The 288,358-nt window shown below is 44.9% G+C and overlaps 1 protein-coding gene across 1 annotated transcript; it reads right to left on the minus strand.

Annotated features, from left to right (window-relative positions):
- Positions 1 to 7,161: 7,161 nt before the first annotated feature.
- GLRX (glutaredoxin) lies at positions 7,162 to 134,337 on the minus strand. The gene is made up of 3 exons (XM_069627652.1): positions 133,760 to 134,337; positions 48,220 to 48,341; positions 7,162 to 7,420 (listed from the first exon to the last, which is right to left on the minus strand). The coding sequence occupies exons 1-2, from the start codon at positions 133,964 to 133,966 to the stop codon at positions 48,228 to 48,230; spliced, it is 321 nt and encodes a 106-aa protein (XP_069483753.1). The 5' UTR covers positions 133,967 to 134,337; the 3' UTR covers positions 7,162 to 7,420; positions 48,220 to 48,227.
- Between the last annotated feature and the right edge of the window lie 154,021 nt (positions 134,338 to 288,358).

Raw genomic sequence — 288,358 nt, forward strand, 5'->3', positions numbered from 1 at the left:
ACGGTTTCACAGAAAATCAAGAAAACAAGAGTGACAGTGTGACAGCCCCGGATTTTCAGCAAGTACTGCATATACCACTTTCAGGACATGGAAACAAACAATTCTGAGTTCTGTGGTCGTGCAGGTGTCCCAATGTAAATCCTCAGTGGCCATGGAGAAACATGGTTTTATCCCTGGAAGATCTCCAATCGAGGGGAACGCAAATAGACCTCATTGCCACCGACAGGCATGTTTCAATAGCCAAGGCCATGCGAGAGAAGTTTCCAAACATTCGCCATCAATTTGATGTATGGCACGTTGCCAGAGCAATAAAAAAAAAAGTTCTGAAAATATTAAAATATTTTACAGTGGTCCCAGTCTTTGAGCAACCATCTTTGGGAGCTCCAAAACTTGTGGTGGGTCTGTGGAAATTCTACTTGAAAAATGGCACTCATTATTGCACCACTGTTCCAACGTTCACTCTAGGATAGAAAACCTACATTTTCACCAATGTGCACATGGACCTTTATCGGAGGAGCAGGAACGTAAGCAGTGGTCAGTTCAATCTTCACCTCAACACAAAGCTCTTGAGAAGATCGTGTTTGATAAAACTCTATCACCAGATCTGAAGGGACTCACCAAATTTCTTTCACACAGGAGATTTGGAGGTGTTCCACAATATGTGCCTAAAGTACATGCCCAAGAGATTGCATTTTGGCATAGACGGGATGCAATGTCGAACACTACTAGCGGTATTAGCGCATAACGAGAACGTGGGAAGAGAACAATCGAGGACTGCAGGAAAATTTGGGATGCTTTGTTACACAATGGCCTTTACGAAAAGAAGCAAAAATGAGTGGTCACGCCAATATACCAGGAAATAGAATTCGATGTTGTGAAAGATCTCACTTTGACTGTGTTGGACCTACATATTCATGGAATCGCTCATGATTTTGCTACTAGGACACATACATTGCCACAAAACATTGCAAACGTGCCGCGTCCACCCAAAGCAGACCTCGTGAACAGTTCACTTCCTGGTCCAAATCATTAGCAGCTATTTATTTGTTCAACAATGTTTGTATAAGTTGTAAAGCATCCAAATTGTTTTTTGAAATGTATCCTCAATTTTTTTTTCACCAGAATTGCCTTTTGGAGGATGCCATACAGTGTAACACTGTGCTTTCACACTTCCTGCTTTCGTCGAGCTCTTGTGGATCCTTCACTGATCGGGTGAAGGTCAGATGGATATCAGCATGAAAGCAACTTTGAGGTTCTGCAGTTGCCTTACCAAGCACGTGTCCACATAGCTGAATAAATATGCATCCCACAAAAGGAATGAGACCTAGGCTAAATAAGAAACTTGGCACGCAAGAACTACTGACTGTAAGCAAAACAACGCATGAAAGGGGATGGTTGGTGAGAAATGGGTGCATTCTGACCTATAATTTTTCTGGGGGCATGTGTTGGGGGTCGTTGATATCGGATGCCTTATCAGAGGGGCCGATCTTTATTTGCGGCCTTTGGAGTCTTACGATTTCAAAACGCAGTGGGGATAGGTGTCAGTGTTAGCAAAATATATGACCAATCCCAATTAGGTATATCGGAGGTGAATTTGAGGTGGTGCGGTGGTAGGGTCTGGGGACCAGATGCGTTCAAAGGGAACAGGGGGTCATGGGTTCAGGGGACCATAACCTGGCAGGAGGGGGTTGGAGATGGCATGAGTCAGTGAGCAGAGACGGATTGTGCACTAAGGTTGGAGCAGGGCTTGCTCTGACATTCTCGTACAAGCACATTTTGTCAGGGCTCGAGACTCGCTACTTGCAAAAATGATTAGCTGCATTGCTGTGAGAACAGGAGATTGGCTGAGCAGACAGGTGGTGGGGGCTGGCTGTGCGAGGTGCTGGGAGAGTGAGCAATTCAACAGAGTGAATCTAAAAATAAGGCATTTGGAAGTAAACTGTTTTCATTAAAAAAAGTAATTCACTAGAAATTTTGCACAGCATTGGTGGATGCCAGCAAACAATTTGTTTTCAAAAATATTTCAAATGCCACGATGGTCTGCAGGGCTATTCGCTCCCATGGGAGTGAAGGTCAATGCATTTGAATTTTGCTTGTGAGCTGTGCAAACCCACGCATCCTACACAGTATAAGCTTCGATTGTTTTTCGTCCTTGGAAGAAAGGGAGGATTCGGAATGGAATGAAGGGAGGTGTGTAATACCGTCAAATATGATAAGGTTCACCATTCCAAAACTGGACAAAACGGAACGTGTAATTTCATTTTATGAACATTTGTTGATCTGAACGGAGACTGCATTACGCCGAGGGAATGGAAATGCCGAATGTAATGCAAGTTTTACTGTAGATGATTTTATAGATGAACGAGTCAAGGTTTGATTTTCTGATCGTTATTGCTGGCTTACATTGTAATGGGTTGTTTGTGGCATATTGCAACGACACGCAAAAACAACCTGTGTGTACTTGTCTTTGTCCCGGGTACATGGTCAGTCCAGTACTGAAATGCATGTAGTCCACATCTGGGTTCCACGTCTATGTGTTCTTTGAATTCTTCCATCAGCTTCTGCATCCCATTGCGAGCTAAACATACTCCATAGCTCCAACCTCTCAAGCACATCGTAGACTCCAACTTTCCACAGTATTTTCTGTGTTTCCATTGTTTCACGTTTGTGTTCAGCATTAGTTTTCACACGGTGCAGAATTAATGGGTAAATTGATAAATTAGAATAAAGAACAGCTACTGAGACACATTTCTGTTATGTTTTCTACACCACTACGTTCTGCCTTTCTGCGAATGTCATCGATTCCAGATACCAACTGATGGCTTCTTTAGCCGGCAGCTGCAGATACACTTAAATGGCTGGATTGCAATGATGCTGTTTTGGGACGATCGCCCCGGGCCGTTATGCACTTTCGTAGTACCAGCGATCAGGAGCAACATGACAGTTTACGGTGGCCTAGCGCCAAGCTGATGCCGAAGCCTTGTGATTCACGGTGCGTCCAAGGCGCTTCTTATACCCAAAGGAACACTGACTCTCAAACATTTGTGGATCGAGAATAAAGAAAGAAATTGCCAATGTGATTGAATATGGAAATCGGCAGATGTTCTCGGAGCGTTTATTGTGAAATAAAAGTACATTATAAATTGCAGAGCATTGCGGTTTCCTTTAAAGACACTGTTTTGTATTCAAAATTGGGACACGCTGTGTTGAGAGGATGTGTGTTGATAGTCTGGGTTCTGTGTCAACTGACGCCAACACGTAGGTGATGACTGGGTGCACCCATTAACGTCAGGGAGATAGGTGGAGGTGTCAACTTCAGGGGCGGGGGGGATAAGATTTAGTGCCACCAGGCCAGTTAGCCTTCAGGCGATGCGGCAACGGATAAGATGACTGCAACCTGCTGCTTGATTTCGCATGTGTAAAAGTGAGGGAAACTACGGTAAGGTGCATAGGAAATGTTTGTATGATCTATCAACGTATGCTTAAAAACACATGCCCGAACGCAACAGGACAATAATATTTCTGAGTGCACTAATAAGTATATGAATAATGAGATCAGGATGGTTTACTGAATTTGAGGCCTCCCAGCAGGAGAGAAAGTCTGTTTAATGTAGGAACTGTGTCGCTTTTCAGGTCATGAGAAGGATTATGATTATATGAATGGCATGATTAGGAGGAGTTAAAATTAAATTGAAATTAGGCATTACACATGGAACTAAATATTTCCAATAGATCTATGTGGGGACCACATTGCACACAATTTGTGTACAAATCTGCAAGCAAGTTTTAGGAGGGGTACTCACCATCTGTCTTGTACAGTACCTCTAAAGCGATTTAGAATGAGCCATTGTGGAGAAGGCGAGATTCAGCAGGAGAGGAGGTAATCGTGAAAGACTATTCCGGATGGAACAACGGTGGATCCTCATGTTAAATTCAGGATTTCAGTTCCATTTTTGTTTTGCAAAACAAAAATACAAAATATTACGTTCATGCGCCTCAATTTATCGCATGCCATTCAACCTTGCCCATGCATTAGGGCACCTGAGTTGCAGCGAAGAGCTCTGTTCAAGTCCCATCATAATGTATTTATTTGGTATTGACACACCGGGATCCAAATTGATATTTTGTACCTGTTCATGAATAAAACATGTGCTCCTCTTAAACAAATGTACTGAGACACAGATTTGGTATCTATTCATCCGAGGCTTCGCATGCATTTATTGGTGGTTTCACAATTAGTTGTATTTGGGGTGCCTACACGCCCCAAAGTCTCGGTAGGTAGAGGCTCTTGTCTGTATGAACAGGGTGGAATTGATTCGTTCTCATACAAATGTGTGACATTCATGTTACTCACGTGTGCTGTGCTTTTTACAGTGAAAAGGCAACGATATGGGCCGCCTGCCCTTATAGCAGTTCAGCGATCGATCTTTCAGGGATAAGATGAGGGTATCAGCTCGAGATGAAGAATAGGTTATCAACTCGAGATGGAGTGCACGAGGTTTGCCCTTCTTAACCAGGACAGCTGGCTTCATGCACTCAGACCACACTATATGCAATTAAATTAGACCTGGATTTAATAGTCTGGAGAGTATGGCTTAATAGCAGGAATCCCAGTTGCTCAGTAGGAGCAGAATTTCATGGGGTGTAATTAAGAAGCGTTCCCCTTCACGAATAAACAGGGGTGATGCTAGGTCTGAAAAAAGATCTGGGGCTACGCGAATGTCAGCACTGTCAGGACTCAGGGGTTGTAGCCCCTGAGCTTCTATCCAGGGCTACAACCAAAAGTCGTGGGGTTCTAAACGCCCCCCCACCAAACTCCACCTCTAACTTATTTATTCACAGAGGCGTTGCTAAAGAAGTCCGAGTCCTGTAACTCCTGAGGGGGACTGAATACCCCAAATGAACCGAGTTGACGGAATAAAGGGTATTTGGCATTCATCAGGCACCTTCATTTATGGAATCAGCCATGAGGATGACTGTATACGTTCCAGATTTCCTTTACTAAGTTATGTAACGGAAATTGTAAAAGCATTATTAATGATAAATATTTGAAAAGTACTTCTTGTAATTCTTGAAAGTATTGGAATGTTTTCTTACTGTATTTGGGCTCAAGGAACGGGCAGCCATGTTCACACAGGTTTGTTCCAAGTGGCCCGTTATTGAATAGCAATCAGGTAGCGGCAATTCCCTCTCATACCCTGTGAAGCTTCTGTTAAGAATGAGGAGTTTGCATTGGTTGAGGCAGCTAAAGATTGCATGCAGTATTGGCTGTCCTTCTGTTTGGGGGTCGGACCTCTGCGTGTTTGGGGCCAGCCCATGAACAAAATGTTCCTTGCAAGGGCTCCCAAGGGAGCAAAGTCCAGTCTTTGGTGCGATTCTGTGCAGATGAGGGTCGCCATAAATGTGGACATTATTTTGTAACTTACCCTGGGTGGAAGAGAGACCTGCTTGGCTACTCAATGCAATTTAGTCTACATGCGTGCATTAATCACAGTAGTCCTTCGAGGTCCCCCCCCACGTTCCGCATGGCAGGGCCTGCCAAGCTCAGCTCATGGGACCACCAGTCACTTTTTGGGGAGCAGCATGCTTTGAGGCAAATGTGTGGATCTTCAGCTTGCGAGCTCGCTTTATTTTGGGGGACATAATAAATATTCCCGTTTAGCACCTTTCATGGTTTATCCCCTTTGGATAAAATTACCCATTTTGTTTATTTAGGGGGGGTATTCAAATTAACATGAGGTCATCTACAGTAGCCCCTTAAAGAGTGCTCAATTGGGATTGATAATCGGGTGACAGTGGGACTATTCAACTCTTTTTGTGGCGAGACCACCAGGTCTTTCAAACTACCACAATTTTGTTGTGGGTGGGACGTCCTCCATTGTCAAAGAAAGTTGGTTTTTTGGCTACTCTCACCATGGCTAGTGGACCAGGGGGGCACTGATATCAAAGTCTGGAGATTTGAATCTATGACAGAGCATGGGTTGTCGCCTTTTTTCAGTTTCTCCCCCCGACCCCCCGCATCATTTATCCGTCTGTACACATGTGGGGGGGATAGGAGTTATGGTAGAGTCCAACAACGCAATGCCTTTCAGGCCTGGGAAGCTGGGATGCTTGGACCATGCCACCCAATTCAAGAGCCACGAATCGGAGCAAAGTGGACCCAAGCCTATTCCATGTGCACCGGAGGGGTATCTAGTCATTGCATCGAATTAAATAGCATTGAATGCCTTACCATAGAAAAAAATGCATTAACAAAAAAAAAAAGCATTGAATGCACTTTTTTTTAAGGAGAAGGGATTATTTTAATTATAACTGGTTTTAAAGGTCAAAAAAGGGGGGGGTTGTGGTGACCCCACCCATTTAAAAAAAGGAAAAAATGCATTTGATGCTTTTTCTATGCATTGTTTTTTGATGGTAAGGCTTTCGATGCCATTTAATTCGATGCAATGAATATAAACCCACCGGAGGTCATGTCAGAACCCCCTGCAACCGCAATTGAGGAACTAGAGGGACATTAAGATGTTCTGTGACCTTTCCACCAACCACTCCAAAGCATGAACCAGTGGTGCAAGCCAGGACCAGCTGCGCTGCAAAAGGGAGTTCTCCACAGTAGAATTTCAGGAGGAGGCCTTGCTTCTGGACTGTCGGGAGAGACCCGCTCCTGAGCTGGAAGATCAGCAACAGGTGCTGCTGCTGAGCCTAGCTGCCACATGGAGATGCAAACACTGGAATTAAATGGTTGGGGAGGTTGAATTTTGGGATAATACCCAGACACTCTGGACAGACACTTGCTTCATGAAGTCACACCACACCACCCTACAAGTCGTTTACTTTTTCAGCTCAGCCTTAGCTAGTCCTAAAGCTTGAAACAGGGTTCTCCTTCAGGCCATGAGCAGGTTGAACACTGAGCTCTGACCTGAAGAGTGGGCAGTAGAGGGTCTAATGGGAGTGACAGAGCAACAGAACCAATGACCGTGGTTAAAATGAAAGATTGGACCGCTGTGCCGGATAGGTGATGGGAGCCTGCAAAGAGCAGCTTGACTTCTAGCAATACACAACCAACACATGCATTGCACTTGCATAAGTCCATGTGGTGGCCTCTTTATTTATGTTGTAGAGTAACAGCAACATTACATTTCTATAACAATCACAAGTCAGGACTCATTAATATTGGTTTATTTTCACAGGTTTCAAAATATTTCAATTCATTTTGAATAGACAAAATCGGTTTTTCCCCATATGCACTGATGCACTAGCGTTTACTGGTGAAAGATGTACGTACATAAATAGATATACATATTTTTAAAAAGACACCAAAGGGGATGGGTGACTGAGGATGGGCACTTCCGCCAATCTGCTGGAGATAGCCAATGATTCCAGTAACAAAGAGATCCCATCGTATCTTGGCCAATCAGGTTGACTGTGAAAGAAAAAAAACAAGTTAAATTTGCAGATTAATTGCGCAAATTTGTATTCACTGACCAGTTTTCATTTTTAATCTTAAAAATGAAAACCAAATTAAGAAAATCGGGAATAGCAAACTCCACATGTAAGCGTGCATTTGACAGAAGATTATAATCAGAAAAATACATTGCATAAAACGTCAGTTGCGATGACAGAGGCCGTCCACTTTACCTTGCGATTGCATTGCTGGGAATGCTCACTTGAGATTCTTTAGGCCTAATGCAGGGTGCGATCAGTTTCTTTTGGACCGATGGAAACGTGAACTTGTGAGCACCAACACTATAGAAAGAATAGATGTTGGGTCTCTACCTCACAAGTGGCGGCCCGTGTAGTCTCAAAGCGGAGCGGCACGAGTGGCGTCCACAATTCAGCATGAGCCGCGTGCCAAGAGAGCCTGAAACCATTCAGGGGATTCAGGGCGTTTGGGAAGGACCAAAATCGTGCATTTTTGGGAGAAATTAGATTTAAAAAAACACCAAAAGGGCTTGAGGAGTTCCCTGGGGGAAACCTTATAATACTTAAAAGGCCAATTCTCCACCCCCCCACCCCCCAAAGTAGATCTACATGAGACTCGGTGCTCCCAATTTGCCCCATCTCGCTGATTGCACCCAGAAATGTCCCATCCCCCCCAATTTGTCCAACTGGCACTTATTTACCCCATAGTACGCCCATGGTCGTTTGAACTGTTCTGTAGCCTCCAGACTAAACCCCTCTGCCCCGCCCCCAATTCTGATCCATCCCACAGCATTCACACAATTTAAATGTAACCTATTATCTTTGGCCGTCCAGGCCCTCTGCATCCTCTTCTGCTTGGCCTCCCTGGTAGTGCGTTCACGTAAGCAGGGAGAGACTGTTCAGTCATCTCTGGCTGATGCCTTCAGATTGTCGAAGATTCAGAGCCCTGGTATGTCCCCTTCTATGAGGTTTTATGCCTCATACGTTTCTGTGGGTGTATGAACTGAAGTGGGAGCAGGGAACCTGCTGGCTCTCAGTCCGTGGCTTAGCACTCTCTGCGCACCTCCACCACATTTGGGAGCCCACAAGCATGTTCCACTAGGCATGCAGGCATATACTGGTAGGACAAGTGCCGGATTAAACCCTGTAGAGGCCCCTAGGCAGTCGAAATTTCGAGCCCCCCCTGCAATCTTTTTATACGTTTTTAATTTTACCAACCAACACATTTATTACACAAGAAATCTTAAATCTCTGCCAAAAAGGAGTAAAAGTGCCTGAACAAGATTTGTTCAGCTAAATTTGACAGTGAAGTTAATCAAACTTCATTATAACTCAGAAAATCTAACTTGCAGTAATGCAGACGTCGGATATGGGATACATTACTCACCGTAATCGTATTTCTGATGCTTGTATCTGCTTAGATTCACATGCTGTGCATAGGCCGACATCTAGTGGAAGCTGCGGAGTATTACAGTTTGTTTTTCGAAACTCGAAAATGGGCGTCAACACAGGCGTGCCAGTAATACTATCCCTAGTGTGACGTCCACTGTACCCAAGATCCCTCACGCGTCTAGGATCCTCAGATTGTATTTTTTCTGACATGAGGAAGCATGAGGAGTAGCGCGAGTACAGATAATCCAAGCAGATAGACAGAAAGGTAAGACTACAAGCAATCATGCGCCTTCTCTCGGAGGGGAGGAAGGGTGGGTCGCATGTGAATCTAAGCAGATACAAGCATCAGAAATACGATTACGGTGAGTAATGTATCCCTTCTGAGGCTTGTGGAATCTGCTTAGATCACATGCTGTGCATAGATTAGCGAGCAGTACCAGAAGGAGGTGGGATGTGAGAAGGGTCATGAGCAAACAGGTGTCTTAGAACCGCTTGTCCCACTTGTGTATCTGTCTTGGAATGAGTGTCAATGCAGTAATGCTGAGTAAAAGTGTGAATAGAGCTCCAAGTAGCTGCTTTGCAAATGGTGTCGAGGGGAACATTTGCAATGAAAGCCAGAGTGGCCCCAATGCCTCTAGTAGAGTGGGCTCTTGGCGTAAAAGGCAGAGTTTTCTCAGAAAGAGAGTCACACAGCTGTATACAGTTGATAATCCACTTCGAGATAGCGCCTTTAGAGACGCGATCTCCCTCTCTGCCTGTAGCTACGGAGACAAACAGTTGATCTGTTTTCCTTAGCAGTCTGGTTTTATTTACATAGTAGAGGACCGCCCTACGCACATCTAGGGTGTGTAGTTTCACCTCAGCCGAGCTTTGCGGGTTCTGGAAGAAAGCCGGAAGCTCGATGGACTGGTTTACATGGAACTTTGATATAAATTTAGGTGAAAACCTAGGGTGTGTGCGTAAAACCAGTTTGTCTTTGTGGATAGTAAAGAAAGGATCCTGCACTGACAGAGCCTGAATTTCACTGACCCTTCTTATAGAGGTAATGGCTACTAAGAAGGCTGTTTTATAAGTCAGGTGTTTGAGACTACTTTTATGCATGGGTTCGAAAGGGGGGCCCATGAGCTTAGCTAGCACCACATTAAGGTCCCATCCTGGCGGTGGGTTCGAAATAGGAGGGTGAAGTCTCTTTACTCCTTCCATGAAGGCTTTAACTACTGGTACTTTCCACCACGACACCCTGTTATGGGATGTGGTGTAAGCCGAGAGGGCTGCCAGGTGTACTTTCAGAGAGTTAAAAACCAATCCTGCATCCAGCAGGTGGAGCATGTATGTCACAATGTTGGAAGGAGTGCAATCAACAGGGTTGATTTGTTTATTCTGGCACCAAATAACGAATCTCTTCCACTTGTCAAAGTAACAGTGCCTTGTGTTTGGTTTCCTGGATTCTTTTAGGATGTCCATACACCTCTGTGGTAAATTGAGATGTCCAAACTCTATGACCTCAGGAGCCATGCTGCCAGTTTCATTGAGTTGGGTTGCTGGTGCACTGTTTGACCTTGTTGCTGGGACAGTAGGTTGTACCAGGCTGGAAGTTTGATGGGCTCGCACACCGCCATCCTGCGTAGGTGTGGAAACCATGGTTGTCTCGCCCACATGGGAGCAACTAGGATGAGCGTCATCGATTCCTTGTTCATCTTGTACACCACCTTCCTGGAGAGGAGTTGGTGGAAAAGCGTACGCAAACATCCCTGACCAGTTCATCCACAGGGCGTTCCCTTGGGAGTGTGGCTGGGGGAACCTGGATGCAAATCCTGGGCATTGTTTGTTTTCGCTTGTGGCGAATAAGTCTATAGTGGGGAAACCCCACTGAAAGAAGAGATCTTCTACGATCTTTCTGTGAAGGACCCATTCGTGTTCTTCTGGGAGGGAGTTTCTGCTTAGAGCATCCGCTAGGGAATTGAGCTCCCCTGGAACATGTTGCGATGACAGGAAGATGTTCCGTCTGAGTGCCCATATCCAGATTTTCTGGGCAAGCTTGGACAGATTTGGCGAACGAGTCCCTCCTTGCTTGTTCAGATAGAACATGGCTTTCGTGCTGTCCGTCCGGATCTGCACCGACAAGTTTAATAGATGGGGCTCGAACGCCCGAAGCGCTCCGAATACTGCCAGAAGCTCTAGCAGGTTTATGTGGTTCTTGGCTACTGAGTGAGACCAGAGACCCTGAGCTGTGTGGTGGAGATGGTGAGCTCCCCACCCAGTCAGGCATGCATCTGTAGTCACCACTGCCTGTACTTCGGGATCGTAAAAGGGTTTTCCCCTTGCGAGATTCTCTCTTGTCCACCAGTGTAGGCTCTGTACAAGTGTTGGCGAAACGACCACTAGATCGTCCCACTGACCACTTGCTTGAGACCACTGTTTTGCCAACCATTCCTGCATGGGACGCATGCGCAGTCGCGCGTGGGGGACCAGGTAAATGCATGACGCCATCATGCCCAGTAACCGCATTGCTTTGCGTACCGTTATTTGTTGACCGGACTGATAATGTGGAATTTGCAGTAGTATATTCCGAATTCTGTCTTCCGAAGGGAAGGTCAACCCTTTCTGAGTATCTAGGATTGCTCCTAGGAACTGTTTTGAGGTGCTTGGCACCAGGCTTGACTTCTTCTCGTTGATTGAGAAGCCTAATTCGTGGAGGAGGTTGATAGTCCTTTGAATGTTTGTCCTGCAAATTCCTGGGGTTTCCCCCGTTATGAGCCAGTCATCCAGATAAGGGTACACTGGGATTACCTCCCTGCGTAGGTGTGCAGCTGCCACCGCCAGTACCTTGGTGAATACCCTTGGTGCTGAAGCTATTCCGAAGGGCAGTACCTTGAATTGGTAGTGGCGACTGTCCACCTTGAAGCGCAAGTACTTTCTGTGCGCCGGGAGCATGGAAATATGAAAATAAGCATCTTTCATATCCAAGGTTGCCATGTAATCCCCTTTTTTAGGAGGGGGATTACCTCTTGTAGCGTGGTCATACGGAATTTTTGGGGCTTGACATACTTGTTGGCAGGCCGTAAATCCAATACTGGGCGCATTGTCAAATCTTTCTTTGGCACAAGGAAGTAAGTTGAATAGATACCCTTGTTTACCTGGTGTCCTGGGACGAGTTCTATCACGTCCTTTTCTAGCAGAATGGCGATCTCCTCGAGAAGGATCTTCTGATGTTCTAAGGAGTGTACTCTGTCGTGGAGGATGGTTCCGGGGATGCTGCAGTAATTCTATACAATATCCTGTGGACACTGTTGACAGCACCCATCTGTCTGAGGTGATCCCTTCCCAAGCCTGGGTGAAGTTGGAAATGCGTCCCCCTACTGGGGTTGCGTGAGAAGGGACCCTGAACTGAGCGTCACTGCTTTGGTGGAGGCGTGCCACCTCCCTTGTTGGGGCTGCCTCTGCCTCTCCCACGACTGCTTTTGTTACCCCTGCCGTAACTTTGGGTAGACTGCTGGCTGTTCCACTGTGTACCCTGTCCCTGGGCATAGTTGCCTCTTTGTGAATTTTGGCCGCGTGGGCGACAAAAATTACTGTTCCCCCTCTGGTTAGGGGGTTTGTTGGTTAGTTGGCCAAGGGATTTCAGTGTTTCGTATTCGTCCTTGGCGTTTTTCAGTGCATCTTCGACCGCTTTCCCAAACAATAGATCGGGTTCCACCGGCTTGTCTATTAATGAAGCCTGAGTTTCTGTTTTGAACCCCGACTGCCGTAACCACGCATGTCTTTTGATAACTGCTATCAATCTCCCTGCGTTGTCCGCGGCGTCGAAAGTTGCTTTCAATATGCAACCAGACACGGCTCTCCCTTCTGCCGAGATCCAAGCCAATTGGCCCTTTAACGGTTCAGGAGCAGAGGCTATGAGTGCCGCGACCTCTTCCCATTGATGGCAGTTGTAGCTGGCCAACAGGGTGGTGGAGTTAGCAATCCTTGCTTGGTAGGCGGACGTTGAGGCTACCTTCCTGCCAAACCCGTAAAGTTTCTTGCTCTCCTTGTCGGGAGGAGCTTCTGACGAAGAGAAGGGTGTTCCAGCCCTCTTCCGAGTGTTGGTAACAACTAGGGAGTCTGGTTTAAGATGTCCTCTTATATAGAGAGGGTCAGACTGGGCTGCCCGGAAAAGTTTTTCGACCCTGGGGTTGACTGCTCTGGTGAGGTTTGGGTTCACCAGGGACGGATCTATTCTTCGTTGGATGGATTTAAGGATAGGGATGGTCTGAGCGACCGGCCTCCTCTCTCCCACCAACTCTTCTGCGAAGTCCCTTTCCTCCTGTACACCGTGGGTGTCGATGTGAAAATGTTCTGCCGCGCGAGCGAGAACCTCATTAAGGAGGGGCTGGTTATCGACTGGTGAGTCGGTAATTGGGGCTTCGTTCTCTACCGGGGAATCTACTCTGTAAATTTCCTGCTCATCTTCTCCCTCCTCCTGGTCCTCATCATCCGCATAGTATTCCGTCCCGGTTTGTTCCTCCATAATTTCAAACTCCTGGTCCCCCTCAGGGAAAGGCTCTCCTTGGTACCTGGGGTGTGGAGTAGAGTATGGAGTAGAGTAAGGCTGCACCTCAAAGGGTTCAGGTCTTTCGAACCGGGCCTTTTTACTTAGGGGGATAGGATCAGTGGAACCTTAGGGTGTGGCCCCCTGAGGGTCATACGAGAGGAAATGCTCTGGATTTTTGTCGTAAAAATCTGCCAAGGAAGACATCCTTGACATGACCCTGTCTATGTCTTCACTGGACCATTCTTTGGAACAGGGGATGACTTTAGTAGGCAATTTAGGGGACTTATCAAGGGTACCCTTGCTGGATGTTGATCTCTCAGTAGACTTGTATTTGTCTGTCTGCTTCGGGGGGGAAGGATGGTCTTACAGGAGTGGAAGAATGTGCTTTCCGGTGTTTCCCCCCCTCCCCGTGCGTGGAAAAATGTTTTCCCTGTCCCTTGGAGGCCCCGGAGACTTTCGACGCCTGGCGTCGAGGATCAGAAGAGGTATCTGTGTTTTTCGAGCGTGGGGCCTCGCTGGTGTTAACTGCGGGCTCCGTCTCTTGGAGCGCGGTCTGGGGGTGGAAGTCGTCTTCGTCCTCCGACGATCGAACTTCCGTTAGTCTAGGGAGCGAGGCACTCTTGGCAAGAGTGGATGATTGCCTAGCGTCATGAGGCGATCTCGATCGAGAGCGCCCAGAGGACACCGAGTCGGACCGTTCTATCTGTGCCTCTTTCCGAGAAGTCGACGTCGTCGAGGTTCGGTTGGACTTAGTGTGCTTAGTGTGTGTAGGGTGTGTAGCGCTTGCGTCGCCGGGGGTCTTCCCCATAGCCGCCCTGCCGGACGACCTTCCGAGGTCGGGGACCTGCGCTCGGCTGTCTTTCGACGCCGTAATGCCCTCGCCGTCCGAAAGTACGGCGTCGCTGCCATCGCTGAAGGCGCCCTCCGCTGCCATGGCCGCCTGCCTGGCGTGGTGGGCCCAACGCTTTGTCGAACGGTCCTTAAGTGTCTTAGGTTTAAACCTACTACACGCTCTGCAGTTCGCTTCAGGGTGGTCCCTCGGCAAGCAGAGATTGCACGTGGCGTGCCTGTCGACCCAAGGGTATTTGCGGTTGCACTTGGGGCAGAATTGGAAAGGGGTACCCTCCATACGCACCTTGAGGCAGCGGGCTGGTAAGTGTAGGAAATATATAAGGTGTACCTATATACCAAGAGTGAAGAGTATGTACCACCCCCCACTCTCCCTACTTGCAGGGCCGAGGCCAGCAGCCTACCAGGCCCGGGCCGAGGCCAGCGGCCTTCCGAGGCCCAGATCCGCCGTGCAGCAGCCGACGGTCGATATCTTCTCCAGCCGTCGTCAAGTGTCGAGGGTCGACGTTGGGGTGGGGAAGGGTGTCAAAGAATTATAAATTTAGATTATAAGCAAAAGTATGGCTAAGGCCAGGGGACTCCGCAAAATGCTTCCGACCAGTATGGCGGAAAAAAACAATCTGAGGATCCTAGACGCGTGAGGGATCTTGGGTACAGTGGACGTCACACTAGGGATAGTATTACTGGCACGCCTGTGTCGACGCCCATTTTCGAGTTTCGAAAAACAAACTAATACTCCGCAGCTTCCACTAGATGTCGGCCTATGCACAGCATGTGATCTAAGCAGATTCCACAAGCCTCAGAAATATATATACACACACACACACACACACACACACACACACACACACACACGCCACTGTTCTCGGAGCTTCTACTCGCCAATATTCTATGGTCTGGAGTCGGCGGGAACTCTCGCGACACACTAACTCACAGAAAGCTATGTTTCTGGAGGGTTCTCATGCACACACAGCACTAGAGTGGGATAACCTTGAACTAAGTAGATTTCACGTCGGCCGCTAGATGGAAGCCCAGCACTACTGTACATTACACGTGCGTAGTTTGCACCATATCTTTAACTGACAGCTGCCAGAAGATGAGCTTTTAAGAGACTGTTATGGGAATATGCCTGTCTGTCTTGGGTACATTACATTAATACAGTTTTTCTCTATAGAGTTTATAATGTAAAGTTGGAGTGGATTCATTTGTTTTCTATCTTTTGGAAACAATTTAAGAACACTGGATTGTAATTGTCGTTCAAGATCTAATCAATATTATTTTGATCCATGGTTGTGGGCGTCTAAAAGGAGGAGTGGGGCCCATAGGCCGGTGCCTACGTTGCCCATTTGGTAATCCGGCACTGGGTGCTGCCTGGTCCAGTCCTTTTGCAACAGGTTGCGGGGCTCTACCCTTTATCCCATTACAGATAGTCTAGCACTCCACTTCACACAAACAACCAGTTCACCCCTGAATCTGAAAGTGTGCAAATTTGCACCAAGTAGTACGAATACAATTAGGGAAAAATACTAATACATTAGGTAAAAACTGCAAACGGTTAGGTTCATCAGTATCACTACCTTACTCGTTGCAGGACATTCACCCTTTAGCAGAAATGAAAAAAAAGGGTTGTTAAGATGGATTTCTGAACTTTAACCTTTTGGGGAGAGGTTCAGGAGACTAGCTTAGTTTTTTGGAACAGGGTAACCTTCTGGACAAGCCAGACCAATCAAGATAGCTTGGCGGCGGTCAAGACTAGGTCTCAGGAGGGGTGAGGGTGACTGAAATACCTCAATGAGCACACAGAGCAAAGGACACTTACAAATCACTCCCAGTTCGGTATATCTATCCAAAATACAAATAAATACAATTCCAAGGCCTTTGCAGTTCACACAGTATTGCTGTGATTTTCTTACTATTAAACCAATACAATCCTATCTATACACATTATACAAGATCAATGGGTCTAAAGGGTGCATGCACCAAATGGGTCCACAACCTAAACAGGACATGATTCACATGCCTCTGGAAAGTGTCAGGGGCATTCTTTAACCCAAAAGGCATTACCCTGAACTGGTAAAGACCCTCTGGTGTTGAGAAAGCCGTCTTCTCCTTGGCATGTTCTGCAAGGGCTATTTGGCAATAGCCTGCAGTGAGGTCAAAATGTGCCAAGGTACTTGGAGGCCACCGAAAGTATCCAACAGCACATCTGTTCTAGGCAAGGGGTGTGCATCTGTATTGGTGACAGCATTCAGAGCCCTGTAATCCAACAGAACCTCAATTTAGAGGTGCCTGCCTTTGAAACCAAAACCACAGGGCTGGACCAAGGACTACTGGAGGGTTTAATCGCCCCACGATACAACATCTTGTTGACCTCTGTCTTAATGTAAGACCTTACTTTGTTTGACATCCTGTATCCCCTACTTTTGGAAGGTACACGGTCTCCTGTGTCAATGTCATGTTTGCACCAAGCTGTCAAACCAGGAGACTGAGAACAAGGGGGAAAATTGCCTCAGTAAATTTCACCTCAGCTTGTTGATCAGTCAGTCAGTTGAGAGGCCACTTGGACACCCTCAATGGAACTGTCTGAAGGGCTGCCCTGGGACAGGTCAGGGAAAGGTTCTGACTCCTCATCCTCCTGCACATCTGAAGCCAGCAGCAGTGCAGCTATTTCAACTCTTGGGATGAAAGCCTTCAGCCTATTTACAGAACACTGAGCTTGACTAGCCCTTCCAAGGTCCACTAAAGAGTTGACCCCCCCCCCCATCCTGTGACTCCACCACAGTAGGGCCCGAGCATTTGCCCTGCAAAGCCCTAGGCCTTATAGGATTCATGATCAGAACTTGCTGACCCTGTGTGAAATTGATGAGGGAAGCCTTCTGGTCATACCAATGTTTCACCAGTGCTTGCCCCAATCATGCTTTTTAAGGTTCTGTTAAACCTTCAAGGAGACCATTAGTTTGGGGGCGACATATGGATGAAAACTTATATGTAACACCACATTCTTTCCACATGGCCTTCACATACTTTGACATAAAGTTGCTGTCCCTATCAGACACAGCTTTAGGGGAGCCAAACCTAGTAAATATGCCAAGTAAAGCTTTTGCAACTGATTTGGCAGTAACAGTCTTCAATAGGATGCCTCAGGATACCTGGTTGTATGGTCAACCAGCACCGGGCTAAACCTATTGCCCGATGATGTCTGGGGGTCAAGGGGGCCAACAATGCCGATCCCTACCCTCTCAAATGGTACCCCCACAACTGGGAGTGGTACCAATGGAGCTTGGATTGTTGTGCCACTCTTACCAGATAACTGGAAGGGGGCACAACTCCTGCAGTGACTTTTGCTTGCACCCACATCTTGGGCCAGTAGAAATGCATGGATAACCTTTGCTTGGTTCCTTGATACCAAGGTGACCACCAAGGGGCACTTCATGCACCAGCTGCAGGGGGCGGGGGGGGGCGAAGGGTCTTACAGCAAGGGGAACCACCAACCTCCTATAGTCTCCTTCTGTAAACTCTGCAGGCTCACTATAGAGGAGCCCACCTTCCCAATAAATCCTGTGCTTCCCAGGAGGTTCACCTTCCAGCTGGGAGCAGGCCGGTCTCCTTAGGCCTTCCAGAGATGGGCACTCATGTTGGCCTTTACTGAATTCTTCTCGGTCAGGACCACCTTCTACTAACAAATCTTTTAGTTCAGGATGGTCATTGGGATCAAATACTTCAGGTAACACCTTTACTCCTTCAAGTCCAGGTGTTTCACCAACTACCTCCACCTCATTGGTAGGTGAGTTAGGGGGAATATTTTCTTTCCCTCTTCTGTCTTACTTGACTCCTTTAGCCTTGGCTTTGCCCTTGGGCAAGGCAGTGGTCTTGGCCAGCGCAGCCCTTGTTTGTGACCTTGTGCAGGGTCTCTCCCACAAGCCCTAAAGCTCTGAGATCATTTCTCAGCAAGGCCTTCCCTGGGACATCTCTCTGAATGCTCACTGGAATCCTGACTGCTGTACCATTTATAGTAAGATTTACAGGTATAACTGGGAACTTGAGGTGGGCCATCAGCCAACTTAGTAGGTAACGGCGGAGCTCTGGTAACTTCCTCTGGCTCTACCAAGGTAGAGTCCACTGCAGTCCTGCTGCACCCACTATCGCTAAGGGTAGGAGCATCTACGCCATTGATCAGCACGCCGTTCTTAAAGTAGTGCTTGGTATTATCAGGAATCCTAGCATAAGCATCTGAGACTTTAGGCTCCCAGGAACCCAGGGAAACTAAAACAACCTCAGAATCTATCACACTGGGAAGGAGCCCGAGGAGAAGGATGCCCCTGTAATCTCTTCCTCATAGGAGCAAGAGGCCAGATTAGCAGAGTGGACCCCCAAGGTTTTGACCTAATATTTGGAGTCCCCCCCCTTCAGATAGTCACTTCCTCCACAAGCCACACAAGATCCACTGGGTCTTGGGACATAGGGAGACTTACTGTGAGCAGAGTTCTGTTTTGAAGGATAACCTCCACTTCCCTGGATGTTCTCTTGTGGCTCACCACCTTTTTGTGGCTCTTTTGGGAGGACGTTTTATCAGATTCCCCACCACCCTCCTTATCTTTCGACTTTTTACCCTCTTCCTGCTTAGCAGTCCAATCCCTAAAATGAGGGGAGCCTAGTGCTCAAATATACTTGCGAAGCTGGCGCACGCGGTAGTTCAAATTGGAAAAACAGGGTCTTTTGTGGAGGCTGTAGCAGCTCAGGAAGGTAGATGAGGTGATGCAGAATAGGTTCCCACTATTCTGAGGATGGCCTCCACTTGAGGGCAGAGTCGATTCCAAGAGTTAGTAATAGTTCGCTAGTTCACACTAGCAATGGAAAGGAGAAGCGCCCTCAGGGGCCACTTGTGTGTAAAAATGAATGGATGCACTAGGGGCCACCAGCAAGGGTTGTAATTACTCACCGACTCCTGGACCAAACTTTGGCTGTCGAGTCCACTTTGGTTGCAGGTTCAAATGCGTCAATCTCACGGTTCTGTGTCTTTCAGCGACGAAGATACAGCATGGATTCCAAAATGGGACAGTGGTGATTTCTCTGCTCCTGGTGGATGGATCAGGCCAGTTCCGCTTCAGCAGGCTTCAGGGAACAAGGACCACAGCTACAATGAACTTGCAAAGTTAGTCACCACGGCTAGGCCACACGGTAACCGCGTGTACTCCTGTTCGGGCACACTCACTTTACTCCAGACCTAGGAACACCAAGTGAACGAAATTCGGTATGAGTGCCGTGAACAGAGCTTACGATGTACCAAGTTTCAAGGGCCTCCTCAAAACGGCAGTGGTATCAGGGAAAAACTGGTCAGCCCACTGGTTGGCCAATGGACACTTCCGAAAAGGCTTAATTGCAGGTTCCGATGAAGGTGCCAAGACTAGTTGGTCCCACTATTCCAATGGGTTGAAGTGTCTTCACAGACCTTCTAGGACAACCAGTTACAGAGGGGTCCAGCGGGACGACAGCGGGCTCATGGTGCCAAACCTTCCAGCAGGTAACCAGCGGTTCCTAGACTCGGCCTCTTAGTTTCAAAATACTTGGATCCTATCCTTCGTTCAGTGAGAATGCCAGAGATCGACATGGCATGGGTGTTTGGAGCCTTCTCTTATCCAAAATCTCCTTCGCGCCAAAACAAAGAGGACCCAATGGGAGATCTGCTCACATACAGGCACACAATACGTGTACCAATCATTCACAGCACTCCAGACTCTCTGGCACCTAGGATGTGTATTGGAACGAGATGGTCCCGCCTACATCCTGGGGGCATGCACACAAGGCATGCAGAAGCCCGTGAAAGCTGGGCGCTTTGCGGAAAAATGCATGACCAAATAAGGACTGACCTGGGGAAACTGAAGGGGCAAGATGTCCAAAGGACAGGACAAAACCTTGTGGCATTGCTATTTTGGAGCCAGGCCACCTAACTGTGCCAAACGCGGTAATTGCAGTTTATCTGCCAAGAAAGGGTAAAAGATATATGAAAAGATAAGCTGCCACGAGCCCTGTCCAAGGCACACCTTCACTTCTCAGAGAAAAAATCCTTAGAGAGTTACTAGGGCCTTCAAAAATGACAGGAAGACCGAAGTGCACTATACTGGAAGTTACATTGTGCACTTGGAACATGTTGCAGAAAAAGTTGCAACATTAACAGAGACTAAGGGAAACAAAGTCTCCCAGTACTGACTGTCTTAATGGCATGTCAGTTTCCCCATAAAAAGTGAGCGAAAAGCCCAGAGGAGAGTAGCAGAAGGCTGTGCTCCTCTGGTAAAGTCAGACTATAGTGTTTAAACATCAGCAAAAAGTTGGGGGTATTCAACTGGAGGGAAAATTACCTATGTAATGGAATATTTCCCAACAAGGGTGTGTGACGAAAGGTCTGCCCTGCAGGAGCAAAAGGGCGAATTCTGGCTAAAGCACCTATTCAGTCCTCAACCTGCTACAAACCAAGAACAAGTCCAGTCATAAAAGTATACCGCCTTTGCCTTTTGTGGTAACAATGGCAGACAGAAGGCTATACTCAAGAGGGGTGTGACTGAAACAACAACCAAAACAGTGAAGTATAACTGTTCAAAATAAAGCATGTCCAAGCAAGAAATGGGATTGCAAGACTTTTGAAGTTCAAAAAGAGACATCGACAGGGCACATTCGTAATATCCGTAGTGTGACGTGGACTGTACCCATGGTCTTTCACAAAGAGGTCTTCAGATGGGTTTTTCTGCCATCATGGTTGGTTGCCCAGATGCAGAGTCTGTAGCTTTTTGCTACTTTTGATATTGTTAAATATAAATATTTAGATTCAATGCAACTTGACAGAAGTGTTCGACGCATGTTTCGTTGGATGAAATTATACTACCATCGACTGAAGACTTCCGACAAACTCAACATCTCGTTGCTGGGTTTGGCCTACACCAGGCTTTCGGCCTTGCAGTAGGGAGAGTGGGGGGGATTGAACATAAATGTACTTCTTCTAGAGAATGTCTCCTCTCACTTTTTCCTTTTGTTGCCATTGTTTAGCTGCCTTTCCCTTTACACTTACGTATGGAAAGAACTCCCTTTAATCTCTGTCCTTCCTGCAATTGAAATTGTCCATGAAAAGACACACAATGTGTGTAACCACCATCTTCCCTGTGACCACTCAACGTGCAAGCTATTTTGGCCCAAAATACTCAAAGAGCTGCACTAAACGATAGGTGGACTACGCCATGCAGGCAGAGCCAGGTACAGCCACCAGTGCTTTTGAATCAGATGTGGAAGACCTAGGCAGCTACGGCTCCTCGGATGCCGTAGTCATTACAGGGCCTTCTGGATTGACACGTCCAAACCCTCTGCACTTACAACCTTGCATCCAGCAAACAGTGATCGAGAAACCGATGCAAACTGCTGTGCATAAAACTTTGATGGAGCATATTTCACGGTCGCCCTTATCAGAGCAGACATCGAAACACCATAGGGAAAATGAGTAGCTATGTCAGCAGCCTATTCCACGCATGTAGCTAAAAACACTACGTTGCCTGCAAGCTCCGACAGCGCACAATGGGACTCAGTGCAAAACCATTTAGATTCTGTTCAAGAATCGATTAGGTCACAATTACTTAAAATTGTTAATGAGGGGGAACAGCCGGCTCATGATATTCTTAAAAAACATCCTAGATGCTGCAGAAACTATAGCAGACTATTACAGAAATAGTAGCAGAGGGTACCCTACTAAAACATCACTCCTGGCTACGCACTTCTGGCTTTAAGCCACAGACACAAGCCACCCTAATTAACATGCCAATAGAGTAATCTGTCCTGTTTGGTAAAACAGTTGACACTCTTGAAACTACAAAAAGGAGCACGAGACCTTGAAAACATTACAGCAAATATCAAATAGACCTTGTGTGTTAATACTCGTTGTTCCTTTTGAGGCCAAGTTATTGAAGGTCCAAGGAGTCAGTTTGGAGCAGCCTCCTCCAGTACTACTCAACTCAAGGTCAATCAACCACTGTTCAAACCTCCTATCAAAGCAGGTTTTGGCGGGGTAAAGGTTGGGGCATAAGGGCAGCATCAAGAGGCTCCTCTGCCCCCCTCGAACAAATGACAGTCCCCTCCCATGTATCCCCACTGGGGGGGTTGCATTACACTTTTTGCCCATGCAGGGGAGGGCATAACAGACCAGTAGGTGTTGCCAATGGATATTCCATCGGCTTTCTAGAAAAACCTTGCCACCATCCACAAAGATCAAGAAGAATGTTGCAACAGCATCACATGATACACGATTCAAACACCCACGGTTCAAGGTAGGGTGAGTTCACTACCAATTCAAAGTTCTTCCCTTCAGCATTGCCTCAGCGCCAAGGGTATTTTATGAAGGTGCTCACAGTAGTTGCAGCCCACCTGCACAGACAGTCCATTCCAGTGTACCCTTATCTATATGACTGCCTAAAAAAGGGGACACCCCCTCAAAAGTGTCAAGTGAACATTTGAAACAATCAACCTGCTATTTCAGTTGGGTTTCTCAATCAATGAGAATAAAAAAAATAAAAGTCATGTTCCCAGTAAAACATTTTCTAGGGGCAATATTTCAAACGGAACACGCCGCGTGCTGTGTGAGCGCTTAAAAAATACAAAATAATAAATAATATTCCCATCCAATGTGAGGGTTCACAACATACTGTTCCACAATATGTATCTGGCCATCAGATAACCATACGAAAGGCCACTCATAATTTCGAAATGATGGCATTGTGCATCTATCTTTTAATACATGGCCGATTGAGCATGCGTCCTATGCAAGAGTGGTTAGCGAAACAATGGTCACAAGCAGTCTATAGGATGATCTAGTCGTGGTTTTGCAACCTCTCATTTAATTACTGCAAAGGAAAACTTTAAGGGCAAATAATTTACAAGTCCAGCAGTAGAGGCCACTAAAAGACAAATCGCTGTCAGGGTGGGGAGCACACCAAACCACGCACCCGCGCACTGTGCTTGGATGCAAGCAATATCAAACGCACATATCAACCTGCAAGAAATAGTAGAAAGAGTCAAAGCTTTACACGCGTTTCAACAACAGCTAACAGGGAAAAACCAAGTGTGACACTCCAGGTCTGTCAAACTAGCCCAGAAAATCTGGAATTGAGCCCTCAAACATGCTTCTCCCATCACAATATGTTGCAGGGAGAAACAACTGTCTAACGGACGTGCTAAGCAGAAACATGAAATCTCCCTCAGAGCACAAATGGCAGTTACATGCAGACATTCTACATATCTTCAAAGACTGAGGCCATCCAGACAGGTCTCTGTGCAACACAAGAGCATGCACAATGCCAAAACTTTGCATCCAGGTATCCCCAGAGACGGTCCAAGGGGAACGCACTGTGGATGAACTAGTCAGGAACATTTGGCAGCTTAGCTCCTGAAGTCACAGAATTTGGGCACTTAAACTTGGCCCAAAGATGTAAGGACATCTGAAAAGAGGCACGTAATCCCAATACTAGACACTATTTAAACAACTGGAAACGGTTTGTCTTATGGTGCAAAACCAGCAGAATCAACCCCGTTGACTGCTCACCTTCACATAGTACCCAATCTGCTTTATCTTCTGGACTCAGGATTAGCCTTTAATTCTGTTAAATTTCATCTAGCTGCACTTTCACCATTATAGTGGAAAGTTCCAGTGGTTAAAGCATTTATGTAGTGGGTTAAAAGATTATACCCCAATTTCAAACCCAACTCCCGGATGTCACTTGAATGCTGTCCTTGCCAAACTCATGGGACATCCTTTTGAGCCAATGCATAAAACCAGTCTTAAACATCTCACTTATAAGATTGCTTTTCTTGTAGCCATCACCCCAATGAAGAGGGTCAGTGAACTGAAACCTCTCAGTTCAAGATCCGTTTGCTATTATTCACAAGGACAAATTAGTGTTACGTACACATCCACGTTTTTCTCCTAAATTTATTTCAAAGTTCCATGTCAATCAATCTATAGAACTTCAGCTTTCTTCCAAAACCCACAAAATGTCAGCCGAGAGAAGCCTCCATACACTAGACATCAGGAGGGCTGTAATGTACTACCTAAACAAAATGAAGCCACAGGAAAAACAGGTCAATTCTTTGTTTCCCTAGCCACAGGAATAGAAGGAGATCCTGTCTCTAAATCTGCTATTTCAAAATGGATTGTCAAGTACATCCAATTAGGTTATTCTCTGTACAAGAAAACATTACCATTCATGACCATAGCACACTCGAGGAACTGGGGCAACTCTAGCTTTCATTGCAAACGTACCATTAGATGCTATTTGAAAAATAGTGACTTGGAGTTCATTTCACACAGCATTACTGCTTGTATGCACATTCAAGAGAGGATTCACAGGTGGGTCAGGCAGTGTTGAGACATTTTTGCTGCTGTACCTTCCAACAACCTACCACCTTCTCCTAGTGCTGCTCGCTAGTCTATGCAAAGCATGCGATTCTAAGCAGATCCATAAGCCTCAGAAGACATATTATATAACTAATAGTGTTTCTAATGCTTGCATCTGCCTACGATCACATGCGCCCACCCTACCTTCAACTCCAAGAGGGGAGAAATGTCGACATCTTAAACCTTTCTTTCTTGTATCGCGCATACACTTCATGCTCCCTCATGTCAGAAACGAAACAATCCGAGGATCTTGACACGTGAAGGATCATGGGTACAGTACACGTCACACTAGGGATAGTATATCGACGTCCCTTTTTGAACTTCGAAAACAAGACATGCAATGCTCTGCACCCAACACTAGATGTCGGCATAAGCAAAGCACGTGAATCTAAGCAAATACAGGCATCAGAAAGATGAGAGCAGGTATGTAATATAGGCCATTTATATAATAGGGCAGCAATCATGAGGGACTTGATCCATAGGAAATGCAATGTCTAGACTTGCAGGTTGTATTTGGCTGATATTTTCTGCACAGTTTATCACAGCCTGTCCACCCCACCCCCTGCAGACTGCATATTTTGGGAAAGGTTTGTAAGAAATGGAAACGTTAAGAAATGAACAAAAACTAAAAAAAATACCGTATTCGGCCTACTCCCATTCATTTCCCCCCATAGAGAAAAAGTCCATATTCTGTCAAGCCAAAGCACAAACTGCTGGACAGAATGGACCAAATGAGAAACAACTTGGGCACGAAGCTTTGACTCAATATCAGGAACAGGTTTGGGGTTAATCCATCAAGGAGTTTAAAGATATTCAACAGGGAAGGAAGTGCCCCCCTGCTCCCCAGAAAATACAACCACCCCCCCCCCATCTCCCATGACGCTCTGCAGCAGAGAAGCTTTTCAGAAATGAAAAAAGCAGCCATTTTCCTCCCGAATTCTATGGCCAATAACTGGATTTGGATGACATTTTCAAAATAAAGTTTGTTAATGCCACACCCTAACTACAAATCTCCCAGCAGAGGACAAAGTTAACACTCTAGGACAGGCCTGTTGTTGAACCCCAAACAGTGGTAATTAAACCTCAGACAGTTGCAAGAGCCACTGGAAAACAAGTTCTATAAAGAGACATAAAATGGGCTTTGGCAATAGATGACTGAAATCTCCCCGTAGATGTCACTTTATTTATATTAACTAAACTGCCACTAGGCCTTGTGGAGGGATTGAAACCTGGTGGTTTACCTTCAAAGGGAGTCATTTTCATTCCAAGAAATGGCAGAGAATTTTTGGTTCCAACTTTGTTAATTGGCATTGCAAATATGTTGTCTTAGTTGATGCACTCATCGGGTAGTGGGCTTCACAAGTAAATCATGTAGGATCAGTTGTTATCCATGACCCAAACCCATTTCCAGCACAGCGACTACTAGAACATATAACGTGCATTAAGATTACATCCCACAGTTGGCAACCTCGCTGCAGCTTGAGTTAATCTTGTAGGCTTTCAAGGGCTCCCAAAAATCTTTTGGAAGAGTTAATTTTGGCTGTATATCCGTCCACAGTTCATCCCGCCCATTTGCCCAATAACATCTCACGACCATTGTGTCTTATTCATAGTCTTCGGGCTAATCCAGTTGCCAACACACATTGTTTTGCAAGTAATAAACATAAATTAGAAGCCTATACATTCCTCGGGCATCTTTGTCAAATATAGCAATCAGACATAGCATTGGCTTGGACCAAAATCCTCACATCTGTGATGGTCGAGAGTATGGTGCACACCCCAGATCAAAATGTGTGGAGTGAGCGACAAGACTACATCATGTGTATATAGATGGCTTTGTAACCAAAGCATTAGTGACAATCCTCATGTGAGAGCCACTGCAGCCTGACAGGTGTGTGGTATCTATTCAGTATCTTCAGCTTTATAAGCCTGAACCTAGAGTTTAGCGATACCATGCGTGTTTGCCTGCACATTGCGTGACAGGTTTCATCTGATATTTGTGTTTAGGTCCATAGCTTACCTGCCAATGCTGTTTGGATGGTGCTTCCGGCAGTAGTAAGGACCAACTTGTACAAGGTGGACAATACCCTCCGACATTTTAATTATTTTAATTTATTTTTAAAGCGCGGACCTACTACGAGGGCAGTGGTACAGAGTGTGGGTAGCCAGCATTTGTGCTGGCATCTTTTAACAGTAGTTCAGTACTGTGATTTGGAGGGCATCATCTACCACCTGGATGGTGGCTGTCTCGATGCTACACTTGGGTCGAACCCCGACGGATACTCATTTAGGAGGTGGGGTTGTCGATTCTGGTGAGTAGTTCTGTACCGACTACCTTTTCCATGGTTTTGCCAATCGACAGGTAATGGGCCTGTAGTTGGCCAGGTCATCTGGATCTAGGGTTATGTTTTTCAGAAGAGGTTGTACGAGACCAGTCTTGAAGGTGTCCGGTAATGATCCTTCAGTGAGGCATTGATGAAGTTGAGCAGTGCATTGAGCATCAGGCCAGTCAATTGTTTAATGATGGAGAAAGAAGGTTTGAAGGAGGCAATCATTTAGGACATCCAGGAGAAAGAGGAGAGAATTTGGCCCAGAAGGGCAGTGTGTATGCCGAGGATGCTAATGCTGAGAGGTTGATTCGATGGTCTCTCGGATTTGGTCTATTTTCTTCAAATAAAATTGTGTTGATTCTGTTGCATTTTTCATGCGTTGCTGGTACTGCAGGGTTGTGTGAGGGTTTGGTACAATGCTTTACTATTTCAAAAGAGGGCTTTGCTTCCATTAGAGGATGCCTCAAGTTGGAGTAGTAAGTTACTTTGGCCTCGGTATTCAGAATCCTCTGGTTTGAGCACAAAGATTTGAGGTTGGTGAAGTCTCCAGAGTTATGGTTTTTGTACCACCGTTTCTCTAGGGCTAGCTTGGGGGTGTACCATGGGGTGGATGGTTTGGTCTTAGCCAGGCTGGATTTTAGGGGGGCATGAGTGTCCCCCAGTTTAACAACAGAGTTGTTGAATAATTCCTGGAGGCCCGAGGCATTCCCTGTGGTGGGGAAGTCTGCAAAGCTTTTACTAACTCATTGACCAGGAAGGTTATGAATGCGCGACATTTAGCCGGACCACTGTGAGCTGTAGTCAAGTGGGTGACTGACAATGGAAGGGGGCGTGGTCAAACCAGCCAAGTGGGATAGGTGATGCGAGCACAGGTGTTGCCTGTGTTGTGTGTGGCAGAGAGCACAATTTGCTTAATGTCCATGGAAGCGGTCAGTGAGAAAAGCATGCTTAGTGTGGTTGTCAGCCTGGGACTCAGGAATGTTAAAATAACAGACATTATTTGATGCTGCTAATTTGGCAGAAGAGAGCAAGTTGGAGATGTCTGCAATGAAAGTCACTCCTGTGAGGTGGTCTGTAGATGGATTCCTTGTGAGAGAGGGAACTGGCAGGTGAGCGATTCAAATGTGCTTGTTCTGGGAGAGGGAATTATGGAGCATGGCCAATCACTCCAGTGAATGATTGCCACTCTGCTTTCTGCCCTTCCTGGGTGGTTGGCACGTTTGATACAGTAGCCTTGGGGTAGCCCGATGTTGAAACATGTGGGGCAGATGGGGTAAACCATGTTTCAGTGAACAGGCATCTATGTTGTATGATCTCTGCAGTGTGAGCGATCATTGATTAACATGAGAGGGCATGTGCATGTGGTTCGTGGGTGTTGGATGGGGCAATGGCAATATTAATTAAGTTCCACAGGGTAGCTTGCCGAGTGGGGATGGGCTGTGGAAAGAGGAGACCCATTTGGTGAGCAGCAGTAGTAGAAATTCGTTTGCAGGCAACATCCTCCTGCATTCATGATATGCGATAGCAGGCTGGAAGCCAGCTCTAGTGGGAAGCCTGGCCATTGTGTACGGACTGCCCCTCACAAACCTATAGTATTGCAGCCATAGGGCGGATTTGCAGTGGAGAGCAAAAAGCATTCCGCCCGTCTCAAACTGGCCATTGACATGACGATCTCCCAACATCAAAATTCCATGCCCTACCCAGGACTGAACCACTGCTGCATCTAATGGCGGGGGCTTGCAATGCCAAAGTGTGATGTCCCTGTGATAAGGGCCGGGCATCTTCAGGAGCCCCCGATTTTCCACCACCCTAGTAGCGTCTCACTCACTGGGTATAACTGGCACAAGTATGTGTAGTCGTAGGCGATCACTAGGGACAGGATGTCAATCGCTAGGCGCAAACCTCAATTTTGACATTTAGGTGGGTTTGGTTGTCAATGAAACCAGTGTGTAGCAAATTGGGCCTGTGCCACCATCCAGTATAGCTTAAAGACAGGCACCGCAAGCCCACCTTTTCATACAGTTTGGTAAGAGTGGACCACTTTAGACAGACAGCCCCTGAATGCCACAGGAAGCTCGCAATTTCAGCATTGCGCTCCTTAGAGAATGGACGCCTGGCCATATAGGTATGTTCTGGAAGAAGCTGCACAGTTTTGGTAAAACCACCATTTTAAGTAAAGATATACTGCTCAGAATGGTCTGCAGCAACTGCACCCAACCTCAGGATGGGAATGTAGCTACCATAGGGTTCGTCGTTCTCGGAGTGTCTTTTCATAGAGATCGTATACGATGTGGGGCCCATGCACATCCATGAAGGTCCTGTGGCTTAAGTGTATCCTCTGTCAGGGGGAAATCTTGGACTTGCTGTATGAGCACAGTCCGTATAGTGCACCAGACCGTGCAATAGCACGCACCATGGGGCACCAAATTATTTCAGGATTCCTCCCATATTATGTCCCTATATGCTGATAACACATTACTATATCTGGGGAGCCCATTAGTGAGCCCATTAGTCTAACCCCTTTATGTGCATGTTGAAGCCTACTAAGATCTGCCATGGACTCAATAGCTATCGCAAACGGGAGAGGCGATAACTGATATCCTTGCCAAGTGCGTCAATTACCATTGTGTATGGATTCTAGCAGTTGGAGCCGCATAGAGAACCTGAACCTCTGAAATAAACCCAGTGCCAAACCAACACTTCATCAGGATGCTGTAGAAGAACTGCCGAGATAAAGAATCAAACACTTTTTGTATGTCTAATGTGGCCGCGATTGATTGGGCTTTGGGGTCTATTTGTGCCAGTATATTAAAAAGGCGATACATCTTGAGGGTGGTAAATCTTCCCAGGATTAATCCAGACTGGTCCAGATGTATTATATGGGTCATCAGTGGCATGAGTCAGTTAGCAAGTATCTTCTCAAACACATTGGCATCTGAATTTATTAGTGATTGCAGTCTATATGAGCTGCAATCTTCTGCTGGTTTATTGGGTTTTAGAAGTACCTTTATGTCTTCTCACATGGTCGCAGGCAGCAGATGGCCCGACAAGGCCTCTTCCCATACTTTTAATAAGTAAGGGCTACGGATCGATTTATAGTGTTTATAGAATTCTGCCATCTGAACCCAGCACTTTGTCTGTGGGCAAATCGTCAATCACTGAGATAATCCTAATCTCCTCACTTGTGAGTGTGAGCTCTAATTGGGCAATGGTGTCATGCGATAATTAGGAGAAGACCATTGAGAAACACATCGATCTCCACCACAGAGCACCAGCCACTGCGCGCATGTAGATCTAAGTAGAAGGCGCAACACCCGGATGATTGTCAGCCCACTGTATACACTAGAAAGTCAGCGCCATCCCCGATGAGCGGGATACAGTGATGACCCTCGATATCACCCTCACCAGTAATCTTTCCAGTCTTTTGCCCTCCCCATAATGCCTTGCCGCAGCAGGATTACTAAAAACGGATCTCCCGGTCTTCATTGTGTCAATTCATCTAGTGCTTCTTTAACGTGTGCATAGGATGCGGTGGGGAGAAATCATTTTCTGCTCTTGCTCCAATTGCGTAAGACATCTTCACTACCCCCGATAACTTTCTAATCATCTTGAGCACCCCATGTTCTGACATGACAATGCCACAGACATACACTTTAAATGTTTGTCATGGCGTGCCCATAGTATCCACCGAGCCAGTGATAGTATCAAAGAACAATTTAATATGGTCTTGAAAGATTCAAACATCACATCCTGCAATGCCTATGGTTTAAATCTCCATCTACAAAAATGGCCTGGGAGACCCTAAAGAGTCAAGGCGATAAGGGTATGAAAGTGGTCAGAGTACGTTCTGGGAGAATTTGAGTCACCAAAACCTCTCCCAACAGGGAGGCTGAGATCAACCATAGATGTATTGTGGAGAAGGAATCATATACATTTTACTCTTCTGTCCATTCAAGGATGGGGGCGTAGCAGTCTCCATACATCTAGCAGCCCCAGTCTGCCCATCCCCTCCTGCACCACACAAGCAGCCCGAGCACTGTTCCTATATCCAATAGTGAAACAGTCAAGCTCACTACTTACAATGATGTTAAGATCGCCTTCTCCAAATCACCGGTACCAAGGGATATGAGGCTATGATGCTAGTAATATCAATGTAAAACTATGGGTCATCAACGTTGGGACTGTGTACGTTAACTAACAGAATTTCCTTGCACACAAGCCTGCCGTACACCATGACATATCTTACCTGGGGGTCTATATGCGTTGTATTTGTTGTGATGGAAGGGAAGTGTGCACAATCAATACCACACCCCTAGATGGGAAGAGTAGGCTGTGCCAAATGTTTGTTTCCCCCAGCTTTTAGCAAATCCCTTTGTGTGGGCCACCAACAAATGCGTTTCTTGTAGGAACAGTATTTTTACTCCATGTCACTCAGCGTGTAGGAGCAGTTTGCACATCTTGACATGGTTTCCCATCCCCCTGACATTCGAGCGTATGCAAACCATTTCAGCCATCTACTGCCAGCTGCAGGCAATTATGCAGCACTTCGCATCTCAGCAGGTCACCTCCCTGTGTACTGCTTAGAAAACATTGCATGTCGCGTATTATTATGCCACAATGGGAGAGTATGGTGTTCGTTATTAGCTTCCGTCCTCCCCCCCACCCTTGCCGCCCTAATAAAACAGTGGCAGTGCTCTTCCCAACTCAACTCCCCAATGGAGCTTGCAACTCTGCATGAGGGTAGCTGACTCTTAGGAACGTTTCCCAGACCTGCAATTGAGAACTTATGCAAATCATACACTTTGATTATGTGCACCCCATCTTGGTAGGGGAGTCAATTATAGCCTATACTGGGAACATAGCCAGGTAGAACAGCCAATTTTGTAACTCAGAAAGGATTTAGTAACATCTTGTAATAAACTGCGGGTTGTGTCTATTTGACCTAATCATATTTGATCGAATTTATTTGACCTTTCTTTCAATCTAAAATGCAGAGGGGGGTGGGGGAAAGTCCCCACGCAGATCCCCCACTTCCCCTCAACCTAATCTATACCCTTACCTATATATATATCGATTTAAATTTAACCAGAAAAAAATGGTAAAAATAATTCTATCAAATGTTTTAGGTCAAATGTTTTTAGGTCAATTATGCTAATGCCCTAAACAGCCGGTGCCACATGGCAGAGTTATTTAGGAGGTCATTTGTTCGCTCTAGGGGCCATGGCGTTTACCCCAATAAATGTCATGGTGCATAAGTAGACTGTTGCAGTTCAATTGAGCTTGGCCAGATACCACATTGCATATTTAATACCCCTTTCTCACAGTATCTTCTCCCCCATGACTGACCTCCACTCCTGCTGAACCGCCACTGAAAAATCTGGATATATGTGTGGCTGTAACCAAGTGCAAGTTCACTCTTCTCTCTCGTGGCCCACAGAATGGCATCCCTGTCCTTGTAGTTAATGATGTGTTCTATGATTGGGGCGTGGGGGGGCCTCCCGGAACAGTCTTCAGGGCCAGCGAGCTATGAGCACGTTCCACCACTAATTGTGGGGAGTGTGGGTTTGTCCAGCAGTGTAATGAGGGTCTACAAAAATGTTGAGAGCTCCTTTAACGTTGTGCTCAGGGACTCATGAAATTCTGATGATGTTGCAGCGTGATCTGGAGTCCAGCTCATTGCACCTCCTGGTGGTGGCCTGTTTCTGTTTAGTAAGCGAGGACAGGTCAGCTTTCATAAAGGATAACTAGTGTTCCACCATCCCTACTCTCAGTCATTCTCTTGTCCACCTTCTCAAGCTTGGATTTAATGGAGTTGTTGTTACTAGTAATGTCATCCAGCTAGCCGTTTACCCTAGAGAAGCCCTCCTGCATGCACGCCATATTTTGGACCTCTGTTGGCTCTTCAGGGTCCACAGATGGCCCATCTCAGCCTTTGCAACAGATTTGCCATGCGACTTTGGTGTGGATTCTGTCTGTCCATGCTGCCCTGCTTTTTCCCAGCTCCCTTTGTCATGTTGCTCTGCCAGCCACTTTGGAGTAACTACTTACTCTAAAGCATAGTATGTCCCGATGGCCAGCTGCTTCATCAGGCTATCGCCCCTCAGGGCCTAGGACAGGGCAGGGAGTAGACCCATGTGCTTCCCGTGTCAATCCCAGTGTATCCTGCCTCTCCACTTCCACCTCAGGAGTAGTTTGGGTGTATAGCATAGGGGCGAGGCAATGCAAAACCTTCCACTCAGACCACAGCCTGTTTGTGAGATTCACAGGTGCCAGGCTGGTGGGTCCCCCACTCACTGTGCCTTTGCAGCCTCTTCACAGCTGTGCAGGGATTTAACATATAGGGGTGAAGGCCGTCGGCACATGTCAGAAGTCACAGCTCTCCACAGCTACCGGGGGAATGGGGATCCCCATGATGGACCGTACTCTGCGCCTTTGTATGATGAAATCGCCCATAGCCAACAGGGGCAGAGGCAAGGAGGATCAGGGAACAGGCCCAGCACGGCACCCAGTCGGGCCGCTCGCCTCGCACAAGCACAGCCTTGTTTCCGCCCCAGCCAGTCACACCTGGGCAGTTGTGCCCCTGTGTTCTTCCCCAGTCATCTGCTCCAGTAGCAGCTAACATTCAGGGTGGCACCAGGGCGAACAGCGTGCCCCCACTGGCCCGTCAGTGACATGGGTGGGTCAAGGAGTAAATCACCAGCCACAGTCCGTGTCCGTCGCAGTGACTACAGAGTGTGGATGCAGCCCAGTTCCGTGTGACACTGGTGCTCCTGAGCACCACCAGAGGATGCAACTTCTGCTCAATCCGGCCCTGTTGCCCAGCTGCACACTTTACGGGGTAGTCATTTATCAAAGACTAGGGTCCTGAAAATTCTGCTGCAGGCCTCGGGTGACAGCGCTGCCATCTTATTCGTTGCGCAACAGCGCCTCCACCAATGAGAAATTTAGAATAAGGCAAGATCTCTTTTGGAGGCCACCTTCCACTTTGTAACCTGATAGCTCCAAGAAGAGAGCTCATGTCCAAGCCCACATCTCTAGAGCCACCAATAACTTGGCTGAGCTCTTCAAAATCTGCAAGGAATGTGCCAATCTTACTACAGTTTCCTCCTTTCTCCCAGGTCCTTTGCACTGCACTGGCTGCCCACTTATCCAAACTTCTGGACATCTTGTCCTCTGTCATCTGCTCCCAACCCCTCCTCTTGCCTCCCTTTGCCCTCTTCCCCCCCCCCATACTCTCCTCCTCTCCCATTGCACCAGACAAGATCTCGAGTCTTCTGCTCTATGAAAGTTTCCTCTAGGTGCCCCCCTGCTCGTCCAGAACAAGCAAGGACAACATCGCCTCTCGCCCCAGCCTTCGCCGTCCTCTGCAACCACTCCTTTGCCACAAACTCCTTCCCAAAACCCCTTAAGCACTCTCTTGTGCACCCTCTCCTAAAAAAGTGGTCTGCTGACCCTTCTTGCCCAGCTATCCATCACCCTATCTCCATCATCTCTTTTTTTGTGCAAACTCATGGAGAAGCTGGTCATCCCCCAACTGACCAGCCACACTGAAATGGCTGGCTGGTTCCATGACCACCAGTCTGGTTTCAGGGCATCCAGAGGCACGGAAACCGCTCTCCTGATCACCCGTGAAGACCTGCTCTCTAACCTGGACTCAAACACTCCAACCGTTCTGATCCTCCTTGATCTTTCTTCTACCTTTGGCACAGTCAGTCAACCACTCCATTCTCAAACCATCTCCACGATACCCTAGGCATCATGTAGAGGGCACCGGCGTGGCCGACCTTCCTTTCATACAGACCCTCCCAAGTACAAATGGGTCAGTTTCTCTCCTCCAACTCACTCTTACCTGTGGTGTCCTTCAGGGCTCTATCCTATTGCCATGGCTCTTCAACATCTACCTGGCCTCCACCTTCTCCCATCATGTCCAGTGTTCTGCAGACATCACAGCTCTCCTTCAAGCTTCCACCCTCTACCTCCTCCCCCTCCTTCCTCATATCCAACTGCAATTACGGCATGGTGCTCTGCCAATGAACTAAGCCTTAATGCCAGTAAGACAGATCCTTCTCACTGGTATGCCTGTTCCTCATTTCCACCGACTCTCTGGCCAGCCGCCTTAGATCTCTCCCCCCGACCCACTTGTGAGGCTAAAAACCTTGGGATCATCTTACACCCTTTTCTTTCCCCTTGCCAAGAAGTTCAACTTTCAGCTCCACCTCCTCAGGGGCATTCTACCTTTACTTACCTTCCCCCAGAAGATCAATGTCTCAAGAGCCCTGGTTCTCTCTAGGCTGGACTACTGCAACAGCCTCTTCCTCAATCTGTCTCTTTCCTCCCTTCGCCCCCTCCAACTAATCCAGAATAGGACAGCAAGACTTATCCTTGGCCTCAAGCCCAGGGACTGCATCTCTGCAGCCCTAAAAGCCCTCCACTGGCTGCCGTTGACAGCAAGGATCAAATTCAAGACCCTTTGTAAAATCCACAACGCTGTCTGGGGCTTGGGATCTCTCTACATCCAGCTTTCCCTCCCTAATGTCCTCCCTGCCAGAGTCTTCGGTTTTCTGGCTCCAACTCTCTGCAGGTCAAATGTTTCCATATGAGAGTGGAAAGTAGAGCCCTTTCCTCAGCTGGTTCCTCCCCCCAAATCAACCTCCCTGCCCCCTCGCCGTGCCCCAGAAGAGCCATTCCTCAGCTGGTTTCTTCCCCAAAACAGCCTCCCCCCAGAGTCAGATCTTCTCAAGACTTTCCTTTTCTCCTCTTGCTTCACCTCTCCACCTCCCTTACCAATGTTCCCTCTGCGACTGGGTCCTGGTCCCTTCAGAGTCACACAGGGGCCAGAGCCCCCCAGCATCCTTTGCCAGCACTTGCCTGCGGGCACCCTTCCCTGGACTAGCCCCAATCGGGTCCCCCATATCCACTGCACTCATCCTCCCTCCCCCCCTCTATTCCTCCTGGCACTTTCCGCCGTGGCCCTCAGCACTTGACGACCCCCTCCTGCACTTCTCCGTCAACCCCCTCTCCCTGCTCTTACCACCCTGTCTGTCTTGCACGGTAGGATTGCCACAAGGTCAATACAAACAGTTTTTGTTTTTTATTTCCCAGGTTTGCTCCAAATCCCCCCTCTCCCCCCCAACACAATGGTATAGTGGCACCTTGAAACATATTTTACACTTGCCTAGTGGAATGCAATCACGAAGGATCCGGTAGGGAAACCACTTGGGAAGCAGCTTCAGGGGCTGGTTGATGGTCAGTGAGTAGTTGTGCACAGATTGTAATCTGTTTTTGGCTTGTTTCATGTACTGTAGTGGAGGGGTTGGAGTGTATTTTCAATTGTTTTTTTGTGCCATTGTGATGGGTTTCTCGTGTTTTTGTAGCTTCTTAACCTGTTTTTCACTGTTGGCCTGCATGTAGAGTGTACAGTGCCTGGGGTGCAGTTCTTTGTGTTTGGCCTTTTCCCAGTTCCACCCCTCCACTCTTGCAATTGGCTGGAATAGTCAGGTGTGCCCCAGCCTTGCTCCCAGCAGCCATTTTACACTTGCCGTGTGGACTGCAATCTCAAAGGATCTGGTAAGGAAACCACTTGGGAAGCAGCTCTAGGGGCTAGTTGATGCTCAGTGAGTAGTTATACAAATGATTGTAATCCGTTTTTTGGCCCGTTTCATGTACTGTAGTGGAGGGGTTTAAGTGTATTTTCAATTGTTTTATTTGTCCAATTTGTGCTATTGCGATGGGTTTCTCTTGTGTTTTTGTAGCTTTTAGCCCTGTTTTTCAGTGCTGGTCTGCATGTAGAGTGTGCAGTGCCTGGGGTGCAGTCCTTGGTGTCTGGCTTTTTCCCCCCTGGCCCGCCCTCCCCCTCCCCCTCCCGGCTCCCAGCCCTCCCTCCTCCCCAGATTGGTACATCCACCTGGTCATAACTGAACTTCCCAGGGCAGCTCTCTGCCCGGGCAGCCTCTGCGGCTAAGGACCCCAAGGCAAAGGGCGGCTCACACAGAGGCGGCTCCAGATTGTGTCTGCAGGTGAGGCCAGCAGCCAGCCGTCAATCAGCAGCGACTTCCAAAGTAAGTGTGGCATAGATGGGGAGTAGAGCAATCACTAGTCCAGAAAGCCCTGCTATTCTACATCACCTTACTGTAGAACATAGCTTGACAGGCCAGTATTCACCTGCATCACTCTTAGTGAACATCCAACACTAGCAATCACCCATTATAAATCTACCCACAAGTATAGGGATATCAAACCTGCCTTGTCTGCTATAATAGTAAACCTACTGTGTTATATTCTGTAACCTGCTGCACTAGGAAACTTAGGCCTCCTCACACTACATGGGACTCTCAAATCTAGGAGCAGCCACCATCTCTACACACTGGTAACCCACCATTAACCATTGCATCGCATCTAGATAGATGTGTGAATGTTGGCAAGTACAACATTTAGATAAAATTGTATTCATTAGCTTGCTTTGCATCGAGATAAATTTGTGAATGTTAGCAAGTACCTCATTTAGATAGTATCGTGAACACTAGCCTGCACCGAACAAGAGAACGGTGTGGCCATTGTTGTTCACTGAGATAGAATTGTGAACGTTGGCTGGCGCCCCAACCAGACAGGCTGGCGCCCCAACCAGACAGGATTACGAAAGTTAGCAAATGCTACACTTAGATGTTGCAAACATTAGCCTGCGCCGGAACCAGATAGAACCATGAATGTAAGTGACAGCCTCACCTGTTAGAACTGTAAACATTAGCCTGCATCACATCCAGACAAGACTGTAAATGTCTGCAAGTGCCACATTTATATTGAAGAGGGAGCATTAGCCTGTAGGCATGTTTTTTGTGTTTCTCTTGTTCCCTCCCCTGTCGTAGGGTGCTTTAAAGCGCATTGTGTATGGGCGCTGTATAGATGAACTAGCATTACATATGACTATGCTTTCTATCTACTCTACACCATCTCACAACTAGGGTGTAGCTATAACCCACAAATAATTCGACCTAGCTGCCAACATATGAACACTAGCCCTCATCATTCTAATAAAACGCAGCTATACCCCACGACAAACCAGCCTAGCTGCACACAAAGTGTCTCACAGGCCTAACACAGCCAGAACCCAGTGTTGGTGTCCACCTGCCAGACTGCACACATTGAACCAATATCAATAGCACTACACCTAATGCTAGGATGCAGCTACCAATTACATCAGCTGCACACTTTACTGGTGCACTCAAGCACCCTTCAACACCCTACTCAACTGACCGGGACTGCTGTCCCTGAGGGCGTTCAAACTACCAGCGCTTTGGAGGTCTTACCAATGATATATAGAGCGCTATACAAATGCCAAATAACATAAGCACCATACATAATGTTCAATAAGTAAATAGCACATTTATAGTAGGATTTCCAACCGAAAACGGGTTTACAATTTAGTGTACAAATCATCTGGGGCACTTTCTAAAATGGTAGCCCCACTGCTATTATATATTGGTGTTGGCAAGTTCAACTTTGTACCAAATGGCCGGCAGGCCCATCTGGGTGCAAACCCACCAATGCCAATTTTTAAAACAAAGAACACTGTCTGAAAAATATGATTAAGCAGATCTGACCTTCATGGTGGAACCTGTGTCACTAGAGTACCTACAAATAATGACCTGGGAGTTTTCCCTTAGTAAATGTAAACACAATCTTATAGTGTAAAGAAGATGCTTACTAAGAAGTGCCCCGATCCCTTTTCTGCATTGCAAATAGGTGGGGTAGAATCCAATGTTGAGATATGTGAGGTTTCACAGTGGGGCATAGCCAGAGAAAGTTGCATCTCAATTTCTTTGTAGATAGGTTTACACGGTGGGGTGTAGCAAAGACAATATGCAAAGTTACTGGAAGCCAATGTCCCATAATATAAATACATATTTCTAGTTCTTGTTTGCCTTTTGTGCAGGTAGAGGAGCCCTGTACTACTATTTATCTAATATTCCCACTGAAGCCCCAATAGAACTCCGGGGATATTTCAACCTCCCCAAAATCTCTGGCACATATCAACTTGAACTAGACTCCTGCATCTCGGACCACTCCCACTGTCCATGTCACAATGTTCCCACTCACGCAAATGGGAACACTTGACCTAGCCCGCCTCTCCACCTCACTCCCAGTGACTTATTTCAGAGTTGACCTTTACCATTCAGAAAACTCCATCCTCCATTTTAGAATCGCTTCACCAAGAGACTGCTCTATTCCCTCTACCAAACCAGCATCGCCAAGCATATATTCAAACCAGACTCCTTGCTCCCTACCGAGGGAACCTCTGCTCCAACCTTCTCTGCCTTGCTCCTCACATATTACCTTCACTGAGAAAACCTTTTGAACATTAAGCTAGCTATGCGCTGCCCCTTAAGAATAATGGTGGAGAGGGATAAAGTCCTTGATTAACTCTCCCATCTGAAAACCAACTAACCTATAATCTAGCAGTCATTCTATAGAATCAGCCCTAACTCACATCCCTAACCTCATGACTGCAAACTGTCCCATTTCTGTATTATGATGCATCGCTCTCCTGCCTCTGACCTAGCAATCAATCCCCACTTCAGACCATTGCATCAAGGACATTGCTCTGCACTGGGTTGCCTCATACCATCATCTGTCCAACAGCTTGTGGCAATTGGCACCTCTTATCCAAGCTCCCTCCCACTTTTCTATCCCCCCTCCCCCAAAGACTCCTTCCTGGGTCCACTACTATTTAACCTCTATGCCGCTTTCCTCAGTCAACCACTCTCCAACTTTGAGACAAGTAAAACATTTTCTCATTCACTACTTTTACCCCCAACCTATCTGTTCATACATATTTGCTTGTCTCTACGTTACGTCACTAGATGGAGCTTCATTGTTTCTAGCTTAACTCCTCCAAGACTGAAGTGATTTGCCTTGCATCAAATGCCCTCTTCTACTTCCTTCACCCATCTCTTTTCCACCAGACTTACTCTTTCCCTTCCTTACTTAGGCACCATTACCACTCCAATCTTCTCAGCTCTTTGCACACCTTGAAACACTGCCTCAATGTTGGTTAGCTTTCCCACAAAAAAGAAAAACAGTCCCTCTAAATTCTTACCGTTTTACAAATCCATGAGCTTGCACCCTCCTACTTGGTGTACACTACTCTCCATCTTGCAGCCTCTGCTCTTGTACACTCCCCCAAAGTGTCATTTTCCACCTGTGTCTTGCCCCCAGTTCCGATCCATATATTCCCAAAATCGCCAGTCAGCTCCTCACCACCTCTACTGCTTAAGCTGAAGCACCAGATTCAGGATTGGACCATCGACTTTTGATTTCTTTCTTAAGTGCTTCAAGGCAAAACACCCTATATCCTCAAATATTTTGCACATGAGGAATCAGTTTAACTAGAAAACTCAGGGTTGTGCTCTCAGTTTTGCCATTAATGTGTTATGGGTATCTATTTAGTGCAAATCTAGCCCCAATGTGAGACCAAACAGGGTGGATGTCTGTCAGACTAGGTAATGAAATGTATTGCCCAGACAATGGATTGAGACTACACAACTATGATCTATAGCTTACTTCTGGAATTGTGTGGATGAAGTTAAAAGGAGGCAATTGTTATTCCTTTACTGAAAGATAAGTCCTTGGACCAGCCTATTCTTTGAAGCTTGACACATTTTTCATGATTGCTATATCCAGCTACAATTATGTAACTTATTGAAGCAGAACAGCTTCAGTTGTATTCGGAATCCAGTGGGTTGCTCCATAATAACCAAGCAGGTTTTCATACAAGCATGGGGACAGGTGTTTGTTTTGACTGATTTAAGAATGACGCTGAGGACAGTGCGGCCATTCCAGTATTAGATCTTTCAGTAGCCTTTGACATAGATCAGCAGCATCGTGACTCCTGTAAGAAATCGCGATAGAGGGTATGGCACTACAATGGATTACCTTTTGTTTCCTCTGAGCACACACAAGCTGCGTCTTTGACTTAAGTAATATGCGAGTAGGCAGCTCCACTTTGTGGGCTACTAGAGGGCTCTTTGCTTTCTCTGTTCTTCACCATTGACATCTCTCTATTGGCAGGGTTAGTGAACTTCAACAAAATGTACAAAGATGACCTCCACATCCTGGAAGTTGCGACGCAGATAACCTAATGACGGCAGAAATGGGATTTTGTGATACATATGCATGTAAAGAATTCATGTAATTGTTTTGATTCCTTCTCTAAAGTATCACCAAAACGGACCGATAAAGCTTTATTCAGAATGTAGCCTTAATAGTAATGCATCAGCAGCAGACACTAGATGAGTGTCTAATTTTAAATAAAGCACTTAAGACTATGCAATGCAATTCCTAACTAACGAGTCCGTTATTTATACAATTGTCAAAACATTTTCTTCATTCATGTTGCTGCTTCTAATCACAAATTTGTTGAACATGTGAAGTATCACGTAGAGTAAAGAAATAAAGCTAAAGAAAAAGGGGAAACAGAAAGGAAAGACTATTTAGTTTAAAAAGATAAGATTCAAAGTAATTACATGCATGCAGAGCCATACGGGTGGCATTAGTAATGAAAACCATTGAAATTGGTTAGGAACTCCTACTGAAAAAGGTGTGCATGGAAAAAAGGACCAGCGTATATATTGAGATCCAGTGCTAATGAAAGGGATTACTTTTTCCAATGTATTGGTGGATCAGGGAACATTAGTAACTAGAACATATTTTTTCATTAATGACTGGCTTGGTAAATGGTATCAATTGCAAATTACCTAGTGTAAAAATTGGGGACTAAATAAGTAAGGCAATACCCACAAGTGTTCCAAATAAAATGTCAAAATGGTGTGGTAGCTCCAAATATCTTGTAGTTTGGTCTATGTCTAGTTTGTATAATATGACAAGCAAGAAGGTTAAGTAAATGCAGGAATGTCAAAACATTGTGTAGCTGAACATTAAGATATGGAAAATTTGAGCTGTATAAAAGGAGGTCTTACTAAGAAAGATCAGTAATTTGGTGGATGGAAATAAAAGGGCCAAAATACCATAATAATTAAGATGTACAATACAAAATGAGGGTGTTCCCTTAAGATGTGTAGCTCTGGTCACTAGATGCTACAGCTCTATATAGCTCAAAAGAATACATAGGTGATTAGGACTCTGGACCTCTTGTACAAAAAGAAAACCATAGCCTTTCATAAACATTTGTAAACATTGGTGGAACCATTAAAAATTAACCTAACCAACATTTATCTCCAATGGAGACCTTTGGCAGCAAACCTAAAGGGTAGCCATGGAGCCACAACATGCTCCATCATTGGCCAGCCTATTTATGGGACAATACATAATTACCCCCATCCTTTCTCCATTTGAAAATTGGAGGAAAATATATATCTATGGCCCAGATACATAAATGATATACTGATCATCAATAGATCGTACCCTGGCAGGATTATAAAGGCTTATTAATGCATTAGCAATTTCTACCAGCGACAATAATCTGGAGACAAGGAATTAGTGGTAGCTGAACACGTAGTATATTTGGGTTTAAGACCTTCATCAAAGACAAAACTTACGGGTTACATACAAAAGAAAACTTAAATTATCCACCTTGCATCCCAATGGAAACATCTAAAAGTGCCTTATGGCCGTTCCTCCCTGGTCCCACTCAAACTACTATAAAAGGGAAGATTATTCCTAGCACAAGCGCTGGGCAGCCTGGATGGCATTCTCTTGAAAAGAGCCCTGGGTTTTCCAGGCTGTGTCTTTACTGTGGCTATTAGATATGAGCTAGGGCTTGCGCCCCTAGAAGCTTGGGTCCAATGCAATATGCTGATCTTGTACTCCAAGGTCCTTCAGCCCCAGATGGATTTAAATATATTAGTGAAAGGTGGTGGACACAGAGCACTTAATCATTTCATTTTGAACATGTTGGAGACTACCACAAGCTAATTCATAGCTAACCCTTTAGTGACCAAAAAGAAAATCTGGGAAACTGATTGGATACAAAAAAATATAATCTTTGCTACTTAACTATATAGAAATGTAATTCAAGAAGGTAAAAAAAAGGAAACTTTGCCCCAATATCTATGGAGATTTCCTTGCATCCGAGCATTCAATACCCTTCTAAAATTTCAGTTCAATCGGTTACTTATTGGTGAAATAAGAGAAATGAAATGGTCAAACAAGGAAAATGCTGTGTGTAGATTTCGGAACAGAATGGAAACAGTCAAATGATGGTGCCACATATTGAGAGAATGTACAGGCTTCCATGCAAGAGTTTTTTACTTTAATAACATTGTGCATAATGATTCATTGGCATCAGGGTGGTTCGGGACAAGAGTAAATGCAGGTAATTTAACCTCTCCAACATTAGCTGTAGTTAGATTCTTAGTTTTTAGGTTTGAATTATGTGTTTGGGGAATTTAGATTACGCAGGTATTTTGTCTACGGTTTTAGCAGAAGGAATTAGATACTAGATGATATAATTTTGCATTGGCAATTTGATAAGTGTCAGCTGATGAATTCGATGAGATGTATTGTGAACGTTTTTAAGTATACATTTAAAAAAAGATAGACGTCATCTGGATGGGTCCTCATGAAGAACTAGACCAGCACACCAACAGGAGAGAGAGATAGAGAGATAGATCTTCCATGAAAAAACTTCGGGTGCAGGGGATGAATACAGGCCCTGGCACAAAGCCTTCACAATCTACCAAAAACAGTGTCTACCACGAGACACTCCCATCAATCCACACCATTATCTTTCTTGTAATTTGCACCAGTGCTACCTTGCTAGTTGTGCGAATTACAAGAAAGATAATGGCATCAATTTTCAATCCCAAGGGAGCATGCTTGCATGTATAAGATGGTTGCACGTATTGGCGAAGACTTTAAGGCAATCACTACTTTAATAGGACAGCTACACCAGTGGGTTGAGAATAGCTCTGGGATGCATGACATGATCCTATAAGTACACATGCAGATTTAAAATTTATATAAACTGAATTGTATATCTAAATGCATATGGCAGGGTTAAAGGCCAAGAATTTAAAAAGCAACACTTGTGCTTCCTAAAGATTGGGTTTTTTCAGTTACCCAGACTTCCATCTATAATATAAAACTGCCCTTAGGGTTCTTCTAGAACACATGCAAGATGATATGGGAACGTATTGGGCTTATCACGAGGACATGGCGACTCATCCGAATGGCTACGGGCTCCATTACAGTCAATTACAGTCTGCATATGAAGGCACCCTACCTTAGAGGTACTGTCGGATTGCAGAAAAAAGGAAGCAGGAACACAATAAAGTTATCCTCCTTGAGTTATCCAATTAGTTCATTATATGGAGGCCTTATCGATCTTACTCCACTGGGCTTATGCCATCTGGCTTGATAATGGCCTGGAGAGGACAGGTCAGCTGTTTGTAGACGGTGATTTCAGGAATTATGACGATGCCAGTCTGGCATTTGGAAAGGCACTTTCCCAAAATCCAGATAAACTGGGCAACAGTGCCAAGTTGAATGGAAGATTACAGGAATCCAGTTGACATTGAATCCCCTACAAATACTACTGGGCATCCCTCCCCCGATATACACTGAGGAATACGGATTTCCGAGAATGTGGGAGGCAATCTTTTGGGCGGGTAGAATGGCAATAGCACAGAAATGAAAAGACCATAGGTTGCCAAACATGACAGAATGGTAAAGCAAATTGACGGATACCTTCACTACGGATAAATGAAGCGGGACAACCAGCAACGCGTTTTCACGCGAGCAAGGTGCCCGGCTGCTACTACTTTAGCTTACACAACAGGTAAGACTCCCCCTGTGGGGGAGTTTGAACTCTAGCCGATAGAACAATTTGTACATAATATTTGTTAGAATTTGAACATACATTGGTTATCGTTTATATCACCAGGAAGTTAAAGAAGTTATATTAAACATGCAACAGCTAACACAAACAAGCATGCTTGAGTGAAGAGAAATTGGATAAATTACCAATAAGGAAGCACAGTAAATCAGGCCAAAGATTTAAAGCAACGTTTTACACAGGTACCCTTTTTGTAATATGTATAGTAGAGCTGACTAAGCATAATTCAAAATATATGATTAGTTCTTTTGTTAATGTAAAGTTATGCAAATACCTTAGTTAATTTTTCTTTTTTCTTTTTTCTTTATTATTAACAGTTCCTGATGAAGGTCTATCATTGACCGAAATGCATTGAACGATATAACGTTTGCCCAAGGCCTCAGAAAGATGTAAATGGTTGAATAAAAATATTTTTACTATAAATTCATCGGAATTATCAGTACTCTTTCAAGAATTATTGAAGAAATTAAATACTCTTTAAAAAGAAATTTAGTGGGATACCCACACGAGTCCTTCCAGCATACTGGTGATAATTAACCAGTCAACATTATATTAGTATTTTCTACCTCCCTAAGCAACGGGGAGGAATCTGGCAACAGGACTAAATATCTTACCAAGTACAGACCACCTTATCAATTAATAAGTAGTGCCCACTCTTTTCTTTATTTGGACAGTCTACAATATTAACCCAACATGTGGTAGACCCAGAGCACAAATTAGGGGTATGACCAGATACTCTGCCAAGTACAATAATGAGTCTCTAGTGTTTGGGTTCCTTCGGTTATATAGAGAGGTTGAAGTCCCCAAGGAAGATGTTGGTCACGTGAGTGACTGAAGGTGTAGACGGTAAGTCTATAATCTCATGTAGGAAGGTCCCATATCTGTGAGGTGGTTTGTAGAGGAGGTGGAAAATGGCAGCGTGCTTGTGTGAAAGGGGATTAGGAAATGTTGTATACAAAACACAAGACCTCAAAGTGATTGGGAAACACACGTTCCAAGTCAGGTGTTCTCTCTAAGCCTTATGGTTCTATCGTTTTGCAAAGATTCTAATGTTTAACCAGTATTTTGATTGATGTACTCAGGCTTAAACATTCAGGTCATTAGTTACAAAAAAATAACTGCACATGGGCATATAAAATGAAATGCTCCATTCTAAAATAGGTAACACTTAAATTCTGGAAAGACATTCCATACACACTCCATGAAAAGTACAAATGTTCCATCTGGCTACTTTTATACCCTCAAACGACTAGTCCAAGTTTTTATGTTCAACTATAAATTCAGTCGCCTATGTGCACCTCCTTATCCAGTGGCAGAGACAGCATTTCCTGCAGGGACCCTGGCATTGTAAGGGATCCAAGTGCAGTGTGAAGCAGGTGAATAGTTTAGTGGTGGGACGCTGACATTTCCTAATCAGTAGGATTGACTGAGCAAACCGAGAGAGTACTAACTAGTGCAGGAAGACTCTGGTATGGGGGTTCTCTCCCCTCACCCCTCCTCTCGGGAGAAAATGTTTTAAATAATGTGCTAGACTGGTGCATTTAGCTTCACAATTAAAAACAAAAAAGGGGTTAATAGCCACATACCTTTAAAATTAGGTCTGAGGTATAAATAAAAACAATAATTAAATGCTAAATCAGCAGCAGTACACAGGAGCATTACATTTTCATGCCTGTTTTCACAATACCTTTCAGCATTGCAAGTCACTTTCATGAACCTGCGGCCAGCTTACCTATGCCCATAATGGTCATTGTAAAATCACTTTCAAGAAGCTGCCGGCTTAAACTGCCAGTAAGATAGCTTGACAAACTGGCATGAATGATTCAGGGTCGGCAGTAGCAGGTCAAAGTTCTCATGGCAGGGGCATTAACATATCCCAGTTAAAATGAGCGATCCAGCCCCAATTGCTGTACAGGTGGTAGGGAGGTTCTGTTTAAATGGTGTGTTGAAATGGCGAACTTGACAGCACAATGAGAAAAATGGGTTAAAAGCCACACAATGTACAACTAGTTCACTAAGATAACATTAAAAGATACAGCAAAAAGCCAGGTGAACAACACTTCAGAGAATTTTACATTTTCATTATGCCCGCGACCACCACAAATGGCAGCCTTGTGGGGGTACACTTGCAGAGGCCTGGGGTATGACTACCACCACTGATCTCGCCTGGCTCCACCTCTGCTCCCATAACTCACCCTTAACAAGTACAGCCTTCCAGACAATTCTTCAACCAGGCAATTTATGGGGGGTGCTGGAGAAAAAGGGGGGGATACAAATCCTAAAGAATCAATTCCTTCACCATCTCCAAGTGGAAACTGGAGGGATCCTTAAACACACTGGGCCTCAGTACGAGTTGTGGAGGTAGCCATGCACTTGCTAAGGGCATGGCTGCCTCCAAATTCGTGCCCGTGGTCCCTGAATGGGGAAATACCGGGCCATTCCGACTATGGAGGGCCCGGTATTTCCCCATTCATGGAACCCAGACCATTCCCATTCGAGCCCCCACAGGGCTCAATGGGGATGGGGAGCATGCCAACAACGGGCCCGTTAATGACGGGCCCGTTGTTAGCATGCTGGTTCCCCTCGCGGGACCTGCAAAGGACGTCTGGTCTGACCAGACGTCCAGAGCGGGTCCCGCGAGGGGACCTCGTAATGAGGCATTACAGGGTTAACGGCACCAGCACCTATACCGGCACCGTTAACCCCTTACCGCCTCACTTGTAATGAGGCCCACTGCCTCAAATGCATTTGCATTAATGGAAAAGTCTCAAAATACCACAAAGGCAGAAAATGGCACTACTACACTAGGTGAGCCATTTTCTGTGCCAGCTCTAAGCTGCAGAACTCAATGCGATTCAGAGCATCCTGCACCACAACACGAAGTCAATCCATTTGGCATTGCAGCTCTGTTCTACTTTTGCTCAGTCAGACTATTGGACTCAGCATTACCAACTAATGCAATTTTGGGTAGGCCTTTGCTATAAAGACATTCCTGTGAAACCTGCAACATTCTACAAAAAAATACACATGTGAATGCTCCGATTGGCGTGGTCTTTTGCTGAAAATTTCTGGAGTCTTCAGTAGGCCTGGAGACGCAAGCTACTCCTCATGATGAGGCCCAACAAGGCCAAAACATGTCTGTGGATGCTTGTGGTCTCGTGCAGAAGGGATGTGACCAAGCAGTTCAGGCTGGACTGCCCCTTATGGGGTGGGACAAAGCCCGATTTGCATATGGTCTTTCCCCTTCTGTAAAGGCTTGGCAGGCTGAAAAACAATAGTCTTGAGGGTTGCTGAGAGCTGTGCCCATGGTTAGGATTTATTCAAAACCTTACAGCCATCAACTTTTGGATTTTCAGCAGTCTTAAACGGAGGCATTGTAATTAAACCATAAGTGCTAGGAATGCAGAATTGCCTCCATACCTACCTCTGCGTTCACTGCAGGGCTCCTATTGCTTGTATCATAGGCTCGAGCTTCCCGCTGTTATCAAGTGCAGTCACATCCGAGCATCCACCAACGCACTTGTCTCCCAAGAAAATGCGAGGAACCTACACAAAAAAAAAAAGATGGAACATGCTTATTGGCGTGCAAATCATTTTAGCGCCCTTGAGCAAACGTTACAGTGATTTTCTACCAGTAAAGTACGCGCATCAGAAATTGTGACCAACATGGAAGAGATGAGGTATGGTTCGATGAAAAACTGCTGGTGCTTAAAACTCCATCTGCATTTCTTTTAAAAATATGAACCTACAACAACTATTACCTGTGGCGGCAATAGACCAATCGGTCATGCTGATGTAAGGCTTTAAAAGGATGTAGGTCTTAGCTTCCCCCGGCATTCACTTATTCATTACAGGGGGAGACCCGTTGGACCCCTACTATTTAACCATCTATTCTACCGCCATGCATTACAGGGGGAGACCCGTTGGACCCCTACTATTTAACCATCTATTCTACCGCCATGCCACCCCTTGACCCCAAGCCAAACCTTTAGCGTACCTTACCGACATACATTGCCACCTTCACAATGCGAAGGAGCAGGCGAAGTAAAGGCATGGAGAAGTAAAGGCATGGAGAAGTAAAGGCATGGAGAAGTAAAGGCATGGAGAAGTAAAGGCATGGAGAAGTAAAGGCATGGAGAAGTAAAGGCATGGAGAAGTAAAGGCATGGCAAAGTCAGTGTCTGGTGAAGTTAAGGTGGACTAAGTGTTGGGTATCTTTTCTAGACAAAGTAAGGGGTGGATATCCTTTAATAAAAAGGGTTATAGATGCCGCGATTACCCCAAGGAAAACAAACCCGCACCAAAAATATGACCCTTTGCCCACGATAGAAAAGGGTTGTTAAATCGCCATTTCACCAGCCATATTCGTTCATACACATCACCTTGAATAACCAGACCTCTAGAAATTATTACTCACCGCACCGCCCCACCACCCCACCACCACCACCACCAAAGGCTCTCTGCTCAAGTTTGCTCTTTAAATATTCTTTGGAACCCTCCCACAATGCTCAACCAATTTAATATGTCGACATCATTCCACCATTTTACAATCTACATGTCTAGGACAGCCCAACTATGAGGATTGCCACGTTTGTCCTCTCTTTTATACATCGCAAATGATCGAATCACCTGAAGGTTTTCCCTTCTGCCTGCATTTGTTTATCGTGTAGGGAACATGTGCAATTAAGCTTCCGCGGTAGGCGGGGGGGTAAGGGAGGGGAAGGATCTGAAAGGAAGCTGAACGGAGCTGGAGCAGCATCGGGCAGCTCAGGCTAAGAGCATTGCCAGCAAAAAAAGCAACCTTTCCAGTCCTCCATTCTCATCCTTCTGGATCTCTCGGCTGCTTTTGCCACAGTGATCACACTATTTTTCTCTCCAGTTTTTTTTTTTTTTTTTTTTTTTAGTTTTTCTGGGTCGGTTCTTCGTAAGTAATTCAAATCACATCTTTCCAATGGTTCCTACTGTCTCCTGGTGACCATCGCACCTCATCTCAGCCTCCTCTTTGGTGTTCCACAGGGTTTTGTCCTTGACCCCCCCCCCCTTTTACGCTCCACTCTTGATGCTCATTCATCAGCTCTTAATCTTTCCTATCATTTCTATGCTGAGGACACCCAAATCTTTTCTCCATCCCCCCACCAAGCACACGGTCTCGTCCAATCTTTCTACTGTTGAGGCCTGGATGGTTTCCCATTTTCTCACCTGAAACCCTCTAAAACTGAGGTTCTCTCACCTCACCCACCTCCCCTACACGTCTACACACCAGCATTTATTTTTCAATGTCCCTTCTTTCCCTTTCCTCTGCTCGAAATTGAAGGGTCATCTGCAAACCTTCGCTCTCTCTCCATCTCTCTGGTACAGCTTGCTCTGCTTGTTGCCATCTCTAACCTTCGATGTGCCTACCCTTTTGTTTTCTCGGCTTAACTACGGTTCTGTGGCCAACCTTCCTCTTATCCAACCTCCCCTACACTCAGTCTCCATATCTGCTATCCGCTTACACTTTAAAACTCTTACTTTTCACTTCATTACTTTCCTTTGATTTTTTTCATCTTTTTCACTTTCTCAGTGTCACTGCATGGTCTTGCCATGGCATATCTTTGCTCCTCTAACCCCCCCCACCCCCATGCTTCTTCTCGCTTGCGTTCCCCTTGCTCCTTCGCTCCTCATACGCTTTCCATTTTTTCTTTTGGGCTCAACTAAAGGCTGCCTGCTTAAAACAATGCATTATGAGACTCTGCCGCACAGATTATTTTTGGTTGCTTAGCGGGATCTCAATTGGTCCAGTTTGCATCCCGTCTGCATATCGTGAATACACCTTTTGGCCTCCATTTGCAAATACATCTCTCTCAGTACATAAATAATTCAGTGAATAAATCAGCATCCTACTGTAAATAAATAATTTTTTTAAAAAAAAAAGAATCACCCCTGCCGGGCATCAGGGCTAGCTCTGAACTATACTTTAGGGTTTCAGTGCCGGCTGACTGCTTCCTTTGTTCTGCCACTACACAATTCCAGCCACTCACCCATTCAACCTCATTGCGTGATCTATTATTGTTGGTAAACAATGAAGACCCCCCTCAAGGTGAGACTGACTTTATGCTCATATTCTCTAAGGAGTCATCACAAACTAAAGTCTGTGGCACTTTAAATGTGCATTTGCTGGCAAGACAGACCTCTTTAAATAGCGACAACCCATAACTGGCACATTGTATCGTGCTTTCATATCCGAGTCCAGCAGCTAATATGCTTGTGGAACAATGCAGTTTAAAGGTGGGGCTCACGTTATGCACCCTTAATGGTAAACCCAAGCAAATCACCAATTGGCGTTTGCATTAGGAAACATCTGAATTATGATCACCTCACAGCCGTCTCAAAAAAGGTGACCAAACACCCTTTTGAAATGGGCACACAGGCATTAGCCAACCCTAAAATAAAATCACCAATGAGCGTGGGGTAGAGGGGGGGGCGGGATGAATAGAAGCAATGTAAAATACTGGTTGCTTTGCAATAAAGAATTTCGGGAAAAGGACTACAAATGTTTGCATTTGTTAAGTTAGTCTGTGATAGCGATTCAAGCCTGCAACCCTTGTAAGCACCTTGCACACACACGGTGCTGCGCATGTAATTTATGGTAACCTAAAACAACTAGTCCCGCATACTCTATGGACAGCCTCAGCTTTTCAGCGGGAGGTGTTTGCTCTCATGCCCAGGGGCGTAGGAGACCCATAACATCTGGGGGAGGGGGACAGGGGACACCTTGGGACTTTGCTTTTTTTTTTGTCAAAGAACTCGATAAGTAAGAGGTACAAAATTGGGAGATCTAAATCAGGAGGCCAAACGTATGATACAAAAAAAAAAAAGAACCGATGGAGCAGTAGGCTACCTGCACACCTCAACCATTAAACAGGAACACACGCTGCCATAACATGCAGCCCACTCTCACACGCGTGCACTGCATGCTTTCAAATTGTGGACTGGCTAGCTTTCCTTGGGTGGAGGTATAATCTGTAATACGGAAGGAAGCAGGCTTGCAACATGCAGATTGCCCTTCCATCATGCCCCTCCACTACAAAGATGAAGGGCCTGATTGTGCACTGAGTGGTCGTGATTGGTTCTCTCCGCCTACTACAGCTGTGTCAGAATCCCCCCCCACCATGAGGAAACAAGGCAAGAATGAAGGCGACCACCCACTGCATCAAAAACCGATATCTAAAGATGAAACGCGCCCATTAGCACGTCATTGTATTCCCCATGGTTACACACTGGATGGAGTGCTGCCATATGTTCAGCTCGTGCAGAATCCTAGTAAACCTGGGGCCGAATTACAGAAACCTTGCAGCAGCCCAAGTGCAGGGTTCCCAAGATATGTTACCAAGTACTAAAAGTTCCCTAGTGCAAACAACCTATCATTTCCATGCCCTACTTTTTACACCCAAATGCCAATGCCACGCAAAATGGGTCTTGCACAAGTGCAAAATTCAGTAACCAGGGGCCCAGGCTGGACTGCCCTTGCAAATAAAGGCTTGGTAACATGAAGTGGATTTGGCTATATGTGTTAAGGATGTTGTCAAAGCATCTTCTCAGTTACTACTGAATCAGTGATGGATAACTTGCCCCCACCCCGAAGTGACATCACAAGAAGCGATGGAACACAACCTTTCAACCCTTGCCAAAACGGGAAGTGGCATCACAAACATTGTCTGAGTACACTACGAAAAATAGGGTAACAACATCAGTGTAATGTGATATACATTTCATACAAGAACGGATCACCATATGTATCGATAATATCAGCGCGTATAGGCCCATATTACCAAATTACTGTGAATGCAGGAAGACGTCCAAGGCCAAATATGTGTTATTATACAGCACTTATGATTAAGCGCTCTATATAGAACAAATATACATACAATATCACCCAACCTGTGTGGGTACTCATTTATCAACCTCAGCCGGCTGAAAGGCTGAGTTGACCTTACTGGGAGTCACAGTCACACACACACAGACACACACAGTCACACACACACAGTCACACCCCCCCCCCCCCTACGTGCTGCTGGCCACAGCCCATGAGCCTCAAAAATAAATAAAAAGCAAGGGAGTCCACAGTGGTAGCAAGGGAGACCTCAGGGGTGCGCAGTTCTGACCCCTGGCCCTAAATGACATCCATGCTATGCTCAGCTGTGTGCACTATGCTTCTCGAGACCCCACACACCTTCTCTCAAACGCCTCCTGCATTATCTGCATAGCCTCGAGAGCAGAATTAGAGAGGGGGGCAGGCCCTGCACCACTCCTCTCTCTGTGCTGGTCGATGCAGTTCTACTGTCCCACCTGCCTGGTGTTGTGTGGGGGTCTAGTTGTTGTGGGCGACGTGAGCGTCATGACTGCGTCATGGCGCTCGCGTGCCCCGTTAATAAAAGGGGCTCTGCTTGCGCTGCAAAGGCAGAGCAGCAGAGCCCCAGGAAGTGGCAACTCGTGTCTGTGATTCCTGTGTGCTTGGGGCCTGCCACGTGGTCGCGGCCTTGTGTGTGCGGTACGGCCCGAGTGATCTCGGAGCCGTGACCGCTGTGGAACCTGGGGGTGACACCCCCACTCATTGTGTCCGACGCCCGGGGATACCGGGCACGACAGGCTGCATCCCTGTCTGCGGCGCGCCGGCTGCCTACCGACGTGTCTACTGCCGCTGGGTGATCCCGGCTGTCTTGGAGGGCTGCCCCGGAGACCGGAGGCAGCCCCCATAACACTGGCGACGAGGAAGTCGCGCCCGCCAGCTGGTGCGTGCGGTGTCGTGGGCCCACGCGCACGGCTGCATTCGGCGGCCGTGCAAGGACGCACGAAGCGGCCATTTTCAGTTAGGAGGCGGGGCCTGGGGCTCCGACCCGCAGGAACGTATTTTATCTTCGGAGAGGCCCTCCTTTAATGAGGAGGTGGGGCCTGGCACTCCGACACGCGGCGACGCCCGCCGAACACCCGGGCTGCCACGGGTGAAAGTTGCCTTCAAAAAAAAAAAAAAAAAAAAAAACACACGAGATGATATGAGGTGAGCGTTTCTGTGTGTGCTCGCAGGGAAGAAAGAGGAGACGGGGCCTGGAGTACTCGCCCACGGATCGTGGGGAATACCTCGTCAACAGCCGGCATTTTCCCAGACACCGACGGGGAGGAGTGAAGGGACCGGGAGGAAGGCTCGCCATGCCCGGGCCCCAGCGGTGAACTGTCCGCTCAAACAAAAAGGGGACAACAACATCTCCGCAGGCCGCAGTAGTGCCACGCCCGAGGGTTGCGGCTCCGTTGGGAGTGCTCGTGCGCCCGCGCCCAGTGACGGCTACCTGAGCCTGGCATCTGCAAGTGCCCACCAACACGGGTGAGTGGCGGATGACGTCCTCACCTTCCCACAGCATGTCGGACGATGAAGGGGTATGTAGGGGTCAGCTGGCCCCGATACCCCAGTTCGATGTCCTTGGTGCGCCGGCCAGCCTGGGGGCCCGGTGGGTGTCCTGGGTGGAGAACCTGGAGCTGTACTTCGAAGCTATGGAAATCAAAGAGGCCGCCAAGCGCCCGACACTTCTATACTCTGCCGGGCAGGCTGTCCAGAGACTGTTCAAGACACTAAGGCCCCAAGATAAATCTTACGGTGCAGCCGTCACAGCCCTGAACGAATACTTCAGACCCATGGTCAACAAGGACTATGAGAGATTCAGGATGAGGTGTGCGAAGCAGGAGGAAGGGGAAAGCCTTGATGCATTCCATGGGAAGCTGCGGGGCATTGCACTGGGCTGTGACCTGGGGAACTTTGAGGAGGATGAGATCCGGGCGCAAATCATTTATGGCTGCAGTTCCACCAAATTGCGCAAGCAGGTTCTGAGGGACCCAGCGCTGACCCTAGATAGAGTACTGGAGCTCGGCCGGGCCCAGGAACTAGCGGAGGCACGGGCCTCGGTCATGGACTCCTCCAGAAACCAGCTAAAGATGGAGGTTTCCACGCAGCGAGTGAAGATGGAGGAGGTGGCGGCCGTCAGTAGGTGGCCAGGAGGAAGATTGATGAGGAGGGGAGATTGGCCGAAGAGAGACCCCAATGCCGCAATATGCCAACAGTGTGGGTGGGATCTGCCTCACCCGCAGGACTGCCCGGCGATGGGACAAATCTGTGGAAGGTGCGGGAAGGGAGACCACTTCGCACGAGTGTGCCTCGCTCCAGCCCCGGCCGGCATGATGGGGGCGTCAGGGGGGAGTGAGGTGAAGGGGAGAAAGACGCCCAAAGTGGCGGCGGTCCAGGTGGTGGAGAGTCCCCGAGCAGGACCATATGAGGTGGTGGATGAATACGAGGAAAATGTATTCTTCTTGTCCTGCAGTGACGCCGAGGGCCAGTTTGATCCCGGAATCGACTGAGTGGGAGGACCCCATCATGGGGCCCCATGGTGTGGGGACTGGAGCACACCTGTGTTTGTTTTGCAGTGTTAAAAGAAATATGTGTGGGCTGGAATAGTTGTTAGCTGGTGCGCGGACTGGAATGCACCAAATGTTTGCAGTGGGTTGTTGTTTTGTTTGCTTATAATAAAGGAGGGATGTTGTGTGGGGGTCTAGTTGTTGTGGGCGACGTGAGCGTCATGACTGCGTCATGGCGCTCGCGTGCCCCGTTAATAAAAGGGGCTCTGCTTGCGCTGCAAAGGCAGAGCAGCAGAGCCCCAGGAAGTGGCAACTAGTGTCTGTGATTCCTGTGTGCTTGGGGCCTGCCACGTGGTCGCGGCCTTGTGTGTGCGGTACGGCCCGAGTGATCTCGGAGCCGTGACCGCTGTGGAACCTGGGGGTGACACCCCCACTCATTGTGTCCGACGCCCGGGGATACCGGGCACGACAGGCTGCATCCCTGTCTGCGGCGCGCCGGCTGCCTACCGACGTGTCTACTGCCGCTGGGTGATCCCGGCTGTCTTGGAGGGCTGCCCCGGAGACCGGAGGCAGCCCCCATAACACCTGGGTGAGCAGGGAATTCCATCTGAAAAATTGAGTGAGGTGTCAGTCTTAGTTCTATTAACATTGTTCATAGATGCTGCCACTGCATCCTGTGCTCTGTTACTGCTGGTGGTTGGGGCGGGGGGGTTGTTATCAATGTATACCTTCAGGGTGCTTCTGTGTATGTTTCTTGTATGATTGGGCCAATGTGAACGTGTTATACAGGTTGCACCTGTGCGCAAATATGTGCCGAATATAACATGCATATATACATGCAGGGTCACTGTGCCCAAACAATACCCGAGAGCTCACTGAAAGGTATTCACAGATTGCAGTGCGAGCGGTGCGGTGGCCCTTTCTGCAACCAGAGCGGGCCCTATTTACTAAAGTCCCACAAGGACGCAGGGGACCCACCCGATGGCAGCTGCGTGCGCCCCTAGACGCAGCTTTTCCAGCAAATGAGCATTCAGCCATGTGTCCGCTGCAGTCCCGAATGCATGGCACATACCCAGTACCCGCTTTTATCTACACGTGGGGTTGGCAGAGGTAGCAACACATCTACATTCTAATCTGCCAACCTTTCCAACGTGTGCAACTCACAATGGAAGATTAGAGAACCACCAGGCAAAATGGCTAAAAATGTACCACTTGCAGTGTGTACGGCAGGTCTGAAGGGAGGCTGGGGGCTGTACACAGAGCCTTCTGTGAAGTGCCTTTCGAAACAAAATGAAATTTCAAAATGTCTCCCAGTGCATTGTTAACAGTCAATTTTTGATAAATTCACTATGAAACATGGAAGTTTTTGTCCAGCTTATTAATATTACATAAATGCACGTGTATTGGGGCGCAGTGAGTGTTGAATGCCACTGACATGCACATGCTTCAATTCTGACGCCACCCCTGACTTGGCAGAACTGAAAGGGGTGCTGTGCACCCACCGATGGGTGATGCGGCTTGCAATTGCTCCGTGTATTCTTTTTCGGCCGTGTGAGCACTGCCCTAGAAAGGCAGGCCCGGGGTAGAGAATATTACTCTGTCGAGCACAGGTGCTGTAATGTGAACATGGAGACAGGCAGCCGCACCCCATGCAGGAAAACGCAGCGCCAAGACGTGTGTCCGTTCAGGGCACCGTATACAAGCATTCGCAAGGCCAGCCACAGACAGGGGAGGGGGGGGGGGGGGAGCACTTTGACTTACATTGATAGCTGATAAGTGATGTCTCTCTCTCGTCGAGTCTCGGACTCCAGGCCGAGTCGCCATCGCCTCGCAGGAGCAGTCTGTCGGTTTGGAGAGTCAGACTCCCAGGAGAAGCCGAGCACGCATTGCTGCCTGCTGCTAGTGGCTTCTTCTGGAAGGGAGGAGGCTGCACAGCAGTGCACTTGGCTCCTGCAGTATGTTCCCGGGGCCCGGTGGAGGGGGAACGCTCCAAATGCACAAGAGTTCATCTTGTTGGAACTTTTAACAAGAATCTTTACAACCGGCGCGGCACTGCTGCTGAGCTGAACTGCGTGAAAACTTCAGAGTCTGAAGTTTGCATGCATCATTGCACATGCAGAGACAGACACAAACTGGGGGAAACTGGTGGGATGAATGCCATTGTATTCCCCCCCCCTCCCCCCAACTAAAATTGGGGGGGGGCTGTTGACACCCCCCCCTTGCCCCCTCCAGTCCTACACCCATGCGCATGCCCGAAGGAAAACCGCAGTTAATTTCCCTGCATGCATCCCTTTACAGCTTTTTCTATAGTAAGCTAGCACACATTTTCCTGAGTGCAAGTCAAGCGCCTGGAATCATGCACAAGACACATGCCTACTAATAGGGGACTGAGGGATCGCCGGCAGTTTCTGCGAGCCTGTCCAGTCCTCCTAATGCCCAGTGTGTAGGGCTTCCCCAAAATCTTACGGGAGCCACTCGGCACAAATAGGAACACGAGGGCGAACGCTTGAGGGTAAATGTCATACGTGCAATGAGTAGGGAGTCCAGCATCAGGGTGCAATACAATTAAGAAAGAAATGTAGGTGATGGAATAGTAGTGTACTGCGATCTTGGCATTGGGCTATTCAACTGGATCTTCGCTCTGTGCACGGTGGAAAGACACCATTGCATCACGGGTGCAAGAGGTTCAGGGATTAAAGCACGCACACACGAAGCAGAGGAGAGGTATTTAAGGTGCGTTTAATATGGGAGACACATTCCCTTGGACACTTGATGCATTGTGTAGTAGCATCATGCATTAATCATGGGGAAAACTAAAACCTAAAACCATACTAATTTTGCTCAACTGATTTCTATATTGGTTTATATATGGGCAGGTTAGTTTGTTATGCAGGTTGTGTAATTTTCAAAGCATTGCCACGCCACAAAACAAAGATTTATTTTAACTCCTAAAACTCCAAATGTATTAAATGTTTATATGATGGAAAGCAGAGAAGATATGTGGTCAAGTGCTTAACACGCAGAGTCCAGACCCCGGTTTAACTGCTTACCGGGGGTGCATCATCACGGTCATATAATATACTCTCACAGTCTCTTATCAGGAGTCCCTCTATGCGATTCACTTCACAGCATAGAATATGTATTGTCCAGTAAACCATGAGTGAGACTTCAAGAGTTGCTCCCTATATAAGTCGCTGTCGCACTATATATAGCCTACATCCATAGGAAATCCGGAAATTCTATTGCCAAATAATTTTGACTTGCATTACAGATTTGACTGATATTTTCCAAAGGTTTTGTCCCGGCCTACCCAAGACTGGAATTTTGGGAAAGATGTGTTAGAAAAAACAAATGTTATTGATAAAAAAAAAAACTGTTTTTGGCCTACTCCCGTTCATGAGAAATGTCCTCTGCTGGACAGAATTACACCAAAAGAGAAACAACTTGGGCACGAAGCGTTGACTCGATTTCTGGGACAGGTCTGGGGTAAACCCATCCAGGAGTTTTAAAAATATTCGCCGGAGAAAGGGGTGCGAGCCTGCACCCAAGCAAATGGCTACATCTGCCATGGTGCTTTGCAGCAAGCAGAGATGCGGAGAGGCTTTTCATAAATGAAAAAGCAGTCATGTTCCCAAAATTCTATTGCTAATAACTTGCTTGCTGGATGGATTTGGATGAAATATTCAAAACAATGTTTGTCAAGGTCACCCATTAACTGCAAACGTTGGGAACAATACATTATAAAATGAAAGTTATAAAGAAAACAAAACAAAACAGCAGTTTTCAGCAGATTAATTTTCCCATAGAGAGACCGTGCAGTTTTTGAACAGCCGTAGCGTGAAAACTACTGGGCAGATAGGGCAAAACCATTGCTGTAATTTGCTTGACTGGTTTGGGGCAGTGGTGGCTGCTTACTTAGGGCGGGAGCACTGTCCCCATTAAGGGAGTGTGCAGAGAAAACAGCGCGTTCACTTAGGTTCTGCAGTTTTTTTGTTAGGAGCAGCGCTTTATAGTGTATACTGCATGGAGCTAGTAGCTCCACGCACTTTACGGAACAGATTATAGGAGGCTGGCGGGGCACTGGAGGGGTGGCCCTGCCAGCATTATTATGTGTGCAAACAGCAGTGTCACCATAGGATCTGATCTCAGCATAGCAACAGAAAGTAACTGAATGTTCATTGGCCGTTTGCCACCCAATGGCATAGGTTTGTTTTATTTGCTTATAGACGGCACCAAACCCAGGGGTATCTGAGCACTTTTCTTAGGCGCATAGCTACAATAATGTAGCTAATATACAAAGTTTAGGAAAATAATAAAAGCAGAGGATACAGGATACAATAAAATACAAGATACAATTATATACAGAGTCTGCAGAATAATACAGGCATAAATACTATACAAGAGAGTAGTAAATGTACAGGAATAGCAGGTTCAGAGCATAAGGGTCTCGGAGGCCTGTGGGGGATGCATAGCTAAGCTATGGGGAAGATCGGTGAGGATGCCGAGTCCTGGTCAATATTGTGTACCATGGTCCTTTGTTGGGCTGCATGAACAACTAGGTTTTTACTTTGTTCTGGAAGGAGAGGAACAAAGATTTGGACCTTAATGTTGGGAGTAGCTTGTTCGCACTCTTACCAGCGAGCACCGGAAAGCTAGAGTCACCTGCTTTATTGAGCTTGAATTTCGGGAGGATGAGGCTGTGGGAGTGGTTGGATCTAGTAGGTCTGGTCGGTTCCTTTCTAGAGAGCTTGTCCATCAAGTATTTTCGGGGCTGAATTGTTGAGGCACTTATGTGTGATCATGAGAGTTCTGAAGGTGACCCCGTCTTGGATAGGGAGCCAATTGGTATTTCGTCGGGTTTGTGAGATGTGGCTTGAGCGCGGTATGTTAAGAGCAGATCTGAGGGCATTATTTTGTAGGACTTGTAACTTGGAGGTTTTTCTGGCTAGTGCCCAGGTAGACAGTGTTACAATAATCCAATTTGGAAAGTATGAATGCTCTTGCGAGGGTGATCCAGCTATCGGAGGTCAGGAAGGGCCTGCAGGCGTTTATAAGTTTTGAAGTGTAGGCTGTTGAGGAGGTGGCGTTAATTTGCTTTTGGAATGTTAGAGCAGAGTCAAGATAGAAGCCTAAGGTTTTTGCTTCCTTGTCAACCTTGATAAGGTTGCCGTCAATATTGAAAAACATATTTAGGGCCTAACTTGTTGAGTCTTAATTTGGATCCAATGAGGAGAAGCTCGGTGTTGTCGTTTAGACAGAGGCCATGATTGGCCATCCACGCTTGTATTTTGCTGTAGATTTCATTTAGGAGGGTGGTGTCCGATTGGTAGTCACCTGACAGAGTGATGAGTATTTGCATATCATCCACATAATTTGTGTATGATATGCCTAGCTCGTCAAGGTGCTCAAACAGGAGCCTGGTGAATATATTGTAGAGGGTAGGGGATATACAGGAGCCCTGAGGGGCTCCACATGTGATGGGAGATGGGATGGCTGACGCAGTAGTGGAGAAAACACTCATGGATCTGTCTGCCAGGAAGGAGTTGACCCATGCTGTAGCTTTAGAGAAGGCGGCGGCTGTGGAAGTGAGGGGTGGTTGGTTAGGATATTATGGTCAACCAAGTGGAACGCTGCCAACAAGTAAAGTAGCAAGAGTAGGGCCGGCTTTCCGTTGTCCATTGCCTCATCCATTTGTATTTTCAGATCCAAGAGGGCTGTTTGTCCCACGTCTTGATTTGAATCCAGATTGTCTGAGGCCTAGGAGGTTATTGGACTCAAGGTGATTTTGAATCTGGATATATGCAGCCTACTCTAAGATTTTTTAGGAAGTACGGCACGGTGGTGATAGGCCTGAAGTTGGTGGGGATGTTAGGATCTAGGTTAGGTTTCTTGATCAGGGGCATAACTCAGATTTTTGGGCATGGTACAGGAGGCAAAGCACGCGTTTATGAAGAAAGTGATAAAAAGTGACATTCATGAGTGTAGGTGGGGTTAGGTGATGGGCGCACGAGTGAGGTGCCGTCACATGCCACCTTCTCACTTCGTGCTGGACAGTTTGCAGTGTGGAAGAGCCAGAGAACCTGAAAGAGGGCCCAAGGGTACAACCTTGCCAACTCCAGTAAGTTTAATGTGAAGAAGACGATTGACGGTGTGCCTGCAGTATGGCCTTCATTCCCCAGGGCAGCCTGACCTGGATGCCTCCCCTGGGGAATGCTGCAGTCACGACCTAGATTTTGACTCTCTCCATATCCTTCCAAGACAGTCATGTGATAAGCCAACATGGTTGGAGGGAGACGGAGAGGGGCGAACCCACAGTACTAGTATCTGCTAATGTCAAGTCAAGACCAGGGACGGTTTGTCATATAAACTTAAAGATATGAGAAAACAAAAAGCGTCCTTTGATATTAGCAGGGACTAGGATGTCATGAGGTGAAAGCCAAAATGACAACGCGAGCATCATTTGTTTTAACACGAGTCGCATGTGGAAAATATTTGAAGCTGAAGTTAAGGTGCATGACAAATTATTGCTGCAGCATCAGGTCAAGCACCTCAATGAATCACCAACTCCAGGGCAAGGCATACCCTCTATTGGTTAAACTGTTTAACCAATCAGGCCTGGGTTCTGCCCTACCCCTTAAACTTCAACTCTTATTTAGGGTCAAACTCCTCCAGTGCACTGAACGAGGCTGCACAGCCTCCTGATGCCAAGCTAGCTTTGTATCTTGTAAATGCGCTGAGGTTAGACTTTCCTCTGGCAGAAAGGTCCCCCGAGTACAAGGGGATCTCCGAGGTTGGCTGACAATCTCCTTAAACGTTAACTAAATCTACCCCATCACGCTGGTAAACCCTTACAACACATCTCACTGAAACCAGTACAACTGCATCAGATCCCTCCAAAATTAGGCTGAAAGATAACTGGACTAGTATGCATACCTTAAAACAGTGTCCAAATTCAACCATTGAAATGGTACACAGCATTCTGGCTATTAGTGTTATTTAAACTACAGACAATGTGTTAGATCATGTAACCCAAGTTTATTAAATACACTGCAGTTTCCAGTAACTAATATCCATTTGGACAACCAGCGGTGAGTGCTCGTCTTGTCTAACCGTTCTATTTTTTTAAAAAATATATATGTTTTGAACATGGATAAAGTGATGCCTTTCTGCTCCCTGTGCGCTTTTCTTTTTCCCGTTTATTCATTGGCGATCCCAGAGCTGTAATATAGAAATGTCAGACGTGGGAAGAATTGTACACCCGCGGTTCTTCAGCCAATGATGTTACCACAAAGTTAACATATGTCACATGCCTTAGTTCTCCAACAGAATATCCCTTTTTATAGTGCTAGCGCTGTATGGTGGAGAAATCCCCCTTCTAAGTTCTGTAAGGATGGATGTCAATGGTACTCAATAACAGTCATTTTATCAACCATGGAAAGATGAAGGGTTCCAACACGTGACTGCAAGTTGCATGCCTATGTCCGAGGTGAGCGCTTAACTCACAAAACTCTCTTACCTACTGATGTACGAAGCAGAACTGCTTCACTTTACCCTTTGCATGCATTGTTTAAAACATTTAGAGCATGCCGTTTTCTGTATACAGTGATCGGATGCTTCGGACAGCCGCACATTTCTAATGGCCAGTGACAGCGGCTCTTTAATCAGTGGTAGCAGAGGCACTGCCAGGGTTAACAGCAACCAACCCCTGCTACCTCATACCCCAATTGCCGTCTAGGATTTTGGAAACAAGCATGGTGATTTTGACGATATCGTGCTTGTTTTGGCACTAGGTTGATGGTAATATTGGAAACAATTTTAGGGACATTATTTTGGCCCTCCGATATTTTTTAAACACAGGTTCAGCCGTTGCAGCTGCAAATAGCTGGTGTCATTCGGGTGGCTTTCATTTTGTTTATAGCTATAGGGAGGTTTTAGTGGCCATTTAGGAGAGACATTCACTAGGATTTTAAGGACAAAGCTACTGCAATATGAAGAGTGGTTATGCCTTTACAGCAATGTTATGCTCATTAGCACATTTCCGCACGTGTGAACTGGTAAGTACTTGGGACAACCCAGTGTGATAATGCGAGTGAAATTGAAGCTGCTTTGACAATGTAATTTCGCCCAACATGGTGGACTCATTTTGGCTATCTAGAATGCATCCTATTTTGAAAAAAACTCTGTTGTAACAATTTTAAAACAAGCATTGGCAATGTCAACAGTGTTGGCTTGTGTGTAGATTTGGGTAATGTATTTGCCAGGCAAAGCAATGATTGTACTAACTGTCTATTAATGGTAGCAGCATGCACATGATGCACATGCTTGGGAATACGGTAGCAGTGCCTTGCAACTGCCCAATAACTATACACAAGCTGACACTGTTGGCTTTGGTACCAATTCTTAACAGGACTTGATGATTACTGCTTAAAAATCAATTGGCTAAAGCCAGACCTGGTTAAGACATGTGTATCACACCAGTAGCGTCTTTACCGCACCAATTACACACTTAGCTCTCAGCAGACTGCTTTGAAAAAACCCTGGCAGGGGCTTGGAGTGCACATTTTGATTTTAAGGCTTGATAAAGTAAGCTCAACGAGATCCCAGGATGGTGTGTTTTGGGAAGAGAAGGGCAGGAAGTGGGTGGGAATGCCGTAGGGATTTGCACGACTATGGGAAGTCAATGGGTGAGCAAATAGCCAAACAATAGGTGCAAGCATTGTGTCCCTCATACGGTATCCCTCCCTAGTTGTACTCAAACGCATTACCTTCAGCTCCTAGATGGCGTAGCCAAAACTAAAAATGGTGTCCTTGTTCTTTTTTTGGGGAAATGATCCAAAAACAAAAATTGTACATTTTGGAAGACATTATTCCCCAGATCCGCCCCCACACCCTCTGCACATCCCTTTATGTGGCATCACATGGGTTCGCTCGCTTAGAAATTTGCCCAGAGAAATGCACGCCTCACCACCTTTCAAACGCAACAGCCTCCACTGGTTTGGGGGTGAATCCATTCAGTAGTTTTAAAAATATTCGACAGAATGGGGTGCCCCTGATCAGCCCAGGTGCTTTGCAGCCGAGGCTTTCCAGAAATAAACCCACCAATTTCTTTTTGCTCGATGCAAGTGACTCCCATGACATTACTAGGTGTATCCGCACATGAAAAAACTCAAAGCGCTATTTGGAGGAGGAACAAGAATGGCAAACTTTGGAATGAACTTCCCTACGACCTGACTGTCTAATAACGTTTGACATCAAAGTCTCGAAACTCTTCCGTTTATGTAGTCACTCCAAGGGGGACATTGATTGTTTTGAAAGACAGCACTTAGATGGCCTGGCTGTGGGCACAAAAAATATTGATAGCAATAGCAATTCACATCAGGCTCGAGGTCAGCGTGGGAAAGACGACGCCATGGGCCTCATTAAGATACCAGTGGTAGCCGTGCAGGTAAAACAGGCAAGGCCCGTATAATTTTCTTTCCGGCATCCAGGAATGGGCAATTACAGGGTCATTACGGCCCCGCCGGACCCGGTAATTACTCATTCTTGGGAGCCTGGAAATAAATGCTCCCCATTCGAGCCCCAATATGCATCACAGGAAGCCATGAGGGATGGGGGTAATGAGAGAGTTAAGGAGGGGGAGAAAGCAATTGAGTGGAGTAAGGGAACCTTGAGAAAAGAGGGGTGGAGGGGACACATGTTTAACTGCCTGTGGCCGTGGAAGACTTTGAGCACTTTGCCCACATTATCGCAGGAATCAGCAAACCACCAATCTCCTGCATGAATTTCTGTCATTGGAAATTGCAACATTCTCCCGGGAATAAGGAGTTAGAGAAAACAAAAAGGTTTAACATATGCAGGGCCTCCATCTACTGGGCAATGGGTGTTTGGTAATCGTGTGGCGTTGCAGTGGCCGTGGCTAGTGTGTCCAAAAGAAAAGGTATTGGTGCAACAAGTACAGAAGAAGCGGCTGAAGGCCATAGTTAGTGAGACCTCAAGAAATTATGCAACATGTCTTGCTGTGGCCACTGGCCATGGCAAAAACCATGACTAATGGGCCAAAACCCTTGACATTAATTGAAAAATCATTTAAGAGTTAGGTGATCAGATTGAACGCAACAAAACCCATGAAATTCAGCACTCTCATTTCAAGTCCACCTCGGAAAAGAAAATGCATTACACAAACAAACCAGTAATAGGGGGTAATTATCAGGGAGCAATTGCCTGGAGGGACCCATGGGAAGACGGAGCGGCCTTGGTGAGTGTCTGAGGATTTTTGAGTGTTACCAGGAGGCATGGGTAGTTCAATGCCGCTCTATATGTAGTTTGTTGCCATTATCAGCGGAATCCCACAGGAATGAGGCGGGGGGGGGGGGTGGTCGTGTAAATAATTAAATACAATTTTTAAAAGTAGTTTTTCACCCGAAGTGATCCCATCTCCTATGCAAGGGGTAATGGGTCTCTGTGCCGAAGGACATGCCTAGTGGGCCTCACCAAAACCTACTGGTGTACAATGGTCACAGCCAAAGGCTATGGCTAGTGGTCCCCAAAGAAACTATAGAACCTTTGAAATTCAGTGATAAAAATATTGGTTAAGAGAGTTAAGGTGAGCAGATTTGACAGAACAAAACACCTGAAATTCAGCAATCACATTTCGAGCATAACTATGTGGTCTCTGTTGCGCAGCGTATTAGTACCACAAAGTTGACAAAGATGAATCATAGCAAACATTACTGATGGTGTCGCTAATTACATCATGCACAAACTCACTTAATTGTTTCTTAATTGTTTCTTGAAATATGACAACTCACATAACAAAAGTACATCTTTCTTAGACAGTACAATGTTTCCTTCCCTGGTTTCTTTAAATTTACCACGCGTTATACAATTGTAAGTACATGCAGACATTATTGCGAAGAAGCACAGTAAGATTTTATGTACTTTGGCAGGTAATCAGTTATATTGGAATACAAATTACATTTATTTTCAAAAGCAATTACTACATAATACCATTGTGATTTCTAATTAAATACTATCTTACATTTCTTTTCTAGAAATGTATATATGTAGCATAAGTATATAGCATAATTATGGAGCATACATTCATTTTTGCTCATTTAGCAAATTTCAAATTCTTAGATCATCCCAATGCACACAGGCACGTACTCTTGTATGTGATAAAAAAAGGCATTTAGAAAAGAATGTTCATTTAATATTACAGTCATGAAAAGTACACATTTAAATGTGAACATGGCTAATTTTCCTAACACTTACCCATTACTTACTGTTAAACATGTTTCTACTATTCTCGGCCCCACATTTTGGTGTACGTGTGGAATTGGGCTGCAGGCTGAATGGGGGGGGGGGGGGGGTGTGGTTTTTCTGCAGCCAGTACTGCACTGGCTTAGGTTATGGGGCAATGTGAGCTATTCTCACCCATGAGAGGGTCCCATGGCTGTCTCATGTCAAGAAACAGCTGACGGTGATTAATATCATGCATCTGTACCCACCTTGTAGTATTCATCGTGGAGAAATAAAACTGTGGGCTGCCTTCTTTTACGAGTTTGTGTGCGCAAACAGAGAAAGCACGGTATTCTTGAAACCCAAGAACCGAGAGCCAATGATAATCACGTCCCCGGGTGTTCAGATATATCTGTTGTGGGCAGACTTACCTGCAGATTGCGTACCAGTAATTAGGGCACAGTTTAATTGCATCCCTCTATGGGCAGTGGTGGCAGCCTGGTCTGAGGGGTAGGGGTAGAAGCTGACCGTCCTTGCCATGTGTGATGCGCTCTATGAAGACCTTGCAAATTTGGTATTTTTCTGTCCTGCCTATGTGCGGCATAGAAGCTTGGTTTTACGACCTTTATTGCACAAACTAGGTTTTGTACAATATCAGCCTGCTCCAAAATACCTGTTGTGGTCAGACTCACCATGTGTGGGCTGGTCCTTGCTCTCATATCTGAAATCTGCAGTTTACTTGCCAAAACGAATGCTAAGCAGATCTTTATCAAATGAGATTTTGCCCAGCTATTAATGAACTGGGCCTTGAGTCTCTTATCGGCTATTTAACGTTTTAGGCTGTATTTTACAGTGTTACAACTGAAACATTTTGCACTGTTTTTATGGAATGTTCTGTGCATATCTGAAATAAACGATGATACTTTCCCCCCCTCTTCAACTACTACATATACTATTATGTTTAGAATACCTGAAATAGATTTACGGCAATCAGGTACTTTCCCTCCAATTTAAAGTTAAGTAGTAAAAATGAATGATCAACATGTAATCATATCATAGTTCGGTTTCAGTGTATTGTTCCATCTCTTTATTGTGAAGTATAATAATTAGTATCAAAAAGGTCAACAAAAATATTCATATTCCAACTTAATCAGGAATGTCACATTTGATGTACTTGATGTAATTTTCCTCTCTCATCGGTGGTCATGTATGATGTAATTGGTGATGTTACCTGTGATGTCATCATTGTGGTTATATGATGCGAAACAGGGAGCACATAGTTATGGTGGACTTGCTTGAAATACAAATTTTGTTTTGTTACACTAAATCTGATCACCTTAACTCAATTATCACCTTAACTCAATTAACAGTTTTTTCACTGAATATTTATTTCATAACTACTAACTTATTGGACTCTTGTAATGTCAGTTCACATGATGGGAGTTAACAGACTAATGATACTCCTTGAAGTGTCCTTTTCTGTCGAAGCAAATACAAATTGGGAGGTCTGGACCATCCCTGGTGATAAATCCCAAAGGTTAGCACCCTGTATGATTAATAGTCCTAGACATTTATTAACTCTTTCTATACTGTGTAGGTGTTACAATGCCATTGGCCAGTAATGTTACCAAAAAAGTGGATACTGGGAAGGTAGGCAGGGTAATGTGGCAGTCCAGGGCAACGAATAATGCTGTACAGAACAACATTCATCACAGGCTGCTTCTGATGCGCTTCCATGCGCCTGCAAACAATTTTGTAAAGTTGTCCATGCTAGTTTGACTGTCACACCCGCCAGCCGGTGAGCTATTTAGACATTTTCTAACTATTCTCAAACAACTCCTCACCCCTTCTAATCTTCTCCTCAGGCTCTTTGATCATTAAATAGTAGAGTTGTTGTGCTCAGACCACATCAACTGTCAAACAGGTTCAGATGTTGTGGCAGATAGTATAGGACTCAACATACGCAAAGCTGACATAAGAGGCCAGGGGGGGGGGGGGGGGGGCTTAGGGGAGACAGTGGATCCAGAGGGTCACTTGTATGTTGATCACACCCCTGTGACCCACCACCCAGTAATAGAGTGCATATCTGAGCAATTTGCATAGCTCCACCAACCACCACAAAGTGGTCATGTTTTTGCTCTAAACAATTATTTTTATAAAGCCATTAAGTTATGTTAATCATACATACAGAGCACATCTTGGTGCTAAGCAGGACCAACCAGCAAGACTACAGCACAGCCCAAGCGAGCAAAAAAAAATGTTTAGAGCCTGTCTAAGTGTGGTGCTTTCAAATCTGTGGCTAACGTCTGACCCCACTGCTCCCTCAGTCAGTATCTCTACCCCCAACCTTCACTCTCCATACCAAACGTCTCATCCTTTGGCTTTCATGATCACATTTTTTTTTTGCTGATGGCACTCCAATTCTCCTTGCTCACCCTCACACAAACCATATCGGAACAGATTAAAAACAGTCTCACTGCAATTCATCACTGGATATCTTTCCACCCCATCATGTTGAGCTCCAAAAACACAAACTATCTTTCTCCCAGCTTCCAGTGCCATCCCTCCCCCATCTCCTTCTTGCCCGACCTTGCTCCCTCTCCACCCAAGGCTTGAATACATGTCTTAGTCTACAATGCCATAATTGGTCTTGTTCCTCAGTATCAGCTTACTCACCACCTCATTCCCTCCAATCCTCTTCTGCACTAAACTTCAACATCCTATACCCTTCCTGTGCCTCCTTTTGCTTCCACCCTCAACTTGTCCCACTCCATTGCAACACTTCAGTTAACAATCAAAATCAGCCCAACCGTGGATCTTTTCAAAGAATGGCTTAAACTTCACTTGCTAAAGAGGGAACTCCCCACCCTACCCTGTCCGCCATCCTCCCTACCTGACCCCACCACTGCCTTCAGTGACACTTCATAGTATAATTTCTTTAATTCGATTAGTAGCCCCTTAGGTGAATGTTAATTTTGTAAGTCATACGTTTTCTTATATACATTTTTTTTGTATAGGTTACTTTTTTTTGTTTAAAAAAAAAAAACACACCCTCATGAATTGGGTCACTACTTGTTCTCATCTTTATGCTATTGTGCAGGCACACTTCCTGGTAATTCTTCCCCTATCGGTAAATGTGTTATTGCAAGTCATTTTTGATCGAAACGGACATCCCTGTTCTTCAAATAAATAAAACCTGTTTAAAAGTTATTTAGACAAGTTTAATTCTGAAAGTACAGCTTATTTTACGTTGGCTTGCCATTTGTTTGACAGTTCACATCAAATTATGTGCATTCATGTAGCTCCTGAATTTACAGATGGTGTAAAGGTGTAGATGGATTGCACTGCAGTGTAGCCTTGTGACCCTAGGCAAATATAGTGTTAACAAGGCATGCATTTGACACATTAAAAGATCCACAGTTCTACACACACACACGACATCATCCAGTCTTGATTGCATACTAGTAATTGTCATTCTGCCACTGTAAATTCAGGACTAGAAGTCAGAGAATGCAAAGATTAATCGGAACAGGATGTATTCTACTCCCAGCATGGGTATACAAAAAGAGCTAGGAGTTAGTAATGCACCCAAAAAAAGCATGTGGGCTTACAATTAATCAAACAGTTAAGATATATCCATTGTGTCCCATCACATCAATTCTCATTTCCAGAATGTCTTTCAAAGACAACCATTCGTTTTAACTGAGCCACCAATAACTGTTCCAGTGGGCAGCCTCTTCTGACGTTTGAGGTAAATTAAGGGTTATGTTCTTGAGAGAGCAAACCCAATCTCCTATGCAGGCTTAATACAGACTTTCTTTGATGTCCTCACTTGAGTAATGAAATGACAGTTGCACAGGCATCCCTGCTAGTGAGTTTCCAAAGATATTTGAGGCTTTATGTATTATGAATTTCACTCTAGGACAAATCTGCAAGCCGCTGGTCAGTTGGAAACTATGAACATGATTAATCATGAGTAGGGGACACGTGGAGCAGAGCAATGCCAAGGCAAACTAGAAGGCAGCAAGAGGGAAGGATTTCAAGGTGGGCAAAGATAGGAGAGAAGTGCCGAGCATCACACAATGGTGAGAATCTGAGAAAAGAGAATACTTAGAAACTAAAAGTGACAACTGAAAATAACTTTAAAAGCAAGATGCCACAGAGAACCACTGCATTAATGTGGCCTCTGCTGCCCGGGGACTCTCAGACCATGTATAGCAGCCAGACAGCCGCAGCTCCTCACTACTCGACCATCTCTAGCTTGGATCGCGTCTACTGCTACTCCGATCTCGGAAGCTTTCATGGTCACCACAATAGACAGGCCTACAGAATTTGTTTTTTGCCAAAGGCATGCATTAAGGATTGGGATCTTCGTTGTGTACAGGATGACAACACGAACATAGGGAAACAAAAACAAGCCACAGCAAAAGCACAATGTAATGCAGTACTAAAATTGAAACATACAAGGAGTACTAATCAGCAGGGAAATAAAACCACTTTTAAAAGCTTGCTCCACAAAGCTCTCGGCTACTTAAAGCTCTACTCTTAAACATGATACTCCCTGGATCTGAACATGAACATTCTGTACGAATCACTTGCGATGCTAAACAGAGCAGCTTTTGGGCCTTTTACTTTGCGATGCTAAACAGAGCAGCTTTTGGGCCTTTTACTTTACTCGGCAAAAGAGCCGCCAGACGCTCTCTTGCCCTGTAAAGTTCAGTAATTCACAACATAAAGCCAGACTATGAATCAACAGTACCATCCACATTCTTAAAACGCTCTGGACTGGGACCCATATGGTGATTTTACTCCCCCTCCCCCTTCTTGTAACACGTTTATGGATTGCTGATAACTGAATGATGCAAGTAGATAAACAGATACAAACTTTCACCTCTACCAGATGGTTTCTTAGCAACCCGAGGGTCATTAGTATTCAAAACTCGCATATAAGGTATCTGTTGCAACAACTGTAGCAAGTGAGACCTGTTCATTCTGCTTTTACTGGCACTCCGTATTGTAAAAACCTTAGCATCTAGGCTGGGACCATCATTCCCCTTGGATCCATCACCACAACAGCAGAGCCTTCCTACTGAATTTCACCAACCGCACAGCCTGCATTATCACCCAATAAAGAAACATTATTTTCCATTTCTATACTAGACTGATCCCCAAGGTTTTCCTCCTCTATCCCAGTGACTAGGTTATCTTTAAGTAGCCAACTAGTAAGCGTTCCAGTAGAGTTCATGAGCCTCTTTCGTCGGTTATCCTTTTTGGTACATTTTTGGGCAGAGATGCAATTGTAAAATGTATAGAATCAGCCCCTCTTTGCGTTTATGTTGTATGGCTCTCTGTGCAGGCGTTCTCAGCCGCTTCATCTGACGGTGCTGTTTAAGAGTTTGATATATTTCAAAAATGTGTTGTGTCTCCTCGAGATCGTTATCAGGGCTCACCGCCGAAACCTTGGGCATTTCAACCAAGACTAAAGACAAAGGGGTAGGATTGCATGTGGGTGGATTTCAGAATTCGCAAGCTTGTTTCCCTCAGTGGTTTTATCCAACCACAATAATGCCTCTCCATGAGTTGTAAAGGTATTCATGAATTCTCCCACAGAGCTTGAGCAGTATTTTTGCAGCAAATTTTAAAGTCGCCAGCTCAGAGGACGCACTAATATTTGCCTAATTTTTAACAATTTCCTCACAGGCATCTTCCAACTTATCATTGTCATCATCGTCATTTTCAATACAGAAGTTGGGCGTGGAAGACAGCCTTTTAGAGTTGTTAATATCAGGACCGATAGTCTCCTCCTCAACATTCGGCACTGGCTGGAATTACCGTTATGACTGAAGCATTTCCCATAGAAGATACAGCAGCAATGCCGTTTTGCAAGGAGTAGCAAAGTTCCAATAAGGAGTTACTCTCAATGTCCTTATGGATCCGGCTGTTAGTAACATTTCAGACACACTGTTCCTATTGGACCACTTTCATGCTTTGACTAGTAGCATCAAGGTTCTTACTGCCTAACTCAGCCTGGAAAAACACTTATTTTAACACGGGCCTCCAGCTTATTTACCTCCACTGAAGGGCCCACATGCTCTTTCGTAGGTCTTAAAGTTGTCGCATTTTTGTCCAGGTCGGAAAAAAAGGCACGGGGGGTTTGGGGTATACCACCTTGATTAGAAGGTTTTGATTTCCTCAAATTGTAAACTTTAGTTTTACTGGTTACCTTTCCTGGCATGTTTATATGCACACCAATAACACACAAAAGTCCAAACAGACGGAATGAGGCAGTGCTTGTTGGCTCTTGGGAAATACTAAAAAACACAAAGTGACCAGCACTTGAGGGTCTAAGGAAATCACACTCTTGGTCTTACCTAGTTAACATCCGACAGCACAACGCACACCACTTTCTAAAAGCTACAAGCACAGACTGTAGCACTACGAGCACTAGACCACCAGGAAAGTCAAACAGCAAATCCTCCAGCCGTGTATAGAAATGTGGGGACACTGGAATTCTGGCTATGGTGATGCATACCTTCCTTACAGGCACACCAGTTCCAGTCTTAGCCTTCCATTTTACAATTCCGTGCCATCAGGTGTGCTAGACCAGTTGGCTCAAAGCTCAGCACGCAAAGGCCAGCAATGGGAATGTACAGCTTTGGTGCCTTGGTAACTATCGAGTCACCCTGGCCAAACTAAACAGTGGTAAACCTCCTCTTTGCCCTCCTACAAACAAAATTCATTTTCTTCCCAACACTGAATTGTCATAAACCGGACCACTGTTTGCAAAACTGAAGAAAATCTGTTTAAATGGGCATTGGCACATGACATATTTGTATACGTTTTATAAAACCGAATGATCAGAAGCATAGAGAAACATTGTGCCAACTACTGTCTCCAGCAAGTAATTCTGGATGCTGTCCATCGGTTTGTTGCTGTGGACGTCAGTCTCTAGATTCCCAATATGCAAGCTATATTTTCTTCAAAGATCTCAGGCTTTCATATAGCATCACAATGCAGTGATCCTGCTACACGAGAGGGATTGAAAGCCCCCCAACACAATCCAAGGGTTAGGTAGGGGATTGAGTGGGGCACCCTCTGATGGCATCCACCTCAGAGAAGTTGATGAGATGTCAAGGGCAGCACCAAGAATACCTTTTAGGTCTGGTTGGAGCAAGCTTTGCTCGCCGCGATTGAGAGCTAATGTAAATAATTAAGAGGGGCTCTGGGGTCAATCAAATGCTCATTCATTGTTAACCAATGCATGTCGCCAAAAGGTCCAGTACTTTTTAAAATTGTGTTTATAGTGTAATAAAACAAACAATTAGCAAATCACTAATGTCTTCTCAAAATCACACATTTCTTCTAAAATGCATATCTTATCCACAACAGATAAATAAAAAAAACACGAATATTACTGGTATATACTTTCATCCATATATTAAAACCCTCCAAGCGACACCTGCCATCTCATAACCCACTTTTCCAGACTAACTCCCTTCCCTTCATCTTTATGTACTCCGTGCCTCCCTCAAATTCTATGTGCATCATTAGAAGGATATTTACTTATGCAATGGTCATGGAGGCGGAATGGCCATATTGGAGCCTTGATCACATCGCTTTACTTTTCAAGAATTCTTCCCTAGTTACAAACATTCCTGATCCCTAACGTTTCTCTACAACCTAGCAGGAAATGCTTTAATCTTTCCAATTCCCCAACCACACTGCAGAGCTGGGAATGTGTCTTGCCTACGGGTCCCACTTATAGGGCCCCACCTTTGCAGGGTCCCTAATAAATGGAGACCAAACCTCAATTTCAGCCCTCGGAATCCTGTCACATAAGGTGGTATTCCTTGGATTTCCTCAAATATGTGGTTAGTTCCCTTTGCATTTTATACAGTGATAGTTTTTGGATAGCCTTACCCCCAATGTAGTACTTTTGTTTTTTTCAAGCGTCTTTAAAACACATTTCTCCACTGCAGCAAGAATTTGATCACAACTCTACTCAAAGTTATATAATAATTTATAATTTTAACATTGTAGGGATGAATTCAAATAAGGAACCTAAAAGGTGGAACCAGTGCCGAAACTAGGCGCTCTGCTGCCCTAGGCCCAAATAAGTGCATGCACCTCCCCCAAGCTTAACTCCACTTCTGCTAGACTCCAGATTCCGCCCATTCAACAAACTGTTCGAACTAGCCCCATTTTGTCCCCCATTGTTATAGGGACTTTTTTTTTTAAGGTTGCAGGGATTAGAAGATTATTGCTTCTCTATTAATTCAAGCCTGTCATCTATGTTAGTTGAAAGGGTGTTTTCAGATCTTTGCTGCCCAAGATTTGAAGAAGGCAGCATGTGCCACAGTTGAGTGCACTAGTGGTAATTGTCTACTTTCGGTTAGGTCCAAAGGCCTTCTTTTAGAGGAAGGGACAAGAACATAAGCGAGAGAAGGTTGGAATGAGGAATTTTGGCTTCAATGCGAATATCTGGTTTCTCACAAATTGCCTGCCATCACTCCGAGAAGCCCATAGACTGGTAGTTAATATTAATACAACATTAGTACATGTCTACATCCGGTCTTGTCAAATGATAAAGTTTTCATATGAAATATATGCAAGTGGTACAGGAACAGCTTATTAAAATGTTGAATAAAAATAACTCATTCCCTCCTTCTCATGGTTGCAGCTCTGGTGTTCGCAGGGGGCTAAATGGAAATAAAGGAAGTTACCTGCTGCAGCCGATGTACCACCAATCCCTTGGGCTGGAACGCCATTAAATTTGGCAAAACCACAAGTGATGTGCAAACTGGGCATAAACACCTCAGTAGACAGTTGGAGAAGGGCATTGGAATCTTTGGCTGTGCATTCTCAGGGTGGAGTAATGGATAAGGGCGAACCTGAACATTCATGTGTGGGAAGGAACAGCATTACTCATAACTGCACTATGCAGGAACCTTTTATAAACAAAAGAGGTGCATACGGTTGACTTCATTGCTGTTTGTGCAATTGTTCAAAATACCAAACACTCAAAGACTAAAACTGAGCAATGTATTGTGCGTTCCAACACAATTTTGCCTTTGTGGGTGTGGTTTAGGCCATGGGTCTTGCCAGCTTGTATTTAAGGTAATTTAAAATGTTTAACTCAGTAGAGTTGGTTGGACTGTACATTACAGAGAGACATTTTGAAATGAGTGGTTATGTCCTGCTTTGGTATGAAGTACTGTCCCACAGTAAACGGCCTACCTTGTATTTAAAATAGAATTAATGCAAAGATTACTTATAAGCAGCAGTTATTCATTGTGTTTTTGGAGTTGGTTGGTTGGTTCTCCTGGTAGTACTGAGCATGCAGCAGAATGTCAGACACACCATAAACCCAGCAGGGAATGCCATTTGCCTGCTTAATACGGAGCAGCGTCTGCAAAAATGGCTGATTGGATAGCTTTACAGGACACCTTTATAGCAGTAAAACCGTGTGTACCTTTCGCACAAAGTTTTTGTTCTCACCCTTCTATGGATTTGGGTACCCTCTCACAGGTTTCTTCATGCACTTGCGCATTGAGATTTACTCTTTGCCATTTTAACTTCTCTATGATCATGCTTGCACCTTTTGGGCAGCCAAAGACCTCTGAAATGCGGGGCCGGGGAGTTAAATTAGTTTTAGTTAAATTTAAAATTTAAATTATCATTTTCGGGCCACCTGTGGGAACTCTGTGCTTGACTTAAGCTAAGCAGGAGTTTAATATTGTAAAATAATGCATCATTTTTAACCTTTACTTTTCTGAAGGGAAACAGTTTAAAAAATGCAGGCTATGCATTTGAATATAAAAGTGATTGCTTAACACAATGTGTGTATTGATTCGAAAGAACTCCAAAGATGATGCAAAGTGGCACCAATAAAACCAATGCATTTCAGGCGGTTTTGCATGTTAAAGAGCATTTTGGGAAGAGAAGAATGGCCAAAGAGCAGATCAGTCATATATGTCACAGTTGTATGGCATAATCACTAAATACCTAAAGCACACTGGGCTTGGTACGCCTTCTCTTTTTTATTTTTATATAAAGTCACCCTAACTAAGCTTTTGCAAATATCATACATATATACAAGTTTGCCCTTCAAAAACTTAAACTGTCAGAGTGGAATGACTGCTACCAGCTCAAAATTACTTGCTGTGTTGTGGATCAGCCAGACAGAGAAACAAAATAGGCTTTATATTTAAGAAATGACAACCAGTAAATTGAAAATCTGCAAATAGCTGCTCCTCTGGTAATCCGCCAGCTTGAGCCTAGTCGGCCTTGTTGTAAATAAGTCCATGTATGGGTGTAACTAATATTTTATAGTAGAGTCTTAATTTGTCAATTTCCAAATATGTTTTCCAGGCCATTTGTCCAAATTCTACTCAAATCGCCACTGCGTTGCCAGAGGGAAGACAAGAATTATAAGAAGCCTTTTCAACAATATTCCCTCTAACATTTCTATATTTTTCTAATCAATTTCATAGAACTCTAACCCATATAACATTTTGGGCAGTACATGTAATAGCATAAACTTGAAGCATTTCAATACATCTTTCTCGCTTGAGCATATAGCAGAGAAATTCTAGATCCAATTCTCATTACAATGTCCCTTTTCTGCTTTTTGTCATATATGGGCAAGCCCAAATATATTAATTCACAACTTATCCTAATTCTTTTGCCTTCTCGATACCATCCACATGTTGATCAAGCGAGCTTCCAATTCGTACAAGTCATTATTGTTGCTTTATTTGTGCATATTTTTAGATTATTCACACAAAAATAGTCATGAATTGCTGTAGTTGCTCTTTGCAGGCCGATACAAGTTTGTTCTACCAGGATTATATTGTTGCCATATAATAGAAGCAGCAGACTTAATGAACGAATTATCTGCGGAAAAATGCGAGAGTTGGTAAACCATTACATTTTATCAGTGAAATACAAATTAAATAATATCGGTGCCAGGACACAGCCTTTGCACAGTCCCGAGAACATTGTTCTAGTTTCACAGATTATCATTCGATCTAATCTCATCAGGATTGATGAATGGGAGTTCAATTCTATTAGCATTATTAACAGGCCAGCCGGAATTCCCCAATGATGCAATTTATTCCATTGCCTTGCTCTATCGATCAAATCAAACACATTGGCGCGGCCAATACTGGCAACATACAGAGGTGGAGAATTTTCATTATAAAAGCTGGATAATGAGACATTCAATGATTTCCCTCAATTTCTTCTGAACCAACTTGGTATTTAGCAGGTTTACCTGCTGCTCTAGCCCAGACCTCTAGTACTTGAAGCAGCACAGAGGCAAACATTTTCGGAAAGTGTCCAATAGGACTATCAAACGATAATCACTGGGATCTTTACGGTCCCCTTTTTTATACATCAGGACGGCATAGCTTAGTCACCACGAGCTTGGAATGATTCCCTTCTTTCTGATGTCCAACTATAATTTCATTAACATGTTGGACCACAGGAAAAAGATTTGAATACTAGTCTAATATTTATTTATTTGTATAGCACTGCCAAAATCCTGGGGCATCTGGGCGCTGAAAGTTACATGAGGATTCATAAATACAGGTTCAGATAATAGAATACAAATAGATACAATAAGTGGTGTGATGCAAAGCAAGCATGTTACTCAGACGAATATGTACAAATGGTGTCAGATAATACAGTAATGACAATAAGTGACATAGACAGTCTATTGTAGAGCTAGATTCTTCTGTAATCGGTTTTATGAAGTGGGTCGGTTATTGTCCTGATCCATGAACCAAGCTTTGATCTCATTACAGAAGATCGAAAAGAAGGGTTCTTCTCATAGAGATAGGGAGCGCATTCCATTTTTTTGCAGTGAGGACTGGGAAGCCGATTCCACCCGCCCGTTGTTGGTTAAATTGTGGGATGACCACACAGTGCGATTGCGCTGCTCTACTAGGCCGCAAAGATGTATGTTGTGAAAATGTGTCACACAAGTATATAGGTGCTTGGTTATTGAGACACTTGTGGGTGCGAGTGCGCGATTTGAGGTCTATTCTTTGCTTAATGTTAAGCCAATTAATGTTCTGTCTGGTTGAGGTAATGATGTTTCCTTCGAATCGTACAAGCCGATCTAACTGCATTATTCTGCATGATTTGTATATGGATATTGGGAGGTTCCTAGATAATGCATTGCAATAGTCAAGCTTCAATAGAACCAATGCTCTTGCTATTGAAATACAGTTTGTTGTGGTCAAATAAGGGCGACAGGCTGTGATGAGCTTGCATGTATACGCTGTAGATGAAGCTAAGGCATTGGTTTGTCTCATGAGCGAGAGTGCAGAGTCAATGTAGATACCTAATGTTTTTACATCATTAGCTACTTTAATAATGCTACCGTTGATGTTCAACGATTTGAAAGGAGTTCCTAGTTTATTCAATTTGGTTGTGGAGCCGAGGAGTAGTTCGGTTTTGTCATCGTTTAGACAAACCATGCTTAGACATCCATATTTGAATAGTACTATAGATATCATTCAATGTATTGCTGTCTGCAACGTAGTCACCAGTAGGAAATGGTTATGGACCAGCAGCTCTAGGGGTTTTGGCTTCATCAGTTTTTCAATATCACGCCTATCTAGATTACACTTCAACTCAGCTGGGTCCTACCTCGAACACGAAACTTCCTTCAAAAAAGTTCTTCCATTGAAAGGCTGGAATTATATTTGTCAGCAATGAATCACTGTGTACATGCGTTTTATGCTCATCCTTCCTGTACTTCCAGAACATCCTTGTGTCCAGCGTTATTGCTACTTTCATTATCCTCTTGCTGTCGCCATCATTCATTTTTATAATGATAGAACTTCTGCCAGTTGCCATATCTTGTTTTCAAAAGAAAGGGGGGTCTGGGAATCTCTCTACCAGCACAAACACAGCCCAATCACCTGTTCTTGGGTGAATAACCCCCGAGAATAAACCCTGGCAGAGACTCTACCAAGTCTTTAGCTCACTGTCCCTTTCACCCATGCTGGTAGAGAGATTCCCAGACCCCCCCCCCTTGTTTTGCATAACTTTGGGCATCACCCCAACTTAAAGGCGACGTGGACCCCTTGCTCACTGTTCTTAGAGAGGCACAGCTTCACCTCACTGATGATGCCCAACAAGGCTGAAACACGTGTATGGGGTTGCTGTTGGTGCTCTTGTTCAGAGGAGAATTGCCCAGCATTTCGGTGCTGGACTGCCCCTGGGCAGGACAAAGACTGATATGCAGGGAAACTCTGTGAAAGGGACACTGAGATAAAGACTGGGTAGAGTCTCTCCCAAGGGTTATTCACCCAAGAACAGGTCATTGGGCTGTGTTTGTGCTGGTAGAGAGATTCCCAGAACCCCCCCTTGTTTTATATCTTAGTTTCATCTGCCTTCTTTTATTTCCATTACAGCAGCTGACATTTTGCAATGGGCAGTACAGTAGTTTAAGCTGGAGAGCGATTTGCTCAAAGTTGTTCTAAATTGCATGTTTCGTTCCCCGTAGCTTGGCACATGGACGGGTTTCTTCTCTTGTGCTGCATTGTACTTTTGGATTGTTTCTTTACACACTACATCGATTAGAATGAAAATACTTCTATAGTCCCCCAAATACCTGGTCATTATTTCTTATGGGGTAAAAATAATATGAGCACCTTCACAGCATATAGTATATGCTCATGGGCCCCAGAGACCGTAGTTCGCGTTCTCTTGTGCCAGGAAGTCCTCCGACCAATCACAGTTGAGCCTTCATCTATGGCAGACAAGCACGCAATAATACTGGGATTGGTTAGTGCGAGACTACCAATAAAAGATGTGCTCTTCTATTGTGGATGCTGCAGATCCCTTATGCGAATGGTGGAGATTTAGATGGATCACCAAAACTTTAACACATTAGGATATCCCCATGGCAATGCGGGCATTGTGGGCGCATACTCATACATTTCTTCCTTCTGTGGAAATGCTGGCATACATTGGGTGCAGACAGCATGAAAATGTTAAATTATCCTGTGCGCTGTTGATGAGCTGGCACCCATGTCTGGCATAATTTCTGTGTACCAACCCATCAAATTGCATCCATTCACAGAATGACACCAAGCATCAATCCAAACAAGCGCGCTCGCTCACCCATCCAATCAGATTTACCCATCCAACCTTGAATTCATTCAAAAACACCAACGCCCATAAAAATAAAAAAAATAAAAGAAAAATAGGGCCAACCCTATTGGCTTTTTAAATGCTTGAAATGGATTGTTTTGCTGAGGGTGATTTATTTAATCCCAAAGCAGCCAAAATTGAAGTAGGGTGGGGGAAGACTGGACACCTCTTTATGAAATGCCCTCCGGCAGAGCATACGGTTTCCACAAGTGCACAGATTAGAAGCATAAAAACGGTACGACGTCCATTCAATGCATGTTTAATTTTCACTGCATTTTGTGCCGCTGATTTTTTACAGCAAAAACCCATAGAAAAACATATGGGGGCGGGGGGGGAGATAAAGGGACCAGGTGTGTGGGGACTAGATTGTAAATAAGTGGCAAGGGAGGTTTGGGGGTAGCCCCCCAACCCCCAACATTATTTGACGAGTTTTTTGCGTAAAAAAAAAAAAAACTGCAGTAAAACATGCCACGAAACCCCCCCCCCCCCAAAAAAAAAACAGGCTATGGGATGACATAGAACAATAAAAACAGGTGGGTCTGAAACCTGTGGTTCTACAGATGTTTTAGGCCAACTTCCATCAGTCCTGGCCTTCATGGTCCGAAGATGAGGGATCATGGCAGTTGAAGTGCAAAACATATGGAGTCACACGTTGCATGCTCCAGCGATAAAATTGGGTGTCACAAAGACCATTTTAGGAAACTGAAAACCACCAGCATATATCTAGTAACTTATTGTTTTTTTTTTTATTGTGAAACCAACTTGTATGCACATTGTATTGTTTGATACAATCATGCACAACATGGTTGTGAAGAGAGCATGGGACTATGGTGTGTGTGAGGGATTGACTACTGCACTGCAGGATTAAATGGATGAGTAGTGGCTAAAGGACCTATTCAGCTCCACGCTACTAAAAGAGTCAGTAATCTCGAGCAAAAAGGTGAAACGGGTACAGCCCGACAGATCTACTTCCTTTGCGTCTTTTGGGCAGAGGGCAGGTAAAGTGTGAGTTGGCACAGATGCAACACAATAGCACGTGGTACCAACATAAATGGGCAGGAAAGTGTATAAAAATAGGATCCTAAAGGCTAACAAAAATGCACAACTAATAAAAACTACTGGCCACTCAAGCATGAGGAAATCAGACTAAGCAAAGGGGTCACTTCCGGTTGAGAGGCAGTGGTGCCAACTCAAAGATTTCAGAAGCAAAATGTCAAGGTCATGAAGAGGTTTTGCAAAAGGTAGAAGAGCGAACAGAGGCTTTAAAAGTCACTAGGGTCCTTAAAAGGTGGACCAAGGTCACTTCAAATACCTTATGGTCTCGTCTATGAGGGCTCGATGTTGTGCTAAATTTCAGCATCAAATGTGAGTCCAGCCGCTGTTGGCACTGAGTTGGGGCCAAGTCGTTGAGTGGAAGCAACAGGTTCACATAATGCAGTGCTATTCAGCAGCTGCTAAAACCGTATTTTAACAGGTTCTGTACCAATAGAATACTTTAAAAAGCTGTGTCTAGTAAAGCCCACTCTCTACCTTTTCAATAAACTAACATGTTTGACATTATTGCCTGTGCACCACTGCCAAACCAGAGTGCCCCCTTTCACTACAAAGCCTGCATATTCTGTTTCTTCTCTTTCAGGGGTGGGTTATTTATTAGTGTATTTCTCGTTTAAAGTAGCCTATTTTTACAGAACCTTGTTTGCACAGTTTGTATTTTGGTACCGTAGTTGAACGGCTTCCAAGCTAGCTCACAACCCTGCTGAAGTGTCTAGCTAGCCCTTTGCCTACACTACGGTTAAGTCAAGGAGGTATGCACGTCTAGCTGTGCCCGTTTCACCTGCTGATAGCACTGCAGGTTTAGTAGTAGCGCAGGGCTGAGTGGGAGTTCTATTCACTACTCCTCCTGGTACTCCTGCAGAGTAGTAATCATTTCATCACAGCAGTAGGAAGGAGAAATCCATCCATCCTTTGTTTGGTTTTAGAAGGTCTTCCTAATTGATCGAATATCAGCAGATGTGGGTACCTTGCTTCCTACAACTTGTGAATAAAGTTACCCCATACTGATAAAGTCCAACACCACAACCATGTTTTGGTTTGCTTGTGTTTTTGTGCAGAAGGGAAAATGCCTAACAATTCTGACTACTGGCAGGATAGAGACTGTTTTCCAAATTACTGGTCCCTACTTTGATACAGACGGACTACCATAAAGATAACATTGGAAGGCTGTAGAGAGAAAGTACCATGGTGTGATGTTAGAGTGGAGTGGAAAGTCCCAGCCCCCAGCAGGCCAGATAGTGCCCAAAAACGGAAGAGTATTGGTAATTGACAAAGGCCTGTTTTATTAACAATTGGCATAAAACAGGGACAGCAGCAAACAAATTGTCTCAGCGTTCTCAAAGAATTTCATGGACATTAGCTTATAATAATAAAAAAAAAAAAGTACGTCATGAGTGACGTTGCATTTACTACAACCTATGTGAAGGTGCGATTGGTGCAGGGAATTAGCTACATATAGAATAAATACTAGTCAGTGTCCTCATTGGATATAGAGCTCTGGTGGCCCCACCTCAGAGCACCCCTTAAAAGTGAGAAGATAACAGAATACATCATAACAATAATTAGCACCACAGGCTGGGGAGCCAGCCAATCAGGTGGCAAGGAACACTGGCTTAAACCACCAGTACAAGCCTGCGCTCCAAGTCACCCGACAGCTGGCTCTCCCTGCTGCCATCTAACCCCTCGCACCCTCCGTCCCTGTTTTCTTTCTAATAACCCCCCCCCCCACTTAACTAATTTCAGATACGGCAGCCCTTGCCGCTGAACCTTCCTCTCAGCTTTCCATGGCGGCCATGTTGGTAACAGGACGAGCACGGTGTCCCAGTGTAGGGAGGAAAATCATTTTTTTAGCACAACGGGTTTCTTCTTTGTTAACCCGGGGTGCTAATGGCCTTATGTACCCCGTTCCATGGGCAACACATAGGGGTAAGCGGCTGTGGGCCATTAACCACCTGGTGTCACCCGTGGAATGGGTACATAACGCCACATTAATTGGCTCCTGCAACAGTTGCAATACAGCAGTATCTGAGAGCAATGATTGGTTGGCACTGGCTTCCTCAACCTTGGACATTTGACAGGTTATCAGCATATGTGCAGAAATAGTGGTAGGGGGAGAGGCACCACAGAGACTCAACTGAGATACCAGCCCCTGTGAGGAGACCACGTTTCAAATGAGCTCGGCCTTTACCATGAATTCAGCTCCATTAATATTTGCAAGCTACTTTGTCACCAAGGATGTATCAGACGTGTGAAAAGTTAATGGTTGAAAAGAATATAAGTTACGCATGCAAATGTGTATGTTTGTACATGTTAATGCACAAATCAAAGCACCTTCTTTCATCTGTGAAATGCGGCGATTTAAAAGTCACACATCTTTAGTAAAGGTAAATCACTGCTATTGGAGATCTCCTTGAAAGCTAGTAATCCACAATATTTGTTGGACCAGTGGTGGCTGGAGAATCTTTTTAATTGGAGGGGCATAAATATTTCCCCTAGATATGCGAGAGTGATCCAGCACATATTTTAAATATTGTGTTAAAATCTTTGGTACTGAGACAAAGAAGAGGACTAGGGTAGCATTCGGATAACCAGGCATGTCCGGCTAATAGATTGCATGAAGGTCAGGCAATTGAACTAATTGACTCACACCAATTAAGCTTTGAAAATACCCATAGGTATAAGAAACCTGGTTACAGAACACAAAGGGAGCACGAGAAGGAACCCAGAGACAGGTTGTCGACACAAGTGGGAAATAAAACAAAGAAATAGAGCTGAGAGTAGTGTCAGGAAGGTCAGGAAGACCTGCCAATCCTCCTCGTGGGTGCACGCAGCAGGAGCGGTGGGTGCCAGGATGCTCCCGAAGCCACAAACACCCGGAGAGTGAGCAGCACTCTCCCCAGTCTTTTTGGAATAAGGGCAGAGACTTGAGAAGCAAGACAGCACTACAACGGGCAGACGAGAAGCCGAAAGGAGCCGCCGTACTGAGCCGGTGAGCGACGCAAGGGAAACGCTCATACCGGGCGCTCTGGAAGCTTGCCATAAATACTCTTAGTTACCGAATTAATGGGAAATGTTTATAAGTATTTCGGGAATGCGGAAACAAGTGTTTTTGGAAAAGTGAATGAACTGAAAGCGACAAGAGGCAATTTTGAATGCCACAAAGCAAAAGCAGAGTATTTTGAATGTCGAACAAACTGACCTTTTAAACCAATTTGAATGTCACAAATAGCAAAGCAAGTTGTGAGGATTTGTGCAGGTTATGAAGGCTTATAAATGAAGCAAAAGCGAAGTGGGGCATGTAGCAAACATCATAGAATTGTTTGGGACACAAGGGTTGGCAAGACCAGAAGGATACCCTGAAGGTTCTGAAATGAGACACCAAGTTATTGTTTAAAGCTAAAAGGAGTGCAAAGAACTATAGGTTAAGAGGAAATCCTGTATACAGAACAAAACCAAGAATTGGACCCTTTTGAATGGAAAGAAAGCAAGTTGACATAAGTGAGAAATACCACAAGTGAATTCTTGGAAACACAAGTATTGCCAAAATCCAAGGAAAACCCAAGAAGGGTATGAGAAGAGTACACAACGTGTAACAAGGTGTATGGTTGCAAACTAAGCCACAGCAAGTGTTGAATGGTCAACCTTATTCCTTTCATTGTTACTTCTCCAAGTAGAGCAATGGACAATTGATGATGGAAAGCAGATGAGAAAGGGCATCGGTTGCCGGATCTAATAGGTGAACTGACAACTGCGCTTGGAACGAGGGCCCTTTGTGAAGAAAGCCAATGAAAGTATTCCTGCAGAAGCTCGTGTTGTCCAACGGCTGCTTATATGAATTTGAAATTAAGGAACAGATTTGTTTTGTGAACCAGTGAAAAGTGCTAATGATCAGAGATTTGGGAAGTGTTCAAAGGAACAGGTTATTTTTGAAAGTTGAAAGAATTGAACTATTGGCTAAGAGAACCTCGAGATGGGACGTGTCTTGAGGGTCTTTATTATTTTGTCAAGCTGAAAAACCTAAACTCTTGGGGAAGGGAACCCCAGTCTTTTGAGAACTGTTTTGCACTTGGGAAAAGGGGAGCTGAGCAGAAGCAAATAGCCAGAGGAGGCTGTACACTTTCTTTTGAACACTTAATTGTGAGGCAGACATACCTACACATTGTATACAGTTAATGTGAGGGCAAGTATACAGACAGTTTTGACATCCTGACACAAAATAGGCTTAGTTTTTTTTTGAGGTAGGGATATCCCAATTTAGCATTATTGGAGTATAACTTGTGTGCCTTGCTTCATGATGCCTTCACACTACGTGTGTCAGAAGTGGGATGACACTCGCTTTTGTCATTCTTTGGTTACAGCATGTCCATGAATGCCAGATCTTGTAGGCATCTCTTTTTCAATCGGTCCAGAGGAAGGCCGATAGGATCTCGTTAGTGAATAATGCCTTTCATGTCTGCAGTATGGTGATGGGGGTCGGGGAGGGGGTTGCAGTCATCAGGTTGCTGCATTTCTTTAATTTTGGCACCATGGCTGATGCATTCATCGTCTCTCAATATGACGATGATTAAACTATGGTCCATTTTCTTCCACTAATATCCCATGTCATTCATTAGTTTCGTCCCACTATGTATTAGAAGGGTAAAAAGGTTTTTGCTTCACTGAGCTTCCTTTGAGCCAAAGTGGGTTGAAGAGGCGCATGGGCCCACCTCAGTTTAAAAACTGCTGGATAGTGCACTGGGTAATTGCGAGAGTGCGTGCATCCTCCAATGGCAAGCACCTGTTGCCTACAAGATCCACACCCCAAAAGGAGAACAGACAGAAGAGAAATGGGTCCATATCAGTTGAAAGCGGTAATCCCAGACTAGCTGTATGACTGATTGAGGAGCCCAATGAGGTTAGAGCCAAGGAACCATCTGAGGAATGAAAGGTAAAAATAAAAACTAAAAAAATAAACTAAAATATATATAATGGGGAGTATAATGGGGAGTAATGTAATTAATAGTAATCGAAAATGTTAAAATAATGTCTTGCAATTGCCAAATTGAAAATGTGATAAATGTCTCAATTCTATTCAATGTTGTCACATAATTCTATGCAATGTTGTCTCTCAAATTCTGTGTAATGTTTTCAGGGGAAATAAGTTCAGTACAAAGTAAAAAAAAAAATACATTTTTACTCCTCTACTCCTCTCTAGAGTGATTAATCTGCTTCTTTTCCACCCAAGGGAATGGAAGTATTTGAGTCCAGGGAGGAACACCAGCGACCCTGGAAAGGAACCACAATATTAATAAAAAAACGGGTTCTGTGACCATACCCACAGAAAGCAAAAACAAGTAGGTGGACACCAGACCGGCCACTCCTTGAGGAAGGAAATCGAGCAGGATGTTCTCCATCAGGAAACATTTTTTAATTCTGAGTAAAACCCCACTCCTCCCAGCTCTGTTCCAGGAGTGTCATTATAATAAAAGAGCAAGATGGGGTGGGACGCGGGGGCGGGTTCCTGTGGGGTTTAATGGCAGCCCCAGGATCAAATGTACAAAAAGGCTACATTAGTTCTCAAATGTGCAGAAATACATTCTTGTCATGGAAAGGCACACTGGCAGAATAAAAAGCAGCCTCAAAACTTGAACACTGCTAATGTGCCTAGTGAATTCAAACTGTAGTTCTGCAGTTGAAACAAGCACTATGTGAAAAATGAAACCAGGCTGCTCAAGGGAACTGGAAAGGCACATTGTGAATGCCAAAATGAACAGCAGCATTTCACTTGCATCTGCCACATTAAAAAGGCGGTTGGTAAATAAAGAAATGCACTTTCTGATTGAGCCTTGCATGTGATGCAGCTGAAAAAATAAAACAGATGGAGTTAGAATTTCCCTTGCTAAAAATGAACAAATCATGTTGGGAAAGAACACTGTTGGTCCTACACAAGTATATTAAGAACAGAAATCCTCATGTGCCCAATGAAAAGTAACCTTCCCCAAATATAAGTTTCTATTTCCTGAAAGACAACCTTACATTTCAGATGCAAACCAATGGGACTTTGTGCATTTAGTGACGTTCATAGTGGTCATTTTTAGAGGAGGGCTCAATTGGCCACCCTGATAATCCCATAGTTACACCTTTCTAGACTAGCATGGATCATATACTTAGATGTTCACTCAGAGCCAATCACTCATGCTCATATGTTTTTGTAGTTTTCCACGTAGGGTGATGTTGGTAGTGACATAGGTCAAAGGTCATAGATGACACATTTTGCTTATAAAAAGTACAGTTTTCTCTTAAATGCATGGAGTTTGAAGAAAGAGCGTTGCGTTGATGTTCGTTATGCTTCCCGTTTTAGATAATTGACATTAAAACAGTCTTCTTTTTGTCACTTTCCTGAGTCGGCTCTATTTGATGTAGGAGTGAGATCTGCATCCCCATCCATATCAAGGGTAATTGCTGCTCATTAAAGGGGCTGGACTAACCAGTTCAATGACCTTGGGAGAACAAAGGCTAATGGATTTATTACAGGTTTAAACCAACAGTGATGCAGTGGACTCTGTAGCATATGTTTCCAACAAGATGAAACACTACACAAGAACAGAAACCTGTATCGTGAAATTAAAGTAATAGTGGTCTGGAAACCCCCAGTTTAAGCGGAAATGTTAGGCCAGGAAATCCCAGACTCGTAACACAAATAGTCATGTTACATGGCAAAACCGGCTTTAACAATCCACATAAAGTAGGGACAGCATTTAAGCAAAATAGTCTTACCGTTCAACTCTCCATGAGCATGATAATGGTGCAAAAACAAAATAAGTCTACGGGGTTGAGGGATTGGTTAAGGGAAGAGTATACACATTACATATGGGTTAGTCCTTTAACTGGCTATTGCATATCAGATGGCTCCACCTGAGACCACCTCTAAATTAAGAGAATACATGCCATCTTTAAAGTAGACTATTTGCTAATGCAACATGTACTGGATGGCACAGCATTAAGAGTTTATTGGTTGGCATCTTACCAGCCTTGAGCAATTGGCAGGTCATCAACACATGAGCCAAGCATCCGAGTAGGAAGGTCCGCAAACTGCTTTTTATTGAATTAAAAAGAGAGAACATCGTTTATTCCTAGGCCATGAGTCAGAGTAAACCCTTTGTAGATTGCCCTGCATGGTGCTGTACGTCTGTAAATATGTGGGCAGTCAATGCAGTTTATCGGTTTCTGGGGTTGATGAAGACACTGCTCTCGAGTTATGGGTCACAAGTGAGAGGACCATGTTCTGAATATTTCTCCCTGCATTTATTGAGATTTTAGCTAGAATGAACACAAGTATTTAAACAACTATGGACTTGGTTGATCCGTTCCTTATGACATTTTAACTTCCGAGTCAAAACGTGGCCTTCAAAGGCAAGTTGTTCTTCAATTAATCCCAAGATAAATATGCCTTGCCCTTGGCAATTATGATGTTGTGTTCTTTCCTGAACTCTCGTTGTGCTCCTTTATGTCACCATAACCTTTGCAAGGCTTGGACAGCTACTGCCTGCGCTGTGCACAGATCTGTATTTCAGTGCATTTAGCAGTTTGGGGTCTCAAAGCTTTGTAACCTTCTATTCATATTAATGATTACTGGAACTTCCATTTTAATAAAGTTAGCTGCCTTTTACTGTTTCGTTTCTATGTTGGTGAGTAATATATGCATCTCGTTCATGTTACTTTTCAGCATATACATTGCTTGGGTCATGTTTTTCTTGTCTATATGGTTGCAAGCAATACTTTGTGTGTTAATGTATAAATGACCTAGTGCAGTTAGTTGTGAGAACTTGTGCTTCAAGGCTAATGGATGTGTGGAGGTTTCTATTGTAAATCTGGTAATTCTCATCATCTTCAGCTCACATTGGTTTTGTCATTTACTGCACATATGTGGGGTATGGGTGATATGGCTGTCTCAATGAATAGCATTTATAACGTTTATAATATTGGGGCAGGGAGGGACAGTTGCCATGAATGACAGACATCGGTCTCTAAACAAAAGTCAGGATCTGCATACATGTTGAAGATTCCCTTTAGTTTCAATGGACAATCATAGTTGTGCATTTTCTCAGCAATGATAAGTCACACAGACTGTTCAGGTGTCATTTTAAAGCTTATTATGCTCTTCAGAAAATGTTATGAAGCCGAAGGTTGGGGAGCTGGTGGCTTATTAAATATCAGCATTAACAATTTCAGGTTGATAACTGCATTATTGTGTAAAGTGCGAAAAATTGACCTGCATGTCTCCTGCTGAGCTGGGAGTCATCTTATAAGTCTGGCATGAATAGAGACCTCAAAAACATATTTTATGTGCATTTGTAAAACACAAAAACTTCCAGTCAACTCAACTTCATAACTTCAAGGGGCCTTATCCATGCAGAAGGGTGGGGAAGAGGATGGTAAATGTCCAATGAAGTCAGATCCAATAAACTGGCTCCACCCAAATGTATTATTTCAGAGGAGTGGCTTAGAGGGTAAAAAGGCCTCGCACCATGTGTGTGGGGACAGCTGCCTGAAATCATCTGGGAAGACTGCCTGATGCTACCCATGTTGGAATTATTGAAGATTGCTGCAGGACTAACTTTGCCTGGGAGACAGCAATTGGGATAGTCTGAAAGCAGACTGGGCCCCATGACCAAGGAGAGCCAAATAGAGGCATGAATGCTGGTGGCCATCTTTGACTGGAGTACCTGACCAGATCTCTGCGCTTCCACAAGAGAGGTCCTAAAATGCTGCTGCCTTACATGAGCACCAAAGATAGATTTCCAATATAAGTAGTTTGTCCAACAGAACCATGTGTGTAATTAACTCCCATATAGATTGACTCAGGGGGAGCTTGAAACCTCTCCCTGCTTTCCTATCGCAAACTCAAAATTATAGTCATTTAAAGTTATTGGGTACACCCATCTTCCTGGTCAACCTCACAATTCCCTAAAGGGAGGGGGCCAGGGTGTCCTTGTGTAAAACTAAATTCTTAACTGTCACCACAGGTGCTGAACGTAATTGAAGTTTTTGGTGCCAGGTAGAAAAGTGATCTGTTAAACGAAACAAAGTAATTCCCAATTGAAAAATGCACTCTTTCCTGAAAGTGACCCTAATAGCAGAAAGATTTTGTATTGCTTTGGGGTGAAGGAAGAAGGGTTCTATCAATCCAAAGTAGTATCAAAAGTCTGTTGCGATATCAAACCAGTAACATTTTCAATTGAGCAGAGAAACTAAAAATACAAGGCACTGCATGTGTGAATTTGTTTTTGAACACAGATAAAAAGGTTGGTCGTTTTAAATCTAAACCTTTGAGAAATGCAAAACCTCACAATCTGGTAATGTTTAAAGGTATTGTATTGTTTATATTTTGAGATAAAGAGGTTCGGGGAACAGGAGGTTTGAACTGTTCATTTGGCCTGTGTGCCATTTATATGAGACCCTAAAGTGAAAGACTGGGGCAGCGGGGGCATGGGAGGGGAGTTTTGGATTTAAGCCTTTGTTTTCTGCCACGGAGAAGGTGGTGTCCGTAATCTTTTAGTGCAAATATTCAAGGAACCTCTTGTTTAATAAATATATATTCTTTCTTTACCTGGCCTGGTTCTTGGCTCTCACATGGTTCTATAAGATTCATAGATTGGGCAAGCTGAATAAAAATAACAGATGTGATGTGTAGCACCTTAATGAGGGGAGGAGGGCGGGGGGAGGTTGGAACTCCCATGAGAAGGGTGGTCTCTCATTATATTGTTACAACTTTCAGGTGTCCCGGAACAGACTTACCTCCCCATTCACCCCCTTACTGATTTACTCTATGGTCTGTCCTTGACCATTTCCCTTCACTCTCTACTTCAGCTCTGGGTGCCCCGACCTCTTCTTATGGCATCACCTCTCTGCTATCAACACTCAGATCTTCTCCTTTCACTCCTTATCCGAAGAGCTGTTTTCAAAAATGTTAAAATTTCTCTCTGCCATCAAATATTGGATGGTGTCCGACTTGCTCATGCTCAACTCCACGAAGACCGAGTTCTCTACTTCCAAGTCAAACAGGCCATCACTTCCTCTCCCCATCCGACTAACTTCCTTACTCTGCTTCCGCTCATAACCTTGGTGTCTTCAACTCATCACACAACTTCTCGATCTTCATCTCCAAACCTTGCACTGCAGCCAGACTCAACCTCAATAACAGAAAAATCTGTCTTCTTCCTTTCAATATTGCTAGAAAGCCAATCTCTGCCTTAGTCCATTCTATTTATTTTATTGGTTATTTATAAAGCGCTTATACAACAAGTTCTGAGCGCCACAAGGCAAAAAGGAAGGGAGCAGGGAAACAATGGAAATGACAATAAATAAGAGAGCAAACAGTGGTCTTACTAGGCCTTGTGACATTCGTAACATGCAAGTGCAGACAAAATAATGGGCTGGGGTGTGGGGGTGTAAGTGCTAAAGGGACCCACATGGGGTGCCAGAGGTGCCTGTCGGGGGAATGCAACAGGTAAGTGCATGGGCAGAGACCTGAGCCAAAGCAGGAGGTCTACGCCCACAAGCAAGTGCAGGGCTGAGACAGACCACCTGCCCTAAGGGGATGGTTAGCAAGGGAGGGAGAGAGGGAAGGAGACTGATAAGAGAATGTTTCAAGTTGCTCACTGAACTTCTGGTTCAAGACGGAGAGAGGGAGGGGGACTGTTCCAGAGGAGGGAGCCAGCCGAGGAGAGAGAGAAATCTGCCTCCAGCTCTCTGCTTGGAGAAGCGTTTGACCAGCAGGAGCCAGATGATGGAATGGATCTGGAGGGAAGATTATTTAGTGAGAACGTTGCAGGTAGCGTGGCCCCCGGCTCCAAACAACCTTATGAATGAAGCCAAGGGTCTAGAATTTGATCCTTGCAGCAACTAGGAGCCAGGGGAGAGATTGTAGGGCTAGTGAGATATGGTCCCTGGGAATGAGGCCAAGGATAAGTCTGACAATCCTATTCCGAGTTAGTTGAAGAGTGGAGAGGGAGGAAAGAGGCAGGTTGATAAGAAGCTGTTGCAGTAGTCCAGCCTGGAGGGGATCAGATCTCTAGAGATCTCCAGATAGAGGCATTGAGCTTCTGGGGGAAGGTGAGGAAACGGAGAATGCCTCCAAGGAGGTGAAGTTCAAAGTGGGCCTTCTTGGCAAGGTCCAGGATGTTAGGAGTGAAGGAAGTCAAAGATGACACCAAGATTTCTAGCTTCAGTGGAAGGAGAAGGAGGTGAGCCCATAGAGGATGGCAAGAGTGCAGGAGGGGAAACGGTGACCCAATAGGAAGAATCTCAGTCTTACTAGCATCAAGACAGATCATTGGAGGAGCACCAGGACTGCATAGCTGACAGGTAGTCAGGTATGATAAGAGGAGGAGGAAGGCACTTGAAGAGTTGTGCGTCATCAACACTGGAAATTAGGAGATCAGACAAATATCGGGTGAGCAACAGGTGCAAGGTAGAAGTAGGATAGAGCCCCGAGGAACACTACATGTAGAGAGCGTTTGAGGAGAAGGAGCCCAGGAGCACCTGGAGAGGGAGGTCAATCAGTCCAGTGCCCAGTCAGACTACTGAGCCAGTCTCCTCTGTGGTCTTCCCAGCTATGCTTTTTCACCTCTGGACAAAGATCAACTCCACAGTCCTCACACTTGCAACCTTTCTCACTTTAGTTCTACCTCCTCTGCCTGTCATCACTAGATTGGCTGGCTGTTTATGAATCAAATGGCCAAGAATAAACTTTTCATCTTCAAAACTATCCATGGACTCGCCCTACTCTACCCATTTGCTCATCTTACTCCCTACTCTTTCCACTCATTAAAATCATCCTCGGCTCACCTCCTTGCAGCCACTCCAGCCCCCTGTGCTCCCTCTAGTTTCCCCTCTCTCCCCCCTCGCTCCCCAACTCTGGAATGCTCTTGCTCTCCCTCCAAGCACTACTCCAACTTTACCACCATTTAAATACAACCTCAAAGCTATGCTTTCTGAAGAAACCATTTCCTACACTTTACGCTATTGCATCACTGGGTTTTCCACTTTTCCCTACCCTTCATGGACACCTTACAGCACTTTTCAGTCACCCTCCCCATCCTTAATTCAGCACCTTCTCCACCATCCCGTTCCTCTGTCATTCAGTCCTCTCCTCATCCCAGGTTTCTTTTTCCACCTTCCCTTCCCCTGCAACTCTTCAAGTCACATTCTCTCACCCCCATGTCCTCTGCTCTGTTATCAGTGATAAATTGTACTCGTTTGTGCCAAAAATGCATGGCTTTCCAAATAACAAAACTAAAAGTTCCTTTTCCACTACCAAAAGGGCAATGTTATGGCGAGGCAGCATCATGGACAGAAAAAACAGGTGTTCCTATACATAATGTACAAAATACAACCACATTTGTCTCCTTCCAATGCTTCAATTACATTTTTGCAAGATAATTCAGCCACATTTTTGCATGGGATTCTTAATGTCTGCCCTTCCATGAAATAGAATGCATTCTGGCACCTGTACAGATCGATGCAGTGGCAGTTAATGCACAGAAGCAGCTGACAACGTCCTGCTAAAAATGGAGTGGACAGCGCTGGCCAATGGGCCAGCTCTTGGATCGGAGAACCAGCATCAGATCTTTAGCCGGATCTCGGCTCTCTTGCCTCAGCCCTGGCAAACAACCCACACAATGCCCTGTGAGAGGTTTTTCGGTGCACCCCCGTCCCCAGGGAGGGGAGGGTGGGGGAGGAAGAGCAGTGGGGGAGGGGGGGGTGAGGGCGCACCGAGAAAAACTTCTCAATGTCCCTCGGTTCACTAATTGACTATTAATGAGTGAACCGAGGGACACAGAGAAACGTTTCACTGTGCTTAATAAGGAATTACACAGCGCCAGGCCACACAAAACAAGAACAGCAATGGACTCAATTGACAGGAACAACCACACAAAGCAACTGGGTCCCCTGCTGTTCTTGTATAGTGTGTGGCCCGGGTGCTGCTCTTGACCACTAGCAAATAAAGGGCGCTTTTGCCACGTCATGCAAACTTCTGTATCCGATAATGAAGTTTGCGTGACAGTGAGCTGGAGGCAAAGTGCCCTTTGATGCTCACCTACAGCTCTGGGCCCTACACCAGCTCCCTCGTTGCTCAGAGGGGGGGGAAATCGGAGGGGGTGCAGTGCTCACACTGGTACCATTTGTGGAGGGCTAGAAAGGCTGGGAATTTGCATGCCACTCTTGCTACTCTGAAGGGCTGGGAAATTAGGTCATCTGTGTTGGCGAGTCAAGTGTTAGTGTGTTGTTTATTGAAAGATCAGCAGTGAAGAAGGGGTTAAAATTATGTGCTTGTCAAACTGAGTAACCACAAATAAATGCTTCTGTTGTGCACACAGCAGTTACTAGGAAACTAAACTGTGGGTTCATAGGGGCCAACTTTACACTGCAGGGGCAGAAATGCTCCTGCCCGAACGTAACCATCCCAACCCACGCTCTGGCCAAACACATTTTATAGCACATGTTTTTTTATATAAGGCATTGCAAAAAGTGATGCGATTAACAACCACTTTTTAATATACAACATCTCAGCAATGGTCACTCAACCTGCTGAGCTACCCTCCGAGTTCAGTCGAGGCCGTCCATATAGGTGTCCGACGACAGTCCCATGCTGTTTCCCACACATGGATAGATTTGTACCGCGCGTGGTCTGTATGGCTGACTGAGAGGGTACCTCTCTGTATTTGTCCATTGGTGCATTTGGGATTTGTCCGAAATAGAAAGGGTGGTTGCTAGCTTTCCTGGCCTTTTGTCTTGTCATGAATTAACTTGGGTTGGGAAGGCGGGTTGGGAAGGCGGGTTGGGGGTACCTTCTTTCTCAAGGCGATCAGAAATACTATGCGTTCCCATTGTTGCTACTGGTATAACCACTTTGCCTTAGAGAGAGCCTGCAGTTTGCAGCATTGTACATCACCACATGTATCATTTCTTGTCTGCTTTGCTGGTAACTGCTCCTCTTGCCACCGCAGATAAAATGGCCATTGTTCGGCTGGATCATATGGGTGAAGACTGCAAAATTGAGTTTTTCTGTCAACAATTAGTGAGGATTTATTCTGTTATTTTGCAGGTGACTCCTCGTCTCTGCGGCCAGGAATGTTCTGCTCATCTTGGGAGGATAGCTCAGGGGCAATGTGCTCGCCTTGGAAGCAAGACGACACTGAGCAACACAGGTTCGATCCCCGGGTCCACGTTTAGAAACCTCTGGATATTAAGCGTGTTATAAATAACCCATCATATCATCTCTGACCTTGGCGGCAAGCACCAGCCCTGGGCAGTGCACTGCAAAATCAGTTTTCCTTTGTCCCATTTGCTGAGGCCTGTGGCTTCATGTAATCCTACTTTGGATATGCTAGGATTTCTATATAGTATTAGTTTCCTTATGGGTGAGTGGTACTTGGTCCTTCCAGGTTCCTTATATGATCCTGTACTTACATATGTTTTGTATCGTGATCCAAGGTATTTGTCGTGGGTGAGCACTAACGTATGGTTGTAGGTAAAATGGTCGACACCAAAAGGTTTACAGGTCAAATTTATTTTGGTTTTTTTTCATTTTTTGGGGGGGGGGTCCCCCAAACCCTTTTTTTTTGCTAAAAACCCCTTTTTCCCCCTAAAGGAAAACCTACAAAAATATATATAACAAAAAAATTCAATCATTTGTCTTGTCGACCATTTGACTAGACACCCTAATGTATCATATGTAGATACATTCTGTAAATTGATGTGTCCTGGAAATATGTTTTAAGTCCAATACAATTCATGCTTATTAAATTTCTTTCTTTGAAAAAGTAAAACCAACCAGTCTTTGATATGTTAACCAATAGAAGTTTATGTATAGGTATCTGTCCTCCATCTACAGAACTGTGCGAGCATGTTCTTCGTGTGTGTCGGCGTGTGTGTGAAATTTTGTGCAGGGATGCAAGTTTGCTTTGTGGCTAACGTTACTGTGTCGTGGTGTCTCTAATGATGCCAGTACAGCTGGATATTTGTCATTAGTCGATCAGATACAGTGAGACACCTGCATCCATGATCAGGGTTGAGGCACCTGTATCCAGGAAGACATCAGCAGGATAAGTTTTGAATAGTTGTCCGAGAGAATATCTATTCGCATATGTAGATGTCACTGGCCCTCCTGGGGGCAGGCCAAACAGTGACTGGCATCTTGCATTTCTGTCTCTTCAGGCTGTCCTGCTTATGGGGGTCAAGAGGGGTATTCCAGGGACCATCTCTTCATAATGATGGCAGAGTTCGCTTTGGTGAGGATGTTAAGAAGAGACAGGAACTGTTCAAAGAAAGGCAATGCTCTAGGAGGTCTCTAGAGGACCACGATAGTAAGACACATTGCCATTAACACGTAGTTTAGCCACCAAGCTCACAATCCTCGGTGGGATTGTTTGCTAATCACGAACATTTTTATCAGCAAACTCCAATCAATTTTTGAAAACTAATGTATGCCTTGCACAATCAGTGAGGGGCATGGCAGGGGACTGTCAAGTACATCTAGGCCACTTTCTAGTGACAGGCAAACTGGGCGATGGCCCGGGGGACAGTTAGGGTTCAGGGGGACAGCAGCCAGCCAGTTCCTCTTCCTCCTGGGATAGTGGAGAACCTTCACATTTTAACAGCACTGCACCCACCAGGAGAGTGGACAGAAGCCTGCCTGCACTGCTCATATCCATCTACCTCCCTTGATGCAGCCTGCTAAATTAGCATCTCTTTGCAAAACTAAATATGCACACACATTTTGAGCATTTACGGTGGACAGGGTTTGAGGGTGAGGCACGGGGGAGGGGGGGTTTAAGTGGAGGACAAACGTGAATGACCAAATCAAGGCATCATATAATGGGGGGGGGGGATTTGTATAGTGCTTCGTGTGTGGACAAGTTCTAAGCTCTGCATTGATCAGGGTAATTGTTACTCGTTGATGATAAACTCCCATCAATTAATTTCCCTAAGAACGAAGAAGGGCCTAGTCGGTGCCTCCAGGATTTCAAACTTGTTGCATGGCATTGTGTCATTCACAAAACCAGCGTGTTGCGCATGAACCATCTATCCGGCATGCAGATATTTGCCAGAAGTTAACCAGTTACATGCCCAGGAACTCCCCACATTAGGTAGCTGTTGCCATCACATGCCCAAGTACTTTTGCCAGTTTCTAAATATTGCCATCCAGTACTCGGACCATATACCCGGTTTTCAACTGAGAGCAGAATTGTTGGAAAAATAAATAGACGCTTTTGCAGAAGCACCATATCTAGGAGGCTGCCCTTCATTTAGACAAAACAAAAACACGACAGAAATGTTTTTTGTACACACTGTATACTTATTAATTTTAAGTAAGACATTAAAACAAGGTTTAAATTGCAATGATTTTGGAGAGGCAGAGCGATGTAGCAGTAGAGGAGCAATGTGTGTGGAGGAGCATATTCTGGGGTTTGCCAATGGTCTAAAAACTGCCGAGCAGAGCACCCGAACTGCTTAATGCATTCTACCTTCAACCAGTAACAGTGGAGAGGAGGTAAGACATTGTATTCCGAAGTGATACTGTTTCAAGTTACACCGTCCGTCTTTGCTGCCAGCGTGCATGGTACAGAGAAATCTTCCTGTCGCTCATCGACAAAAGGAAACTGTTGTAAACCAGACCCCCACCAGCCTTGCCGAGCTTCTCTGGACATATCCGGTTGCTTTTCGAAACCGAATCGGACAGGCCAGGCGCGGGACACCAACTCAACTACTGCCAAGTTGCACAGACTAAAGCTCAGGTATAAAGCGTATGCTGCTAGGGTGGAATATATTTAGCCGGAAACTGGACCACGTGCTCTCAGAAACAAGGGGGCACATCGGTTTACATTTCACTGCCGCTTTCTATCTCAACGCTTTCCATTACAAACAATTAACTGCTTGTAAAAAAAGGTCAAATGGCTTTCTCAAAGCTGGCATTCCATTCCCATTGTATATTTAAACATTCTTTTTTTTTTTAAGCAGTAGAAAAGGGCCGTGCCACCCACTTTTACTCCCTAAAAATAGGCAAATGCTCCCAAAACTTATAGGAAACACTTGTAGGACGGTGTGCCTCTATTGTCACTCACACAGATCCATAGATGTTTGCACCAGTAGCGCACGTAGAACTGCTATTATTACTGCCTTAATGGAAGAAGTAAACATGCATACATTCATGTGTATGAAACACTAGGTGCAAAGAAATAATTACAAAAACCTTTTAGGTTTAAAAATTACTCGCCTATAAAAAATACTCCCATTGGGAATTGGACTTGCATTTGTATGCCCTAAAAATCATTTACTGCCAACCTGAAAAATAGGGAGAGTTATGTTCAGCCGGCGGGCTAAATCTAGTAAGACACAGTTTACAATAAAGACAGACAGGTGGTGTAGATAAACCTTTCCTTTAATCTCCATTTTAGACTGCCAGAACTTGGCGGTAGCCCCGTCTACACAAGCGACTAGCGTCACTCCACAACATTAACAAATGACGAGCAAGTTCCCCTGCCGTCCATGAACATAGATATAGGACATGACCTCTCCCCCATCACTTAGAGGATGATCCCATCTTGCTAGCCCATTTCTTCAATCTCTTTGGTCTGCAAATTTTTCTTTTTGAAGTTCTCCGAGCTATAGGTGTATATTCTTCTCGTTCACTTTTACTGTCACTGTTATTTGTGTCTATGTCCCCATCCATGATGTCAGAGCAGCTTTCGGACTAACTTTCAGCGAGACCAGCTTATTCTTCTGATGTAGTATGCTGTTCTTGTTGCGTTTCCCTTTCAAGTTTCTTGAAATAGGAGTGCCAGGTGATTTGTTCATTCGGGCTTGCTGCCGTTACCATGGATCCCTTTATGAGCATCACCGTCAAGGTTTCAGAGTTGAAAGCAGGCGTTTTCTTGTGGTTGACACACTAGAACCTGGTCTCCCATCTGTACTGTTGGTTCTCTGGCTTTTCTCCGGGTGTCAGCGTATGCTTTCATTTTGGTCTTACTTTCTTAATCTCTGTTTTGGGCTTGTGCTTCTGTGTCCGGTGCTACTTATTTGGTGGGGCTTTGTGGTAGCTTTGTACTTCTGGTTCTGCCAAACAATTTAGATGGGCACATGCCATGGAACTGTGTGGCATGTTACGATAGTTCCTGAGAAGGGTGCAAATGGCTCGCATGAGTAACCCTTTTGTGATGAGCATATTGTAGAGATCTTTTTAGGTTAGCCATAAATCTTTCTACAGTGCTGTTCACTTGTGGCCACAGGTGTGATTTTCCGATGATGAAAACCTAGGTGTTCTGTAAAGTCGTGTCCACTAAACGGTGGGCCGTTATCAGATTTCACGTTAGTGGGGATGCCATAATCTTGAAATGTTTTGTCCAATGCTGGGATGACCTCATGGGCTGCAGTAGAATGAATTAGATGCATTTCTGTAAATCTTGACATCTCATCCATGACGAAAAGGGCACATTTCCCGTTCGGTACTGGGTCGAACATGTCAAATGCTACTTTGTCCCATACTTGTAGTGGCCTGGGTGTCCTCTTTTGCGGCTTTAGGAATGTTTGCAGTGCTACTGCCTTGCAAGTAATGCAGTTTCCAAGCACTTCCTCTATTTTTGCGTCCATGTGTGCAAACCACACAGTCGTGTGGAGTGGTCTCTTGGTAGACCTCTGGCCTGTGCGAGCCATGCCGATTACCCTGTCCTGCAGTGTGTCCGGTATGATGATTCGGTTTGCTTTTAGCAGTAGTCCATCCGGCAAGATGATCGGGATATGCCTCAAGAAGTCACATTTTCTTTAGTAGCTTTTGGTCTGTTTCGGAGGGAACCGCTCCCCCGGAGTTAGATTTGTGCCCTCCTCCCCCCCCCCCCCCGAGGTTATACAGTCCTTTACTTGCACGAGAATCAGGTCCTGGTGCATACTGAGGAGGATTGTAATTGAGATGGTGAGTGATTTAGGGAGAGCATTGCTCACAATGCAATTGATATATCGATCTGGCTTGGTGGATTGAGCCTCTTCCTTTGCAGGCGGGGGTATCAGGATTAAAAAGTCGGCTGGATTATTATCCTTTCCTCGGTGATGTGCTATTGTGAAGGAGTATTCTTGTAAACGGAGTCCCCACCGTGCAATGTGAGGTGGCATCTTCGCGTTTGATTTTCCGTATTTATTGTAGTGAGCGTCAGGGGGTCTGTGACGCTGGTGAATCTCTTGCCATATAGAAATAGATGGTAATGCTTGCAAGCACACACTACTGCCAGGCATTCTTTTTCTGGTTGGGAATATGAGCATTCTGTCAGCATTAGGCTTGCGACTTGCATATGCCACAATGGGCCCTGCGGATGAAGCAGAATAGCCTGGTTTGAATTGAGCTAAGATGGTCAGATAACATAGCGAGTAGAGCATTCACTTTGACATTGTTTTGACAACCGCACTGTGGGGTACATTTACCAGCCCAACGAAATCCCCAGCATCATAAAACTGCATTTTAGCAGTTACAAAAATAATGGCTGCACTGGTCTGGTGAGCACATATGGGGCGAGATGGAACATAGACATGCTGAGAATGGCTGCATTTATTTTCTTCATGTGAATCCAAAGAGAAGAATTCAAAGGCAGAATGGCTCAGTGCTGCTGTTCCGTCATCTCAAAAGCTTAAAACGGCACAAGAAAATGTCCTATATTTAAAATGACCTTGCACTGGTGCTACTTACATTTTTAAACATCACACAGTTTTGTTATGGTAAAACACAGGCCTCTCTACTTCAGGTTGAACACCATCAATTGAGGGCCATTCCTCCCTTAACTGCATTGTTTTGTCAAATAAAGTCTGTGAAAAGCAGGGAATTTCATTTCAGTCCGCACGGCTAGCATTCTCTTTGGAAGCGAACACATGCAAAACACTTCAAATTAATATCTCCCTCTCTCTCCCTCTCTCTCCCTCCCTCCCTCTCTCTCTCTCTTTCTCCCTCTCCCTCCCTCCCTGTCAGTTTCAAAGAGCCCATTTCCCCAAGCCTATCCCAGTGTATAGAAATCGACCAGAGCCATGAAAGCTTCCAGAAAGGAAATGCGAGAAAAAACACATTTTTGTAAAATGTACATGGAGCTAAGAAGCACACTTGTAAACCCGTTTTTGCAAAGCAGTGAAATGAAGCTAAATGTGAAATCAACCCAAATACTCGCACAGAAACAGTATGTGTGTGGGACTGGGGTGGTTTAAACATATAATATTTATTTACAAAAAGACTTGGGTTGTGGGGGAGGAGAAAAAGAAAAATGTTTAAAATCAGCAGAACCAGTTTGGCAAGGTAGGCACTTTGAAGGTACCCCGCCCCCTTGGGAAAGGAAGTCCCTTTACAAATGTTAATGGACCAAGGTGTGGGAATTTGCAACCGCGTCAGACTGACCAGCATTTCTGCTGCAAGGAACAAAGCGCAAGGGGAACTAGCCCCGTGACACAAGTGTGAATTCCTTTGACACATCGCCTCAGCTTCAACTGCCCAGAATCAAAGGGTGCTATGGTGACCCTGTTCAGAATTGACACAGAGGGGGGCAGGCTGGCTGCAGAGATTTGAAGGACTGCCCTACAGTGACAGATGCCATCCATTTGATTTAAAAGACTTTTTACATTGAGACATTTATTTCAGTGATCTAAAAAAGCAGTAATGTGAAATCAGGAAAGTTTATTTAATTTTTGCACCAGTAAAACGAGACCATGCATGTTTTCCTGACATGTGGTGGACATGAACGGCAGTTAAAAGGCATTTCTGGGGAAAGTGTAAATGGCGCAGATGTGAAACTTGATGGAAAAATGCCACTGTTAGGCTTATGTGTAGCCATTTGTAGAATTTTTATGTAAAATGTTTCCTGTGAATAAATGCAAAATGGTGCCCGAAGGGCAAAGCAGTGTCGCACAGACTTGGCGTTTGAAATTCCATATTCCTTGACAATTATGGGATCTGCCTATCTGATTTTTATGATAACAATTGCAAATAAGGGTTTTGTTTCATAACTAATTTTGGCAAAAGTAACTGGGGTGAGACAAAGCACATCATAAAAAAAAAAACACTAAAACTGATGTCACTTCCTTCAGTCCAGTCCGGCTGCAGGTAGGTGGCAACATCCACAGCCTGGCCTATCCAATCCAAGAGGTATGTCCAGGCTACTTACGCCCACATAGTACAAATTCTCTGATGTCATCCTGCTTATTTAAGGAGGAAGCATAGGGCGATTCAGGACATTCAAATATCCAGACAGACATTCAAAAATTCACCCTGCAAGACTCCAGAGCCAGGCCCAGAGGTAGCTGATCCAGATCCAGGCAGAACCACACCGTACATAAATCCCAATAATTCAGGGAGAAAGGAGGAAAGGCTGCTGATCCCTTTGGGAGAAACCAGTGACCTGACCTGTCTTTGCCCAGCTGATGCATCCCACTGCCCACAGAGCCCAGACCCCTGTTGCCCCGCTGTTCCCCTAAAGGAGAGCCCAGCCACTGGCCAGCAGATCCTTGTTCTGCTGTCCAGAGACCCGGCTGCCTGTCTAAACTACCCACCTCAAGTGCATTTTATAAGTATCACCCTCCCCAGTACAAAAAAAACTACATACTCCGCTCTGTTGCCTTGCATTCTGTCTAAAACCTACAAGAAATCCTAAAAGTACCCTAGTAACTTTCCAAATTGTTACCATCCGTTGTGTATCCTGTTCTTAGAAGAAGCAGTGTTAGTCTCCATGTGTTAGCGTAATTCTTTTCAAATCATTTTAGTCCTTTGTGTAAGTCCTTATTTTTAAATAAATTAATTTCTCAGAAGGATGAATGTGGCGCAAATAATTTAACATTGCATGCTTTAATAATCTAGCCACTAAAATATAGTCCCAGTAAAACAAGTCATTTTGCTAACAAAACTGAGTTTGCCCGTGAAATGGTTTCCATTCTAAAATACAATTTTCCTTTCCTATAAAGAAACTCATACTGTCGCTGCATACACTTCAGTATCCTGTTATGTGCATTTATACCCAATCAGACAAAATAATTTCCGATTTTGACTCTTTAGCCCAGTTCCCTAGCTGTGTGCTCGTTTTAAACCCATGAAAAATAAGCAATTGCAATTCTGCCACGTGTGATTTTGCGGCACTGCTTTCCTTCCCAAAGTCGATTTTCTCACCTACATGCATGTTAAGTTGCTTGCCTTGTAGCTTGTAAACTTTGCCTCTTTAGTACAGCCAAACAAATTCCTGTCTTATCCATTCTACCACACATGTAAACTAACCTCCAACTATCCAGTGAATTCCGAGTGCCATTTTGCAACTTTTTCAAGGGTTGTCAATTCGTTTTGGCCTCCCATTCAGGGGTGGTACGTCAGATTTTCAATCCAATTGTTGCCTCTTAAATCCAATTCCTTGCTACTCCTTTCCACCCACACAAAGGGGTTTGGGGGAGTGTTGCAGGGTGAACGCATGACAGTGGTGCTATCTAAAAGTATAACCAAAAAGGGATTTTGCTTCCATTCATAGTTGCATTGATATATCTGATGTCAGAAAGTTAACTTAAGTGTATCATATCATTTTGCTGTGTAATTATCACCACACTGGTGATTGCTGCCCTATATTGAATTGAAAAAGAAATACACATTTCATTATTACACACGGCCTTGTTCATGGTCCATTGCGACACAGGGTGTTGGTCAGGCGGGGGAGTGGGGGTTGAGACGGGTTGGCTGCTTTCTCAAAGCAGAATCCAAAATTACTATGTTATAAAAACGTATTTATTGTACGCCACATCCCTGGCCAGTGGAAAGAGTCCTGGTCTAGAGTGTGCCATGTCTTTAAATCTGACAGCGCAGCGCCTGCTCACGCAGGTTCGAATGCCAGCAGGGCCAAACTCAGCCTTTCATCCTTCCGAGGTCGATAAATTAGCACCACACACCGTGGGTAATAAGCAGAGCTCAGATACCCGAGGGTTCATAGCAAAATCTAAATCCAAAATTATTATGGCTCCTAGTCCCACCAGGCTTGCATCAACTGTCAACTCTGTTCCATGTCTGGATCATAGTATGCCATGGATGAGGCAGAAGAGATGTGTGTTTTAATCTCTTGTAATGCTTCTTCACAGTCATTTGACCACCTGAATTCTTGTCCTTTTCCTGCGAGGAGCTGTAAGGGTGTGCTGACGGAGGCAAATTCCTGTATATCTTGTGCAAAGGCGATCCATGCCCAGAAACACCCATAAAGCAGACGTTGACATAGGTGTTGGGTCACATTTGGCTGCATTCAGGGTAAGATTGGCCTTTTCCAGTGCCATGTACACTCGGCATAGCACATTGTGTTGTGCTTCTTGAGTTGCTCTGAAGACTAGGCATTGCGGAATGCGTTTAATGGTTTGGTGTATCTCGTTTTGGAAGATCCTAGCTGCGGAGGACACCCCCCAAAACTGAGCCTTTTATAGCAAAAGAAAGTCAGAGAAGCATGGAGAATGTAGTGATGTAGTAGGAATCAAGGTGTATCTCGAGTGGGTGGAAGCCCTTGTCTAAATTGGAAAAGACTGGCCACATGCAGCAAGTGCATCATGTCAGTCATTCTCGGGGATACAGGTTTTTCCTTTTGATTGTTAGGTTAGGTGCCCTCATGTTCACACATGCAAATACATCCATCACCGTCTTTCTTGGGCAGTGGTACGATGGGTGAGACCCAAGGTGTGGGTCCATTGGCATGTTCCAGAATATCTTGCAACAAGAGTGCTTGGAGTTCATCCTCTACTTGCTTTTTTATGTTCAGAGGGATCCCTCTGTAGTGCTGGGCCATTGGCTTGATATCTGTGTTGATGTGTAATTTGAGCGATTTTCCTTTGAGACATCCCAAATCACTGAATAATGCGGAGATCATTTTGACTATGGCCAATTTAAAGCAGAGAATGGTGGCACCTGGTACCTCGCCTTTCACTACCTACATGTTCAATTTCGATGCCTTGTCCATGTATGTGCACGTGGCTTTGAACATCCCTTTGCATTCTAGAGTTGTTTTGTCGGCAAGGTTTCAGTGGCCTCTTCTTTTCTAGTCCATGATATGGTGAGAAGGCCCGAGGTCCACCTAGTTCAGGGAGTGCCATTCCCCGTAGTGCAGACAGATGGCAGCTGGTGTCCGCTCGATGGGCCCCCGGGTGGGACAATCAGACACTGTTGCTGACGGCCAGCGACATATGAGGTAGCAGCACGAGGGGAACATAGGCAGCAGGAACGGATCATGCCGCACAACACATGGGTGTAGAAATCCTCATTGCCATTGTTATATCCGTCCGGCGGGCCAAATCTAATAAGACACAGTTTATAATAAGGACACAGACAGGGGGTGTAGATAAACCTTCATTTAATCTCCATTTCAGACTGCCAGTAGCCCCACCTACATACGTGACTCTGCATCACTGTTCTGCAACATTAACACATGTCTAGCAAGTTTCCTTGCCATCCATGAACATAGATATAGGACATTACAGGGAGTAAAATACTCACACTTTAAAATCTTAGCTTGAGCACAGACTGAAAATATGCTACTGCTATTCCATGCAAAAGGTTAACACAATGGGATAAGTACCTTAATTTAGGGCTCTGTGCTTTTTAACTTAGCAATCGAGTGTGTGATTGAAAGCACACTTGGTTAAGATGATTTTATTACACCAAGAGCAGTGTAATATCAGCAATCAACCCTAATTTCTCATTTAAGAGGTCTTTCTGAAAGCACAAAAAAAAAATATATATCTATATACACATATATATACATATATATCACCTTTGTGTGACAGTTTAGATATTAAAATGGGCTACCGGTATACATGTAGTCCTCCAAGAAAGTCAGTTAAAAAGTTCTAGGCCAACATTAAAGGGGTAGTCCAGCTAAAAATGTTATTCAAAAAATAGATGGGCAACATTTAAAAAAAAAAAAAAAAAAAAAAAAACTAGCACTGAGCTATTCAAGCTCAAAATTCGCAAAAGCAAGCACATGGGCGCCTCATGGATGTCCGCCTGTGCTGGCTTTTGCGGCACTAATCAAGGAAAAGCCAGCCAGCTGTAGTAAACAAAAGCTACCGCTGGGTGGCTTTTCCTTCATTGGTGCTGTACGCGGAGGACGGGGACCGGAGACCAGAGCAGGAAAGCTGCAGCCAGCTGAATCTCGGTAAGTGGCATTTATTTATTTTTAAAAAAATAAGCACTAGCTGCGTTTTTTTTTCTAAATTTTCCAGGCTGGAGGAGCCCGGAAAACTTAAAAATAAAACCGCAGCTTTAAAAATGTATTTATGTTTGCAGTCGCTTTGTCGGCAAGGTCCGAGCCGGAGGAGCCTGAGAAACTGGGAAAGAAAAACCGCAGCGTTTTCAAACACAATAACGTATTTCTTTGCGGTCGCTTCAAAAATGACCGCAAACATAAATACAACGTTTTTAAAGCTGCGGTTTTATTTCTAAGTTTTCCGGGCTCCTCCAGCCCGGAAAACTAGAAAAAAAAAAAAACCACAGCTAGTGCTTATTTAAAAAAAAAAAAAAAAAAAAAAGTGCTAGTAATTTTCTTTTAATGTTGCCCATCTATTTTTTAAATACAATTTTTAGCTGGACTACCCCTTTAATCGCTTCTTTTTTTCATACAACTGCCAAAAACAAGAAACCCAATCTTTTCCACTTGCAGATTACAATCAATCTACAACACTGGTAATCATACATAATAAACGTTAGCCTTCCAACATGCACAGATGGGCACTGTGCTATGCATAGTATTACACCATCTGTAAACCTGATAGGGTAATGTTGAACATGACATGCCACCTGCCTGCAGAGAAAGATGCTGCTGCTGACAGACCCCGCCGCCCCATGATGGGTGGGGCATTGAGCCAGCTGGTGGCTCACAAGGAATGGGTGGCACCAAGAAGCTATACCCATAGGACACATTCGGGTGGGGGATCTGCAGCATGCATGGGGAAAGGCGTACAGAGCCGAGTCCAGAGTTCTCTGTTTCAAGAAGGAAAGTGATCTGGCCCCTGCCCTGCGACAGGTGCGAGTTAATATATAAGTATGCAGGTTAGACAGAGGGACAAGCAGCGCAATGGGAGACGAGACATGTTGATAGAAATCTGCAGAGTGGCAAATTGGGGTGGGGCAACATGCAACCATTGCTGCAGGGGCAGTGCCGATATTTGTTGTTGATACAGGCCTCATTAATTGTATTCACTGCAAAAGGGTGGAAAAGCGGTCGTAGAAACCTCCCGCTGACTTGGCACCCTATTCAGGCATTTCAAAGGTTTCTGCTACAGAAGCAAATATCGATTCTATTGCTCTTTACCTACAATCTTTGAAACAGTGGCCTGTAAAATGCACGGTTTTGAGCCACCAATTATAAATCAACAATAAGACATTGGGCCTCATTACGGGTCCGGCGGTAACCCTGCTGGTGATAACGGCTGGTTGCCACTGGACCCGTAAAGAATTACCAGCACCTGACTTCCCGGTAACTCTGGGGTATAACAACTCCGGCGGCCGCGAAGTCACGCGCCAGTAATTCTGTTAATCCCCATGGGGGACCACGGAAGCGCAAGCACAGTTAATAACAGTGGCGGTGCTTATGTGACGGCTTGTCTACCATGGCTGCTGTGTCCGGCAGGGGCTTCCCAGTTAGGCACAGTGGCTCCGGCAGGCAAACCCATAATATGGGTTTGCCTGCCGGAGTTTGCCTGCCGGAGCCACTGTGCCTAACGGGGAAGCCCCTGCCGGACACAGCAGGTCTGGAAACAACGGTGCCAGTAGGCTTACCAGCACTGTTTTCAGACCGGGACACTTGTAACGAGGTCCATTTTATTTGGCTTGCACCATTCAAATTTCAATACAAAAAATACGTAGTCAAAACACATATTGCATTAAACCGTGTGTATATAAATTCACTAACCAAACCCTAAACGTATTGCTGCATCATTAAAGCGAGCCACATCGTAGTTGGGATGTGCATCTCAAACAAAGAGAATGGTCATTAGGGCTTCCCAACTGGCTTTAATAATAATTTTAAAGGGAGGCCAAGTCATCAGATCCACCAATTTCCCAGTGAAGTCTGCTTAGACATGCGGTGGTCCAGGACCAGGAATTTATCACCAGTGGAGAACATTTGAGTTGCACATGTATTAAAAAAAGATCTTAACCTCTGAGAAGATATTGAGCTCAGACTCGGTCTTCAGAACCGGGACAATCTTTTATGAACACCCAGAACTTGATAGTCTTTTGCCTGCGAATCCACCCTTGCTGCGATTTTTATTTTCCTTAAAAGATCAGTCGGGGAGTTTCTTCTTGAATAACACTGTGGGGTTCAAAAGATCCAATCTCGCACACACAGATGAAATGTGAGACAATCAGGCACAGCAAAGTGTTGAGCCTCCTGTGTTGAGTTCAAGAACTGCATTTTTAATATTATGGTTTAGGAACCAGACAGCCAATGTATTAACCAGGTATTTAAGTGGAGATGCGGCACAAAGAAACCAGGTTTGGGGTGGGGGCCTAGCTCCAGACTGATTGCATACATCGGAGTGGAATTTGGAACTCCCACAACTGAGTAACAAGTATTTCCAGGTGTCTACGACACCAATGCCCCCATACTTCTGCTCCATAGAGAGCAACGGAAGCCATTTCAGCTTTAAACAGCTCAGTGCATTTATCAGGAGAACCCCCTCCCCCCCTCTCCCTCCACAGACTGGGTTCATGTTGGCTCATTCACTGTGCTCAAGCCAATTTGGTGGTAACATTAATGCCCTGCCACCTTAAAGAAAATCGACCACCTGCCACTGCTACTTCTGCATCCTCTTGCCAGTACTGCTGGGAATCGCAGAATCGCTTGGCTCTTCTACAATCCAACCAACAAAACAGTAAATTAAAATTGCATCAGGTTCTTTACCATTTTCACAAGCTTCTTCAATGCCTTCCTCTCACTTCCAAAACAAATAATAAATGTAATAAAACCACCCACTAATCCCCCTTAGCGGTATATGTGTCCAATGTCAAAGCAACAGCCCCCGCTTTCTAAATCGTATCCCCTCCTAGGAACCTTTCAACGTGTTTGCAAATTCAAGCTTTTAGTTGGTATTGCATTAAAGCTAAGATGTGCGCATCCCTAACCCCAGAGCGCCAAGAAGTCTTTTACATTGCAAGGGAGGAGATTAAACATAGCGAGGCCTCATGTATAATAAGACAGTACAAGAAGGCACTGCACATAATGTTATATCCCACAAAGTTAGCAAAGGCTTTACTAACAGTAGTGCTAGCATGCAGCCTTGCACGTGGAGGCTTCTGATGTCTACAAACCCAGCCCAACAAAAAACAAAATAATCTCCAATATCACACCACCAAATCCCACACCTATCCTTTAGCCCAAAGAAACAGAAACTTGGTCTTTCCCCAAATTACGGTCAGAATCCTCTGACTCGGGATGGACAGCAACTTTACACTGGAAGGAAGCCATTGTAAGCAGTTGCTTCTTTCAACTATGCGCCATCCGATGCCTCATGCCCTGCCTGAGCGTCACACAGAACCATGGCTGTTGTAGCACTAGTGTAGTGAGGCAGTTATTGACGAGAGAGCATGTTTAAGTTCCACCCCGCTGCCTTCCTCAGAAGAAGCGAAGTTACAAGGTAAAAAAAAAGGACACATTTGAAACTGTACTTTGAACTCTCCTGGAAATGCAGCAGTCAAAGATTAGTTAGTTGGTAAAACACAAGTAGAGATCAGATAAGACAGTGTTATAAAATGTTAGATTAGGTGACAGGAAGGTGCAGAGGTGGAGCCAAGTACCCCCCCACTCAAAGCTCCGCCCCCATGCTGCCTATATGTTGGGAGCCAAAGTGTAAGACAAGAGCAGTACCAGTGAAAATACAATACCGAAATGAATCCTGGAAGCAAGGTACCCATATATGCATTCACGACAATATGTAATACGATGGCCATTTGAATGAAATCCCAGAGGAAGTGTGAAAACTGAGCAAAGTGGAAGATTGGTGATGTCATGCGAAGCAGGGCTGACACCTAGAAGAGAGGCAGCGGCGAGAGAACAAACAGTTTATAAAGATCTAAGGAGGAGGTGATAAAGCAACATTTCGGGCTCGAGATGAAGATGCTCATGCTATAGAAATGATGAAGAAAACGTCAAGTCATTTCACAATTGCACAGATGCAGTAACACAAGTAGACAAAATATTCTTAAAGGCTACCTACGTAGTGAATAGATTGCAGCGATGCGCCAACATATATGCATAGGACTGTATGGACGATGGATGATTGCACAATGCACTTTAGCAGAACTGGATCCAGTAAATAGAAAGGCTTTTTCAGTGTGGTGCAGTTAGAAATCGAAACTTAATAAACAGAGGTGAATTCAGAAAGGCTTGCTGGCCCAGCACCAGGAAGTCAAGGCCACTGTGAGCCTGAATGTTCATTCAGTAGTTACAAAACGTGTGAAAAGAACCAACTCCTGCTTGAGCTGAGGAGAAAGAACATTGAAGACGTCGGAGGTTCACCATTTAATAGTATTTCAAATACAGAAAAGCTCTGAAACGTGGTCTGCAGTCACATGGTTGATGAAAATAGATACTGGGTTGAGCTGTATCGGAACTAAGAGACAAGTGTGCCTATATTCCCTCTTATTCTCAGGCACAGAGACCATTTCCAAGGCCAATGAACAATTGACTGGCAGATTGCAAGAGTGATGATATGGCAGGCTAATTGGTAGTAAGCTATGGTCATGACCAGCCCACCAGCACCTGGATGTCAGCCTTTGTGGTAGAAGAATCTGGGTATCATCTGTTAATGTAGGCGATACCAAGATGGTCCAGATCATTGAAAAGGGGCTTGGTGAATATATTGTACAAGGGGGGTGAGACACAAGATCACTGGGGCACTCCACATGTGATTAGAATAGGGTCTGTGGCTGCTGAGGGCGAGAAGACTCATGGTCCTGTTGCTTAAGAATGATTCAATCCAGACTATGGCTTCCCTGGAGAGATGCATGGCTGAGTCTAAATGGATGCATAAAACCTTATGGTCCACACGGTCAAATGCAGCCGAGAGGTCAAGTAGGGTAGATTTTCCCTTTTCCCTGAGCTAGTCAATTTGAGCCTTGAGGTCAATTAGTGCAGTTTCCGTTCTGTGTTGTAGGCGGAAACCTGATTGGCGAGCTCCTAGTAGGTGGTGGAGTTCCAAGTACTTCTGAATTTGTAGATAAGCGACCTTATCTATTATTTTGAGAAGAAATGGCACTTGTGGTAATATGCCGGTAGTTGGTTGGTATGGTTGGGTCGAGAATCCGTTTGTTAAGGAGTGGGAGAACCCAAGACTCTTAAGGTTACTTGGGATGGAGCCCAAAGTGAATGAGGCATTAATAAGCTTCGATATAAAGAGTGCCAGATCCCTTGCCGCATCCTTAATGGGTTGGGCAGGGCATTGATCACCCTGACAGTTTGAAAGTTTGAATGATAGTATGACTAACCTCACGCGTACAGATTTTGGAGAAGCTGAAGCAGGTTGAGGGGTTTTGAGAGGACACAGGGGTATTGTTGGGTGGGGTCAAGGTGGTTAGGGATGCTTTTTATCCTGAATGGTAGTTACTTTATTGGCTAGAGCATGCTGAATGTTAGAAAACCAGGTTGTGTCTTTGTTGCAAGTATCTTGCACTAAGATAGGCATTTCTAATTCTTTTAAGATTACGAATAGTTCCTTCATGCTGGAGTTAGCTTGTGAGAATCGGTTGTTGTAGGATTCTCGTTTAGCCAAGTATATTTCTTTTTTGTAAAGAGATGATATATTATTGAGGTTAGTTCTATTTTCCTTGGATGAAGGTAGTCTCCAAGAGGTCTCATCTTTTTTCCCCCAAACGTAGGGTTTTCAAATGAGGTGTGAACCTGGTGTTGAGGTGAGCTTTAGGTTTGCTTGGTCTCATTTTAAGAGGATCAATGGAATCAAGTGTTGATGTCATAATTTTATTGTACTCATCAACTAGCATGCTAGGATCCATGCTGTCTGGTAGAGAATTAAAAGTAGGAAGAATAAGAGGGATAAGTCTATCCGCTGTAATATTTTTTGTTTCTTGTTAGAGTAGGGGGGTGGGGGTGTATTTAGGTGTTGACTTATAGGAGCTAGTGTGAGTGACAGGAGGTGGTGGTCAGTCCAGGCTTGAGGGGGTGATGGAAGTAATTACGATGTTGCAGTTATAGTCCACTACCCAGTCGAGTATTCTACCTTTGTTGTGTATGGGTAAGTTGACTCTCTAAGTAAAACCGTGTTCTCATAGGATGTTCGCAATGATATTTGCTTGTTTATGTTGCGGGTCATTGAAACCCAGGTTGAGGTCCCCTAGCAGCAGTGCTTGTGAGGTGCTTTTTAGTTTATCTAAGATAATAGTGGAAATATTCTCCTCAAATGACCCCATGGGGCCTGAGGTCTGTAAATGAGGTGAATGGTAAGCGCCTGGAAGTTGGATATAGGTAATTTTGCTGTAAGGGCTTCACAGGATTGGGCGTCTAGGGAGGGGGCTAATCTCATGGATAAGCTAGATTTGGCGATGAGAGCAATGCTTCCTCCTCGTGCCTCACATCTATCTGCTCTCAGGATGGTGTAGCCGTCAAGAACTGCTAACATGAGGGCGGGGCCTGCTGCAGCATGCAACCATGATTCGGTGATGGCCAGAAAGTCGTAGTTGTCTGCCAGCATTTAGGTCAGAAATTTCAGTGGCGTGTGCAACTAGGGATCTGGCATTTAATAGTGCCCCCTTGAGATCTGAGGTAGGGTAGTCCAGTAATCCAGACGGGGGTGAGGGGCTTGTAATCACATCAATATGCTGTACAGCGTAGAGTTTCTTAGTCTGTTTGGTTATTTGTAGTCAGAGAAGGTTAAAGGTGTGCTTGTCTCTAAATGTGGTTCGGGTGTTAGGTAGGTTTTTTTCTCTCAAAATCTGGGTTGGTGGTAGATTTGGCGAGAGGTTCAAATAATTTAGCCAATCTAGAGCAGAGCCTTACGTTCCTGGTGACTGCGTTGCAAGGTCTATTATTGAGATGGGAAGGACCCTGGGAGTGGGAGTGTGGGTTCAAATTATTTAGCAGTCCATGGGTTGGGTTAATGGGATGAGATAGAGGGGATACAACGTCCATGTCATGGATAGGTTGGTAGTACACATGAGAAATATAGTATAAAAATAAGTATATTCTGCATCTCCATCCATCTCAAAGTATTGCTGCCTCGTCTTAAAGGGTCTAGTGTTGGTACACATGCTCAAAAGGCGTGTACACAAATAGGGACTCACTACACAAGTAGGGTATAATATTGTAGGTAGATAAGGTTGCTGCGTACACAGGGAAAGAAATAATGCGACAGGCATGCACGTGGAATTGGTAGATAGCAAAGCAAATGTGTCCTGCAGAGAATAAAACTGGACAGCAGTTGCCATTTTAAAACTGCACAAGCACAGCAGAGGATAAAGTTCTGTAGCGTTGCCTCACAGCAATGCACGCTATTGAAACAAATGCAGTTAATTCAGAAAAATCTGCAGTGGCTGGACATAGCTGCCTCAAACGAATGTCCAAAGCTGAGGACACCGGAGGGAAGGTTTACATAACGTAAGATATCAGTGTATAGGCATCGAGCGTTCATCATTAAGGTAAATCAGTTATGACACAGCAAAATATTTGAAGTCCATGGGACGAACGAAGCAACTCAGGAAATCTAGTAGCCAACAGATGAATGTCTCAGCAATCGGCTAAGCATGACAGCAGCTCAAATACGGCTAAATAAACAAATAACTGCTGTGACGTAAAATATTAAACATGGTGAAAGCAGAATGACTCATAATAGTTATTCATAAAATGTAGAGGCAGGATGGGGCGTCTATTGAGGCGGAGTGTAAGTGATTTCAATCCAGCATACACCCAAGTCATGCCCAGCATGTAGTGCACAATTGAAACCCTCATTTATTTTTATCTACAAGTTCAATATTCTGAATGATATACCACTCGTATCAGATCCTTCCCCTGGAACCCCCCCCCCCCAACCCGGTCACACTGAACCAGGAATTAGGCAAAGGAAAATATTTATTTAGAATTTTACTCACAATATATTTGAATAGGTAACAACAATCACCAATGGGGTGACAGAACACTGAGGAATATCTTTAATACACTAGGAATCAAGTAATGGGCACAAAATCAAATGTAGCACAGAAAATAATACTTTTGAATTGGTGTAGAACAGATGGCACTATGGTTAGGAGTTCCCCCTGCAACACCCCTCAACCCCCCCCCCAATATGCAATGTGAAGAGATGGGAGGAGAGAGCAGGTATTCAGGAAAAGCACAAATCAAACAGAATATCAGTCCCACCTTCCCCCTTCAAACACAAGAGAAAAACGGAATTGACTTTTCAGCTGTCAGGATGGCTTTGAAATTGTCTTTAGAATTGACTGAGCAAAAACACCAAATGTGGTAAAAAATACTTTGTTTGTTATAAATTCCTATGGGAGCCGCTTGAACAGTAGCAAACAATCGCAAGCAACGATTTAGTCATAAGAACACTTTTGAAATCTGAAAGTCCAAGTGGGAAATGCATTAAAGCTATTTCACACGTGTAAAATGTCTGAATGTAAAATCGTGGCAAACTTCATTACCCGATATTCGCTATTTCGTTTTATCATAAAAACTGAGGGAGTTAGAGGTTTTAGTAATTAGGCACGAGAATGGAAAACAGAAATGCACTTTGAAAATGAAAGGGGTAGAGTACAATAGATTATGACTATGAAAAAGTGAATGCCACAGATGGATTTTACCGTCACATGATCAGCGTAACCCGCCTGTTGTGGACACTACTTCAGATGAGAAAAGAGTAAGCGCAAAGAAAGTTCTAGCAGCACTATGGTTCCGAATTAGAAATGGGATGGGTTTGAGATAAGACAATGCAAATATACTATGGGTCACAGTTCTTCCCATTAACACTCACAGGATAAGTTATTAAATTGGACCGTCAGTTCTGGTCATGGATTGGATCTTGTCTAGGAAGAAAAGCACACCAGGCACGGGATCGAGTCAGCTAGGCCGGTCACCGGAATTGCACAGGATCAGCCCTCCTAGTCTGTGGATATTTCAATCAGCTGGATAGCGAGTTCCTCAGGCAAGCCTAGTGATAGAAAACCAGAGAATTTCAGGATACTAGTTCAAAAGGCCTTCTCACACTCCAGGGCTTCCCTGGGTTGCAAGAATAGGTTTGGAGGTTTAGGCCTTGCAGAATGTCAATAGTTCTATGGCTTGCAAGAGTCTTGGCATCTGGAAGGATGTTAAAGCTTGATGTAGAATGCTGGATCAGAGTGCTTTGTAGGAATCAGGCTGGATGATATCACATTTTATGGTTTGCTTTACAGTTCTCAGTGACCTCCCTTTAGCTACTGGTCTCAAAAATCAGACTTTATACGAAATACACATTATTTCTACATTGGTACACAAATCACACACAAATGCCATATTGTATGTAGTAGCTGTTCATTAAAATCTTGCAGCTGTAGGATCTGGTTAAAACTTGAGAGAATGTTGTCCTTTTTTCTATGAACACAATTTTCAAACTTTATGCACATTTCCACAAATGTGTGTGTTAAATTCACAATTCTGGGATTTATAAATTTCACATAAAACCACATATATTGCCATTCCTGTCCAGAACATGCTACACGGTTCTGCCGCCTCTTAAAATGTGCAGCCAAAAAGATATGTCCTTGGTATATTTGTCACCATTTCGAATCACAAGTTATGAGTCTTTAAAAATGGTCCTTTGTTCATGCTTAACAGCAAATGGTATGCCCCTTTCTCTCCATTTAGTCCAGGAGCATCCCCTCCTTGTTTGTTCCTTCCAGGAGCCATTTACGACCCTCTCATACCTCAGTTTCCTGGGCTGAAGGGCCTGATATTGTTCATTCTCCTTCTATAGACAAAAGTATGGGCTAACCCGTGAGTTTCAGCCGAGAGGATATCCCTCCTCTTGGGAGAAACCAGTTTGTCCACTTCCAAAGGGTTGCAGCTCGGGCAAGCTAATTTATTCTTAATTAAAATCCAGGAAAAACCAATTTTTTTTTACATCAAACATAAATACATTACTTTCTTAGCTTTAACTCTGTGGGATAAAAAGCAACTGAGATCTGTATTCATTTTAGCCACAATCCTTTTTAGGTTTGCTGATCCGGCAGACTTTTTCGTTTAGATCACTTTAAAGTTTCATCAGTAACTCATCTGACAGCTGTCATTCAGGTAGCCCAGGATACTGCACCCAGATTTTGACAGGGGCTGTCCGTTTACAGACAATCCAGTTTGTCTGATGAAATGTTTTCCTCTTCACCTTAGGACTTTGTATGTTTGCAATGCTTCATTAGATTACATACATTTTAGCGTCAAGCAAGGTTTTGGATGTTGAGAAGTGTTGCGTTATAGGAATTTTGGAGTTTTTAGCACCAAAGCAAATGTCATTTGTAGGCACATTTTGGAGTTTTATTTACAAAGCGCTGCTTCTCTCTCTGCACTCTGTTTTCTGGTCATGGAGCCCACTGGCACATTTTCTGCAGGGTGTGTGCTATTCCACCACAAATGCACCCTGGCTGGTCGGTTGTGCATCCCTCTGTGTGCTGAAGCACACAGTTTTTGTAGATTTTTGGCACCCACAATAGTTTTGCCACCATTGTTGCAGTTTCTTGCGCCATAAGTATTAGAGTGATACCGCATAGCACAGCAAAGTGGGTCAATATATCCCATAGAGCGACAAACTTTTTGAAACTCAGACATCATGGCAGGAGAAAACATGGTTGGTTTTATTTAATTAGGAACTGAAAGTGGCATGCTTAGTTTTATAACCCCCCCCCCACATCAGCATCCATTATTCTTTATACCCCTGGCAGTTCAAGGACAGGGTCACTGCATTTTAAGCGATAAGCATATGTCTTGTTCACTAAAGAAGTAATTTAGAGTTTACCAATAATATTCAAGCATGTTGAAGTCATACATATTATGGGTGAGACCTTAGAGAGTACCCAATCAGTACGGGGGAGGGGGCAACATACAATAGCTTAGCAATTAGGACCAATGAGCAGTAGAGCTAGATTTTCATAACTCAGTGATCATGATGACATCAGAATGACTCATTTGTATCATATGAACAGCTGTTTTCTGTACAAACATTGGAGAATTTGAGAGAGGGAGAGCTGGCTGTTAATTCGCTTTCCCTCCCAGCTTTGCATATTTTCAATAAAGCTGGGTTACCTTGCATTTTCATATTACATCCCCTCCGCGTTGTCTCTTTATTGGCAAATACCAGGTAGAAGCCCAGCTGTTTTTGGGCCCTTGTTTCACTAGCACCATCTCAAGGCTAGATTAGACCAACAACCTTTAATCTAAACGGTGCTATACAAAACTATTTTACATCACATTTAAACAGACACACCAGGGTAATGTAGAGGAGCAGATGTACATCACTAGTGCCCGCCCCCTCACATCTGTCACTTGAACAGCAGTAAAAGAGCATTATGCGTGACACCAGGTATTATCCCAAAACCACATCGAAGATACGAGACACTGACAACCGTATCAAATGTACCCTTGCACCGACGTGGTGGAAGGATGTCTGCATACACCATTGGATATCGAAGAGCTGTAATTGAAATCAGACAAGGGTAGAGTGACGTCAAGAACGACGCACTGAAAAGATATGAAAATACTTAAAGAATCTTTTTGAAAAGTGTAAACTGAAAAGAGAAACATGTAATCGAATAAGAAATCATGTGCACCAAAGAGTTAAGTGAGAAGAGACGAAGTTAATGTACATATGCAGAACACAAGGTAGACGAGACATATAGAAGCTTGCTGCAGAAGAAAATATAAACGCAGTTAAAGTGGCCATGATGAAAAGTTGTACGCCGGACTGGTGTTGAAACCAATAAAGCTACCTCATGGACAGACCAGGGCTGCAGAACCAAGAGGCACTGAAAGCTATGTTTGTTGGTTGAGAACAAAAGAACATCTATTGGCCTGGGATCAAGGATCCACATCAAGGAATAATTGCAAGACACAGAAGGAGTCAAGAGGTTAAGTCATATACCTAAGGCATATTCCTCTTAGATTAAGCAAAGAAGGAAACATCTGCAAGTGCCAAGTATTGGACTATCAAAGATGCAGAAAGCATATGAGGTATAGCAACCAAGTCCCCAGAGGCCAAGAGGAGTAACGACACCCAGCCTAATTGTATTAAACAACATTAAATATAAGGCCGAAATGGACAAAATAGTCATCTCTTCACACGCGATTCAGAACTTGAAAACAAGGCCTATTCATTAAGCTCCAGATGAAGATAGTGGTGTACCTACACTCCTTTAAAAGTCCCAGAAAAGAGAACGATCTGCAAGGTCAACTACAAAGAGAGCTTGGCTTAGGGCCTGACCAATAAAAATTGACTAATTGGGCAAGTGGGTGGTAGTCCGACGTTCTCTACTCCTTGGTTTCGTTTTGCTTACGTACTGCTAACGATTGGAAAGTCGAAGGTTAGGAAAGAAGGTCAACCAATCATGAGGGTCCATGTAGCAGTGTGTTATACATTGTTGTGCAAGCCAATCCGCTGCTGTTATTCTACTATTAATCTGTATGATCCATATTTAGAGGTAGTTTGAGGCGTGCCTACCAGATAAGGGGTATCCAATAATGACACTAACATTTATATGAGCTATAGTTACATGTTCCATTAACCAATCCCTCACGTCAATAGGTTTTGAAGTTTGCCACGTAGGATGACATCATAGCTGACATATCGAGTTAAAGCCTTTCTATAATCAAATTAGTGTAAGTGTGTGGACTGCGATTTGCTGTTCTCCAGGTTGCCTTACTTTATTGAGCCGAATAAAAGTATTTTGCCATATTCTTTGAGTCGGTCTGGTTATTTTGGTCCGAGATCGCTATTGGTAATTCCATCTGGCACTTAGAACACTCTAGGTTCTACTGCAGTCAGATTTTTATTTGGGGGGGCGGAGAGGGGGCAACAGACAAGTCTAATTGTGTTGCCCATTTAATTGGAACACTGCCACAGAGGAAATTATAGAGCTGCCATAGCCCATAAGAACAACAGCTGCCATGGAGTAAGCTTCAAGATATTAGAACTATCAGCAAGGCCCCTGACAAGTCCCTCATGGGTGTGCATATTGGTAACCAACAAAGTAAAGTGACCATCAGGCAGATACTGTACTGGACCATTGAAACTTACTGCATGACTGACTTGGGCAACGGGAAGGGCAGACTGCAGCTGCCAATGCAAGGCAAAATGAAATGTGTATTGGGAGGTTGTGAAGCAGCGAAGGGAAAGCTCAAGGTGTTTTTTGCGGAACCTTCTTGAGGATCACAAGAAAAGGGGATATATTTTACCTTGAATACAGAAAATGAGTGTACTAGGAATAGGAAAAGGGCAAGCAGAGATGGGAAGAATGCGTGAAAGCTTTTTTTTTTTAAATGTTTTTACAATACAATTAACTGCAAGGGTAAAAAATAAAAACTCCCCCTACAATGTACTATGCTTCATGTAATATCGGGAACCCAGGATTGTGGCCCATCTCCTGTACTAACACTTGCATCACAGGTTGCTCAATGCCTCACCAACAGCTGGTCTTGGATGGTGGGGTGGTTCCAGTGTTGCCCATTACTGACCCAGAATAAAATGTAAAGGGTGCTCCTCACCCGGGCCAGGGCCAATAAAACCAGGGCATAGTGTTGCTGGCTTATTTCTGCTATGATAATAGAGTGCCATATATCAGGCATGTTCCAGTTGCCCTTCGGCAAACCTGGGACTCGGCGTGATGATGCTCTCGGCAATCCATGTCCATTATGGAGAGAGTGTGGATGAAGGTCTTCACTGCTACAGAGGCTGGATACAATCAGCACGATTTTCCTTTTTACAGCTAGCGAAAAGCCAGGTTTTGGGGGATTTCCTGGTAAGGAGGACTTCCTTGCAGTTTCCTGTGGAGCACGAGACTTAATAGAGCTGCATTACTTGGTAAAGGGAGCCCGTTAGATAGGCAAGAGATGGTGAGGACCACTCTCCCACATCGTGGAAAGAACAGCGGGCAAAGCAGAAGTGGATCCTGCATTTGACGGAGAAACAGTGAAGGTTATGGGGTGCCAGGGTGCTGCGTCCCCATCTCTCTAAGATCAGCAAGAACCTTGCTGCCAATTTTTGACTGCAATGTAGATTGTCAGGTAGTCTGGGAGATGTACGTTAAGCTGCTGGTGTAGTCACATTGGGGGCGGGTGGGGGTTCTGTGCAAGAACGACAGATGCTGCATGACGCGATACTAGGATCCCAGATTAAAGAAGCCGCTTCCGACTTCTGCTTTGACTTTGGGTTCCAGGGTGAGGCACTTTCATTAAGATTGTTTTTTTTTCCTTTTTTGGTCCCCCCCCCCCCCCAATCCCAATTTTAGTTTTGTATTTTACACTGTTCCAAGCATTTTTACAGTGTTCCATTACGCCCTTGGAGTAACAATTAAAAACATCTTATTTTAAAAAGATATGCGACCTTACTATTCGCTGAACAAAACTAATCTATAGTTGCAACAAATCACACAATTGTCTCTGCTCGCCATGATGTCCTGTAAAGTTTGCATTATTGCACGACATGACTCGGCGCTGCCTGCCTCTCTGTGGCAGCAGAGAGTTCACTGAACCTCAGAAAACAGGAGAAACTGCCTAGTCACAGTGACGGGTCTGGTGACAGATCGTTAGGAAACTGCTCTTCCCTTTGTCTTCTGTTGCGTTTACACACCCGCCACTGGTTGCTGGGTTTCAAGCTTCGGACACGTCGTCGCACCCTCCCTCCCCCCATCAAAATGGGTGTGAAATAAGGATCCAAACTAGGAGCTTCAGCATAGGGCCTGAACAGTTTGATACATGCATTCTGTGTGGGGGGTGGGGTAGGGAGCGATTTTCGTATTATCAGGACATGTTTCCCAGTTCAGCAGACCATGCCTCATCTTGTTGAGTGTCTAAGGTGGGTAAGACCATTTTTGTTAGTGGAAAGGACCATTATTTGGGGGAGGGGGGGTAAGAGGGTTGACGGGAAGTAGACACCAGTAAAGTCTATTCAAAGCATGGGGTGTTTCTATGGATGTTGAAAAAGTCAAAAGCTGGGGGGGGGGGGGGGCTGGACAACATTCAAGTGAGGGCGAGTTGCGGTATGGCCGGCATCATTATTAAACAAGTTTTACTTAAAAAAAAGGTTCTTGCGGACTGACCTGTATGGAAATGGAAAATACATTAGGAAAGAAAAGTGAAAGGGCGTGGAAATGGCAGCAGGCTGAAGACTTTGCATAATTGTGTTTAGAATAACATGGGTGCCTTCAAGGAAAGGTGGCAACTTGTCTTCAGTTCATGTTGTTCGGGGGCGTGTGGGGGCGGCGCGGGGGGGGGGTGGTACAGGGCAGGGTCAGAATTCGCATTTCGGAATGTTAAAAGCTTTTATCATTTTGCAATGTTCCTTGGAGTCAGCGCACTATTCAGATGGACGCCAGTGAGCTCTCTTACTTCTGGCGTCCCTGTGCGAGGGAGACTCCCTGCTGCGGTGGGTGCCTGGGCACCCGTGCACACGACGATCGTCTGGGTTGTGACGTGAAGATCTGGCGGCCTTCATGGCCAACTCCAGGCAACCCGGATGCGTCTCACCATCACCGACTCACAGAACAGTTATGATGGGGGGGGGGGGAGACAACCCACATCAGCCCCCCACTAGCAGAGGCCTCGCGGGTGGGTGGCACTATCGCCACCCTCTTTCAGGCAGAACACATCCATACAGTACCTTTAAGCGTATACGCACTTTAGAGCACATGTTGTGGGGAGACTTGCTGATGTACACTTACACCCCTCATCCTCCAGTAGTGACAGGGATGGCTGTTGGTTGCCTACAAAAGGAGCGTGGCTGCATCTCCCGCGGTGCCCCTGTGCTCTGCACACAGACACCTCCCTGTCACCTGGACTCTCTGCCGCTGTTTCCTGCAAGATCTCTGGCAGGAGTCCTGCCTTTGAGCACCACACACACACCACAACTGCCTTACACAGTTTGCAAGAGAAAGTGTACCCTGGGAGTTCTTTTATAGGTATTTATCTGGTGGTTCATTGCCACCAGATGGAGAACAGAAGAGTGTGTAGGAGTTCAATTTGAGGGGTTTTTGGGGGGCACTTACAGCTGAACTACAAATTGCAAGTTAGCCTGTGTCAACTGTACAACCCCCTTTTTGTTTCCAGAAACCTTTGTGAAGGCACCATCTCACTAACATTGCATTCGAAACCAAGTCTCATTCAGCTCCAGACAAGCGAGAATAAAATAGGATTCACACAGCTCAATGAAGCAAAGAAACGCTTGGATAGGATACAGGCATGTCTGAAGTTGATTGGATAGTTGAGTAAGAGTCGCGGAAGCCACACTTAAAGAACTAGTCTGAGACTGACATTCTGAGCCCAGGCTTGGATTTATTGATGGTAACATTTAGAAATGTATAAATTTACATGTCACTTTCACCCAAGCACATAAACACATACAATTATTAATACCCGGCAACTAAAGTTAATACTCACTTGCCGACTTTAGAAGTATGAAAGGTTGGGCAGGCGTTGCTAGTATTCAAACCTGTGACCGGCAGGTCATGCATGCATTGCAGGAGCGAGCATTTAACCCGCTGAGCTGTCTGACCCGCCATTTCTCCTTAATACCACAGCATTTGGTAATGTACTGACTCTGAGGTGACATTATTCATTAATATAACACGAAGTATTAGAGTGCTGAGAAGCAGGAGGAATGTGCCATGGCCCACTAACCAACGTGACATTAGAACTGAAATAAATATATATATTTTAATGGACTGGCGGAAATTGAGAACGGTGGGTAGATAAAAAGAAATTAGTTCAATTGCACAATTGATTTAACAGCATACTATGTCGCAACCGGATAGCTCAGTGAGTTAAAAGCTGAACTCATGTGCCAGCCTTCACGTTCATATTTCAGCAAGGCTGACTCAGCCTTTCATCCTTCTGGGGTTGATAGAGTACTATTACGTTGCACAGTAACAGCCAGGAGCAGTAGGAGTCGGGAGTTAGAATATGACAAAACGAACTATTCTATGTCTATCTGGATACGGGAAAACGTAAGAGATGATTAATCAGAAACATAAAACAAATCAAGTTGGCTCTAAATAAGAAGCTGAAAAAAGGGAGGATGTAAATCCCCAACCCAGGTGCCAAGGTTGAGACTATCTCCCCCGCACCTCAAACTTCTTTAGAGCTATTAGCTATCAAATCAAACTAGATTATCATAACATCATCACCGATATTTATTCAAGGAAAGGTGTGCCTGGTGTTATACATTGGTTCTAAATGAGAAGCTCTCCGAGGGCATCCAAGTCTCCCTGGCCTAAAACTTCAAATTCCCTCCAGTTTTCTTAAGCTGTGTGTGGCAATAGAATCCCTGTGTGTGCTCCGTTTTTTTGTCATGTGCGCGCCAAGCTGAATGAGAGCCACTAAGCAAGCGAGCGTTGTAGGGGGGTGGATCACCTAATGTTAGGGTTTTCTGGGTGATGAAAATAAACATGCCGTTCTGAATCTAAAAAACGAGTTATTTTCTCTTTGCATGGTCGCAAAAGATACATTTCAGAAAGGTTGTGCAAATTGCACATTTTTTCCAGATTGGTGTGTATAGAAAAGATGAAAATATGAGAGCTAGCCTACTACTCTGGCCTGCCAGCCAGGGCACTTCCAAGCAGACATGAAATCAACAGGAGAGCCGCAGCACTATATTGTAGCCCAGGATAAAGCTCAGGGGCTACAACCAAAAGGCTAGCTAGCCCCGAGTCCCCACAGTCCAGACATTAGCGTAGCCCAGGATCTTTTCCAGACCTAGCAACACCCCTGATCCTTGTATAATGTAGTGAACATGCATGAGGTTCTCAGTGTTTTCACAGAAACCACTCAAGCAGATGTGCAAAGTCCCAGAGAAGAACAAAAAGAACCACTCCAATAACGTTTGCTGCACTTCCATAAAGTCTGGGTAATCGTCGTGAGAAAATTCGATATCCCTGAAACTGGAATAAAATCCATTAGAGTTGGGGAACTTGCGTAGCTCGGATAGAGCTCAAAATCATCCCTAAAAGTCGTCAGGGACTCCCATTAGGCAGCACGGCAAGGCTCCAAGTTGATTGATGGCCACGTGCATGGTTGTGATGAGAGGGGCTGCCCATTTTATTTTCTATTTACATTTGATTGTCAATGTCTATATATGTGGCCTAATTAATAAAGGACACTGCAATTGTGTTTCCAGTATTTGGATCTGAACTTTCCTCCAATGATGCATACTTATGTAGATGTATTAGCACCGATATGGAGGTATGTTAGAATCATCACTACAACAATTCATTGTAGTTCAAATGTTTGAGGACAGGACTACCCCCCTGTACAAAGCATCAGCTAAGCCTCTCCATCCTGCCCAACCACAGGCTATCCCTTTTGTTACAAAGGCTGCATATTCACATGCAAGAAAATATCACCAGGAATGAATGGTTCAACAATATGGCCTCCGCTCCCTGTTCATAGTTGACATGACTACTTTGCATTCTTGAATGGATTAATGAATTTGACACATAATTTGCTCGCCAAATTCTGAAATGGCAGTGCAGTGGGATGGGGGGGGGGGGACAAAACCCAATTATCACAACACTAATCATTCACCATTGTGTAACCTAGTCCTCCAGTTTGTCCAAGATCACAGGAGTTACAAGTGTGCCAAATTGAGTAAATAAAATGCGAGTTCCTAATAATTTGTTTTGACTTTTTCGTAAAAACGCATCATGGCACGGATCTGCGTTTTTGTATCCCTCTGAAAGGTGTTACACTCTGTGGCGATCACAAAACTTCGAAAAGCTTAAGTGGCCTAGCACGGGGACGCCGGCCAGGGCACTGCCGCAGATAAGGCAGGCCCTGTCTGTAATGTATGGAAAACTTAGGCCTCACACATCTCTTGCTCTCTCGGCTCATATGTGAGGGCAGAAGGTGCTAGGTAGGGATTTCTAATCGGGAATCTGATCACATGTGCAAACGCCAGACCAGTGTAACTAATGAAACAGGGCATGTGTGCCTTAATGGAGGCTGCTTATGTGTCTATACTGTTGCACAACACCTCCATGTTTTAGTACATAAAATACACTTACCTTTCACTCCATCGCACCATCGTCGGGGTGAGACAGCCACCGGCCAGGAATAACACATTGCATTGTGCCCGGCAGATTTGCAATTTTGCACGTACACCACAAAAATTGCCAAATAATGTGTGCCCATTCATAATTAAGTTTTCCCCAAATGAAAACGAAGTTCAAAAAATATAATGATCAAAACAACCTATGCATGGCCTCTTCAGGGTCTGAGGTCCTGCCATTGAGTTATGCGGATCAAGCACGTTCTTAGAACAGTGACATCATTTTCAGACGTCACTTTACAGTGCCATACTCTTTTCATAAGTGACACCTGATAGGCAGGCACCCAGTGCTCCAGATAAGATTTTGACGTGGGACTATTTTAATGTTGGGAGTACAAATCTTATATTATAATTATTTATTTGCAGCTAGTTGTGCAGACACATTAAAAGACAGTAATAGCAGTTTCTTCCTCTGGTACTACGTGCACTGCTGGTCCAAACAGATTCATGGAGCTGTGCGAGCCATCAACCCCACCCCCTCAAGGGGGAGAGCCACAGTCTGACTGGGATATAAAATTGTCTCGGGCACTGATGAAAAGGTGGCCCACAGTTGCAAATGGCTATTCATTCCTTTTGTGACACTATTTAAATAGTAACCAAAGGGGAGTTTTTTTTTTTTTTTTTATATATAAAGTGTGATGCAAATTGGACCTTTTAAAAAATATTTATTCAGCAACACTGGTCAAACCTACTAGCCGCAGAGTGAATTAACTCAAACTGGCCCCCATTGGCCAAAAAAGGGGCCCACTTTGATCAAATGAGCTGGCCCAGAGTAGCATTTTTTCTGTTTTTGGTTCAGACATTGGCCTATTGCCCTATAGGCATGTCCGAGCCTGAGGAGAGGGTTCCCAGAGGGCTGCTCTCCAGCTATAGCTTTGCGAATATAGCTCACGAGAGAAAAGTCAAGACTCAAGGAAGGCGTGGCAGGTGGTAGGTCATGATGGAAACTTAAGTGTGCCTTTTTTGATCTTATTCACCATTAAAGCATTTAAACAAATACACAGCATCTAAAAGAAAGATTTAGAGTCAAACATGTACATAGTAAAAGTATCGAGATAATGAAGAGCAGCATTTAGTAGCAGTAGTCAGGCTGCTAAACGCTTCATAATAGCCCAGGTTAAGACATCAGATAAAAACAACGTTCCATACAAATTTATCGGAATAGGAAGTGAAATCACCAATTCCTTCCTCCCGTAAAAAGCATCAATAATTATTTCCTTTAATAAATAAATATGGTAGTGCTAACAACAATGGCGCTGGACTCGATGGCATTCATTTGAAAGCTTTGCTTCTGTGTATCATGTCACTTCTGATACAAACAGGCGCTTCAGATAAAGACACACATAGAAAGGGAGTTCCATCTTCCTCTCGCAGATGACAGAAAGCACATTTGGTCAAGCTGCCTGCTCTGCAATGGGCAGGGAACGAAGCCAGGGGCAAAATGCCAAGGCTAAACTTCGGGGCAGCTGGGAAATCAAAGATAAGAAGCCAGGGCAAGATGCGATTTGGCTTGTATATATTGCAATGATAGGGCGAGAAAGACATACATCTAGTTTGCCTTTTGAAACCTAGTAATACAAGGAAGTTCTTCAAACGGTTTAATTTTGCCCACCGTGTCAGTCCATAGTGCTTCTCGGCTTGTGTTCCAAACCATACGCTTTACACATATTTAAACCAAGGGAGGGATTTGCCACCATTGAAATAAAAACAAATCACATATAGCCCCTCTATAGTCAGTCAGTGTATTAGCGTTCCAGATTGTAAACCAATGTGCCAATTGTATTAGCATAATTTGAGCGAACTCTAAGGCTGCTGGTATAGAAGGGGCGCTACATGGTAAACCCAGGTTCATGACCCTATGTTACTCGTGTCAGACGACATATGCTGGGCGACAACGGCATGAGCTGTGCACGGTGTTCAGTCTTTAGTTTTACCCTACAAATCTTTTTGATGCGAAGTGCAATGAACTAACAGCAAGATTTTAGGTCAGCCCAGCTGGCCTCATCAACACACCTGTGACCTGCGCACAAACTCAAAGGCAGAGTGTTTGTGTCTCGGATTCTGTAGAGATGTCGCGAGAGCCCCGCTCTCGCGAGATCTCGCTCGCCCCCGCGCATTACGGGACGAGCTGAGGACGCGGACAGCTGCGTCTTCCCGGCTCCTCCGAGCACGGGATAAATAGAGTATTAAAGCTGCGACATTAAGGCTACTGCAGCCCTGCCCCTGTTGGCCACGTTGGCCCTTACCATTTAGGGCATTGTTTGTATGAGAATTGTCCAGATTAACCACCAGAAATAAAGCACTGGTGAAACCCCTGCCTGGCTCCTGTCTTCCTTCAAGCATCAATATACAACATAAATTGGCGACGAGGATCACCACAAGAAACATGCAGGGAGCCACACCGCCGCCACCCTTTCTACAAACGCCAGGTAGGCCTACCATTCCTTGGCCACAATGGCAGCCCCTGTTCACGACATACGTGGAGGCTATGGGTGGTGCAGGATTTTCAGCGGCGAGACACAGGGCCATGCTACTCAATGCCCTAGCGGTGGAAGGGCAAAGAATATTCGAGGGCCTTACCCCGATTCTGGTAGATGATGACAATGATGATGTGTTCAAGGAGGCGGTTAGAAGAATCATTTAGAGATTCGCCAGCAAAGAGAACACAGTACTCCATAGAATAAGGTTCTACACTCGAAAACAAGAACAGTCCGAACCCGTTGATGACTACGTCACTAAATTAAGGGAACTGGCAGCCCTGTGTAACTTCGGCACCAATGCGGAAAACCGTATTTGCGACATGCTAGTTGTCCACACCAACAGTCGGAAAGTCCAAGATAAGTTCATCCTCGAAAAAGAGCTACAGTTAGAGAAAGCCGTTGAGATCGCCAGAGCAGTAGAGGAAACGGTGGGAAGGAGGAAAGAGTTTACAGGGGCCCAAGTTCCCACTGAAATACAAGCGGTGGGATTCCGTCCAAGAAAGGAAAAGTTTGCACCGGACACGAGAGAAGTAAGAAACAGCAAGAAAGAACCCCTCAAGTGTCATGGGTGCACCAGCACCAAACACCTGGCGTTTGACAGAGAGTGCCCAGACAGAGACAAAGAGTGCTCCGTCTGCAAACGCATAGGACACTTCTCAATAGTGTGTCGATGGAGGAACAAGAAAGTCACCAGCCTTACCACAGATCACACAAGGGAAAGAGAATCCTCTTCAGCTGAGGAGGGAAGACCCACAGTCATTATGGTGAACAGCACACGAACCAGGAGAGAGAAGCCCCACTGCGTGATCAAAGTCGATGGAAGAGAGACAAGGGTCATGGCAGATTCCGGTTCAGACCTCACCATCTTACCCCTTCGGACATACAAAGAAATGGTGGGTAAAGAGAAAGTGGAAGTACTCACCACACGACACAAGCCCACGGTGTTTGGTGGGGCCTCAGTCGAACTGCTAGGGTATATCAACAGCAAAGTCGAATTTAAAGGAAGAGAAACCATCACCAGGGTCTACTTCAGCCACGAAGGACCTGCAGTTTTGGGCTGGGATGATCAAGACAAATTAAAAATCAGACTAGATCCCAGCACAGAAGAGCAAGTTCTATCAGTCAATACGAGGAGCGGATCCGTTGTCAAGAGCGATTACCCAACACTTTTCTCGGAGGAGCCGGGGCACATTAAAAGTTTTATTCACAAAATTGTGCTCAAAAGAAATGCTGTCCCTGTCAAGCACCGAGTGAGACCAGTACCGGCCACAGCAAGGGACACCCTTAGACAACAGCTAGACAAAATGAAGAAGGAAGGAGTGATAGAAGAAATTGAAGCGTCCGAATGGCTGAGCCCAGTCGTCCTGATAAAGAAACCCCAATCACAGGAATTAAGGGTGTGCATAGACCTACGCAGCCTCAACCTAGAAGTCATCACGGACAATTACCCGCTCCCAAGCATAAATGAACTCATTTTATTAATGAAAGAGGCCAAAATATTTTCCAAACTAGACATGAGAAATGCATATGACCAAATACAGCTGCACAAAGAATCGAAACCCCTTACGGCATTTATCACTCCATTTGGCACATTTCAATTCACCAAAATGCCTTTCGGGTTGTCATCGGCCGCATCTGCCTTTCAACGCATGATGGACGTCCTGCTAAGGAAAGTCAAAAATGTGGTATACTTTCAGGATGACATATTGGTTTACGCAAAGGACAAACAGACGCACGACACCACCCTCAAATTGGTTCTCAACAAGCTACAAGAAGCAGGAGTGCGCTTACGTCATGAGAAATGTTCATTTGGGGTAAAAGAAGTTGAATATCTGGGGTACAAGATTTCGGAAAAAGGAATCAGTCCAAAACAGAATCTTATGCAAGCCATCATCAAAGCTCCTGACCCCGCCACCAAAGATGAGGTGAGGTCATTTCTAGGATTGGCGGAGTACTATGCGAAATTCATACCGAAGTTTTCAGAAACAACCTCACCCCTACGCGATCTACTCAAAAAAGGGACAGAATTCGTGTGGAAGGAACCCCAGAAGAGGGCGATGGACACCATAAGGCAACATATCATGAAAGCCCCATGTCTTCAACCTTTTAACCCAGAGTGGGATACGGTCATTACCACTGACGCCAGTGCGTACGGACTAGGAGCAGTGCTAACGCAGAGGAGAGGTGACACCGAACATGTGGTGGCCTTTGCGTCAAAGGCACTATCAGAGGCGGAACAGAACTATTCTACCATTGAAAAAGAAATGCTAGCATGCGCATGGGCAGTCGAACATTTCAGAACATACGTGTGGGGCACAAAGTTCAAGCTGGTGACAGATCACAAGCCGCTCATCCACATGCTTAGTCCGGGAGGCACCAAAGCATCCACGCACAGACTAGCTCGCATTGCAGCGAAACTACAGGAATACACATTTGAAATCCATCACATCTCAGGCTGGAAAAACTCGCAAGCCGACTGCATGTCGAGACTGCCAGAGAACAAGGAGAGGGCTACCACGTTCCTACACGGAGAATGCATTGTCGCATCCATCTCAGACATAAGGGCCCCGAACTACCTGGAACTCCGTGAGAGACACTGGGAAGAAGAAGATGCGAATGACCCAACCATGGCTAAGATTCGCAAATGGATCAGAGAAGGGTGGCCAAATGAGAAAATACTGCCAGAAGGCATGAGACCATATTGGAAGGTGCAAGATGAGTTGTCAGAAACAGAGGGGATAATCATGAAAATGGACCAAATCATCCCCCCCACAGGAATGAGGCGCACAATTCTCTGCAGGGCCCACGCGGGACACCTCGGGAACACGATGACCCGCCGCAGGGTGAGAGAAGCTTACTGGTGGCCGTCCATGGACCAGGAAATACGCTCCATGATAGAGCGCTGCCATGAATGCCTAAACAGCGACAAAAGACTTAAAGTTCGCCAAGCACCTCTCATACCCACGAAGATACCAGAAGCAGTATGGTCCAAAGTGGGCATAGACTTCATAGGGCCCCTGGAGGCGATGGAGACGGAACACAAATACGGCATAGTCGACCAGCACTATCTATCCAAGTGGGTGGAAGCCGAGTTTGTCCCAAACATAACCACTGAGACAGTCATTGAAGTACTCACTGAAATCTTCCAAAGGGAAGGCCTCCCCAAAGAAGTCGTCACAGACAATGGAGTGCAACTAGTTTCCAAAGACATGGAAGAATTTTTAAGAAGGAATCACATCAAACAAAAGAAGGTGGCCTTGTATCACCCCCAAGCGAATGGACTTGTGGAGAGGGCGAACAGGTTCATAAAGGGGGCCATCCAACTGGCAACAGCGTCGGGTATAGACCCCCTCAAAACCACCAAAGAAGCCATAGCGGCCCACAGGCTCACGCCAAACGGAATTACTCAAGTATCCCCGTTCAAAATGTTGAGAGGGAGGAGTGCGGCATCCACCACTCATTCCACCATGGCTGTCGAAAGTAAGAGAAGATGAAGCAGTTGACATGACGGAAGTGGTATGGAGCATTGAGAGAAACAAGACACGCATGAAATCGTGGAGTGACGAAAGAAGAAGGACGAAGCAAGCGCCCAACATAGAAAAAGGGGACTGGGTCAAAATCAAACTGCCAAGAAAAGATCAAGCCACAGGATCCCGGTATAGTCAGCCCATAAAGGTAACTCACAAAGGAACCAATCACGTCCGCACAGAAGACGGGCGCACGTGGAACTTTGAAAGGGTAGCACTATACCAGCGAAGGCAAGAAAAAGCGAGGACCTCTGAGACGCCCCGCATAGAAACCGAAAGAGATGAAGAGAGAAACGAGGAACGAGAACCCGAAGGAAGCGACGGAGAAAGAGATGAAACCGAAACAGAACCAGAAGGACCGTATGCGAGTCCAGAACCGGTTCAGCAGAGACCGTGCCCTGCAACCTGTGAGAGGCCCAGAAGGGAGCACCGAAGACCGGTGAGATACAATGACTGTTACAGTGAACCCGTTTCGCATTGAAAAAGGGAGGTGTGTAGAGATGTCGCGAGAGCCCCGCTCTCGCGAGATCTCGCTCGCGCCCGCAGCTCCGCCCCCGCGCGCTACGCGCGCATTACGGGACGAGCTGAGGACGCGGACAGCTGCGTCTTCCCGGGTCCTCCGAGCACGGGATAAATAGAGTATTAAAGCTGCGACATTTAGGGCATTGTTTGTATGAGAATTGTCCAGATTAACCACCAGAAATAAAGCACTGGTGAAACCCCTGCTTGGCTCCTGTCTTCCTTCAAGCATCAATATACAACAGATTCGCGCCAGCGCAGGGCGACGCCGCGTAATGTTTTGCGCCGATTCTCGCCAATCCGCGAGACGGCTCTCCCCTGCCTTCTCCTGGAAAGCGGGAAAGGAAGCCGGGCAAAAGCCGGGCAAAAGCCGAGCACACCCGTTTGAAACGCTAGCGTCTGCGAGGCCCTTAACAAGAAAAGCGAGTTTGTTCGTGTGCTAAAGAAATTAATCGCGGGGCAAACATAACAGCAGATGAAGAAAGCACAGCGCAGCCAACCCGAAACAAGAGCACTGTTCTTAACAAAACCTACAAGTACTTAACACCGCCAGTGCCCTCGCATGATGTACAAACAAGCATGTATGGAGTTATTCTAGACAAGGCACTGATGCGCGAGGCGAGGGCGGGTGGGGCTCTGGTGAAGGTGGTTCGCCAGAGGAAAGATGCAAGGTGACAGGAAACTGGCCCACCCTGCTCTCTCTCTCCAATAATCAAGTATCCAAAGCTTACACGGCTCCTCCCCATTCTTCTAAGCCACGGGGATAGGCTGCGCCAGGTGCTCAAAAATGCACACACTTAACATATGTGTAACTCCCTTTCGAAATATAATATAATGTATCGGTTAAGCCATCTACTGTTAGTGAAGGGGGGGCACCGGTGCAAAAGGGCAGATTATCGTAAATTCCGCGCCGCCTCCCCCGCAAACTTCATATTGTGCGTTAGTGTAGAACTCGTTTTATTAATTTTTTTGCAAGTCACGTCTGCTGTCCCAACATCACGGAGGCAGCGCGTGGAAGTCCCCTTGCGAGCGACAGAAGAACACGCGCGCGGGGAGCGGGAAATGCAGCATTCACAGCACGCCAGAAATGAGTCACTCACAATAAGCCGCTGCCTCCTCTTTCCCACCACAGACCAAGAAGCCCCCCAAAGAAAAGCCGTTTCCCCACGTTATGAATAAGGCAACCGGGTTAGATACAACGCCCCTCCACCAATTTAGCGAAGGCATTCTGGCAATATGCAAAGGGCTCTGCTCAGGGTGACTCATGCTGCACTCATGCTGCCCTGGCAGCCAGCACTCACCGTGCGCTCGCCTGTTAACTGCAGAAGATAGTCTTGGATGCTGTTCATGGCCTCGTGAGCGCTGATGTCAACGAGCACCAGATGGTCCGGCTTGATCTTGAATTTCTTTAACAGACATTCTGCTCGGACACAGTACGGGCAGGAGGGCTTCAAAAACACAGTGACTTTCCCCTTCTGAATCTTGCTGTCTACAAAGCTCTGGGCCATTGTGCTGACGGGGCTGTTGCTTCGAGGGGCTGCCACAGAGGAAAGTCGCAAGGCGTGCCCTGCTCCCTCGACCTAATAGCGAAGTGACTCAAGTCTGGCTGGGGGAGGGCGGGCGTTAGAGCTCACATTTCCTTCCACCGGTCAAGATATTTAAAGAGACAGCGCAGGCGAGTAGCTTCCTGCTTTGAATGTGGCACAAGTAAAAGGGTATGTTGATGTGCTAAGATTATTAGCTGGGAAGACTTATGGACATGGATGCTGTTGGGGGTCGTCTGCCTGTGCCCGCAATCGCGATGTCCGTGAGCCCCCAACACCCCCCACAGACTCAGCCTGCAGACGTCTGTGTAGTGTTCGGGCTGCCCGGTCGCACTGTCGCAGCAAGAAAAGCCCCCTTTATTTATAGTGCACGCGGTGGAGTGCAGCGTCACTCCGCAGCGTGCTACATCCCTTCAAGGGGCAGCACCACACTCCTCCTTTTCCATGAGGACAACAAATTTATATGAACAAAATCACACAACAACCAAACACATTAACCAATGTATTGAAAACGCAAATGTAATGAAAACACATCACCCAGCGGTACCCCTTTAATCACAGCCACCCTGGGTCCCCCTGATGACTACGACAACCCGCGTGTCGTTCAGGATACCTGTCCTATCACATAGTCGCTGAGGTGAACAGGTTTCCCTCGCCCTGTCCTCAGGGGGTACCCCCTGCTCGCCTCCGGCACACGAGATCTATCAGCCGGCATCCCCTCAGCAGGAGACGGAGGTAAGGGTCCAGCACCTCCACCCTCGTCGGGTACCTCCACACTGTCCTGCTCCTGGGGTGTATCAGTTCTCGTGTCTCCCAGTCTCTTGAAAAAGCTCACGTTCCGGGGTAACTGATGATCTGCCATCGGATGCTGTCACCATCGAGCCTTTCACAGCTTCAACATCCAGCGGCTCAGGTTCATAGGGTAGGGACAGCTTCCCGTGGGGTGCCTATTTCGAATCAGCACCTCATCCCCGGGTGCCAGGTGTTGGGAGCAGAGTCCATTCCTCGCATTCTCTTGCTCGGTCCTCAGCCGGCGATCACCCCCCACTTGCTGGTCGTCAATAACCCCTGGTTCTTTTTCAATGACCTCTGGCAGCAGTCCCCTTGGGGACCGCTTGAACAGGGCTTCTGCCGGTGCCACCCCCGTCGATATATGGGGAGTGGACCGGTAGACCCTCAGAAATTGGTACAGCGCTCTTCTCAGACACTGGCCTTGCGCTATTCGGAATGTCTTTTTCAGAGGCCGAATGATTTTTTCGGCCTCCCCATTGGCTCTTGGCCAGAGCGGGGTGATCTTCCGATGTTGAACCCCATACCTGTCCATCAATTGCATGAACCGCTCACCCTGGAAGGGCTTCCAATTGTCCGAGCACAGGGTATGGGGATAACCGTGAGAGGCGAAGACTTTCTCTAGGGCCATCACCACATTTTCAAAGGCCACCAAGTCGACAAATGTAACCTCCAGATAGCGGGAGTATTCGTCCACCACCACCAGGAAGTGGGTACCCTATGTGGTGGACCCAAAGTCCACGTGTACCACCTCCCACAGGCACCTACCTCTGGGCATTACCTCGATAGCGGTCTCTCGTTGTGCGGGGAAAGCCGCCTGGCACCAGACGCACACGGCCACATGCTCATCCACCCGCCGCTCCAGTTCGGGGAACCACACTTTGAGGCACAGTCGAGCCTTCCTCTTCGCGGCCCCTTAATGTCCCTGATGGGCCAGACTTAATACTTCCTGGCCTGAGGGACCACGATTCGGTCGCCCCTCAGCAGGAGACCTGTGGCGGAGAATGATAGTTCCTCCCTCACCTTCCACAGCTGTTCCAGCACCGCTTTCACTTCTTGCGTACGTCCGGCCAGGGATTCAAGCACACACTTCCACAATACCTGGTGCATGGTGGTCTTTAGGATGCGAAAACATTCCTCCTGGGCAGCTGCAGCCTCCAGAACCTCTAGCGGCAGAGAGTTTGGGGTTGCTGCTTCTCCAAGCAACGAGTTGGGGGGAGATCTCTCTCCGCAGCAGGGGCCTCCCTCTGGAACAGCCTTCCTGCCTCCCTGAAACTTGAGGAGAACCATCTCCGGTTCCGGAAGCACCTCAAAACCTTCCTCTTTGCTTCTGCTTTCTCTCTCCCTCTCCCCTGCTAAATCACTGAAACTGTACTGAATCAGCAACTGGGCCACTCACCAATCTCGGTCCTTGGCCCAGCCACTCTCCCCTGCACTGCCTTCCTGGCAACCCCTGCACTGCGGGACTGTCTCTGTATCCCTACAGCCCCCCTTCCCAGCACTTCTCTGCACTTATCTTTCACTTGCCACCAGCTGGCCCTTATTATTTATCTTGTTCCTTACTAACCCTGTACTGCACTTTCCCCTCTCCCTTTCCCCCTTGCACTTTTCCTGTCCCCCATACCCATGCACTTGTGCGATCAGAATGACACCTGGCCTAGTAGGATCGTTGTCTGTCTCCCCTTGTTCCCCCCTCCCTGCCTCGTCGCGCCTTGAAACACTTGTGTATAGGCACGTTACAAATGCCATATCATATCATATGATATCATATGATATCATATCCACCACCATCTGCACATGGTCACCCGCTTCCTCCACACATGCATCCGGTGCATCTCCACTGCCGCTCCCCGGGTGGCGGGACAAGTAGTCTGCTGCGTTGTTGGAGCCGGGTCTATACACCAGCGAGACCCCATACTCAAGAAGTGCGAGCATCCATCATTCAATTCTCGCTGGTGGTTTTGACAATGATCCAGCCAGAATGGGGAGCAGCGGCTTGTGCTCAGTCACAACAGTTACAGGCCTGCCCAGGACGTACAGCCTGAAGTGCCTGCACCCCCACAGGTTGGCAAGGGCCTCCCGCTCGATCTGGGAGTAGCGCTGTTCAGTGTCCGACAGCAACTTGCTTGCATACGCCACTGGGCAGACGCTGTCACCAGGGCCGATCTGCGTTAGTACAGCCACCAGGCCAAACGGGCTGGCATCCACGATTATCTCCGACTGGAGTGCGGGGTCGAAAAACGCCATTGTTTCTTCTGCCGTGAGGGCGCCTATGATGTCTTCAAACACCGCCTGCTCGAGAGGGCCCCACTGCCACACCGTCTCTTTCTTAGTGAGGGCCATCAGGGCTACGACCTGGACGCCAAGTTCTTAATGAATCATCCACAGTAGGTCACCATCACTAGGAAACTCCTCACCTCGGACACATTCTCTGGGGGCCGGTCCTCTTTAATGTCCTTCTCTTTCCTTGGGTCCGGTGACACGCCACCCTCTTTGAACATGAACCCAAAGAATTCGATGGTTGGCCGTAAGAATTTGCATTTTTCCCTATGAAGGGTGAGGCCAGCGACTGCAGGTGCTCAAAAGTCTTGGCCAGCTTGCGTAGATGGTCTACCTCAGTCTTGGCAAATACCAGGATGTCGTCGCTGATATTCAATACCCCATCAAGGTCAGCCAGGGCACCTCTGATGATATTTTGAAATACCTTGGCTGCCGATGACACCCCAAAATGGAGTCTCTTGTACCTATATAAACCTCTGTGGGTGGTGAAGGTCGTGATGTATCTTGACTCTGGGTGCAGAACGACCTGGTGATATCCGGCCCTGAGGTCAAGCTTCGAGAAGAAGCAAGCTCCTTGTAGTCTGTAATAATGTCATTGATGGTCGGTGTTAGGTGTCGCTCCCTCGTATGGCCTTGTTGGGGAGCCTCATGTCGACGCAGATCCTTACTGAGTCGGGTTGTTTGGGTTTCCTGGCAACCACGATAGGGGACACCCATGGTGTGGACCTTCAACCTTTTCGATGATGTCCAGGTTAGCTAAATTGTCCAGCTCCTTGTCCACTAGTTCTCTCAGGTGGAAGGGCACTCTACAGTGTTTCAGAGTGATGGGCTGCACTGACTCATCGATGTGTAGCCTCGCTGAATCGCCAGCCATCTGTCCTATCCCTTGGAACAGGCAAGAGTATTTGTCTAGCAGGTCGTGAATGTCCTCCAGGTACACAGAGTAAGAAAAACTCACGATGCCCAGGGCCTCCGCTGCCATGCAACTCAGCAGCATGTTAGTGCTGACTGGTGTCACGTACAATCATGCTGTGATCCTTAACCCAGCATGCTCTACCTTGGCCACAAACACCCCGTCCAGGGGGAATTGGTTCAGACCCTCCGAATGTAAATATGCAAGCTCTGGGGGTGACCAGCTTTGGAGGACTGTCCATCGCATCGTAATGTCCTTGGACCATCACATTGACAGACGCATCCGTATCCATCAGCACCAGGACGGGGGACCTGTTCACTGCAACAATGTACCGTGGTTGTCGTCTGCTTTTCGACTTGAGGGCCTCCACACAACGACACAAAGAAGATGTTCTCCTCCTCTTCTTCCTCTTCTTCGTCCACCTGTGCACCTTCCTTCCCTTGGTCGACTTGGGCCACATTGGGTGGGCGAGATTGTCAAAGGAAGCCAGACCGCACTGGGCCTCTGGGCACCATTACTGGCAGAGATGCTTTGCACACCCGTGCGTAGTGGTCAGCAAAGCCGCACCGCCCACAGGTTCTTCCCACTGCTGGACACTCTGCAGGGTGGAGCAGGTCGTAGCTGCACTTCTGACACGCTTCTCCAACTCTACCGCCCCTGTTGCGGAAGTTGCCGCTGGGTCTCCTGGCATCTCTGCTGCCATGCCCCACCGCACACACCTCCTCCGTTTTCATGGGACATGTCCTGCCTCCATCCTGGACGCACATGCCTTAGAGACTTTGTGGCACCGCCCCAGCTCCAGGATGCGAGCAGGGGTGGTCCCTGGTTCCCTCAGCACCTGTCATCCCAGATTCCCCGATGAGCACGCCTGGATTAGGAGGATCCTGATCATGTCATCGGGGTCACCCCACGCACATGCCAGAGACAGGCATTTGAGACGACCATAAAATGTGTCCAGAGTCTCATCCTCCTTCTTGCGAGCAGACAGAATTACAAAGCGCTCATAGTCTGCGTTGGCTAAGGGGATGAAGTGATTGCGGAGAGCTGTCTTGGCTGCATCATAAGAGGCATTAGCAGGTGGGCGTGGCTAACCGCCATTTAAGAAGGACGCACTCTCTGCGATCTTCGCTTGATGTGTCCATGATATGCTGTCAAAGTGCGCTTTATAGATGGACAAAACGTTTAAGAAACTACTAAATCATCACTGAAGACTTTATGTGGCCTCGACAGAAGGGACCCCGTCTGAAAAGCCCTTATCGCGCGTTATATTGTGAACCACCGAGCTGAAGCTCAGGGCGGAAAATGGCGGCTAGGGCATGAAGAATTGAGACGGCACCACAGTGACCGACCAGGCCCGCTGTGAAGGGTGTCAACTAGCCCGAGCTAGCGGAAAATCGGACCGTGGTCCCGAAGCCCAAAAGAACTTTCAAGGGTGGTGTGCAAACCACCGTGGTGAAGGAACACGGGCAGGAGAGCATTGTTGCGCAGCCTGGCACTGGTATCCCTGGAGTCCCGGGAGAGGACCGCGGCTCGAGGAGTCCACGCGGACAGGACATGCAAGGGACAGATTGAGGTCCTGCGGAGGCGAGAGCGGCCGGTGTCGGCGTGTAAGGCTGGGAAACAGCCGCACTCATAGCACGGAGAGCGACGGCCAGGTTGGGAAGAGGAACTGTTCCTGCGCTGAAGCCCGGGAACCGGAAGATAGAAGCCCTGCAAGGGAGAGTGATGAGTCGGGGCTGCAAGTGTGAGTGGAGGAGTCTGGACCGAGCTGCGTGTTCAAGGTGAGGCAGCTGGTGGGAAGGGGAGACTCTGCCCGATTGACATTTTGGGATTCCCCGAGCGCACTACGGGCTCCACCCCCGCCAACCCCCAGCATAGCGCTGAGGCAACAGAGACTCTGGCGCCCGCGTCGCTGTTGTGCTAACGACCATTAGCGGGGGGCGCCCGCAGTGATGAGAAAAGGCGCACAAGGCAGCCCAGCCTGAGCAGTGTTGCCGGCTCGGGGTTAAGGGGCATCGCCGGCACAATCCACTCCTAGGTACGGAGTGGGAGCAGTGACCCACTGGGGCACGGCCTCCGCCTGGTTTGGAACAGGGTGTTTGCCTGATACCGATTGCACGCCAGCAGGGGCTGGGGGTAGGGATCCGGGTCCGGGCCGGGCAGGGCGCCTACACACCGGAGGGCCCCCCTCACCTACGAGGCTCGCTGACCCAGGACAGCTTTATACATTGAACAAAGCTGGGTTGGCACATATCACTGGAGCGGGGTCGCCCCTCTGGAAGGACAGAATTGATACCTAGACTGCCGGGTGTGACAATGTCCTCAAGAGGGGCGAAGGATAAACAAAAACAGACCACCATGGAAACTTTTGCAGCCAGTGGCCCAACTGGACCCGACACCAGCACTAAAAGTATTGTGGAGGAGAGATCTGACTCGCCTGAAACCACAGAAGAACCGGGCAATTCGCAGATACTAGATGCCATCAAGTCGCTCCAGGCAACCCCGGAGAACAAAATAGACACTGTGGCCACAGACTTGGGCCTGCTGCGCCAAGATGTCCGCACGATTGCTGGAAGGACAGACGTGCTCGAAGCTCAGGTCTGGGAAAACACTGAAGCGAAAACACAGTTTATGAAGGAAGTAGACGAATTAGCACAAAAAGTGAAGCATCTAGAAGACAGGGCCAAAGAAGCCGAAGGGCGTGCATGCTGAAATGATATAAGGATCCTGGGCCTGCCCGAGGGATTGGAGGGAACAGACCCCACTAACTACACAGAGAACCTATTGATCCAGGAGATTGGATCACAGAAACTCTCACAAGGCTTCACCATCGAAAGAGCCCACCGTTCACCCACCAAGCGGCCACCGCCTGGAGCTCCGCCTAGACCAGTGATAGCTAAAGTGCTCAATTACAAAGACAAGGAAACAATTTTAACTTTTTCGAGAATGGGAGGCCAGATCCAAAGAGACTCTGCTAAAATGTCCATATATCCTGATTACACCTTCCAAGTCCAAATGAAGAGAGCGCAATTTATCTACACGAAAGCCAGATTGAAGAAGGCGGGACTACGGTATATGCTCCTATAGCCAACGAGACTAAAGGTGCTGCACAATAATCAGGCACTGCTGTTCGAGACACCCGCTGAAGCCAGAGAATGGATGGACAGCGAACAGATTCAAGACACGGAAACTAAAGCACGCAGCACACGCTAATGGCTGCCTGGGGAGGTCGTAGACCAAACTAGCTCGATCACAGCATGGATCGGACCAAGTTTACGCAAGTAATAGATGAAATTGACATTCTATGCACAGCAAGACTGATCTTGCACAGGAGCCACGCTGGAGATAGTTAGCTCCGGACGTGAAAGCAGGCAACAGCGGACCTTCTCCGCCCCCAGGAACTACTCGGGTACAATTAACCTAACCGTAGCGCACCAGGAGGCTAGCATAGGGTAAAATGGAGCAGAAACAGGATAGTAATAATGGGGATAGCCCCTCTGGACAAATTTGGTTATCGAAAAGTTTAAAGTTGGGGGAGGGAGGGCAAATGGGAGTGGAAATAAAAGGTTTGGGAAACAAAAGGGAAGAAGACGAGACCACACAGGACTTCGATGAGCAACAAACCTGGAAAGCGAGCCACCAGCTGCGCCACCCACAAGAACTCATGAGTTTCCAAATACTATGGCTGACAAGATTAGAATTATGACATGGAATGTCAGAGGGATGAACGGTTATGTCAAGCAACGCCAAATACACGCACACATCAAGCAAAATAAGATTGGAATCACCCAGCTCCAAGAGACCCACCTAGACGCACATAAGCAAGCCGCTATAGCCAGGTCTTGGAGAGGTACATTGATAGGCTCCACATACTCCAGTTACGCCAGGGAAGTCCTGAACTCGACTTTTACAACCCGCCATCCCACAAATGCTCTTTAGGGACCTACTCTGGGCCCCGGCAAGCACAACACTAAACCATCCTTACCTAGCTAAACTGGGGATCCAGATTTGGAAATTAGTTTGCAAGACCATGAAGATAGCAGACCCTCTCTCCCCCCAGATCCCTATTGCAGCGGCCAAGGTGGGCAGACCCTGGGGAAAAGTGGAAATTAGAACTGGATGGGAGCCCTGCGGAGTGGCCACACTAGGAGATTTGGTGAGCAACCAAGGGATCCTTACCTTCGCTGAATTGCACAAATCTACGGGACTGCCTGCGGGACAGTTCCTGCTACACGGAGCAGTCATAGCAAGACTTATAGAAAGATGGCCTGACATTAAGAACCAAGACATAGAGCACAGAACCATAGAAAGCATTGTAAACGTTGCTTAAGGGGGCCATGAAATCTCGAGACTTTACGAAACATTATTAGACTGCACAACCAGCGAGGAGCTCAGATGCAAGACGAAATGGGAAAATGAACTGGGCATGGAATTTGAGGACTCCTCATGGGAAACCATAACTCACTATTACAAAAAGGTATCCAGGAATGCCAAATTACAGCTAATACAATTTTACATCACCAACAGAGCGTACCTCACTCCGGAGGTGCTCTCTAAGTTTAAGGCAGCGGAAACTAAAGAATGCCCTAAATGCAAAGAACCAAGTGCAGGAATGACATATATGGTTTGGAGGCTGCCGAGTAATACAATTCTTTTGGTTGCAGATAGCCGCAAAGGTGGCAGAAGCAGATATTGAATTGGATATACAAACCCCAGTGGCATGTATCTTAGGCAGGTACAAGAAAAGCCGCAAGAACAAACCATTGAAAAGGTAAAAGACTTGATGTACATATTAGCAAAGAGACGCATCGCCATGGGATGGAAAAACACCAGGAGCCCGAGTGTTGCACTGTGGTGGGGAGACCTTTATAAGTGGGTGGCGGCGGAAACTGGGGCGTGGGAGACTGCACTATGGGAACAGAAGCTAGATAATAGTGAAGACCTACAACAATGGGTGGCGCTCTCGGTGCCATTATTTAACTCAGGTAATGAAGTTGCTACCACAGATGAAGCAAGCAGCCAGCATTCAGAGCCTGGTAAAGGTAGAATCGAAGGACATATTGTGGTCTTCGGCGTTGAGCGAGGGGGGAAGGGAGGGATATACACAGCAGACCGATGAGTAAAGCGTTAATGTGTATACTTTTTGTGTTAGTATTGTTTGAGAAAATAATGTTTTTTTTTTTTAAAAAAGCCATTAGCACTCTGGAGGGACTCAAATATTTCTTGCACCACAAGCCCTGCAGCATATAGAAGCGTCACCAACTTACTGTCCTCATTGGTCTCCATGGTGGCCCTGGAGTACATGTCGAGACAGTCGACCCACCACTTCCATCTGGGCCCCAGACTGGATGTAGGGCCTGAGACATAGAACACAGGGATTGGCTGGAACACCGCAGGGGCGCACATTTGTGCCATGACTTGAGACACCGGTTGAATGATTGGTTGGGCCACAGGTGGAGGCTGAACTTGAGGTAGTTGCTGGTCCGCAGGTTGTCCACCGACTTGGTCCCCAGGTGCCCTCCTGGGTTAAGCGCACAGGCACCCCAGCTGGAAGAAGCAGGGGCCGCAACTTACCCAGCCAGCAAAGGCCTCCCAGGCCATGAAGTACACCAGTCCAACAACTCAACCAGAGCCCAGCAGCTAGACCTGATGATGATGACTTCCAGCAGGTCATGCAGGCCACAAAGTCCACCAGTCCAGAAGTTCGACTTGAGTACAGCAGCTGGTCATAATGATGGTGATGAAGTTGAAGATATCCAGCTGCAGGACTGTGCAGATGGGCCACAATCCAACAAGGGTGCTCCAGAAATTGAGCCAGGGAGGTCCAGGGACAAAGCAGGCATCAGCAGTCTTCCCCCAGCACCTCACCTTCACTCGGTGTAATTCACCCAAAAATGAAAGAAAATTCAAAATGTGGGCATGTGTGGGCAGAGATAGCTGCCAGCTATAATTATATCCAAAAATTGGGCCTGGATGGCATTCACAGGCTGCTCCGGAGCGCCATGATCATCCAATGCCTGATTCTCAAAATGGCCACCTGAAAGAACACATTTCCTCATCCGCTCACTCCATTTCCAAAAATGATTTCATTCATCACTGCCGGGCCCGAGCGACATACCGGACACGTTGCCACTGTTGGGGGTCTGTCTGTGCCACCAATCGTGATGCCCGTGAACCCCCAACACCCCCCACAGACTCAGCCTGCAGACGTACGTAGTGTTCGGGCTCCCCGGTCGCACTGTTGTGGCCGGGAACGCCCTCTTTACTTATAGTGCACACGGTGGAGTGCAGGGTCACTCTGCCATGTGCTACATCCCTTAAAGGGACTTCACCACAGATGCTGACTTCCTAATTTCGTGGCAGGGCAGATAGGTGTTTTATTTTGTCACATTCTGAATCCTTCACCCTAATGCTGCACAGGTATTCCGATTTCAAACAAAGAACTGCAAACACCTTAGAGCCGGTAGGCAAAGCATGCGATTTGTTTATAATGTGTTTGAAGCAGTGCCCAGGCACATTGGTATATCACACAGTAGGTGGTACTATCACTAAAGGGGTTGGCGGGCAGAATTTTGGCTGAAACACAGACGTTGCAATTTACATTAAGAAAACAGGGATATTATTTGTTATTCAATTTCAAGAACATGGGCCTCATTACACGGACGGCGGTAAGGGTTAACGGTCACCGTTAATGGCAACGGTGACCGTTAACCCTTACCGCCGTACTACGAGGTCCCTTTGCGGGTTGGAGGATTTAACGCCTGCTTCTTGTAATTAGCGCCTTCCCCAGTCCCATAGAGCCCTATGGGGCAGAAATGGGAATGGGGAAGGGCAATGGCGGAAAGGGGATTTACCGCCCCTCCAACCTTGGAATTGGGCAGTAAATCCCCTTTACGCCAAGGCGGTGCCGGTATTTTACAGGCATGAGCCATGGCGCTAATAGCGCCATGGCTCACCGCCTACCGTGTAATGAGGCCCCATGTCATTGAATTAATGAGAATGGAGTACTGCATGTATTGAAACAAATGATGTTACTTGGCAATTCCTGTCAACTTGAGTAGGCAAAATATTTAGGAACTTAGTAATAACTCTCAACAAATATGTTTTTTTAAGAATGTAGTGTTTATGTGTTTAAATGCGCTCTATAAAATAATACATAAAGAATGTGTTTATGTTTGACGCTTTGAGACATCTTTCTATTGCATCTTTCTAAACTCTCTTGGTCTCTGTCTGCTCTGATCCTTTCTGTCTGTCATGTCCTTTGTTTTGTTGGTGCCCTTAAGCCTCCGGGTCAGTGGTGCACAGTATAAATTTAATAAAGTAAAAGGCATAGACACATAGCGCTCTTGTTTATATTTTCTCTTATGTGTATCTTTAACGACATTGGGCAGGGTGCCGAATAACCAAGAGCAGCTTTTGTGTCTCTTAAGCTTAATCCAACTAGTTCTTTGGTGCAGATACATTAGGCACTGCCAATTTTTATCACTTTAAAGTGGCTGGGATAACTAAGAGAAGCTGGCCCCCATTCCCCAACCGAGGTATGGCTTATATTCACAGTTCACACTTCCACTGGGAAAGGATCCTCAGAGTTGGCCAGTTTTTGTAACAGGGGTGCATGTTTTAAATGCAGTCCCTGCGCTGCAGTGACTAGGCTGTCACTGCAGCTGTAAAGAGGGCACCTGCGACCTCTGAACCTGTTCTATGTCACTGGTAGAGCAGGTACTGGAAACCAGGATGCACACTAGGGTTTTGGCCTGGAGCTTATGAGGGGGGCGGCTGATCAGCAGATTTCCCTTCCAGAGACACAATTACCTGCATCGTTTTATTCATTAATACAAATAAAAAGCCAATGCTTTTACACCCTTGCCAGATGGCAATTCCTCACAGGTGTAAACAGTTCACATTAATACTGTTAAATGAGAAGGGATACTAGTCTAATGCGCCAACCAACATTTAAATAATATTTGCCAGTGATGATCTAGCAATTTGTTGCATTTTCTTGTGATTTATTCGTATTTGAATAACAATCTTACAGTATTTTGATTCCAAAAGGAACGTTTTTATTTCTATTCTCTCATTCTCTTGACACATGTTTTACCATTTACTATCCCATGGCTCATCAGGAGAGATTTTCTGGATTTGACAGAAAAACTATTGAAAACAAATGTATTACATGGTTTCATAAATTACTGACTCAAAAGACTAGTGGTGTCTTTGAAAAAAAAGGGTGGGGGAATAACCTGAACTGGAAACTTTAAGCCCTTTAAGATGAGTAGCAATACCCTGGAGATGGATGGGGATGCAGATTTTAAACAAACATCAATAATTCAGACGACACAAATAGCTTGGCAAAAACTTCATCTGTTTTAATGTAAGTAAGTAAAACAGGGAGTACAACAAACATCAGCAATCGCTCGATACTCAACACTCAACTCATTTATGAAAAAACTATATTTTTATAGACCAAATGTGTCACTACTGACGTGTAGACCTGTGTCATTACCAACGTCATCCTACGTGGTGAACTTCTAAAACCTATCTGGAAGGGGAATTGCCTCTGAATGAACTACTAAGCATAGGTGTAATATCTGTATAGAGTAACATAGAGAAATAATTGGATACTCAACAACAGGTTGGGCAACTAAGCCCTCCCTTCAAAGTGACCACACTGAATGTCACTGAATGTACGACGTCCCATTGGCTGCACAAACTATAGGACCCCAACTACGTGGTCCTCTACAATTGGTTTGCTCCTAACCCCCGTCAATATCTTGAACAACCAGATACGGATGACCTTGTCTTGCTACCAGCTTCCCACCAATTAAAAGCACATTTTCTTCATCACCTCAATGTTTCAGTGGCAATTAGTGAAGGTACGCATGCATATGTAATGTTGTGCTCACACTTGGAGTTTGTACTAATCACCATATGCGTTAAAAGAATGTACCCTTTTGTTAAAAGAAGAGGCATTCTCTTTATACAGCGGCGTTTAAGACCTGCTGACCTGGCAAGAACTTGTTTTTAACAGAAGAATTGTGTTTGGTCACTGTATGTCGAAGCATGCTGAGCCTGCTAAAACTATCTGCAGATTACGGGTGGGGGAAGGAATGAGTAAGCATAGCCTTGAGCACAGAGATACGGGCACAAAGGGGCACGAAAGAATGTGAAGACCGGGATAACAGGAAACCACGATAGACCACGATAGCAAATGTGCAATGGTTGTTCGTTAAACTCCAACTGGATACTTCAGATAAGCTCCAACTGGAGATCCACCCTGGGGTGGACGTGTTCTATGTGCAAGGCAATGTAAACAGGAAAGTATAAAAGAGCATGCTGTGTAGAGGAAGGCGCGGCACTTCGACGACTTGCTTTGCGAGACGTTTGAACTTGCAGCCCATTCGCAAATGTTTGTGCATTAATAAAGTAATGTTTACTTGGCTCTTTTCTGTCTGAGTTATTGCAGGGTCCCTCATTGTACTGGTTATGGTGACGGCGAGAAATCGCACCCACAATTTTGGTGTCAGAAGTGGGAGGCGAAGGAGCGACAGTCCGTCACTGGGTGAGGAACGCCGCGGCGGAACCGGAGAAGGAATTGATCACGGGGCCCCAACAACTGAATCCGCACCTTTGATTGCAACCAACGCGTCATCCTTGTTTTTCCGGCTCCGTCGGCGGTGGAACAGCAGGCTGTCGCCCTTCGGGTCCGGAACACTCTGGCGGGACCCTTAAGGTAAGTGGTATGAATGGATGCATGATGGAATAAGGAAATAACGATTTAGGGTTTATGAAGAGGACAGTGGTATGTCCGTCTATGGAATAATAATGATGAAACGGTGATGTATTGATATTGGTATGGCGATATATGTCAGGAGGTTGTACTGTTTGTTAATGTTAGCCTATTAATGCACATTTGGGAAAGGTGAGTGTTTTTAGGCAATTGTGGTATACCAACAAAATGGGTCAAGCGGCTTCCAGCAAGAGTGGTATAGGCAAGAGACACTATGCCCCTCTTGAAGGAACCCCTGCATTTGATATGTTGATTAAACATGGATTGAATTCAACATTGTTCTTAAGAGAATGGTCTGAATATACAAAAGATTCGATTGAGCATATATGGCCAGACACTGGGTCCTTTGATGTGGACCGCATATCCAAAGTAGAAATAGAATTAGTAAAAAGACGGGTCAGACCCGCACAGTTTGAGGCTATACGACTATGGAGGGTAGAAGCAATGAGCAGGCGCAATGCTCAGAACAAACAAAAGGCAAAGGGGCAGAAGAGAACAGTAAATCAAAAATTACGTGACCTACAGATAAAAGAGAAGGATGAGAAACTAGACCAGTTGGATAGACGTATTATGATTAAGAATAGCGGGGGTATGTATCCTGCCTTGCCGGTGCCTCGGTATGAAGATGTGATAGGACTAGAAGCAGAACAAACAACGACTGAATTGTTATTTCCAGAGGCTACGGCTCCTTCGAGAGAAGGTGAGGGTGAGAGGGCGGAATTCCCAATGAAGTATGGAGACCCAGATAGGTTGATAGACCATAGGAGAACGACTACTGTAGAAAAGGATAGAGATGGAGACTTGCAAATCCTTATGACCGGGCTGTATGGCACACCCCTCAATGACAGCCTACGGGACCAATTGGGGCGTTTGACACCTTTGGAATTTAGGACAGTGGCCACTAAACTATATACCTTTTATGAGGGTAACTGTAAATTGAGAGGACAGAGTACTGCGGATCTGCCCTCAGCATATCAGGACGCTGTCGCATTACTACCAGTGACTGCGTCCAGTGTTCAGTTATGGGGATGTATGTCCGACATAATAGCGGAAGTAATAAGGGGAGGTGTTGAATGGGAGAAGGAAAAGAGGGCATGGGAAAGAGAGGTGAAGGAAAGAGAGGCTAAACTCAAAGATGCAGACCAGGCGGGCCAAAACGTAGCTAATCGTATGATAGCATCCATACACTCGCAGTCCATGTTCACCCTGGTGAGTCTGATGGAGGGCCTTGGCTGGCCTATACAAGTAAACATAATTAAATATCTTCTTATTAGGGTGGAGGATATAGAAGAGGAAAAGGAGTCTAGATATGTGTCCCAGTGGAATAGGATTAAGACAGAATTGGATAAGAAACTGCTATCTAATATAAGAGTGGACGATTCTGGGGCGGAAGAATGGAGAATGGCTAAGGTGGAGAAACTGTTAAAAGATTATAAAAAAATAAAAGAGAAAAACCTTAGTCATCAGTCCTCTGCTTCATCACCAGTGCAGGCCCTTGTAAGTGAACAAACAAACATGGAAAAGTTACTATCAATGCCAATGAGAGAGTGTCAACCCACCATAGATGCAGTTACTGGTAACATGATGCGCACCTATGTGTATGTCCCCTTATCTCGAATAGAATTGATGCATATCACCAAGTCCATCCCCGACCCCCGTATAGACCCGGCAGGATTCTACAAAGAAGTGGGAAAGCTATTCAGACCCGGGTTATTTACTGTAGAGGATGTAGATAACATATTGTTAGCTATTGTCCCAGAGGAGATATGGACTGAGGGCTCTAGAAAAGGTATTACCCCCATTTGATGTGAATGTGGAGAAACTGTCTGCTGTGATACAGGGCGCAAGTGAGGAAGTAGCACAGTACTTCCTGCGTTACGAAGCAGCATTTAAAGCACACAGTGGGCTAGAGATAGGGTCTGAGACGGGCCAACGGTACTTTGCCACAAACTTTATAGAAGGGCTCCACGGGCCAATCCAGGAGAACATTAGGAAGGCAGAAAGTACGTGGATGACTAGAAACCCCCGGGATCTCCTCGAAATGGCCAGGTATTATGAAAGAGGAGAAAGAGTAAAGGGACAACAAAAGGCACGACAAGAGAAGGATCTAAAAACCAAAGTGTTGATGCAACAGTTGCATCAAGGGCCCCAAGGCAGGTATAACTACAATAATAATGGCCTGTCACAGGGCTATAGTAGCAACATGATAGGGGGCCAAGGGACAGGTAGAGGTACAGTGCAAGGAGGTGCGCTATATGGGAGGAGGGATGGGCTACCCCAAGATGTATGTGCCTTCTGCAAGAGACCCGGACACTGGAAATCCCAATGTCCCCAGAGTGGTGGGAGAGGAAGGGGCGTACGGCCCCCTTTACAGACAACATTTGCCCCAGGAAATAGGACTGGTGGGTACGGCAATCAAGACAATAGAATGTTTAAACCCCCTCAACCCAATGCCTTTGACGGACAAGCAAGAGGGGATGTTCCCTGGCCGGCCCCGCCTCCCCCCAATCTACTGTATCAGCCACAACAAACAACACAAATACAAGGTGTATGCCAGGGCGAAGGATGTGGGGAAGGGGTATACTATAATGACGACTTCCAGGATAACACAAGTGATATGTCCTGAGGAGGCCGAAATGAGACAGCGGGAGTGGTACAAGTACCTATAGATCAGAGGGGGCCTTATGCCTCCATTAGGATCGGCCCCCACCGAAACTTGAGATGTCTGGTAGACACGGGAGCTGGAAACAGTTCCGTGAATATCAGAGCCGTCCCCGCTGTCCCATTATCGGATAAAAGCAAGGTATCAGTTGGATTTGGGGGAAATCCAATAAAGACTCCTGTAAGTGAAATAGTAGAGGTGGAACTTCATGGGGTAAAATGGGAGAATGGGTGGCTATTGACCAATCACTGCCCAGAAAACTTGTTAGGTATTGATGCATTAAAGACACTAGGGGCCACAATATATTGCTCCCCTCAGGGGGTGAGAATGACTATAAGCAAACCTATGGGTATGATAGGAGTAACGCAAACCCTGCCCCCGGAACTCCAAGACATCCCGAATGAAATATGGGCCACTCATGGGAATGATGTAGGGGTGTTGGATGTTTCCCCAGTAGTAATCAAATTAAAGCCCGGTGCCAGGTTGCCTAGGATAAAACAATATCGCATATCACACGAGGGAGAGCAGGCACTATATCAAATAGTACAGGATATGATACGGTTAGGGGTGGTAGAGCCAACAAATGATAGCCCTTGTAACTCTCCGATCCTTCCAGTACACAAGAAAGGTGATGAAGCGGTACCCTATCGTTTCATTATTGATTTGAGGGAGATAAACAAAATAGTAGAACCCAGATATCCAGTTGTCCCTAATAATGCAAGTGTACTCACTTTAATTCCCAAAACAGCGAAATGGTTTACAGTAATTGATTTGAAAAATGCCTTCTTCAGCATTCCTATTGCCGAAGAAAACAGGTACCTGTTTAGTTTCACTCTTCGAGATAGACAGTACCAATTTACTAGAGCCCCGCAGGGATATACAGAAAGTCCCGCTATATTCAGCCAAGCACTAAAAACACAGATGGATAACCTAGCCCTACCCGCTAACACTGCTCTGATACAATATGTTGATGATTTGCTATTATGTGCAGCCACCGAAGAGGAATGCCATTATGTGACCAGATTGGTGCTAATGCACTTAGCAGAAAATAAGCACAAGGTAGCCCTAGCCAAAATGCAGTATGTAAAACAAAAGGTCCATTATTTAGGCTTTGAGTTGTCCGAAGAGGGGCGAACTCTGTCTACTGATCGCATTGCTTTGATACAGTCCATAAAAGGCCCCGACACGGCAAAAGGTCTCCGAAGGATAATTGGTGTTTTATCCTATTGTAGGCACTGGATTCCTGAATTCTCTGTATTGATCCAGCCCATGCTAAAAGCCTTAAAAGAAGTACAAGAAAACTGACCATTAGAATGGACACCTGAGATGGAAAAAGCCCTGACAGCTATGAAAGATGTTTTATGCCACGCACCGGCCTTAGGCACACCTGATTATACCAAGAGATTTTGCCTTTTCGTTGATGAACAGGAAGGTTGCGCTGTGTCAGTCTTAACGCAGGAACAAGGGGGTAAACAGAGACCATGTGCATATTTCTCCAGTGCTCTGGACTCAGTAGCTCGAGGCCTACCCCCATGCATGAGAGCAGTGGCCGCAGCAGCGACAGCCCTAAAACAAAGTGCAGGTATCATCCTAGGGAGCGAAGTGACAGTAAAAGTCCCACATGCGGTGGACGTTCTCCTGAATAGAGTGCATACACAGCATTTGACCACAGCTAGACTCACACAGTATGAGATGATTCTGTTTGCCAGTAATGTAAAAATCGAACGATGTAACACTTTGAATCCAGCGACACTGCTTCCTTTGCCCGTCTCACCTAATGACATTAGGCATGATTGTGTGATCCAAATGGAAGAACACACTAAGGGTAGAGCAGACCTGCAAGACACCCCACTGGTTGATAATGAGGGTATATTATTCTGTGATGGTTCCTGTTTCAAACTGCCAAATGGGGAGACAACAGCAGGGTATGCTGTAACCACAGGGGAGCGGTTGATTGAGAGTGGGAAAGTGTGTGAAAAATCGGCCCAGGCAGCCGAATTGATTGCACTAACGAGAGCATTAGTGTTAAGCAGCGGTATGAAAGTGACAATTTATACTGATTCAGCCTACGCTCATGGGGTGGTTTCCAGTTTTGGTAAACTCTGGGGAGAGCGTGGGTTTTTAACCTCCCAAGGTGATACTATTAAACATGCCCAATTGATTGCTGAATTATTACAAGCCCTTACGTTGCCCAAGATGGTGGCCATAGTGAAATGACCAGCACATAAAAGGACTCTAGATTATGTCACGCAAGGAAACTCCTTAGCCGACCAGATGGCTAAACTAGCTGCCACAAGGGATACACGGTGGGAGGCCTGACAACTCATAGTGGGGAGGGATGTGACTATGGAAGGGACGAAGGAGCGCATAAAGGAAATCCAAGCAGATGCAACCATTGAAGAAAGACTATCTTGGCACAAGGATGATCAATACGAGGAGACGGTAGATGGGCTATGGGCACATACCAATACGAATACTTGGGTATTACCTGATGCATACTTACCTGTGATAGTGAGTGTGGCTCATGGTCCAACTCACGTTAACGCAAGGACTATGGAAGAAGTTTTGAGTGCTGTGTGGTACAACAAAAGATTGGGAATGTATTGTCGTCAATGGGCAAAAAAATGTGAAATATGTGTTCTATACAATGTGGGGAAAGGTGTACCAGCCCCGGCGGGCCACAGTAAGTTACCCACCTGCCCTTTTGAGGTGGTGTATATGGACTTTATACAGCTGGAGCCTGTAAATAAACATTCCTACTGTTTGGTGATGAGATGTGGGTTCTCAGGATGGGTGGAAGCATATCCCCTGCGGGACAATAGTGCCACCTCCACAGCACAATGCATATTGAAACACTGGGTGCCCTTGTATACGGTCCCCAGATATCTATGGTCTGACAATGGGACTCATTTTACTGGTGAAGTAGTACGCAAAGTTTGCAAGGCCCTTGGTATTGATCAACGCTTCCACGCAGTTTTTCATCCTCAATCAGCTGGGATTATAGAGGGCACAAATAAGGTACTGAAGAACAAACTGGCAAAGGCTTGTGCTGAAACGGGACTGAAATGGCCGGATGCATTGCCTATTGCATTATTGAGTATGCATACTATGCCTAAGCGTACACATGGTTTATCTCCTTTCGAAATTGTTATGGGGCGTCCACCAAGTATTGGGACCCCCATATCACCTAAGAGATTGTCTGAGCAAGCATGGCCTGCATTACAACAGTATTGTATTGGGTTAACTAATAGACTGATTTCTATTAATGCACAGGTGAACGCAGTAGCTCCATCTCCTCTGATAGGAGAAGGTCACGACGTGCTTCCCGGTGACTGGGTTGTTATAAAAACCTTCGATCGCACCAGCGGACTGCAACCCAGATGGAGGGGCCCGTTTCAGGTGCTCCTCGCAACACAAACTGCGGTAAAAGTTGATGGCAAATCGCACTAGTACCACGTGAATCACGTCAAGAAGACGCTTCCATTACTGATTCCTCCAGAAAAGGGAACCAACCAACCCCAGGTTGCAACAGTACTGCCAGACGCCATTAGTAGGTGTGCCCATCGCCTCCGATCCTGTGACGTGTATGTGCCAAACAACGTGTAAGGACACTGTTTTGAACTTTGATCATTAGGGAGATGAACATTTGGACTCTCTTGTTGGGTTTAGCAGGATTGTGCCTTACTGAAGACAACGGGCTTGTAGCCTGAAGGGCCTCCGGCGTTCCCCTCATGGGACAGGCACTACGAGACGTGGGACAGATCGGATGAAGGTTTTCAGTGAGACCTACCACTATTAGAGTAATAAGGACACTGGTGCTTTAAATAGGGGATACAGCTATATCGCTAGGTTGCATCTGATACGCATATGTACCTATAATTGAGCCACATACTGAATTATGTCTGCACCCGTATATGCTGGTTTAATCCCTGAGCAGATAAATGTATGCTCCCCAAACACAGAAGGTAAGAGAAAAACACCACTTTGCACCACAAGGAACAAAATCTTATTTTTTGTATGCTCAATAGTAGTATTAATAGCGTTCACCATATTATTCTGGTATTTGGAACATCCATCTAGATATGAATTAAAGAACTTGTTACCCGTGTCAAACGGAACAGGGAGAATAGATCGGGTCAAGAGCAGGAATCGAGATGCCTATGACCAACACGACCCGGAAGACTATGCTAAAAATGAATACGTGAAGATAATAAACACAACATATGGGGTAGTGAATAAAACTGATTGCTGGATCTGCACCCACATGCCCCGACATAGCAGTGAAGGCATCCCACTCCACCCTTCCTCATCGTGGGGCGAGGGCAGGAGCCCCCCCAGCACCACCAGCCCAGCAGAGGAACCACGCGCCGAGCGGGGAACTCGGACAGGGCCTGCCTGACCCTGTCCCCACACGGCGCCTGACTCGCCCATGCCGGGCGCAGCGCGGCGTGAAACCGAGGCTGAGCCTCAATTTCATCAGCTGGAACCGCCGGCAGGCGGATTACGCCGGCGGCCAGCTCAAAGGCCATTCTAAGGCCTGTTGGGTGCCTGCTAACCCCCCACTCCACCCTTCCTCATCGTGGGGCGAGGGCAGGAGCCCCCCCAGCACCACCAGCCCAGCAGAGGAACCACGCGCCGAGCGGGGAACTCGGACAGGGCCTGCCTGACCCTGTCCCCACACGGCGCCTGACTCGCCCATGCCGGGCGCAGCGCGGCGTGAAACCGAGGCTGAGCCTCAATTTCATCAGCTGGAACCGCCGGCAGGCGGATTACGCCGGCGGCCAGCTCGAAGGCCATTCTAAGGCCTGCTGGGTGCCTGTTCGGAGCCACAGGAGCCAGGGGCCAGAAACTCTGCCCTTACCAATCCAGAGCCACCATGAGCAGGAGCTCCTTCCATCTACTGCTGGAGCTGCTGACACCAGGTATGTCACGAGTCCCTAGCTACAGCACGAGCGTGCGTCTTGAAGGCAACACGCGGCAAATTATTTAGTAATATCCGCACTGCTCCAGCGTTGCCCAGTGCGGCCTTTCCTGCTAGGATCTGCCCCATTAATGCACTCAAAGTGCATCCAGCCACCAATCGAAGCCCCGAGGTCCACACCATTTAAAGATGGCTGTCCGCCACATCTTTAGCCCTCCATCCGGCCCTGCAACCCTGCAAACATCGTGATTGGCCCCTCTCCTCTATTGGGAGCCAACCACAAGCCAGCAGGTTCCGAACCGGCCCACCTCGAAGGCACTGTGCACTGTGCCTATCTCTAGCCTGTATACGCCACCGAGCATAGGGCTAGATCCCCTGCCCATCTCCTCTGGGGTAAACATACCGCCCCTTACAGCAACCTTTTTTCAACTGTTCCAGCCAGCAACCTGAACTGTTTCAAGCCTTCACTGAACCCTGTTCTCGCAGTACGGTATAACACAGACTACTGCTCACATGTGTAGTGCCTTATGGTCGCTTAGAGACCACTGCGACCACTTGTGTTGTGCCTTATGGTCGCCTAGAGACTACTGTGACATTGTGTAGTGCCTTATGGTCGCTTAGAGACCACTGTAACATTGTGTAGTGCCTTATGGTCGCGTAAAGACCACTGTGACCACTTGTGTTGTGCCTTATGGTCGCTCAGAGACTACTGTGACATTGTGTAGTGCCTTATGGTCGCTTAGAGACTACTGTGACATTGTGTAGTGCCTTATGGTCGCGTAGAGACCACTGTGACCACTTGAGTTGTGCCTTATGGTCGCTTAGAGACTACTGTGACATTGTGTAGTGCCTTATGGTCGCTTAGAGACTACTGTGACATTGTGTAGTGCCTTATGGTCGCGTAGAGACCACTGTGACCACTTGTGTTGTGCCTTATGGTCGCTTAGAGACTACTGTGACATTGTGTAGTGCCTTATGGTCGCTTAGAGACTACTGTGACATTGTGCAGTGCCTTATGGTCGCTTAGAGTACACTGTGTATTAGTACTGGGTATCAGCACTGTGCACTAGCATTTCTCCGATTCTCTGCGCTAGTACCCTCACTGCAGCACCATTGTGTACTAACATTGCGCACTAGCTTCTCTCTGACGATTTTGTGCGTCAGTTCCCTCTAAACTCAGACATGATAACCTGGACCTTCCTCATTATGTTCCCATTCTGCCTAGTCCCTCATGACACCCCTTGTACAGGGCCACACTTTCGCTTACACCCCAACGGCCTCAGCAGACTAGCCTGCCCCAGACATTATCCCATACCCTGCCCCACCCCCTTCCTACCCAACATCAACCCCTTCCAGCCTACCTCCTCCATTGACTCTCATCGCATAGCAGACACCCCCAGCCCCCAAGAAGCATCACAAACTACTCCCATCGGCCAACCCACTATCACGAACCTCACTACCAGCAGATCCTATCCCTGCTCAGGATTATCGAGATTCACCCGACTCAGATCCAGAACACACACACCCGCATCCTTCCCCAATCTAGGCAACAAACAAAACATAACCTTAACCAAATCTGCCCCTCACTGCACACGCCCTACACTTCCGACAGACCAGATATCACACGGCCTGATCGCACCCTCCCCCCGCACCCACACCAAAAAATCATGCATCACCACCGAAACCATTAAAGGTGCACTCATCAATGCGAGATCTGTAGTCGCCCATGCCTTAGACACTGCCGACATTATTACCGTCAATGATCTCGACTTCATAGCTATTACAGAGACCTGGCTCCACCCAGCATCTGGCCCCTCTCTATCACTTGCTATACCCAATGACTATACCATCTACCGTGCAGACAGACAAACAGCTAAAGGTGGTGGAGTAGCCGTTATTGCAAAAAGTTCCATCAACACATACAAAACCAATCACTGACATCAGCGGAATTACTCACCCTCAAACTATCCACAACGCACACAAGCACTATCACCATCCACCTCATTTACAGACCGCCAGGCCCCATACTATCCTTTAATGACGACATAGCCCTTCTACTCTCTAACAATATCAAACCTAACTCTCGACTACTCATCCTAGGAGACTTTAATCTAGGTCTCAATGATGAGAAAGATGACAAAGCTCACACTATCGCCAACACTATTTCAGAATTAGGACTCACCCACCATATCGCACAACCCACACACAACAAAGGCCGCATCCTTGACTGGATAGCTGACCTCAATTGCAACACTACCATCCTCTCCAACACTCCATGCGCCTGGACCGATCACCACCTTATTACCTTCACCATCAACAAAGGCACTCAAACACCAGTGCCCTCCTCCAATGCCCCACCCACACTCACAAGAAACAACAAAAATATCACACTAGAGAAACTCCTCCCGCTACTCCAACCCATCATCGACTTCTCACCCACCATGACCAACCCTACTGAATTAGTAGATTTATACAACACAACTATCCTTAAGGCCATAAACACCATAGCACCACTCAAGCTTCGGAAAGCCAAACCACGAGCACACCTCAATTCCTGGTTCACCCCCAAACTAAAAACACTCCGCAAAGCCAAAAGACAAGCTGAATTAGCATGGAAACAGTCACCATCCACTATTAATAAGACATCCTGCGCACTGGCATCGAACATCTATAAATCAGCCATCATCCAGTCTAAAAAAAACATGTACAATGAAAGAATCAGCAACGCCAAATCTAATACCAAAGAGCTCTTCAATATCCTGAGAGAACTCGAATCACCCTCCCCCATTCCAGACACTTGCAACAAAGACATCCACTGGTGCACGAACATCCAGGAAGCACTCCTAGGCAAAATTGCCACGCTACAAGCCAAAATCCTGACAAAGAAAGAAAGCCTCACCCTCTCCGATAACACCACCCCCTCTACACACACCCACACCACCCCCCAAAATGATGACAATAACCTCTTTGAGTTTTCCACCATAACCATTAAAGAGGTTGAAGAAATAATCTACTCTCTTAAACCGTCCAAATGCCAAGGCGACACTTGCCCAGCCCCTATCATTAAAGATGCAGCCAAACAACTTGCTCCCTTCATCACCTCCCTCATCAACGCATCTTTCACCTCCAACATAGTGCCCAACAACCTCAAGGACTCCTGGGTTCTTCCTTTACTTAAGAAGCCCACCCTTGACCCTAATGTCCCCACCAACTACAGACCCATAACGACTGTACCCTTCCTACTAAAAATCCTCGACAGAGCTGCCTATCTCCAGATACAGAACCACCTTGAGAAAAATAACTTACTAGGACTCAGACAATCAGGATTCCGCCCCAAACACGGCACTGAGACCGCCCTGATTGACCTTAAAACACAGATGGACAACATTAAAGACAATGGTAAACTAGCCCTCCTTCTCCTCCTTGACTTATCGGCCGCCTTCGACCTGGTCAACCACGACATCCTCTGCAAACATCTATCCTCAGCAGCCAAATTTTCAGATAACGCCAACGCATGGATCCATTCCTTCCTTAACAACAGATCCATGAGAGTCTTCGCACCCACAGCCTCTGCCATCCCAGCCCCAGTCACTTGCGGTGTCCCCCAGGGCTCCTGCGTCTCCCCCACCCTATACAATGTATTCACGAAACCCCTCTTTGACATACTGGACCGCTTGGGTGTCATCTACACCAACTACGCAGATGACACCCAAATACTGATCCCTTTAACAGGCGACTACTCCACCGACCTCACTGCTCTCAACAACATTTATTCCATTATCCAAGAATGGATGGCCAAGCATGGCCTATGCCTTAATGACGACAAGACCGAGCTTCTTCTCCTAGGTTCCCAACCCAGACTTAATAAACTCGACAAACTCTATCAAGCATTCACTATAGACGGCAATAACATCATCGTCTCTAACAGCGTCAAAACCCTAGGAATCTACCTCGACTCCTCCCTCACACTGACAAGACAGATCAATTCCATCTCATCAGCCACTGCTTACACTTGTAAACTCATCAATGCCAGCAGACCTTACCTCTCACCATCCAACTGCATCACCTTAGCCAGAGCGCTAGTCCTTTCCAAAGTTGACTACTGCAATGCGCTATACTTGGGAACCAGTCAGAAAAACATCAACAAACTACAAGTCATACAAAACAACGCCTTGCGAGCAGCCCTGAACATACCCAAACATGAACACATCTCGGACGCCAGACGCACCTGCCATTGGCTATCCATACCACAAAGAATTGAATATAAAACCATCTCACTCACACACAAATGCCTAGCTAACCAAGCACCCAGATACCTATCCGACAACCTCAAGCACCACACCCCAGCGCGCCCTACCAGATCAGCTCAAACACACTGCTTAAATATCCCAAGATTTAAGCTCCAAAAAGCAGGTGGCTCCAGCTTCCCCGTGCTTGCCTCCAAACTTTGGAATTCACTTCCACTCGAGCTGAGATCAGAACCGTCCTTTCACAGATTTAGACACAACACCAAAACTTGGCTTCTATCCAAAGAAACTGCCTAGCCCTACCTCACTAGCATGCACCAAGACTGTAAATTTGTAAATATGTAATCGATTTGTACATTTCTGTTGCATTATTCTTGTTGTATTCATTATTCTTGTTGTATTCATCGCAAGCGCCTGGATGCCCTAGGGCCAGGCGGCGCTATACAAATAATAAACTAAACTAAACTAAACTAATCCCAGTGTACGCGTCGCCAGTTACTGAGGTTGCCGGGTGTACATTAATTTACATGAGAATAGTGTCAGCACAGCAATACATAATAATAAACATGATGCCGAATACTGCTTGTTATGTTAGAGGAGAGAACAAAACCCTTCTAATGGCAAAGATACGCTATAAAATCAAAACTGAGGGAATCGGGCTTGCACCTGCTATGGTACAGATAGTAAGAGAACCTCCTCCCCCTATCACCATCACACAAGAGTTTAGGCCAAAGAATATATGTTTTAAGAGAAACGCAAGAGGTAATCAAAGAATGATCTCGGGGTGCAGTCAAATGGTGAATCTAAATAACTACACGAAGGGATTGTTACAGATAGAGGGACATGCCTACGTCTGTAACAAGAGGGCTTATTTGTGGTTAGCGAGAGATTTTGTTGGGGTATGTTACATAGCCAGAATAATGCCGGCTGTGATGGTATATGCCCCGTCTACTCTGCATAAAGAAATACACAGCAGAAATAAACGAGCAGTAAACCCAAAAATTCCTACGTATCAACCTACAGGATGGGAAACGTTTATAGATCTGATGGGGGCCCTGGTTCCTCCAGCGGGCATCTTTATGAACAGTCAAGAAATCCAAAAGCTAAGCAGGACCCTTGAGTTTGTAATCGAAGAATCCGCAGACCTAATGGAAAACATCACTTATGAAATGAAAGCAATTCGGCTAGTGGCTCTCCAGAATAGGTATGTCTTAGACATACTCACTGCAGAAAGGGGCGGGGTCTGTTTCATGGTGGGGTCTCAATGTTGTGTTTACATACCAGAAGAAAGTACAGGAATTTTAGATGGAATAAACAAACTACATAAAATAGCGGATAGTATCCACCAGGAGGAAGGGTCAGGAGATAGCTGGTGGATGAAACTCCTAAAAGAAATCGGGTGGCAGCTCCTTACGCCCATACTGGTTCTAGCGGCAATAGTTATAGGAATTTGTCTCTGCATCCAATGCTTCCCGGTATGTGTGTCGTGCTGTGTTTCCATGTGTTCTTCCAGCATAACGCGCCTAAATCCAATGGATAAAAGCCATGTACAACAGGAATTTTTTGACATGGGAGGCCTGGAGAAGATTATGGTACAGACAGTATTTAATGATGTTGCTTTCCTGCCATCTGCTTATGCTAGGACTGTTTAGATTGATGCTCAAGTGTGAGCAAAGGGTGGATTGAAGGTACGCATGCATATGTAATGTTGTGCTCACACTTGGAGTTTGTACTAATCACCATATGCGTTAAAAGAATGTACCCTTTTGTTAAAAGAAGAGGCATTCTCTTTATACAGCGGCGTTTAAGACCTGCTGACCTGGCAAGAACTTGTTTTTAACAGAAGAATTGTGTTTGGTCACTGTATGTCGAAGCATGCTGAGCCTGCTAAAACTATCTGCAGATTACGGGTGGGGGAAGGAATGAGTAAGCATAGCCTTGAGCACAGAGATACGGGCACAAAGGGGCACGAAAGAATGTGAAGACCGGGATAACAGGAAACCACGATAGACCACGATAGCAAATGTGCAGTGGTTGTTCGTTAAACTCCAACTGGATACTTCAGATAAGCTCCAACTGGAGATCCGCCCTGGGGTGGACGTGTTCTATGTGCAAGGCAATGTAAACAGGAAAGTATAAAAGAGCATGATGTGTAGAGGAAGGCGCGGCACTTCGACGACTTGCTTTGCGAGACGTTTGAGTTATTGCAGGGTCCCTCATTGTACTGGTTATGGTGATGGCGAGAAATCGCACCCACATTAGTGTTTGAAGTTGGCGTTGAGTCTGTACTCTTCTCTGGGATTTTTTAAGGAGTATGGGTACTGTCTAGCTTCCATGCGTAGGTGCGCTCTCCTCATGCGTCCAACTTTCTTCCATCACGTAACTGGACACCATGAATTGAGACTTTTCTTGTATTTGATTTTATTCCCCAGTAGTCCTCTGATGTCTGTTGTTTTCACTTGACCTTCTTGAACAGGAGCTTCTGTTCTTTCACGTTAATTTTATCTAATGTGTGCCAATTTTAGTTCTGATAAGACCTTGGCTCTTTGGCTCATCCAACTCCTTAGCTGAAATATGTTCTGTTTAATTCAATTGCTTTTGTAACTGCGACACTGAATTTGAGGCCTTCCTCATTTGTTCAAGACTACGTAGTGGAACTTTCATTCTTTATTCAATCCATATGTATTTATGAGGTATATATGTATATGTTGGCACTTGCCGCTATCTATTCACTATAAGCATTTGGCTAGCTTCATGATTGCTTTGCTGCTTGCGTTTAATTTCATCTGTACACATGTAAACTAAGTATCTTCATCATGCTTATGGTATAAATCTCTTTATCTTGATCGCAAAATGTCACTTATTCTTGGTACTTCTTCATTCTTCATAAATCATCTGCCTCTTTGGTCTTGTTATCTTCTATAAATGTAATCGATTCAGTTTCATATGTCGTCACCATTCATCCTGGTCATTCTGTTTCTTTATTTCATCAGGAATCGCATTCAAATGGCCATCATATTGTCTTGGATGTAGGTATTATTTCCTTAATGGATACTTTACTTCCCATATCCTCTTAGGTATAGGTATTCATATGGGTACTGCACAGAGTCGTTGCTCTTCATCATGCCTTTTGCTTCTTACTTCTCGGGTAATGTATGTGGGGTAGGTGGAGTAGGGGTACTTGGCTCCTCCTCTACACTCCCCCCTCTGGGCGATTTATCAACCACTCTCACATCTTCTTCCATATCCAGACATCAAGGTCTGAAAAAAATGCCTCTTTGGGATCCATATTTTTATGACTCCCTTCAGGCATCCAGCTGACTTCACATGTTCATCCTTGTTCCATGTCATGAGCATGCACCGTCCACTTGGACTGCAGAATATTCATCTTCCCACATATTTCCTGTGGTCCTTTGGATACAGGAACTTTGTTCCCTCGGGTGCATGGATGCTAGAGTTCACAAAGTCTCTGATCATTTCATCAGTCAAGTCTTTAGGCTTCCATCCTGGTTCAACATCGATCATGATCTTCATCCCTATGGCTTTCTTTACCGTCTTTTTACACTGCAAGATTATTATCTTGATCACACAGAATCCAAGCATCACTAATAATAGCAACGCTCCAAGAAATTTGAACATATCTGCCATCCATTGTGGACCCCATGAGAAGAGATTTCCAAACTAGCTTTTATCAGCAATATCTTCTACGTCTTCTATCATCTGTCCATGATTTTTTGTCAACATGTTTATGGCCCCTGTCAAAGTTCCATTCTTGTCATAGAGAGAAGGTATAAATGTGCAACATGATCCCAATTTTGGCACAAACACCTCTATCCACGGCTGTAATCATATTCAGGACATATCTGTTCTGGAGGGCCATTAGTCTTACAGCTCTCAGTTCCTCTCTGATTGCAAATCCTTTTATAGTTGTGTTAATTGTCTGCAGCAATTACCATCTGGTGATTTGTAACCACTTGGTATTTGCTCCAACCTGGATTCTTGGCATGAAAATCATTGTGAACACTGATAAGGTCTGGCTGAACAGCCTGTGTTCATACGGAATGGCATCAAAGGCTTCTATTGATTTAGAAGAGAAGTAACTGGTCCTCATTACGATTCCGGCAGTAGCCGAGCTGGAAAAACTGGCAGGTTACCGCCGGACCCGTATTAACATTCTGCCTCCGTGATTCCCGGAATCACCAGGGCATTACGACCCTTGTGACCCGGGAATTCCGCAGGCGGAATTGTGTAAGTCCCCATTCCAATGGAGCCCCATAGGACTCCATGGGGATGGGGACAATGGAACACCGGTTCCATCTATGACAGAGCCAGTGTTTCCATGTCCGCCTGCAGGCGGGTGATGTTAAACCCACCAGGTCAGACCTGGCCGGAGTGACACCTCCCGCCTGCAGGACTCTTAATCACTCGGTCTGGAAAGAAGAGTGGCAGCGGTTTTACCACCACCATTCTTTCCGGACCGGCAGGGTCATAATGAGGCCATTCTCTCTCTTTGTTCGACTTATCAGCTCCACAGATCTCCTCTTCCTTAGATGAGCATCTGCTTTTGGAAAACTGTCAATGTTCAGGTCACTTTTAGGAATCACCAATGCAGGAACATGGACATTCACCAATGTGCAAATTCCTCCCCAGTCTTTAGGTAGTCTGAGGTAGGCTTTTGATCCACAAGCCCAATAATGATCCATTATTACTGCTGGTGCATGCACCACTCCTGGTGCATCGAATATTTGTCAACAGTTCTGAATTTCTCCCATTTTTCTTGTACCATTGTTCCTAAAGCAAAACTTAGAACTTTCTAATGGTACTATCTTCAATGGTCCTCCCCTGTCTTCGACCTATGTCAGTAGGTTAGCAAGTCTTGCCCATAATGGCTTGCATAACATTAGTGCATTTTCAATTGTTTCTTTGTAGTATCCAATGATCATCCATGCTCTGCAGATCACCACTCCTTTTTCCCATCCGTTTGGTGATAATTCTATTTCCCAAATTTGCATTTGTCCTCTGTTCTTCCATGTGCAAGCTTCTTCTGCAGTTTTTCCTTTGGCATCAAGTTTTTGTTCATTTCCCTTGTGATTTCTGCTCCTTTTACTCCAGGTTTATCATATCTGATCACGATACTCCTTGTTTTTGCATTGTTTCTTGTCTTTATATCTTCCATGTAGTCATCTTCATCTGAATCTGTTTTTTTCAGTTGCCCATTTAAGCATTGCTTCCCATAAATTGACCTCTTGTTCTACAAAGTGCTGTGTGTGATAGGCAATGCACTGTCTGGACATCAATTGCTATGAAGATTTTTGACTTCCCCACGCTGTATGGCAGGAGTGCACATACAAAGCAGTCTTCTTCTGATGTCCTTCTTCCAACTTCTTTCATGTGTTTGGTACAATATGTTATTTCCCAAGTGTGCTGTGCTATCTAGATAATCATTCAGTTCATAATTGTCTTCTTTTTGTAGGTTGCTATAACTACATCTCTGAAGATATCAGTATAACTTCTTCTGGCTGGTTGATTTGCAGGAACATCCATCCGGGTTCCCTGAGTAGGAGAAAGTTCAGCAATGGCTATAAATGGACATATTAATTCTGCTATCTTCTCTGCATGTGATTGTCTTGTGGGACTTGTACTTGGACTTCTTGTCACTGGATCAGGTGTGTCTGCATGCATTATCTGTGTGGGCCCAACTTTTGTCAATCCCTTATTTTGCTTGTTTTGCCGACCCTGTCTCCGGCGTTCAAAAGTAGTGTTTGAAACAAGTTCTATGTGTGATGTATTACTAATAACATCCATTTCAATCTCAGGTATCTGTCCATTTTTTCTCGGGACGGGAATGACTACAAATGGCCTGGGTTGTTTTGTTGTTGCCACGTTTACCCTTTCCTTCTGCTCAGACACATATATAGGAACCTTTGCATCATTTGCTCATATATAGAAAACAGTTCTTACTGTCAGTGAAAGTAGTATTAGTATGAATACAATACATGTGTAAACAGTACAATGGTATGTCAGTTTACAGCATCTGGTTCTAGGGCAATGTGACCGCCTGTCCTCTTGGGGCAGTACGAAATTGCTGCTCTGGTTGCCCATCTCGATCATTTGATGCTAAGGAAGGAAAAATATCTTCAATGGCACTGCATTTTTAGATTTGTTTCTGGAAACTTGTCATCCTTCTGCAGCATTCATCCTCGATCAACAAGCTGCTTTCTAGATCCAATTTTTCCACCCGTCGCAATGCAAGTGTTCCTTTATCGTGAAAAAAGATGATTTCTGCGAGCCTCTATGAACTCAGCTTCATTAACTAGCTCCCAATCGACTACTCAAATCTGCTTCAGACCGGATGACATTGTAGCTTCCCTGTCAGCATGAACAAAGTTTTAAAGTTTTTTCACTTCCTCGATCTCTCCCTTGGGGGAAAAATTTCTATACAGCTCTGTGGTTTCTTTCAGAATAGATTGCCACCTGGTTTATGATGCCCTCCAGGATCACCCAATGAGATGCAGGTAGTCTTCAATTAGACGAAAGAACACCACACTGACCAGTCTATGTGCTGCTTTGGGTGATAGGGGCATTTGTGTTTTCTTCACTGAGCAATTTCAAAAACTCTTCAGTGATGATTATGAGCAGTCTTCTAACAATGTTTTTGTTGTCAGTATTGACAAGAAAATCTGGAATGCAACAAGTTCTGCCCACCAGTCGCAGATACGTACGTAATACCAACTCAAAGTACGTAAGTATGTGCCTAGAAAGGTCATCACTGGGTAACACCATGGGTAACTCTGACCAAGAGGTCTGTATAGAACGAATCTGGATACTGTATTATTTTCCAATTGCTGTGTCCACGATCAAAGTTTTGCATATTCTTATTCTTATCAAGGCTTAAGTGTGCCTCAGTCCAAAGTTAATAACCTTTTTCACTTTTTCTTATCAAGGTTTTAAACATGCCTCAGTCCAAAATTAATAACCTACTGTGGCTTTCAAGAATGCAGATCTTCCCTCAACCCTGAAACTAAGATGCACAGAGTGTTCAAATGCGTCCTTTTACCCTTTTATTTGTAGCTAAAAAGAGAATGTCCAAGTTAAGCCACAATCCACTAAAAGTTCTTCCTGCTTTTCAATTGACAGGTTATGCGTCCTTCTTCCTCGTCATGGATCTCGTCTGCATGTTCTGTGGTTCTTCCCCGATGATTGTAGCTTCTTCACGGTGGGGTGCAAGCAGAGATGTCTCTCCGGTGTAGATCTATGTCACCCAGGAAGATCCAAGCTCGCCTACCCTGCACTTTGACAGCAGATGGCGTGACGTCCTCGACAATGAAAGGACCGTGAAAGCAGGCCTCATCCCAGTTTCTCCTTGTGTGATTAGGAATCAGGATCGTGTCACCTGGGTAAACTCTTGGGCGTATAAATTCACTCAGGAGTTCGGATTGTTGAAGCATCTCTTCCTGTTTTCGGTACTGCTTTACACCCTTGTTCCTGCATCTGTCCTGAAATCACAGAAAAACTAGATGTTAACTAGTTCAAATAGTTTTTCAATTCAAGTCCTAACACTTCTGATGTTGGCTGAGCATCACTTCTAACTTGGGATGGAGGCATTAAAGGCATTATCATTCTCCTGCCAGTCACAATCTCGTGCGGCGTAAGATAGTGGTCAGAACCTGGTTGGTTCCTTAATGCATACAATGCCAGTGGTAGGCAGTGCAACCACCCTTTTTTCAAAGTAAGCTTCAACCTATCCTTTCCTTTAACAGGCCATTGAGCTTTTTTGAGACACCATTTCCTTCCGGATGATAAGCCGAAGAAAACTTATGTTTTATTCCGAGCAGCAAAGTAATCTGCTGAAAAACTACATTAACAAAATGAGGTCCATTATTGGATCTCATTACTTCACACACCCACCATCTGGGAAACACTTCCCGCACCAAAATCCTGGCTGCACAGGTAGAGTCTGGGTGTGCACATGGACCTGCCTCTATCCATCTGGAGAATGGACATACTACAACTAAAAGGTATCTATATCCATTAGAAACATGTATCATGTTGACATAGTCGACATGCAAGTGCTGAAAAGGGCCATTTGGTCTTGGGAACACCCCCCTCACTATGCGTAGTGTATGCCCAGCCGTGAACTGATGGCAAATAATACAATTTACCATAAAAAATGCAACATGTTCCATTAGGTTTAGTACAAACCAATCATCAGCAATGGTTACAGCAAGATTCTCCCTAGTTGTATGTGCTGGATAGTGTAGTTGTTCTAGCGCTATCTTTAATAAGGCTATAGGCATTACTGGTTTACCAGTGCTGTCTTGTCACCACAATGCTTCAGAGGGGTTTAAAGAACACCCTCTTCACTTCCACAAGTTCTTTTCTTCTTGCAGTGCCTCCCCTTGGAGCTCTACATCTGTGTTTTAGGCATATGATTATATCCTTCGTCCATATTTAATATCACAGTCATTTTTTCATTTACATCAATAGTTTGAACATTCATCATTTCTATATCTGTATTGGCTATGCGCTTGGCCTCATCGTTTGCTGTTTGATTTTCACGTAAGATAAAATCTGTCCCTTTTGTGAGAGCTGTGCCTTTTAACGACTGCTATGCCCACTGGGAGTTGTAGTGCCTTAATGAGCCTATCCAATAAGGCTGTTTGCTGCACTGGCGTGCTGTCCGCTCGGAGGTAGACCCTCCTTTTCCAGTGCACTAATCCTGCGTGTACTGTCGACGTCACATAGGCAGAGTCGCTGTACACTGTTACTTCCTGGCCTGCGTGATTCTTGACTGCAAGTATCAACGCCAACAATTCTGCAGCTTGCGCTGAATAATGTGATGGCAATCGAGTACTTTCAAGTACTCGAAATTCTCAATTTGTCAAATGTTTCACTACCGCAGCACCTGCATATCTTTGCCCGTTATTTTGATCGATTCTTGAAGAACTGTCAATGAAGACAATCTCTCCCCCGCGAGTGCATTCACCTTTATCCTAGAAAGCTCATCACAGAACTCTTCATAGTCTGCGCAATTGTGTATAGGCTCTCCTTCTGTGATTGGCTCAGCTATAAACATAGCTGGATTTACTATTTTACATCAGACTATTTTAATCGCTGGAGTCGATATGAATACTTCATAGGCAGAAGCCCTATGAGCAGTCAACGTGCCTTTTGGTTTTTCTAAAATTGCGAATAATGCATGTTCAACAAATAACGTCATGGAACATCCCATCATTATGTTTGTAGCCTTCTCCATGGCGAACACGGCAGCTGCTAAACTTTATTCGCATGGAAAGTGACCTCTCATTACTGGGCCCAAAATTCCACTGTAATATGCAAGGGGTTTGTACCCCAATGTAGTTGAGTACTGCTGTCATAAAAGTACCATCTGTGTGCGAGAATAAAAAGAATTTCTCTGCATAATTGGGAATCCCTAAAACTGGAGCCGTGCAAATGACTTTTTTCAGTTCATCAAACCCTTCTTCCATTGCCTCGGTCCACACGATTTTCTCTTTCATAGCCTGTGCTTTCTTTAAGGCCTGCAAAGCGGCCTAGTGTATTAACTGTAGTCAAAGACCCGTGCTCAGACATAATTACATAATCCTAGAAAACTCTGCATTTTTTATGTTTTAAATTGAATTTAAAGTGAAAATTGGGTAATTAAAACCTTATACACTGTACAACAACATGTTTTTCCATATTGCAAAAGAATCAAATCACATAATCAATATATTACAAAATAGAGTACAATACAATACATGGCAGATAAAAGATAGGAAATTTGTTGAAGAAAAAGACAAATATAAAAGCTTATTACATTATGTACCACTCTCTATAATTCTAGTTCTGGGTTTAACGTCCCTTCATCAATGATCATAGTAGCTCTCTTCCAAATATAAAAGGTGGTGCCAATATAAATCATGTTTTCTGCCATATATATGGCTGACCAGAATTGATCAGTTAAAATACTATTCAAATGACAAACAAAGTTTTCATAGCCTTTTAAATACCGTTCCTGTAATTTTGTGCGCATCCTGAGAGTAAATGTCTGATGGATTCTATCTCCCCTTTACAGTGTCTGCTCATTCTATCCACCATACTTAGATTGAACCATGTTCCTGTATATTCTCTACATGGTAGTACATTAGATCTAAGAAGGAGAATAAAGCGTAACATGCTTCTATTTCCAGTTTTAAACAAATATTGCCTGGGAATCATAGCTTTATAACTCTGCATTTGTTTTATCGTGTGTGGCTTGGCTGTTTTTAGAACGGCCTCAGCTCTTTCAAGAGTAACTTTCTTTCCCTCATGTGAAATCAATTGGCCTATGTACAACACTTCTGGCTGACAATATTGTAACTTTTCCTTGTCAATCTTATATCCTTTGTCAGCAAGTATACTCATTAGCTGAACAGAATCGTGTCTGCACTCTTCCTCTGTGGTGCTGCAAACTAGAATGTCATCTATGTATTGCAGCACAACGCTTTCTAAAGCAATATTGCTGAAGTCCACCTGGAGGTCTCTGTTAAAAATTGATAGGGACTCACAGTACCCCTGAGGCAGCCTTGTGCTTTTTAATCGCACTTGTCTAAAAGTAAAAAATGTCAAAGCTTGTGGGTCTTTATGCAATGGGATTGAGAAAAACGCATTTTTCAAGTCAATCACTGTGAAATATCGTGCATTAACAAATATATTACATATAATCGTGGGCGGGTTAGGGACTAGAGGGAATTCGGCCTCTACAATCTTGTTTATTGGGTGAAGATCTTGGATTAAACGCCACAACACCCCCACCCCCATTCGATTTTTTAATAGGATAAACCGGAGTATTACATGGTGACTCTGACATCACTAAGATACCTTGGTCCATCACGGCGGAAATCATCTTGAAAATTCCTTAATCTGCCTCTCGAGACATGGGATATTACAGTGCTCGAGGTAAAATTGCTCATGGTTTCAATTTAATCTTCACTTCCCTAACTCCTTTCAGTAAGTCTATGTCAAAGGGGCCTGTAGTCCACAATGAGATTGGCACTTTCGCCATATCTTCATCAAAATATTTAGGACGCTTCTTTGCTAGCATCATTCTCTGCAGGACCCCTCTCTTAATTGCTTTGACCCAATAAGTAATGCACATTTCAAATACCACAAAATTGTTAAATTTGTCATCTCCAAACAAATCTTCATCAGTGACGTCAGTCACTCTGCAGCCTTCCTCAATGGAAATTACTGTGCACCATCGTCAACCTTTGTCATCAGTGGGGGGCGTGGCTTGGACGGCCATGTAAGAGGTCGCACTCTGGAGGAGCTCCGCTGATCCTGTTTTGATCCTGATGGAGGGGCACGTCCACGGGGGCCGGCCGACGTTGGAAATCGATGTCCAGGTGTGTGAATGCCACCACTACATCCTGTGAAAGTTTGGGACGTCCAGAAGGCTCAGAAACCGAAATATTTGTGATTGACTGGGACGAGCCCTGGGCAGGCGGACTAGACAAAATGGCGGCGACACGTTGCGAACACCGAGGATCATGAAGTCAGTGTCGCGATCACGAGTGCTGGACCTTTGCGTCCCTTGGCTCGGAGACTAAAACACACGAGTGCCGCCTAGGACGCACGGTGGCCCAGCGAGCGGGAGTGTCGAACGGATGTGGCTGTAACGACAGGACCGTGGGCCCGGTGGTCGGAGTGCTCCGGGCGTGTTGGATGCCCCATGGTGTGGTGGGTCAGGCCTTGGACGTTGGGTGGCGTGACTCCCCCTCGGTGACTGGCGAGACGGGCCCCCGCCCGACTCATACAACATTATGACCACGAGAGGTGTTAAACCCAAGGCCAAACAGCCCACGATGGAGGCCTATGCCAAGTCCCCCCCAGGGGCGGAAGGAGGCAAGACCAAAGAGACCCCCGTGACGACCGCGGAGTCACCTGGCACGATACAGGAGGTGCTGGCGGCGATTGCGGACTTAAAAGTGTCATGGGAGTCCAAGCTGGGCCTCGCCATGAAAGAGCTACAGGAAGGCTTAAACCTCAAGATCGGTGCCGTCCAGGAGGAGGTGAATCTGCTTAGGCTGGATGTGAGGGCGGTCTCGGAACGCGCGGGGGCGATCGAGAAGGAGACGGCCACGAACACGGCAGATTGCGCTGCTCATAAAAAGGAGCTACACGCCCTTGTGCAACGGGTGGGCAACCTGGAGGACAGAGCGGAGCAGGCGGAGGGACGTGCCAGACGCAACAATATCCGTATCGTGGGCCTACCTGAAGGAACTGAAGGGCCTGACCCTACGGAATTTGTGGAATCCATGCTTTTGCAGGAGATTACCGGCGGGGTACTGACCCAGGGGTTTGCAGTTGAGAGAGCTCATAGGGCCCTAACCAGGAGGCCGCCTCCCGGGGCCCCCCCGCGACCGGTGATCGCGAAAATTCTGAACTACCGTGACCGCGAAAAGATTCTTGAATTCTTTCGAAAAGGGGGAACGATTGACAGAGGATCGGCCAAGATTACGGCCTACCCTGACTACACGCTACAAGTACAGCGGAGTCGGATGCATTTCGGAGCGGTGAAAAGGAGACTTCGTGAAGCTGGCCATCGCTATATGCTACTCTACCCGGCCAAATTGAAAGTCTTCTACAGAAGCAGATCCCTGTTTTTCGAAACACTGAGGCGATGGACTGGCTAGACGCGCTGGGCAGTCCTCAAGAATTGGGCATCCAGGCAGAGACTACGGAAGATAAGTAGCTTGTGGCTGGGCCGCCTGGGGCAACGGGGCCAAGTCATTGGGACTTGAATATAGTCATTTGTACGATATGTGATGCGGATGATGTGGTACTGACTGGCTGGCCCGTAGGGCGTGCCTACCCGTGGTCACTTGATTGCGAGCTCCAAGAGGCTTCCTTTGTCCCCAATTGTAATATATCTAGTTAGTTAGGTCGCTGTTAGATCGGCGACGCCCCGCGGGGTCCTATTCCTTGTAAACGGGATAAGACCAGACGCGGGTGGGCCTGAGATCCAGGGATGGAGCTGGGCTTTTGTTGGGATGGGAGGGGTTGTTTGCTGTGGTGTGTAGTTGGAAAACAGGGAGGGGGGATGGGGATCAAGGGCGGAAGAGCCGGCGGAGTGTTAGACCAAGGGGGTATTGTGGGGAGGGCGGGGCTGAATACAGACCAAACCGATGGCATCGGATAGTCTTCGCATAGTTACCTGGAATGTCCGAGGCCTCAATAGTTACCTCAAGCGAAACAAAGTCATGCTATACCTGAAGAGGATGCGGATAGACATAGCCCTGCTACAAGAGACCCACCTCACCAGGGAGAAATTGGAGGTGGTTACAAGGAAGTGGAAGGGCAAGGTAGTGGGTGCCACGTACTCGGCGTATGCTAGAGGGGTCATCACCTGGGTGGCGCCGCATGTGCCGTTCCGGGTGCTCGACTCGGTAGTGGACCCGGAGGGTAGAATGGTGGCGATAACAGGACTCCTAGAAAACAGAGAAGTACACATCCTCAACCTGTATGCCCCCAATCATGATACTGCAGCCTACTTTAGATCCCTCTACGGCAAACTTGGCCCCTTGGTAGGGGGCGCGATGGTGTGGGGTGGGGACTTCAATTGTGTCTTAGATCCCAAAATTGACCGGTCCGCAGACACCAAAGGGAAAATGTCGCCGGCGGCCAAGGCGCTCGGGACATTGCTAGGAGACTTGAGACTGGTGGATGTGTGGAGGAGACTCCACCCCACGGAGAGGCAGTATTCGCATTATGCGGCGCCATACGACTCATATACGAGATTGGATTATGTGTTTGGAACTGCCGAGATAGCGGGCGAAATAGTGGAGGCGGAATACAAAGCTCGAGTATTGTCGGACCATTCGCCCCTGGTGGTAGAGTGGCGACACCAACCCCCTAGGCCTCGGGTCCCCACATGGAGACTCCGGGCGGAAGCACTGCAGGATGAGGGTTTCCGGGAGGACCTGAGGGTTGCCATCGGGGAATATTTCGAGATAAACACGGGCAGTGTGCGTTCTACGGGAACTCTGTGGGAGGCCTTTAAGGTAGTGGTGCGCGGAGTGGCCATCTCTAAATCCAAGGGACTTCAAGGGGGTATCGAGAGGGAGCTTCAGGACACCGAAAGGGAACTGGAGAGCCTGGCTCGTCTTGAGAATGCCACTCAGGTAGACAAGACAAGGATGAGAGACCTTCAGGTGGCGTGCAGCGCTCTTTGGGACAGACTATGTAGACTGAACCATAGGAAATACACTGAGAGGCTGCACGCGGGGGGCGACAAGCCAGGCAGACTGTTAGCATGGCTGTACAAGAGTGAGTCCCCCCGAGCGGTTATCCATGAGATCCGTGGTGAGGACGGTGGTCTTCGCAACACTCAGGATGGGGTGAACGAGGAATTCCTCAAGTTCTACAAACGTTTGTATGAGGACACTGGGGAGGACAGGAGCCAGGACATCCTGAACACACTGGAAGACATTGGTCTTCCCACCCTAGACGACCTGGAGCAGGAGGAACTGGACGCCCCTATCACTTCTGATGAGCTGGAGGTGGTGATCCGGGGCCTCCCCACGTGTAAGGCACCTGGGGCGGATGGCCTGCCTGGTGAGTTTTACAAGGCGTACGTGCAGGAGCTGCTGCAGCCACTGCTGGCCTTGTTTAACGAGGCATACGAACAGGGGGAACTCTCGTTGTCCCTCCGCGAGGCCATGATTGTCCCATTACTGAAACCAGGCAAGGCGGCTGTTGAGTGTGGATCTTATAGACCTCTGTCCTTGCTAAACCAGGATAGCAAAATACTCACGGCGGTGCTGGCCAACAGGTTGAAGAAGGTGATTGGCAAGCTGATCCACCCGGATCAAACGGGATATGTCCCAGGCAGGAATATCAGTGATAACCATAGGAGGCTGCACCATGTTATCGACCATACTAAGGATGACACGGGCGAGATGGCGGTAGTATCGCTGGATGCGGTCAAGGCCTTCGATTCAGTGAGATGGCCTTGGCTGAAAGCGGCCCTGCAGGGATACGGCGTGGGCGCTGGTTATATCAGATGGGTCCAGTTGTTATATAGCAGCCCGGTGGCTAGGGTCAAGACTGGGGCCACAGTCTCGGATGCCTGGCAGCTTAGCAGGGGGACCAGGCAGGGATGCCCGTGGTCACCCATGTTATATATACTTGCGCTGGAACCGCTGGTGATATGCCTGCGGCAACAATACGGAGAGGTGGGCATTAACACTGCCAGCGGCAGCCACTTAATATCTCTCTATGCGGACGATATGCTGCTGTACCTCCGCTACCCGGAGGAGAACCTGCAGTACGTACTGGAAGTACTGGATCATTACGCTGTCCTCTCGGGCATATCAGTGAACCCCAGGAAGTCTAGCCTGTTCCCTTTGGGCGGGTACAGGGACGTCCCGTTGGAGAGGCTGCCTGTGTTGCCAATACCATGGCGGACCGACACGTTTAGGTACCTGGGGGTAAATATTTACCACCGGACTGAGGCGGTACACAAGCATAACACAGAGAGAGCCATAGAGGGGGTCAAGAACAGCATGACATTCTGGTCCAGATTGCCCCTGTCCATGATGGGGAGGGCGGCTTTGCTGAAAATGGTAGTCCTTCCAAGAATCCTGCATTTTTTCGTGAACGTCCCGTATTTGATCCCTAAGAGCCTATTTGTACGACTTCATAGTATGTGTAGGGGCTTCGTGTGGGGTAACTCCAGGAATAGGGTGGCCCTGTGGAAGCTCCAGAACCCGTATGAGAAGGGGGGTATAGGCTTGCCCAACTTCGAACTATATTATTTGGCGGGACAACTGTTGTACGTGGCCAGGTGGTTGTCTGATGAAGATTCGGCGGAATCTAGGTTGCTGCGTGAGGATGCGGCCCCATACTTCCTGAGAGAGGTGGTGTGGCTACAAAGGAATAAACTGACGGGAAGAGGGTGGCTGTTGAGGTTGGGATGGGAGGTCTGGCACAGAACATGGAAAGTGATGGGGGAGTCAGAACCACTATCTTGGCAGGTCCCGCTGGTGGCCCTGTGCGAAAACGACACCCAACTGTTTCACTCTGTCCGTAGGTACTGGGAGCCGGTGGGCCTGGCCACGCTTGGGGACATATGGAGAGAGGGGGAGGCGCTGGACTTTCAAAAGTTGCAGGATGAGACGGGGGTGCACAGAGGCCAGTACATCACCCATGCCAGGCTAGTAAAACGAGTAAGAAAGAGATGGCCGGAGACGGCACTGGCAGATGATCCTGATGCCACCCTCGAAACTATGTATGATGTCTCAGAGGGTGGGCATGAAATATCACGGATATACAAACTCCTCAGAACGAAGGTTGGGAAAGAGTTGCCCCAACTGAGGCATGAATGGGAGGAGGAAATGGGTGAACTCATGACGGAGGGTCAGTGGAAGAGGGTCCTGGGATATCATAAAAAGGTGTCCCGAAATGCACGGCTCCAACAACTCCAGTTCTACATTACTCACAGGGCCTACCTGACTCCCCAGAAGATCGCACGGTTCGGAGGCTCGATCACTCAAAAATGCCCCAGGTGTGGGGAGGTGGAAGCTGGGTTGCTACATATGTTTTGGGCCTGCCCGGAAGTGTATAGATTTTGGGAGGAGGTCAAGATGAAACTCGCAAGTGGGGGAGTGGTGTTGGACGTGGGATCTGCCTGGTCATGTATGCTTGGGATCTTCCCCAGGCCCAGACACTTTAGGCACCTGAGCAAGCTGAGGGACCTGGCATATGTTCTGGCCAAACGCAGGATTGCCATGAACTGGAAATCGGCTAGCAGGCCGAGAGTGGAACTATGGTGGGCGGACCTTATGAGGTGGGCGGAGGCTGAATCCGTGGTTTGGTTTGAGGCAGTCACTAGAGGGGGCGAGGAGGAGATAGGGCCCTTGCTGGCCTGGCGACAATTGGTGGCCTTTATGACCAACCCACAACAGGGCTTGGACGAATCTAAGAATTCTGAAGATGTGCCTACGGACAATTTATCTCCTGACGGTGCCCCGACTGAGGATATAAGGGAGCCGGCTCTGGCTTGATGGGGGGTGGGGGGAGTTTTTTTTTTTTTTTTTTCCTTTTTTCCTTTTTCTTTTTTTTCCTTTTTTTTTCTCTTTCCTTTCTCGTGCTTTCTTTTGTGGTTTCTGTAAATAATTAACAGTTGTATTGTGTTGTGCGTTTGCTTTTCTAAAATATAAAATCAATAAAATATTTAAAAAAATAAAAAAAAACCTTTGTCATCAGTTGTATCAAGCTAAGCCATATTTCCTCGGACTATATTTCTTCATCCATGGGTATCTGTGGTCTAAACAAAAACTCATCTGGTATTCTCATGGTTTTGCCTACTAGACCTGGCAGCCATGTTAACAGAATGCGTATCCCATAATGGAACACTTCTGGTTCCAATGGTATTGTTCTAGGCGCTATTTATCCCACATATGCCCTGATCAATTCACACACATTTAAATAATGCATTCCCGGTGACGAGCATACTATGCCATCATCTGTAAATGAAATGGTCATATTCATTTTTGTCATAAAATCTCGTCCTAATATGTTGACAGGTGTTTGCCTTTAATAAAGCATTGGCACCTTCATATCACACTCTCCTATGGAGACTGGTAATTCTTCTGCAAAAGGAACACGACTCGTAGCTCCTGTAAAGCCCTGAGTATTTATCGCATCGCCAGACATAAAAAATGTGCCCTCACGTATACACAAGCGTGTTGCACCCATGTTCACTAAGAAGGAGTAAGCTTTGCTGCCTCTAACTATATCCATCCTCGGCTCCTCATCAGGATTTGGCGTGATAGATAGGACTGAACACATCAGGTCTCCCAGTGAGCTGTCCTCTTGCGGGTACAGCCTCACTCCATCACTCGCAAATGTATTTCCTCCATCAACAGTGACACCTCCTATTTTGTGCGTCATAGGCTGCCCTGTGTTTGTGTTTTGCTGAAGTTGCATAGGAGATTGCTGCGATTGTCCTCGCTGTTGATTACCTGTCACTTGCTGTGTTTGCAAGCCTTGCTGCACTCTCAGCGTTTGCTGCTGCACTGTTTTATCTTGCGCAACTCCATTTCTGCTCTGCTGCGAATATGCAGGTGGATTTGACATTCCCTGTCTTAAAAACTGAGCATTCTGTACTATCTCTTGGCTTCTACACATACAAGCTATGTGCCCTGTCATTCCACACGTCCAAATACAAGTGGTTGTCTTCCCATCTGCCCATTTTGCATGCTTTGATTACCATTTTGAGAACTCTGAAACCCTCGTTGGTTATTCTGAAAACCTCCCCGGTTATTCTGCCAATATCCTTGATTACCTTGCCAACCTCTCCCTTGATATCCCCTGCCTCTTGGAGCATATCCATTATTTGTCTGATCAAACTGTCTTTGATTATTTACTTGCGGCATAGGTGCTGCTCGCTGTAGGTTTGATCCACCCACGTTAGTTAACATTGCCCCTTCAATGGCATACTTAGATAACTTTTTCTGCACTAACTTTGCTTCTTCACCTTTTCGTGCATCGTCCTTTATGCGATTCTTAATGTGCAATAATGTGCGATGGTCAAGTGAATTTCCGACCATGGTTTTCCTTCTAACCCCACCAATTTCTTGAGCTGCTTCTGGACTTGCTCTGGAAGCCCTTGGCATAATATATGATAAAATACAGGTTTAGACTTCCCCCAAGCCTCCCGTGTTTCAAGCGCCCATGCGTCTTAAAAACTTTGAATATAAAGCAGCGGATCCTCTCCTTCATCCCCACCAATTTCCTGAGCTGCTTCTGGACTTGCTCTGGAAGCCCTTAGCATAATATATGATAACATACAGGTATAGACTTCCCCCAAGTCTCCTGTGTTTCAAGCACCCATGCGTCTTAAAAACTTTGAATATAAAGCAGCGGATCCTCTCCTTCTTTCATTTTCCTTGTCATTATAGCTCCCATATCGGAGGTTTCTGGATATAGCGCTCAAAGCGCTTTCCAAATCACTGCTCTAAAGTTATTAAACAGCGCTCCATCATGCGCGGTGTTGACTGTAGGCTTGTGGGATGTTTTTACCCGTGCATCCAAGCCCTACCATAAAACTGTGCAGTACTAGCATGGAAAACATCATGATGGCCAGAGCTCCCCAGAGAGTGCACAGGGAAAACATGAAGAATAGGCTGCCACCCATTTTTGCCTATGTTGTGAGCACAGGAGGCCACTGCCTAAAACCACCATTGGGCTACACACACAGTAGCCTGAAACCATTGGGAATGGCAATGCTGATTGCCAAAAAGCAACTCAGAACTGTGGGGAATTAATTTTCTTAATCCCAAAAATGGTTGCATTACCAGTACTCACCACTATCAGAAAGCCAGCGTTTTAAAACCACCAGACTTTTGTGTAAAACTGAACAAATGAAACAAAACCAGACCAAGGAAAGACTTGCTAAGAGGTGGATACAATGTAAAACTATATTCTGAAATGACTTGAAGGAAGTAATTATTTAATGTATAGGTAAAAATTGTCAGTTTGATTTGAATGTAGAAAACTGGGAACAAAAAGTGACATTTAGCTGAAACCTGGCTTAATGAAACTGAATTCTGCCTGACAACTACCCCCGACAGGAGTTGAAACTGGATCAACAGCCACTCTTCCCAGGCCTAGCTGCATCCTGCCGCCCCTTGCCAAAAGGAGTTGACACCTCTCTGATTAGATTAGGGGTGGAGCACCTGGGAACTGGAAGGGACCGAACAATGCAACTTCCTTGACTCAGGCAAATGTTATATTGGGAGTCGTCGTAAAATAGCTTCCTCTTGGGAGAAACTGGGGGGCAGCTGTGCCTCTGTGAACAAGCTGGCTTGGGGGAAGTGGATAAATCAGTTATTCCACCATGTGATGTGGGAAGCCACAACCCTTTTTGACCAGGGCATAATTTAAAAAAAGATGGATAATTCATAGTACGGACTTGTCAGAATTATATAAGTAATACCATTATTCTTGTGATTTTTCGGTGCACATTTTAAGAGGCGTTAGGACCCTGTGGTGTATTCTGGGGGGTTGCTAGCGGAAAATAGGGTCTTACTCCAAATGTCTGCATGTTAAAAATCTGACACTTCATCAATTAATGTCCATACTCCTTGCGCACATGTGTGTAATTTTGGGTAAATGTCTGATATTGCAAAACCAGTTAAAAAGTGAAAAATGTTGTCATTTTTGAATGCAAGCCCCCAGGAAGATCAGAGGCGGACAAGTATGGACCATAAGGAATATATAATGTGTACATGTAATTTCAACAAATTGTGTATCTGGGAAAGATGTATTTGAATCAAATATAGATTTGTGGGCAAACTAACCAGGGGAGGATCCTCTGACCCATAAACAGACCTCATCATGATGACAATCCATTTCCTTCCCCCAATCATGGGAGAGGGGAGAATTGGGCCAATGATAAGTGAGAGAGGGAGGTTTAGTTATGACCAACGCACACACCCACTTTCCAAAACACATAAAAAGAGACTGCTGGGACAGGTAGAGACATTCAATTCCATTTGCTGCGGAGCATGCTGACCGACGACTTCACATCCAGAGATCCAGACTTCAAATCCATCAATCTCCAGAACATGTAGCAGAAATTAACTCCAGAATGTGTAGCAGAGAGGCCTGAATCCACCAGCTGAATCCTCTTCAGCAGGCCTCAAAACTAACCAAACTATTCAACAGCCGGGCGAGCTGTTTGAATTTTGCCGAGAATTTTTGCAAGAACCTGTAGCAGTACCCAGAAAGCAGTGTTACATCCAGAATCCAGAGAGGCTAGACCAGCAGAGCACAGCTGACCCAGATCGCTGTGAGCAGAACCGGTGCCTGATTGACCCGCCGAGCAGACAGAACCGCAGCCGGACGTGTTGACCAGATCCGTGACGAGGCCTAGTTCAAATTTATATTGTGAGTACCTAGCAGAACTGTGCAGAACCAATCTCTTAGTTAAAATAATCTAATCCAAACTATTTTAACCTAAGTAGAACTGCCTCCTAGAAATCATGTCATCTGTCATTTTTAAAGCTGCAAACTGTCACCTGTCAATTCTGCAGCTGCAAGCTGTCACCTGTCATTTTGAGTTTACTTTAAATCCGAAAAACTACCTTTATTTAATCGTCCGTATCTCTGGAACCGTTTGGGCTAGGAACGAAATTTAACTTTCATCTGAAAGCTTAGAATCTAGGCTTACCAACGAACCGAGAACCTACTCCTTATACTTCTTCCGCAATCAAGATTTACGCACTCGTGAAATTTACCGCCATTTGCGATTTTGGCTCAATTTCTCCACTTGTCAAAATAGCAGCTCCATTCGTTCTTTTGTTAAAACCCGTTTGCCACTTGGTAATAACTCATAGAGCATTGCTAAAGTGAGCCTGATCTAATATAAAGTAGCCATCACCTACCCTGAACCTCTAGAGGGAATTAAAAGCAATTTTTTAGCACCTTTTCACCTCCTTGCAAACCACATTAAAGTAATTCGCCGGTGTTTAAAACTCATCCCTGTTTTCCCTAAGCTTGCTGGGAGAACTGGAACTGTGTATTGCATTATAAAGTGTGATTTGTTGGGATTCTTGAAGACTGTGTGCTCTCCTTCCATTTCTGGTACAGCATAGGGGGGAAGTGAATTGTCAAAAGAAAAAGTGATCATATTGCCTTTTGCTAAAATCATAACAAGTTATTTCTGTACTGCATTTTATTCCACCTTGCGTTTCCTTGAACCATATAAAGCATTCTTTCCCACCTTGTTCTTCTGTTCCTATTCATAGTTACCTCTTGCTGATTTCTGCTCATATTCACAAGTGTAATATCCATTATCAATTTATTTATAGAAGTGTGATATATATATATTGTTTAAATTTTCAAATAAACCTTTTAATTTGCAAAACAAACCTACTTCTTGGCTCAGTGGGGTCAGGGGGATTCTAAGAGGGGGGTGTCATACAAGGGTTGTCATCCAGAGTAGTGAACTGGATATAAAAATACATCAATAAGGGTTTTCCTCAGCATCCCAGACTAGGCATTGACTTAGCTGTAGTGTTGATTGAATATCGCTTACAGTCACACCAGGGTAACCTGCTTGCATCCATATGTCATCAACTCTTTCATCACCAAGTATGGCGATTAGAAGACCTTTAATATCCCCTATAGCTAATGTATTCCCTCCCATCATTTTATCTAACTCATGTATCCATTTTCCAATGCCAGAAGTTATATTTGGGAGTTTACATTTTAAGTTTTTCCTGTTTGGGGCCATGGTATATATTGCGGCCTGGCTCCTCCTTTTTTCTAACAAGGGGAACTGCGATGCTCCAAACTCATTCTCATCTCTCATCATCATTTGTCTATCTAATGCTGGAGTAATATTCCCAGATCGGCGTCTACCTGGCAATGACCTTAGCCTGCTTACATAGGGCAGAGACTCCCCCCTCTGACCATGGGGTTGCCCCTTATGTCGGTCTGAGTGTGTCAGTGGCTCTGATGCCTTAGACATAGGTAATTTTAAATCCGACCATCTTACTTCTTTATCCAAAGGCAGATGTTCTTCTAGCTCACATATAAAACTCCTAACCTCCCTCGAGTAGGTTCCCCTTTCCTCATCTGATACTTCTTGTGCCCAACTCGTGCAACTCCTCATCATCATCTCTATTTAATGTTAATCTGTCTAAAGACAGCTCCTTCGGTCTTGTACTACAGGAAGCTTCCTCCGTGTCATACAACTGAGTACTCTCAAGACGCTAATTTTTTCCCCTTCCTTTGTGCTTCTTTCTGAGCTTGCATTTCGTGACATACTATATTGATCGTTTCCCCAATGCTTTGCAAGTTAAATTCATCTTCCAGACTTACTCCAGACGTGCCTGGAAATGGCTCAGACTCGGGAAAGAATTCCTCTATGTCTTCCCAGTCTACCCGTGGATTGGGATCTCTTACTTCCCTTTACAAATACTCAAGATTGTGTGCTCTCTGTCTCCTTTTGCGTTCCATGTCATCATCGACTTCTCTGCGCTTTCTCGCTTCTTCTCTTATTTGATCTTTCTCTTTCTTTTTCATTTCCCTTCGTTCATTTGCCCTTCGCCTTTCCTCATCCCTTCACCTTTGTATTCTTTTCTCTCTTATCCTTTCCTGTTCATCGGCTTCTATTATTTTCTCCTTTAGTCTTTCTTTTTCCTCGGCTGTTCTTCTTTTATTATCATGCTTTCTTTGTTCTTCTGCTTTCTCTTGTTTATTATCTTGCTCATCTTGGTATAACTGTTCTCGTCTTTGTCTATCTTTTCTTCTTGCCCCTTCGTCTCTCAATCTTTCCTCCCTTTCTTTGTCTCTTCTGTCTTGTTCATCTTGCTCTCCCTTTTGCCTTACATCTTTGATGCCTTTAGCATCGAATTTAAGTAAAATATGACCTCCCAACCACTCGTTCTGTATGAGTGCTATCTCATCAGCTTTATCCTTATCTCCTTTCCATCTCTTTCTTTCTCTCCTTTTGTCTAGAGATGTGCTTGCTTGATCACTTCTCTCCTTATCGTGTCTCTCTTTGTCCCTCAGGACTTTGGAGGTTATATCTTTCTCAGTGTCTTTCTCTGGGCCCTTGTGACTACTTTGTGTAGGTGACTCGTATGACGGATTGCTATATCCCGTTGCTGCTTAAAGTTCTCTTAATCTCGTCTTTCATTTCAGACGGGGTGGCTGAGCAGAAGGTTCTTAACCCCATCTTTGCATATGTTGAGTATCCAATCTAAAGGAGGCTCCTCCTCCTTCTCATGTTCATACATCTTCCAAAGCTCTAGTTTCGCTAGGCGCTTTTCTAACTTTATTCCTGTGAACACAGCATGCAAATATGCCATCATATGCGGTAGAACTGTCCTCGATAATGACCCACCCTGGGGCCACCGCATAAACATTTTATCCGCTGTAGCTTTAACCCACTGTACTGTTTAAGTTTAAGCGCATGCTTTGGTAGCTGTTTGCAAAGATGCACTAATGCCATAACTTCTTCCATTTCTAACTTTTATTTCTCTTTTTATTACCACTTTGCTTATGCTCTAGTTACAATTCTCAATTTTATGTTTCAATTCACATACACTTATGAGCGAGCACCAATTGTTGCAAGCTCCAATCCGTTATAATGTAATTTTTTACTTTAATCTTGCTAAAAAACAACCATCAAAGTTTAATCTTAAAATAATTGCTCTTCGCGTCTTACTTCCATGTTTCTTTATCACTTAAAACATTTCTTTTTCTCAACAGTGACGTCACCACACTTTTCATCTACATAAAACAAAACAGACAGACTTGACCGGCCACATATACGTGCACCTCACGATCCTTTCTTTAGGACTCGTCTTACCCTCTACAATTCTTGTTCCGACTGAAACTTAAGCCAATTCCCTTAAGAAAGTCTTTAAACTTATCTTGTCTCCTATATGTCCCTCATAAAAAGGGGGCTCTGAATTAAGGCTTCTGCTAGCATTCTTTAAAATCTAGGAACAGGGCGTATCCTTATAGTGTGGCTACACCTCACGACTATTTTCCTCATATATTACTCGGCAACACTCAAGTCAATATCTTTCCCCATATACATATATATTTTACTCTCTTACTCTTGCATTATATTTTATCCCGCCGCCCTCCATTACTCTCGGTTATTTACTACGCATGCATCCCTTTTGCCACTCTCTTTGGTCTTATTCACTCACCGTTCGCATGTTTTCATCTTCAGATCCTCAGGATCACCGCCTTCATTACGCCTCTTCGAGCTGCTTTTCACTCCGCTTCGCGTAGATGTGGGAGGAGTTCCTATAGAAACTAGGGGTCCCATCACACCCGACTTGCAAGATTGGGTCTTATTCTAACCACGACATACGGGGAGCTTCACGTTCTGTCAGCCGAATGGCAAAAGTTGTGGGATATTGCAGAGACCCTAAAATTTACTTCTGTCGAAGGCAGATGGTATCTTATCTAAACATCAATCTCTGCTACCAAGTGAACTGGAGACTTCCAGTCCTTTAAGATGAGTAGCAATATCCTGGAGATGGATGGGGATGCCGATTTTAATCAAACATCAATAATTCAGATGACACAAATAGCTTGGCAAAAGGTTTGTCTGTTTTAATGTAAGTAAGTAAAACAGGGAGTACAACGAACATCAGCAATCGCTCGATACTCAACTCTCAACTTATTTAAGAAAAAACTATATTTTTATAGACCAAATGTGTCACTACTGACGTGTAGAATTGTGTCATTACAACGTCATCCTACGTGGCGAACTTCTAAAACCTATCTGGAAGTGGGATTGGCTCTAAATGAACTACTAAGCATAGGTGTAATATCTGTATAGAGTAACAGAGAAATAATTGGATAGTTAACAACAGGTGGGGCAACTAAGCCCTCCCTTCAAAATGGCCACTATGAACGTCACTAAATGTACAATGTCCCATTGGCTGCACAAACTACAGGACCCCAACTATGTGGTCCTCTACAATTGGTTGGCTTCTAACCCCTGTGAATAACTTCCCACCTATGTGAGCAGCATGCAGACTGAACAACCAGGTGCGGGAGAGCTTGTCTTGCTACCAGCTTCCCACCAATTAAAAGCACATTTCCTTCATCACCTCAATGTTTCAGTGGCAATTAGTGTTTGAAGTTGGCCTTGAGTCTGTACTCTTCTCTGGGATTTTTTAAGGAGTATGGGTATTGTCTGACTTCTGTCTTCCATGCGCAGATGCGTTCTCCTCATGCGTCCAATTTTCTTCCATCACATGACTGGACACCATAAATTGAGCCTTTTCTTGCATTTGATTTTATTCCCCAATAGTCACTTGACCTTCTTGAACAGGAGCTTCTGTTCTTTCACGTTAATTTTATCTAATGTCAGCCAATTTTAGTTCTGATAAGACCTTGCCTCTTTGGCTCATCCAACTCCTTAGCTGAAATATATTCTGTTTAATTCAATTGCTTTTGTAACTGTAACACTGAATTTGAGGACTTCCTTGTTTGTTCAAGACTGCTATATACGTAGTGGAACCTTCATTCTTTATTCAATTCATATGTATTTATGAGGTATATATGTATATGTTGCCGCTTGCCGCTATCTATTCACTATAGGCATTTGGCTAGCTTCATGATTGCTTTGCTGCTTGCGTTTCATTGCATCTGTACACGTTTATAACTAAGTATCTTCATCATGCTTATTGCATAAATCTCTTTATCGTCTGCCTCTCTGGTCTTGTTACCTTCTATAAATGGTATTGATTCAGTTTTCTATGACGTCACCATTCATCCTGGTCATTCAGTTTCTTTATTTCATCAGGAATCACATTCAAATGGCCATCATATTGTCTTGGATGTAGGTATGGTTTCCTTAATGGATACTTTACTTCCCATATCCTCTTAGGTATAGGTATTCTTATGGATACTGCACAGAGTTGTTTCTCTTCTTCTTGCCTTCTGATTGGTGTAGTATATGTCACATACTTTGGTTCATACTTCTCATGTAATGTAGGCGGGGAAGGTGGAGTAGGGGTACTTGGCTCCTCCTCTACAAATTCACCAAGTAAATTTGTATTCCTAAAATGATGTTGCCTAATGTAGCATTTTGGTCACAGGTGTTTCATTACTTTTCCATTCGTAAGATCTTCAAACTGGCAGTATAAAGGATGCCCCCCCCCCAAAAAAAGAAAAAGGAAAAAGAAAGTACAGTAAGAAAAATGTTCAAGGTGAAAAAAAAAGGATCCAACTATAATGCTTAGTGGGAGGCATTTTAGTGATATAGGCTAAGTGTTGCTTACCTTTGTTCTGTTCTTGTTAGCGCAATAGATTAAATACGCCCGTCAGCATCCTGATGCTCCCTGTTGGGGGCACACGAGCTGAAATGATAATGCGCGCCTTTTATAGCTCGAGACTAACACTGCACGTGATGATGTCACGTGCCGCCGCACCAGACAACACGGCAGCATCATGATGTCACCACGTCGAGTGATCGCGGACATTTTTGGCTGCATATGACAGTCTTCTTTTACTTATGTAATGCACTGAGTTTTTGTTTGTTTGAAGCGTACTATATCTTTCTCATCCTTTCTGTTATATCAAACTCGTTTCTGTTGATATCGTGCCTTGTTTTGGTATTGCTTGGAATTACTAACGGGTTTGAACACTTATGTTAAAGGTTACCCAATTGTTTGGAGATGGATATTTAACCTATTATTGATTTAATACATGGTGGTGATAATCACCTGGAAGGGTATGTAAGTGACTATGTGACGGTATATATATTTCTGCTATATTAATAACTCTCTACAGCTAATTTAAGTCAGAGTAAAGACAATAAAGTCAAAGATGAAAGGAAAGTGAGTTTAAAAGGATGAAAAAGAAAGAGAAGATCAAAGCCTATATTGGAGGGCCACTAATATAATTGCCTTTTGCTCCAGCGTCATGTTGTACAGAATATCAGTGGTCCTATTGATGGTCTTTTCCAGTACCCTTGCTAGTCTTCTAATATCCTCGGAATTCATTATCTGTCGCCAAAATGGCACAAAGGATTTTGCTATATCACCCATGACTTGTGAAGGAGTGTCACTATTCTCATCCCGCCTTGGACGAGCTCTAGAGACTTCAGTGGTGGTAGCCACATATACCCCTGGTAACAAGATACCTAAGTAACAAGTACCCTGTCAATCTCTGGGTAACCAAGGATAGGCCTCATTGCCACAAACACAGTAAACAGGGTCTCCTACATACAAAGGTCTGTCCTCACCAATTAGATTCCCAATGTTAATACAACCCTCAAATATACCCATTATCTGAGAACCTTCCCTTTGTATACAGAAAGAAACAGAGTTGTGACTATGATTAATAGTATAGGAAGGAAGCATGGCATCCGGGTTGCCTACGGGAGCCATCTTGAAAGAAATCAGTGATTGAAAAGGTCTAGAGAGTCTATCAGAAGGCCTAATAGAAGCAACATTGAGTTTGCTTCTGTTAGGCAGAATCACCTGCAGTACTCCTGGGGACCACTACAGGCAATTAGGACTACAAGTGTAAGCATCAATTCACCTTTGGTACAAGCCTGTACTACACAGTAAAGTGGTAGCGATGGCTGAGCAGCCAGACTTATCTCAAGAGTTTTAAGTGAGCAGTAGAACAAGTTACACAAAGGACCAACTAATACAGTGATTCAAGTAAACACTTAGTTAAGGTTTCTTGGTAAAAGAATATACATGTATTTACTCAGTCATTTAGAAAACATTACACTAGCAAAATCAGCTCAATATCACACACTAATACACCACAAAAATCCAACCGGTAAGTAAATGAACATGTTTAGCTCCAAAATGAAGTGGGAGCAAAATGCCACTTCAGATACTTTATAAAGGAGGGAAAAGACAAGGTTATAAGAATAGGCAGCCCAAATGCATTCATAGACAGGACAAAGTATTCCAGGTAAATACAATCAGCAATTCTTCTCAATAGGCCTGGCCCAAAGTCAATGGTTCAGAGTCTTTTGTATAGGATAGCACAGTTCTGGTATATAACGGTTAAGTCTTTGCCACAGATTTTTAAAGGATTTGGCTAGGCGAAAGGTTTGACGAATGTTAAGGTAAGGACAAGCCTTCGTAGTTGAGGAAAGTTTCACACACTTTCTCGATGGCCAAAAAGATTTCCGGACCGCGTATGCACAGTACCTTGTCAATGAAGAAAGCTGTAGCTGAGGCAGTTGCTCCTGGCAGTTCGAGCAAATCTCGCTGTTCCTGAGCTTCAGTCGTGAGGACAAGAAGGAGGATGTCGGGAGGTTCCTGCACTGCCCATGGAAGAGGCCAAAAGCTGCAGCAAGACATAGGTTTAAAGTGTGAGTGCCTTAAAGTCCACAAGCTGGTTTCCTTCCCTCTGGCTATCTGGTTTTCAACAGCACTCTGAAGAAAATTCGACCAGAGGGGGACGGTGTACAGGTGGCTTGCGAGTTGGTTGTTCCCACCAAACTCAAGGGAAGAAGTTAACCTTGAAGGGCTTCTCTGTCGATTGGAGTTTCAGGCAATTCGGACCTGCAGCAGGGCTTCACCGGTCGTCCAGGAGTTGCAGCAGTCCTCTTCCTTCAGCTCGTCTTCGGTTCTTTCGTTTCAGTGGTTGACTCTGCTTTCCAAGTCCCAGAGACCTGCTTTTAAACAGTTTTCCCCCATTCATTCCAGCCTGGCTGTCACTCACACAGCAGGGTGGCTGTCCTTGCTGGACAGCCAGCTAGCCAATCATGCCAGAGTGCATTCGGTTCTCCTAATAGACCAAGCACAGGGAGTTTCGGGCACCTCCCTCACATCCTGTCCATCCCAGACACTCAGGCGCCAGAGGAGGGCTTCAGCGCTGAAGCCTGCCAAAGGCTAACGAACAAAGGGACCAAACCTGGTTTGACGTGCAGAGACAAACACACGATGGACTTTTCCTAAAAGAAATGGTGAAAAAAGATGACCAGAGTCTGTTTTTACAGATAGGTCTTGGGCGGCATATTGAAAAACATGACCCGGTTTTTAGCTACCGTTGTTAGCGGTCGGTAAAAATCACGGTAGTTGATCTAAACCACTGCCACCAGCCATTTAAAGTAGGAAAAGTTAACATTTTACTGTTACATGAGTGTTTTGACTCAGGGGAAGCTAGGCAACCCCTCCAGCACTCTATAGGAAGATAGTGTGTGCTGGGTCAGTAAATTTAAAAAGACTAGTAAAGCCAATTTAACTTTACATGCTCTGGGAGACGGTAGTAGTCCCAGAGAAGGTATTTAAACCTTGGGGAGTCTGAAAGACACCCTGTGCCACTGCACTGAAGGTGCTGTGTGACACACAGAAAAAGATGATGCCACCGGAGTTGTTTTAAAACTCCATAACCAAAGAACACAAAAGTAAAACACATTGAAAATGAAAAGTTCAAAGCGCCAAAATATAGCAAAAGAGCTGGAGGGCTCTAAGGTAGAGGGAATTTAGCACTTGTGTAAGAATTCTTCCTAACAGCTTCTATTTGCAAAGAGAGAACATCCCAAAGGTGTTCAGATTAGTCCCATCAAAGTTCCCAGAAATACTATCATTCCAACGACCAAAGAATAATGCCCTGAGTGAGGCGTAGCATGCAGTAGTTAAAGAAAGAGGATGAATATACCAGCCCATTCCCTTTTCCCCATGCTGTGGTAAGTGTGAACACACCCAGCAATTCGTTCTGTTCAGAATCGCATAGGTCGCATTAATGATCATGAAGAGAGTGTTATTAAGATAACCCTGTCTATGTTGGGAGTCACGAGGAGGAAGAGTGTGCTCATGCATGAAAGGTGGAGACACAGTGGAGATAATTTCAGTGGGTAACAAAGTCTCAGGTGGATGCATTCTTTCCATGTACCAGAACCCAAGCGCAAATACAATTATTAAACAAACCATTAGTGTGATTAAAAAACAGTGGGTCCTCAATGACCATGATCTTTGATGAACAGATTATTTGTCAACCACAAGACCAATAGCTTGCTACGCACGAGTAGATTTAGGAAGGGACATTGTTCCTCAGGGTCCATTTAGAACCCTCTCTGTTAGGCTCTTTAGTTCATCCATCGGTGGCTCCTGACCACGTGACCTATCTTGCTTGAAGGTAACTTTGCCGGACCCTGCCTCTTATTTATTTTTCAGCGAAAGAGTGACAAGGGACTGGCTAAACGATGATTCCTTGTAGGCACAACGAATGCTGTGCTGTAAGTCTGGTGCCTCGGACGCAGATCGTGCCTCAAGACTCCAGGTACGGTGTGATCTGCAAACAGAGTGTCAACGCTTCCTGAAGGAAGTGATAGAGCAGAAGCAAGATTGCTCAACGGTAACAAAAGATCCAAAGAAGAATTTGAAGGCAAAGCAGCAATATCCCCAGGCCCCACAGGCCCAGGAAGGATTTCCGTGGACAAAACAGGCTTGTGATGAGTATCAAGGTGAGCAATTTCCTTCTCTTCCCCTTTGTCGTGGGGCAGAGGAAAAGGTATCTTCTTGATGTGTGTTGCGTGAATCCAGTGTCGTTTCCCTTCTACTTGTACAGCAGTCTGTGTGGCAAGGAGGACTTGGTACGTTCCTCTCCAGCGAGGTGTGACACAGGAGGCTCTTTCAAATGATTTGACGAGCACCCAGTCGCCAGGTCAGAGTCGATAACCTGGACCCTTGTATTTTACTGGGAGAGCTTCTCACACCTGTTGATAAATCAAATACAAGTTTTGAGTTAACTGGTCACAGTACTCAGAAAGGAGAAAATGCTCTACATCTTTTAGCCGCTTCGGTATGGGTACATTCCAAATATTGGCTGGTCTCCCCATAATTATCTCATAGGTAGAGAGCCCTGTCCTAGACTGTGCAGTCACCCGTATGCATCATCTAAACTTGATGAACCCTCAGCCCACTGTTTAAGTTTGTCTGGAGTGGAATCAGCCTGAATGTCTTTTATACAACCAATTCCTATGTCTATCATACAAGTGTTAGTGACCTCTTTCGTTATATACATTTTGGAATGCAAATCGGTGGCAGTCTGTTTGGCTATTGTGTCAGAAAAAGCATTTCCTTTCCCCACATCATCTGTTACTTTCTAGTGTGCTGCACACTTCATTATTGCTAAATGGGTAGGAAGTGCAAGTGCTGAAAGTAGCTGAACTATCAGGGTACCATGTTGTATCTTAGTTCCATGCAAGGTCAAGAAACCTCTCTCTGCCTATAATCGACCGAAGTTGTGAACCACCCCAAAGGCATACTGACTGTCCGTAAATATATTCACACGAAGCCCTTTGAAAAGTTCACAAGCTCGAGTCAATGCAATAATCTCTGTGGCCTGCTGTAACGCTCACCTGATTCCCGCTGAGGCGCCGGTCTTGACTGGGTGAATGCCGTATCTTCAAAGGTGATGTGTAACACACGGTTGGCTCTTTGGGCTGGACCTCTGTGCACTGTATGTCTGACTGGAAGAGTAAGATGTCTGCAGATAGAAAATATGGGATTAATGAACTGGGTTTATTGGGTGCCTCCCTCCTCTTCCCTTTCTCTTCTCCTGTAGAACCCCAAAGGTTAACACCTTCACCTTAGGTAAGTGAACGCCGAGCTCTCCATCTGCCTCGGGGCAGGGTGCCGTAACCAGTTTCTTCACTGGATAAGGGTGCAGGCCTCTTGACCTCAGAGGACTGCTGTCCGTCGTTAACTGCACGAACGGTAAGTTCTGGGCACTTCAAATGTCTTAAAAGTCTTTTGTAATGATATCTCTTGTTTTGCAGGGTTCCGGCGATGGCGGATGGCAGGCTGATGAGAGTTGAGGATCGAACCCGTGTGAGGAATAGAAGCGCCTGGAAGCACGTAAGTAAGCGCTTGTAGCCTGCTTCACGATGCGCACTAACTGTCCCTTTTATCTTGCAGGTACGAGTTCGGAGCTTTAGAGAAGCTGAAGGGTGCTGGAATACCCACTGGATTCGGCGTGGGAAGGAGTAATGGCACGTGAGTAATAAAGTTGCCCAATGTCTTTAAACGCACCTTCTTTTGTCTTTCAGATGCGGGATGCAGCGCCGAAGGCCTCCGGAGCGTGCAAAGAGCTGGTAAGCTTTTGTCTTTCAGATGCCGGAATGCAGTGCAAAGACCTCCGGAGCATGCGAAGAGTAGGTAAGCCTTTGTCTTTCAGATGCCGGAATGCAGCGCGAGGCGTTGGTGACAGCCGATGGACCAGGTAAGAGATGCGCTGCCACTGAAGACCGTAGTGCTAACCTGTTCTTTCTTTGTCTTTACAGGTGCTGCTGAAGACTGGATTCCAGGATGGTAAGCCTTTGTTCCCTTAGGCCCAGGATCAGAAGCAGAAGACACGATGAGCGTTCTGCTGCATAGAATGCAGAATAACGCAAAGCAAGATTCATCCATCGGGTGTGGTTTAAATAGCCTCCTGTAGTGCTTAGGTGTCTCCTTCCACAGCCACGCCTAGGTAAGAAAAGAGTTCCTGCTTTCCAGAAGAGTTCCAGTGTTCTGAACCTAGGGAGTGGCTCCTGCCCCACCCAACAGGAAAAGTAGTCCCAAACAGAAGAGGATCAGGGGTTCAACTGGCAGGTAAGTAAGCAGCATGGTCTGCTGCAGGTAAGTCCACCCAAGCATTATGAGCCCGGCGCTCCCAGCGCTGGGACTGGGCATCTTTATGAGCCTGGTGCCACTGGCGCCAGGACAGGGTCCAAAAGGTCCCAATTGGGACTGGCTGGCACTCGGAACCGGGGTTATGGGTCTGCTTCCAAGGGAGTCGGGCAAGTCCTGATCTTTTGGAAGCAGAGATCATGACAGCACCCCCCCTCAAGGCCCCTCCCAAACCGGGCTTCTCCGGGGGTTTGGGCTTGTTAGGAAATGTTCGATGAAATCTTTTGATTAGACGAGGCGCGTGGACATATTCTGCAGGTTCCCAGGATCTTTCTTGCGGACCGTAGCCTTTCCAGTCAATCAGGTAAAATAGTTTAGATTTGGAGAGCTTGGAATCCAGGATGCTTTTGACTTCAAACTCGAGTTCTCCATCAACTAGAATAGGTTTTGGAGATGTAGTTAGTCGGGTTTGAGGTTGCACAGGTTTTAATAGGGAGACGTGGAAGACCGGATGTATCTTCATGTGAGGGGGCAAGTCCAACTTGACCGCTGCTGGATTTACTATGGTAGTGATGGAATAGGGACCAAGGTATCTTGGGTTGAATGTGCGTGGTCCTTTTAGAGGTAGATATTTGATGGATAACCAGACTTGATCTCCTACTTGATATTGGGGGGCTTCCTTCCGATGTTGGTCTGCTCCTTTCTTGTATTGTTCTTTAGCCCTTTGAAGGTGAGAAACGGCTTCCTTAAAGGCTTGGGTGATTATAGAATGCAGGTGGTCTACTGCTGGTGTTCCAAGATCTTGGAGTGGATCCAACTCCGAGGTTCGAGGGTGACTACCGTATAAAAGAAAAAACGGGGTCTTCCCAGTTCCCGAGTGGACAGAGTTATTGTAGGCATATTCGACTATCCAAAGGATATCTTTCCAAGTTTTTTCAGTTTGTTGTAGCATGCAGCGCAAATACTGTTCCAGAGTTTGATTGGTCCTCTCGGTTTGTCCGTCGGTTTGAGGGTGGTGGCTGGTCGAAAGTCTCACATCAATTTGAGCCGACCGACAGCAACTTCGCCAAAAATGAGAAATAAATTGACTACCTCGATCCGAAATTAGAACTGAAGGAAAACCGTGCAGTCGGACGATGTTTTCGAGAAATTCTCAGGCCAGAGTTGCTGCTGTTGGTAAGCCTTTGAGTGGAATGAAATGCGCCATCTTGAAGAATAGGTCCACGATTACTAGGATCGTATTGTATCCGGAGCATGGAGGTAGATCGGTGATGAAGTCCATAGAAAGCGTATGCCAAAGGCGAGGCGGGATGTCAATAGGGCGTAAGAGGCCGGCTGGTTTTTCCTTTTGACTCTTGTTTTGGGCGCATACTCCACAGGACATTATAAAGTCTCTGATATCTTTTTTCCAAGACGGCCACCAGAAGTAGCGCTTGATCTTTTCCGAGGTCTTGGTCATACCGGGATGTCCTTCCATTAAAGAATCGTGATAACAAGAGATTACCTTTTTCTGTAAATCTGTGCTGGGCAGGTATAACCGTTCTTGGAAATATAATAGGTTGTCCTTCACCGTAAAGTCCTTTCCCTGCAGATGCCAATTCTGTATGTCTGCTGGAGTTACCAGTAGCCTGGCTTTATCCTTAACTTCTTCTATGGATTGTGTGGCGATTACACCTAGAATTCTTTGTTCTGGAATGATAGGTACAGGTTTAGGATTGATCAAATGTTCTTCCACTCCCATCCGAGAAAGGGCATCAGCTTTACCGTTTTTTGTACCAGGTCGATAGGTAATTATGAAGTCAAACTCGGCAAAGAATAGTGCCCAACGGAGTTGCCTAGAGGATTGAGCTTTTGCGGTTTTCAAATATTGCAGGTTTCGGTGATCTGTAATCACAGTAACGGTGTGTCGGGCCCCCAGAAGATAATGCCGCCAAGCCTTAAAGGCGGACTTGATAGCTAGAAGTTCCTTATCAGTAATAGTGTAATTGATTTCAGGAGGCGAGAATTTGCGGGACCAAAATGCCACGGGATGCAACTGATTGGTTACTGGGTCCTTTTGTGATAGAACTGCCCTCATGGCAAGGCTCGAAGCATCAGTTTCAACGATGTAGGGGAGTTCTGGGCGAGGATGTTTTAAGATCGGTGCAGAGATAAATCTAGTCTTCAAATTCTGGAAAGCTTGTTCCGCCTCGGTAGACCATTCAAAACGTTTGTTTTTCTTTAACAAGGCGGTGATGGGCTGGACTATTCGAGAGAATTCGGGGATAAACCTGCGGTAAAATTTAGCGAAGCCTAACATGCTTTGAACACCTTTTACGGAGGATGGCGATGGCCATTTGAGAATTGCATCGACCTTCTTTGAATCCATACGCACTCCGCTAGGTGATAATATGAATCCCAAGAATTCAACTTCAGTCACGTTGAAAACGCATTTTTCCAACTTAGCGAAAAGTTTGTGTTGACGCAATCTCTCGAGGACCATTTTCACGTGTTTCCAATGTTCAGTTTCCGATGAAGAATAAACGAGGATGTCGTCAATGTAAACAACAACACACACATCTATGAGCTCTCTGAGGACATTGTTCATAAAATATTGAAAGGCGGCAGGGGCATTGCAAAGTCCGAAGGGCATGACCTGATATTCAAATAGCCCATACTTGGTGCGGAAGGCCGTCTTCCATTCATCGCCCTCTTTTACTCGTACCAAGTGGTAGGCTCCTCTAAGATCCAGCTTTGTATATATGCATGCTTTTCTGACTTGGTCCAGGAGTTCAGGGATCAAAGGTAACGGATATCTATTCTTAACGGTGATCTGGTTCAGGGCGCGATAATCTATACAAGTTCTAAGGTCCCCTTCTTTTTTTGGAACGAAGAACAAAGCTGAGGAAGCAGGGGACTTGGAAGGACGAATAAACCCATTCGCTAGGTATTGATCCAGGTATTGTCGCAGGTGAAGATTCTCAGGCTCGGTGAGGGCATAAATTCTACTACAAGGAGGAGTAGATCCAGGTATCAGGTCTATCTGGCAGTCATAAGACCTATGAGGAGGTAGAGAGTTAGCCTGATCCTTCCGGAAAACATCTTGGAATTCTAGGTATTCAGGAGGTAACTGGGGAGCCTCCGAGGAAATTGCTGCCAGTGCAACACCAGGTCGAGGGTGACAAGTAGAGACACATTCTGGAAACTGAACCGTTCTTGCTCGCCAATCAATCTGAGGATTGTGCTTCTCTAACCAAGGAATTCCTAGAATAATCTGGAACTGAGGGGCCTTGATCACATCGAACACGATCTTCTCATGGTGTCCATCTTGACTTACTAGCGTCACTTCTTGGGTGGTATGCGTTACTGGTCCGGAGGCTATCTCCGTACCATCCACCGTAGTAATGACGTCCTTTACAGCCTTTGGAAAAAAAGTCAGATTCATCCTCAAAACCATTTCATGATCCACATAATTGCCGATGGCACCGCTGTCGACGTAAGCTTCAATCGCATGTAATCGATCCGGATGTTCAGGGCTAATGAGGACCATAGGTATCACGAAATGCGAGGTCACGGAACTGGTTTTAACGCTCGGCAAGAGGACCTCTATCCTTGTCGGGCGAGGTTGTTTCCCTGCTCAGAGTTTGTGACCCTGGTAACTGCAGCTCCTACTGCCTTCTTGGCTGGTTTCACCGGACAGTCTCGAAGAAAGTGCCCCGAGTTTCCGCAATAGAGGCATAATTGCAGCTGTTTTCTCCTTTCCCGCTTCTTTTGTGTTAGTGGTCCTTTCAGGCCCCCTATTTGCATGGGTTCCCCGGAGTCTACTCCTTTGGTAGGAGTTGGTGGTTTGGAAAATACTCGAGCATCAAACTTGGAACAATCGGCCTTCCTGTTCTGCAGTCTGTGGTCAATTTGAACGACTAAGTCAATATAGTCCAAACAGTCTTGCGGGGGATTCACTACTTGGGCTAACACATCTTTGAGCTCTCCACGTAGACCTCTGTAAAACAGCGTAATCCTTTTGTCCTCAGGCCATCGAGTTTCCACTATCAGTCTGTTGAAAGACGCAATATAAGCCAAAAGGTCTTGATTACCTTGTCGCAATGAACGGAGCTCATTGTCCAAGGCCTGCCCCTGTGAATGTCTTGCAAACAGTTTTTCCATACTGAGCTGAAAAGCTTGAAAATCATGGAGAACCGGATCATCTTGATTAACTAGAGGGATCAACCAGTCTGCCGCATTGCCACTAAGGTACGAAAGCACGAAAGGTACCTTAGCTTGATCAGTTGGAAAGGCTGCTTGCCGGCATAAGAAGTGCAACCGGCACTGATTAATAAATACTGCAAACCTCTTTGGGTCACCAGAAAATCGTTCCGGCGGAGCCAGAGGTACATTCCCAGGTAGGTTGATCTGCACTGGGTTCGTAGAGGATGTTGAAGGAAGATTTGCCCCTGATGCGGGTAACGGAGTTTGTCCGGCTTGTGACTGTAGCAATTGTCTAGCGAGATCGTCTGTTCGCTCCTTGGAAATAATCAGTTCCCTTCTTAGAGCATTCGTTTCCTGACGGGCTGCATGCACTTCTGCTCTTAGTTCCCCAAGTAACTGGGCTAGCTGGTCGGTATCCGAGGTTTCCATAGCGCCTGGGTGGGAGTTTTGCGGTAGGCTTTGCGTTCTGTAACGCTCACCTGATTCCCGCAGAGGCGCCGGTCTTGACTGGGTGAATGCCGTATCTTCAAAGGTGATGTGTAACACACGGTTGGCTCTTTGAGCTGGACCTCTGTGCACTGTATGTCTGACTCGAAGAGTGAGATGTCTGCAGATAGAAAATATGGGATTAATGAACTGGGTTTATTGGGTGACTCTCTCCTCTTCCCTTTCTCTTCTCCTGTAGAACCCCAAAGGTTAACGCCCTCACCTTAGGTAAGTGAACGCCGAGCTCTCCATCTGCCTCGGGGCAGGGTGCCGTAACCAGTTTCTTCACTGGATAAGGGTGCAGGCCTCTTGACCTCAGATGACTGCTGTCCGTCGTTAACTGCACGAACGGTAAGTTCTGGGCACTTCAAATGTCTTAAAAGTCTTTTGCAATGATATCTCTTGTTTTGCAGGGTTCCGGCGATGGCGGATGGCAGGCTGATGAGAGTTGAGGATCGAACCCGCGTGAGGAATAGAAGCGCCTGGAAGCACGTAAGTAAGCGCTTGTAGCCTGCTTCACGATGCGCACTAACTGTCCCTTTTATCTTGCAGGTACAAGTTCGGAGCTTTAGAGAAGCTGAAGGGTGCTGGAATACCCACTGGATTCGGCGTGGGAAGGAGTAATAAAGTTGCCCAATGTCTTTAAACGCACCTTCTTTTGTCTTTCAGATGCGGGATGCAGTGCGAAGACCTCCGGAGCATGCGAAGAGTAGGTAAGCCTTTGTCTTTCAGATGCCGGAATGCAGCGCGAGGCGTTGGTGACAGCCGATGGACCAGGTAAGAGATGCGCTGCCACTGAAGACCGTAGTGCTAACCTGTTCTTTCTTTGTCTTTACAGGTGCTGCTGAAGACTGGATTCCAGGATGGTAAGCCTTTGTTCCCTTAGGCCCAGGATCAGAAGCAGAAGACACGATGAGCGTTCTGCTGCAGAGAATGCAGAATAACGCAAAGCAAGATTCATCCATCGGGTGTGGTTTAAATAGCCTCCTGTAGTGCTTAGGTGTCTCCTTCCACAGCCACGCCTAGGTAAGAAAAGAGTTCCTGCTTTCCAGAAGAGTTCCAGTGTTCTGAACCTAGGGAGTGGCTCCTGCCCCACCCAACAGGAAAAGTAGTCCCAAACAGAAGAGGATCAGGGGTTCAACTGGCAGGTAAGTAAGCAGCATGGTCTGCTGCAGGTAAGTCCACCCAAGCATTATGAGCCCGGCGCTTCCAGCGCTGGGACTGGGCATCTTTATGAGCCTGGTGCCACTGGCGCCAGGACAGGGTCCAAAAGGTCCCAATTGGGACTGGCTGGCACTCGGAACTGGGGTTATGGGTCTGCTTCCAAGGGAGTCGGGCAAGTCCTGATCTTTTGGAAGCAGAGATCATGACACCTGCACAGAGTTATGCCAAATTCTTTTGGTCTCCACAATAGTGCTTAATGTAGTGATTGCGTAAGCAGCAGTTGATGTACCATCCGGAAGTTTGAAGCAGGAGCCATCACAAAACAGCTCTCCTTGTGGATCTTTTAAAGGTGTATCACTTAAAACAATTCTGCCTTTAGTGTCTTGCTCTGTGGTATAGAGGCAGTCATGTGACATCTTGTCACTGCAAGCAATTACTTGCGGAGGAGGCAATAGTTCAGCCGGATTTAATGAGCAACACCTGTTAATTTGGATATGCGGTGCAAATAGAATCAGCTCGTGCCTTGTAAGTCGTGCTGATGTGAGATGTTGCGTCTGTGTTCTGTTTAATGGAACGTCTACAGAGTGAGGTACCATCACGGTTAAGGAGTGACCCAGAACCATACCGTCACTTTGTTTTACAGATACAGCAGCAGCAGCAAAAGCACTCAAACATTTCAGCAAAGCGCATGCGACAGGGTCAAGCGTGGAGGAAAAATAACCGGACGGTCTATGCTTTCCCCCATGCTCCTGCATTAACACAGCCAAAGCGCATCCATCACATTCATGCACATACAGAATAAAGGCCTTGTCGTAATTTGGTGTGCCCAAAACTGGTCTTGAACACAACGCAGCCTTGAGCAGATCAAAAGCTTTCTGGCAATCCATGTTCCACGGTAAAGGCAAAGAAATGCCCTTCTTTGTCAATGCCAACATTGGTTTTATCATTAATGAAAAATTAGGGATCCACTGTCTACAGTATGAAGTCATGTCTATCAAGGCTCTGACCTCTTTCTGTGTGTTTGGGACAGACATGCTAGAGATGCTTTGTATCCGTTCAGGTGTCAGTCTTCTCCCCTCCTTTGACAGGAGATAGCCTAGATAGGCGAACTCCTGTCGAAAATATTGAAACTATTTTAATGAAGCCTTATGCCCATGTTCTGCTAGATGGATAAGTAGTAACACGGTGCCTTCCTTGCCAGCAACTTCAGAATCTGCAGCTAAAAGAAGATCATCAACATACTGCAACAACGTGCAGGTGGAAGACAACTCAAGTGTGTCAAGTTGTTCCTTCAAAGTTCTACTATAAATGCTTGGCCTCTCAGTGTACCCTTGCGGCACATGAGTAAATGTAAACGAGCGTCCCCCTAGGGTGAATACGAAAAAATATCTACTGTGAAAATGTACAGGAATACTAAAGAAACCATTCTTTAGATCCACAACACTAAAATGAGCAGCAGAAGCTGGAATCATTGTCAATATTGTAGTCACATCAGGCATAATCGTAAATTGTGGAGCAACAATCTTATTGATAGTGCGCAAATCAATAATAAAACGGAAAGGAATTGCATTATCACCTTTCTTATACACCGGTAGAATCGGGCTATTACACAAACTTCCTGCAATTTCCTCAATCACTCCTCGATGTACAAAATCAGAAACTATACTCTTCAGAGCTTGTTCACCATCAACTGAAATCTTATACTGCAGAATACATGGTAGTTTAACACCTGGTTTCAACACAATTTTAACAGGTTCAATGTGCAAAATCCCAACGTCATTATCATCAACTGCCCATAAACATGCCGGAACCTTATCCAATTCAGTCGGTAAAGGCGTAGTCAAGAATTTTGTAACAGAAGTTCGTTGAGGTGAAATTGTCAAATGTCCTCCATCTGGAGAACAGTAAATCACAGCATTCAATTCTTTCAACAGATTCAACCCCAACAAATGTTTGCCACAATTCGTCATCGAAAGAAATGGACATGATTCAGTGAATGGCCCCAGTGAAATCGGTCCTGGCTGAGAAACCGGACTAACCACTGGCGTACCAGAGAACCCTACAGAAATGTTGTTCTGCCCTGACAGTGGAATATCTGGAACCCGCGAATGATCAACGGAACACTTCTGTGCTCCTGTATCTATCAAAAATAGATGCTTCCTATTCCCCATCTTCATTTCAACATAGGGCCCTTTCTGATCGACAGGAATAGGTACTGGTTCCAGACTCTGCTTCGGGCTGTCCTAACGAAACAATACATCATCAAATGCAAGATCCTCAGAGAAATAAACAGTTGAAGGATTATCAAAAATGTTCCTATTATTAACACTATGCTGCTGACTATACTGTGAAAATGACTGTTGATTCTGAGCGAACTGACTTCTACCAGGATCCCCTATCCCAGGACGGCCTCTGGATTGTCTACCCATGTACCATACGTGTTATTCGATTGCTGCTGAAGGATCGGGCATTGTGCTTGCCAATGACCTTCTTGTCCGCAATAAGCACATTGGTTCATGTGTACAGGACTCATTTGCGCATTACTCTGTGGTGCAAATTGACCTCTAAACTGTATATTCCCACCTCTGGTTCCTCTTACTATTTTCTGCAACAATACTTTTGTTTTCAAGTCTCCCTTCTTCTTTTCTAACTTCTTTTTCAGTATTGATCCTATTCTCATAATACTGAGCCATATGCAATACTTAAGACTGTGATTTCACTTGCCAAGCGCTTTCGGAAGTCATAATTTGTGATTGGATATCAGGCAACAATCCACGCACAAATTTGTCTACAAACAGCCTTTTTCATGACTCAGTACTTAAATATTGACCGCTGAAATCTGAAAACACTTGTTCGAACCAACCGATTAAAAAATTCGGTAGCGCCCTCAGATTTCCCCTGGATGCAAGCTGTAAGCTTGTCCCAAACTATTCTTCTCTCTGGAACCTGAAGTCTTCTGTTTGGCAGTGTCAATATCACCTGTAGTGGTTTCTCACCAGCTTCCCTTTCTCCATCTATCTGTACCAAGTTAACCCATGTCTCACCCAGCCCTGCCAGATCATCTATAGTTCTAATCTGTTTCCATAAATCAGCAAGTAGGATCACAGGGAACAACAAGTCTATATCACCCAGCGTGAAAACTGACAAATGCAAAACAGATTCAATTTCTTTATAAAATCCTGTTGGATTCTTCCTAATATCTGAAATTGTTTGTCTAATGGTATTCACTTCTTGTCTAGAAAATGGGACATGAACAAACTGTGAGACATAGGGCCTCATCACGAGTTGGGCGGTAATGCCGGCGGTATTACAGCTGGCGGTATTAGCCCTACCGCCAAACCCGCGATCCGGCGCTAAGAGCCGTAATGGAATTCCATTACCGTTTGGCAGTAATGGAATTCCCCATTCCCCACTGAGCCCATTCGGGAATACCCCATTCCCCATTGAGCTCAATGGGGAATTTTCACGCTCTTACCGCCGGCGGATTTCCCGCCGGCGGTAATAGAATGAATTTTCAGTGGATTACCCCCCAGCTCAGAGCTGGGGAGAAATCCGCCGAAGCCCTGATTTGGTGGACCCTTAAATCCGACGGTAATAGTGCGATCGCCGGATTTAAGGGTTACCGCCAAACTCGTGATGAGGCCCATAGTGTGCTTCAATAATAGCGGCTGCTGTGCCTGTTGCAGCATTAGCTGGAATTTCTACTTTCGGAACAAATGTCGGAGGAACCTCCGTCATTGGCAATTGAGAAGTTCAATTCTGGCAATTCTGAACTTTCATTAAGCAACAAAGCTAAATGAAGTGACAAAGTAGCCAAAACAGTATCGGGGGAAAATGCTCTCTTATAAATGACCATCAAATCTGCGGGACAACAAACCTTTTTCTTCATAAACTCATCCTGTAGGTACTCTACCATTACCTGTAACACTTTCCTTTGCATTGCCGGCGCATACTGACTAAACATGTCATATACTTCAATGGGAGAAATTGAAACATCCGAAATCCATCTAAGTGCGTTTCTTCCCTCATTGGTTTACATGAAGGAAGAAGTCGTTTCTGCACATATGAGGCTTCCAATCTTTTACCATTTATTTCATCATTCTGTAACCAATCTAACTCCCTTTTAAACTCAAATACCTTCTCAACATGCTCATGTACTTTCTCTGCAGTGTCCCTTGAATGGGCAAGGGCATTCAAATCCCTCAACCCCTGTGGGACATTCATGTCCGTCAAATCACCCCAAATATCAGCTAAATGCATTCCCATCCCCTCTATAAAAATAGCCTTTTCGGGAATACTTTCTTGGACAGAAATCGCAACTAAAACAGCTGATTCTTCACCTTCTTCTATATATTTCTTAGCTCATGCATACAATTCTATTTTTCTAGCTTTAGTTCTAGCTTTAGATACTGTACCACGAGTCACTATTCTTGAATCAGCACTTGCCCCTTCAATTGCTACAAGTGGAGCAGAACCACTTGGAAAAGAAAGTTTAGACAAATCTTGTACAATAGGCAGTGGAGACACTACCGCTGTTGTTAAATATGGAATTAAGGGAACGGCAAACGTCGGTAAGGGCGAGGATGCAGAAGGTGAAACAGCAACAGAAAGAGGAGCAACAACTGGAGGATGAGCAACAACGGGAGGAAAAGGAACAACAACGGGAGGAGGTGCAACAGCAGGAGGTAAAACAGTTTAACACTTCCAATCACAGGTTGGCGACCATTAACTACAGATCATTTAGGATGGTTTATCCTTCCAACAGGAATCGTACCATTGACATATTATTATTTTTATCCACTGCAGAGATCAATTGATACCCATACCTGACGATGGGCATGACTGCCCAAAATGCATCATACTGAATACGAGAAGAAGCACTGAGTGTAAACAGCCAATCTCAGTTCCATAATCTTCTCGAAAGAGATATCTGTTCTCATTAATTATGTAATCCTTATAAAATCATTTTTGTTGCATGAAGGCATTGCACTGAGTTTTGTTTTTTCATAGAACCAAAAAGCACATGACTGAGTATCAAATGCGTAACTCCTTATGGTTATGTTTATCAATGTAATGAGTTACCATCCTGTTGTATGACATACCAATATTGAACTATTACGATTTATATCTTTTCATTATTAAAATATTTTACTTTTCGAAATGTTTTTTTAAACCATTGAATTTGTTTATGCTTTGTCAGCCAAAAGTGTGCCCTAACTCTGTCCCCGATACCTGAGGGACCTCCCCTTTCTGTCTCATATCTCTGATCTTATAGCCAAGATCCAATCAGGAGCACATAAACAGTTCAGGAATTTCCCTAACGTATTATTGTACTCACCCTTCAATCTCGGTATACAGTGTTTATATATACAGGGTAATTCATAGAAATTAGCGTACAAGTGGCGCACGCGGCTGGCGCACAGTGTGCGCGTGCGAATCTCTGCGCCAGCCACGTGCGCTAAAATCCATTTCCGCGCACAGCGTATTCATGGATTTTAACTACCAAAACCAGCCGTGGCGCACAGTGGCACAGCGACCCTGCAGCAGCGCCAGTTACGCCCCCAAGAACACCCCTCGCTCAAGGAAAAGCCATCAAAATCCCCAATCCAGCGCAAAGGGCTGTGCTAACACTGTACCAGTATACAGGGCTGCCACACAGCACACGGCAAGCGGGGAACGTGTATTACTGGGGTTTGCAGGAAGTTTCACATGCGATTGGATCCGGGTACGTGTATTTCTGGGGTTCGTGGGACGTTTCGCATGCGATAGGCCCTGTGCGAGTGGGGTTCGTGTATTTCAGGGGTTCGCGTGAAGTCTCACACACATTTGAGCAGGGTACGTGTATTTCAGGGGTGCACGGGAAGTTTCACACGCGATAGGCCCTGTGCGAGTCGGGTACATGTATTTCAGGGGTGAGCGGGAAGTTTCACACGCGATTGGCCCTGTGCGAGGGGAGTACGTGTGCAACTGGGGTGCATGGGAAGTCTCACACGCGATAGGCCCTGTGCGAGTGGGGTACGTGTATTGCAGGGGTGCACGGGAAGTTTCACACGCGATTTGAGCAGGGTACGTGTATTTCGGGGGTGCGCGGGAAGTCTCACACACGATAGGCCATGTGCGAGTGGGGTACGTGTATTTCAGGGGTGCGCGGGAAGTTTCACACGCGATAGGCCCTGTCTGAGTGGGGTATGTGTATAACTGGGGTTTGCGTGAAGTCTGACACGCGATTTGAGCAGGGTACGTGTATTTCGGGGGTGCACGGGAAGTCTCACACGCGATAGGCCCTGTGCTAGTGGGGTACGTGTATTTCAGGGGTGCGCGGGAAGTTTCACACGTGATAAGCCCTGTGCGAGTGGGGTATGTGTATTTCAGGGGTGCATGGGAAGTTTCACACGCAATTTGAGCAGGGTACGTGTATTTCGGGGGAGTGCGGGAGGTCTCACACGCGAAAGGCCCTGTGCGAGTGGGTATGTCTATTTCAGGGGTGCGCAGGAAGTTTCACACGTGATAGGCCCTGTGCGAGTGGGGTACGTGTATTTCAGGGGTACGCGGGGAGTCCTACACATGAATTGGCAGTGTGGGTCCTCCCAGGTGTTCCCTCTACACCCTCCACGGCTCCTGCAGGCAGCCCACACCACAGGGGACTACCCCGCACCCCTGGTCATGTCCCGCAGGCAGCCCATCCACCATGGGCATGCCCCCCAGCCAAGTCACATGTCAGCTTGCACCACTGATCACCAACTCATGTCCCCCAGCACCCCCACCCCCCAGCAGTCAGGGGCACCTGCCAGCAGGCCCCCACTCATGTCCCCCAGCACCCCACCCCCCAGCAGTCAGGAGCACCTGCCAGCAGGCCCCCACCCATGTCCCCCTGCACCCCCACCCCCCAGCAGTCAGGGGCACCCGCCAGCAGGCCCCCACTCATGTCCCACACATGTCCCCCAGCACCCCCACCCCCAGCAGTCAGGGGCACCTGCCAGCAGGCCCCCACCCATGTCCCCCTGCACCTCCACCCCCCAGCAGTCAGGGGCACCTGCCAGCAGGCCCCCACTCATGTCCCACCCATGTCCCCCCCTACACAAAATAATGATGCACAATCATGGCCCACGTCTACACCAAAAAAAACACTTCACGGCACCCCATTCTTGAGACGCAATGATTTCCCAATCCACCCCACACTGACATGCCTATCTCAAGACACAAACCAAAAGTCAACTATGTACATCAACACATGTCCGTCACACACATACACTGGTTGGCATTGATTGTGTAAACCCACATTTTCACATGCATCAACCCAATGAGGGAATCCCACACATGGAACTAAAATGTGAAAATGTATTATGTACATAAATAAATCAATGAAAAGAAAGCATACCAAAATAGCAAAAATGAAATGAAAAGCATGTGCAAAAGATGAGTGAATGAAAATCATAACCAATCCAAAAAAACTTGCAAGAAAAACAGTCCAAACTCTCCCTCCACCAACGCAAATCCAAATGAAAGGAGAAGAAAATCCATTGCTTCATGTCCATGATGAAAAAAAATAATTCAAATGAATGCATTGTCCAACTATTTACAATCCAATGTGGAAGAAAAAAAAACATTCATCCATGTGCAAACTCCCAAAAAATATTTCAAATAAATCCATTGTTGGAGTATGAAAAGGGTCCATGAGCCCAACCAAACAAATGAAACCTATCTAACAAACTACCTAAAAATACAACTATATACAAATTTGTGTGGCATTGTCCATTCACCACAAATAAAAGGAAAACGAAAAGGAAACCTAACTCTAAAAACTATTTACAATGGCAGCAGACTAGTCCGACGGCTCACTTCCCAATTTCCCAGGCCAGAGCTGCTGCTCGATGTCCCGGAGGCGGTCCTCTTCCATGTCCCCGAGGGTTCGCAGGGACGACGACATCTGGACCTCCAGGTCCCTGCAATTGCCTCGAGGCACTCGGCCCGCCTCAGAGCCCTATGCATGGAGTTCTCCGCCCTGACCATCGTGAGCCATGCCTCTTCCGCCCGCTGCTGCTCCACATCTATAGCATGGCCTAACCGCTGCCACACGGAAGACACTTCCAGTCCTGGGTCCTCCTGCCCTCTGACCGATGCCTGCCCCTCTTATGTTGAAGGCCCCGAGCCATCATGGCTCCCACCTTGTTGCTGCTGCTGCTGTGCCTGTGCCTGTGCCCTGGCTCTTGCTGCCTGCACGACCTCCTCCGGCTGGGTTGCAGTTGTCGAGGTGGCCACCCCTGCTGGACTTCCGACTCCCAACTGTGGCAGGGATCTTTCCTCCACCAGCCTGGATGCAGGGTCAAAGGCAGCTCCACAGGGTACCCAGGTGATACATGGGTGTGAAGATGGCATGGAGGACAACTGGCACATATGGGGTTCAGGTGAGGAGGGGGTCGGAACAAGGTCCAGCAGGTCAACGCGGCAAACAAGACATTCAAGATGACGTGCAGTGTCCTCACGAAAACACTGCAGGTCACCTCGCATGCCCCGTTGACGCAACGCCATCCCACTCAGGACAGGCTCAACCCGGTCCCGGATAGCCACGTTAACAGGGTCTGGACGTAGGCATCCCTGCTGGTGCAGGATGATGCAGTCACAGGATCGGTGACAGGATTACACACAGGCACCTCCGCGGCGGCCAGTGCTGCCTCCTGTCCCAGCCCCTGCACTGCACCACTAGCACCAGTGGAATCCCCACCTCCAGACCCCGTGTCTGTCCTTTCCACAGCCTCCTCCTCCACCAAACCGCCCACCAACCTGGATGACTCCGTGCCATCTTCCTCTGTCGGACCCTGTGGGGTCTCAGCTGCCCCTTCTGCTGCCGAGGAGTCCAACTCCGACCTCCGCCTCTTGGACCTACCCTCGGCAGCTGCGGCCTGGGATGCGGAACCGGACTCCTCACTCCCTGATGAGATGACAACTTGGGAGAGGAGCCGGACCTTGCGTCTCTGGCTGGCGTTGCGATCCCTGCCGCTGTGCTCCACAGCACCCTCTCCGCCCTCTTCATCAGTTGACGCTGCAGACAGGGAGAGAAAGAACACAGGCATCAGGGCACTGTACAATGGACTGATACCCACATGACAGTTGCACATGAGTGGCAGTGTCAAACTTCAGACATGGCATCACAATCCCCAACACACATGTCATTTCAACTCACACACATGAGCAATTCCACAGCCATATCGCACCAGCCAGTACCATCCATACACATACGACAGCATGAGCATCCAAAGGTGAGCCTGACATCACATGAAACACAGGAATTGCACAACACATGCACACACGTCACCACACTTACATGCATGTGTACATGTCCACCAACTGTCACAGTGATGAGATCGCCATCCATGTCACATCTGGCATTCAGCCTTCTACATGTCAGTGTCACATGGATCCAAGTTGCATCACAGTTGCACACTTATCAAATACACACACATGCACATGTACACAGTGCAGATACATGCAGCAGGAACCACCATCTATGTGTGACACCACAACCATGCCAACATACATACACAGAATTTCAAACATGTGTGCTCCCACATCTGCATTTGGCCTGCTTGCTTACCCACACATACACCATCCATTTGTCTCACACATGAGAGGACACACATGTGGCAGCCTCACGCCCATGTTCATACACATCCCTACATGGCCCTACAAAGACACATGTGCAACCTGCACACTACTGGCACACCACGAAACGCACAGCGTCCAATCACTCTGCATGTACACTTACCACTCGACTCCAGACAGGTCTGCCTCTCAAGGATCTGGACGTAGAGCGCTGGGCATATGCGTTCCAGGACCCTCATTTGGTGGTCCGACAGCTGGCCCCGGCGCCCCTCGGCATCCGCTGCCTTTGCGAGGCGCCGGGCCTTGTTGAGGGTCCTGGACCTGAAGTCCTCCCAGCGTTTCTTGACATGATGTAAGTAGTGGACTGCCACCCCCTCTGCGTTGATGGCAGTCACGATGTCCATCCAGATCCTGGTCCGTCCTTCATTGTCGGCGCGCGAACTGCCAAAGAGGGCATCATACTGCCCCAGGACTTGCTCCACCAGGACACCAACTTCCCTGGCACTGAAGCTGGTGGCCCTCTGCCTCTCTGGCTGGGGGTTGCCAGTGCTGCCGGATGGTGTTCTGCTGGACATGGCAACCCCAGAGGCAGGAGTGGTTGGGCAACTGGGTCCTGGGGCTGGGCTGTGGAGCGATGGAATCCCAGTCGGGAGTCTTCAGTTCCAGCAGGGGTGGTCACAGCAACTGCAACCCTGGCTGATGTGCAGGCAGCAAATGGCAGGGCACGTGGGCAGCAGGCAGTCAGGCAGCAGCATATTGCAGGTGGGAGCGTGCTTGGGGCTCTGGGGGGCAGTAATTCGGCCTTCTGGGCAGGAGCGTAGTCTTCCGTGTGTTTTCGTGTGGCCAGCTTGATACGGAGTGATTTGGCACGTGAAAAAATTGCACGTAAGCGTGTATTTGGAGGAAAGGCCGTTAGCGCGTAAGCGCGTCAGCACACGTATGCGTTTTCATTGGACCAAAGGCCCTTAGCGCGTAAGCGCGTCTGTGAGGTGACACACGCGGGTGTTTCGCTCGTAGCACGTGATGACAGAGCCCATGTGGAAAATCTGCACGTCCGAGTGTCAGTGCGTGTAAGGAAAGGGCCCGCATACACGCGTAAGTGATGTGTATGTGTGGGCCGGTTTAAAAGCTACGTGTAGGACGCCATTTCCTTGTACGTGCTTTTTGTGGAGAGCGAGTGGGTGAAATCTCTACTTCTTGTCAGTTCACATGCGATTACTTCACAGCGTTTCTAGTTCGTACTCCCTGTTACCTCTGACAGCTTTCATTTTTCTTATTTTTTTGGGCCTGTTTCCTCAAACAGCGTTCACTTCTCCTTTTGTCCTGTCTCCTCAGACAGCGTACAATTCTTCTTTTGGCGGGGGTGTTGCCAACGTGCACACGCGCTTCTTTTTCACATTCTTTTTCCAGGCAGACAGTGAGTCGCGCACGTATTTACCAACTGTGCTTGCCCCGTGTGTCACATACCCCTTCAGAGGTCATTGTAGGCTGCGTGTATTACGCGTATGCTTATTTTTGTGCTTCTGGGTGCCACAGCGTAGTGCAGGTTCATTTTTCCACGCACGTGGTCTACGAGGGATTGCGTGCACATTAGTCTTTGTTTTTGGGCTGCCTGTGCATTGCGTGACCCGTCATCTTCCCCCAGGGGTCACAGACAGCCTTGTTAGAGCACTAGGGTACGAATTCAATCTAGTACCCTACCCCTTTGACCCCCAATTGCCCAGGACAATAGTTTACTGCTCCTCCCATACGCACAACAACATCAGTGCCATGGTTGGAAGGCGACCAAGCAGTAAGGGAGGCAAAGGTGGCCGACCTTCATAAGGTGGACATGGTGGGCGCGGTAGGGGACGTGGCCGGATTTGCAGGGTGCCCCTATACCCCCATGTGTAGAGGACCAATCAGGGACACCCATACCCCCCACCCCCATGGTTGAGGGAAACGTGGCTGAGACCATCCCAGCTCAGCCCTTGTTGGACCAGCCCATTGTGGCACCTGACCTGGCACAGGATGACTCCCAGGCTGACTTCCAGGTCAGCAAGTCTAGGCCACGTGTGGCAGTGCAAGTTGTTGTCACCAAGCCACGTGGATCTGGGGCAGCTATGTCATCTGCTGCCCCAAGTATGCAGGGTGGGGAGGCTGCAGGGGCAGCTGCAGCCCAATCCGCCCCAGCTCTGACTCTCCCAGCCAGGACAGTGTTGGTCCAGGTCCATCAAACGGACTTTCCCCCTGCCAAAAACACCTTGCAACCAATGCCTGCACCAAGACCTATGGTTATTGTGCATTCCCACACTCCTACTACCCAGTCCACCGGTGCTTCTGCCCCTACTGACCAGAGCGGTGTAAGCCACTCTGGCCCTGCTCCACCTTCAGAAAAGAGGAAGAAGGGTGCTCTGGCACAACAGGCTGAGACCCCAAACACGGCTACACACTCCGGCATGTCAAGGAAGCCTAGCTTTAATGACGCGGAGCTTGATGCACTTGTGACCTATGTGTCGGCACATAGCCACGAAATGCTGTTGAATGCAGGGTGCAAGACCACAACTGGTCAACGTAAGGCACACTGGCAGATCATCGCGGACTGCATAAGTGCCCTTGGATTTGTGAGGCGCACAGCTGATCATTGCTACAAGCGGTGGAATGACCTGAAACGCAGCGCAAAGAACAAGCTGGCCTCTAATCATGCCGCTACTCTGGTGACTGGTGGTGGGTCTCTACAAGAGGACAACAAACTCACTGAACATGAGTCTGTTGCTGGGACCTTCATCACAGAGGAACAGATCCAAGGTGTGGGAGAACTACCTGATTACGAAGCAGTGTCCGGTGAGTGCCCATGCGTGTGTGTGAAATGCATGTGTATGTTGTTTGGGTGACGGGTTCTGATTGAGTGCCAGGTGAGGGTGTGTACTCAAGAGTGTTATGGGTCACCCATTTCCGTCCTCACATACAATCACGTGCCTTGTATTTGGCTATGACTGCATCCCCTCTGCCCACAGTAGCCTATTAGGGCCACATTAGTGCAGTTTACCTTATACCGCCATCTTGCAACTACATTGGTCAGAATTTGTAAGTGTGCCTTCAGGATGATAGTTTCCACTCTCCCCTTTTTGGTAGACATTTATCTACCATATTGCGACATATGTGATATGCTTCGGTCATCGTTTACTGGCCACACTGGGGCAATTGTTTACCTGGTTATGTTCACGATTAGACCATTCAGGCTGATGGAGTATTGCCCTGCAGAAATCTTTTGATAAGTGCCTGTTTGCACGTGGAAAATGACAGATGTTTCCTGTGATGTCAAAGTGACAAAAAATAGATCAGCCCACAATTACTGTATTATTGGACACTGGATGTGTTTCAGTGTGTGGCATATGCATATTTTGCAACACTGTTCAGCATTAATCCTCTCATCATGTCGATGTCACATGGATGTGTGACAGTGCCAATACACTGGCATATAGCTGTAGTTTTGTACTTTACCATGGCTATGCTACATGACATGTGTGTGCTGGCATGTGTCATGTATGTGTATTGGACATGGCACTCACAGCCTGATGTGTGATGCCAGTGCTACCCAACATGCTGCAAATGTGTTGCTTTTCCGTCTTGCTCTCCCCAGTGTCTGCCCTTTTGACTCCACTTCCAACTCTTTGAGAGTGCATGCATGGCAGGGTTATAGTCATGTGGGACATGTGTAAATCATGTACTGGATCTGTGGCTTGTCATGGCCTATGTGTGTGCTATGGTGCTCATGCCTGTTTCCATTTGTTGTCTTTCATGTTTTTGCAGGTGATGACGCACTTGATGCTGTTGAGGTTGAGGAGATGGTGCAGACGCAGGAGGACTCTCAGGCACGACCAGGCACCAGTGGGGGACGTGGTGTGGTGGTGGATGAGAACTCAATCTTACTGCAGACCATACTCTCCAGGGGTGCCTCTGGGTGCACCTCCCCAGACCTCTATTTGGGTGCTGAATCGGATGATGAGACTTATGTGCCGTCGCAGGTAAGTGTTTCTGGCAGGGATTCTGTTCTGCCCAACCCACCTGCACCAGGGGTAGAACCCTCTATGGGGATGTCAGTGTTGGTAGATCCGCCTTTGGAGGTTACGGATGCAGGGTCACACTCTACAGCATCTGATCCTGTTCCTGGGCCAGCAGATCAAAGGGGGAATGCAGTCCTGCAGCCTCAGGCAGTGCCAGCACAGCAAGGTGCACATCGCCTTGCCCCAAACAGGTGTGGTGCCCGTTGACGCGGTGACCGTACGCCACCAGGCAATACCGTATGGGAGAACTCCATGTACGGTATGGCAACCCAACAGGCATCATCAGTTGAAATGATGGCTCAGGCAATGGAGAGGGTGGCCACTTCCATTATCCCCCCTGAAAGGCAGATGGAGCAACCACAGCAGGCAACAGACTCCATTTGCCAATCACACAGGGAAGACATGTTGGCGTACAACAGGGACTGACGGGCGGCACTGGAGACTCTTCGCCAATCCATCTCAATAGAGTCCCAGGCCCACAGGGAAGCACTGAGGGAAGAACTCTATAACCTCAGGGAGACTCTTCTTGACCTTGAGGCTTCCACTAATTTGAGGACAGAACGTTCGCTCTCAGCTGAGATGGAGGCAACACGTGAGGAGATCCGGGTATCACGGGAGGCCATGCGTGCAGAAATGCATGCAACCCGTGAGGTGGTGCATGGGGATCTCCGCACTTTAATCCTCCAGAATCAGACCTTCAACACCCGCATGCTTGCTGCCATGGAGGACCATACCAGGGCTTTGCATGGGCTGCCTCCCATAGCACCACCACCTCCTGATGCAGCAGCAGAGGGTGATGAGAGCGACAACAGCAATTCTCCCACAACAGTGTAGCCGTGCAGGCCATGAGCCCATGGAGGTGTTTTGTTTTCCCAACATCCACACAGGTGGCTGTTGGTGTGCACCCTGTCCTCGGACCTCCTGGGTGCCCCCTCCCCTGGCCCCCACATGGCTATTTTTGATTTTTTTTTATTATTATTTTTTTTACAGTGTGTTGCCTTGTGTGGCTCCCGTGGGCATCCACTGTATTCCGGCTGGGCACATGCAGGCTTGTCCTGAGTTTGGGTTAGATGCTTGGGTTCGTGAGACACACACCCTCCTGCTTCCCGTTTCCATGGGCTTGCAAAGGGTGTGACCAAGTGACAGTGAATTACACAGTGACGTTGTCTCCCATGAGCTGTGTGGGCAGTCTGTAGTCAATACTGTGTAGACATTCCTAGTGGATATTGTTGTTGTTTTGTACACTACATGGTGTATTGATATGTGCTTGTGCTTCCATGTCTCCCTCCAAATTTGCAGGTTCATTCCTCATGTCTTCACAAGGCCGTCTACTTTGGAGATGGAGTTCATGTTCTATGTAGTACACTGACAAATTTGGAAGGCTGCAACACTGCAGTTGGAATGGGTCGATGTGGTGGCATATTCAGGTTGTAAGACTACGACTACTTTAACTAAGTACTATCATGTTTTTCCTATGTTGTGTTGCTGCATTGTATTGTTGGTAAGTATTTGGTCATGTGTGTTGTTAGTTCTACATTACTGGGAGCATATTGTGTGTGGACAGTTTCCATTAGGGACAGTGTACTTTGTGACACTTGTGTCAGGTTTTGGGGATTGCTTTGTTTGCTTTCACATAGCATGACATGCCATGGTGTGTTGGGTGGCGGAGCTGGGGAGGGGTTGGGTGACATGGCACTGTTGTCATGTTGTATTTTGCAAGGGGGTAATGAATTTAGCAGCAAAGAAGTGTCTTTTGATGACACAGCATTGGTGGTGTTTGTGTGGGTAGGGATGCACAGAATGTAACACTTCCAGGTGACCAATCTCAGGCTCGTATGGTTGTGACAGTTGACTATACCTTATGTCATCATCATTGATTGTCAGCTGGTATGTGCCAGGGCTGTGTGCACTCCACAGGGGTGTGATTTTAGGTGAAGCAATTAGCCACCAGCTGCGTACGGGCTGCCTCACCCTGTGCCCTTTCCCCTCCCATGCGCAGAGGGCTTGCATGTGGTTGGGGATGTGGGGGCACCACCATGTCCACCAGCAGGCCCCGGCATGTTGCAACGTTGTGCAGGACACATGCTGCCACTATGATCCTGCACACTACTGGGGGAGCGTATAACAGCTGCCCGCCAGAACGGTCAAGGGAGCGAAAGCGTGACTTGAGCACTCCGAATGTGAGCTCCACTATGCCCCGGGTTGCAATGTGGGCTGTGTTGTATCTTACCTCGGGTGGCGTGGTGGGGTTCCGAATTGGCGTCATCATGTGGGTGCTCAGAGGGTAGGCACTGTCCCCTGGGGATGTGGTGATGGGTATCATTAGTGGGGTTGTGACATTACTCAGTATCTGACATGCATGCATGTGCTGTGGCCTTTATACTCACCCAGCAGCCATGTATCGCTTTGCCGCCCAGCTTCTAGGTCCCGGTTTAAGGTTGACATTCTGTAAATAAAACTGTCGTGGGTGGACCCTGGATAGTTGGCATATACTGAGGTGATGATTCCCTTGGCATCACATACTACCTGCACGTTGATGGAATGCCATTGCTTGCAGTTTCTATAGATGTGCTCTGATGCCCTAGGGGGACGTAGAGCCACATGGGTGCAATCAATGGCACCTAGCACTTTGGGGAATTGTGCCACCCTGTAGAAATCCTAGACAGCAGCCTGCCTTTCTGCAGGTGTTCTGGGCAGGTATATGTGCCTGCGGACTGATGGGCGTGCAGTCATTATGGCCAAACTGGTGTAGATTGCATGACTGCGTGGCCTGTGACACCCCCCCCCACTATGGCACTTGTGCGCTGAAATGATCCATTGGCCAAGAAGTGCAGTACATTGAGGACCTTCTCCAGGTGGCTGAGTGCTTTGGAGCACAGGGTGGGTGATGTGAGGTCACTGACCAGGTCGAGTATTATGTGAGGTGGAAACCTGTGCCTCCCATGCACCTGGTCATCAGGCATCCCAAAAAGGCTGGTTCTGGGTGTAAAAATTCTGGGCCTGACTATCCTCCTCCTCCTGCGATATCCCACGACCACTGCTGCTAGGAACAGTATATTCATCCTGGTGTCTGAGCTTGTTTGTTGTTTGCGTGCACTTTTATGCTGCGCGGGTCCACGTACGCCTGCTTCCTGCTGGCGTACGTGTTTCCAGATTAGCGCATCTTTTTTGGCGCACGCGTTAGCCCCGTTCGATTCCATGATACGTGTTGTAGGCGAGCGTGTGGGCGTTCCGCGCACTTGCCTCCCGTACTTCCCCCGTGACGCCCACATTTTCACGCGTTGTTCCCCATTCCGTGTGTCACGCCTCGTGTCAAGGCCTACTTTTGTTGTGTGCGCCGCGCTATGTGCGCTTTCGCTGTGCGTTTAGCGCGCGCTGTTTGAAGGCGTGTGCACCAGTGTGCGCCAAGCAGGATTTTGGTGCACATCCATGGATTTCCACGCGCACGGACTTCCATGAATCGCTGTGCGCGGGTTTTGCTGCGATTTTCGCACTGGCACTGCGATTCGCATGCTTTCGCACGCTTTCGCACGCTTGCGCTGACATTTTCGGCACACATTAATTCCATGAATTGGCCTGATAATCTTTTATGTAGAATGAAACATATATCGAATATCTTATAACGAAAATGTTTATAGTAAATGCATTTAGGGTTGGGGTAAATGGTTAAATATTTAAAGATTTTGTTATAAAATATTCGATATATGTTCATTCTTTATAAAAGATTTTGATATAAAGACATGTATCCTCAATCTCTACTAATCATAGGTGTGCACCTCTACACTCACTTTTTGTTTAGTAGATGAAACATGGCCAATGCATTTCTGATCAGTGATCTGAAATATATATATATATATTCAGTGAAAAAAACTGTGTTAAAGGGACGTTATGGTTAAGTTGCGCTACTAAAAACCTATGAAATTCAGTGAAAAAAACTTGTTAAAGGGACTTTATGGTTCCAAGTAAAACCAAAAAACCCCTGAAATTCGCAAGTTATGGTAAGCTAAGCAACCATAACTCGCTCCACCACCGTGCACTGCTAAGACTAACACCCATGACATCAAAGATGACATCACAAATGTATATAAATGATAACTTATGGACTCCGCCATGGAGAAAGGGGGAATTACCACCCCATTACAAGGTTGGCGGGACGGTAATTGTGGTACCATACTTAGCACCACGGTCCCTTTGCGGGTCCCTACTTTAACGGCTGGTGTAGACCAGCCGTTAAGGTCGGGTCCCGCAAAGGGACCTCGTAATCAGGCGCTAATGGGTTAACGGCGCCGCAGCCTTTTTCGATTTGGATTTATTGTTGACCAATTTTAATAATTTGAAAACTTTTGTTGAGGATCATTTTAAAACAAAAACCTCATACCATTGTCCCACATGTACTTGTCCCCCCTCACCATATCCCAGTCAATTATCCCCAAACCCTCTCCATAACCCAAAACGTTTTGATGAGACTTCCATCCCTTGTTCACCTGATACCAATCATGTTGAAACCCCTAATTCTCCCGTTTTTGTTTCCGTTTCTGACTCACCTTCTCTGTCATGAATTGTTAATATATGTTAAATAAACGTACATTTTTATATTGTGTTGTAATTAGTTTCCGTTTAAAAAAAAAAACAATGTAGGTGTCTGCGGACAGCGCGGTTGTTCTGAAATATTCGTAAATAAATGAAAATGGAGGTGTCCTGAAGAACACTATACCTGTCCGTACTGTTTGCTAGCAATTTAAAACTATTCTAGAACACACGTGGTGTCCTGAAATGTTCGTAAATAAATGAAAATGGAGGTGTCCTGGAGAACACTATACCTGTCCGTAATGTTCGCTAGCACGTTGAAACTGTTGTAGAACACACGCGGTGTCCTGAAATTTTCTTCAAGAAACGAAAATGGAAGTGTCCTAAAGAACACTATACCTGTCTGTAGTGTTCGCGAGCAAGTTGAAACTGTTCTAGAACACACGCGATGTCCTGAAATGTTCGTAAATAAACAAAATGGGGGTGTCCTGAAGAACACTATACCTGTCCATATTGTTCGCTAGCAAGTTGAAACTGTTCTTAGAACACATGTGGTGTCCTGAAATGTTCGTAAATAAACGAAAATGGAGGTGTCCTGAGGACGCTATGTCTGTCCGTATTGTTCGCAAGGAAGGTAAACTGTTCTAAGAACAAACGGTTGTCCGTAACTGTTCGTTTGACGTGTGACACACTTTTAATTACTTCAGGACCCGAACAGTGTCCGTAGGGCATCAACACGCATGCGCAAACCAATGTCTGTGCATTTGGTGTCCTGCGGACAGCCGCTTCCTTCGCGAACATGTTTGCGGAGCGATCATGTGATCGCACCCACGCTGATCGCGTGTTCTGAATGCGTACACTGTTCATGTCCCCGAAAAATTAAAAAGTACATTTTCAAGTAATCCACAATATTTCTCAATAAAAACTCACCATAGCACAAGTCCCACATACTAATCCTGAGTTTCAACATACTTTTTGAAACCTTTTGAACCTTTTATTGTGTTCGATCTGTCCACAGACAGCCCGCATGTCCATGAACCGCGTACAAGCAGCCCTAAAAAAGACCACGCCCTAGAGCTTATACTCATTGGGCCTCATTCCGGGTTTGGAGCTAACCATGGAGTAATTAGCTCCATGGTTGCCTCTGAAACCGTCCCAAATCCGGCATGGTGAATGGAGTAATTACCGGTCCATTCCAGGGTTGGAGGGACCGGTAATTCCCCATTCACCTTTGGCCCTTCCCCATTCCCATTTCTGCCCCATAGGGCTCAATGGGAATAGGGAAGGAGGTAATTACGGCACCATAAATTACGTTACCGTAATTACCTCTGAGGTACCTTTGCGGGTCCCGTACTTAACTCCTGCTAAAAGCAGGAGGTAAGGAAGGACCCGCAAAGGGAACTCGGAATACAGAGGTAAGGGATTACCGGCATCGGCACCCTTACCGTTGCCGGTAATCCCTTACCTCCAACCTCATAATGACCCCCATTGTGTTTCTGGCTATTCTTCAGAACACAGCGATTTTTGCTGCCACCTGCAGATTACACCATCATCGAGATGGCATCCATGGCTGAACCACTGCCACCTGGTGCTGCACCTGCTTCAGCACCACCCCCACCCCCTCCACCACCACCACCTCCCCAAGTGCCTGAAGAGGGGAACAGGAGTGAGGATGCAGAGGAGGAAGAAGAGTATGACGAGAATGAGGTAGTGGAAATCCCTACTACCCGCACTAGGCGTGAATCTTGGGTGTGGTGGTTATTTACCATTCATGGGAATGGTCCTAATGCTCGTGCGAACCGAGTCACCTTCAATGAGTGCAAAATGGTACTCAGTCGCGGGAGGCATAGTTCGTACAGATTTGAACGAGGATACCCCAGGAAATTGGTTAGACAATCGAGAAAGTGAGTACGATATACAAATTGTGAGGCACTTCTAAGTCCTAAAACTAAGAAGTCAGACCAAGAACAACTGGTGTGTGTCTCCACTTTTGCCAGCATAGTCAGGCGATTAAAGGCATTATTTTAAAAAACTGGAGAACCTCAACTCAACTGGTATGAAATTACCGAAGCCACTCTTTGCCTTTAAGAAAGGGAAAAACTTAAGACAAAAACTAACCCGCGCTAACCGACTTCCAACAAAATGTCACTCCATTCGAGACATTAACTTGAACCCAGTGGTGGGTCACTATCCTTGTACTTCTTGTACAGCTTGTAAATATTCAAGAAAAATGACCACATTTGTGGGAGAAGGAAAGACATGGGACTTAAGGACCTTTACCACGTGTAAAAGCAGAAATGTGGTATATGCAGTCCAGCGCCCTTGCAATAAATTTTATATAGGAAAAACCTCAAGAGAGGTACATGTTCGTATCAACAAACATCGTTCAAAAATTCGAACTCGCAACCTCAATACCCCCATGGTTCTTCGTTTTGTAGAGGCAGGCCATAATGTAGAAGATCTCACATGGTTCTGTATCGAGAAAATTGTCACCAGTGGACTGATTCAGACTAAGAACAAGTTGTCATACAAAGAACAACTGTGGATTTTTAATTTTAAAACACTGGATAAAGGACTTAATACGGTGGAACCTTGGGAGTTTAATTTACGTTGATACCATATTATGTTTCTCTATGTTATAACATCTGTTTATTGAACACATTACGAGAGGCAAGAAGAAAAAAACTCTATGGTTGTTGAGTTATAATTGCAATTCTTTAGTGGCTCTGCGCCAATTGATTAACAATTATCTAAAACTTTTTTTGTATGTGTTTTAACAATACACAGCATTAGTTTTGGTGAATAAGTAGAGCCTCCTTTTCAATTGTGTATCCTACTCCTTTTCAGTTGTGTATCCTACTCTTAAAGCTCTTTTGAATTACTGCGCTACACTCCTTTTGGCCCCTTTAAGAAGTGCCTGGTTCGGAATCATGTGATGGGCTTCCCCGGCGATCACATGACCACCGAGGGAACCTCCCTTCACGTCACGCATTTAATGTTTAAATATACCTGGCCCACCGCGATAGAACCCGGAAAACTTTATGGTGTCGACCCAGCAGGTGAATGCCGATTTAACGGCACACTAGAATCGGAACAGGTTCTTTGGCAGCATGGACGGCTGCTTCCAGTAGGCTTTGATTGTAAGTATATTCGCTGATCTAACCCAACCCCATAATGAACAGCGTGAGCTCTTAGGACCTCACTTACTTGCACGCTCTAAGCGGTAATGCGTGCTTTTGCAATTAACACACTATGAATGTTGTTTGTTTTGGGAACGCGAGCCGGTTTTTTTAATTTCAACTAGGCGGTAATGCGTGTATTTGAATTCACGCACCATGTTGTTTCTTTGGGAATGCGAGCCCTTTTTTCTGACTTCAATTGGGCGATCCTGGCAGTGCTCGCTCTTTATTGTGGGCTTATTCGGAGTGGGCCTCTGCATAATATAATGGCACAATGTGAGGCTTGGCCGTTTTAACAGTCAATAATTATATTTGTTAAATTTAGCCTATTCAAAAGTGAACATAACGACTCAAGAGCTATTTAGAATTTCTGGAATTTTTCGAGTGAAACTAAAAATTATTTGATTCCATCACATTGAGTTCACCAACCTCCCGTCCTGGTCTCTTGTTCCCCTTTTCTGGACAGACTTGATTGAAACCTTAACCACCCGTGCCGAGTTAACATTGATACCGGCCACAGTTGTCCGAATACTGGAATAATTCAAGCTCATCTTCAAGGTGAGTGGCGGGTCACTTAGGCCCGAGCATATTGGGTTCCTTTATTGCTCTTAGATATCACTTAAGCCATGACTCCTCAATTCAAGATATTAACATATCATTTCAGATTTTTGGAATTTGGTGGATTGTCCCTGAGCCACATTTTGTGGTCCTTGATCCTTTGGAGCATATGACATTGGGAGCCAGGTCAGTCTGGTCCATAGACATCTGTATTGGGCCTTTGGTGTTTTTGATTGCTCACATGGTGGTGGTGTAATTCCATCTGAGACACAGTGGTCTGAATTGGTTTAAGGCTCCACATACCTTTGTTTCAGACACTTTGGAACAACAGGGACACTTTGGGAGTTGCCACTACATGGTCTTTCTTGTGTATTTTAAACTTTAACTGATGATATAAACAATTGCATGTTGGTAGCTTAAGCCATCCAGTATAGGTAGTAGATTCCTTTATATAATTGGTTTGTCTTGGTTTTTTACAGGGGTAATATTATCAATTATTTCTCCTGATGAAGACGTTATTTCAATTACTTCATAAAACGTCGAAACCGGTAGAGAAGAACATCCGGGGATGGAATTTATCATTTATTGTTGAACATACCCACTCCGTGGAATAGAGCACATTCTCTGGTTATTGATTGTGCTGATACCCATTATATGTGGATAAAATGAAATATTAAAGACTCTGTGGGGCTAATTTATGAAATGCTACCACTTATGAATTGTACTAAATGTTTTAGTTCAAAAGTTTTTACTGTGAGTGAATGAGGCTGATTGATTTGTGTTGCAAATGATGGTGTGATTGTTGATGAATGATGGTGATGTTAGGATTTTAGTATCTGGTGACTTATGCTCTCCTGCAATGGTAATGTAATTTCATATGTGTGCATTAATTAATGATTAATTCCTTTTTGTAAATGATGTATCTTAATAAATACATTTTTGATACCTTTAAAACTAAGAAACAACCTCTGGATAAATTTGTTTAGTGTACTGTGTTACATTAATACCCTAGTCCAGGGTGTGGGGTTTTCCTGCGGTTTTCAGAGTGCTTATATTCAGCCCTTGGCTGTGCAGGTGTTAGTCCGGTTAGTCATTTTGAGTGTTAGTCCCCTGGTGTCAGGGGCCAATTTATTTAATTCTGTTCCATAGTTCAAACTGTAGTACTTGTGGGATTGGTCCACGCCATGGCGGAGTTGGATACCATCTCTTTTACAGAAGCTCAGATAGCTGAACCCGTTGAAGGCCGTCATTTTTTGAAAATCTAGAATTGCCAAATCCAGATAGCAGTACTTCATCTGAAGCACTGCTTAGGCTTAAGAAAAAACAATTTCGTACAGAGATGCATGGGTATGTACTAAAAGAATACCTAAAGTCCAGTATAATACCACAAGGGCTCCAAGTAAAGATTATACCGTGCTTATTCCTAGATGACACAGAGTACAAGGTGGCATTTAGTCAGGTGGCTACCAAGTGTAGTAGAGATTTATTAGTACTCACTATAACTACAGCTCAAAGAGTAAGTGAAAAAATTAAAGAAGCGCTTGTTGAGCAAGGAAAACAATTTCTGAGTAATGTGTTGATAACTGAAACCAAACAAAAACTTGAATTAATAGGGAAAACTTTCCAAGAATTTAAAAACCTAACTATTGCAAAAAAGGAAAACAAATTGAAGAAAGACATTTTACAATTCAAGAAGGAATTGTTATATTCATACTTGGCAGATGATTTTAACCCTCAGACTTTTTGGAAACAGAATAATAATTATAACCAGGACTCAGGTAGAAAAAGATGGGTCAATTTTTCGGATTCTTCCTCTAATAATTCCAGCAATGAGGAAGTCCCGAATTCCAATATGGGAGCCCGCCCTTTTCGAGGAAGGGGCGGCCGGAGAGGCCACAGAGGTTTCCCACAAGGCAGAGCAACCCGCAATATGCAAATGCAGAATGCCCCGCTACAAGGACCATCACACAGAGAATTCCAAACGCGGAATCAGGCATACCGCTGGTAGAAGATTCATTACCAGTATTTAATTTATCATCAAGGTTATTAACTGGATCTGAGCTATCTATTCTTAAACGAGGACTCTCGCCTGTGCCTTACTCAAACAGCAAGTGCAATGACCCTTACAAGTGAGGTTAAAGATTTGTTGAGGAAATTCAGACTGAAGGCTTACTTTGTAGATAAAGATGGTCCAATGGAGTAAAACCTATCAGGATTGGCTAAACCATCTTCTTTTACTCCCACCGCATCAGAGGTCTCAGTAGAAGTGGTGACATTTAAAAAAATTGTTCTTAAAGAACTTGAAAAATCCATTCAATTTGCAAGGAACAATGGTGACCCTAACCTTAGCTTGGCCGAGTTTCAGGCCATAGATACTTTGTCCAATGATCCATCTATAGTGATTAAAGCGGCCGAAAAAGGTGGTGGCATCCTGGTTTGGGATGCCAATTTATATGACCAAGAAGTACAAAGGTTGTTGGCTATTCCAGGCCACTATTTGAGAATCAATGGAGACCCCACATTGGCAATAAAAGAAAAAATATTGGCTCTCAGTGAAAAATCCCAATGGGATGGCTATCTTTCAACAAAAGAGTTTGAATATATTAACCATTCTGATGAACGGATTCCTCTGTTCTACATAATCCCTAAAATTCATAAAAATATCACTTAACCCCCGGGACGCCCTATTGTGTCCGGCTGTGGCTCGATTTTAGAGCCCTTGTCAAAATACATTGATTTTTTCATTAAGCCACTGGCCATGGCAACACCAACATTCCTATTGGATTCTAGGGACATTATCAATTTATTGGAAGGGTCGATATTTGATTCCACCAAACAAATTCTTGTCACCCTTTATATTGAAGCACTCTACACTAACATCTCACAGGATAAAGCAGTCGACAGCCTATGAATTATGTTGCACAGGCGCCCACTACCACATAATGTGCCAACTCAATTCTTGTGTCAGGCTGCAGAATTGGTCCTGGCAAATAGCTTCTTTAAATTTAAAGAAGACTTTTTTCTGCAGAGCAAGGGAACTGTAATGGCCTGTACATTTGCTCCCAACTTGGCTATCATTTTTATGGCCCTAATTGAAGAAAAGAAAGTGTTAGATGCTAGTAATCCATTCTTCCAACAAATTAAGCTATATCGAAGAAATATTGATGATATTTTATTAATTTGGGAAGGTAATGCGGGCACACTTCTCCAATTTGTGAATTGGCTAAATCAAATGGATGATGACTTACACTTCACTTTTGAATTCTTCACTATGAGGATCTCGTTATTAGATCTCTCTATTTACAATGAATCGAGCCATATACAACTGGAGTTATTTAGAAAACCAACGGAAAGAAATACCACACTACAATTTACTAGCCAACATCCCAAAAGTCTACTACAGAATCTTACACATGGCATGTTCTTACGACTTCGACCTAAGTGTTCAAATATAGCCAATTTCAACAAACATGCAGAGGTTTTGGAAACTAGGCTCATTGAACGAGGATACCCCAGGAAATTGGTTAGACAATCCAGAAAGCGAGTACGATATACAAATCGTGAGGCACTTCTAAGTCCTAAAACTAAGAAGTCAGACAAAGAACAACTGGTGTGTGTCTCGACTTTTTGCCAGCATAGTCAGGCGATTAAAGGCATTATTTTAAAAAACTGGAGAATCCTCAACTCAACTGGTATGAAATTACCGAAACCACTTTTTGCCTTTAAGAAAGGGAAAACTTAAGACAAAAACGAACTCACACTAACCGACTTCCAACAAAATGTCACTCCATCCGAGATATTAACTTGAACCCAGTGGTGGGTCACTATCATTGTAATTCATGTACAGCTTGTAAATATTCAAGAAAAATGACCACATATGTGGGAGAAGAAAAGACATGGGACTTAAGGAGCTTTACCACGTGTAAAAGCAAAAATGTGGTATATGCGGTCCAGTGCCCTTGCAATAAATTTTATATAGGAAAAACCTCAAGAGCGGTACATGTTCGAATCAACAAACATCGTTCAAAAATTCGAACCCGCAACCTCAATGCCCCTATGGTTCTTCATTTTGTAGAGGCAGGCCATAATGTAGAAGATCTCACATGGTTCTGTATCGAGAAAATTGTCACCAGTGGACTGATTCAGACTAAGAACAAGTTGTCATACAAAGAACAACTGTGGATTTTTAATCTTAAAACACTGGATAAAGGACTTAATACGGTGGAACCTTGGGAGTTTAATTCACGTTGATACCATATTATGTTTCTTTATGTTATAACATCTGTTTATTGAACACATTATGAGAGGCAAGAAGAAAAAAACTCTATGGTTGTTGAGTTATAATTGCAATTCTTTAGTGGCTCTGCACCAATTGATTAACAATTATCTAAAACTTTTTTGTATGTGTTTTAACAATACACAGCATTAGTTTTGGTGAATAAGTGGAGCCTCCTTTTCAATTGTGTATCCTACTCCTTTTCAGTTGTGTATCCTACTCTTAAAGCTCTTTTGAATTACGGCGGTACACTCCTTTTGGCCCCTTTAAGAAGTGCATGGTTCGGAATCATGTTATGGGCTTCCCCGGCGATCACATGACCACCGAGAGAACCTCCCTTCACGTCACGCATTTAATGTTTAAATATACCTGGCCCACCGCGATAGAACCCGGAAAACTTTGTGGTGTCGACCCAGCAGGTGAATGCCGATTTAACGGCAGACTAGGATCCGAACAGGTTCTTTGGCAGCATGGACGGCTGCCTCCAGTAGGCTTCGATTGTAAGTACATTCGCTGATATAACCCAATCCCATAATGAACAGCGTGACTCTTAGGACCTCACTTACTTGCACGCTCTAAGCGGTAATGCGTGCTTTTGCAATTAACGCACCGTGATTGTTGTTTGTTTTGGGAACGCAAGCCGGTTTTTTGATTTCAACTAGGCGGTAATGCGTGTATTTGAATTCACGCACCATGTTGTTTCTTTGGGAATGCAAGCCTTTTTTCTGACTTCAATTGGGCGATCCTGGCGGTGCTCGCTTTTTATTGTGGGCTTATTCGGAGTGGGCCTCTGCATAATATAATGGCACAACGTGAGGCTTGGCCGTTTTAACAGTCAACAATTATATTTGTTAAATTTAGCATATTCTAAAGTGAACATAACGACTCAAGAGCTATTTAGAATTTCTGGAATTTTTCGAGTGAAACTAAAAATTATTTGATTCCATCACATTGAGTTCACCAACCTCCCGTCCTAGTTTCTTGTTCCCCTTTTCTGGACAGACTTGATTGAAACCTTAACCACCCGTGCCGAGTTAACATTGATACCGGCCACAGTTGTCCGAATACTGGAATAATTCAAGCTCATCTTCAAGGTGAGTGGCGGGTCACTTACGCCCGAGCATATTGGGTTCCTTTATTGCTCTTAGATATCACTTAAGCCATGACTCCTCAATTCAAGATATTAACATGTCATTTCAGATTTTTGGAATTTGGTGGATTGTCCCTGAGCCACATTTTGTGGTCCTTGATCCTTTGGAGCATATGACATTGGGAGCCAGGTCAGTCTGGTCCCTAGACTTTTGTATTGGGCCTTTGGTGTTTTTGATTCCTCACATGGTGGTGGTGTAATTCCATCTGAGACACAGTGGTCTGAATTGGTTTAAGGCTTCACATACCTTAGTTTCAGACACTTTGGAACAACAGGGACACTTTGGGAGTTGCCACTACATGGTGTTTCTTGTGTATTTTAACCTTTAACTGATGATATAAACAATTGCATGTTGGTAGCTTAAGCCATCCAGTATAGGTAGTAGATTCCTTTATATAATTGGTTTGTCTTGGTTTTTTACAGTGGTAATATTATCAATTATTTCTCCTGATGAAGACGTTATTTCAATCACTTCATAAAACGTCGAAACCGGTAGAGAAGAACATCCGGGGATGGAATTTATAATTTATTGTTGAACATACCCACTCCGTGGAATAGAGCACATTCTCTGGTTAATGATTGTGCTGCTACACATTACATGTGGATAAAATAAAATATTAAAGACTCTGTGGGGCTAATTTATGAAATGCTACCACTTACGAATTGTACTAAATGTTTTAGTTCAAAGGTTTTTACTGTGAGTGAATGAGACTGATTGATTTGTGTTGCAAATGATGGTGTGATTGTTGATGAATGATGTTGATGTTAGGATTTTATTATCTGGTGTCTTATGCTCTCCTGCAATGGTAATGTAATTTCATATGTGTGCATTAATTAATGATTAATTCTTTTTTGTAAATGATGTATCTTAATAAATACATTTTTAATACCTTTAAAACTAAGAAACAACCTCTGGATAAATTCGTTCAGTATACTGTCGTACAGCTTTGGGACCACAACCATGAAGCGACACCTCAGGTCATTTCAGTCTGGGGCCATTCGCAGGGTTGTACCTTGCGAGGAGAGTAGTAGGTTGATTTCCTCTACTTCATCCTCCTTTTCCGATCCTGTCACCACAAGGAACACCTCTGTGGGACAGCGTCTTCCTCAAGCTGCCTCACAGGCCATACCTAATGCTGATGACCCTTACCTTTTGAGGGTCACAGTTGTGTGTATGTACTGCGACACAGTACTCTGCAGGGGGGAGCGACTTCGTAGTGCTTTTGAGACTATCGTCTCAGAGCACGAGAAGACCTGCTCACTACCCAAATAAAACCCACTCTACATCTTCCTCTCTCAGCTCGCCCTTTCTTATCCTCATGCTTGGTGTCCCCTCCTTTACCCTCCTTTCCCCTCCTCTCCTAGTGTGTCGTGTATAAAAAAACAAAAAAAAATAAAATAACAAAAATAAAAAAAATAAGGCTCTTTTCAGAGCCGCCTTTCACAGTTAAAAAATAGAAGTGAAAATAAATGAAGCAGGGCCCTTTGTATTTTTTAGAAGTCCGCGGACAGTCCGTGGACATCTAAAATTTTGGGGTGCTACCCTATCACAAGCAATGCAATATTCTCTGGGAGGAAGTGGTGGCTCTGAAAAGAGCCTTTGGGAGGTGTTTGTGTTTCAAAAATTATATATACTCAACACCTACTTCAAAATGGATGCTGTAATTCTAAAAAAGGTTGCAATGCATTGTGTATGTTTCTTAGAAAAATCTGATTACCAGCATAAGTTAGATATACTCCATCGCTGCGAAAAATGTATGTACTACGAAACATAATATTTTCATTGTGAAAAGAGGACAGGCCAAAATCTCTTAGAAAGGCACAAACAGCCTTATTGACATTGCGCCCTGCTTTCTCCATTTGTGGACCAAATGAAGAAGAACGAAGCCACATTTGTCTCTGCGCAATCCGTGAAAAAACTACTTGAGAATTTGGGAACATGTCGATGACCTTCCCAAGTCCTTCTTTCATTGCAAATTGCAAAGAAATTCCAGACACATGTCCTAAACTGTTCCCTCCACAATGAATTATAATTATATCTGGATGTTGCTCTGTCTCCAAAGTAGCACAGAGAGGTAACAAGTCCAACCACTTCATTCCACGTACTCCATGCCAGTGTACTTCCACATGTGGGAATCCAAGATCTACAGCTACTCCACAGGTTTCTGCATGCACCTTCAACCAATGTATCCACGAGTCTCCCAAAATCCAAACAATCTGTTTTCTGAAACACACAGCCATAGCTATCTGTTCTTCTCTCAGCAAAAAGAGTATCTGGGAAACTCTCTCCTGGCACAACACACCCACTAAACTTTCCTGACCAATCCCTTTCAGTGCTCATTCTCATTTGCATGACTTCTAAACCCAAAAATCCCCAGATGTAACACCCGATGTCCGCGAACTACTGCCATGTCCGCGGACATATCGTAACATGACAGCCCTTCTACCATTTCCACTTCACTCTCTATGCCATTCCCTCATTGAATGTAGCTAAGAAGTCACATGACCATCCACCAATCACATTCAAGACCTCTACATCTAACTGCATCATCATAGATCAGCACTGCAAATGTACTGTGAATCTCTCTGAGTACAAGTGTCATATCATTGGCAAGCACCATCTACAAGAAATACTGTACAAGTCTCCAAGATTTCTACTTGCAGCTCCATCCACATCCATATACATGAACACAAACTACAGGTATGCATATTTTTTGTACAGTACATGAACACATTTTCTAACTGACTTTTAGCTTGTATAATCTGTAAAATGAATCTACTGTCATTTTTTCAATCTCCTAAAATCAACTGTCACTTACAAACCTTTATACTATTTAATTTCTTTATACACACACACACTCAAATCATGTTAAACTAACATTTTTTAAATGAAATATATAGACTACATATAGTCAAACAAAATTGCATGCACACTCTATATTCAAATCTCAAATAATAATACTTGTACAATTATATATTTTTTTATTTCTTTATTTTTTTAATTACTTACATTTATATAGGACAAGCAGCCCATTACATTGAGGCACTATTACTTGGAAGAGCTTAGTTACAGGAATAATGGTATTCAGTGCTACATTATAAATTTCACAAGACATAGTAAAGATATTTTGTTTGCTACAGTTAGTAATTGCAATACAATTTGTTGATTAAGAACATATCATATGTATTCAACTGGTACAACGTATCTTATGGAAATAAGATTGTTTTAATGGTTTTGAGAAAGGCACTGATGATGCCAATTAAAAATTAAAAACAGTGCTATATACAAACAAAATTACTAATGTGTTTCTTTTACAATTGCAGTGAAGACCATTCTCCTGAAAAGAAGCAGCCGAATTTGTAGTACAAAGAAGAACTAAGAAGTAACCTGCTCATTTTAGAAAAAAAGTAAGTAGAATATCACCATAATAGTTGTATTATTACTCAAACACACTGTAAGGTTAATTCATGCTATTTCTGTGCCTAAAAATAGAGATTCTGCACCATTTTGTATACAAATCCCCATGTCTTAAACAGCGATTTACAGTCAGAATGGCCCACAAATTCCTATTTTTCGACACACAAATTACCCAACTCAAACGCTAGAATTTGGAAGTTATAGAACAAACAACTGTTTTAATTGTATAGCATTAGATATACTATTTATACTTCTTCACACTACTAGCTTACTTTTTTCTGTCCTCTGAACCCCAGTTTAGTAACACATTAATTCAATAATGCCCATCTCTATTAGTTGTAGTTCCCAATGCACAATCACACACCATTACATACATCTTTATCATCTTACTCAAACACTCATGCACACAGCACACATACATTGCAGAACACCCCAACCCATACTTTCTTTATTTTTTTCAACAGACCCTAAAGAATGCCTACCAAAAATCAAGTCCGTAGAAAGCAACGCAGAAGTAGAGTAAATGAAAATAAAAGTGTCCAACATAAGCATCCATCTCTAGCACAATTTGTAAAAAAAAGTTGAAACAAAACAGCTAATACAGTCATTTAGTGAAACAAAAGAAGTTTCAAGTACAAAAACTTTGCCTCCTCTATCAAAATGTAAACCAAACCAAAAAACAATTAACAGAAAATCAGCTATCACTACAGATAAAACTGCTTCTTTAAATCTTGATATAGTTCAAAGTAATCATAGAAAGAAAAGTATTTTAGCCAAAATGTTCCGTCACAAAGTCCTTCAAAATCTTATAAAAACAGGAGAGAAACCAGGTTCAACGCTTAAAACCTATCATAGGAAATTACTCTTAGAAGCGTTGATAGACAGTGCAATTCTTCTCAAAAGAAATGTATTTATTTTAGTGTTAAACAAAATGAAATCACTAACAAAACTAATAACTAAATTACAAAAAAAACTTCTCAATAAACGAAATGTCAACAGAAAGAACTTCTTAAGTATCTGCGGAGGTGAATGGAGTCACACTACGAGCACAGAACCATACTTTAAGGAAGAAGTGTACAAACAAAAGCAAACAAATACAATTGCCATACATAGCAGTGGTCGAGGTTATGAAAAAGTTAATAATATCATAATGGAACAAGAAGTACTCCTTACAAAAATATGCCCTAAAAACTTAGAATTACCCCTCCATTCAACTGTATCAGAACATCTAGTGTACAAATGGCCATGAACGTCAATGTGTAACATTCTCAAACAATTTTTCAAGTCTTTACGCCAATTTCTTAATCAATATGTGAAAAGCAAAGTCAAAATTAAACTACTGCAAAATATGGATACCTGTCCAGTACGCAAGTACACAGGACTACAAGGACATTAATTGGCCTGCATTACAGGACCTACTTGCACAACCACCTTCCATGATATCAAAAAGATATCAACACATCATTCAACTATAAGAAATCTAGTTTATAAACTGTAATATGCTAAAAGTCCTGCTTTAGCACTAGCCAATTTAAATAACATTCTTCTACCTGGTACAGCAAAAGACCTACTAGAAGAAATCGATATATATTCAGAAAAAATATTTTGGAAGTGAAACCCACTTACAGAATGAAATAGATGTAAACCAAATTAGTAACAATTCTACACATGGCAACCTTTTACTACACAAATACAAAAAAGAAATACTAAAATTTAAAAGTACAACAGCTGAAGTACCAAACCATGTGTGTGTATGTTGCAGCAGAACTTTTTTATAAAAGTAACACAAAAACTGTAGACCTATCATACAAAATAGAAGACAATGAAGATTCTAAATGGTTTGAATTAGCTCTCTACCTTATAGCAGAAAACCAATATGAAATAACTGACCCTGTAATACTTTTAGTTACTGCACTACAAAACTTGGCAACAACCAAACTCCTTCACGTGCTATCACAAATGATTTGGAATTATATCCACTACCAAAACCCCTTCAACAACTTAATTTATATGAGAGCATCATAATTCAAACAGTGAACCCATTTCAAGCAATAATACGCCTTCAACCAAAAACTGCAAAAATTACCTCCCTCTGAATTAGTGAAAGGTATTCGTGGAAAAGTGGTGTATTTACCATTAGATCTAAAAGAAAATGTGCATACTCTAGGAGTACAACGTCCAATGCAACAATCTTTAATTTTCTTGGTAAATGGAGCACCTACAAAAGACAAAAAATTTGGCAAAAGCTGGTAGATTTACATAAAGTTAGAGAAGCCTTGCAATATTTTAAGGAGAACAATGAATATTACAAATAAATTAATATTGAAGAAAACTTGAAGGATACAACTAAAATAATTCAAGAGACATAAGAAGCTGGTCAATTTGAGCTACTAGATCCTGCTACAATATGAAACACTTTAGACCATTATACAATTCATCCATTGCACTCTAATGACACCATAGAAGATGCACTGGAAACATACCAAATGCGTCAAACAAAAGGATCACCAATCAGCATATGGGAAATAAGTATAGAAGCACGTTCTTTTCCTCTACTCTTTCCTAAGGGCAAAGGAGGAAGGTACGATGATAGACCTATTCAAATATCAGCATCAGAATACCGCTCATTACAGATGTTTTCTGAAGATCCCAGATTTAGACAAAATGTGGAATACATATTCCACCTACTCTTTGAAAGTGAACTAGCAACTTTATGTTACGGAGTTGCACATATATTAAAATCAGGATCACACTTTCAAAATATGACAGCTACACAATTATTACAAAAAGCGCAACAAAAAGGTGAGGTTTTACAATCAAGTATTACAAATCTATTAGCAAATATGCGTGGTACTAAAGAGTACTGGTTTCGACGTCATGGAGATGTACGTTGTATGATCAGAAACCTTGGCCCACCCACTTGGTTTGTTACATTAAGTTGTGCAGAATATGCATGGGACGATTTACATAATTTCCTACGCATATCAAACAAAAACAAAACAAACATAGATATACTAACACCTGGAGAACTTTGTTCTCTGGATCCTGTTAATGTTTCAAGATATTTTCACCATCGCTTCATTGCTATGCTAAATTTTATTTGTAATAAAACTGTTCCTCCCCTCGGAGAAGTGCAACACTTCTTTTGGAGAAGATAATACCAATCCAGAGGAGCACCACATATCCACATGCTTTTATGGATTAAAGATGCTCCTAAATTTGGTCAAGACAGTGATGCCACTGTTTTACAGTTTATTGAAAAATATGTCACTTGTGAAATTCCATCGGAATCCAAAAATAGTGATCTTCATGCACAAATTTTACAATTTCAAATGCACAAATGTGGCAAATATTGTCGTCGCAAATACAAAAACAAAGGGAAATACTACACCAAATGGCAATTTGGTTTCCCTAGACCAGTTACAAATACAGGTCAAGTGAACAACCTCATGTCTTCAGTTAGACATAGTGTTAAAGGTAAGTCACCTAAAAATACATATTACATAAAAAGAAAAGAAGAAGAAAAATATATCAATGATTACAATGCAATCATTGCCCACTTATGGAATGCAAACATAGATGTGCAGTACATTGCAGACAATTCTACTGCAGTTGCACAATATGTCACAGCATACTTAACCAAAGCAGAAAAGACAGAGCTGCAAGACCTCTGGAATGACTTGTCATCAGATAAAACAGTATCTCAAAAATTATACAGCTTGTGCATAAAAATGCTGTCCCATAGAGAATGTGGATCCTATGAAGCAGCTGATTGTTTAACTGGTACTGCACTGTATGGTAAATCTGAAAATATAGTATGGCAAAGTCTTGGTCCAACTAAATCTAGAAAAAGAGTTCCAAAATCATACGAAGATATAGAAACAATAGCCAAACATGATCCCAACAGCCAAGACATTTTAAAAAACAATTTATTTGACACATACTACCCAAACAGGAGTATCACTTTGGAAACCATGTGTCTATAACACATAGCCCAAAACTACACATACAAAAATTATATAAAACCTGATGAAAAAAATGGTAAATACAGAGTGACAAACTGTGAAGGCAGCTTAGTAAAACTCACCAAACCAAATTTAATGAATCATATCAAATTGTCATTAAAGACCCCTCAACATAAAGAAGTATATTACATGTCCCTGTTGCAACTCTTTAAACCATGGAGAAAAGAAGAAGAAATACTAGATAACTATGACTCATATGAAGACGCTTTCAAAGCAAATGAAAGCACTATAACTGATGTAAACTTTACACAGTACAAAACAATGTTGCACAATGAACGGCAACACGAAGAAGAACTCCAGGCCCAACTAGATAAGGACACTCCTGACAGTAGTCAACCTTCTGTAACAGGAAGCCAAGAACCACTGGGAGAGCCACTAATAGCAAAGGAGGCAGAATTAGCTATGACAGAAATAGAAAACACCATGTGTCAATATGAAGATAAAGAAGACTTAAGTATACTACAATCAAAACTAAACAATGATCAACGTACCATTTTTCAAGAAGTAACAAAAGAAATTGCACATGGTTTACAACATGAAAACAAAGAATGCACCTGCCAAAATTACAAACCTATACTATTGTACGTCAGTAGTGAAGCTGGTTCTGGCAAAACATTCCTAATCAAAATCATCAGTAAGTTCCTTCAACAATTGACAAACAACAAACTGTCAGCTGTTGTCACTGCCCCCACAGGTTTAGCTGCCTACAGCATAGGTGGTGTCACTTTACACCAATTACTACTCCTGCCAGTAGAACACCAAAACAAATTAGACTATTACAAACTTTCTACAGAAGCTGCAATGGAACTAAGCAGAGTATTGAAACAAATGAAAATGCTACTAATAGATGAAGTGAGCATGGTGTCCAACCTAATGTGGTCTTTGATTCACCTCAGATTACAAGAAGTACTCAAAACAAACTATGAAAAGCTCTTTGCAGGGAAACACATTATTGTTTTCGGAGATCTTCTTCAATTGACACCAGCAAAAGGTGAGCCTATTTTTAAAACATTAGGACACAAACTCTCCCGTAAAACTGTTGGCAGCATTGGAAATGTCAACCTTTGGCAACATTTCCAATACAGAGAATTAACAGAAAACATGCGGCAATCTGCAGATCTCACTTATGCCAACATCTTAAAAAGTATCAGAGTTGGTATACTTTCTAAAGAAACAGAAGCAATATTGAAAACCCGACACATTCATGCACTTTATGGTGATAATGCATGTGCTACAGATGTAATGGAACAATTAGCCAACAAAAATGTCAATTGTATGTCCTTAATGCCAACTCTTGCAAGCTGTTTAAAATTCAATGAAATAATGTTAAGTAAAGAAATGCAAACAATAATGAACATTTGCGCTACAGACAAACTAGATGTACATGGTATGACACTACCCATGTGTGAGCAAGCAACAACAAGACTCAATAGTTTAGAAAAATCAATCTCAAGCACAGCAGGCTTGGAAAAGATATTCAAATTATCCTTAAATTGCAGAGTAATGCTTAAATGTAACCTTGATGTGGACCAAGGACTAGTTAATGGTGCACTGGGTACAGTTGTTTGCTTTCAAACATACCCATGTGACAACAAAATTCAGTTTGTCAATATTCTCTTTGACAAACTTTCAGAAGTAAAAAGGATAGGACGCTCACCAGCTCGATTCCTTTTCTTTAAAGACATGTATGTATGCAGAGAACAATTTTCTCTAACTCTTGCATACGCAGTCACCATTCATAAATAACAAGGTCTTACCCTAGACAAAGCAATGATAGACATTGTTAACACAGTCTTTAAAGAAGGCATGAGCTACCTAGCACTATCACGCTTACGTACACATGACGGTCTATTTCTAATCAACTTTGATGCAAGTAAAGTAAACGCTGATATTCCTTGCATTTTAGAATACAATAGACTTCGCTCGCTATACACTCCCCATCTAAACACATATTCTGTACCACAAAAAGTAAAATGTTCTAAAAGAAAACTAAATCAAATAGAAATACAATAGGATGTCACTGCAAATCCTCCAAAGAGAGTAAAAGAAACTACAACTTCATCAAGTACCACAAACATAAAAGAACCCATTAGGGAAAGTAAACCAGGTACTTCATCAAAGAAGGAAGACAAACTAAAAATAAAAACAATCAGATACAGAACTACCTGGTCCATTTAAACTCTCAAATATAGTTGTAGTAAGTTGCTAAGCAAACGTAGCAATGAATATTCTATTTCAATTGCCACCAATTGTTGACAACATTTACTTACACAGTACATACCAATTGTGTTTGCAAATGTTAGTACTTCACAGAAATGCAACAAATAATCCTGATAACACGTATAGTGTTTATGGAAAAAGACAACAATTGGACTACTATGCTGGAATGGTTAAATTCACTATAAACTCACAGGAAGATCCACAAGAATATCTAATGTACTTATTACAAGTACTGGAAAATAAAAACATACCTATAAATGAAATCTTCCAGATTTCATACATGTGGAAACATACATGCACTCTCTGCAACAATGTGACACAAGAAGAAATCCCCAATGAACGCTTCATATATATATATCAATACCTAATTGTGAATCTATTCCATTTCAGCAACTTGTACAAAATGTAAACCATGGTAGATTATGTACTACCCGATTCGGAGAATCGCTCCACGTTAGTAATACAAACACATAGTAAATACTTAATACTAATGCTTCTATGTTACAATGCAGATGGTACCAAAAACAACTGCAAGCTGACTGGATTCACACATGGTCAAATATCACTTGGTAAGAAAACCTTCACAACAATAGGTATAATCAACCACGCAGGAGCCACAACCAATTCAGGGCACTACACTGCATATATAAAAAAGAAATGTGGATGGTTTGAATGTAATGATAGTACCATTACTCTAAAGCAGAGATTACCAGCAAATCTTACAAACGCTTATTTAATGTTCTTAAAACCAAAATTTGATAACTAAACTGTACTTAAGCCTTAAGTAAACTTGTAGTAAAAAATATAAACTGTTAAAATATTCCAAAAGCTATCTAACTGCCCAAAGATTCCACAACAACTAATCAGATAAATGAATACCACTAAATTAGAGCAAAAGAATAGACAGTTGGAATACGCCAATTGGTATCTAACTGTCCCAAAATGTAACACTATCCAAACATATAAATCAATACCACTAAAATATATAAAAAAAATAAACAGTTAGAATACGCCTACTGGTATCTAACTGCTCCAAAATTTTACAATATCCAAACAATAAATAATATGTTACTGCTCCAAAAAACTGCAACAAGCCAATGTATAATGCATTAGCCAGAAACAACAAGTGAACACTGAAAACAAACAAATAAACTGTAGCATAACAGAAAAAGTTTTTTTTTTCAATCCAACATGGATTTTGTTTTCTCCCAACAGACCCAATGATTTTATCAACCAACACAGAAACTGAGCAAATTGCACAGTACTCTGGTTTGTAATCTACTAAATATGAGGGTCCATAAAAAAATGTTGATTATACAATGTAATAAGTCATTACAAAATACTAATACTAACATACTATTTTCTTTTCTCACAGAAATGAACAAAAAATGCATGTACTCCAGTTACTAAACCAAACAGTAAGTATATTATAATAAGTGCAACCATCGCAGCATATCATACCCATAATGGCTTATAACTTTGTTCCTTATAAATTTCTTTTTGACTCAAAGTTATAAGCAACTATAAGTGTGATATGCTGTGGTGGTTGTGGCCAGGGCATAGAGTCTTGGGTGCATGGCCAAATGGCCAAATGGCCCATAATGGCTTATAACTTTGTTCCTTATAAATTTATTTTTGACTCAAAGTTATAAGCAACTATAAGTGTGATATGCTGCGGTGGTTGTGGCCAGGGCATAGAGTCTTGGGTGCATTGCCAAATGGCCATGCAACCAAGACTCTATGCCCTGGCCACAACCACCGCAGCATATCACACCCATAGAGTCAAACATTTCAACTATGGCGTATGGAAACTTTTAATGTCCGCGGACGTTATGAGTGTTCTTAGAACACTTTCAACTTGCCAGAAAACAATACGGACAACGTCCTCAGAACACCCCCATTTTTTTATTTGCAAACATTTCAGGACACCGCAAGTGTTCTTAGAACACATTCAACTTGCCAGCGAACAATACGGACAGCGTCTTCAGGACACCCCCTACGAACATTTCAGGACACTGCGACAGTTCTTAGAACACTTTCAACTTGACAACGAACAATACGGACAGCGTCCTCAGAACACCCCCATTTTGCTTATTTGCGAACATTTCAGGACACCGCGAGTGTTCTTAGAACACATTCAACTTGCCATCGAACAATACGGACCGCGTCCTCAGGACACCCCCATTTTGTTTATTTACAAACATTTCAGGATACCACGAGTGTTCTTAGAACACATTCAACTTGCCAGAGAACAATAGGGACAGCGTCTTCAGGACACCGCCTACGAACATTTCAGGACACCACGAGTGTTCTTAGAACACTTTAAACTTGACAACGAACAATATGGACAGCGTCCTCAGGGTACCCCAATTTTGTTTATTTTCGAACATTTCAGGACACCGCCAGTGTTCTTAGAACACATTCAACTTGCCAGAGAACAATACGACAGTGTCCTCAGGACACCCCCATTTTGTTTATCTCCGAACATTTCAGGACACCGCCAGTGTTCTTAGAACACATTCAACTTCCCATCAAACAATACGGACAGCGCCCTCAGGACACCCCCATTTTGTTTATTTACGAACATTTCAGGACACCACGAGTGTTCTTAGAACACATTCAACTTACCATTGAACAATACGGACAGCGTCCTCAGGACACCCCCATTTTGTTTATTTACGAACATTTCAAAACACCACCAGTGTTCTTAGAACACATTCAACTTGCCAGAGAACAATACGGACAGCGTCTTCAGGACACCCCCTACGAACATTTCAGGACACCGTGAGTGTTCTTAGAACAGTTTCAGCTTGCTTGCGAGCAAAACGGACACATATTGCGTCCTCAGAACACCCCCCCATTTAGTCTATTTAGAACATTTCAGAACAGCCGTTTTGTCTGCGGACAAATCGAACACAAGAGCGTCTACCACATAAAAAACACAACATTTAACCTATCTCATACTCTCCCACACTCCCCAAACACTCTTACATACAAACACACTCTACTAAATACAAATTTTAAACCAAGTTTCACCGTGCTGTCCGCGGATGTCCGCGAATCCAAGATGGCGGGCGCTACTGAAAATCTGACGCCCTCCACGCTCTGCGCTGTCCAATCAGCGAACACGTCGCATGTCCGCAGACATCACGCAAGCCGATTGGCCAATCAGGACACTGTCCGCGGAGCGAACAGGGAAGTCTGTCCGCAGACCGAACACAGATATCACTAATTTTTTAGGACCTACTTTTTGGTCATTTAAAAAAAACTACTGGACGGATTTTCACAAAATCTGCAAAAGCATGCTTTCGGGATCAAGCCGCTACTCCTGGTCCAAATGTTGTGAAAATCCGTCCAGCGGTTTGGGCTCTAGGCGCGAGCAAAGTTTTTTCCCCATTCAGTCTATGAGGAAAAAAAAAGTTTTAGGACCCCCCCTAGAACTTTGCCCCCCCTCGACGAATCCTCATCTTGCAAAAACATTCAGAGTGGGCCATATACTTTTTTTGCAAAGTTTGGTGAGGATTCGTCCAGGGGGAGCAAAGTTATAAGCCCCCCAAAAAGTGCTCTTCCTATGGAAACAGCAACTTAACCATAACTACATGGCCACTACTGTGGCCATGTAATTAATATATATATATATATATTAATATATATATATATATATATATATATATATATATATATATATATATATATATATATATATATATATATCTTTAAATAAAATATACAAAAACATGTAGTAAAAAAACGACCTGTGTTCATAATAATAACACAGCTTAAAGATATGTACAGACCCTAGCAATCTTTGTTCCATCCAATCAACAACAAAAACCACCTGAACTGCGTAAACAAACCTCAACATTTGCTGTACGATCATTGTGCTCTATAAAAAAAAGAAAAAGATAGATTATCATTCTATGATATATGAAAATGGTGAACAGTTAAATTAAAATTCCAAAATAGACTCGCCAAATCTCAAGAACTTAAAACTGAGCTCACACACTCGAAGTATCAACAACAGTGTTGGGCACAGAAGGCTGTGGCTCTCTGTGCGGGTAGAACATCATTATGACATGAACTCTGTACAGCAGTAGCCTGCAGGTATAGCACAATGATGTCATTACACACTCAAGTGATAGCATAACGGATGCAAAATGTAAAGAATACGTGGTCAGCATAAAGAAAATCCCTTTATATTGACACTAATATTACCATATGTCCAGGTGATAAATGCATAGCATTGGTCATTCTTAACAGGAGTGATTATTATGAGAGCGAATGTCTTGGACACATGGGCGGAATAGAGACTGAATAAGATCCACAACAAACTTATGGAATTTCTGGTATTTGAAGAGCATCAAAGATGGATTAAATGATAAAATGAGGAGGTTTTTATTTTCCGTATTTCCTAGAGTTCCCACCATCTGTTTGTTATCGATAATGCATAATCCACTTGCTAGGGCGAATGTAGCAGGGATCATTGGCATACTACATCCCCTGGGTATTCATATTAGCTACTTTTTAAAACCTTTAATAAAAAAAACCTGAACATACATGAAAGACACCTCACATTTTCTACATATACTTGAATCAGGTCTCTTAGAGCATGAAGATATTCTATGTATGGTAAATGTCAAAGGTCTTTACGCATCCATACCACGTGGCACACCGAGTAGAGTGCTCGCTTTGATATCCGTGCAGAGCTTGCTAAGGCAGGTTCGAATCCCTGCAGGGCCCAACTCAGCCTTTCATCCTTCACGCCGTGGGTAATAATAAGCAGCGCTCAGATACCTGAGGTAGTAGCGCTATATAAATGCGAAATTATTACATTATTATTATTATTATTAAGAAGAACTTAAAAGAGCAGCCATACAGTTAATTATGAGATAGAAAGAATTTTGGAGACTGGAGGTACAGCTTGACAGTGTGTGATGTGCTGGTATGCTGTTTGGGAGGTCCTTTCCTCTCATCCTCTCTCACCTTTGGTGAAAGGCATCAGTCCGACCCGGCTGCGGCTGTACACCGGCAGTGACAGGGAGCTCTGCATGCCTGAGTGAGACAGGAGATTGTACTGCTTGCGTCCAGCTCTGCGCAACACAAAAGAGGACAGCTGACATGATCAGCGTGGCTCTTGTACCAGACCCAAGGCAAGTACAACCCAGCGCCAGGCACTCGTGGCAACTGCGAGAGAGAGATCCGAGTGGGAGTAAGAGAGTAAGAGTAGTCCGTCGTGGTCTGTTGAGGGCCAGGGCCAGCGGGACACTCGCCTCAGCGGTTTTCTTACTTCTGCATAGGTAAGCCTCTTCGGCTGTTGTTTGCCCCTTTCTAAACTGAATTGGAATAAGGGCGGTGTTCACTTGGCTGTCCAGGAACTTTGTTGAAACATGCCAGGTAAAGCTGCCAATAAGCCCCGAAATTACAATCTGGGGAAGCCCACACACTATGGGAAATTTAACGGCTACAAGCGGCGATCACACCTGGAAATGGATTCAATTGCCTCTAAGTGGGACGAGGCAATTGTTATGGAAAATAAGTACATTACAGCTAGTATAATCCCCTCGCAAAGGTCGAAGATAGTAGTGGTTGTGCACGAGGAGACCACTTCAAAGGGGGTGTTGGTTATAAGCCAAACCACCCCTCGAGAACCAGAGGAGTCGTTGGGCGATATCGACAATAACTCGTTTCTAGAATCGTGCTACTTAATGTGCGATAGGGGCAGCAGTGCTGCATTAGCTAATGCGGAAGTCAATTTGGCACCTGCATCAAATGGCTTGAGCTTGACCCATAGTTAAAGTTTCCCCCTGCACAGGTTATCTATTACTCAGGTTTTGCAGCAATCAACCGCGTCACCACCCACCACTCCGAACCATTCTATGGCCGAGCAGGCCACAGGTGAGAATGTAGGTAATTAAGATAACAGCCGAAACAATGGTGGCGGTAAGCAATGACGTTTTCCATTTCGCAGTAAAAATTCTGCTAAAGCTGTGTGGCCGCCAATCAGGGGACTGAAATCGGACTGCTCAGCAGTCTATGGAATGAAAAACACGGACAGTTAAATGTGGCGGAAGTCTCTCCTTAACCCTGTGCAAACGAAAAGCAGCAGGCCACGTGCAATGAGATTGTGATGATTGTGTCCCAGGTTGCAACCATGAAACCGGATCACACCGTGGCTTCCCTTTCATCTCCCTTGAATTATCCTACTCGTAAGGAGAGACGCTTGAGAAAGCATTGACTTTTGGCGAGTGTGGGAGCCTCAGAGAAGATTGACACAGTGCCTTCGGTGGATTTGACCCAACCACTGAACTTGACCATCATAAATGAGGCACCCCCAATCCAAAAGTCTAAGAAAGGTAAGAAAAGAGAAATGCGCTGCAAACAACGCCACCAACTATCATCAGGAACACTAACCAGATGGCTTTTGGGATACAACCCTCCTAACGTCCCGCATGAGGCAACTCCGGAAGCTAACATGAGTGGCCGATCCGAGTGTGGGAGTGACAAGGGTGTCACCCCTGCACGTAGGGCAAACCTCGCTGATCCAAAAATATCTAGGACTCCAAAAGACGTTGTGGGTGAGGTGAAGGTGCCCATCAGTAAAGCATCTAAGCTGCTGCCAATTGATACTTTTTTACGATTGGACCACTGGCGGGTGGGAATACAGTAAAGGCATTAAACTGCTCTTTATTGTTAAAATTATTTGCAAAAATACCAGCATTGCAGATTTTGAATTCCTCTGACTTTGACTTTTCTGAGCCACTGGTGAAGGAAGGTGGATTAGTATCCAGGATCTACTGCTTCCTACCCATCATGGCATCCCTGATACGTGCACAGGGGGATTCCTTGACGCATTTGAGTTACGATCTTGATAGGGAGCCGGAGCTAATGGCAGGGACATCATTTCACCAAAATGCCTTGGGTAGCTGAAGTGACATCACACGACCCTTAACCTCTGATGACATCACAGGACATGATGTCATTTGACCCTGCACCCATGTGACATCACAGGAAGTGATGGCACACAGCCTTTCACCCCTTGACAAAACAGAAATTGCCATCAAATAGCTTTGTTCTAGTTCACTGAGAAAAATATGGTTCCGAGATCACTGTAATGTGATATACATTTCATACAAGAATGGATCGCCCTATGTAGCTTTAATATCAGTCTGTAAAACACCAACAACCATTTTAGGACACCTTGAGTGCACACTGTCACAGTGGCACGGTGCTGCGCCTGTGTGCACAGGCACAGCCTTAGCGCTTCCCTATGTGGACATGTTTAGCACCTCTTCCTGTGTGCAAAGGATCATGTTGCCACACAAGTGCTTCTTGAGCTCACACTTTGCAGTGACTGGCTTCTGAGCCCTATGTGCACATTCTTCGAGAGGCACAGCATGGCTGCGTTACTAGAGCACGCATGCGTCAGGGAATTATTTCTCCACATAGCTGCAGCACTGGGCAAATAGTTACGATGCTGCAGCACTGCAATGAGAACGTAATTTCTCACGGAGCGACAGCTTGGCACCCTGTGGGTACAATTTCACAGCACCACCACCATTCTTCCGGAATGCACATTCTCAGAAAGGTCCCAGAACTGGTCCTCTGAGGCACATTTGCACTGCACCATAGCGCAGAGAAGACTCGAACACGCGACTTTCTCATTATTCAGGAATAGCAGCAGGTATGTCTGATACACTCAATATATGTGGGCTATTTGAAAAGATACAACGAACGAAAAGGTCAATGAAGAAAGACAACCACCGTGGAATAAAATCCTATATAACTGCCATGGGTTTCCCCCCCAGTGCCAAGGCCTTTTTTGGCGATTTTGGTAATTCGCCATTCAATGCCTTCTCATGTTTTCTCTTTCATTAACCCCTTAAGTGCCAAGGACGAGGTATCACGTCCTTGGCAACAGGGAGGTAATCCCAAGGACGAGATACCTCGCCCTTGGCACTTATCCAGTGATCGTTTAAGGACAACACAAAATGCAGCCCTTGACATCAGCGAGCGCTCACTTTTCGCCCACGTGACTGGGCTTTTAGGGAATAGATAGGTCACAAAGCACAGCTCTGAAATGCACACCATTGATGTGGTGGGTCTCGGCTGTGTGATGTTTTCCGTCCATTGTGTGTTGTGCAGATGAAGGGGCCTGTGACATACGGGACAGTGAAGAGGCCCAGGCTCCAGTGTGCACGGCCTGCCTCAAAGGGGTTGGTCAAGTGCTATGGGATCTCCTACACACTCCCTACAAAAAATACGAACACCCCCTTTGTTTAGTGATAAAACGTACGGGCAAAGGTGTGCACTACACTGCTGTTCTCGTGAGAGAAACGGAAGGCTGAGCTCAATGGGTTTGTGGAAATCACAGGGTGGTGGGTGGCGAGCATTCCAGGTAGCAGGCCTCGATCCTGCTTCCTTCTCACCAAGCACTGCCCGCTCTGCCCATAGCCACTGGATACGGTCTGCGTGGTGTATTTGTGTTGGCTTTGTGCAGTTGTGTGCCGTAAGGGGCTTTTTGTCTGGGTATCACGTGTGAATGCGCTTGTATACAGTGCGTGGTGCGTTTAATAAGCGTGTTGCGTCTGTGTGGTGAGCTGGCTTCATTTGATGTGATGTTTATGTTAATGGGCAAAAAACAGATGGAGCAAAAAGAGGGGAAAGTTTGCGTAGAGGGTCCACAGGAAAAGAAAGAGCTGTGGCAGGTGCCCTTACCATGGTACTTCTGAAGGCTTTGGTAACTCTGGAACTGTGCACGCTGTGCTCCCGGGGTTGTGCTCCACTGCTGCCTAAGTGAAGTCGACTCCATTCGACCTCCTGCTGTCAACTTGAGGCACTGGGCCTGCACCAGTGGAGTAGGGAATGCCCCTGCCTTGCCCACAGCCTCCCACATAGCCCAAGAGAACAGGAGCCCTCTTTCGCCTGGAGGGAGTGCAAAGGGCACTCACAGCGCAGTGCTAGAGGAAGTGCAGGGGGGCCACTGGAAGCAAGACAACGCAGCAACACAAGTTTGAATCCCACGTCCCGAGCTCTGTAACTGTCTTAAAAAAAAGAATAATGTCATGTTCAAGAGAGTAGTGATAATGTATCAAGTTGGGCTATGCTCAGGCGCCAGCGAGTCGTGGCAGAGCAGAGCAGCCCAGCCCCCACACCACTGGAGGAAAAAAAGTCTGAGCAACCCAGTCCCCACACAACCAGAGAGGAAATAAAAGATTGTGTTTAAACTTTGGATGACGCGAGGAGGGACATGGTGGACGGTGCCTGGCTGTCTGCTGGGACGTTGGGCGGAGGAGGATGTTGCTTAGCAACCATGAGATTTAACACTACAGCACCCGCCCCTGATGCTGAGGCAGGCATAATGGAGTTTGCATCTTGTTTTAAATAGTTTGTTGTTTTCAACAGGAGTCGGGTCCCCTGTTGAAAACAACAAAGTCTTTTTTTTAAACGCAATGGCTATGGGCGACGACTGACTGCTGTAGCCATTGTAAGGGGTCAACCAATAAGGTGGCGGTGGTGGCTCCTACTCAATCAAAGGGGAAAAAGGCAGAGAACTGCTTTGACAAGGTGAGGGGCAGTAATTGGCTGAAGAGCCTAATCCCTGGGGTGGACTTTTGTGAGTGATGAATCTACAAGGTGGCCTTTTGGAATACCAGGTTTGCTTGAACACCATGATTTTATGTTACAGGAAACCTGGTTGGTGGCACCTTTTCACCTGAATGGGTTTTCAATTTACCAGCAATGTGCTAAAAAAGGGCCCAAAGTTCGTCCTTTCGGGAGTGTTATGATCGGAGTCAGGCATGACCTTATGTCGTGCCTGGTTACACCGATTGATGCCTTTCAATCGTTTTTCCATTTCACGCTGAAAACCTGGGTAATTTCTCAGTAAAGGGTCATCCCTAATCACTAACGGGACAGACCAGTCTGCCGCATGCCCTCCTAAATAGGAGAGGACAAAAGCTACTTTAGCTTGGTCGTTCAGAAAGGTGTCTGGTTTGCATATGAAGTGTAGGCAGCATTGATTCATGAACGCTCCAAATTTCTTGGGATCCCCAGAGAAGCGTTCCAGGGGTGCTAAAGGGATGTTGCATGGAAGCAAAACCTCAACGGGTGTGGCTACAGGTGCCACAGTAGGCTGCCCCTGAGGAACTCCACCTGATAGGGCTGCTAGACCAGCTTGGGTCTGTAAGAGCTGTCTTGCCAAGTCGTCTGTTTTGTCCCTGTTGACTACCAGTTCTCGCCTGAAGGCATTTGTCTCAGAGCGGGCTGCATGCACCTCAACCCGTAGTTCACCTAACAATAGGGAAAGCTGCTCTACCTCGGAGGTTTCCATCGCTCGGGCAGAGGTATTGAGGATAGCTTCGTGTTCTGTCACACTCACCTGTGTCTCTCCAGGAGCGATGGATGAGCCTCCCTTGACCCTGAGTTCTCACTTCCCCTGTTTCACCCGGAGGGATACCTGTTAAATACAAGATGTACACTCAGACCTGAATTCACCTGATTCCCCCTTGCCCTTCCCTTCTCTTTACTGTGTGCTGTGAAGTCCATTAAGGGCTTACCTTGATTTTTAGTAGGGTGTGCATTCCATCCTGCATTCGCAGGGACGCGATTCACCCATATGAATGATGCCAATGTCTTTTGGCTGAGTTCAGATGCCACACGCTGTTATATGCCTTCGCAGCGAGGCCGAGTGTTCAAGGCGCCAGTTTCTTCACTGGCTACAAAGTCCTTTCCACAAGTGAACATTGCGCGGAGGATGTTGAGTGTCCTGAATTGTCCGTATTGTCTTTGTTTGCCAAGGTATTTTGTGGGTGAGTAGCGCTGCGTGTAGAAGTCAGCTGCTGGTAGGAATGCGCAGCGTCTTAAATTCGAGCGCGCCTGGTAATGTCTCTCCCTTTTCCTTGCAGGAGTGGATTATGTGGTATTAGCGCCTCGAGTCCGGGTTCAGCGCTACTAGAGACTTGGTGGTTTGGTAAGTATGCACGGAGGCTTTGGTAAGTATACACCACGTTATGAGAGAGAGCGCAGTGAAATAAGTCTCCACGTTATTTGGGCGAGCGCAATGAATAATGTCTCTTCTGTCTTTTGCATGGGTTTTTGCGCTCATACAACTGACCTGGATCCAGCGTCGGCAGAAGATTTGGTGAGTATGTGCAGCGTTACTGAAGTGCGCGTGCTAATGCAGTTCTTCTTTGTTCTTATAGGTGCCGGTGTAGAAGTCCCCTCTTGACCGGAGATAGCTGCGGCGTGGAGAAAGCACAGAGGTCCTCCAGTGCAGGTAAGCAGAAGCAGAATGATCCGGAGCAGGTAAGCAGAAGCAGGAGGATCCGGAGCACGTAAGCAGAAGTAAGATGATCCAGGGCAGGTAAGCAGAAGCAGGATGATCCGGAGCAGGTAAGCAGAAGCTGGCTGATCCAGAGCACGGCAAGTGTGTTGCTGATGCAGCTCACAGTAAGCAACACAAAGCACTGGAAGAATCTTGGGTGTGGCCTATACAGCCAGCCACACCCAAACACTATAGAGCTCATGAACTGTCATGCACTTCCTGTTTGGCAACAGGAAGTGGTAACCAGGAATTTCCAACAAACACTTTGAAGGAATTAAAAGGAGGTATCTGCTATGGGTCTTTTGTGTGCCTATGCCAGGCCTGCCAAGCCTCCACCCAGCTTGCCCCAACTACCTGCCTGGTACACATGACAATATCAGACCATAAGGGATACTAAAACCAGGAAATCTAGGCAGATAACACTATTGGTACACAAATTTACAGGACAACATGTGGGGTACTCCCTGGGAGGAATCCGTGTGTTATATAAACAATGGTTCTGTCCCATGATGCTTTACAGCCTTGAAGCTGTAAAGGGGGACCCTCTGTTCCTCATCAGCTTTGACATCTTTAGACCCCGCCCCTGAAGACTGGACAAAGTAGGAAGACGGATGCCTGATGCAATTTCACAGCCATCTTTTAATACAGGTTTAAAAAGACATTCTGGAAAGCACACAGAACTCCTACAATCAGCTTGCTTATGCAGTCTTTTCAGAATGATGCAATACTTCTTACAATTTCACAATACATATCTGATTGGTCCCTTCAGCCAAAAATAACCCCTTCTTATCTTTGATTGGTTGGCTTAACTGCCACTTATCAAGCCACATTAGCTCATTCTTGGCACGCTCCATCTGACTGACACATAGACTGATAAGCCTAGGATTCCTATCCAATCCTGCCAAGAAACAATCCTCATCTACTTCTCAAAGTGCTGCCAAATTCACGAGCTTGTTTTATTTGTTGCCAAGGAAGCAGCTGTTCTGTCTATTTGGTAGCCTTCCCATGCCTTCATCTGATTTACTATGAATCATTGTCTGCTTTCCCTGCCAAAACTTCTAAATATACCATCCCAGACGTGCTCATCTACAGTGAACTGCTGCCAAATAATCTTTCACCATCAGCATGATACAGGCCTTTTGCCACCTTCTCCGAAGATGCCATTTTGTATTTTGGCATCCATTTTAGAAATATCTCAGCCTGTTGTAGCCTAGATGTTCACCTACCAAATGGTAAACCAATTTGCTTTGAACACAACTCATTCTCTATCGGTTTTCAGATTACATTTTTATATATTCATGATATGTGAGTAATATTGGAGCCACACTTTACATCCTGAGTCATTCTGACCACAAAAATATATTTTGCCCTATATGCACTCTTTATCTTCAAAAAGCACTATAATTCTGATTTTTGCAATACTGGAACCATTGATCATCCTATTATGTTATCTGTATTTAGTTTGGGGGGGTCTAGTGTCTCTTATACAAAGCTCTGTCATATAGGAATTTAAATTGGGTCAACAGAATTGAGGGATTCTTCTGGTGAAGCATTTTAGGAGTCCCACAATCCACTCCCATGGAATATGTGTGATTCGAATTAGGGCTTGCCTCATTAAAAGCCATGGCCCTGACGAGACTAGGAGAGCTCTTTTAAAGGCGGGTCTGGTGCCATAATGTTCTTTGTTAGCATTGATGGGGTCTTCATATAGAAATCAAATGTTAGTGAAGAGAGTACCCTTCATGCAATTGAATAATGAGTTATTCAAAATTCTTAAGTGGTGACCTGACTTTGACCGAGGAAAGGGCTATGACGTGATGAAGGAAGCATTTGGAAGAAGACTCGAAAACTAGGACTGTGTATGAAATTACGATATTCACGCTAAACTACATAGTTATGCTCCTGTGGCTACAGTCATACGTGCCTATAGGAAACCTCAGCCATACATTCTGCTGTGCCCAGACCCAGCAGTGCATAGGCTTCATCTCTTAATGCGTACAAACCAACTGCCTTTGCAAGCTTCACATCGGGCTAGACAGAACTTGCCCAGTGAGTCAAGGTTCTGTAGAGTGTGTAAATTGCCTGGAGCAAAAGAGACAGCGAAACACATGTTCACTGAATGCCAAACATTGGGCCCTCTGTTTGTGGTAATTCTGGGAAAATTGTTGCATGACCTTGATTCAATTAAGACTCAGGACTTTTGGAACTACTGCCTTAATTCGAACTGAGTAGCAGCACACATTGCACGTTATCGTATCTGGTTACACATGAAAAAGCTGTACTTTTAGGGTAGTAGTTGAATACGTAGTACACCCATATCAAATTAAAAACATGTTTAAATATCGCAAGGATATCAAAATGAACAGAATTTAGATGGTACCTTGACTCCATATCAATTAGCATAACCTTGCATATAAAATACTGGGGATTTGCCTAAGACCAAAGTAGGGTTTTAGGGTAGTAGTTGAATACGTAGTACACCCATATCAAATTAAAAACATGTTTAAATATCGCAAGGATATCAAAATGAACAGAATTTAGATGGTACCTTGACTCCATATCAATTAGCATAACCTTGCATATAAAATACTGGGGATTTGCCTAAGACCAAAGGAGTACAAGATAGGGAAACAGCATTGCGGGCACAAGGTAATCAATATGCCGGCCAAATGAAATAGATCCCAAATAAATCCTGGTGTTTCACACTTTCCCTCTTGGTTTCATTCTATATAGGAAATGTTGTATCTTAAATTAATATACGGACTGGAAATGTTTAGTCAATGGGAAAAAATGGAATTGAACAAACTCGAAGGAATGATTTGGAGGAAGGCATTACTTATTCCGATGTGTGTGCCACTCTCAATTCTCCATTTTGAATTGGGACTCAATTCCCTGTCCTCGTTAGTCCAGTTGAAGATGTTGTTACTACTTTGGAAACTAATGGTATATTCTCAGGACTTATTGTACTCTATAATGGGAGCCCAAATGAGAAAAGGGACAGGAAAGCAATTTCAAACATTTTATGTGCAGTGCCAGTAAATAATGACAAAATGTGATGTTTCTTTGGAGATGTTGTTATCCAACCCTGTTAAGGCAAAAAGAAAAATTCTAGACTCAGATTGTGCAATTACCTTGGACGAGAGAATAAACTATAGACTAACAAAATATATTAGCCTAGATATTACAAAGAGGTGGAATCTTCTGCCTTACTTGCAACATTGTGCAGATAGACGTTTTAGACAAACGTTGATGAGATTTCATTTTAATCTGTTATAATAAGGAGAGGTTATGTACTTTAGAGGCCAACGAGAAAGTGAAATATGTAGATTTTGTCAAGACCCCATGAGTCTCTAAATCAGCTAATGACACTGTTCCCTGCCCGCCGTGGTCTGAGAGAGGAACATTTTAGCTGTTTTATGCATTGCACTCAACATTTGAATAGTGAGCATGTATGGTCGTATATGTTGCAAGGTAGAGCAACATTACTCCTAATATGAATTGTGCAATATCTTAAAAAACGTACGATTATAGACTGATATATCTCTTTAGATTAAATTATTGAATGTTATGAATTTTAACTAATTGAAGTAATTTACTGTATTACTGTATTGCAAATGTATCTGTAAATAAATATTGAGTCCTGTTTTCTTCTTCTTTTATATTGTATTGTATAAAGTTAGAATAAAACTAATTTACACAAAAAAATAAATGCTGCCTTTTGTCCATCAGTCAACAATGTGCCTTTCTCGATCCTGCACATTTAGGCCGCTGTCAGCCAGCAGTGTGCTTCTCAGTTTCAGCACTTTTTAGGCCCAACGTGCCTCACTGTGTTTCCTTTTGTCTTGGGTCAAAGGTATCCCACAGAAGTGAATCTAAGGTACAAAAAGCAGTCATATATCCTGTGAGCAAGCTTTCCCAGAAATGGTATCCTTTTCACATGTAGCAGTTCAACATCACCTCTATTGATATCTGTTTGTATTGTTTTTATAAAGTTGGTCATCATCGGAAATCTTAATTCACAGCTGTTTCCTTCCTTGTATTTAAAATTACAATTTGTTGAATACTATAGATGTGGTTCCAATGTTCTAATCCACCTATTGTACTGCGTTTGTCTCGGGAGGATAGCTCAGTGGCAACGTGCTCGCCTTGGAAGCAAGACGACATGGAGCAACACAGGTTCGATCCTGGGTCCGTGCTTAGAAACCTCTGGGTATTAAGGGCATTGTAAATAACCTATCATATCATATCATTGTCTTTTGAAGATATGCATTTCTCCTTTAAAAGTAAGACATGCTTATTTTATTATAACCAACATGCTTCCATGAGAATATTTTATATGCTTCACTTATGAGCTACATTTAATTTACTGAAATGTCAAACAAATGATAGACTACGTTTGGTGGATGGGGAGACTCCTCCGGCATGGGTCTCCGAAAGACAGCAAATATAATTGAATTATATGTGAAATTGTGTCTCCAGGTTAAACAATGAACGTTATGCTACTTCTGTTATTTCTACCCAATGCCGAATGCACAATGCTTATTTAAATGTATTTACATTTATTAATCGCTTTCACCAAAGCATTTAACACAATAAAAACATGTACTGCAGCACAACAAAGTCAAATGGCAGGTAAATATTCCATGAGATGGTTAGGGGTCAGATGTAGAGAAAGGAAGTTGTTTTTAAGACCGGTACGGAAATATGAAAAGAGGTAGAAGAGCAAATAGTAAGAGGTAAAATATACCAGTGTTTTAGAGCTAGAATGACAGAGGAGCGAAAACATGGTGTGGCACAAGAGGCTTGGGGACGGATATGAAAGAGCTTGCGATCAAACAGATAGCACATATTCTAAATTCAAACAAGTAGGAATAATAGCAGTGTGAAGATGCTATTGCATGAATTCTTGAAAGGTTGGAGTAATTATCCATTAGTAGACCATATATAGTACACTTGCATTTATTGGATAGATGGATTTAATGTTTGAGGTAAAATAACGTTTATTATCATTGAGCATAGTAGTATGACCTACAGTTTTCCAATTCGCAGGGTCCTTCAAGAGGATATTTTGAATACCCACTATTGTTAAAATATGCATGTATGAGATTTATGATGCGCAAACCTAGCTGGGAAGTGACAGAGCGCTGTACAAAGATCGATGCACCTTGGGGGTAAAAGTAGGGAGCAGGGGTAGCAGAAGAGCTGGGACGGATAAGGATACACAATTCAAATAACAATGTATACTGAAACATTGAAGTGATATTGCTACCTGATGAAGGCACATGGAAATAGAAGAGTGCCGAAACAGACTGCATATCTGTTGTATTATGTTAGGTGATAGCAGGGGTTTGCTGAATTTGTGAACGGGCGATGAAGGATATATATTAATGCAAATCAAGACTTCACCATGTGAGTATATGGAAATTGTGCAGCAGTGGTGCCAAGCAGTGTTTTGGCCAACTGCAGGTTTGACCTCAAGCTCTTTCAGATGTGTTGAACCTGGCAGGTTGTTTCTTTAAATCATAGTTATTACTGAATCGAATAGACTGACTTTGAATTTAGTACAATTGAATTAATAAGCGGAGGATTTTGAAGTTTGTATTCTTTAATACATGAGTGTACTTTTTGTAAAAGGTCAAAACTATGTGCAATGAACAAAAAGTCATGCATTTTTCTTAATGGTGTATTGTCTCAGATGATAGCAGAATGAGGGTAAAGATGTATGGCAACTTGTTGTTTCCTGTGTATATGCCCGAGCCAGCATAAACAGACCTACCTCCAATAATTCTTGTAGCGTATGGTGCTAATCACACCCAGACAAGCATGGAAGCCTGGAGAGTTGCTCTCCCTACATCAGGCCCGGCTCCAGGAATTTTCATCTGGGTGGGCTAGGGTTGTGACCAGGGGGGCCCACATTCCATTGGGTGTGGGTCTAGAGAACCCTATTCAAAGTGCTGGCGTTGATCCAGATTTTGCAGATCTCCAAAAATAAATTTGCACACCTCTATAAAATAGTACATAGCAAAAGAGAAGCAAGGAAAACCGTGTTGCAACATCAATCTACCTGTCTTCCCTTCCCATCTGCTCTCCCCTTTCTGTTATATCTGATCCTCCTTCACCTTTCACCATCCAGACACATTCCTTCAGCTGCCCTAATCACTGTTCCCATTTACCTACCCTTTCACCTGTTCACACCAGCACCCAGCATGCATTTCCTGGCCTGGCTTAAGAGAATTCAGGGCGATGCCTCCTCCTCTTCCTCTGAGAGGGCTGAGCAGATGGATGGTGCCTGTGGCTACTCCCAGCGGACCCCGAAGGGGATGCTTGTGCTCCCTCCATCCTGTTGTGAAAGATAGACCCCCCACAATACTGAAGCAAGGAATAGGAGATTTTTTTCTAACTTTTTTTAATTTCATGAACAGAACATACCATGCCCCATCAATACAGGTAGTCTTGTTGATCTTAACAATATTTAGAGCACAACAACATATCCTCCAATAACATACACATGTATACAATTCTCCCTTCACCCACCCATTCCACAAATGCCCCCTCCTTTCCAACTGAACCCCTACATTAGTCCCATTCCGAATGTCTCCCATCAATGGTTCATGTCCAATATTACATTTGAAACACAAAATGTTATATTTTGTTGCATTTTCAAAGCACATTTTAATTGATTTGAGAGGGCAAGGCTGTTCTAGGGTTGTAAGGGCTGCATCAGGAGGCAGATGGTGCTGGTTGAGGGTATTCCAGCCTCCTGGTATCGCTCCTGGTGGAGTATGGCATGAAGGAGCGGGTCTTGCTCCCCTGCCATACCCCTATACATCATTGTCTGGTACATTCTGTTTACATCCTGGTTATAAAATGCAATTGTCCGAGATGACTCTTTGTTTGATGTGTTCACTGGTAAGGAATGACACAATTTTGTTCAATAAATGTGGCCTGGATATTTTCAAAGTTAGATGTGTGTGTGTGTGTGTGTGTGTATCCTAATGCCTGTGCTGGCCATCTATTAAATCATGAGTGACGTTTTTTGGAATAGCTTGTAATGCAAACTGAATCCCTTCTACGGGCATCTACTTTTAACAGGCAAGGCATAGTGAAATTAAAAAAATATGCTGAGGATCACACACTTTGGTTGATTGGTAAAGCCATAATTTCAGCGTAGCCTGAAATATAGATATTTGACCAAACATCTGCAGAGCTCAAGTTGGTACAAATATGTGTTGACGTTTGGCTTTCAATAACTAAAATAATACTAAATTGTATACAGTTTACTTAAAAGTTGCACCAGTCACATGATAAACCAACTTGACAATGTATTCATCATTGTAGAAACATGTTGATGAAAAGATTAAGGTGGGGCATTTTGTTTTGAATCCTGAACTGCATAGAGCAGAATTCTCCTGTTTGTGCTTTTTTGCAAAAGAGGCCATTCATCAATTTTAATTGTTTCCACCAAGTACTGGAAAAGTAAAGATTAAAACAGGTGAAAATCGCTTTTGATCTTTACTTTACCACTATGTGTCTGCAAAAGTTTAAATCACCTCCACAATTAATGATTGTGGGAGTCATCCACAATGGATTCCTTTTGACTCTGTCCGCTTTTACCACGTGTAAAAGTCGGCAGATCTCACAGGAATCCATTGGATTTCAGCCAACTTAAAAATACATGCTGCTGGAATGCCAATAGGATTTGGCAGGGGGGCCTTGTTAAGTCTGATCTGCTCTCCAACTTTGCTTGGCAAATCATACAAAATCCTGTAGCTCATACAAAGTGGAGCTAAATGCATTTAGCGCCACTTCTTCCACTCTGCTTGACCTGGAAAAGAATCCCTTATGACTGTAGCTTTATTTTCCTCATCCTGAATGGAAGCCTACAAGCTCCAGCATAGCAATGAATGAGAATTTACAAAAAATCTCTTACAGACACAAAGTGAAATGAAATGCATGTCAAGGTTATTGTTTCACACAGCTTGTTCTGTATCCCCTTAATTACTAATCACCTAACAATCACACTTAAACAGCTTCTTAAAACCCTATATATTTTTTTAAGTGCCACAGCAATGATCACTGCCTTTTTACCTTTTCTCATTTTGAATTTATTTATTTATTGAATTTATTTCTAAAGCACAATGAGAGTGGCCCGGGGGCATAAGAGCGCTGACATGACATACAATAAAAAACATAAAGCTCAGCGAAGCCTAAGGAGAAACCTGATAGAAACTAGTGGAGGTCAAGGATCCATTTACTCAAAAGGTAAGATTTTCAGGACACATTTGAACCTGGGGAGACTGGCACACAGCCTCAAATCAGGCAGGATGAAGTGAGGAATTGTGGCTGGGAAGAATCCATTTTGCACCTGTACCAGTTTGGCCTTTGGGGTGAAAAGCAACCCTGTGTTATTGGATCTTAGATTACGGCTGTTAGATAGCCACTTCAACTGTGCTACCATATAAAAAGGGCTTATTCCATACATGCAAGCCCCTGAAATGCAAAGGGTACAAAACTTGATTCTCTTTGTAATAGGTAGTCAATGTAATGCTCGGTTTGCTGTTGAGACATGATCTGTTTTGCGCATCCCCATAACGACCCTAACTGCATTGTTCTGGACAGCTTGCAGACGATTGAGCTCTCCTTTGCCTACCCCAAGTAGACTGCTACCACAGAAGTCCGGGCGGCTCCCTATGATCGCCCTGGCTAGGGTGGCACAACTGCAGGCCTCAAGGAATTGTCTGAGTTGTGCCAAAAGTATAATGTAATATAATGTTGAGTTTGACACTAGGCTGCTGATATGGGACCTCAATCATGACTCCCAAGGTTTTTATTGTTTTTTCAAAGTGGGGAGCAGACAGTCTGCGATTTGAAAGAATGAATAGGACTGATCAAGCTGGCGCCACTTGGGGCTGGTGCCCAGGATAGTAATCTCAGTTTTTAAGTTATTCAGGGCTAGGCCATTATACAGCATCCAGAGCTCGATTTGGTTGTATGTGGCATTAATGACCTCAGTGTCTTTGGAGTGGTCACCTGATAAAGTGAAAAGACACTGAGTATCAACAGCATATTTGGCATAGCACATCCTATTGTAAATAATCTGCCTCTGGGACTTGTTAAAAGATACAACCTCAATGGTAGGGCCTGTTCAGCCCTGATGTTTGCATGTGAGGGGTGATGGTAGAGCAGGGTAGGGGCATTGGCACGTGTCCCTTGTCTAAATGTTAAATCCACCTCTGATTGTACTCTTTAGTAAATATTGAAATACTGATTTTTATTTATAAAAGATGTACACCTTATATACTTTGCCCTGGAACATTATAGAAAACGCTCCTCTTTTTTGTTTATTTTGTGGGTGTTCATGTTTAATTTCTGGCACTGCCTAAACACCCAGCACCCAGGATTTACATCATACTTTGCAAACTCTGTAAAGTTACTCAACAGATTAAGGTTATGAAGTCAGTACTTACCAGTTTGAATCATGAAACATTCTGTCAGAGTAGACTAGGCTTCCAAACAAAGATACATTCTATTTAGGTCAGAGCCCCACTGGTAAGTATGCATGAGAAGATCTGAAACTTGTCAAAACTTGCCAACCTAGCCTAATAATTTTCAGGTAGGGCCTTGTTGGACCAGCTCAGTGCAGCTTGATTCCCAAGGCGTAGCCAGCAAGACACCCACATCTGGGCATATACACATTAACTTAGGGAGACAAACAGAAGCCAACATGCATCGGCAAAGCCAATGGCTTGGGCTTTTGATTAGGCATGGATAGGCATTTTCCAGACACTTCCATAAGGGCACCACATAAGGGTACCACCTGGTTATAAGATGGGAACAGCTGGAAAATGGTGGCAGTAACTGGGCATATGATGGCATTGCCTGGCAAATGTCTAATACCTATAAGCAAGCCAAAACGGATGGAATGTGATTGCTTGTTTAAGACATGACTTCAGTGCAATCGCAGAGGCATTGACAAATATATTATTTATAAAATCAACTGGCTGAAGACACACATTAAGAGAATTTTATCACACCAGGAGCTTATTTACACAGGTAATTAAGTAATTAAACACTCAAAAGAATGCTTAGATATAACACTGACAGGCCCTATACAGCAACATGTTTGGTGTTACTTTGTTATAGAGCTTGCTTATAGAGTTCTAGAAACGTTAGGTTTTTCTGGTGAGGTATTAACACAGCCACGGCTAGTCATTAGGTGGGTAAATGAACAGACACACCCATAGGATGTGTGTTTCTTCTCACATTTTATCGCCATCCTAGCTGTGTTTCACTGCATGCGTTCTGGTTGTACCTAATAGGTAAAAAGTCTATGAATCAATTAAAACCACCGTTATTGCTCTGGCCAGCCTTGCATACTATTGTTTGCATATCAGCCTTGGCCCTGTCACTAATATCAGAAGCCTGTCCCAAACTTCTAGACCACAGGGCCTAAAAATCCATGTGGTTACTTGTGTTCCAGTGAAGATGGAAATTGAGAATGACCTGCACCTTTTGCACCAAAAGTCATTTGCTAATGGCTTGCCCCCTTCTCTAATGGTACATACATACTGCAAAATTATGTCATGGAATGTTGCGCAGAGCAACGGTAGTGGTAATGTTTAATTCAAAGCTCTGCATGTATCACTTTTTGATTTTACTACACCCTCCCCTTCAGAATTACATTTTTGTTACAACCAACCTTATCTTTTCACTTACACTCAAGTAGTTAATGCAGCAGAATATATACTTTGAATGTAATTTGTAAGGACCCCAAGCCAGGTGACGCACCTTGCGCAGAAATCTGTGTTCAAGCATCTTACCTGTCATTTATATAACTTGATACAGTTAACCATTTTATTAAGCATGATGGAAAAACCATTATATTCTCACAAAACATAACCACAATTTAAAATACAGAAACCAACATTGTGATTGTAGGTTTGAGAAAATAGTTGTAGGCAGCCTGCTTGAATATGTGTGCACCTCACTTAGAGGAGGTGTGTGTGGCTCTCCATCTCTCTGTTTATTTGTACTTTCATGGCTGTGGGGCATAAATCATTGTCTAGGGCAATAAAACAAATCCTGCAGTTCAGCCTCTCAGAATGTCTTTGAGGTTGCTGATTGATGTTTAGAGTGCCGTCCATCCCCCCACTCCCTTGGTTACTAGTGGTGTATCACACCACTGACATCGCCTCCTTTCTAGGGGGGGCAGGGCTGGATCTGGGGGGGCCTGGCCCCCCTGGCCCTCCTGCTGCAGCCGGGCCTGCCCTACATCCCAGACCCATATGAAGTGCACTTACGCTCACACCCCTAGCATGCACAAAACAGCACATGCCAGGAATGTGGTCATGAAGCCCCTGCATGACTTCTTGTGGTCACGGTGGAGGGAGGGTTCAGGTATAGAGATCACAGCTTTCTCCCTACTTCCTGTTTCCACACTGCAGAGAAGGCATAACTTGGGAAACAAAGAAAGGAAGAAGATGAATAGCCTGGCTGTGGGTGACAAAACCATATGTGTAAAAAGTGTACATCTGTTTTTTGGTGTTGGGTGTTTGGGTGTTTTGACTATTTCCTGTACTGTTATGATGTCACTTGTTTCATAAAATTAAATGTCTCTTTCTTTATTAAGGTTTTCCTATCCCTCCACAGTTCATACCACCTGGAACCAAGAGATGAGCATGATCTCATTTAGTTTCCTATAGTCTACTTCTTTGTTAGTCCTGTTTCGAGATCCAAGACATCTCATGGTTTCCCTCTTACTCTGTGTTATTGTCTTTTAGTCTTATTCCAAATAGGGTGTTGAGCCCTGTGTTATCTCTTTCTTATCCGTCACTCAACTGACCTTTCCTGGTGTGAAACCTGATTGAATCGTACCTCTTTGGAACTCTTCTCCCACTAAATGATTGACCAATTGAGTGTTTCTTAAAGGGGAATTGCCTTAAACTTTGAAGTAATTATTAGAGTGGCACATTGAAGAATACAAAAAAAGTTGTTAAATAATATTGAAATGATCATGATTTACCCAGATATTTACTCTATGATGATTTGAAATGGGTACACACTAAAAGGATTGAAGTTCCATCCCATCTTGTGAAATTTCCAAATGGTAATCTGAGGTCTGTGTTTCTGAGACTCTGTCTTAATCTTATCCACAACAAGACAATTATACACTCTAGAGACAATAAGGAACATACATCTCCCTTTGTCGCTTCTGCAGCCTCCCTGAGAAGGAGACTTTGCTTGTGTCCTGTCCTGCACTAGTGAATTTGAGAATAGCTTTTTAGGGAAATGTGTCATCTATCATGTTTTTGTGGAATTTGCGCTATTGTGGAATCAAATCCTTTCTGTTATATATAGACCATTAACATTGTCTGTTTTATGTTTTTTGGGATGCAGTAAGTTACTTGATTAGTATCATTCTTTTTTGGAATAATGAGTAAGTAATATCGATTAAGAGTAAAGTTATATATTGGTAATTAGGAATAACTTAAGGAAATTCATCAATATGATGAATGGTATGCCTTTTTTAAAGTGAAGTCTTTGTATGAGTAGGGTGCTAAACATGGAATGTATTGCTGCAGTTCGCTTAAAGGAAGCATTCGCTTGTATTCTTTGCAAGCATGTATTTTTATCCTGAAAGGTTTAAATAAATCAATACAACATTTTTAAATATTAATAACAATACAAATATTCTGTTGTGATATAGTTTCCTGTCTGATATAGTTTCAAGCCAGACACCTCCAGCTTCTTAAGTGCTTTAATAGCAGGTGTTATTACTACCCCATTTTGAATGTCAATTGCTTTATCAACCTTGAAGGGATGTAAACTTAACTTGCAAATTGTACACTGCCCCAATTTGAGACACTATCACTTTACTTGTAGATATCTACCATTGTTAAGTAGTTGACTCCTGTGGGTGGCCATCTTGCCCTCTGACTTGCATGGTGCCAGGGTTCATAGTGCAAGGTATTAATAATAGACTTAACTCATCACTGCAATGAGAGACATTGAATTGAATATGATTACAGTACATTAATAATGAACGTGACCCTGATAAAATATTTTCAACTCTGAAGTGGAACAACATAATTTTGAAATGGAGTAATTCGCAAGTATACGGATATGGCTACTGCCAATGATGCTTGGCCCTCTTTCTATCCCTTTTACTGGCTGTTCTATGTTCTTTTTTCTATCTTTTTATTTATTTCCTTTGTTCATTTTGATGATTTTCGTCTTAATTGTTCCTTTTCATTCCTTTCTTTCTTTCTCCATCTCTATCTATCCTGCTCTCTGTCTGGCTTTTTTCTTTTTTTTTAATGTATTTCTTTCTTTGAGATTGTACAAGTAATAGAATACAGGAACCAACTGTCATCCGATACATCACCGAAATTAAGGAAAGAAAGATGGAAAGATGGAATATAGACAAAATGAAGGAAATGTGGAAAATTAAAGAAACAAAGAAAGAAAGTGAGGAAGAAAGGATTACATAAAAATATAGAATGAAGTAAGCAATGAAGAAGGTAACATGGATCTAGGAAAGATTAACAGATAGAAGGCATGAGCTAGATGTACAAAAGAAAAGCAAGAAATGAAGAATGAATGAAAAAAGATTACATGAAAAAGAAAGGATAGATAGGAGGAAAGAAGGATGGATAGAAACTTGGAATGGGAAAGGAAGAGATGGTAAGCATTACAAAGATGGGAAGAAGGTGCAGGAGATCGCTCCCCAGAGGGAGCTGGAACACACTGTATAGGGCCTCCACTCATCGCACTGATCAGCTGTAGTAAGTGCCTGGCCATGCCCCCCATCCTCCCATCTGCGGCCCAGGCTGATCTCCCATTTGCTGGTAGCCAGTCATGTGACTAGAGGCCTATCTCAGTGCTTGCAGCAAACAGCATCCAGCTACACTCTCCTCCTCCATTAGACTCATGACACCGGCAGCGCAGGAGCTAGATACCCAGAGAATGCCTGAGCCCCCTGCACAAGGCCTCCACTCATGATCAGCTGAAGTAAGATTATGGCTCTATCCCTCACCCCTCCATCGTTGACCCGGTGGATCCTCCTTTGGCCCACAGCATCCATTTACCACTAACCAGCAGGTGAGCTTGTGCTGGAGGTTGGCACCAAAGGGAAGCTAAGCCAAGGTCATAGTCTTCGTGGCTCTACTAGGGAATGGTAGGGCCTGTCATCCTGTCCACTCTGCCCCCTGTGTCACAAACTACTGCTAACCTGTAACATTGTAAGTTCCCTCATCCAGCTAAACGTATTGCCGATTAAGACCTGTCATCCTGTCACATTCCCCCCCATATCCAATCTCTGCACTATGATTCCAAATGCATTTTGCTCATGGCACTTCTTGCCTGGACTGCAAAACCTGCACATCGGTCGCTTATCGCCCTGTGCCTCTTGATAGCAATCTGAACGCTTGGCACTTACATTTTCTGTGTTGAACTACTGTGTTGTAGATCTTCATGCGTCTTCCTTTCTGTCCATTTCATTCTCATTCCTCAGTTCCATCCTCACCATTAATCCCCCTTCAGTCTACCCACCCTTCCTCGCCACTCATCTGCTCACTCTTTAAATGCAAATTCAACTCTACTCCTCCACAGTCAGGCATTTCAGGCATTAACTTGGCACTCAGCTCACTCAGCTCTCTTTTTGACCCCCACTTTCCCTGTAGCACCTTCACCCCCTCTACAGTCCACCCTCAGCACTACACTATAAGTAAGTCAGGCTGGCTAACCCCGCCCTCGTGCGATCACTTCATCCTTAACTTCCTGCAACTTTGCTTACTACTTCCATTCAAAAGTGCAAGCATTCCTGACAATTTCACAACGCTCTTACCCATCCCTAAATGTGTTTACTTTTATTTCTCCAACCAGCCTCATGATTTTCTCTCTTTGCTCCTTCACTCCGACCTCTCCAGGTGAAATGGCACCCTTTTCTATGGCCGCTAACTCAATGTGCACCGCTGCTAACCCGTTTGCCCCCCAGAAGATCAAATAGATTGCTGCTATTACCTGTGCTTATCTCTCATCCAACTTTAACCTCTCTCTCTCTCTCTCTCTCTCTCTCCCTCGCTCTGTCTCTCTCTCTCTGTCTCTCTCTCTCTCCCTCCCCCAGGGACTCTTTGCAGCATGCTTCAAGATAGCAACTGTACTACCAATCCTGAAGAAGTCCTCACTTAACTCAAATAATCCTGCCAACTATTGACCTGTCTCTCTCATTTCCCACTATTCCAAAATCGTGGGTGCTTTGTATTAAATTGCAACTCCTCCTAACTGGAGTCTAGTGACCTTCATGATCCGCTTTTCACAGCCATCACTCAACGAATCTGTTCTTACCTACTCTGTTTCTGACCTTTTCCCACCACTCCCGATTTACATCTATTTTAATTGACTTCTTGTTGACCTTCAGTTCGGTGGAACACTCTTCTCTTTTCCTGACCCTCGCTGACCAGGGTATTCAGGACACAGCTATCGCAGGGGTCACCTTTTACATTTCTCACTGGTCATTCCCCACGTCTTGACATCTCCCAAAGATCGGTACATTGCCCCCTACTACTCACCCTGTACATCTCCTCCCTCAATCACCTGAACTCTCCATTGGGTCCTCCTACCACTGCTTTGCTGATGATACCCAAATCTTCTTCTCATTCCCTACTTTCACTCCTGACATATATATCTGCATTTCAGCTTGTTTCTCTGCCATTCACCACTGCACACCACTTTGTTGTGCTGTGGTCAACTCTTCCAAGGCTGAGGTAATCTACCTTTCGGCCTCCACTGCACCCATTTCTTTCTCTCTCGCATCCTTTTCCCCTCCTTCTTTACTGTACTCTCCACCTCCCTCAAGGCATGCCACTTTGGTGGCCTATTGCAGTGGCATGAGCCTTCACCACTTAGTTACTGTAACCTCCACTGTGGCTAGGATTAATCTGCTTAATATCAGGAAAACCTGCCCCCTCCTCAACCTTGATTTCACTAAACCCTTTTACTGTCATTAGCACTCAGCCATCGTGACTACAGTGCCAGCCTCCTCATCGGCCTCCTTCTCAAACTTGACCACGTGCTCAACTTTGCCATTCGCACCCTTTACAACCTTCGATGTTCTTCTCCCACCTCCGAAACACCCCCTACATGCCTGCTGGCTTTTCTTGAGAAGCCAGTCATGCTTTAAGTTCCTAAGGCTTGTCCACAAATCCCTCCATGGACTTCCAAATACTGAACAAGGCAATCCGTAATGCAGTGTTGTCAGAGTTGAGGCAATAATGCTAGAATTCATTACTGCAGATGGATTCATATTTATATACAACTCTATATAATCTACTCATGTACACTGCTCTCAATTCTGTACAAGAAGTTCACACATCTTGAGCAGATTTTTGAACATTACGCATTCTCCACAAACGACAGATTTTTTGCTCATGTGGGATTTGTAATTGAGTACATCTTGTAGTTAGGGTAGGAAGTTGATCGAACCATAACATTAGGATGCATCTTCTGACTGCTACATTTGGACTTTTATCAAAGTAATGCTGTGGTTTCATGTAGCAGTAACACATATATTTATTATCTGGGTATCTCTTAAGCTACTGAACATGTTAAAACTCTGACCCCAAACCCACAGGTCCAATTTACACTGAAAATCAGCTTTGAAGCTATACAAATTCAAAGACCAGTCCGGTGTCCAGTCACTCTCCTTAAACAGACAATGTACAGCAGTTTCAAAGTCAGAAAATCAATTATTATGAACATGGCTCAGCATTACCCTCCCCATGCAATTTAGGAAAGGTAATGTGGGTTCTTTAGCAGCCTTTATATAAGCACTTCCTTTATTCTCAACACGATACCCACTAGTGATCTGAAACCCAGTTCTAATCTCATTTGTTCTACTGGGACATCTTGAGCCAAATTCAAAATTGCCCACCAAAATTTCCCTTCTAATTTCTTTAGCCACCAGTAATCATTCATACCTAAATAATGACCGGGCAAAAACTGTGCTTGTATAGCATAGGAATTCCTTGCATGCTATATGCAGCAGTATCAAATACAAACTTTAAAATGAGGGCAGTTAATATAACCGCTTTATAGCACCTTTCAGCAATCAACAGATTATATTTCCCAATATATCCAAACTTTAGTCCCAGGCACTTATACTCATGGACTAACTCGTTAATACTCTTAGTTAAATTAATAGGATTTTTTCTACATCCTTTGCTCCCAAAAGCACATACATTTCGTCTTGTCCACAGTCAGAACAGATTAGTATCCTTCATGTAGCGGCATAATTCAAGAGCAGTCCTACGCAGCTCGACACAAATATGATCGAATATTACGATGTTGTCCGCGTAGGACAGTAATTCAATGCATGTTTCTCCAATTTTAAGAGGAACATTTTTAAGAGTTCTCTAATGGCCCAGTAGATCGGCATATAAAGGTTTAACAATAAGGGGCCAGCACACAGCCCTGTTTAACCCCGGCTGGATAAGGCCGCGCTGCCCCCCATCCAACTGCATCTGTACCTGTGTTACATCATGTAGTGGTATCAAAATCTGCACAAGCCATGCAGGAATACCATAATTTAACAATTTAGACCACAGTTTTGATCGCTTAACAGTGTCAAAGGCCGCCTTCAGGTCAACATAATGGACAGTAGATTGCTTAAAGAAGCATGTATAGTGGGGTCCTCTTTTTTATAGGGTGCCAACCTGGGAGAGGACAAAAAATGTAAGTACAAGGCAGAGACCCAGTTGGCTACCCTTGGATGTAACAAAAGTCGTGGACTTGTAATCAAACCAGTAATGTGGAGGAAACCATCTTTCTAAACATACATCAAAGACGGTAGAAACCGGAAATATAGAAAATACAATTTATTAAGAAGCAAAGTAAAAAGCCACCAAAGAGTGGTCTTCAAAAAAGGATCAATCGGAGAAAATCAAACAAATATTTCATGTGTAATCAAATATACAAGGGACACATCCATTATTTTCATTTTTGTACGGTTGATATTATCATACAGTATTGTTCATAGTTAGTGGACGACACAATCCAATTCTTGTCAAATCCCACATCTACAAAAATGACGACAGGTTTTTGACTGTTTCCAGCCTTGCTACTTGGTTGTGTAAAAGCCTTCAGATTGTTAAATCACTAGATAGAGCTTGGTGCAAGGCTTTCTTCAGGACACACACAGCCCCTAATGTTGGGGCAGTATTCAATATTGATTTTCTTTCTCTACAACAAAGTACATAAAAAATATACATAAAAAACAATTAAAATCCACTATATTTCCAGTCAAATACTTATTTCAAACAATATCTATTCACATTTCGAGTTCACAAATTCACCCAACATGTCATTTGATTGTGCATCCTTATTACTTTCTTGGTTTTATCATTGTTTTCGAAAGGACATTATTTCTAGCATCTCATTTTGCTATTTGCTAGTTATTTCATTCAATATGGTTCGTTATTACACAAGAATTTACTTATTTTGTTTTGTTTTACATATATAAAGCATACACGAGAAAGAAAATACATGTATACCAGAATAAGGTCAAATTACCGTCAAAAAACGCCAGTTTTTCGCGGGAGCTTTGAAGTTCTATTCTGTCACGCAGTCTCGTTTTGTTTTTCTTTTTCAGTATCGTAATTGTCATACAGCGTCTATATGTGGAAAATGTATTCATTTAGGGTTCCCATCATGTCTTTGTTGTTTATAGTTTATATTAAGGAGGGGTATTGGTCCTACCTCTGTTCTTATTTGCTTTTTCCGTCTTCTAGCTCAAGTAACAAATGCTGTGGCGAGCGGATGGCGTAAATGAAGAAACCTGGTACTATTCGCGTCTGTCAGTTAGGCTACAATAGAGACACGAAAGGAGCAAAAGTGCCTTCTGTTAGAGCTGACTTTTCACGTATCATCGGTGGCATATAGAGCGGCTCGCATACATACACTTACTTATGAGATAGCTGGTGTTCTGCGGTTATTTAACATCATGGACATACCGAGGACATACAGAGGACATACAGAGGAAGTTTACCTTTTGATCGTGCCCCACAAATACGTGTGTCAAGGAGCAATATATTATGGGTGGTTGCCGAGCCATTTCTAAAACCTTTTGGAATTGTTCCCAGCATTGCCTTCAGGCTGACCCATTTTGGAGTTCGCGCAACACCAGGGTTTCAAATATTTTGCTAGTCACGTCTAGCATAGATAATAGACGATAATTCATGGGTGATAACCAAATAACTTTTTAGTATAGTGTGCCTCCAAGACAATGTAATTAATCCTTCTGCACATACCTTATTAAATAAAACTGTCAAGATCTTTCAGAATATTTTAGTACATCATTCGCAAAGGCCATTAGGCGCAGCAACTCTAGACCTTTTAAGTGCTCTAATGCATAGTTCAATATCTAAGCTGCCAAAAATAAGTTCAAAAGGCTGTGCCGTGTCATAATCACCCCAGGAAAATATCTAATTTCCACTAAAATAGGTGTCAAATATATGGTTTCTCCAAGTATGTTCAGAGATAGGATTCGCAGTGCGTTTGGTGGAGTTGCCTTTAAAGGACCCAAGGGTTTCCCAGATGCACTTGGTGTTTCTCTCTGCTAATACCTGTGTGTTTTTCTCTACCACGCATTCTTGATGGAATATTTATGACGCTTTATCTAATTCAAGTACTTGCTTTTTATTTACTTAATAAAAAGGGCACTCTCAATAAAATATTTGCAAGATTATGTGACCATTCTAAACTCCCTTCTTACCAAATGCTTAGTTTTTAATACCTCTGTATCAAAAGTTTTAATATTTTTGTTACCAACTTTAAAGATACAGGTACTCTCCACTGATGCAAAATTTGTAGATCACTCATTTATCCATTCTTCCATATCGTTGGCAGTCATACAACTAAACTCCGGAGACCAGAACTACCATTCTCTACAAACCTGCTAACTATACCAGATGTCTATTGGACCAACTGATCCTATTACCACTGCGATTTACTATCCTCCCTGCATGAATAATAGCAGCTGGGCTATTTTCATTCAAACAAACCTGTACAATTATAGCGCTGTGATCACTTGCACTGTTGTCAATGCTATCTAATTCTCTGATCCAGTCGGCTAGGGAACTGCTACAATAGAAATAGTCCAATGTTCCTTATTGCTTTAGACTTTCTTATACTTTCATTGAATCTTTGCACTGCCCCTATCAGCATGCAACTTAAGTGTCTATTTACTGTGTTTGACTTTCTTAATCCATTGATACAACCTTGCACCCCACTCTTCAAAGTGAAACTAAAGTGATTCCTTTCTCAGTAAATCTTCCTTAGACTGTTTTGTGACCGTTGGTCTCCCTATTCCAGCACACAACTCAAATGACTCCTCACTCATTCAATCCCTCCTTTAGTGTTGCCTGGATTTAGAACCACAATTTCCTGCATACATCTCCAGAAATTCCTTCTAATCCCCTTACATCTTTCCCTCAGTTCATACCTCTCACTTTAGGCCAGCCTGCTCCTTAACAGTTCCAACCTCCTTCCCACCATTGTGGCTGTTGGCCTTCTGACCACTCTCACCTTCTTGTGTCTCTCTGTGAGTCTTTTCTCCCAGCTCTCCCTTCCTCCTCCATTTCAGACGCACTCTCTGTGTTCAAATCTCCCTCCATGGTATCTTCCCTCTTTTCAGTTTGCCAGTTCCTCTTAACCACTGGTTTACAAAAGAATTTACAAGCTTTCCCTGTACTTAGCGCTACCAAATCTATGCCCTTTTCCTCCGACCTTTGTTTTCGAGTTTGTCTCTCTGATTCAGTGACCCACTTTATTCCTGTATCATGGAACTCACTGGTTACTCGATGGCGGCAGTTCTCCTGTCAGCAACTCTATCCCTTTCAGCTGTTCCTCAACTCTCTGGCTCTTCAGACACCTCAGACAGTGTTTCTCTGGCAGCATCTCTCCCTGTGGCAGAAAATCCACACTTTACAAGTACCTCAGGTTTTTGCAACCTCTTTACTTTTTTTACTCTTCTTTCTTCTGAGTTGCCCACGGCTCTGTAGGTCTAGGCATATGACTGAAGAAAGGTGAAGAGAGGGTCCCTGGAATGCCCCTCTTGACCCCCATAAGCATGACAACCTGAAGAGCCAGAAATGCAAGATGTTACCCACTGTTTGGACAGCCCACAGGAGGGCCTGTGACATCCACATATGCAAACAGATATTTTCTCAGACACCAGTCAAACATTATCTAGCTGACATCTTCCTGGATACAGGCACCTCAATGATTATGGATGGAGGTGCCTCGCTGGATCTGATCGACTAATGACAAATATCTAACTGTGCTAACGCCATAAGAGACACCATGACATAGTAACGTTAGCCATGAAGCAAACTCGCATCCATGCACGAAGTTACACAGACACACACGTGCACACACCAAGAACATGCTTACATAGTTATGTAGATAGAGGACAGATACATATACATACTGTCAAAAGCCTTTATTATTTGCTCTCATTAGCCAACTGCAGAAGCGCAGAAAAGCAAGGAAGCAAGAGATGCAGAGCAAGCTTGCAGATGCTTATGGCAGCTAAGCGTACGGGACTACAGGATCGTATAAGGAACATGGAAGACCAAAATACTATTAACCTATAGGAAGAGTATCAAAATATAGACATATAGCGATTATAGCATAACTATAGTAGAATTACATGAAGCCACAGGCCTCAGAAAGAGAGACGAGGAAAAGCAGAATTAGACTGCACGAAGCACTAGGCCAGGGCTCGTAGCCAAGGTCATAGACGAGTGGAACATTCTTAAGCCTTAGAGGCAAGGAGCCACCTGCAAAATAACAGAATAAATCCTCACTAAATGCAGGCCAGAAAGCTCAATTTCGTGGTCTTCCCCCACGTGGTGCAGCCGAGCCAAACAATGGCCATTTACTTGTGGTGGGAAGAGGGGCAGTTGCAAGCGGAGCAGACACAAAGTGATACATGTGTTGTTTTACAATGTTGCAACCTGGCAGGCACTCTCTAAGGCAAATTGGTAATACGGATGGTAAGAATGGGGACACATAGTCATTCTCATCACCTTAAGAAGGTGCACAAACTGCTGGGAACAGAGCTAAGTCCCAGGCCTAGGGAGATCCGCTCCAGCCAATCAGGGAACACAAATCCAGGGGTGGATGGCAAAGGGCAAGGGCCAATGGTAATCCTGCAACCCTGCAACAATGTAATAGATTGTTTCTAGGGACGGTTCAGGCAAGCCACCTGACATGCAAGGGCCAGTCAGATGACCTCTATGTGTGCAGACTATAGGTAATACCACTCCAACCACCCAATCATGCATGCTCTTAGGTTTATGGGGAAGAGCCCTGACTTGTGACGTCAGACCTTAACAAAAGGCCCAGACACAGGCTCAGGAGCTGTGATTGCTGGAGAATCTTGTTTTTCCTATTTGATCCCTGTCTGTTATGGAAAATAAAGGACAGTTCTAACTTGCCCTTGGCTGAGTCCTCCGTTTGTATGCTGGTGGAGGGTTTGTTGGGCCCTGGGTGCTCTGAACGGTGAATGTGTGGTGTGAAACCCAGTCCTCTCTAGCATACCTAATACAAAGGGAAGAAAGAATCTGCCAACTCTCCCTTGGAAATGTCAGTGCTTTGCCACTGTGCGGGTGTGCTTTTGTGTGTGTGCATGTAAACACATGGGTATTGAATCATTGAAGCACACTTTTAAATAGCATTTTAAATATAGCAATTCTTTGTCAGAACTTTGAAAAATAGCAAATTTCTCTAAATAGAGAATACAGGGCATCATTACGAGTTGCCAAAAATTGTGGTAATAGAATTACCACTGAATCACCTCTGCATTACCACACCACCGAACTGCGAGTTTGGTTGTAAGGCAGAGGAATAATCTCCAGCAGAATGTTATAGGTAATTCCTCCGCTTTACAGGCAAAAAAAGGCCAAATTGGCAGATTTGCCTGCCAGCGCAACTACCACTACCATGGAGTCCCATGGACTCCAATAAATGGGGACTAACACCACCTGCCACCACTTGTAATCCCATGGTAAATACACGGGACCAAGTGGTGGTAACTGTAAATCCATTTGGTGGAATCTCTAAGGATTTACCTCCAAAATACCACCAAACTCATAATGAGGCTTCTTGTAATGAGGATGACAGTATTTGGACAAATCACCTATTTTACCACCTGCTTGATTATGGGCCTGGGAGATTTACTCCATGTAGTTTTTCATAGGAATAGCGTATGAAGTCGTTACTGCAGAATTACTTCTAATGTGGTCACCAATCTTTACCTTCATCCAAGGGGAGGTGGTAAACGTTTTAAAAGCTCCCGTTTTTAAACATGTTCTCCTCTTGGTGAAAGAGATGCCCTTCAATGCAGAAAACATATTTTTCAATGGTGACAATCAAGGTGGTTGAAAAAGTGTGAATGTTTGATGTCCCCCTTTAGTCATGTAATGGACAAAAGGATCGGATCAATATTAACATAATGATACATAGCATTTCATGCTGGATTCCTCCCACTTAACACTGTAATAACAGGCTTTGTAATTAACCAATTTAATGGTGTTCAATTGATCAACCTAGGAAGGGTGGTGGTGTGAATCGGTCCTGCGGCGGGATGCAAACTTGCGTAGTGGGGGCTGGCCCCATGTGAGAGGCGAGTACTTAACTTTCATGCAATGATCTTGGGTAATCGACTTTTTTGTGAGTGTAAAGAAAGTGCACAGTAGTTTTAATGAACCACGGATGCATACCATCCGTTTTCATCCTCAGTATTAGGATGGAAACGGATGCATGAAGAAATGGAAATGCAATGCATGCAGCTTGTCAGAAGCACCCCAGGATGTATTCCTGGAAATCTGCATTTATTACTGTCAACTCTTCAGATTTTCCTAAATCAAGAAGATTTCCAGAAATACCACATACAGTAACAGTGATTGCCACATGCAGTATTTCCATTTGGAGAACTTACAAGGAGGGGTCCAATAGTTTTAAATGCCAATAAACACCTCACCAAAGTCACTGCGTCAAAGATACCCCTTATTAAGGGTTTGGCGGCAGATCCCATTTCAGGTAATAAAAGATATTTACTTTGATAAGAAAGCACCCTCTCTTGGTCCCTGGTGCCTACCAGAGGACAGTCACAGAACCAGCATGAATGCAACCCCTACCCAACTGTGCCAGTCTGATTCTCTCTCAAAGCAGATCAAAAGTCCTGGCAAAGAGAAACAAACACCTACTTCAATCCCTAAACATTTTCAGTAATGTTACATTAGTAATGTTTTTGCGTGCACTGTTTCAATGTCCCTGGAAGTGGAGAGACACCGAACGAGCTTGAGCTTGAGAGACTTGTACTAAATCAATGTCACCAGTTTGCTGTTTACCTCCTCTAGCGTTAACCACAGCCGATTGAAAGTTACCAATTGTCTCTTGGCTGAGCGTTTCCGCAAAAGGATACTATGTTGCAATTTAACCACGAGCCAGCATTCTTTGTAGAATTGAACAATGTAGAAAGCTTACCAAGAACATTCCCAGCTTGTAAATTACATGCTGGATACCTGGGTTCTTAGCAGGCAACAGCAGAGAGGGGCTGGGTGCAGAGTGAAATCCAAGATGACGGATAAGCCAAAACAATGCTTGGTCTGGCTCCACAGGCCCAAAGTGAGGCAGGTGCACTGAACAGCAGCAGCCAATGCCAATCATACTCAAATGACCACATACAAGTGCAGCCACTCACCAAGAGCCCAGCCCAGGGAGAGCACTGTAATACCCAGGGAGCCAGTCATCAGGTATGAGTTGTTTGAGAAGTCTGTGGCAGGCTACTGGATTTGTCAGAGAATGATATGAGGATCAAGAAGGGGGTGCTGGAGATGACAGGGGGAAAAGACAGAGATGGTAAAAATAGAGAAGCAGGGGGTACTGACTGAGGAGGGAGCGATAGTGACATGGGGGAGGCGGTAACAGCTGAGGACAAGGTGGTAGTAACAGAGGAGAAGGTAGTAGTAACCGTGGAGGAGATGGTAACTACGGAGGAGGAAGTGGTGACAACAGAGGAGGAGGTGGTGACAACAGTTGGAGAACAGGTGCAAACAATAGAAGAGGAGGTTGGGGAAGTAGAGGAAGAGGTGGAGATAGCTGAAGGAAAAATATCAGAGAAGAAAGAAGAGTGCAGCCCCCCTATCCAGAAATGATAGGAAGGCACAATGAGGCTGGGTTGGCCAAAGGCAGGCTGAGGAGTTGGGGGAGGAATGAGAACCAGGCCTGGACCTGTGCTTCCTGAGTCCAGTCTTTTCTGCATCCTGCATGGGCCACCTGACAGGTGGTGTCAGAAGAGGCATGTGCTGGTATTGTCATGGAAGTTAGTCCACCCTTAAATTGAGACTGATGTGCACCATGTCCATGGCTCAATTTATTTCCTGCAACACTCAGGGCTCTACAGGATGGGACTTGTGTACATAGGCACACTGGAAATAGCCTTCAGAGGGTGTGCTCTTATCGTGGTAGATTTAAAGGTTGCCCTGCCTGATGGGACCTATGAACGTCTGGCCATAAAGATCAGATGGACTGTTAGATATGGAATGGAGGCTGAGTCATTGATCAAAGCTATAGAGGGGTGGTTCATGACATCCTTTTTCATCATAGAACTGAAAGATTTCTTGTTTGAGAGGGGGCGTGATGGCCCAACTAATCTGTGCATGACCCAACCATGTTGATGTAGAAGAGACCCATTAGCTGGATAGGACTAAGAGGGTAGCTGGATAGGACTAAGAGGGGTACTTTCTGGGTTGGTTCCTCCTATATCCTGGGTGAGGCTTGTCAAAATGTGGAGAAAGACCGCTGTGGATATGCAAGAGGACCGGCCATGGGAAATCCTGTGCCCAAAAAACAGAAGAGACCAAAAATGTGATGAACTCATGTTTTATTTAACAATAGCCATATAAAACACGGACAGCATGAACACAATGGCGTAGGGGGGACACCACACCCCCAGTGGTGTGGGCGGTCCCGCCTCCACATGTACTGGGAGTGGGGCCAACTTGGACACAAAAAAAATATTTTCTTTGTCACTTTGCCTTCATAAAGAAATTAATTATTTATGAAGGCGGAGTGACTACAAAAAGAAACTATTTATTTTTGAAGTCCAAGGGCTTCCCCTACCCATGACATGAAAGCCTCTAGGCTGGAGGCCTCCATAACATGGGGCGGGGGAGCTCTATGACTTCGAAAAGAAATAGTTTATTTTTGGAATCACTCTGCCTTCATAAAGAAATAATTTCCATTATGGTTCTGTCCTTAACGGAAATAATTTCTTTATGAAGTCGGAATGACTTACAAAAGAAACCATTTCTTTTGAAGTAATAGGGCTCCCCTCAACCCCATGATGTGTGAGTGTTTGGTGAAAGGGTGCACACTTAAATGTATAGGTGGCTGCCTGTGTGAGTGTATGGTGAAAGGGTGCAGAATTAAATGTATGGGTGGCTAGGTGTGCGTGTCGAGTGTATGGTGAAAGGGTGCACACTTAAATGTATAGCTGGCTGTGTGAGTGTATGGGGAAAGGGTGCACACTTAAATGTGTGGGTGGCTGCCTGGGTGTGTGTGCCATTATGGTGCACACTTAAATGTATGGGTGGCTGCCTGGGTGTGCCTGTGTGGTGAAAGGGTGCACACTTAAATGTATGGGTGGCTGCCTGGGTGTGCCTGTGTGGTGAAAGGGTGCACACTTAAATGTATGGGTGGCTGCCTGGGTGTGCCTGTATGGTGAAAGGATGCACACTTAAATGTATGGGTGGCTGCCTGGGTGTGCCTGTATGGTGAAAGGATGCACACTTAAATGTATGGGTGGCTGCCTGGGTGTGCCTGTATGGTGAAAGGGTGCCCACTTAAATGTATGGGTGGCTGCCTGGGTGTGCCTGTGTGGTGAAAGGATGCACACTTAAATGTATGGGTGGCTGCCTGGGTGTGCCTGTATGGTGAAAGGATGCACCCTTAAATGTATGGGTGGCTGCCTGGGTGTGCCTGTATGGTGAAAGGGTGCACACTTAAATGTATGGGTGGCTGCCTGGGTGTGCCTGTGTGGTGAAAGGGTAGACGCATAAATGTATGGATTGCTGGGTGTGCATGTGTGTATATGGTGAATGGTGTGTGTGCTTGTGTTCAAGGGTGCAATGAAACCTATGTTTCGGGGTGGGGGGTTGCGAACCCTTCAAATGTTGGGAGAGGTGCGCACTTCATGGGCAGTGGGGGAGGAGCAGAAAACGTATTTGTGTGGGGGCATCTAACTTGTTTATGCATTCTAATGAGACCATTCTAGTGCAGCTTCAATTTTCCAAAGGTTAACTCTCTCCTTTAAGTCTGAAAGCACCCACTTTTGGACTGCTGTGAGAATAAGTGGTCTCTACCCTTCCAATCACTTCCCTGGCATGCAAGTACTAAACACAAAAACAACCAGGGATAAAGATTATTTGATACAGCCTCATCGGGTATAGGCCCCACTGTTAAGTATTCAGTATATTGTATCACACAGAAACAGGTACCGGGCACACATTAGTGCAAGCATGAGTATTTTAGAGAAACCATAAATGAGTCCACTAACACTGTCCCTAGTCAGAAGCACACCCTATTCCTGTAGGTGATGCTGTCCCTAGGTCAGTGCTGGTTCACCACCTATCTAATAGAAAAGAAAAGGTGAAAGCTATCCCCGTAAAACACAATTGTTGAACTTAATCCCTATCTATTAACAGTCTGGACATTTCACAAAGGAATATTTTCTTTGGCTATCCGCCATTCTTTATTCACCACTGATGAAGTGTGTGAATAGAGTGCAAGGTAAGGGTTGTGGAATAACTCGGTGCAGATAAAAAGTTCGAAAGCAATAAAATGAATTTACTACTTCACTGGCTGTTCATTATTACAGCTCCAAACTACTTTCCACAAAGGAGATTTGATCAAGTAAGTATCATCAATGCTATGTCGGCAAAGCAATCGACATGGATGGTTAGTTCACATATACTGTATCCCCACATTTTCTATGGATATCGTAGCAACAAAAAAAGGGGTCAACCAGTTTCGATGACACTTTCAGTGCAGTCATCTTTTTCAGGACCAATACTTGCGGAAGTGCAATCAGTCACAATATCCATTTGACAGTATGGGGCATCCAGACCAGACCTAGGAAAACATTTGAACAGATGTTTACCTAGGTGTCATGTACTGGATATTATATGCCTAAACTACTGTTCAAAGACATAAGTCTGAATTAGTGACAGGGACCTGTTTCCTGTGATGGCTACCCCCCCATGGACAATTTCCTCCCATGTTTGATTGCCTCTGATGCTTCCGATGTGTGCTCTGTTGGGCAATTCTATGGGCCTCATTACGAGTATGGAGGTAGCCATGGTGCCATTAGCGCCATGGCTGCCTCCATACCGGGCTCCAATACCGGGTTCCTGCAATGAGGAATTACAGAGTCATTCTAACATTGGAGGACCCGGTAATTCCTCCTTGGAGGAACCATTCCCCATTCCCATTGAGCCCTTGTAGGGCTCAATGGGAATAGGGAGGGAGGTAATAACGGGCACATTACAAACGTTATTAGCTCCCTCTTCCCCTCGCGGGATCCGGAAAGGATGTCTGGTTTTACCAGACGTTTGTTCCGGGTCCCGCAAAGGGAACCTCATAATAGGTGCTCCCGTAATGAAGGGTGCCGGACCCGTACCGGCACCCTTCATTACGGGACCGCCAGGGTCGTAATGAGGCCCAATGTCTGTATCAACATAGGACGATCAACAACCAATCTACCACCCCTTGTGTTGTACGTCTTTATAAGGACGCGTCTCACATTGCTTTGTAATGATTTTGCCTTGTGATCCACGTGGCCCCAGCAGCAGCAGGACAGGAATCGCATCTAGAATGAGGAATCCTGTTGGTAAGAATGCTTTTTGAGGTGCACACAAATTCCAGAATCAGGGGTGCCCTATAATAGGTAGCTTCTGAATAACAGGACCGCCCTGCCCCTACCTGAACGCCGTACAACACGAGGGGTGGTAGAGTGGTTGGATTCCCAGTGTTCACATGCTGTAACAACGAAAAGGCTTATTGTATGGATTCGCTCCCAATGCCGAAGGGGTACTATAATAAGTATGCACTTAACTGAACACCTTATGTGGAAGAAAGTAGATGATTAAAATGCCATTTTCTCTACTATCTTCCCACACTTGTTTGATACACATTTCCTACGTGCTCTCAATGGAAATCAGAGAGATGGACCACCAAGAGAAGGACCGCTTCTCTTACCCACACCTTTACCCACAAGCCCTGGATCTGGGACTCAAGGTGTCCATTGATGTGAACTATAAGAATGGGCCAAATAAATTATTTTTGATAGTCCTATGTTGATACAGACATAGAATCACCCAACCGGGGACACATGGGAGGCAACCAGACATGGGAGGGAATTGTCCGTGGGGGGTACCCGTCATGGGAAACAGGTCCCTGTCACCAATTCAGACTTATGTCTTTGAACAGTAACTTAGGCATATATGGGCAAAAAATAATATCCAGTACACGACAGGTTGTGTCTGTATGCCCCATCTGGTCTGATGGATATTGTGACTGATTGCACTTCCGCAAGTATTGGTCCTGAAGAAGATGACTGTACTGAAAGTGTCATCGAAACTGGATGCACCCTTTTTTGTTTCTACAATGTCATTAAAAAATGTGGGGATACTGTATATGTGAACTAACCATCCATGTTGATTGCTTTGCTGACATAGCATTGATGATACATATTTGATCAAATCTCCTTTGTGGGAAGCAGTTTGGAGCTATAGTAATGAACAGACATTGAATTAGCATATTCATTTTTTTGCTTTGGAACTTCTTATCTGCATCGATTTATTATTCCATATCCTATGCCTTGCACTCTGTGCACACACTTCATCAGTGGTGAATAAAGAATGGCACATAGCCAAAGGAAATATTCGTCTGTGAAATGTCCAGACTGTTAATAGGTAGGGATAAGGTTCAACAATTGTGTTTAAAAAAAAAATATCTTGTGATAAGATGCATTGCAGAGGCAGGCATAGCTTTTTCCTTCTCTTTTCTGTTAGATAGACGGTGCACTAGTGTTGAACTAGGGACAGCATGCAAGTACTAAACCCACATCAAGATTTCAACTGCCTAAAGAATTATGCATTTGAATGCAGGTACTAACAGTGAAATGCTTTATGTTGGTAATTGCTGGGCCTTTGTTAACAGCAAAACCCAGGTGCCGGTTAAGATCTCTTTCCTGTTCTGTCCGGCAACGGCTCTGTCACGTCGAGTCAACATAGCCCAAAACTTCAAGAGGGTTTGGGGGAGAGGGCTAAATCCCAGTCAGCTCAATGGTGTTGCACCACTACTTGTGTTTAATCCCTTGGTTGCTTATTGATGATCTTCTTTACTCATAACCCTATTCTTCCTCATCCCAGTACTTGTGTATGAGGCACTTTGACTCCTACATAAGTACTGGGATGAGGTAGAGGGACATGGAGGTAATGCCTGGCTTAGTTACCCATACTCTTCATTACTCCTAGTCCCACTCTTCCTCATCCCTGTACTTACCTAACCTATGAGGCAAGGAGCCTCATACACAAGCACTGGGACAAGGAAAAGGGATGTGGAGGTAATTCTGGGCTGAGAAGCTGATTTTGATGGATGGGTCAGAGGGTGGGAGACAGGATATTTGGGGGGGTGGGGTGGAACGGGGATTGTGCAATAAATCATAATGGTAATCCATATCCAGGATAAGGAGGCATGATATGTCATATTAGTGGGTATAGAGGCATTTTGGTGCAGCCAGTCTAGTCATTTTTTAGTTTGGCTTGACTTTTTTTAACTGGGCATCTCTGATAAAGCAGTTCTGCTAAGTGGAATTACCTGGCTAGACTGGCATTTGTGTGCTGCCAGTCTAGCCATTTCTTATTGCAGCATTGTATTTATTTCTGGGCATGAGTGATAAAATAACCATGAACCGTGGTATTGCTTCGACTGGCATTTTGGTGCTACCAGTCTAGTTATGTCTAAATGTTGCGGGCATGCTTTACTGTAATATGTTATTACGTGTCTACACTGGCCTACATTGTCCAGCCAGTTGGACATGTTTTCATTGTGGCATGGTATTTTTTAATAGCAAACATTATATTATTTAAAGCATTAATGTTCTTGTGCACTGTTGGTGACTTGCATGTATTGGATTTTGGATTGGTGTAACCCTACAAAACAATTGCAAATGCTTTGGCCTTTTAGCCAGTTTCTCTCAGAAAGTGTGCTGTATAATGCATTAAAACACATATTTATATATTTCTCCTCATGCAGTGTGCGGTGTACCCCTGCAGCAGCACGTTTGTGTGTATTACTCGCATGGGGCCCCACATTTTGTGTTATGCCACTGCACGAACATGGCAAATCTCTGCCGCTCTCATCTGCTACCAGGCTTGACATGATCCAGGTGTGACATCATCAGTGACGTTACATTTGCAAAAAACCTAAAGTGGGAAGGGATTGGTTAGGGGAATCAACTATAAGGGTTAGTGCAATTATTGGCTACTGTCTCTCTGATGGCTCTGCCTGAGACCACCTCCTAAATCGCTACAGATGAATACATGTCATCCTTAAAATATGCCATTGGCCAATGCAACACTGTGCAGGACAACATGGACGGGGGATAGGGATTGGTTAGCAGTGGCTTTCTCAGCCTTTGTGTTTTGGAAGATTGCCAGCACATGAGCACAATAGGGGGTGGCAAGAATGACACCAAGGTACTGCTTGTCCCAATAAGGTATAATTTCTGATTCCCTAGGCCACAAGCCAAGACATTCAGCTTTCAACATTGCACTACCTTGTATCTTTTGTTCAGAGAACTAATGGGAATGAATGTCTTTCCCTGCCTGTCTCTGAGTCTGATGAATAGGCATTATCCTGCAACTGTACGTAACATGCGTATGGACCACATTTCAGATTATTCTGCTCAGCAATTGTGAGGATTTTAGTCCTATTTACTGCAGGTGTCACTACCTCCCTTGGCCTTTAGAGACTTGTTTGAGCTATCTTTCTCTCAATATTAGGTCAGAGATGGTGGGAATCTGACCTTCCAGCATTACTTGTTTCTTACTAATCTGAGAGAACTGTGTCTCATGTCTGTGAACTGGTATCATCTGTACCTTTGGATGCTGATTCAGAACTTAATTTCCCTGGTAACCTTGGCAGGCATATACTTCTATTGTCTGGGTCATTCAGCTTTTGGTTTGCTGCGAATTCAGCAAGACATGTTTCCCTGTGGCATTGAATCTTCTCGTCTGTCTCCTATTCATCCACATGGGGCTGCACCGTCTATCTTGTTTTGTATGGCAACTCATTTTAGTTCCGTTCTGCATTAGGTAAGCTTTATATGTGTTCTTGTGAGTCTTTGCGTTTCTGCATAGAGAAGTAGTATGTTTTCTAACCTAATGGATGCAAGTATGTTCTTCATGTCTAAGTGCACTTTGACTTATTGTTTATGTATCTTCATGGTGGATACGTGTGTGCTTCTTCTCGAATGCCCCTACATTTGTCAGTGTTCAGCAGTGACGCAATTGCTTTCATCACCTCAGCTCACAGCACGTCCATGTCCTCGATAGCCTGCAGGTTTATTTCATCTGCAATCCCAGTGGGATATGTAAGGAAGGCATGGCATCAAAGTAAGACAGACACAATTGATCACAGTTTATTAAACTGTAAAATGGGTGAGATAAACACCTAATCTAAACCTAAATCTAAGATGGGAGTAAGCTACGACCATTAAATAATAATGATAATACAACCCTAGTGGAGTCTAGCAAAATAAAAAGGGCTTATACTAAAGAACCTATTGCCAATCCTTACCGCTATGCTTCAAAAGAGTGTTAAATAATGTTCACAAGAAAAGAAAGAAGTGTTCACAAAATGATAACAGGAAGTTATGGCCGGGGTCTCCCTTCCCCACATTTTTATCACGGGACAAGACAGGACTCTCGAGCACAGCACACTCCTGGGCTTCTCTGGCACAAGCTTACAGTTCTTTTTCTAAGTAGCAGGGCCTTCTGTGCTCAAGTCTCTTCTCATGCAAAGTATCTTGCTTCAGAGGGCCTGATACGCCAAAACAAAATACATAAACGTTCCTTCTGTTAACCTTTGCGTCGGGTGATCACCCTTCACCCTTGGATCACCCTCAGCCAGGCTTCAATCCTTCTCCCAGTCATAAGCCTCCCTCAGTTGAGCTCAGACCAACCAGAGCACTTCCCAATCTAAACAGAGACTTCCAAAGCGCGATCTCGTCTCGCTGGGTCACTCTGTCAGCGTATGGCAAGCGCAGGCTTTATACCTTCATAGTTCACACAGCGTTACCTTCATCCGGGTGCAGACGCCTGTTATGTAATAACAAAACCTCTGCAATGTGTCAAGGACTTTCGATTGTACAAGGAATTCGACTTGACCCTTGTATGACCACCTTAACACCTTATACCGGACTTCCCTATGTCCTCTTGGTACTTGTAGTTTCTTTGCTCGCAATGTTCAACACAGTCTCTTTGTTCAGGAGAGGGGTACCACTCAAAGACCTTCAACTGAGCGCCCACCTGGCGCCGGACCACTCTATCTCTGGTACCAAGTTTGTTCACAAAAGACCTCTTGTCTATTTATCATCTTAATGTTGCCACTGCAACCTTGATCCTAACACAGGCCGGTCAACTGTCAGGTTCTTCTAACTCACAGGCTGTTCTGAACTCGTTGGTGGTTCCTTTGTCACTAGAGTCAAGGACGGTACCACAATGGCAACTACGTCTCCCTGCCCTGGCTATCAGTGTAGGAGGGTGCCATGTACCACCGACATCTGTTACACCATTTGCCAGCTGCGATTCCCGCTCTTATGTTCCTTTCATCAGAGGCTTTGCTGGCGTGGGTTGAAAGGGGCAAGGGCAACTTCCTCCTTGACATCCTTTCAGTTCTCGCCCCCTTTCTCCTCCATTTGAACTGCCATCCTGGAATGGCGGTTTCCTCGTACGTTCAACCTTGCTCAAAGTGTGCCCTTGTGGTCTGCCTTTTATCCCTATGGGGAAGGGAAAGGGTAGTCAGGTGTGTGTAGTTGTCGGCAATTGCCTGACTCTGCCAGACCCTTGTTTTGGAACATGTCAGGTAAAGGGCTTGGATATTAGTCTGTTGTTCGTGTTGAAAAATGGGTGGGGGTAAGGAAGGGGATAACGTGTCTCTCCCTTCGGTAAACCACTTCCACTCCCCAAAGACCCTCCATTCATGTGATCCTCCTGCACTGGTCCACACCCAGGAACTGGATCCAATAGTGATGGCTGTGGATGACAGATCCCCGGGGACTAACGGGTGAGACACCTTCAGCTTTCTCACAGGTAGGGTCGGTAGGGTTGTCAAAGCGAGTACCAGTGTTCAAACCTGGGGTATAGTGGTCGTGAGGAGATGGATACCATAAGTGATGTGCACTTGTCATTTCTAGAGCATTGAGATGGGGAGGGGCCGACGTGAATAATGACACATTCATTCGCCTGTCTTCAGGCTGTAGAAACACTAAGAAAGAATCGTAGACTTAAACCCCACTGGAACCCACTCACTGAGTAACAGGACCAAAACCCATCTACGTATATATGGAGGACTTTGTTACAGATTAACACAGAAACCTATCCCTAATATCAGCTTTTGATATGGCTGTCTCAGCAAAGAAGAGTAGAACCCTGCAGGAACCTTACTTTGTGGAGAAGGGTTCATTGTTGTGTTTAGTCACCAACAATGTAAAGGGTGATGGTGAGACAAGATACCAACTGTTAGACCCTCCCGAGTACCAAAGTACCATCCTAGACTTCACCCATTCCCACTCCTCAGCAGGACACCAAGCAACCTCCAAAATCCCGGAGAATGTACTCATTGACTTGGCCTGAGGCCCATAATCAAAACCCAAAATAATGGCTGGACTGCCCCATCTGCCAGAAAGCCTCCTGGAACGAGCCCCTGCCGAGGTTCATTAGTACTTCCACAGTGTCATTGTAACTGCAGGAGTCACATGAGCATGACCCTCCCACCTTTGTTGGCGCAGGTTCCTAGTTTTATAATACAAGCATCCACAGGGTGGCCATTAGGGTGAAACGGAGTTATAGTGAGGTTTTTGATAGGAAGGGGAGAGTAGGAAGCATGGAAAGAGAGTCAGGAAAACAGTAGTGTAATTTAACCGTGGGCCAGCATTCATTGCAGAAACCTTAGCACGACCTTTACTCACTGTAATTCACACACTGTGTAAACAGGGGTCCTGGATCCTGCTCAGGCAACACCAGAGACAGGCTGGGAGGACAGAGTAAAAACCACGATGCAGAGGAGCTGGGCGACAATGAAACGCTAAACCTCTATCATCCATCCTTAATTCCGCAGTTTGGAAATTGCAAACTGGCAACATTGTATTCGTCTTAGGCTCCAAAGAAACGCAGACTAGCAACATTGTTCTAACTTGGGTTTTCAGACCTTGCCAAGTGTCTCTTCATGTCTGAAAAGTGGCTAATCCGGCACTGCTAGGCGAATCAAAACAGTATGAGGTGTCTGCTTGGAGAGAGCTGCACACACCCCAATATGAAGAGGGGATGCAGTAATGGTGGTTCTGCGATTGTCCCCTGCCATGCTCCTGGTATTAAGGACAGGTTACCCGAGGAATCACCTCATATGGACCCCTGAACCATCACCCACTGGCTTGGGGAAACATCCAGCCCTCTGACAAACCCCACTTCTAGTCACTAGAATCAGGGGGTCCTCATCACGTGTCTTCTTCCCTTACCCGTGTACCTCTGAATTTGCGAGTGGATACATGCTGATATAGTTCACATTAGTCTAAAGACTTGCTACTTGTGAACTGATGAAAAGGTGTATGGCTCGTTGGCGAGGAACCAACTCATGACCCTGCACAAGTAATAGTAATTACCTGAGCCTAAAACCACTTTTGCTATGGTCTAACCCTCAGGCATCTATAACAAAGAGCATATTAAAAGATGCTAGCAAATGCAATGTGACAGTGAGGATCCCATGGCCTGGGTATGTCAAAAAACAATTAGCTATACTGGGTTTGCAGGACTAGTTCAAAAACCTAATGTTACTGAACTCAGATTAAAAAATATTACTTGCATGATGTGCAAGTGTAAAATGTATTGATTTTACTGTAGCAAGAGAGAAGAACAGTAACTAGCAAAGCCGTGAGTGTACCTCTGAAGTTCAGTAGAACTTGTGAGCCCTACTTATTGTGGGCCACACAAAGGTATGGGCGCTTGCTGATAACAAAACGTAGACTTAGAATGCTTCCACTAAAATACGAAACAAGTAAATGGAGCAAATTGCACAATGTATTGGCAGGCAGACAGTTACGCCATCCATAGCTGCTGCCCCTTCCCCGGCCCAATGCTGCGTAGGTGAGAAGCATTACCCACTAAAGCAACTGTACCGCCCATATTGCAGGCAGGTACAACAGGAGATAGACATGATCTAAGCTAAGGATGGCAAGAATAAACAAACCGATAATGAAACAACACATGTGTATGCATTAGACAAGAGGCAAATGTGCACTCAACATGAAGATAGAAACACTAGGTAATACATGCATTTATACATGAATAATACTAACATGCCACCCAAAAGACAACTCCGACGGTATCTAGCAACCCAAGCCAAGGTTACTGAGAACCTAGGGAGGGTCAGAATGTTGCAGTGAAAACGCAAGATAATGATTCCGAAGACAAAAGCCATATATTCTTACAAACATTAAAATAACTACTAGCCTTTGTACGCCAGATGCAGGACAATAATAAGCTAAAGAATCTATGAAGAATAACTCAAGAGTGTCCCCAGCGGTAAACAGAACCATAACACTTGCACCAATATTGGCTAAAATCCCAATAAATGCAGGTGAAATAATTCCAAACGTGGTTGAACCCCAGGACCTGGGGTCCTTTAAGACGAGGTAGTATGCAGAACTTACTCATACATCAATAATCAAACTCACTCACGAAGGTAGCAAAACTTAGTGCTGTTTTATTAACAATTATCTAAAACAGGACATCAACGGACATCACATAGTACGATCTCAATGCATTTCATAAAAAACCTCATTCTTATACTAGAAATTCGTCACTACTGACGTCATACTACGTGGCAAACTAAGAAAACCTACTTGGAGATGTGATAGGCTTAACGGGAACATCTAGGTATACGTTACATATTGATGGGGGTTGTGACTGGATCTCTATCATCGGGTGGACAACTAAGCACATCCCAAGTGCAAGTCATTTTCTGCGTTGCACTAATTTTCTACACTCTATTGGTTACACAAGCTATAGGGCTCTTTGATACGTGCCCTCTAAAATTGGTTGGCATGCTTGTACCCTTCTGGAATATTCCACTTGCTAGCAACACGCAAGCTGGTTACCCCAGGTGCTGGGAGGGTTGGCCTGATCATGCCTTCCCACCCATTTAGCCCAACATCTATCATCACTCCTGTGGTCTGCCATTCGATTAGGCTTTGAACTTGGCCTTGTAGAAGCTCACTGTGCCTGAGAAAAAAAGGGAGTGTGGCATGGTCTTATCTTCTGGTTTCGGTGTAGCTCGACCCAAAGTCTATTTCTATCCGACCATGTGACTGACGACCATATTTTCAAGCTTTTTGGTGCATATAATACTATTAAATGTTGAACTCTTGACACCTTCAGTGTTTTTTCATTCCACCTCAAACAGAGGTTTGCTTCTTTCTCACGTTCATGTAGCTTCTTGACAGACAACCAGGCCCACAGTGGCCTCGACTCTTGGTGCTGAGCCAGCCAGCCTTTCTCGAATTCTCCTTCGCCATCAGTTAATTTCCAACTGTGCCACACTCAAGCTCTTTCCATTCATGGGGTTCAAGTTTGCTAAAGTGCATTTTGGAACATCCAGACTCTATACATTCCTATGTATATACATTGGCGCATCGCCACAATCTATTCACTACGTAGCCAGCCTCAAGATTACTTTGTCTGCTTGCGTTACATTATCTGTACAGTTGTAAAATGACTTGTATTTTCTTCAGTGCTTCTTTGAACTGGCATCTTCATTTCGATCCCGAAATATTGCTTAACTTTGACACCTCCTCTTCAGATCTTATAGAATGTTTATGTTCCTTCTTAATTTGTGTCTTTTTCTAGGTGCGTCAGTTCTGCTTCGTGTGACATCACCAGTCCTTTTTCTCATTCATTTTCATACTTCTTCCAGGACTCTGTCCAGAGGACAATTACTTCTTCGTGAATGCATATAAGGTTTTCTCAATGGATACCTTGTATCAAGAATTCTTTGTGGTACAGGCATCCTCACTGGTACTGCACGTGTCACAATTTCCGGTTCCCACAATATAGGCAACATGGGGGCAGAGCTTCTAGTAGGGGTATTTGGCTCCTCCTCTACACGGTCTCACCACACGTGATCCATAACTGAAGAACACTGTCTATTCATTAGTAAAGGATACATATAGGACACCTGCTCACTCCTTACACACATTTCCAGATATGAGACGCCATACAAGGTCAAGTACAATGAGCTCACCCTGGCTCATGGCCTAGGAATAAGGGATGGTATTTTCTTTAATTGAAAGGGAAGCAGTTCATGGACTTCTCTTGCCCTATTCCTGTTTGGCTCATGTCTTGATGACCTGTCAGTTGCCCAAGGTTGGTCAGCAAGAAGCCAACCAATCAAAACCCAGGCCACTCAGTACGTATTATGCCAACCAATAATCTATTGTAGAATCTATTCTAGAAAATATGTCTTTTCACTATTATTAATTTAGAGGTGGTCTCAGGAGGAGCCATCAGATTGTTGTTACCCAATTAGAAGTTTAACCCCTATTGAATGTATATATAGTTAATCCCATTAACCAATCACCATAACCCATAGGTTTTAAAAGCTGATATTATCTTATGATGTTGTTGAAGACACATTCGTAGTATAAAAACTGTTGTTTTTGATAAGCACGCTGAGAGCAACGACATTGTATGCTTGCATGCTGTCCCAGCTTTATTTGGATATTAATAAAGCTGGGTTCTGTCTATTTCCGTTATTGAGTCTGGGTTTTTCTGGCTCCTCCTTATCCTCAGTGTAAATTGGTGTTTCCCAGGCCTTATTAACAAATGATTTGTGTGGGTGCTGTGAGAAACCGGAAGGTGTCTCACCACTAGTCCCTAAGGATATGTCATCCAGGTGGCCACGACACGGCAATCACTTTTGGATCCAGTTCCTTGGGGTGGATCAGTGCAGGAGGAACACCTGGGTGAGGGGTCATTGGGGAATGAGATTGGGACACTGGATGGTGAGACGCGGTATCCCCTTCCCTGTAACACCTTTTCCCCATCATACCAGGTAGGCTACCTAGAAGCTTAACCCTCCCTTTCCCGACACGAACACTGTTTCACAGACAGCTCATTGTGAGAGAAAACAGACTAACACTTGAGCTGTATACCAGACATGTCCCACTAACACAAGGGTCAGGGAGAGTCAGGCAATTACTGATAATGAGATACACCTGACTTCCATCACACTTCCCCACACGGATAAAAGGTGGAGCACGAAAGCACACTCTGAGCAAGGCAAACCACACGGGAAAGCAGCAGTTCCAAGATGGCGGTTTAACAGGAGGAGAAAGGTGGCAAGACAAGAAAGGGTTGCAGGGAGGGAATTGCCCTTTGCCTTTTCAGAGGAGGAAAACCGCTACTTTCACAAGCCCTCGACAATAGGAAATAGAAGATCAGGAATTAAAGCTGCATGAAGGTACACTGTGTGTTGAAGGTACCCAGGGCTCTCCTGCATCGATAGCCGAGGTGGGGAGGAGCGATTGCCGCTGTGGTACTGTCCTTGGCTCCTGCAACAAAGCCACTACAGTAAAGTCAGCACAGTCGGTGAGTCGGGGAGACTGATAGCAGGCCGGTCTGTGTAGAACCAAGGTTGCAAGCAGCAACATTGTATGAAGAAATCTACAAACATCAGAGTATAAAGCATATGTGATGACCGACACGAAAATAATTGAATATCTAAGGAGTTGTTAAACTTTTGAAACCAGGGCAGATGACATACACAGAGTGGTCCGGCTCCACGTGGGTGCTCACCTGAAGAACTCTGTTAGGCATCCAACTGAGAGTGTAAAATTGTTAACTGTGATATTGAAGTGCTCCTGCAATGGGTCAAGCCATACCCTGTGCACATTCAAAAGTCTTCAAATGCTAATACAAACTGTAATTTGTCAAAATCAGGCTGAGGGAGACTAATTGGGACTAATTGGGAAAAGGGGATCTGAGCCTATTGGAGGGACATCCGGGGTGAACTGTGAGTCACCAGAGAAAATATATCCGAACTGTAATTGCTCTGAGCCCGGCCGAGGGAGATTAATTGTGAAAAGGGCATCTGAGCCCGACGGACAGGGAGAGAGTAAATCAGCCTATGTGAATACTTTGAAAGGAACTTTTCATTTGTTTGATACATCAGGCACTCTGAAGCAAGACACTTTTGATAACTTAAGAGACTTGGGCATAGACAGCCCTGAGACATGTAAAGGAACTGTGTCCTCATGCCGAAGAAGCCCAAGAGTCTGCTATGCTCGAGTGAACCGCCTTGCCCCATGCTAAAAACATGGGGAAGGGATGCCATGGCCTGAACATCCTCACTTATCATTTTGTGAGCACTTCTTTCTTTTTCATGAACATTACCCACACTATTTATAACTTAGCGGTAAGGATTTGGCAATAGGTTTTTTAGCATAGGCCGTTTTTATTTTGACGAAACTCCACTAGGACTGCATTATTATTATTTTGATGGTTGTAGCTTGCTCCCATCTTAGATTTAGGTTTAGATAGGCATTTAGCATACCCTTGATAAAGTTCAATAAACACCCTTGAACTGTGGTCACTTGTGTCTGTCATACTTTGATACCATGACTTCCTTTCACCCCTGAATTACAAATAGGGGTAAACCCCAAGTGGTTACAGATGACCAGATGGGAGTTGCTGCAAACAATAAACATAACTATAAAAGGGTTCAATGCCATCAAGGAAGAATTGAGGGCAGTGAGGCTAAAGACCTGTCAAAATAGGTATGTCCTAAATTTGATAACAGCTATGGAGGGATCTGTTCATGAAAAAATCAAACCATCTTGCGGCACATACATACCAGCAAACAATGATGAGAATGGGACCCTAATAGAGAATATCACAGCGTTACAAGAACTGCACACTAAGGTGGTAACAGAGGTGGAAGAAATTGACAATGATGACTGGTTTCAATACCTGATTTAATGGATACCAACCTGGTTGGCAAACACATTCAAAATCTTTCTGGCTGTACTAGTAGTGGTCCTGACAGCTATTTGTGTTCTGAAAATAGCACGGAACCAAAATAGAAAGTATA

Source organism: Ambystoma mexicanum, chromosome 6p (genome assembly GCF_040938575.1).
Source record: "Ambystoma mexicanum isolate Mex_15411 chromosome 6p, UKY_AmexF1_1, whole genome shotgun sequence".
Taxonomy (NCBI): domain Eukaryota; kingdom Metazoa; phylum Chordata; class Amphibia; order Caudata; family Ambystomatidae; genus Ambystoma; species Ambystoma mexicanum.

Bases quoted from the DNA above. Each gene is read 5' to 3' on its own strand.
- GLRX (XM_069627652.1), bottom strand. From the start codon at position 133,966: ATGGCCCAGAGCTTTGTAGACAGCAAGATTCAGAAGGGGAAAGTCACT. The intron at 48,342-133,759 runs GTGAGTGCTGGC...TTTTTTGTGTAG, and splicing joins AGTTAACAGGCGAGCGCACG to GTTCCTCGCATTTTCTTGGG.